This window comes from Lonchura striata, chromosome 22 (assembly GCF_046129695.1).
Source record: "Lonchura striata isolate bLonStr1 chromosome 22, bLonStr1.mat, whole genome shotgun sequence".
In the NCBI taxonomy this organism is placed as follows: Eukaryota; Metazoa; Chordata; class Aves; order Passeriformes; family Estrildidae; genus Lonchura; species Lonchura striata.
In genome coordinates, this window is record NC_134624.1 from 9155620 (window position 1) to 9434435 (window position 278816).

The following is a 278816-nucleotide window of genomic DNA, read 5'->3' on the forward strand; positions in this document are numbered from 1 at the left end:
CAAAAGAGCAACCGCAAAAAAGTAATAATATAAAATAAAAGAAAGACTCAAATGAGATTAAATATTAAGCAAAAATAAAATAAAAATAAAAATAAAAATAAAATTAAAAATAAAAATAAAAATAAAAATTAAAATTAAAATAAAAATAGCCTAAAATAAAAATAAAATAGGGAAAAAATAAGTAAAAATAAAAATAAACCAGAAAATTTTAAAAAATAAAAGAGAATAGAATATAATAAAATGTAAAATAAATAAAATAATATTAAAAGAGAATAGAATGAAATAATACTAGAATAGAATAAAATAAATAATAGAATAAAAATAAAATGAAATTATATTAAAAGAGAAGAGAATATAATAATATTAGAATAGAATAAAATAAATAATAGAATAAAAATAAAATGAAATTATATTTAAAGAGAAGAGAATAGAATAAAATAATATTAGAATAGAATAGAATAGATGAAATAATATTAAAAGATAATAGAATATAATAAAATAATATTAAAATAGACTAGAATAGAATAGAATAAATAGAATAAAATAATATTAGAATAGAATAGAATAGAATAGAATAGAATAGAATAGAATAATATTAAAATAGACTAGAATATAATAGAATAAATAGAATGAAATAATATTAGAATAGAAAAATAAAATAAAATAAAATAAAATAAAATAAAATAAAATAAAATAAAATAAAATAAAATAAAATAAAATAAAATAAAATAAAATAAAATAAAATGAAGTGAAGGGTAGAGCGCGTTCCGAGGCGCAGGCAGCAGCCGAGCCCCGCGGTTCCGCCCCGCTCGGGCCGTGCCCGCCCCTCCGGGCCCCGGGGCCGGGCGCGGCCGGGGGGTCGCGGTCCGGCGGGTCCCGCCCCCGCCGCTCCTCCCGCGGGTCCCCCCGCCGGGGCCGCCCCGCCCGCCCCCGCCCCGCGGGCGGCGCTGGCGGAGCCGCTGCCGGTGCCGGTCCCGCCGGGCCGGTCTGAGCGGCGGCTGCTGGGCGAGGTCAGGGAAAGTCCATGTGAGGAGCGGCTGGAATCACTTCCTGCCGCCGCCCGGCCCCGCCGCGCCAGGCCCAGGGCAGCCTCGGGGGCCGGCGCCCCGCAGGTGAGCGCAGCCCCGGCACGCCGGCCCCGGCCCGGCCCCTCCGCGGCTCCGGCAGCGCCCGGGGCAGCGCCGAGCCCGCGGGGCCCCGGCCGGGCCGGGCCGAGCCGCGCCGGGCCGAGCCGAGCCGAGCCGCGCCGGGCCGGGGGCACACGCGCATCGCGCCCTCCACCGCGGCCCCGGGGGCTCGGGGGTCCCGGGCGGGGCGGGGAGGGCAGGGGGAGCTGCCGGGGCTCAGCCCCCGGTACCCCGGTGGGAAGCGGGGTTTGGGCTCGGGGGCTCCCGGTGGGAAGCGGGGTTTGGGCTCCGGGGCTCCCGGTGGGAAGCGGGGTTTGGGCTCGGGGGCTCCCGGTGGGAAGCGGGGTTTGGGCTCCGGGGTTCCCGGTGGGAAGCGGGGTTTGGGCTCCGGGGTTCCCACCGGGAAGCGGGGTTTGGGCTCCGGGGTGCCCGGTGGGAAGCGGGGTTTGGGCTCCGGGGGGTTCCCGGTGGGAAGCGGGGTTTGGGCTCCGGAGTTCCCGGTGGGAAGCGGGGTTTGGGCTCCGGGGCTCCCGGTGGGAAGCGGGGTTTGGGCTCCGGGGCTCCCGGCGGTGCTGCGGGGGTTGGCGGTGCGGGCGGCGGGTCGCGGATCAATGCGGGCGCGGAGTTGGGCTCCGCGGGGAGGGAAAGGCTGCGAAGCGGGAGAGGTTGGAATCCACACCGCGGCCGAACCCCGAGACTGGGGTTTGGGGAGGGACCCCCGAGGCTGGGGCGGGCGGGGTGTGCCCCATCCCGGTGGGACCTCTCTGCCGTGGGGGGCCGGAGCCGCTCCGCTGGTGCGGAAAGTGGGGCCGGGGCTGGGCTGGGGGAGCGCTGCCCTGCCCGCCGCTGTAGTTCAGCGCTCAAGGACTTCTCCCAACATCTTCCCTGCCCTAGCAAAGCCAGCGGTACATCGCGTGCTGCTCCGCCGGCCCGCCCGATGGCGAAGTGCAGGATCACTTCCAGCCAAGTCTCCATTACCCGCCGACTCATTAATTTGAATATTCCCTTTTATTTTTATTTTTTTTTTTCCCCTCTCTCCCCCCCTCCTCCTTTCCGGAGGCATTTGCGAGCCTTGTGGGCAGCTTGATGTGCTCGCTGCCTGCCAAGTGTTTGCCTCTCGCCCTGCGTAATTGAGGGGCTGGCGTGCCGGCTCACCTTCTCCAGCTGAAATATTAAACAGCAGGAGAAGCTGGGATCGGTAAACAAGCCGGGATGATTGCTGCTGCTGCTGCTGCTGCTCCGTGGGGACACTGCCACTGGGGTCCTCGGGAGAAGCGGGGCTGCTCCAAAGTGCAGCATCCCAGCACGCCTCCCCCCAAATTTCCTGCCAGATTCACAGCCTGCTCTGAAATTCTGAAAGCTTTTGACTGAAAAGAGCAAAGCTGAGCTGTTCCTTAGGAGCTGACTTGCCGTGGCTTGCCCGGCTGAGGACAGTAAGGTTGTGACCCCAAGGTGAGGATGATGGAGGTGATAATGCTTGGACTTGAAGTAAGTGGCAAGTATAAAAAAATTTAGGGGTCTCATCCTCTCCCTCCTGAGAGTAAATGTCCTTCTGTGCCCATAACTGCTGTGTTTTGGGGTTTTTCCTCCTCCAGAGGCCTTTTAATTAAGGCTTCACTGGGTAAAAGCTGTCGTATTGGGACAGAGGAGGGTGGGGATGGATTTCTGAAGCTTAAAATTTGTCAAAAAATAAAACTCCCAAGGCGGCTGGAATTACAGAGAGTGGAGTAAAGCTAGGCATCAGGGCAGGAACAGGGGGTCCCACTGGGGCCAGAGGTGTGGTTTGTGTCTTGGTTGGCCTGTGGCTGTTTTTGTATTCCCAAAACCTTGTCCAGAGCTCCCCAAGCTTTTGTCAGAGCCCTCCTTCGTTGTGAGAGATGGGTGCCATTAGCCGGGATGCCTGCGTTGATGCTGGATCACTTTGGAAGTGGTATTTTTGGAGCCCTCTGGCAATATAAAAGCCTTTTAGCTCCCCCAGCCATGACTGTGCTTTCCTGAGGGAGCCTGCTGGAATTGGAGGCAGATTTTGGCTCCTCCTGGCTGGTGCCAGTGGCAGGGCAGCATCCCCACGCTCGAGAGGGGACACGGAGCATCCTCACTGCTTGCAAGTCCAGAAAAGAAAAATCCCTTCTTGAACTTGAGCCTGGCTGGAGCACCCAGGTGAGTCCCTCTGGACTGGGCTTTGGCTCAGATCCCAGCTGGAGGTGTCAGGAGCAGCCAGGCCACTTTGCAGCGTTGCTGGCCAGGGAAGGAGCACCAGCAGAGCTCCTGCCAGAGCCTGATCCACCCGGGGAGCTCTGGGCTGGCTTGGGAGGAAACTCCAGGCTCTGCTTTCCTGGCTGGGGACACAGCCCAGCTCACCTTGGGGTGGAAATACTTATTTCAGGCTGTGTTTTGCACAGCCCGTGGTGCTGGAGGGCTGTGGGGTGAGCAGGGATGGGGACAAACACCATGGAACAACCCGGGAAAGAGTGCTGGGACTCGGCTCCTGCTTTGCTCTGTGTTTAAAAATACTCAAGCCTGACAAAATGGGGTTAGAAGGAGGGTTCAGCCACGGCTTTGAGTCTTTCCAGGTTTTCTGAGCCAGCAGTTTTCAGGTGGGGAAATAGGGTGGGATGTGCTGGGCCAAAGGGAACTGCTCCGAGACAGCTCCAGGGATGCTGAGGAGCAGGGGGGGGCTGCACTTGAGTGGCTTTTCCCCCCCCATCTTTTCTAACCTTTGAGTTTACTTGAATGTAATGAAAGAAACAAAACCCAGGCAGGCAGCTGGAGGAAATTAAAAGGAATTGTGAGTTCCCTGCCATACCTAATGGCCAGAGCGAGCATCGAGCATCTGATCTTGCTGCAATTAGGCTTTAAATCGAGCTGAGCCTGTGTTTGGCATCCAAAGAGCAGCTTCCCAGCCCATTTGCTCCTCATCCAGGGAAGTGGCAGTGGATCTGATACCCTCAGCACCCACTGGGATGGGCACACCTACAGGAGGGCGTGTGGGGTTTTTTAAATTTTATTAAATCAAGCCTGTAGAGCAGTTGGGAAATAGGTGAAGCGTGCTTAAAAGAGGGTGAGGCTGTTGGTTTTCTCTACCTGACTTTATTTGCGGAGTGACAGGAATTTTGACAGGCTTTGTGTCTTTTTTAGCAAATCAAGTGTCATGCCAGGTTTGCCTGTGGATGAGATCATTTGCAAAATATGTTTCCCAGCTTGCTTCAGGCATAATTCATTGTGTCAACTGCAATTGCTCATTTGCTAGGAACTGTGATTCATTAGTGGTTTATTTTTTGTTGGGGTTTTGGGGTTTTTTAAGTTCAGCTTGTTTTTAAGCAAATATTTGGAGGCAGAACAGGGATCTGAAAAAAACCAAAAACTTAAATCTTACATTCTTTGTAGCCACAAATTCTGCTGTGAAGGGAAAACTTGCTAAAATGCTGTGTTCCCGGGGAGGGAGAGGCAATCCCAGGCGAGCTCCCCGGGCAGGATTGCGCTCGGGTTTGTCATGTGGTTACTCCTAAATGGGGACGGAGGTAATAAAAATCAGACTGCTGGGACAGAGCATGGAGGCAGCGTGTGGAGCTTCCTCCTTCTCCCTGCTGGGAGATTCAGCCCTGTGAAGGATCCCACGGATCCAGGCTGGGCTGGACAGGAGGGATGGGGGATGCTGGTGCTGTTGGGACAGTGGTGATGAGAGGACGGTGACCAAGACCCCCTGAAAGCTTGAAAGCTCCTGGCTCAATGGGATAAAATGAGGATAAATAGCCCTTGGCACAGGTTTTGTGCTGTGTGTGTTCCCGGGGCTGTTTGGCCTCAGGCTTTTCAGAGGTCCTCACGTCAGACTTTGCACAGAATTTTGTGTGTCAAGTACATTTCTTGGTGTTTTGTTTCCTATGAAGACAAGTATTTCAGTGCATTTTTTCCCCCCTAGGTGGGTGGATGGGGGGGTGGGGGGCAGGAATTGCAGCCACCAACTACCCTGCACGAGCAAACCAGCCTATGTGGGCTGAATAAATTGATACACTTTTCACCAAAAGATTGATTTTTTTTTTCATAAAACATCTAAGTGATTATGAAATGTACATTTAAGCATAAATAACTTGACAGCTTGTTTTTTTTTTCACCGTACAACAATTCTCTATAAAGCGCTCTTAAAATGTTTCAGGTTGTTTTTTTTTTTTTTTTTTTCCTTGAGTATTTGCGCATTCTCTCTGGGTTTTCAACTGATAAAAGATTTTTACAAGCCAGAAAAAAATTGGGAAAGGGGGAGAGAGAGCACAGGAACGTGGGGAGTCTGCTGACTTCTGGCGCGCCGGCGCCGTGCCCGGGCCCTGCCAGTTTGCTGCGGAGCCCAGTGCCAGGAGCCAAGGGCAGCAGAGCGTGAGCAGAGGGAGGTGGCTCCATCAGGGTGACCATATATAGTCACTGGGATGAGATTAAACCCTTCACCTCCCCGGTGTCATCCCCACGAAGCCACCGTCAGGATCTGCTCATCATTTGTGAGAGCAGCAGGAGAAAATCCCTCTTTTCCCCCCTGCAGCATCTTGGTGGTGATCAGGGCTCCTCTGGAGGATCAGGGCTCCTCTGGAGGATCTGGATGTGTGGACTGGGGGGACAGCAGCCAGGTGCTGGCTGTTCAGGGGCAGGATTTCAGCAGCACAGCCTGTGCAAGGAGCTGGGGGCTCAGTGGGGCTGAGCTGGAGGTGGAGAAGGGTCCTGGCTGCTCTCCACAGAGCGTTCCTGCCGTGGTATCCACTGGGAAGCATATGGCAGCCTGGGATATATATATACATTTTGTGTGGGGGGACATGTTTTACATGCCAGTTCTCCCTGTCATAGGACAAACATTCACGCTTGGATTTCAGGAAGCATTAGGGAAGCAGGAGAGAGCATCAATGCTTGCAGTGAGGCTGTAGGAGAGGCTGGGCAGTGGTGACAGGGCAGAGGGGTGATAATGTTTTGGCCCTCCTGAGCTTTATGGGGCCGTGCTCCGCAGAGGTTTAACGTGAGACATCAGTGAAGGGTTGGTGTTTCGTGGTGTGCCACGCAGAAGGCAATGGCAAGGTGCCCAAAGGAGATGGGGAGTGGGGATTTATCCATTTGAAGGTGGATAAAAGGATTTGATTTCCAAGGGAAGAGGCAGATGGGGCTTGCTGGGAGACTTCCAGTGGGATGCATGAGCCTGGCTGCCCTGGGGGAGTACAGACCCCTCCTGGCAGAGGCATGGCTGAGTCCTGTGGGGTGAAATTCCCACAAGCAGGAATAACCTCTCTGCATAGGTGCCCCTTCACTGGAAACCTCCCTCAGCACCTCACCAGCTGCAGCAACCTTAAAGGCCTAAACCTGAGTAGGATAATGTGCATTTTGGTTATTCTCTTGTGGCTGGAATCACATCCTCATGGCAAACTTAGGGATTATGATTTCCTAATGGGCATAAGGAGGCTTTGAATCCCTCTGACTGGATCTTCTGCCTTCTAAGAAGTTCTCATGGACAGGGAATGAAAACTTTGTGGTTTTTGCATCACCCTTGCAGCTGCAGCTTGGCCTCAGGGCAGGTGACAGAACCATATCTCTCACTCATTTTACAAACCAAAGTTGTTTAAAACTTCATCTGTCTGCTCCCCAATTATCTGCTCCTTCCGTGCCTCCATTTATCCATGCTAACATCATCAATACATGCCCGTGCTTAATGAAACATTATTGCTTAAGTTTAATTGTCTTCTAATTAAGTAAAATAAATTTTTGCACGGCGGTTGCAACAGCATCTTTCCTGTCTGGGAATTCTGCTGTGTTTAGGTGCCTGAGCCCAGGGAGGGGTGACAGCCACAGTGGTGCCATTCCATGGGGAAGGGGATGGACAACAGCAGCAACCTCCTTCCCTGAACCTGCTGCTCCTTTCTCTCACCCTGGTTAAATTAGATTAATTACCAGCTTTTCTGTTTTGGATAAACCTCTGCATTTGGTAAAGCTGCTGGAGTTGTTGCTTTATGTTTGTTGTTCTTTTTTTCATAAAACTTCTAAGCGATTATGAAACGTACATTTAAGCGTAAGTAACTTGACAGGTTGTTTTTTTTTTCCCCCTGAAAGACACAATGTGGGGTTGTGCTGAGCACCTGGGGAAAGGTGCCACTGTTCAGTCAGGGCATGCAAGTGTAGGGCTGAATTTTTGACTCTTGTCTGAGCACAGTTTCTACTCTTAATGCATCATTAACATGGTTTTCTGCATTTCATTCAGTTCCCATTACAGCACTCAGTTCCTTCTGTTAATTTTGGTATGTTGATATTTTTGTTGTCAGCAGTTTTTTTTTTTCTTTTTTTTTTTTGAAGCATATAAAAACCATTAGTGTGAAAGAAGATTAAAAAGATACATTACAATTAAAATGTTAATGAAATCGGCATCATACAACTTTTGAAACCATTTAGGCATTAATCTTTCTTGGTCTCATGTCCATTAACTCGGGCGATTCTTATTCCACACTGACCCCTGCTGAGAGAGTCGTGCTATAATTGGATTTTAAGAACTGGGGGGAAGAAAAGGAGGGAGAAAGAAAAGCCTTGGAAAAAAGGACAAGTTGGGAAGGTTGCCTTGGCTTTCTGCGTGGTGTTCATGGAAATGAACCCAACAAAACCCAGCCCTGGTTCTCCATCACTCCTCAGGCTGTGTGCTCCCCCAGCCATGCCTGGGAATGTGGGAATGCCGGGGTCAGGGGCTGGGCTGGAGCTCTGGGAAGCTCCAGAAGCTCCAGGCTGGGCTCCTCCTGGGCTCTGGCTGCCACGGTGACCTTGGGCAGGACACGAGCACCAGACTCTGCTTTGGTTGATCCCAGTGTAACGTGAGCAGGGCTGGAGTGGGATGGTGAGAAGCCTTTTTAAGGCCCTGGGAGGAAGGGAATGGGAGAACAGCAAGGAATCGTTTGTCATTATTGCTTCAGCTTTCCCTGGTTCCTCCAAAATAGTATTTCTGCATTTTAACTGTTTGGGTCTGGTGTTTTGTTTTGTTTTTTTTTTTTTTAAGAGGCTCTTTTTCAGCTTACACAATATTTGAATTGGGACCAGCCCCCCTCCCCAGGGGAAAGAGGAGGATTGACTAATTCACAGGCTGTGCAGTGAATCCAACATCAGGGCTTCTTGACTCACCACACAGCTCCCAGGATCCGTGCCATGGCTGCATGGGGGCCACGGGCTGTGCTCAGCCACTCCGGCCCATCCAGAACACTCTGTGCTGCTCAGTCCCAGCCTTCTGGACACCTCCAGGGCTGCCCAAGAACCTTCCACCTCCTGTTGGATGTTGGATAGATAGGGAAGGGCAGGTCCTTCAGGGATGAGCATTGTCCCTGCCAGCACGGGAACGGGGTTTGGTGTTTTTGGGAGGGTGGGTGTGCTGCTGTCCAGGCAGTGATGCACCTCAGCACTGGCTGAGCTGGAAGTCAAGGGGATGAGCACATCCCGCCGAGGGAGGAGTGGAAGTACCAGCCCAGCTTGTGTTTATGCTGCAAGCATGAATTTTTATTGAGATATTTTCTTTCAAAAGCAAAAAAAAAGCTGAACAGAACCGTGCACGCCGCAGAGCTCCCAGCCGCTCACGGCCCTGCGAGGCGGGCAGGAGAGGAGGGGTGGCTGCTGCTGGGCTGGCCAGGGAGCCCAGTGGAGCTGAAACATCTGCAGGGCTGGGAGAGCAGGAGAACACTGGGCTGGCAGTGCCCGGGCTGGGCTCATGCCGTGGGCAGCGAGGCGTGAAGCACAGAGCTGCCGCTGGCACCGCATCACAGGGACGGGGCTCCGGGCTGGGAAGTGCTTCCTCGGAGCTCTGGAGTGCCTCTGCACACGCAGCACAGCCTGGGGTTTCATTGTTTTACTCCCTTTTTATGTGGGTTAAAAAAAAAAAAAATTAGGATAATTTATAGTGGTGTTGTTTTGTTGTCGAGGCATCGCGTGAATTTATAACCTGAGAGAATCGGGGATGGGGATCCAAAATTGGGAAATAGTGGCAGGGGTGGGGGAGGCCTTGCCAGAGAGGGATCCGTCCTTGCCCCAGCTCAGCTGCTCAGGTGAACTGGGGCTGTGTTCTGGCACAAAGGGTGGTTTGTGCCTTTTGGGTGAAACCTGAAGCATCTGTGCCAGTCAAGCTAAACATCCTTAGGGGAAGGGAAAATTCTAGGCCCAGGAAGAGGGAGCAAGGAGGAGCAGCCCTGGACATTGCCAGTGAATTTTCTGGCCCAGCACGCAGGTGGGATTTCCAGCAGGGTGAATTTCTGTGCTGCAGGCTGAGTGAGAGGCACACCAGAATCAATATCTCAGTAGTCCAATAAAACCTGTGGGAATTTCATTTCAGCTCATTTCAAGTGATCTAATAACTGGCCTTTGAGATGACTGCTGGGTGTTTGGTTTCTCTGTGTGACTGTAAACATGTAGATGGAGCCCAGGGTAGTGCTCTGGTTGGGCAGTGGGAGCCTCCATCCCGAGGTTTCCTCTGGGCTCAGGCAGTGAGGGCTGGGACTGTGTCACCAGACTGGGGGTTTGGCTCTGGGTGGATTCTAATTCCAGTTTGCAGCACTGATTTAGTGTCCATCACACCTCTGCACTCCCTTGGTTGCCAGTGGGAGCTTCAGCAGAGCAGCTGGAGGTATCCTGAGCCACAGGGTACCTTCATGAATATTTTTGCAATCAAGTTTAGGAAGTTTCCTCATTTACCTTCCCTTTAAATCCCTAACTGGCTGTTGCTTTGTTCATGAGTGCCTTAGGAGAGGTGTATCCTGCAGTAGTTGCTGACTAATCTGCATTTGGCAGGAGAAATGGTGCAGGAGAGAGGATTTAACTCTTTGCAGGGGGACAGGAGGGCAGCACGACTTGGAGGGGGTAGAGAAACCAAGAGAACCTGCAGGCTGTGTGTGTCTGGTCCAGGCTGTCACCCCAGCACAGCTGGGCAGAGCATTGAGTTTCATTTTTTTGCTTGGCCATCATCAAAACACAGAGAACTCTGGTTGCACCTTGGTGATGTCCACAGTGCAAAGTGTTGCAAATGACTTTAAACAAAAATATTCCAGTGGCTTTTACCACTCTTCTGTCAGGTTCTCTAGAGTGACTTTCATGATTCCTTGGTTCTTTTTGACACCTCCCAAGTGTTTTTTTTCCCCCCAAAATCCTGGAAGCACTGTAGATGCAGTTCAATTGCAATGTATTCATGAAGCATCACAGGTGATGCCAAGTGCCAGCCCCAGGGGAGCCGTGCTCCTGCAGCTTCCCCTGGCTGTGCCTGAGGGATTTGTGCTGTTTGGGTGCTTTGGTGTCCACTCCCCGCCCTGCAGCCTGCTCCTGACCTCTCCTGTGTGCCTCAGGAATGTTGTAGGAGACCCAGGGTGCAGCATTAGCCATGGAAATATTTGGTGCAGGCGGTTCCCACACCCTGGTGCCCGCCCTGGCACACGTGCCAGTGGCTGCCAGTGTGTGCTAGGAGAAGTTTTCCCTCCTGGTGTCCAGGTGATGGCTGTCCAGGTGCCAGGAGGTGGCTTGGGAGCTTAGGAGTTGTGTCTCGGGGGTACCACCCACCAGTGTGGATGGTTGTGTCAGTTTGGGGAGAAAAGGGGGAGATTTGCTGGCAGTCTTTGAAGAAAAAACCAACCTCGCGCTGCTTGCAAACCCATCTGAGGAAGCCTGGGATGAGGTGTAGCAAGGAGCTGCTTGGAACTTGTTTCAGAAGGTATGGAAAAGGGAGATGGGATGGGATGAAGGATTGTTCGTTGCTGCATGTAGCTGGACAAACTCTCCAAGTTACCAAGGAATGATCTCATGAGTCTGGGATGGTTTCATACCCAGGGCAGTGCTTGAGCTGCCTCAGCGAGCTCAGACTGACATCCCAGAGGCTCTTTTCTCCTTGCCTGGGCTGCTCAGATCTGGTATTTGAATTTGAGTCTTCACTTTGTAGGTGGGACAAGAACCACCCACCAGGCAGGCTGAATGATGCCCTGTTGTGTGTGTCCCAGGCGTGGGTGGCACTGCACTGTGCGTGCTGCCCACCGTGCTCCTGAGGCTGCCGTGGGCACAGTGGCTCTCTGGGACACACCCTGGTGTTGGCACTGCCCTTGGGAGCACAGCCCACCCCATGGATCCTGCTCCGTGCTTCACCCCAAATCTGAGCCACGTCATTTGTACGACTGGTCCCAAAGTGTCTCTCTGCTCCTTGTCCCACTCCTGATTCCACCTCCTCCCATCCTGGGAGCCTCCCTCTGTTCCTTGTAGCTCTGGGGAGCTTAGCTCAGGTTTAAACCACTTGCCTGTGGCTGTTAAGCCGTAGTGACATATTAAGTATTTAATATCCAAGTGCATTAACTTCCCACCCACATCCCCCTTTGGAGATGGGCTGAGGGAAATCGCCCACCTCTGACAGGATGCTGCCCAGCAGAGCTGTACAAATGGCTTCCTCCTGGACCTCTGCTTTTCTCTGCTTTTCTCTGTTTTTTTCTGTTTTTCTCTGTTTTTCTCTGCTTTTTTCTTTAGTTCCTGCCCCAATCAGCCATCAGCCATGGTGTGAGCGGAGATCCCCTGGATCACCTCGTCCCGCAGGGATTTTGGGGAGATCCCTGCCTGCTGTGGGGGGACACCTGGCCTGGTGGGGTTGTCACAGTGCTCCCTCCATCTGTGAGGCAGCTGGGCCAGAGCAGGAACCACCCAGCTGAACCAGTGTCCCCTGCACTGGTGGCAGGCAGGTCGTGCCCTGGCACTGCCACCTGCACCCTCTGCCAGTGTGATTTGGGACAATCTGCCTAAATAGCCACGTCTGCTGCTCTTACAGCTTCATTTCTGAGCCTTTGCTTAACCCCTGCAGCACATCAGAGGCTCTTGTGAAATGTAATGTGCTGGAGCAGCAGCACAGGAAAAAGCTCTGCCTTCTGTGAAGCCAGACTGTTGCAGCGTAATTTGTTTTGTAAGATTTTGAAAGGCGGTGTTGCAATCTGTAACAGTAGAATAGTGGGAAGATGGTCAGGTGGTTCTTGGGACTTCAACAGACAGATTTCATGTCTGTGTGTTTTTGCAACACCTTTCTATAAAGGGAAACATAATTTAAAATATGATTACTTAGTGTTGTAACAGTCTTCTCAAACGTTTTTGCATTATGCAGAGATCATTATCAGAGGCTGATATTAACTTGCAAAGAATATTATGCAAATCATTCTCCTGTTCTTCTAAAAAGAAATTTCCTTCATAATGCAAAGCGTGACAAAAAAAATTGTGCAGAGGCTTTTGGCAAAATTACATTCAGAAGATGTAACAGTTTTTCTGCTTACTAGCACAATCCGTTTCTGCCTTTTGACTGGATTTGCTCAACTCGAGCTGATAAAGGCTGAATTTTAAAAGCAGGGCTGGGGCTGGGGGGGGTGTGTGGTACCTCGTGGGTTCAGGGATGGTCAGGGAGGGTTTTTGTGCTTGGGTTGTTGTCTCAAATCCGCCCTGATGGCGATTACAGCCTCTGATAGTCTCAGCTGAAATGACGTGCTGGTGCCTGGTCTTCGTGGGGTGGGGATGCTCAGCACCACCCCCGGCACGAGCAGCAGCTCCAAGGAGCAGGGCTGGGATGGATTTCACAGGGACAGACTCCCCGGGCGTCCAGGGCCACCAGTTTCAGCCTCTGGGTCACTGGGAGCAGTCAGCCCAACCTGGATGGGGGTGCTGGAGGTTGGACACCGAGGGTGGGAGGGGTGGTCCTGCCCCATGCTGCCTTCACAGGATCACTGAGGCTGGAAAAAACCTCTGGCATCATCGACCTGTGACCCACCCCAACCTTGTCCCCAGCCCAGAGCACCGAGTGCCACGTCCAGGACACCTGCAGGGCATGGGCACTCCCTGGGCAGTGCCTGGCCACCCTTTCCATGGAGAAATTCCTGCTGATCTCCAAGTTGCCCCTTCCCTCTCCTGTCCCTGTTCCCTGGGAGCAGAGCCTGCCCTGGCCTGGCTGCTGCCTCCTGTCAGGAGTTGTAGAGAGCAAAAAAATCTTCCCTGAGCCTCCTTTTCTCCAGCCTTGGCATCTCCCTGGTGTTTCTCCAAGCATCAGCACGTTCCTGGAGGTAATCCTGGCCCAGCTGAAGCCATTGAGGATTTTGCCACTGACTTCATCCCTCCTGTGTGTATTTTTTTGTGTGTGTTGCAAACTGGTTGTGTCAGTTCAGAGCTGCCCCTTTCTCACACAGAAAGCAGCCCAGGATGGAATTGAGCAGGTTGTTTTTTAGGTATTGGCTGTTCTGCTCTTCTTATGGATTGATTGGCAAAAATAGAGCCTGATAAATATTGTAAATGACTAAAATACTTGCAGGCTGTGCATCACAGTCAGCTTTGGAGAGGCTCATTTGCTCTAGAACCCCGTTTTCCAGGCACTTAACACCATTTTGAGAAAACGAGGTCCTGATTTCTCAATACAAATGGGATTGAGAAAAGTCAGTAATATTCAGACATGTAGATTGAATTACGGCAGCGGGGAGAGTTTTCACCAACACGGGAAATTCTCAGGCTCTCTTTTTGTGTCTGGCTAGAGAACTCGATATTTAAAAATCAACCCAAATTAGATAAATAAGCTGGAAGTCATAGTTAGCATTCGTCGAGCAACTTAGGCTGGATGTTCTGGCACTGCCTGACTCCACCTCTAGCTGCAGGGTTTCCTTGTTATGAACGGGTGAATTCTAATCCTTGTTTATTCCCTGCAGCAGAGCATGGCTTTATCCGGAGTTTTCTGCCCTGAAAAGGAGCCCTGGGTGCAGCAGGGTTGGGGCGGGTGTGATGGGAGTTCCACCCTTCACGCTTCCACCAACACCAAATCCTTCCTTCGGTGACACAGAACTTTTAACACCCCGAAAGTGGCCCCGGGGTGTGGTTGTGACCTGAAAATGAGAGCAGTGAGGGGTTACCTGAGTTGGTTCTGCTTCCCTGGCATCTCCGGGGTCAGGGTGGGAGTGCTGGGGGTCCCTGCTGGACCCCGCTGGGTCAGCTGCAGGAAAAAGCTGGCTTGTTATTTTTTAAACATTGCAAGGAAGGCTGAATAAAAGTAGGGAGGTGTTTTATTCCGAACAGTGTGGCGGAAAGGAATCTTTTTATCTTCTGGGTTTCTTTGTTTTCGGAATGTTTTGTAGCACGGACTTGTAGCAGAGCGGTGTTAAGCACATTCCTGCAAATCTCTTTCTGGTAGCCTCTGGAAAAGGGTGATGCTGCCAAAATCAAATCAAATATTTAGTTCTAAACTCTTTTTTTTTTTTTTTTTTTTTTTGCTTCAGAGGATGCCTCTTTATGACTTTTTTTTTTTATTATTTTTTAGAAGAGCATTTGCAGTGTTCATTGAGCTCCTTCCAGAGAAACTGTGGGTGCCCCATCCCTGGAAATGTTGAAGGCCAGGCTAGACAGGGTTTAGAGCAGCCTGGGACATGGAAGCTGTCCCTGCCCATGGCAGGGGTGGCACTGGGTGATCTTTAATGTCCCTTCCAAACAAACTACTCTGGGATTCTGTGACTCCCTTTGTTTTCCCCTTTTTCCCAATTAACCTCATTTTAGGCTGTGAGCATCCACAGTGGTTTTTACCCTCTGCTGCCCTTCTGCAGGTTTCCCATCCCCACCTGCCTCACTCCAGCCGTGCTCTGACCACCAGGCATTAATAAACCCCAAGCAGAGGCCAGCATGATCATCCCTTGCCTGAGTCTGCTGCAGGGAAACTCTTCCCAACAGAGTGAAAATTGCACGTGGTCGTGGAAATTATGGGGCAGGGAAGAAATAGCATTCCAGCCTGGTTTAATTTGTGAGTGCATGTCCTGGAAATAAGGTATAGCAATGCATAGCACAGGTTGTTCTAACGTGGATGTTGGGCTCGCCCTTGTGTGAGTGTGATGCTGCCTCATGATGTGGGAGCAGATATTATAACCTTGAAGAATCTTGTAGGACATAAAAGTTTTAATTAAAAATCCGGCTTGGTTGAGGGTATTTTGGTTTAGTATGAATGTCTTCATTTCTTTTGAAAAAAAAATTAAATGAAACCCTTAGTATTCCTTTTTTTTTTTTCTTTTGATTCCTGCATATTTATTCTTGAAGTTGAAGCATTAGAAAATAATTGAGTAAAACAAAATCCACAAGGCTTCAAATTACCTCTAGCTTAATGTTTTATTTAAAAGGTTTGCTAACTGACATTCTTTATAATGAATTAGGTCACGAGGCTCCGAAGAGTGTTGTCGGTTTTCTTTTTTACATTTAAATTTGAGGCTGCTTCCCTTGAAACTTGGGCTCTGCTGCCAGAGCCGTGCACGGCTGTGACTCCCTGGCTCGGGGAATCTCACTCTAATTATTCTCAATCACACCAGTGCAAATGAATCAAATGAATATATCCATGTTTGGAGGATCGGGGCGGTGTTGTCATGGCAATCTCCGTAAGGTCAGGAGAAACTCATGGATATTGTTCACTGCCTCTCCTGGGAGCCTTCTCCTACCTTTGCAAGACTCTGGGTTTGGGGAGAACTTTGAAGCGTGACCTTGTTGGGGTTTGCTTGGAAGGATTTGCTGTTTCCTGCTCAGGGGAGGGGTGGAGGGCTGGTGGCATCCCAAGTCTGGATGGGACCAGGTTTGTTGTGGAATGTGGGATCCTCCTGAATCCCAGGGGCAGCAGAGGGGTCCTGGGCTTGGTGCTGGTTTGTGGGGCTCAGTGTGCTGGGATGAGCTTGGCTTGGGTTTTGTTGGGAGGGCTTTGCAAAAAAAAAACCAAAACAAAAACCTAAATAATAACAACAACAAAAAAACCCCAAATAATAACAAGAGAAACCAAACAAACTCCAAATAATAACGAAAAAACCCCCAAATAATAGCAACAAAAAAATCCCAAACCCCAAATAATAACAACAACCAAAAAAACCCCAAATAATAACAAGAAAAACCCAACAAACCCCAAATAATAACAAAAAAACTCCAAATAATAACAACAAAAAACCCAAATCCCAAATAATAACAAAAAAAAAATCCCAAATCCCAAATAATAACAAAAAAAATCTCAAACCCCAAATAATAACAAAAAATCCCAAACCCCAAATAATAACAACAAAAAAACCCCAAACCCCAAATAATAACAAGCCCCAAAACAACAACAAAATACTCAACTTTGATTTTCTTTAAGGCCGTGTTGAGTGGTTCAACCTGGTCTAGTGGAAGGTTCCCTGTGCACAGCAGCTCTGATGATTTTACAAATATGTGGTGTGGAAGGACAAAGGAATTCACTGAAATTGGAATTCACTAAAATTGGTGTTTTGCAAGCCTTGGTTGAGGCGATCTGTGTAGTTGTGGTTTTATGGTTTTGTATTTCTAAATTCTTTTTGTTTTAAAAAAACCCCAAAACATAACCAAAAATAAGTGGTTTTGATAGACAGACATCAAAGCATTTTAATTTGCAACTAAATCCATGTTAAAACTGTAATTATTTTGCTAACCCAAGACATAGATACATATATATAAATATGTGTATACATACACACCCCAATCTCTTTGAGCCTTCAGACAGCTTTAGCACATCCCTGTGCCAGTTTTTTTTCATGCAGGTTGCTTGGTCTGAAAGATCTGCCATTATTTAATGATTGACACCCAATATTCTACAAAACCACTGAAAACTAAAAGCAAACCTTGCACTTTGGCTACAGGGGAGCCTGGCTGTGCCCGCAGGGCGTCAGGTGAGTCTCTTGCATTAATTGTGTTATCTGCACTTAATTGCTCCTGGTTGCTGAGTCTTTGGAGATGTGGAGCCTCTCTGATCTTGTCCTCTCCCACCCAGCGTGGCAAACAGGTTTCCACAGGGTTTTCCACCTGGCAGCTGTGCCCTGTTGGGCCATCCCTGCCAGGCTTGGCTTGCAGAGCCCTGCCCTGCCCAGGTGTGCCCCTGTCCACGCAGGGCTGGCACCTCTGCCCTGCCACTTGTGTGCCCACCGTGGAGCCGAGTTTTGCTCTAGGACTTGGCACACGGGTTGGATTAGGGGGTTTTAAATTGGAATTTTAGGTTGGCAGGGCTGAAGCCTGGAGATGAGTTGGTGTTGAAACGCTCAACAGAGCACTAAGCAGGTGGAATTTACAATTAAAGACCTATTTGCATTTTAAAATCATTTCGGTTGACCTTCTGGCCCACAGGCATTCTCATTGGATGTGGGATATCCATTAACACTTCCAGAGCTCCAGGACTTGCCAAAACCCCATTGAGCAACTTTACTCTGCTCCATCCTGCCTTGCTGTCCAGAGGGGTGTCAAATTATATTCTAACTTTATCAGTAGTCTTCCTTTTATAGCATTACATATATTTTTGTCTTTTTTCCCCTTTTCCCAGTAAGTTGTATTTCTAACTTAAAGTCTCTCACCAGTTTTGTTTTCAAACCAAAACGCTTGCCCACCCAGCACCTGGAGGAGTGGCCAGTGAGCTGTGAGGGGAAAAACGTGTCTGATAAGGTTAAAAAAGGCACAGGGGAGCCTTTAATGTTGGGAAAACAATTAACTGCAGTTTCTGCAGTATTTAACAGGGTTTCAAACCCCTCTGATTATCCCTGGCGTTGGCTTTTGTCAATCGTTTGGTTGACTAACATGTCCCTTTCAGCTTTGGTGACAATAAAATGTGAGTAAGCAGAAAACTCAAATTTCTGAACGATGGCTCGTGGCAATTTCCTAATTTCCTGAGTGAGCACAGGCTTCTTGGCGTTTCATTCCTGTGCCAGAAAGACTATTTGCTCATACAAAGTTCTTCATTGTAATAGGAAAAAATCAATTTGATTACTTTCATGTCAGCATGCATGTCTAATGGCTTAGAAGTTATTGCAGCCATAAAATATACAGTATCATTTCTCTCTCACTCTGAAATTTGACAGGATTAATATAGTCAGCATGAAATCTTAGTCATAAAGTCGACCATAAGTGATGGTAAAATTAGCTGCTGAAATCGTCTGCTTATGGAAAGCATCTTCTGTTTTTCCTTCAGGGAAAAAATATCAAGGGGCCAGCGTGTGGATGGGAAGGAAGGGTTTGCTCTGATGGGAAGATGTCCATTTTATTTTATTTTATTTCATTTTATTTCATCTTCATGCAGCTGTGATGTCCCTGGCAGCCCCGAGCGTGGCTTCACCACCCGTTCATCTCTGCTGGTGCTGCTGGTGGGGCTGGGCTTCGTGGAGCTCCCTGCAGGGCCTGGGAAGCATCATCCCCTGCAGGGGCAGGATTTTGGGCTGGAAATCGGGGTTTGAGGTGTGTCCATTGACGCTGTGTGTCCCAGGGCAGGTGTGGAGTGTGCTGTTGTCATGCCTGGAATGGAGTGGGTGCTCTTCCTCCTGGTGCTGCCCGCTGCCCCCTTTTTGGGCACCCGCTGTCCTCCTGGCAGGGTGCCCTTGGGGAGTGGCTGAGCACCTTCAGGGGGGCACAGAGGGAAGCTCTGAGCTGGGATTGAGAAAGCTCTGCCTGAAGTTGAGTTTTCTTCTGCGTGGCTGCCCTGGGAGGCTCAGCAGCCTCACCTTCCTGCTCACCAAACCTGCCCTTGGAATTGGAGAGCAAGTGCTGGCTTAGGCACATGTGTGATCCTGCACCAACCCAGCCTCTGAATGCCTTATAAATGGTTTTGTTTCATGATGTCTCATTTCAGCTGCATTGGGTAAGGTGCCCGTGCTGCTTTTTCTGCTTGTGAAGCTGATTACAGAAAGAATTAAGGAGCTTGCTATCTTTAATAGCAATGAGCTGCTATCTTTAATATCAACTTTAAAATTAAGCCAAGGGAAGGCATCATCTTGCTTATGGACATTAATTACCCATTCCAGAAGGTCCCAGAGCTGGGTTTTATTGCCAGCCCTTGGCCTGCCTGGCTTTGCAAGGGGAAATTTCTCCTGTTCCTTGAGCAAAGACACAAAGTTTTACTCCTCGGGGGGAATCAGGGGTCCCTCACGCTGCATCCGGGTGTTTCAGCTTGGCTGGAAGCTGTGTCCTGCTGGTTTCACAAGTCCTGCCTGCTTTGGCAGCCCCTGGTGAAAAGTTAATATCTGGTCATTGGTTTTTGGCTGCATCTCTAAGGCAACTTCATTCATAGGCAGCTGGGGGTTGATAGCACCCGGACATGCCTGGGTGAGTAACTCCAGCTCCTGTTACATCCCAGAGGAGCTGTTAACTCCTTCAGCCCAGGTGGGAGTGCAGCAGGCAGTGGGCACAGAGCAGGTGGATGCCATAAACGCCCAACATCTGACCTGCTCTGTTTGGTTTCTTTCCCAGTGCCTTTTTCAGTGTAGAGAGAGCGAAAAGCTCGTCGCTGTTTAAGGTTCTTCTCTGTGCAGAAAGGTCTCAGACTAAGTTTGTTTCTCCTGGAATTATTATGCTTCATTATCCTCTGGTTTGGGCAGAACGTTGCCTTTGGGATCTGCACTTACTGCAGAATTTCATTGGGGGAAAAGGAGCTTGGCTACTCACTGCAACACACTCTGAAATGCAGGAAAAATGTAATTTTGCATTTCATGCAGAACCAAGGGTGGATTTTCCTCCGAGGGGCAGGTGATGAGGTGAGACCAGCACGTTCCCAGGTGTGTTCAGGATCCACGAGCCTGTGGGATGGAGGTGTGCAGGTTGAACATGGAGATGCCCTGGTCCCTCACTGGTGTGCCTATTTCTGTGTGAGTTCCCCAGATCCAGATTTACAGCCTCCAGACACTGCTTCAGAAGATGTAGGAAGGAGGAAAATGAGCCAAATTCTGGGCTTTTTGCTGTTTGTTTCTCTCACAGCAATGCAGAGAGGTGCTGTTCCAGGAGATGATGACTTGTCCTTAAAATCCACAGCGCTGGCTGGGATGGATCCTGAAGCAGCAGTCCCCAGGAAAGCATCCATCTCCAGGGAGGAATGGGGCTGGGAGAGGGGCAGAACCTGCTCAAACCAGCACCAAGCAAGGCTTGGCTTGAACTTGCTGAGCATTATAAAATCATGGAATGGTTTGGTTTGGAAGAGACCTTAAAGCCTGTCTTGTTCCAACCCTGTTCCAAGGGCAGGGAACCTTGCACTGGACCAGGATTTTGAGTCCATGCTCCCACCCTCGATGTCTGGTGCTCTTTGGAGGCCCTGGTGGGGCATCTCAGCAGGGATGGAGGGTCAGGCTGGCTCTGGGGATAGCTGAGACACACAAAGCTGGCACCCTGTTGATTTTTTAGTGCATTTTGGGAGATGTGTTATGCTCAGGCACAGAGTGAGCACATGGAGGTGGTGCAGTGGGACAGGGTGCTATGCTACCTGTGGAAGAGGTCATTAGACATGGCACAGATTATCTCAAATACCTGAGGTGCAGTTGGGTCCCCTAAAACCTGGCTGGCCACCCTCCCTGCTCCAGGTGCTGCTCTCCCTTCCTAAGGAAGAAAACCTGCTCTTGGACTCGTATGGAATTGCTATAACTCTCAAATTTTAATAATAGATTACCATTAGTATCAGCCTTATATAATGCACAACTCATTATTGCTTACTCAGAATAATTTTGCAGCCTCCTTATAGAACCTTGGAACTTTATTTGCTGAGTATAAAATATGCAGAAATGCATGAATAGTTTTAAGACTTGGTACCCTAAACTAATACAGTGTGCTGCTTTTTTTTTTTCCTGCACCATGATTGAAGTCAAATTAACATATTTACCTTCAGTGCTCCCAGGAGTAGCATTAAAAAATTCAAGAGGTGATTCGGAATAGTCTCTGATTTACTGTGTTTAAAGCTGGATTTCATTTCTTAGTAAAACCATGCAAACACTTGACTCCCTTTCAGCTTTCCAGCCTCTTGGCTCCCCGTGCAGGTCCTCGGACTTATCAACAGATGGGAGCAATATTATTACCACTGTGTTCCCAAAAGGAAGCTTTTTATTTTATTTTATTGGTTTTTCAGGTTGGTGGAGAAAGCAGGGGCAGAGAGTCAGGGAGGAAATGATTTCTAACAAATGCACAGAAATGTAGCTGCTGTTTCAATCTGGAGTAAGAAGGATGCAGTGTGGTTTCTGTCTTTCCTAGGGCAAATCATGGAGCCTGATTTTGGCTCTATGTTCCCATTTTCTCAGGAAAAAAAAAGTTGTCTAAAGGCCAGGGTAGGAAGCTGTTGCTTTATTTCCCAGTAATTTGTTTATTCTTACAAATGACACCTGTGCCATCCTGCTGGGCTTTGATTTATCCCTGCAGCTGTAGGGTGCAGCTCCTACAGCTCCAAGGATTTCAGACCCCACAACAAGTCAGGTTCCGGGATGCAAATCCTGCTCCAGGCTGCTCCATCATCATCTCTGTCTTTAAAACATGGAAGTGCTGCAGGAAAACCTTTGACCTTAACCCTTTTCCTGCCCTAGGGAATAAATATTGCAGGGAGAGGGTCTGTGAGAGGAGACTGGCTCTGGTCAGTACCCTCTGAGCAGGACAAATCTGCCTGCTAATTCTCTTTACCATGCACTAGAGATAGTGCAGTGGGTTTTTTCCATGCCTGCTGCTAGATTAGGAAGTTGTTTCAGCAGATGTTGTTTCCTAAGAAAATGGGTTAATGCTTGGTGGTTAGAACGGTGTGGCAAAAAAGCTTATTTGTGTGAGGTTTTGGCTAATTGCCTGGCAAGAGTTACAGAGTGTTGCAGCAAATTTCCTGGATTTCGCAATTGCCATGGCTCTGGTTTAACTGGCCAGAAAGATTTGCAAAATTATACAAATAAATCGAAATATAGAGGCAAAAATCACTGGCTAGTTTGCTGCAAAAAGCTGGAGGGACTTGTGGAGAGGTCTCCAGGTCTGAGCAAGTGGCTGAGGCTTGGGACTGAGTGGATCTTGGGGATTAATAGAATTCCAGAATGATTTTTATTGGAAGGGACTTTAAAGCTCATCCCATTCCATCCCCTGCCATGGCCAGGGACTCTTTCCACTGTCCCATGCTGCTCCAAGCCCTGTCCAGCCTGGCCTTGAACACTCCCAGGGATGGGGCAGGACTGCTGCCCACTGCTGCCTCAGCTATGGGACTGGTTCCAGCACACTGGTGGAGCTGGGAGCTGCTCTGAGCTGGGATCACAGGCAGGATTTCCATCTGAAGGCAGGGATTTGGTAAATTGGGCCAGGAAGATGCACATCAAGTGTTGCTGTTTCTAAGGGTATCACCACGAAAAGACTTTTACTGCATCAAAGAGCACCACGGTGGTGAACTGGTGGGGCTGGGAGGGACCTGGGGGAATCTCCTGGGAGCTTTGGGATGCTGCAGGGAAGGGTGGCCACTCCTGCCATCCTGTGCCAGGGATAAAACCCCTGTCTGGGCCAGAATTCCCAGAGCCACCCAGGCTGGGGGCTCAGACGTGGGCCAGCGCTGCATCCCCCAGTGCTGCTTAAATCACTGATTCAGTTCTGTCTGAGCAGCAGCCTAAATCAGGAATAAATGGACTTGGCTCCATAAACTTAGCACTTAAATATTTTCCCAGGCAGGAGGAAAAAAAAACCCACCAACATTTGCTTTCCATGCAAAACATATAAATCTTGGAAAAGTTCCCAAAGTTGTGTGTTTAGCTGTTCATATCTATGTGCTTGTAGGAGAGAAGTGGTTATTCCCCAGCATAATTATTTTCCTTTTTTAAAAGGAAGCTGGAATGTTTTATGAGGAAGGCATTTTAAGCCCATGGTGGGGATGAAGGAGAGTGAGGGGAGAGTGAGGTTGGATGAGGAAAGGAAGCACCTTCCCCTCACTCCCTCCCTGCCAGGACTAACCACAAATGCTGCTTGCTGTGTTTGGGGCTGTTTCTGCTTGTCTGATGAGTTTTAGTGAAACACGGATCTGGTTGTTGGTTTCTTTTTAACCCTGCCCCAGTACAAGAGCTGTCAGTGGAGTTTATTTAAAGTTAAAATTGTGGATGCTGTCTAAAACTCAGCTCTTCCCTCCTTCCCAAAGCCCTGCAGCAGGTGGATGCTCCTTTATTTCCTGCTCACCCCATGAGAGACCCCTCTGTAATTATTCAGACAGAGATGCAGAGGTAGATTTATTTTGGTATCAAATGACTGTTTCTCAGAAAATCCCCGAGGAGATGCTGAGGAGGCCCTTCCCTGGGGCTGGGATGCTGCACAGCTCCCATTGGCACCTCCCTGGCACTGCGATGGGCACTGGGGATGGAGGAGAGGCTCTGTGCTGGCTGTCCTGCCTGCAGCAGGCCAGGTTGGAGATTTTCCAGCACACTGACCCTCCATGAGCACTGTGAACACACAGTGGATAGAAGCTGGGAGATAAACCCACCCAAATCTCCTCCGTGGAGGGAAAAATCCCAATAACCACCCTGCAGCTTCTCCCCACTGCACTCTGGGCCTTGCTGTCACTGCAGTCCCCATTCCAGAGCTGGAAATATTGAATTTATTTGTGTTCTAACACCTCTCTGTTTCATAACAGGAATCACTCCTGGGTTTGGCCGGGAGGCAGCGGAGCTGCTGCGCTCCCTGTAATCCAGGAGTGAATCAAAGCAACTTTTTACAAAACAAGATTCTCTCTCTCTGTTGCAAAAGAGCTTTGGGGAAATCTGGTTTTTGTGGTTAAGGATCTTACTCTTGATGCACAAGGAAAATTATGTGTAGCTTTTATTTGGCCCAAAGGATTCTTACAACATTATCCGTATTTCCTTTAATTTGTGGGATTTCTAGTAAATGGGCTTAAAAATAGGTCTGGGCAAGATGCCAGGGTGCATAAGGAGAGCAGAAAAGCTTTGCAGGCTGTGAGCTGCTCGCTTTCACTTCTCCCTGGGTGCAGGCTGGGGCACGGGGCAGTTGCTCACCTTTTGGGGTTAAATTTAATGATGTCTCTGGAATTCTTTGGAAGTCAATATGGCCGGGAAAAAAACCTTTTAACTCTTTCTTAGAGCTGATGCAGTGTAATTTCTGAGAAAGGGGCAGGATGGGCTGCAGCACCAGAGGAGGGCAAGAATTGGGGAACTCTGGACTCATTCCCTGATGGGATTCAGGGACCCTGGAAAACCAGTGTACAAGCAGGAGCAGAATACGGCAGTGATAATATGGGAGATTTTTTTTTCCTTCTTTCCACTTTTCACTTCCTTCAGCCTTTTGTTAAATGGGAGAAATCTCAGGAGGGAGAGGTGCCCAGCTCACTATGGTGGTATTTAACTGATTCCTTCAAAATGAGTCTGTGTTCAATTGGTTTTTAAGTTCAAATGACTTTAAAATGCCTTTTTCCCTGGGGACAGCCTTCCATTCAGGTGTGGTGGGTTCATGCAGCTGGAGCCCCAGTGGGAAAGTGAAGATAAGTGGGAAAAAATCCCAGTGGCATCCAGCCTTCCTCACTCCAGGGTCCTCTGCCAGGCCAGGGCACCTCATGCCTTCCCAAAGAGTGGGATTTTTGTCCTGCTTTTGTAAAATTCAGTTCATTTTATTTTAATTCCGTCTTTGGGCATACATCTGTAAAACTTTTGAGTCTTGTGGTTGCTGTCTCTGTTGTGAGTAGTTTCTTAGGAGGTGAAGAGGAGGAGAGGAGAGATGGATGAAGATCAGGAAGGTTTTGAGCTTCCTGGGAGGAGCAGCAGTTTGTTGGATCAGTGTGGTGGGCAAGGAGCAGGGTTGGGTTGAGGTTGCAGTGCTCTTGAACTAAAAATGTGCATTTTCACATGGTGTTGGTGATGGGCTTTTGTAAAATGAAGAGGATTTCCATTTACACTTTCCATAAAATCAAGAGAATTTTACAGTGCCTGATGCAGAAGCATCAGGGAAATTATTTGAGCCACTGTCAGGAATGTGCTAATAACACTTTTTATCCAAAGATATTGAGGTGATTTGCAGATACAAAGTCTTCTGGTGCCTCTGTGAGCTGGGGGAGCTGGGGTCATTTCATCTGTGCAGGTAAAAACACCTCAAGGTGTTTGTTTGCCCCAAGGATGCAGCCTCAGCTGATGCCATGCTTTTCCCTAAAAGCTGATAAATTGAGTATGGTTGTGGACCAATCCTGGTCCCTAAAACTGATAAATTGAGTGTTGTTGTGGAGCAATCCTGGTCCCTAAAAGCTGATAAATTGAGTGTGGTTGTAGACCAATCCTCCAGGATTGTGGTGGCTGGGGACTGAAGTCTGCCAGCACCAGAGAGTTCCCCAGGATCCTTCCTGGGGGAGGCAGGTGAATTTGCTGCAGCTGCCATAGCAAGGGCTGATATTTGGGATGTGTCTGCAGAGAGCTCAGGGCACACTGATGGCAGAGCATCAGCAGGGGTGGAATGGGGTCTTGAGCCTTTTCCACAGGACTGATGCCCCACCGAGGGGCAGCTCCTGCCTCTGAGGGCACTTCCATGTTCCAGGAGAAAACACAGCAGAGAAGAACACCCTGTGCATGCTTTTGGGACGTTGTGAGCAGGAATTGTGTGTTTCCTTCTGGACACGGAGCTGCTGAGTGCCAGCACCCCAAAACCTCCTCATTAAACCTTGGGATTGAGCAGCTCCCAGCCCCAGGGCCTTTCTCCTTCCCTCTCCCAAATCTAAAGCCCCGACCTCCAGCCAGCCCAATTAGCACAAGTTCAGATTTGAGCTGATGTTTCCAATTTACCTGCTTTGCCTGAGATCAGCTTTCCCAGGCATCCCAGAGCAAAAGGCTCCTGATGTTCCTGCAAAGACCAAGGTTAAATGGGCAGCTGCAGCCCAGCCCCATGGGAAGGGCACATTTTTAGGGATGGTTTTGGGGAGATGGGCTGGCCCTGAGAGGTCACAGAATGCTGCTGGATCCCTCACCAGGGCTGGGGCTGGGATGTGTCAGCTCCTCTTTAAAAACAGACAGCGTGAGCCCCTTTGATTTTTCTTTTTAATTGGGTTTGTGAGCACGATTTGGGGGGGGAGTATGTTTAAAGGTTTTTTAACTGAGAGCCAGCACATTTATTATTTTCTGTGTCTTGGCTGTGTTGTGATTTACATTTGATTTTAGGCGTAATTAGAAATGCAAGTGGAGCGCTTTGTGTTTTACCTCTGCTCCAACTATTTATGGCATGATATGCAAATGAAGCAAGCTATGAATATTAAAGATTAGAGTGTGTTACAAAGTATCACTGTCTTTAATGAGTTGGGTAATGGGCACAGGCTTTGGAATCCGTGGAATATGGAGGTGTTGGCTGTGGCGCTGCGCAGCTCCGGCTCTGCTGGCATCCCAGGAGAGCAGGGCTGGGATTTAAAGCCTCTCCAGCCCCTGCTCAGCTGCAGTAGGTAGGTGAGATTCCCCAGCGTTCCCATGACAAAGGCTGCTGCAGCTGAGGGCTGCTGATGGATTATTTCACGGAGCCTTGGTGCAGTTCTTGTCTAGGTCAATCCCTCTCGTCTGCGGCGGCGGCGGCGGAGATGGATCGGGGAATGTGAAAGCGCTCGCCGACCTTTCAAGGTGCTTTGCAGAGCTGGGAGGGAATCTTAAACACGCTCCTGCCAAAATGGAGCTGCTGCTCCCCCGGCACAGCCACCCCAAGAAATTCCCCCAGCTGCTCCTCCGGGATTAGGCTCGGTGGCAGGGAATTATTTGGGGGGGTTATTGAGTGTCTGAAGGAACATCTTACCCACTGGAGAGCAGAGGGGTGGGAGTGGGGCTCCTTGGATGAACCCCTTCTCGGGGCAGGAGGCAGGACAGCCTTCTTGGAGCTCGGAATCACTGCCTGCCTTTAGCTTCAAATCAGGTTTTAATTCTAAATCAGCAACTGGTTTTAGCTTTAAATTGGTCACTGGTTTTAACTCTAAATCACTAACTGGTTTTAGCCCTAAATCAGTCACTGGTTTTAGCTTTAAATTGGTCACTGGTTTTAGCCCTAAATCAGTCACTGGTTTTAACCCTAAATCAGTCACTGGTTTTTACTCTAAATCACTAACTGGTTTTAGCCCTAAATCAGTAACTAGTTTGGCCCTAAATCAGTCACTGGTTTTAGCTCTAAGTCAGTGGTTTTAGCCCTAAATCAGTAACTAGATTTAGCCCTAAATCCCTAACTGGTTTTGGCCCTAAATCACTAACTGGTTTTAGCTTTCAATCAGTTACTGGTTTTGGCCTAAATCACTAACTGGTTTTAGCTTTCAATCAGTTACTAGTTTTGGCCCTAAATCACTAATTGGACTTCGCTCTAAATCAGTGATTTTATCTCCGAACCAGTGGCTGATCTTATCTTTAAACCAGTGACTGGTTTAATCTCCAAGCCAGCCTCAGGAGCTGTAGAAGAGGAAGGGGGCTGTGTTTTGGGGTGCACACAGGGGCTCCATCCAGGGCTGCCCTGCAGAGCCAGCTCTGCTGGGATCCCTGCGGGATGCAGCGGATGCTGGGGGGCTGCAGCAGGAGGGGAAAACCCCGCCAGATAGGGAAAGCAACGGATTTTATTCCAAATGGGGCTTGGGGAGGGTGGGTGGTGGGGAGGGAGAATGAAGCATGCCCCAGGGAGCGTGCTTTTCAGATTTGAGGTATTTAAATTACAAATTTTGATGAGGAAGATTGTCAGCAGTATTCAAAACAGTGCTTAAATTCTTTTGAAACACTGTCGAGCTGTGCTGTGGCAGTTGAAAAGTTTGGCACACAAGAACTTGGCCCAGAAGTTGCTGCTTGGGTTTTTTCCTTTAAAACTCAATTCATCTGTATTCAAGTATCCCACATGCTTAAGGAAGAATAACCCTACCAGGCTCATACTGGTTTGAGACAGACCCTTGCCTGCAGGAGAGGCTGCAGAAGAGATTGATCTCTAATATTAGAGGGTTCTGTGATGGTTAATCAGCATTAATAAGTATTTATACTTGGAAAGAAGAAAGGGTTTTGCAGTGTTTGTGCCTACTCATGCAAACAACCAGCAAACTAAACTGGGGTTTGGCATTTCTTGTGATCCACTGCATTATGAGTCCATATGAAGTAGATAGACATATTTATATTTTTGGGGGCTTGGTCAGTGTTTGTTGGTGTGGGACCAGCTCAGGTTGGTGGAGACTTTCTCACTCCAAACTCTGACATCTCTCTACTGCAGAGATTTAAAAAAAACCCCAGATTTTAGGGGGCTCTCCCAGCAGCTCAGAACTTGTCAGATGTTGGTGGACGTAGTTTAGCTTATAATTTATATTAAAAAAAAATATATTGATCATACATCATCTATATTATTGTATTTCATATAGATAATCACCAGCAGTGTATATATAATACAGTCTTCTGTGCTGCAGTGTTGTCTGGGGGTGTTTTTGGGTGTGATACAGAAATAGTCACATTCTGAAGCTTTGGGCACAGTTTGTTGCCCCCAGTGAGGGGTTTTGTTGCAGGAGGGGAGGAGGCAGAAGTGAAAAGTCAGTGCTGAGGCTCTGTGCTCGATGCTCCTGGGAGCAGGGATCAGTCTGGAGGGGTTTTCCCCCAGGGAAAGGGGAGACAGGGAATTCTTTGCTGGAGTACAAGCAGTAAATGCAATATATTAAAAACAAGGTTTTCAGCTTTGCCTGGGCGAAGTGGGTGTCAGGCTGGGGTGGCCACCTCATGTCACCAATTTTGGATTTCTCAGGGTTTGTGCTGGATGGCCAAGCCCCTCATTTTTGTAGCAGCTCCTGTGCAGTCTCGTATTTGCCTGTCTGAACCCAGAAGCACAGAGTTAAATTTCTGCAGTCTTTAACTTCCCTTGTCTGCAAGCTTCTATTTCCATTAGGGATCAAGCTCAGATGCAATTGTAGCTTTGCTTTATTGAGTATTAAAAGTTTAATGTATAAATGTCTCCCTTCACCAGAACTTTTTGGCAGCCCTGAAATTCCTACAAAAAACACAAAGATCCCAATTGCTTCACGGGCTCAGCTGCCCTTGAAGGGTTAATTATACTATGTATTTTTTTTTTTTTTTAAGCAGGGAGAATAAGCTGTAGCCAAAAGTAAAAGTCATTAATTTTAAGACAGAGATGTAAGCAAAGTTTCCTTCCCCTCTGCAGGTTGGTCAGGGTAGGCTATGCAGTAATTGAAAAGTAAAGGCAATTGAATTACAGGCTCCTGTCCAAACCGAGTGCGATTTCTTCTTCTTCTTCTTCTTTTTTTTTTTTTTTACAACCTCCATTGCATCAGAACTAGGCAGTATTCCTGATGTTCTCATGTGTGTTAATGCTGACTCACAGACTAACTTGCACAAGAAAAAAAAACACACAGGCAGCTCCACCATACTAGGTAATGAGCTCTAGCGAGAAGCAGCGTCTGATGTTTTGTAAGCTTTTTTTAATTGACCTTTTAAGATATTTACTTTATTTTAAAGCTTTCTGTTCCGTAGTGGCACGGTGCTAGGACTGAGTCATGCATGTTATATATTGCTAGCTCTGCTGTTGTGTACTAGGAGTGAGGAGAATAGGATTCAGCATGGCACTTGTCTTTTTTGATGTGTTACGGATGGGAATTAGTGCTTGTGATGGGATGCTGCAGGCAGGGTGATGGGGTGCTCTGTGCTTTCCTGTGGCCGTAACTTACTCGGGGTCTTGACTTTTTATTAGATGGCAAAATACTCCGTTCTGCAGAATAATTGTATTTTCTAGCCATGTCTCTCCCTTCCCCTTGCAGCAATCTGAGAGGGAAAAAAAAAAATTAAAATGTTGCATTTTCTATTTTTGCTTCTCTTTGCTTTGAGAGCTCTTAAGATCAGTGTTAGGGAAGGGGGAGAGAAAGAAGAAGAAGAAGAAAAAAAAAAAGCCTAATTAAATAATAATGGCAAAACCACGCTTTGCCTTGGCTGAATGACGGCACTTTTTGGAGCTGCCGGGTGGGTGACCTCGAGGAGCTGGTGACAGTGACTCACCTTGCAGCAGGACACAGCCCGGGCTGGGCTGGCACCGGGGGGACACGGGGCTGGGGTCCCTGCAGAGAGACCCCCGGGGCTGTGCCAGGGACAGGGGAGAGATCCTCGGGAATGTGCCAGGGACTGGGGTGAGACCCCTCAGGACTGTGCCAGGGACCTGGGAGAGACCCTCAGGACTGTGCCAGGGACTGGGGAGAGACCCTCAGGACTGTGCCAGGGACCTGGGAGAGACCCTTGGGAATGTGCCAGGGACTGGGGAGAGACCCCCGGGAATGTGTCAGGGACTGGGGAGAGATCCTCGGGAATGTGCCAGGGACTGGGGAGAGACCCTTGGGAATGTGCCAGGGACTGGGGAGAGACCCTCGGGAATGTGTCAGGGACTGGGGAGAGACCCTCGGGAATGTGTCAGGGACTGGGGAGAGACCCTCGGGAATGTGTCAGGGACTGGGGAGAGACCCTCGGGAATGTGTCAGGGACTGGGGTGAGACCCTCGGGAATGTGCCAGGGATGGGGGTGAGATCCTCAGGAATGTGCCAGGGATGGGGGTGAGATCCTCAGGAATGTGCCAGGGACTGGGGAGAGACCCTCGGGAATGCATCAGGGATTGGGGGTGAGACCCTCGGGACTGTGCCAGGGATTGGGGTGAGACCCTCGGGAATGTGCCAGGGACTGGGGAGAGAGCCTCAGGAATGTGCCAGGGACTGGGGAGAGACCCCAGGGCTGTTCCAGGGATTGGAGAGAGATCCTTGGAATTGTGCCAGGGGATTGGGGTGAGACCCCTCAGGACTTTGCCAGGGACTTGGGAGAGACCCTCGGGGCTGTGCCAGGGATTGGGGAGAAACCCTTGGGAATGTGCCAGGGTCCTTGGGACTGTGCTGGGGTCCCCACAGAGAGACCCCTTGGAGCTGTGCAGAACGACCAGGAGAGACCCTGGGGGCTGTGCCAGGCACCAGGGAGGGACCCTGGGGCTGTTCTGGGGTCTCCACAAGAGAGACCCCTCGGGACTGTGCCAGGGGATTGGGGTGGGACCCTCGGGGCTGTGCTGGGGGATTGGGGTGGGACCCTCGGGGCTGTGCTGGGGTCTCTGGGACTGTGCCAGGATCCCCAGGAAGAGCCCCCAGGACTGCCCCAGGGTCCCCAAGGAGAGATCCCTCGGGGCTGTGCCGGGGTCCCCATGGAGAGATGCTTGGGGCTGTGCAAGGGTCCCTGGGCAGAGACCCCGGGGTTGTGCCGGGGTCCCCAAAAAGCGATGCCAGTCCTGTGCCGGGGTCCCTGTGCAGAGACCCCTCAGGGCTGTCTGGCATCCCTGTGGCTGTGCCAGGCTCTTCAGAGAGACCCCTCAGGACTGTGCCAGGTCCCCCAGAAGAGATGTTTGGAGCTTGGTCCCCAGGGAGAGCCCCCAGGGCCCTGCCAGGCTCCCAGACCGAGCACCCAGTACCCATCCCCTGGCAGTGGGGCTGCCCACACCTCCCGAGCTGCACCATCAGCAGGATTTTAATTCTCTTTTCCATCTTTCCCTCCCATTCCCTGCCCAGGCTCCGGGGCTGTGCTTTCCTTAGGAACTTTGAGGGTTCTGGAGCCGTGGTGGCTCCGTGCTGCATGTCTGCTGCGTGTGGGCTGCCCGTGTCTTACTGAGTAATATTTGCAAATTCACTTTCTGCTCTTAATAAGGCAGAAATAATCTTCTTTCACCCATTGCCACTGGCTGCTACACTAAAAATAGGGTCCGTCCGCGCCGCTTGCCACTTGCAGCATTTCAAAAATAAATACTTTGGAGCTGCAGATACCAGTGCTGCAGGAGAGGAGGCTCATTGCCATTTGATTACTGAACTTAACCTTGTTTTCTCCCCCCTGCCACACACTGTGCAGGAATCCAAACCTCTGCCCCGATCCCTCTCCTTTTCCCTCCTGGGTTTTCTCACCTGGAAGAGGGGATGCTCGGTTGTTGGGGTGGGGGTGCAAAGACTTTGCATTTTGGCTCCTCGGCTCCCTGGCACAGCCTGTGATGCAGGGGTGGGGGGAACATACTCAGCCTAGACCTGAAGTGCATTTTATTAGGCTTTATTTAGCTATTTATTTTATTTAACTCTTTGGTTTACTGAAGTCTATTTTATTTAACTCTTTATTTTATTTGAGGCATTACAGCATCTCCGGGCTCAGGGAATGACACTTGGCCACTGAGTTTGCAGTGAGCTGTTGCATATTTTCCCTTGGGTTTTTACATTTCCTTTGTATTAAAAAATGGAGAAATAACCCCCAAACCCTGCAGTGAGAGCAGGGCAGGTGCCACCCCTCTGCCTGGGGGGATTGGGTGGCTTTGGGGACCCCCTGCCCTGATGGGTGACATCCCTCTGCCAGCCTCATATCCAAGGGTGGGATTTTCCCCCCCTCTCTCCTCATTTACAGAAGAAAGGGGAGTTTCCTTTGACCCTTTGGGGCCTTCAAGGGCAGGACTTTTCAGCTCTTTTCTTTCCCGGGGCTGTGGCTGGGGGGGTGAAAGCCTTTGGCTGCTTTGTGTCCCACCCCCCGGAGGGTCCCTGTCCTTTTGTCCCTGTCCCAGCTGCTGCCCAGCTCACCTTCCTGGGGAGCTGCAGGACTTGGGGCATATCTGGGGGGTTTTGGGGGAATCATTCTCCACCGAGCCTCTCTGTTGTTTGGCTAAGAAAAAGGACAATTTAAATACATTATCTAATTATTTCTGATTACTCCTGGGGGAGCTCTGATGGCAGCATCTTATTCTAGGTCGATGCTTTTTTCCTTTGTTGCTGTCGCCTCGCCCTGACCTTTCAGGCCTCAGAGCAGGGAATTAAGTTTGGAAAAGAGCAAACCTGCTTTTTTCTTTTCCCCCAAAGCAGATGAATGCAGAAACTGAGAATTCCCAAACTCTCCTGGAAGTTGTCTCAAATAACAGCTGCATTTTTTATGAACATCTTGTGACAAAGGCTATGACTTTACAAAAATCAGGCAGAGATGTACAAATTATCCTCCTGTATCCACAAGCTGGAGAAAGAGGCTGCCATCAGAAAACAAAATGATGTTTTACTCGAATGGTCACATATGTAAAATGATGAAGGTGGGGGATGTTTGTCTGGTTTTAATCCAGTTTTATCCAAGTTTTCCCATTTGGATATGTCCTATTGATGATCTGTCACCTGTAGGATGCTCCAGCCCAACAGGGACTGGATTTTTTGGGGTGATGGTCGTGCTGGGGGCTCCTCCTGCACCTTGGGACACCTCTCAGCTTGGGAGATGAGATTGGAAAAATACAGTTTACATCTGGAATTGCAAAGGTCATTTCACCTGCAGCACAGCTCTTCCTGTGTCAGATGGGCTGAAGCCATTTCAAACCCTTTAAAAGTCACTTGGTGCTCTATTTAAAAGAAAAATTATCATGTTTAAGAGAGGAATTTTAAAGTTAGAAATTATCAAGCTTTATTGCATTTGCTGTCTAATCACAGTAGCTTTTTGTTGCTGTCGTTTTTAGGGAATGTGAGGTTTGGTGGTGAGCAGGTTCTCCTGGGTTTTCAAGACTGTTTTATTTTCTTTCTTCATGATTTGGGGTTGTTGGTGGTTTTGGATTGGGTTTTTGGAGGCTTTTTTATACATTCTGGTCATAAAAAGGAAGGGGCAGAGGAAGGAGGAAGGAGAAATTCCAGCAGTCCTGGCTGATGGTTGATTGGGGTGGTTTGGATTCTTGCAGCTTCCTTGTGTGGCTTTGCTGGTGTTCCTTGATGCTGTTTCTAAACCAAACACTGTTGCTTCCCCCCCATTTCCCTGAGAGCTGCATTTTGGGAGGGACCAGTTGTGTGCAGCATCTTGGTTCTGACTCTCCTGGGAGGTTTTATCTGAGATTTGCCAAAGATTTGGGATGCTGGGGCACTTTGTGGCTTCTCTCTGCCTTAAACATACCCTAAACCAGCCCAGTGTGGTGTTTTTAGGGAGAGACAGAGGTTACTCCTGACAAGCCTGTTTGTTTATAGAGCAAAATCTAAGTAATATTAATAATTGATATTTATTTTAAGTTTGGCTTGTTCTGTGCTACCAAGCTGTCCTTGGCTGGTCCCACACATCCTCCCCTGCTGGGTCCAAGGAGGTCCATCCAAAACCTCCCTGGTATCTTCTCCAGCTCTGAGGGAGCCCTTCCCGGAAGAGAAGAGGAGGAAATCCTTCTCCACCATGTTCTTCCCACCACCATGGATGAGGCTTCCTTAGGTGCCTGTGCAGTGATGGTTTTTTCTGCAGCTCGGTTTTTTCTCAGTAATTTTCACAGATCCAGAGCGGATCTTTGTTTGCCAGGGCAGATTCCATCCTTTCTCCAGCAGAGGTGGGTGGTGTCATGGCTGGGAGAGGTTTTGGGCTCTCAGGCTTGGTCGCTGTGGTGTCACCTCTGATCTCCTCACAGGATGTCACCTGGGTCCCCTCTCAGCAGCACTGGCAGGACCCCGGTGACCCCCTGAGGGGTTGGGTGAGTGTGTTGAGCACCCCGAGGCAGGGAGCCCTGGTGAGGCTCTGCAGGTCCTGTGGGATTTGGGGTGTCACAGGAGTTTGCTGGGAGCACAGCACTTCCCTGCCCTGGGCTCGAACTCGGTGCACCAAACATCCCTTTGGATGTGGAAGTGGAGCTGTGAGCAGGATCAGGAGGGAAGGGTCAGGCTGGAGCATCACCAGCCCTGTGCTCCTGCACTTATCCTGCTCTGGGCATGGCCTCACCTCTCATCCCTGGAATTTTAACTGTGTGTGACCATCAGAGCGCAGCAATTGAACCAAATCCGAGGCTGTGGCACAAGGGAAAACGCTCTGGGCAAGGGAGAAATAAGCAAAGGGAGGCCCCACCCTCTTTCCCAGAAAAAAGCACCAAACATGCTCAATAAATGCGAAGGTAATTTAAAATCTGAATCCAGGAGACAATGTGACTGGGATTTCATTACTTAAGCAAATGGATTTGCTTTTAGTGGATTCAGCCACAGACTGAAAGAAGCTTTCCCCAAGGGGTAAACATTTTTCCTGCATTTGAAAGGCTTTCTTGTACTGGGGGGGGGATATGGGGGGGCAGGAAGCAGGACTGTGGCTGGCCAAGGAGCACCTTTATTTTGGGCAGATTTGGGTGTTCCCAAAGCTGTGCTTTTGGGGGGGCTCTTGGGGTGGGATGCTGGGCCAGGTAAGAGGATGCTGGATCAGGCAGGAGGATGCAGGGGGTGTTGAGGGGATGCAGGAGGATGCTGGGGGCATGTGGGGGTAGTGCAGGAAAATGTTGAGGCTATGCAGGGGTGATGCAGGAAGATGCTGGGGGGATGCTCAGGATGCAGGGGGATGCTCAGGATGCAGGAGGATGCTCAGGGATGCAGGAGGACGCTGGGGGGATGCTGGGGGTGCAGGGGATGCTCAGCACCCCTGCTCCATGCCTTCCCCTGGCCGCAGGAGTTAACCAGCAGCAGTGCCAGCTCTGCAGACTGTTTGGAATAGTTTAAATGCTTTGACACTCTGGATGTACTAGATGGCAGGGGAGGCAGTTTACAGCGTAATTCATATGCAAAACTGCACTATAAATTTAAAACCTGTCTCAGTTGCCGTGGCACCACTAAGCATTTCATCAGCATACAGTACAGTATTTCTGCCATCTTTGTTTGCATTGCAGTGACTCATCAAAAGTCTGTCTTGTACCAACACTGAGAGCATTCCTCTGGCACTGATATTTCTCTGTTTTTAAAGCTTCGGTTTGAAACTGGCATTTACTTCAGGTCCCTAATCAAAGGGCTCTATTCATTGCAGAGAGCAGCCTGAATGTTAATCTGCATCCGGCCTATTCATTTAGATGCTGTGCGCTGCCGGGGAGATTTGACTTGGTAAAAGCTTGAGCTCCAGCAGATACAAACCTAGCTCTTGATACTATATTTTATTTTCCCCCTCCCCCGAGCAGCCGGTCGGGGACAGGAGCCCCTCGGCAGCGGCCGCGCCGGGGACGCTGCTCAAGGTACGTTCGCTCCCGGCCAGGCGAAGGCACCGCGAACTTCCTCGCTTGGAAGAATTTTTTTTTTTTTTTTTTTTTTAACCATGCAGATACAATTAAATTGGCTCTGAGTGTGTTCCCTTTTCTTCCTGTTACCCCGTGGCCTTGCAGATAGGACTTTTTTTTTTTTTTTTTTTTTTCTCCCCTCGGCAATGGGAACAGAGCAGTTCTTTGTGGGTTATTATTTTCTTCCCAGAGATTTTTTTTTTTTAAATCTTTCTCAGATAAACTTCTAATTTTTTTTTCCTTTTTTTTTAAAAAAACAAAAAATCATTCTTCTGAGCTTTCAGTATTAGTTCGATGTAGTTTTTCTTCAGTGGTATTACAGGCAGGATTTGAAATCTCCTGGACTCTTTGGGGAGGGAGCACGGGGGGGGTCTGGTGCATCCGCAGTGATTTGCTCCGCTGGAGTTTCAGCGCCCAGGCTGCACCAGCGCTACCTGCTCCGGCTTTGCGCACCGGCTCCCTTCCAGCGCCAGCCTCTTGTTTTGGGAGGTGGAAGCAGGAATTCTGCCCGTGGCCACAAGGTACAGCCGGCCCCGAGGAGCGGCCGTGGTTGGGATGCGCAGCCGGAGCCGCCGCCTCCATCCCGGGCTCGCTCCGCGCGTCCCCGCTGCCGGTACCGGGGACACCGGGCTGGGGGCTCTGCCTGCCCCCGGGGCTGGGCTGGGGCTCCCCCTGCCCCGCTCGGGGTTTGGGGGAGGAAAATAAGGAGACAACTTGGTAGGCGGCTCGCTGCGGCAGGCAGGCACGTTGGTTTGTTTTATTGGGGCTCAAATATCTGGCTTAATTTGGAGCTAAGCCTCGTTTTGTTGGAGGATGAATCTGTTGAGAAGGGGTTTAACTGTTGAAATGCTCCCTCTTTCTGGTGCAAATGGGAAGATTGCTTTTCAAAGTGCTTTTTCCTGGGAGCTCTCGCTCCGGCAGAATCCTGTATTTATTTCGGGCAGAATGGCACATTGTTTTATAAATATCTTTTCTGTAGTTTCAACATAGCTGCTGGTTGTTGTGTTTCTTATATAATGCTACCGAGATCTGTCTGAATGCCTTTCGTTTGCTTTACTGTTCTCTCCCATTATCGTTCAGATTTTCCTGCATAAAGTAAAAACCCCCAGGGGAATAAATCAGTGGTGCTTATTTAAGCAGACCACAACTTGAAGGAAATACTTGCCTTTTTGGAATATCCTTTGCCATCCACCAATGGCATTCCCAACGCCGCTCAAAACCATCGATAAGTAAATTTTGTAAGCGACTGCTTGTCCAGATTGGCTCTCGGAGCTCGGCGTGGAGCCTTTGATGTCGGGTGAGGTGGGTTCCTGTGCTCCTGCCTGCTTTGGTGAACTGTCTAAAAGCCTTCTTCCTTTCTTCCCTGCCTTCTCCCTTTTTCAGATGTGCCCTACTTTGGATATTCCTGCATTGAATGTCTGAGGAGCTCCGGCCGATCCTGAGCCATGTCGCAGATGTTGCACATAGAGATTCCCAACTTTGGGAACACCGTTCTGGGCTGCCTGAACGAGCAGCGGCTGCTGGGGCTGTACTGCGATGTCTCCATCGTGGTGAAGGGCCAAGCCTTCAAGGCTCACCGGGCGGTGCTGGCCGCCAGCAGCCTCTACTTCCGAGACTTGTTCAGTGGGAACAGCAAAAACGCCTTTGAGCTGCCGGGCACCGTCCCCCCGGCTTGCTTCCAGCAGATCCTGTCCTTCTGCTACACCGGCAAGCTGACCATGGCGGCCAGCGAGCAGCTGGTGGTGATGTACACGGCGGGCTTCCTGCAGATCCAGCACATCGTGGAGAAAGGGACGGACTTGATGTTCAAGGTCAGCTCTCCCCACTGTGACTCTCAGACCACCATGATCGAAGACCCCAGCTCGGAGCCGCAGAGCCCCTGCAACCAGCTGCAGTCGGCCTCGGCGCCCTACGTCATGTCCCCCTCCATGCCCATCCCGCTCCTCACGCGCGTCAAGCACGAGAACCTGGAGCTGCAGGCCCTGCCCGGCCTGCCCGGCAAGCGGCCGCTCGAGCCCGGCGCCCGGGACGGGCCCGGCGGCGCCGGCGGCGCCAGCGCGGGGCCGCTGAAGCTGTCGCGCGTCTCCTACTACGGCGTGCCCAGCCTGGCCACGCTGATCCCCAACGTGCAGCAGGTGCAGTACTCGCAGGGGGAGCGCACCAGCCCCGGCGCCAGCAGCATCCCCACCACCGACAGCCCCACCTCCTACCACAACGAGGAGGACGAGGAGGACGACGAGGCCTACGACACCATGGTGGAGGAGCAGTACGGGCAGATGTACATCAAGTCCTCGGGAGGTTACTCTGGTAATGGATGTCTCGCTCCTCGGGGTTGTGGGATTTGGGTTGTTCGATAGGATTTTGTCTTTGGGGGTTTCGCTGGTTGGGTTTTTGCCCCACGGAGGTGGGTTTGGTGCTGATGTCCGGGTGTGGCGTCGCTCCCCAGCTGGGAGACTCTTCAGATGAGAGGCTGCATCATCCACCAGGGTCACTTCAGCCTTTGCTTTTTGGCTGAGGCTGCCAGCAAGGAGCCTGGTGGTTGCACGAGCCCTGTGGTGGTGACATCCATCCCGAGGTGGTGGCTGAGCTCACCTGCCCTGGGTCATCCAGCCCTTTTGGCCCAGGGCAAGGTGGTCACTCTGGGAGCTGTCTTCTGTCCTGGCTTTTTAGAAGAAGAGTTTCCAAAAAAGTGATGAACATGGGATGTTTGGAGGAAGGGAGAACATCAACTAGATAATTTTTATTGAAGTTAACTAGGAATATCTGCAAAAGGAAGGAAAGATGGACTTTTCTCCCCACTGCCTGAAGTGCCCCTCTCTCCTTTGCCAACCTTGTCCCACACATCACTGTCAGAAAGGGAAAAGCATTTTTGGGGCTTGATGTTCTTTTATTTCCCCATTACAAACATAATGCCCAGAACTAAATAAAATCCCTCTGCTGCCCTTCCAGAATCTGGGATTAAGGGATGGGTGCGAATCCCTCGATGGGCCTCAGACAGAGGAGGCAGCTTCCCTTTGGTGCTGCTTGTCTGGGAGCTGCTGCTCAGCCCCAAGGTGGGCACAGGGACACGAGAGGTCCTTTCCCTCCCACTTCCTTGGGCACACAGCCCCTTTCTCTGGCACCTTGCAGGGCTCAGACCCTCCTGAGGAGCCAGGACAGGTGGGGTGCAGGTCCAGGGGCTCAGTTCCAGGGGGAGATGCCCACTGGGTGCTGTCCTGTGCGCATCCCACATGGAAGCATCTCTCACAGATGGAGCTGGCAGTGTCCCACATGGAAGCTCAGCCTCGCAGTGGCCTCCTGGTGGGAGCTGCAGGTGTTTGTGGCAGCAGCTTTGATCTTCTGGAGCTCCCCAGGGAGGGACATCTTTCCACAGGCTCCGGCTGCTTACAGCATCTCCTCGCCTGGAGCTGCTTCCCTGGCCTGGCTGCTGAGATTGCTGCACTAATGTTGCAAATATTTGAACTCTGGTTCATTGATGGGCTTTCCTCAAAGCCATTTGATTTTAGTCTTCACCAAGGAACAAGATTTGGCAAGTAGGACAATTTTTGTTACATAAAACAGATAGGCTTCCTTAGTACTGAGAATGGTCTCACCCCCACACACTGTCCCATCCCATCCATCCCATCCCAGCCAGACAGCAAGCAGACAAGCAGTATTTTCCAAGGTGTTTTTTTCACTAAGCCATATGAAAAAGGGGGAAAACATAGCAAATTTGCTATTTGAATATTAGAAATATTTGTTAGGAGAAGTGGACAAGCAGTTGTAGGAAATGAGCCTCAAAAGCCTGAGTGTTCTCCCTGTCCTGCTTCAGGTCCAGTGGTTGGGATGGGGCAGGAGAGGAGTGGGATCAGGGGTGGGACAAGGTCAGGGTCTCCTCCACGGCTGCTGCTGGAGGCAGGCTGAACAGGAATTGTGCTGTTGCCCACTTGTTTTGGGTTTATTTTGCTTTTCCCCCACTGTAGAGCCTGTGGTGAGTAATGTGGGTTTGCCTCCTTGGAGCAGGGGGGTTATGCCCTTGGACTGTGTTTTCCATCCCTGTCACGGGGCCAGTTCCTGCAGGAACAGAACAAAACCAATTCAGAAGGCAAGGACAGGAGCAGCCTGGGGATGGTGCAGGCAGCAGCTCTGAGGCTGTCCCTCATCCATGTCGGGCAGGAATCATCCCAGCTGGAAAAGTGAAAATCCCAGCAGCTTTCTCAGGTGCCACTGGGAGATGCTGCAGCCCTTGTGCCAGAGCTGGGCATCCCACAGCCAAGTTTTCCTGCTTGTTTTCTGTAGGGAGAACCAGGTGGTGATGCCAGGGGCCATGCAGGGAGGAGGCAGGTTGTAAGGCTCTAAATATCCCACATTTCTGCTGAAATTCCTCTTCTGCTCCTGCTCCTTTCGGGGGAGTTTCCTGTTTGAAATAAGGCAGCTATAGGTATCAGGCTTCCTGGAAAAGAGGGCACGCAAAAAAGAGATGACAAAAAGTAAAAACTAAGCTGTTCCTTTATGGTTTGGACTTGTAGGACTAACTGTGTTTTAATTACTCGGGATAAACTGTACCCTCTCAAAAGGTGCAGAATAATGAAAGCATAAGATGGAAGAGAGAAGGCAGCTAATCCTGCTCCTGGCATGGAGATCCCGACAGCCTCACAAAGGCCTGGGGGAGGGGGAGCCCTTTAAAAGAGGGATTGCCAAGGTTTCCAAGAGCCCTGTTTGTGAAAACAAAAACAAAGCCAAAGAGGAGCAGAGCAGACGAAGCTCTGAATTTCAGAGAGGGTTGCTGGATTTTTCTTTTCCTTCTTTTTCTCTGCATTTTATTTCCCCATCTGAAGTGTTGGTGCTGGTGAGGGTTGGTGGGACACTAGTGACAATTTTCATCTGCCTTCAGCTCCACCCACCACCCTTGGAAGGGTCACCAATCCTCTTCTTGCCCCAAGGCTGGGGGTTTTTAATTTATTCTCTTCACCCCTTTTTGTAGTCAGAGCCATTCTGAATTTCCAAAGCTGGATCAGATCCCTCCAAATCACGGGATCATTAAGGTTGGAAAAGGCCTCCAAGATCAAACTTTGACCAAAGAGCACTGAGTGCCATGTCCAGTGGGCACCTCCAGGGATGGGAACTCCCAACACCTCCCTGGGCATGCCTGAACACCTTTTCCATCAAGAAATTCCTCCTGATGTCCAACTTGAACCTTCTCTGGCACAGCTTGAGGCCGTTTTCCTCTTCTGGGAGAAGAGGCTGGTGCCACCTGCAGTGGTGGCACTGGTGTGAGGGACCAGGACAAGTGTTGGACCTGCAAAAGGAACAGCAGGATGAGGCCAGGATTAAACACAGGAGGGTGATGCTTAGGTGGGTGGCAGCTGTAGGAAGAGCTGCCTCAGTTTCCCCCCAGGCTCTGGCCACGTTTGGTGGCCGCGGCGGCGCGCCAGGCTGGGAGCACTGCGGTAAAATGGCTCCTCGCTCCATAACTAGGTCTGGTTGTGGAGAACATGTGGGCCTCGAGGACACGAGCGAGACTTAATGAGGTTTCCAGCATCTGATCTGAGGAACGCGCAACTCCAGAAAATATTAAACAAAAGCAAAAGTATTTTTATCCCTGTTAATTACAGCGTCGTGGGCCTGAGCTGAAGTGGGTTTCAGCAGGACTTGCAGATGCTCGGCGCTTTTCTGCACCGAGCCGCGTTCTTGTCAGTCAGCTCTGCTGAGCAGATGCAGTTAATTTAATTTTGACAGGCACCAGCAAAGTTGTGTGAGGGTCCGTCCTCCTCCCCTGCTCCTGCTGCACCGGTTTGCAGGGAAAAGGGAAAATTTTTATGCAGCAAATGGCTGGAATGTAAAGGCTGGACTTGAAAGTTATGAAATCCTGAACTGACAAGAGCACGCTTCATTAAAAATTCATCTAAAATAGCCATTACAGAATAGTTGTGGTAATTAGCTGAGAGAATAGTTTTCTCTCCTGGCCTCTGATTCCTGACAGCAAGGAAAGAGGGCAAGGAAGAAGCCAGAATCCCAAATGATGCAGCCCGTGCAGCATCCCGAGCGGAGCCGGGCACGGCGCGCCGCAGCGACGTAAATCACGGCAGCGACGCCGGGAATTGCAGCGGGATGGAGCAGCTGGCTGCCACTGCAGGGACAGCCACCTGATCCTGCCAGGCCCCTCCGGTCCCTGGGGTGGCCAGGCTGTCACAGGGAGGATGCTCAGCAGCAGAGAGCTCGTGGATTTGTTTTAGGAAATGAAGCGGCCGAGGGCTGCGCCGGTTATTCACCAGAGCGCTTTGGCTTTTTGCAGAGGGAGTCAAAGTGCTGAAAGCCAGGCTGTGTGTCTTATTGTGACAAAGTGGGGACTGGTCACAGATTGGACTTGGTGGTCTTGGAGGTCTTTTCCAGCTTGAGTGGCTGTGTGGTGGCACTGCCCCACCCCGACCCCGGCACGGTCGGAGCCGAGCAGGGGAAGGCTGAGCCCCACGCCGGGGGCACTCAGCCTCTGGCCTTTTTTGGCATTAAACTTCCAGCCCCATTTTCCTCCCTCTGAAACCACAGATGTTTAATTTTAGGCTGGCAGATGTTTCACTCCTGGCTGAGATCTGAGGCGAAGGCAAGATAGGGGTATTTATAAAGCGGTAATATTTTTCCTATACTAATTCCAGATTACCTCCCTGTATAAATAGGTCACAAATCAAAGGGCTGCATTTCAGCACGTTGGTATAAATGTACTATTTGGGAAATGTAAACTCTCCCCGTTGGGACTCTGTGATGGATCTATCCCGTGGTGCTTGCGTGTGTCCTCTGCTACAGGTTTACATCTGCAGCAGATGCTGGTGATGCTGAGGCTGAGGAGGGAAGATATTTTTGAGGTGGTCCCACTGCCAGTGGAAAATGGGCTGATGGGAGAGAAATGTTAAAATATTGCTGTTTGAAAAGAGACTTCTGGCCGTGTAGGGAACAGGGGAGGATCATCCACGTGTTTGCATCCGTGGTGGAGCAGGTGGAGATGGATTCTCCAGTCTTTTCTTCAGGGCTTGAGTATGTGGTTACATGTTGGGACTCTGTAAACATCAGTTTTTGGGTGAGGCTCCGTCACTGATATTTCTGTATCTCCAAACCCCATTCCTAAACCAGAAACAGTTGTTTCTTACCCACAGGAGCACCTTGATGTTCGTGCGCAGTTTGGAGAACCCAAACTGGTAGGAATTGGTCTTCATGACTCATTTTGAAGCCCTGCTGTTTGGATTGTCAGGAAGTAAGGAGATAAGTGAGTGCTGGGGCCAGGTGTGTGTCCAGCAATTCCCAGGCACTCACCTGAGCAAATCCAGCCCAAAACACCTCAGGTGGGACATGCAGAAGTCCCAGTGTCACCAAACCATCCTGGGCTCAGCACTGAGGTGCTGTGAGGGATCTCTGGAGTGTGTTTTAGGGATAAGGAGTTCACCTGCCCCAGCATCATGCAGAGCCTGGAGCCATGGAGCATGGACCCCTGAGTTAGTTTGAGGCTGTTTCTTCTGCCAAAAAAATCCAGGAAAACTGATATTTCCCATTCTGCACCACCTGTTGCAGCTGCAGCATCCAGCTAAGTTTGGGATAAAAGCATATATCCAAATAAATAAAACATTCCAGTGTTTGGCTGGCAGCTCTCGTGGCTTCCTCTGTAATGATTTCCTGCCCCTCTCTGCTGGCTGGGAGCTCCTTTCTTGTCCAGGAACAAAACTGTATTTAACAATACTTCCCATTGTTTGCCCTTTCATTCAAAGGGAAGGAGCCGCTGCCCTCTGAAGATACAAATTAATTAGAAGCAAATACTCTCCTGTTCTCCGGAGCAGAAAGGCCAAACAGAGTGGCTTTCTGTGCAAACATGGGACCAAAGTGGCTCTTGTGTCCTGCTCCTTTACATAACTGATTGCTATCTGCTCAACTGAGGTGCCACTGAAAGCCCCAAATCTCTTTTTGGTTTGGTATCGTTGATTTTGTGCTAATGCTTGGATGGAAGCAAACTCCCCCAGAATGATTCACGGCCGTGTTTAATAAGAGATTTATAGACAGCGAGCCAGCAGGACAGAGGCAACCAAAATCCAGCAGTGGGTCGAGTTGCACTTGGTCTTTTTAGCTGAATTTTAATTTGGTTTTTGAAGTATGGTGCTGATGGATATTGGGGGTGCTTTTGATCTGAATCATTGGTTAAAGTAAAAATGAAGTATTAAAAATTCAATTTTAATAACCTGGGCAGAGCCCTCTGCTGGGATGGGATTGTGTAGCTCACATATGCAGCTCCTAGGGGTTGTGTATTTAATTTTACCTCTGGGAGATGACTGAGGTGTCCCTTCCTCCCCTCAAGCTGCCCTGGTGGCCCTGCCTTGCCAGGGAAGGACAGCAGAGCAGGATTGGTTCCTCCATACCCTTTGCTTCTGGTTTCTTTAAGCTGGAAAATATCAGTATTTAAGGGGATATGGTTTGCTTATCACTCTTTAAAAGCCTCAAAACAGAGCTGGTCTTTGGGATTCTCCCTTGGTGGGAGCTGACCCCCATCTCCAGTGGGATCTTGGGTCTGGGATGCTGGGAATATTACAGCTGGGAACGGCACAGGTTTCACTCTGATAATGGGGCTGTGATGGCACAAAGGGTTCAAAAACACCCTGTGGGTTGTTCTGCTGCTGCTGGCTGCTGTCCCCCTGAGCAAGGACCATCCTCCTGCTATTCCAGAATCCCTCCTGGCTGCTCCTGGGGGACAGAGGGAGCCCTGAGGGTGGGGATGCTCCCGAGCCTGCGATAGGATGCCACAAGCCAGCACGGCACCGCGGGCATGTCCTACTTAGAACACTGCTCCCTTTGTCCCCCGGCCATCGCCCTGGGTTACTGCAGCAACAAGTCTGCAGAACTTGTTATTTTATCTGCAGAGAGGAAAAGTGGCCCCCAGAACTCGGGGAGAATGGCAGGAAAAGACACCTCTGGAGGAGGGCAGGTTTTGAGTTCAGAAACGCTCATTGCTGGGGTTTCTGCTTCTCTCAGTGCTCACAGATATTCGAGCACAGAGCTGGGTTTGGGTTTGTACGTGGCTCCTGCCACGTTATCAAAGAGTTTTGGGGAGAAAAAGGTGGATCATGGCAGAGCTGGGCTGCAGTTCAGCCCTGAAATTGTTCCCACCGTGTCCTGAAGTTGATGGGTCAGCCCTCGTTGCTGTCAAAATTGTCATTTTAAGCAATCCAGTGGTCTTGGACTGTAAATGTGCTTCAGAAACCAATCCTCTGTGTGCCCACAATACCCAGATTTGGAGGGGCTGGCAGGACAGCCCAGTATTCCCAGCTTTTCCATAGTACTGGTTGCTCCTGGACAGTGGTGGGATCTGGAGATGGTACATCAGAGCGAGTTGGGAAAATCTGGTATTTTGGTTTTGAAGCTACATCTTAATAACATTTTTTGCCTTGTTGATGGGGGCTTCTTTTGTTACTGTGAGGAAAAGTTGGCCTGCAGAAGGCAGAGGAAGAGAAGGTGGGCTGGAGGTGGCCGGTGGGCGCATCTCAGGAGAGGCTCTGCTGACCTTTCTCAGAACAGAGGCACCTACAGGGTCTGGATTTTAACTTCAGCAGGAAAAACCATCCAGAGAAGTAAGGATGAAACTGCTGCGGATGTTCATCGAACTGGGGCAAGTTACTGCCTGTTTAGAACCCCCAGGTGGAATTCCTGCCCCCCTCCTGGGGTGTTTGGGGCAGCAACTCCGTGTGCTGCGCTTGCTGAGCGATGCCAGCTGGGCAGAGCTGTCCATTTTCACAAATGATTAACTCAGGAGAAATTAAAGCATAATTAGATTCTAAGAATCCCTTCTGCAGAACCTGAGGCTGCCGTGGAGGGGGAGACCAGGGGATTTTTCCAAGCTTTCAGGTGACACCTGCCCCGTGGTTGGACATCTGGAGTGGGGAATATTTCCAAGCGCCGCGTGAAGAAGTCAAATCTGACCTTCTGTCAGCCTGGTGACAGGTTATTTTAACGTTTTTCCCTTTTCATTTTGAAGTTGCCCAAGAGAAGCCGGAGCAGATCCCGCTGGAGAACCGCTCCTGCGTCCTGATCCGCCGGGATCTGGTGGCTCTCCCTGCCAGCCTCATCAGCCAGATCGGGTACCGCTGCCACCCAAAGCTCTACTCCGAGGGAGACCCTGGGGAAAAACTCGAGCTGGTTGCAGGTACCTCTTCTGCAGAATGCCTTTGGGTTGCTGCTGTTGTCCTTCTGGAATTGTGCTCTCCATCTTGCTGGAGTTGTGTGCCCTTGCTGTGTCTTTCTGGATTATTCGTCGCCGATCGTCTTTTGAAAAGTTCCGAGTTTCCTTTAATTTGCTGACGGAGAAATGTGTCATTAACAGGATTTATTCAATTGAATTAATTTAGCATTTTAATTGAATTCTGCAGCTTGTGTTCTTCCTGCTCGGTGTGGCTGCAGCGAGTCTGTTTTCATTTAGAATCACAGGTCTAAAAATCCAACAAACTCCCCTCAAAAATGACCACATTATAAGATGTACAATGCAAAGGAGATAAAATTTGTGTCAGTGAACAAGCTTTGGAAAACCTGTAAAATTTTCTTTATCAATTTACTAAGTGGTCAAATGCTGCAGCAGGAGGAGAAGGAATTGTGTTTGGTCTTTTCTTCTGTCTTTATTTTCATTTTGGGGGAAATTTACAATATTGGGAGAATTTATTCCTCTATGAAAGATTTCTGGCCAGTGTGAGGTGAAAGACGGTGCTGTTTAGAGTGCAGAGCTGGAGGAGTGAAACCAGGTGGCTGTGCCAGCCCAGGCACACCCAGCACTGCACAGAAAGTGGAAATAATTCCAGTGGAAATAATCATAATCTGCTTTTAGAACTTCCCCCCAGCTTTGCTTTGCAGTTACCTGGCTGTGGGGTTTTCCCTTGGATGTAGCTGTGTGGGGATGGCTGGGCAGGACATCCCAGACCTGCTCCCAGGTGGGGAGGTTTGATTAATCCCTGCAAAGTCCTTGGTCCAAAAAGGACATGTGGCAGCACAGTCCATCCAAATCAGTTCTTCTTCCCTTCCCTTTCTCCCTTGGTGAGTAGCATGATTTCATTTTCATTCTGGAGAAGCAGTCAGGATTTCAGGGCATGCCCACGAAGGTTTGCAGCTGATGGAGGACTGGACTTCGATGGAAGGCAAAGCACAGAGTACAGCCACAAGTATTTATTTTGTATCTGGAATATTCATTTTGTACCTATTTCCATTTAATGTGAGACTTCTTAAAACCATCAAGTGGTGCAGGTTATTTTCACAGTCAGAGCTGGAAATTGGTTTGAGGCAACTCTGCTTGATTTACATTTTTCAATCTGAGAAAAAAAAGTAGATTAATATCACTAACTGATAGTGGCTGCCTGGTTATTTTTCATTTATTCAAGTGAAGTTCCCCTTGCTGGTGGCTGGTGTTCACTCTGATGCCTTATCTCTCAAAATACAAAATAAACTCCCCTAATTCCTGTCTCAGACCTGGAGGGGGGGCTTGATCCTGCTGTGAAAGTTTTCCTCAACTCCTCCAAGTGGGAGTGTTTTCCTTTTGTTTCTGTTTTTTCATTACTACAATTGATTCAGCAGACTTGAGCAGCCCTCTCTGAAAAAGGGTCTTTAACAAGGCTTGCAGTCTCCACAGCACACTCGAGGGAGGGACTGAGACTGTTACTTAAAAAGAACCAAAAAACTCATTAGATGGAACAGAATACAAGGAAAGTTCCTGGTGAGACGTGGCATGGCTCAGAGATCCAGAGGGATGCTGGATCCTGGGCAGGGTGAGTGTCCTGGGGTGCCTCTGGTGCCAGGGGAGGTGCAGAGGGGCAGCTCCATCCAGGAGGCCAGGGACAATCATCTTCCCTGGAAATCCAGGAGGAGATGTTCCTTCTCCAGCAGATGCTTTTATATCTCAAGAACAGAAGTGTGTTCTGGATCCAGCTATGACCCATTATTTAATCTTAATTAAAAGCAAAGACCAAAACCCTCTCATGTAACAGAATGCTTGAAAAATGGGATAACCTCTCCCTGGAAGCGATGCCGAGGCAGGAGCAGGTTGGTCTGTGAGCAGAGTGAAAAGGTTTGATATAAAACCTGCTGCAAAGTACTGCCAGACCTCTGGACGTGTCCAGCTGCTTTGCACAGGGCTCCTTTTTCTTCCAGAAAACATCCTTAAAGGCAGCAGGTTCAAAGGCAGCAGTTGCTGTGCATTAGAAGGAAAATTCCCTGCTCACCAGAGGTATCAAGAGGTGATGGGCTGGGGTTTTGGAAGCAGTTAGATCTGTAACCAAGTACCTCCTTGTGTGCTAGATGGGCTTTTTCTTTCCTTTCCAGCTCTGTGTTCTACAGTCCTGCACTAAAAAAAAAAAAAAAAAAGAAAAGGCCAAATGGATTGGGGTTTTCTCACTTCAGAAAGAATAAATAATGTGATCTGTACATATCAAATCACAGTGTAAACCTTGCACTGTGTGCATTGGTGAGAAAATAAGAATCCTTTCATTTGATTCCCGTAGACTTCCTGCCTGTACAGATAAAATTAGGAGTTGTTATTGCCTGGGACTTGCCAAGGCCCCAAGGATTTGCCAGGATTTTCCAGAAATCCCCATCTCCTTGTAGCAGCAGGTGAAGAAGAGGTTCCCAGCAGCGAGGAGGAGCTGGGGGTGGCTCGGGGGTGGCTCTGTGGCTGTGCCAGGGGTTCATTTTGGATTGTCCCTCTGCACCCTTGCAGGCTCAGGCGTTTACATCACCCGGGGGCAGCTGATGAATTGCCATTTATGTGCTGGTGTCAAACACAAGGTCCTGCTGCGACGTCTCCTGGCCACCTTCTTCGATCGGTAGGTCCCGTCCTGCTGCTCCTCCTGCTCTCCCAGGGGGTTCTTTGCCTTCACCTCCCAGGGGTTTAACCCCGTGTCACAAGTGCTGCATCCTCTGCACTCAGCCCCGTGCATTTGCTTCGTGATGCTTGAGAGCTTTATTCCCTTTCCATGCACATTTCCAATTCATTCCTCACCTTAAAATCCAGGTGATGCCTGCAGCAGGAGCTGAAGGGAGGAGGGCAGGGCAGTGGCTGTCCCCTGTCCCCTCTCCCAGGATGTCCCTTTGCCTTCCCCACAGGAACACACTTGCCAACAGCTGCGGAACTGGAATCAGATCCTCCACGAGCGATCCCAGCAGGAAGCCCTTGGACAGCAGGGTCCTTAATGCAGTCAAATGTAAGGAGAGGGGTGTTCTGCTGCTGGGGTGGAACAGCATGGCCCAGCCCTGGCCAGGGAAGGTCACTCTGTTGTGTGATAACGGTGGAATTGGGTTGTAGGAAAATCCATTTATTTTTTAGTTTGCATCGTTTTTTGATTGCCCAGAGAAGCTGTGGGTGGGATCTGCTCTCCATCAACCACTTCCCCTTCCGTCACCTGTGGATACCTGGAGTGTTTGGGACAGGAGGTGCTGGAGAGGGAGGAGCTGGAGGAAACCCTGAGGGGTGCAGGAAAATCTGTTCACCATGGGCTTCATATGCAGTGGAAATCACTGTGTTCTCTCACCTTGGCTGAATTCTGGGGAGTAAATCTATGTGTAAATATTACTGTGCTGGAAAACAAAACTCTTAAGCAATTTTTGAAATGCAGTTTTTCAGATCTGGAAGAGAAATCTTTCCCCTCCCTAATTGTGAAGTCCAGGGGCCTTCCAGCTGCCCTGGGAGATCTGTGACATCTGGTGAAAAGGGATAAGGGGGCAGATGTTCAGCAATGGTTGAACATGGTGGAGTCAGCTCCCTGTTAGCAGTTTTATCCTAGAGTGTCCCGACTCTGGACTTTCCAGCCATGGTCCTTCCTGAGGGGAGCTGGAAGGGCATTGCTGTTGTGTGCCAGGACATGAGATGGGTTCCTACTGCCTGGATTTGTCCCTGTGCTGACAGTTATTCACCGTGGCAGTTCCTTGGATGCTGCTCCATAACATCAGGTGCTTGGCTCCCGCAGAGGAGCAGGGCACGAGGGATTGCAGGGCCCCTGCAGCTCCCATCCTGCTGGATGTGCCAGCAGAGGGATGCTGGAGCAGCCAGGCTGCCGGGCCACGCAGGGGTGGCGTGAGGAGAGGGACAGGCAGAGGACAATCCCCTGGGCAGCCCCTCAGCTCTGACATTCCCTGCAGCGCTGTGGGTTTAGGAGCCGTTAATGGAGCTGCTGCTGGGGAGTTTGTGGGATCTTTCTCTTGTCCACCTCTGGTTTGTGGCTGTGGGGCTCCCCACGGAGTGAGGGGCCCTTCTGCATCCCCCTCCCTCTGCCAGCCGTGGTGTTCATAGCTTCAGCTCTTCTCCCTTCGCGGTTGTCTCCGGCTGAGGAGCTCCGTGTCCGTGGAGAGCTCAGGTCCGTGGGTGAAGCTCCGCTGGCACCTGGGAGCCCGGGCTCACCTTTGTGCCGCTCCCCGCCGCAGCCTGAGCCCCGTGTCTCCCTGTCTTTGCAGTGTATTGTCAGAATTTTGCCCCGAGCTTTAAGGAGAGCGAGATGAACGTGATCGCGGCCGACATGTGCACCAACGCGCGGCGCGTGCGCAAGCGCTGGCTGCCCAAGATCAAATCCATGCTGCCCGAGGGGATGGAGATGTACCGCACCGTCATGGGCTCCTCCACAAACACTGTCCCCCTGGAGCCCGACTTCCAGCCCAACGCTGCTCAGGCCTTCGAGCAGCGCATCTATGCAGAGAGGAGGAGCGAGGCGGGGACTATAGTAGCCTTGAGAACTAACACAGTGAATGTAGAGCTCAGCAATGGATCCAACCAGTCCTTCGAGCAGGGCGAGGACGCCGAGGGCGCCGGCTCCGTGATCCAGGAGGCAGCTGCCACGGATGCCATGGCGTCGGAAACCCAAAGCACTCCGCAACCTTTCGAACAAGCTTCGGGCTCCTCCAGCCGGCCCGAAACCCCCGTGAGAAGACAAGATGGTACTTATGGAGGGACTTTATAGAGAGAGCAAACATTTCATGACCTATAAGGGATCTGTAATACTAAAGCTGCTTGCATGCATTACTAATACAAAACAAAAAAATGTGATCAAGCCACTTACCTACTGAACTGCTACTGTTGCCTGAAAAAAATGTGATTTTTATTCTGCTTGTATTTAAAATTTATGAAGGAAATAATCGCATTCGTTATACTGTAAATGACTAGGTCTGTGGCGACCTACTTAAAAAAATATTGGGCTCCTTTTTTGATATTCCTGAGGTTAGTCTATAAGATTGTAGCTTTTTCTTTTTTTTTTCCTTTCCTTTCCTTTTTTTTTTTTTTGGGTTTTTTTTTGTTTGTTTGTTTTTGTTTGTTTAAGAAGGGGAGGAGAAAAGCTAGCCACCCCCCACCCACCACCACCCTGTCATCACCCCATCCATCACTCAGCTCAGAAGTAAAGCCATCGTTAACCTTGTCCTCTAAGGAGAGTTTTGTCACTGAACAGGAAAGCGAGGCGTGTTCGGGTGCAGGTGCTGTGACTGGCCGCGTTTGTCTCGGGAAGGGCTCGAGCCAAGTGGGATGGGCTGGGGGAAATCGTGGCAGTGATGGTGGCCAGACCCCTCTGGAGGCAGGGGGAGCCTGGCCGTGGCTGCTGTTGTCCCGGGGAGGTTCCTGCGGCTCCCTGGAGCGGGGATGGCTCCGTGGGAGTTCAGGCTGGCGCGTGTCGGGAGGACTGCGTGGGATGCAGGTGGAGAGCCTGGCTGCCCTTGTGCTTGTGGTCTGGTTTTTGCCCAATACAGCTGGCTTTGGGTTTGGTTTCTCTCTCCCTTCCTCCCTCCCAGCCACTCCTTTTCCTTCGCTTCTCCGTGGTTGCACCTTCACGTCCCCGCTCCTGGGCTCTGTCACCCCTCTGCACCCCAGGGCGTGCAGGTCCTGGGGCACCCACTGTGAGGGGAGGAGTCCCCCCTCAGCCTGTGAAGGGATTTAGGGAGGAATCTGAGCGTGGAGAGCGTGTTGTTCTTGCTGCAAAGGGCACAGAGTCGGGAGCTCGTGGCGTTGGCTCCTGGCAGCATCCGCACCGGAGGCAGAGCTCAGTGCGTGCAGAGCTCACCCTCTGCCCCCTCCCTCCTCTCCAGGCCAACCAAATTTTAATCATTTGGAGTGTACTGGATGCAAAAATTAAAAAGAAAAAATGAGCTTTGATCCCTTTTGTGAAGAGGTTTTGGGGAGGAGGAAGTGCTTTGCCTCCTGCTCGCCCTCCCGCAGCCCCTTCTGGGAAAAACCCAATGTGGAGTTATTTGTCTTTATTTTTGTTGTTGCAGGCTGATGTCCCCAGGCTGTGGTGACTGTGGTGGCCTCGGGATGGGACTTGTGGGTGTCCCTGGAGCCTGATGGGCAGCAGGTACCTGCTCTGTCCCTCACCTTTACAAAGAAGTGAGCAGAGTCTGTCCCACAGAGCAGGACCCTGCAGCTTCCCCCGAGGGCTGGGGCCAGGCTGGGGGTCCCACGGGGGATGGGGACAGTGACATTAAAGCCAAGTTTGGCTTTTTCCTTTCTTTCCTTTCCTTTTTTAATGATGGTTATTTTTACTGTGACTTAACGACCTGCTTTAATGACACTTGCAGCTTGTTCTCTAACACGTTGGGGACTAGGAACAAGGTGCACAAAGGGTCACTTTTTGGCTGCTGTGGCTGTGCTCCTCTTTTCTTTCCTGCTTTGATTCCCTAATCCAGACAGCGCTTTGCTCAGGGTTTTCTTCCTTATTTGTACTTCCATTGGGAAAGGGGGAGCGGGGAGAGGATAACCCAAATTTTGGCCATTTGTTTTGTTTTCTTTGATACTTGAAGCAGTTTTTTTTGCATCGTAACTAACGAGGCTGCCCAGCCTGTGCCACTGCTCCTGACACAACAAATCAGTAATGAGGGCAGTCCTGCCCCACGTTGGGTTTTGGCACGGCTTTTTTGGGGGGGCTGTGATGCCCCAGACCAGGTTTTGGGGGCTGGTGCAGGTGCAGAGGTGTGGGATGCTTCGGAGAAGTGGGAATGGGCTCGGCTCTATTTGCACTTTACCCACGTCACTAAACAAACCCGGGGACCACGGGCTGAGCTCGGGGGGCTTTGTCCCCAGCCATCCCTGGGGACACGGAGCAATTCCTTGGGTTGTCCCCATGCCCTGGGGACAGCTGCTGGAGGACAGCTCAGCCAGCCTGGCGGGGCTCAGGTTTGGCTGAGGACCCTCCCGATCCCCAAATCTTTGAGTTTGCCAAAAATTTAAGGCAAAGCTGGGAGCGGCTCCGGGTGCCGGAGATCAAAAGTCGTCCCTTGTGTGTGTGTCTGTGTGCATATATATAAATATAAATATAGAGAGAAAAGGTATTGCAGATGATTCTTCCTCCTCCTCCTCCTTTTTGGCACTTGCTGGGGGTGGGGAGCAGGCTGAGCCCCCCGGCTGGGGGCTGCACTTGGCTGGAGGGATTTATTTGGACCAAACCTGTTCCCAGACAGCCGGAGGGGCCACCGGGGGGGCAGCAGCAGAGTACTTGAATGGCTTAGGACAGAGAGTCTGGAGAGAGTCAAGTTGCACAGTGAAAATATATATTTTTATACCTAGCACAACTTCCTGTATATTTTGGGGTTTTTTTTCTTTCTTTTTTTTTTTTTTTTTTCATTTCATTTCATTTTTTTTTTTTCTTTTTCCTGATTTGGGTTTGTTTTATTAATTATTATTATTATTATTATTATTATTAGGAAGGCAAACTTCTAAAATGTGAAGGGCGTTGGGTTTTTCCTTATCTGGTAGATGAGGGCAAGCATTTTGCACTAATGTTTCCTGTGTGTGGAGGATTAATGATATGTTTGAAAATGTTATATGGCAATGATTGTATTCTTCCGAGAAAAAAAAAAAAAAACAACAAAAAGGCAAAAAAAAAAGAATAACCCCTTAAAACTGAATGTAAGGTGAGAACAGAGCAGTCCATCGATTGTATGCGGCTTTCCTGAGTGCCTTAGAATTTTTTGATCATTTTTTTTCCAAGGAAAACAGATTAAGAAGATCAGATCATAACCGACTCCTTCCTCCTCTTTGTTTACGACACTATTTTAAATTCTAGAATTTTGGGGCTGCTTTATAATGTGAATAGGAACCTGCATTCATCTAGGTCTGACAGTGTAAAATCAGAGCATCAGTATTTATGGTATGTCTGCACCTTTATTCTTATGCTTGACTATTAGCAATATTACCTGTATATTCTATATCTAAAGTTATACCAAGCACCTTTAACGAGCGCAGAGTTAAAGCACCCGAGTTCCCCGCATCTGCCCTGGCGTAGGACCAGCTCCTCTCCTCCTCGTTAGCGCTAATTAAACACCGCTTTGCCGAGGGGCTGCGTGACCCTCTGCCAGCCCCGCTGCCGGGGACACGGGGACATTCCCGGCCTCTCCGGAGCTGGGAGCGGCTCCTGCTCGGATCCCCGGAGCCACGATTCCCTCCGCAGCTTCCCCGGGGGCTCCGAGCCCACGCAGCGCCCCGAAACTGGAACTGCCCGCGGGGTTTGGGGAGCAGAGCCCCTCCTTGGTGTCCCCAGGGGCTTTGTCCCCCTTGTCCTGCAGGATTTGGGGTGCAAAGCCCCTCCTTGGTGTCCCCAGCCCTTGTCCCCCTTGTCCTGCAGGATTTGGGGTGCAAAGCCCCTCCTTGGTGTCCCCAGCCCTTGTCCCCCTTGTCCTGCAGGATTTGGGGAGCAGAGCCCCTCCTTGGTGTCCCCAGCCCTTGTCCCCCTTGTCCTGCAGAATTTGGGGTGCAAAGCCCCTCCTTGGTGTCCCCAGCCCTTGTCCCCCTTGTCCTGCAGAATTTGGGGAGCAGAACCCCTCCTTGGTGTCCCCAGGGGCTTTGTCCCCCTTGTCCTGCAGAATTTGGGGAGCAGAGACCCTCCTTGGTGTCCCCAGGAGCTTTGTCCCCCTTGTCCCGCAGTATTTGGGGAGCGGAGCCCCTCCTTGGTGTCCCCAGCCCTTGTCCCCCTTGTCCTGCAGGATTTGGGGAGCAGAGCCCCTCCTTGGTGTCCCCAGGGCTTTGTCCCCTTTCTCCTGCAGTGTTTGGGGTGCAGAGTCCCTCTCTGTGTCCCCAAGGACTGTCCCCAGGGACTTTGTCCCCCTTGTCCCGCGGTTTTTGGGGAGCAGAGCCCCTCTGTGTGTCCCCAGGGCTTTGTCCCCCTTGTCCTACAGGATTTGGGGAGCAGAGCCCCTCCTTGGTGTCCCCAAGGGCTGTCCCCAACCCTGTCCCCGGGGCTGGGCTCACATCCCTGGTTTTTCTGGAAATCGCTGCTGCGAATGGAGAAGGAGCTGTGGGAAGCCGGGCTGAGCCCCGGAGTGTCCCCTGGGTGTCCCGGGGTGTCCCCGGGGTGTCCCGGGAGTGTCCTCGGAGGGTCCCGGGAGTGTCCCCAGCTGTCTCCGGAGTGTCCCCAGCTGTCTCTGGAGGGTCCCCAGATGTCCCCGGGGTATCCCCGGGGTGTCCCCAGCTGTCCCCGGGGTGTCCCCAGCTGTCCCCAGCTGTCCCCGGGGTATCCCCAGAGTGTCCCCAGCTGTCCCCGGGGTGTCCCCAGCTGTCTCCAGCTGTCTCTGGAGGGTCCCCAGCTGTCCCCGGGGTATCCCCGGGGTGTCCCCAGCTGTCCCCGTGGTGTCCCCAGCTGTCCCCAGCTGTCCCCAGCTGTCCCCGCAGCCCCAAGGCCAGTCCGCAGCCATCCCGGGATTCAACTGCTGTTCCAAGTGTTCCTGCTCCAAACCCTGCTGGGAGCGAGCGAGGGGGCGAGTGGGGCACACCCGCCTTGGAAACCCCTCCACTCCTCCTCCAGTTTCTTCCACTGTTTAAAAGCGTTTTGCACACACACAAAAAAATAAATAAATAAAAAAAAAATTTAAAAAAAATAAAAAAATCGTGATTTTTATGTCAAGGTTATTAAAAAAAAAAAAAAAAAGCCAAAACTTGCAATACTATTTTTAGCAGACGAGAATAAAGAAAAAAAAAAAGAAGTAAATAAAATAATTAATAAATAATAAAAAACAACTGAGTATAAATGTATAAATATTTTTGACTTGAACATTTGGATGGCACTTGATTCAAATAGAACATTAATCCTTTGGACAGAATGTTTGGGGAAAAAAAAGGACTTAAAGTACAAGGTTGTTTTTAAAGCGTCTTCATAGGGTATTAAGTAGTACTGTAATTCATGACTGTTAAAAATACTTTCTGTGCTGTAAGGAAATCTCACAGTACCACTGAATTATGTTCCTCAACTGTCTCAGCCACGAACGATGCTAGCTTCTTTTTTTTTTTTTTAAATTTTATTTTATTTTTTATCGTGCATTATTCACTAGTATTTATGTGCTCTTACTCTGTATAGTTCAGACTGTTATTTTGTAGCCATGGCTGACACGATATATCAGTAACTAAAAAAAAAAGAGAGAGAAAACATGAAACCCCCCCTGCCCCGAGCTGGAACTGTGCTCATAGCTGTTTTCATATGATGAAAAAAAATTAAATCCATTAAAAAAAAAAAAACAAAAAGCAAAAAAAACCAACCCAATGTGATCATTAATTGTAAAACGCTTTGTAAAATTCACATTTACAAAATAATAAAGTAAATTACAATTAAAAGGTTTCCTTTGCTCTGTTTTCTGTCTGTCTGGGTGGTGGGCAGTGTTAAGCAGGGGGTTGTTAATAGATGCTGAAGGGGCTCTGGTGGCTCAGGCTCCACTCCAAGGTATGAAACAACCCCCACATTTGGCCAGTTGAAGGATTTTGCCCAAATTTTGGGATTTTGGAGTTCCCTGCACTGCCCTGCGCTCTCCCCCCACTTCACCTGATGTGAATTTTGGGCATTTTTTGGCTTTTTTACCTGGACACATCGCACCCTCCCTCCCTCCCTCCACTTATAAACACTAATATTTGTTGTTATTATTACCATGGTTTAAAATTGAATTTGAAGCACTCCAGACTGTGGGGTTGTTGTTTTTAGGATGAGGACAGGAGAAAGGCTGAGCTGGAGCAGAGTCCCACGCAGGGCTGGCGGTGTTGGTAATTCTCCTCTGTGATGGTGCTAATTCTCCTCTCTCTAATTTTTACCCTTTTTTTTTTTTTCCCAACCCAATTGGCCATAAAATTGCTGAGAAGCTGCATTTCCTCAGCTTAGCAAAATAGAAAGTGCCCAAAACCACTTGCATTTGGGGTTTCATTTAATCTCATCTCACTGAAAAGGGAAAACACAGAAACTTGGATGCTTCGCGTACGGCGCATTCCGCCGCGTTACATAAACCATTTCAAACTGATTTATTCTAAATGAGTTGTTATAATCAGAATTTTCCTTATGAGCAGCTTTCTTGCAAACGTCAGTATTTCAGGGGGGGAAAAAGAAAAAAAATCATAAAAAAACCCAACCCAAGCCCATCGTACGCCCGCTCCAATATTTCAAACTGATTACTTCTAAACACCAGCGCTAAAATTAGGTCTTTGGTGTGCGGTATTGTCAGAGTGGGTGTATTATGATCTGCAGGGAGTATAAAAAGATAAATGAGTTATTTAACCAAGTAAACGACGTTGCTGTAGAAATGTGCTGAGGGAAAATGCGCTGGGGGGGGTTGGCCCACGGCGGCCGGGCCCCGGGATTGCGGCAGCGACGCGAGGGGAGCCGCTGGAGCGGGCGTGGGGGGACGAAAGGGATCTTTCTTTGCATGAATGTTACTGGTTTTATTGTTATTGCTGTTAAATAGGTGTTTTCCCCCCTGCCTGCGGTGGGGCTGGGATTTTGGCAGCACCAAAATGAGAGGGAGGTGGCTGAGAGAGGCGATGGGGCACCCATGGGTGCGGCCCTCCCCAGGGCATTATTGGTGTGTTCTTAGGACTTAACCTGCCTTAATGTCCTTGGGATGTGCTCCAGAGGGAGAGATGTTGGAGCACGGCACCTGCTGAGCTCTTTGGGTCTGGCTCTTTATTCACACCCTCCCAGCTGGGTGCTGCAGGTGCAGATTGTCCCATCGTGGAACTCCAGGGACAACACTGGAGGGATATGGGATCAGGGATCACCAGCCCAGGGACAGGAGAGTCTGGGATTGCAGGGGCTGGTCACTGCAGAAGGTGTTGGCCATTGCAGGTGTTGGTATTTTCATATATTGGCCATTGTAGGTGTTGGTATTTTCAGCTGGCATTGGCCATGGCAGAAATTGTTGGCTGTTGCTGAAGGTGTTGGTCATTGCAGACATTGGCCATTGCAGGGGGCTCTGGTCATTGCAGGAGGTGGTTATTGCAGGTATTGGGCATTTCAGGAGTTGGCTATTGCAGGTGTTGGCCATTTCAAGAGTTGGTTATTTCAGAATTTGGCCTGGCCATTTCAGGTGTTGGGCATTTCAGGAGCTGGTTATTGCAGGTGTTGGGCATTTCAGGAGCTGGCTATTGCAGGTGTTGGGCATTTCAGGGGCTGGTTATTTCAGATGTTGGCCGTTTCAAGAATTGGTTATTTCAGGATCTGGCCATTGCAGGGCTTGTGGTTGCCACTGGCCACTGCAGGAGCTGCCTCTCCCTGCTCCTGCAGCAGGGACACCAGCAAAGGGAACAAGACCCAAACCCCGTGCGGGGCTGGCTCCATCCCCCTCATCCCCTTCCCCAGGGCTGCTGCCCCGCGGGGTGCGAGCCCGGGGGGCTCTGGGGGTGCCCCCTGCCCCTCTGGGTGAGGAGGTGGGACAGGGATGCCAGCCTGGCCCGGGTCCGGGTGAGGAGGTGGGACAGGGATGCCAGCCTGGCCCGGGTCCGGGTGAGGAGGTGGAGGTGGATGCCAGCCTGGCCCGGGAGCTGCCATAAATCGCTGCCCGCTCGGGGCTGCTCCTGTTTCTGTGCATCTCCTGCACCGAGCCTTTTAGAATCGACTGAGGAGCAACACTCGTGCAGGACACAGCTCGGCTGGATCGTGCAGGACACAAAATACAAATCGAGGGTGAGCTCTGCTCCTGCCTGGGGTGGGATGCCGGCAGCATCCATCAACCACAGGCAGGGCTGCGGGGAGAACCTCCCGTGGCATTGGAGGGTGGCTTTGGGGTGATAATGGCAGGAATTATCATTATTATTATAATTATCATTCCTGTTATCATTCCGGGGTGAAGGGAGGCGTTGGAGGTCCTTGCGGTGGGGACAGCGGTGGCACGGTGACAATGCAGAAAGCTGGTGTGGGGGTAATGAGGCTCAGGTGAGGCAGGAATTTGATTTTTGGCCGCCTCTGCTGGGGTTGGGATGAGGCAGGGTTGGTGTTTTGGTACCCAAATCCCTCCTGCTGGGTCTGGTTTGGGCAGGGTCCTGTGGGACCAAAGCTCATCCCTCTGGGAGAGGAATTAGGGCAAAAAGAGAGGGGGGAAAAAAGGCAGAAATGCCAAGCCACAAACCAAGGCAGATAAATCCAGGAGGGCAGTGTAATCTCACTCACCAGGCCTCACCAGAAGTTAGAATACATAAATTATTGCACCTAAAAGCATCTCTAATTTCACTTGTGAGTGATTCACCAGGACGCAGCAGGCTGCCCTCTGCATCTCCCCATTTGATTAGACATTTGTACCAAGACAGAGCTCACGCTTAAAATAACATTACTGGAATGGAGACGGACAAGAGAATTCATTTGAATGGAAATCAATTTGATTAGAAAAGTAAATTACCCGCTGTCTATGAGCAGCACATTGTGGCTCAGAATAATAATAATAAAAATAATAATAAAAAAATAAATTGGTGGCAGCAAAGCATCTTAAATGATTTTTACGGACCTGGCAGTGACTGAGCTGTGATCCAGCTGTTTCCCATGTGGAAACAGGGCTGGATCCCCCACTCCTGGTGCTGGGACACTGCCAGGCTGAGCTGTCCCATGTCCCCGGGGGCCCTGTGCCACCAGGAGCCCCAAAGTGCCAGGGAGGGCAGGAGCTGGGCATGGTGTCACCACTGAGGTGGCAAAGAGCCAGGGAGGCCATGGGTGCTGGCAGCACCCCTGGGTGCTCCCTCCAGGTCCCTCCCTTGTGCCAGCTGCACACTTTGCTGAGCTGTGGTACCTTCTAAATAATCAATTGGTATTTAATTCCCATGTGATAACTGTCTTATTAAATCTAAATTTAATGTGTATTTGGGAAACCCTAATTTAAAGTGTTACTGCATGCACCATCTGGTGCGCTCTCTAAATACAAATGCAATAACATAATTCAGAATTACATCATAAAAGTAAGTTATAAGAGATTAAAATGCACAACTCTGTTCTTCAGTCAAGGCAGCTTTTATGCTTTTGCTCCTGACTTAGACACAAATCACAGCCAAAACATCCCTACCCTGATTAAGTGATTTTTTTCTGCTGGGATTTTGGGTTTAATGGGGAGCAGGAGTGCACAGGAGGGAGGCTGGGTGATCAGGAGCTCTGGAGATGTGGAAATGTTGCCCAGAGCATCTGTGGCTGCCCCAGGAAGGGTCCCAGGCCAGGCTGGACGGGGTTTGGAGCACCTGGGACATGGAAGGTGTCCCTGCCATGGCAGGGTGGCATTGGGTGAACTTTAAGGTCCCTTCCACCCAAACCATTCTGGGTTTCCATTAAATTCTCTTCTCCCTCCTGCCAGGGAGGTTCAGGGCTGGGCACAGGGAACCACTGAGCTGCCTTTTGTTGAAAAATCAGTCAAAAACATCCATGAGTTGGGTGCATCAATGATCTTTTATAGTGGCAGTAAATCTAATATCTTTGCAAAACCCCCTATTTTCTCTCTACGTTGAATGAAACATGAGATCCCTTAATAGAGAGGGAAATTAAAATCTAGCTTTATTGCAGTTCCTGTAACTGGTATCTAAGCTATTAATAATCAATCCATTCTTGCTTAAAAGCCAACATTTATCACCCCAGCTGAGCTGCCGGGCACTGGGGGGAAAGCACAATTGACTGCAATTACACTTTGAAAAATGTTATCTGTGCCACTGACCACTGGGGATGAGTGATGAATTCCTGCTCTTCCTCCCCTCTGCAGGTTCATTCCCCCAACTTTTATTATTGGGTGGTTTTGATTATTCTCCTTCGGCCTGCCTTGAGGGAGGATCTGCGGGGAGGGATCCGTGCTGTCCCAAATTCGGGAGGATCCTCCTCTGCCGAGGCCAGAGGGACCCCAAACCCTTCCAGATGCAGCAGAGCGACTCCAAATCTCTTTTCACCACCCCCCACACACACAGGTTTATTGGCTTTACTCCTGCCCTTTCCAAGGGGGAGGAAGAGGCTGGTGCAGGAATTGATTTCCTGGAGCTCCTGGTATTAATGAAGCTCTGACCGCAGCTCTCCCACAGCAACATCCCGCTCCCACCAGAATTCTCCAGACTCCAAACTTTTCAAATGAGGTTTGGGTTTTATTTTTTTTTTTTTTTGCAATTTAAAATTAATAATTGTTCTGTCTAGAACAAGGATAATTAAATGCCTGTTCATCCTCATTATTGTCAGCCGTGTGATTTGTTGTTTTCTCCCTAATAAAATTAACCGGTTTAACTAATGGGTGCCAAAACTTGATAATTAAAGCTGAGCAAATAATTTGGAGCAAATAATTTGCAACAAATAATTTGCCCAGTGGGTTTGGCAGGGCCCAGGGTGGGTCTGGGGCTGATGGTGAAGGGCTGGGAGCCACTGGAGATGCCCAAACCCCCACAGGGCACCCCAGGGAACCTTCTTTTCCTCACAGTGGTCATTTTTTAATGAAAATTATTTGGGTTTTTTTAAATTTCTAATGAAAAAGGTTCCCTCCACGGACTTTTGCTCACACCTGCAGCACGAGGCAGGTGTAGTGCTCACCTGTGGATGAAATCCCAGAGGAAAGAGCAGCTGCTCTCAGGTAAATCCCAGTGAGGATGTGGAGGTGGCCAAAAAATGGCAATTCCTGGGGAGGAGAGGAATCAAAATAACGAACCAACAAAAGGAGCTTGCTCAGACACCATCTCCCAAGAAGAATGGACTTTGAAATGATGCTTATCAGCCAGGTTTCATTCCGGCAGCAGTTAAAGAAGCTTTCAGAGGTATCGCAATTAATTTGTGAGTTTATATTACACATTACAACGTGAGGGGCCATTAACGAGGCGGTGACATTAAATTTAATGTACTCGGTGAGTTTGTCTCTCCCTCCTGGGTGTATTCCCTGGATGTCTGGGGCCTGGCACTGCCGGATTTCCCCATGGGAGCTGCTGGAGAGGCTGGGGAGGAGCTGCCAGCACCGGGGGTGGCACTGAGGTGGCACTGGGGGACACTGGGGGACACTGGGGGACCCAGAGCTTTGCCCCCCAGCTCCGTGGCACAGCCAGCAGGGCTCACAAGGAGAATATGGAGTGTCTCATACCTATAACTTTAAATTAAAAAAGCAATGTGCTGTTTATTGGCGCTGCCGAGTGTCTCCGGAGCGGGAGGCTCATAAAGATCATATTACAGTACAAGCCATTATGCAAAGAGTTTACTATATATACATTTCTAAATGCTTCAGCAAACAGCAGCCTCCTTATGAGCAGAGCAGGATAACTGGTTCGTTTGGGGTAACAAATGATCCTTGATTTGATTTTAAATGCAATGACAGCAAAATTTATTTCTTATTTAATCACTTGCCAGAGCTGTTGAGGACGGGATGGTATTAAACTGCACAATGCAGCATATGACTACTGAATCAGTTGAAATAGGCATAAGAATATATTATGTTTATAGGATAGAAAAAGATTGTACAGCAATGCATATAACTAGAATGGGTATTTTTGTCATTTATACAGTAGCTTATATCATTATTCCTCCCCGCTTCCAATTTTTCAGTAATAAAAATACAGGGGATGTGATTCTCTTTGCATAAACCAACTTGATTCTTTATTAAATATTTTTATTAATCTGAAGTACTACAAAGCATTTGAGCAGATAAATCAGGCTCCGAATAGTCATTTCCTCTCTGCTATGGCTCTATAAAGTGGATTCATTTATGAGCGTGCACTACCCGAAAAGAAGGTTTCCATATTCATTACCATGCTCCCTCATGGTCCTGGTTTTTCATCCCACTGGACCACGCAGAAGGGTCTCCAAAAGAAGCAGGTTTTGGAAATCTGCCTGGACTTTTAGTGAGGAATCCCACTTGGGCATCTCCGGATGCTCAGGGTCTCTCCAGCTTTGCCTCCCCTCACACCCAGTTTATGGACATCAGCACTTTTGGGGTGATTTGGGGATGGACCCAGCCCCAGAATTGTCCCACATCACCCCAGGACGTGGGGATCCCATTATGCCCAGAGGGGATGGATGGAGCAGCCCCTCCTGCAAGGACCCCCCACACCACGGGATCCCCTGGAGGTTTTTTTACCCTCTGAAGCATCCCTGGCCTCCTGCTGCCCCTCCTCTCCGTGACCCCGCATCCTCTCACCCCGCAGAATGCAGAATTCGGCTGCAGCACCGCCCTTTTCACCCCAAAAAATGTGCCCAGGCAGCTGCTGGCTGGGGAATTAAACCTCTTTAAAACCCAACTTCATCCTCTCGCAGCATCCCGCGGATGGGGGATCGGGAAGGCTCCGGAAAGGTCAGGGAGGCCACGGGGATGTTCGGGGCTCCTTGGGAGAGGTGACAATTCCCTCTTTTGGGATTCTGCGGAGCTGCTGCCTTCAGCCAGCCAAGCCCAGGGCTGCAATTCCAGCAGCATCAGCCTCATCCTGCCCTCCTCCTCCTCCTCCTCCCCTGCTGCAGCCCGGGGCCCGGCTGTGATTGCAGGTTTTGCTGCAGCAGCTCCCTAACATTTGTTTGCTGCTTGGGAACGGGAATTGTGGAACTCCGCGAAAAGCAGGGACCCCCCGGAGCTGCAGCCTGGCATCCCCAAATATTCCTGCCATCTCCGGGGGGATTTAGCCATCCATCTGCTGCTTGTGCCAGCCCTGGAGCTTCGCAGCAGGGCTGGGGATGCAGCACTCGGGAATGAACGCACTAAAAGCACCAGGACACGGATTTGCCTTCCCTGCCTTGCTCCCCCATCCCAAAACCGAGCTGGAACACGCTGGAGCAGGGATCTGTCCGCACAGGAACAGGCTGGAAATTCCTGTTTCCATGGGGTGTTTTCCTTGCTGGGGCTGCCCATAAATCCGCCCTCAGCAGCGACCGTGTCACAGATGTCCCAGGACGGGAATTTTTTCTCCGGTTTTAGTGCTGGTGTAAAGCTAAATTATGGTCGGTGTCAGCATTAGCAAAACCTGCGTCCCCATCCTGCCTGCAAAGCACAGCCTGGGGCTGGCAGGGAGGGAGGAGAGCTGGGGCAGATCCTGTGTGCTGGGAATTGCTGCATTTGTGGAGCTGGGAGTGGGAATTGCTGGGTGTGTGGAACTGGGAATTGCAGGGTTTGTGGAGCTGGGAGTGGGAATTGCTGGGTGTGTGGAACTGGGAATTGCAAGGTTTGTGGAACAGGGAATTGCAGGGTTTGTGGAGCTGGGAGTGGGAATTGCAGGGTTTGTGGAGCTGGAACTGGGAATTGCAGGGGTTTGTAGAACTGGGAATTGCAGGGATTTGTGGAGCTGGGAATTGCAGGGGTTTGTGGAACTGGGACTGGGAATTCCAGGGGTTTTGTGGAGCTGGAACTGGGAATTGCAGGGGTTTTGTGGAGCTAAGGCTGGGAATTGCAGGATTTGTGGAACTGGGAATTTCAGGGCTTTGTGGAGCTGGCACTGCACTGGTGATTTTGCCACCAGCATGATGGCAGCAGTGGCAGTGCCAGCACCTCGGCCACCCGTGGCTCTTTCCCATCCCTCCAGCTCCCTCTGGAACGTGGGCTGCCCACTCAGGACCCTCGGAGAGGAGGGGGAAGGCATGTTTGAGCTCCACACAACCCAAAAACTCCTGGCGCTGCCCACGGACACTTTGGGAAGCACCAGCAGCTGAGTGGGTGCTCCCAGGACGCTCTGGCACCGCTGGGCACCGAGCCCAGAGGCAGGAAAGTCTCACCCCTGGCAAAAGCCCCTCGGAGGGGGACACGAGCAGCCAGCGCTGTAATTGAGATGGATGGAAGGGCAGCTGCCTCCCCCCAGAGCGTCCCAGGCACCAGACTTGAGAGGAATATGAAGTGCTGCTGCTCTCCAAAGATCGCCACGCTGCCGCTGAATTATTAATGAGCGGGAATGAGCTCATATTTAATCTAAAGACTATTAATTACACTGCAGAAGAGCAACACGCCATCCTGAGAGCCCCTCTCGCCAACTGAATAATTTAGTGGTGCCCCATATTTTACCTCAATGTCAGGGTGGGTGGGGAGACTCCTTCTGCCCGAGCACACAGCGGTGGCCCAAGGGGTGGTGTTGAGGGCTCACCCTAAATTCTAAACCCCCCCCGCGGGCATAGAGGGATTGTTTGGGGTCCCTCGGGGCTGGGGCAGTGCTGTCCCTCTGTCCCAGCCTCTCTCGGAGCCCAGCAGCTGTGGGAGCACTGAAGACAGATGTTTATTTGTCCGGGATTATTCGCTGATCGCTGTTGGAGTGATCCAGGATGATCATTAAAAAGGGAAATGGGCTGTTTAATAAGGATGCTGGGAGCACGCAGTGTGCCTCGCATTACGAGGCTGTTTAAGCATGAGCCCAATTAAGTCCCTCGCATCCCTCCAGGATTCCCCCAGTTGTGCAAACTATTAGGCAAACTCCAGGCTCCTCGTACTCCCAGGCAACCCTGGAGCCTGGCACTCTGCTAGAGACCCATTTCTGTCCTGAAGCGAAATTAAAATCCTATTGTGCCGGTGCCGCTAATATTTCCTGCTCTTGTTTCCAACAATTAAGTTGTGACATTCTGCCAAACATACGAGGAAAGGAGAAAATGCTCTCGATCAGCTGGGAGGAAAAGGCAAATCCTCCCAGCTGCCACCCCGTGCCACGGGGACAGCCACAGGTCAAGCAGCCCCTGATGGATGAGGCAGGGGCTGGTGGAGGTGGGGATTCGTCCTTCTCTGGTGGGGATTTTGGGACTCCAGATATGAAGGTGAGAAGTTTTACTTCTTGGTCCAGAGGGTGGGGGGAATTTGGGAACTGGATGCACGCAGTGCCAGAAAGGAGAAGGCTGCTGGACTGGGTTTGTGTGGTAAGGGTTTGCGGGTGGAGGGTTGCGAGGGTGGCGGTGCTGGAGCAGCTTTGGTGGCACCTGGAGCCCAGCTGGGGCCACCCCACCACAGCTGCTGCTGAGGAAGGGCCTGAGGGACAATTGCCAGCCCTGCTGTGTCCCCAGCACCACCGGCAGCCTGATCCTGCCACCCTTCTCACACAGGTTCTGCACATCCTTTCAAACATTCTCCCGAGCTCTAATCCTCTTCTCCCCCAGCTCTGCTCCCCCTCGGGAGGGCACAGCTGCCTCCCTGCCCCACACCCCCTGCAGACCCCCAAAATGAGCCCAAAATGCCCTCAGAGTGATGTCCCCCTGCTTGGGGTGGGCTGTGGCTGCTCTTGGGCAGGAAAGAGCCACTGGGGACCCCGAGGGTGTTGGGGACACTCCAGTGGGACAAGGAAGGACTGGCAATCTGCAGAGCTGTGGTGAGATCACATTAACTGGCGGAGGGGAAAAAAAAAAAAAAAGCTGTTTAAGAAAGGAATGACTGTTTGGTCATGGCTTACAAGTTGGTACTTAGAAATTCCATGAATTTTAAAATAAAGAAATGGTGAGATTTGAACTTTCTTTTGAATACTCTCAAACTGCAGTGCCTAATACCTTCCCTGGCCATTAAGGAGCTGTGCTGGGAAGCAGAGAGAGCTAAGTACTACACTGATAGAGCAGTTAAACACTGTAATGGAATTGTGTTTGGAGAGGCTGCAAAGCCAGGTAGAGAGCCCATACATAAACAAGGCCATTACCAGCCAAGGTAAGTGGTGATAGAATTTCATGAATATCCCCACAAAAAGCTTTGTATATTTATAACAACCTGCAGAGTCGTTTTGAACACAGTCAGGGGCCTTTCAGAGTGACTCTGGAGTTAAATTGTACGACAGATCTGTGTCCCTGCGTGGGGAAAGCAGTTCCAGGCAAAGCTGGATGGGCAGAGGGACCCCTGACCCTGACTGGGCTCCCTCCTGGGGTGTGGGGGTCCTGAAGCAGGGCTGACAATTTGGTGGTTGCTGCCCACAAACTCCTTCAGTTTCCAGCTTAAAAAACCCTTTTAGGAACGGTTTTCGAGATGATTTTCTGTTTGCAGGGCAAGGGAAGCAGAAGGGCTCTGCTTCCCTGCCGGGATGGAAAAGGGAGCAGGAGGAGTGGCTGCTGCTCTGCTGGCCGACTGGAGAAGACAGCAAAGGGCAAGAGATGGAAGTTTCCAGGTCTCAGGAAAAGGAGAAATAAATCTGGGAACCATCAGACCCAGAAGATCAGGATGGGGCTCTGCAAGAGCTGCACAGAGAAGACTTAGAGCCCAGTGGGGAGCAGGGGCAGAGCTCCGACCCCAAACTGGGGCTGTGGGGCACAGACTGGTCCTGCTGCTCCCCAGGGCTGCTTTGCTGGTGATCCTACACCAATCCCACAGCATCCCTGGGACAGCCTGTCCAACACCAGCAGAATACGTGTGTGCTGCCAGAGCCCCAAAACCTCCCCATGAGAAACCCACCCTCTGCACCTCTGCAGCTGGAGAGCAGCAAAGCCAACCCCTGAGCGTGCTTATCACTTTAATTTAAATTAAATAGCTGCTTCAAACTTAGGAAAACTTCACTCTGCAGCTCTTGCAAAACCCGAACCCAATGATAGGCACAGCTCGGGCACGAGCCGTAATAAAATGCTAATTGCAATTCATAAATTACGTCGGGATGCCTGGGAATGTTGAAGCTCCTGGATGAAGTGTAGCATTCAATTTATCCTGTGCATGCTGCCGACAGTGCTGCCAGCCTCCTTCTTGTCCCCCTGTGTTGTTTTGTCATCTCTGTACTATCACCAATTCATCACAAAGGCAACTGAACTCGCCGATGTCCACCCACCGGGTGACTTTGTCTTCGCTACTCTATGACTTCTAAATTAAATTGTCAAAACACATTACTGAGAAAAATATCGCGAAGGGGAAGTTCTTCACCCTTTTCTCCCGGCTGGAGAGAGAAGGGGTTTGATTTGGAGAAAACATGTCTGCTTCATTATCCCGCCCGTTATCATATTTCTTCCCTCGGCAGCGGCGGGAGAAGAGTGGATACACAAGTCCTGGATGACATGATGGAGCATCCCACAGGAGTTGTCTCGATAAATTCTGAGATTGCCCAGGAAAAGCTGGGGGGGGGGGGGGGGGGGGGGGGAAGGTGTGTAATTTTCAGTCTCTTTTATTCCTCCCACTCTCAGACAATTTAAAAGAGATTACGGGGTTTGCTGGTGTGGATTCCCCCGAGCTGGATGTTCCCACTCTGCCAGCACTGCCTGCTTTGGAATCAGCTCCTTGGAGTCCTTGCAAGAGAAGAAACGAGCCCAGGAATGGGACTGGGGAGGGCTCTGAGGTCCTGCTCCCACACCTCTGCTCCTTGGGTAGGGAGGTGTCAGAATCTGTGGGATTAATGATTCTGAGATCGTAGAAAGTCTCTGTCTGTCAGCCCCCTGCCAAAGCAGAAGCCATAATTGGTCTGTGCTGGTTTCCAGGTTGTTTATTCTGTTTATCTCTCACATGTTCTGCTGCCCTGCCCAGCTCTGTCCTGCAGGGCAGCGTGTGGGGCTCTGCCCTCAGTGGGATGTGACAAACATTAAATACCAGAAACTCCCTGGGCTGCATTTACAAGAACGTGCCAATATCTGTCACCTACGTTGGACAGTGTGTCCCCAGCCTGAACCAACAGAAAAATGCCAACACCACAGTGAGACATGGAGGGCATGAAGAAGGAGAAAAAGGACAAGGCACACCAAATTTTCTCCATCTTGTCCCCTTTGGACCCCTCATCTAGAATCCTAAAATTTTACTTTTTCACCCGTGCCACACTTAATTATCACTTCTATAAAACACTCAGAGCTGCTAATTTATGCTGTAAGATTGAAAACTCTTTTCCATGGCCAGAGATCACAGCCAGTGTCTCTGGGGCTCTGTCCAGGGGGTTCCTGACCCCTGCCAGGGTCCCAGGGCAGCCAGAGGGAAGCTCTGCATTCCCACAGGGAGGGACCCTAAAACTCATCCCATTCCACGCCCTGCCATGGCAGGGACACCTCCCACTGTCCCAGAGTGTTTTCCAAACCCTGTCCAACCTGACCTTGGACACTTCCAGGGATTTGGCAACCTGTGCCAGGGCTTCCCCATGCTCACAGAGAAGGATTCCTCCCTCAGATCCCATCTAACCTGCTCCCTGTCAGTCTGAAGCCATTCCCCCTTGTCCTGGCTCTCCACCCCTGTGAAAAGCCTCTTTTTGTGTTCCTGGTCAGCTCCCTGGTATTTTTGTTTCCTGCAGGAATATTGAGCTGCTCTCCCACTATTCCCCTGCACCACAGAGGGTGTTTGAGGTATTTGAGGTGTTTGAGGGCTGTGGGCTCTGTCCCCCCAAAACTGGAGCAGAGCCAGGCCAATGCTGGGGAACAGGGAAGGATCCTGGATGCAGCCACGGGAAATAATTCCCCTGGGGATGTGAAATAATAATAATTCCCTTTCCTCGAAGGGAAAGAGCTGCTGATCCCCCTTTTCTCATCCCCACGTTGGTCTCTGGCCATAATGGATCAGCCATAAAAAGCGAGTAACACACTGTGCTCTCATTCCTTTGGCTTTGGACAGTACCAGCGTAGCAGACACATATTGTTTATTTATTCTGCTGTGGAGCAAGGCAAGGAGGCAGTGCCCAGTGTTTCGATGGGGTGTTTTTAAATGCTTCCATTCCCTGGGCCCTTATGATGCATTAGCCATCAGTAGTCAAATTGCCTCATATTTGCAATTTTATGGGTTCATTTTATCAAGCACACTGGAGCTGCATTCAAAGCACGGAAATAAAGTATTCCACTTTTGTTAGGCAAGAGCTGCTTCAATGCAAGAGATGGCCAGAGAGCAGAAATCTCTTTTTATTTTCCCTGCCTTTGCTCCAGATTCATCCCCAGATATTGCTTCTCCTTTGCAGCAGAGAGCCCCTTTATGGCTGTGGAAGGTTCTGAGCACACCAGGAGCTCCCCACCTCTGGATTTGTCCTGCTGGGAATCTCTCCCTGCTCCCTGGTGCTTTAAAAGAACTCCCAGCAAAGCCTTGCCCTGCTTGTCCCCAATTCCAGCAGCTCTGAGTGGCACCTCCTGAGCCACCCCCAGACCTCAGCTCCCACCATGGGGCAGGGAAAGGTTGGAAGCAGCAAATCCACCAGGAATCAGTGGAAAAGAAACGTTCAGGGTGGATTTGGCGTCGGGCAGCTCGTGCTCAGCCCATCCCAAGGACTTGGGGTCACCCAGTCTCGGGGTCTGGGTGTTGGGGTGACCCCAGCAGTGTCAGAGTCCTCATTTCCCAGCCAGAGAAGGAGTCTGAATGTGTAGGATCAGCTCCTCAAGGTTATTTATTTTTCCTCCTTTCTCTGCCCTGCTGAGCTCTGTCCAGCAGCTCGGCTGTGCCATCCTGTCTGCCCTCAGAGCTGTGTTTATATTTTATAGAAAAAACTACCTGAACTATATTTACAATAATGTGCCAATATCTATAATTTATATTGGACAGTGTGTCTGTACCTTAAACCAACAGAAAAGTGTCACCAGCACAGCAAGACATGGAGGGCAAGGAGAAGGAGAAGAAGGCCAGGACATGCCCAAATCCATCTTGTCCCTTGAACCCCATTCCAAAAACCCCCAAAATTCCAAAGGAATAACTTTAAAAGTAATATTTGTTGTATATCTTTTATGGGTATGTATACGTTTTATTTAAAATAAGAACTTTGTTGTATGCTGTGTCTTTTCATTTTTAAGGTGTTTTTGAGTAAGGTTTGAAGAAATTAGCTTCTTCTGATAAGAAAATTATAAATTTTTTTGGAAGATGTAGGTGCTCTTTGAAGTGAGTATTTTATTCTTTTAAAAAATACTTTCTTTACATATATAGTCTCTATTTTAACATTATTTTGGAACTTAAAACTATATTTAACATGCTACTTAAGAGAATTAACATAGTATAACTTTCTAACATTACACATATACTATTTATTGTAATACTTGTGAAAAGCCAATCATAAAATATGTATTTTGCACAATATTATAAGACAATAAAAAGTAAAGCATTATGGATGTTTGAATGTTTTTGGATACTAAGTTATGGAAAGTATACTTTGTGAACAAAGGAATAACTTTAAAAGTAATATTGTGTTGTATATTTCTATATCTTTTATGGTTATGTATATATTTTATTTAAAATAAAAACTTTGTTTGTTGTTTGTTAACTGTTTCTTTTAATTTTTAAGGTGTTTTTGAGTTTGAGTAAGGTTTGAAGAAATAGCTTCTTCTGATAAGAAAATTATATTTTTTTTTTCCCGGAAGATTAAGGTGTTCTTTGAAGTGAGTATTTTATTTAAAAAAAAAAAAAAAAACCAAACAAAAAAACAACTTTCTTTACATATATAGTCTCTATTTTAACATTATGCTGGAACTTAAACTATATTTAACACGCTACTTAAGAGAATTAACACAGTATAACTATCTAACATTGCGCATATATTTTTATTGTAATATTTTCAAAAATCCAATCATAAGCCATGTATTTTTCACAATATCAAAGTTAACTTTGATATTAAAGCTTTAATAATACGATATCAAAAGGACCGAGGGCAGCGGGGAGCGGCGGCCCGCGGGCTCCCTCTACCGGCCCGCCGGGGAACTGCCGCTGCCCGCGGCCGCTCCGCCCGGCCCCGCTGGGCACGGCAGCACGGCCCGGTGCCTCCCGCCGTCCCGGGGGCTCCGCGACCCCTCCGCCCGGCCCCGCTGGGCACGGCAGCACCGCCCCGGTGCCTCCCGCTGTCCCGGGGGCTCCGCGACCCCTCCGCCCTGCCCGGGCCGCCGCGGGGACCCCCGAGCCTCACGGTGCGGAACTACAACTCCCGGCATGCACCGGGACATGGGGGGAGACGCCGCGATCCCACAATGCATCCGGGCAACTCCGTCATAACTGCGGCGCGGAGGTGCCGTTGATAAAAGGACTTAAACGTCATTAAACGTCAGTGCCGTTAATCGTTTATTGAAGGTTTATTAAAGATTTATTAAAGATTGAAAGCCTCAGGGGCGCGAAGGGGAGGAGGCGGGGGTTTTACTCCTTCACTTCCGGAGAAGCCCACCCCGGTAGAACTACACCTCCCAGCATGCCGCCGCGCTGCGCAGCGTTTCCGTTTCCGGCCGCGGCCGTGTCCCCGGAGGGACGGCGGGGCCCGGGCGGTGACAGCGGCGGTGCCACCGGGCAGGGCCGGGCCGGGCCGGGCACAGCCACCGCCGCTCCCCGGGCCGGGCCGCCGCTCCCCGGGCCGCCCGGGGTCACCTGCATGGGCGGGCGGGAGCGCGCGGCGCTGCCCGGGGCCTGCTGAGGCGGCGGCGGCGAAGCGCCGGGAGCGGGACCGGGAGCGATGTTCGTGCAGGAGGAGAAGATCTTTGCGGGGAAGGTGCTGAGGCTCCATGTGTGCACCATGGAGGGCGCCGAGTGGCTGGAGGAGGTGGCCGAGGACACCACGGTGGAGAAGCTGAAGGAGCGGTGCCTGAAGCACGTAAGGAGCGGGAGCGGGGCCGGGCGGAGGCGCCGGGGTTGCTCTGGGGGCTGGGAACCAGCAGGGAACGACGGGGAAACAGTCCCGGCAAAAGGAAAATTGTCCCCCGAGGAAAGCTGGCTTTTTTTTTTTTTTTTTCAACGCCCTGTAAATGGTTTTTAAAAGAGGATGGGGTAAAAAATCAGCTCAGGTGGGCAGGTGGCTTTGTGCGCCGTGTCTGCTTTTCCCCAAGGATTGCCTGGAACTGCTCCGTGTGGGAATAAAATAAATCCGCCTTCTGGAGAGCTGTGTGTGTTGGCAGAGGGGGGTTTGGGCAGGGATCGCTTGGGGATGTTTTGTTCCAGAGTTTGGGGTGTGTTTTGGGGTGTCGGAGCAGTCTGTGCTGTGTGAGTTGAACTCCATCCTGGTTTTTCTGTGGCTGAGCAAAGGAAGAAGAAACTGAGAACTGAAGAGCACAAATTGCCTGCTCTGTTAAAATCCGAGTGCAGCCTCCCCCTGTGCTGGCACTGAGGCGTTTCTGGGGGAGATCAAATGCCTCCTAACGCTCTCCCCGTGCTTTAAACAGGGAGATTTTGGTGGAGGTGGCCAAAGTGTCACCGTGTGGCAGGAGATTGTGCCCAGGGGCACAGGCAGTGCCAGGCTGCTGTCCCCAGAGCCCCACACACTGTGGGAGTGCTGGCCTGACTGACAGCAGCAGCGTGTGACACGGTGACCCGTGGCCAGGAGCCTGGGCTGGCAGCTGCACTCCTGACCTGCTGCATTTCTTCCTGGGGCTGGCAAGAGCTGGAGCCTCAGCCTGTCCCTGGGAGCACAGTTCACTAAATCACATTTAATGGTGTGGGGGGGTTTGCCTTCAAAGTCCTACAAAGATTTCTTTTTACATAAAACCTGTGCAATAGGAGAAAATCCTGTATTTTCTAACCGCTTAACTCCCGTTTGAAGGGTTAAATTTTTATTTCCTGGGTGAAATAAAGGTGCCCAGGATCCCTTCCAGTACAGGGAGAGAGGGATGGAGTTCTACAGGACGAGGGGGAATGGCTTCACACTGCCAGAGAGCAGGTTTAGGCACAATTTGATAACTCAGGGTGATATTTGATTTCAATCTCTGCTGCTTTGTGCAAAAATCCATCCTGGAGTGGATTCCCATAACCATAATGGATAATAAATGGTTTTATGAGGGGGAAAACAGATCTGGAGAAATCACAGCTCCTGCTCATGGACTGAATCTTGATAACACCTTGAGATCATTTCTGCAGCCACCTCTTCCAAGAGACTGATGAGTCTGTTCCTGAATGTCTCTGAAATTTGAAATCTTTCAGGAAGCAGAGGGAGATGTTTGTAACGGATTGCAGCTGGGGAAGTGGCCACTTTTCCCTCCATAACCTTCAAATGCTGGCTGATCTCTGAAGTGCCACTCTGGATGTCTTTATCTCCCCCAAATTTGATGTTTTGGGCTCTTTAGTTAGGCAAAGAAACAAACCTCTCCCACTGGTTTTCCCCCATTTGTTTAAACAGATGGTTTCAACCACCCAAGTTTAATAGGAGGGAGTGTCAGGGCTACTTTCAAATGTTTCTGTTATTAAAAGCAAGAAAAAAAAGAAGCCTTTTTTTTTGTATTTTAAAACAAACAAAGCTTTGTGGTTTTACCAGGATTCCAAGCTTTGCAAGAGGTGTTTGGCATCACCAGGGCTTAGGATTTCAGCAGTTGCTTGGGCACCTGTGATAAATATTTGTCCCCTGCCAGGCAGAGCAGCCTGCTGGGAACTCCAAAACTAAAAAGCAAAGGTGAGAATGAGTAAAGGCACTTCTGGTCAGGTGTTTTTTTCTATTTCCAGGGCATTTAAAATGTGAATATAAGCCATCTTGAGTGTCACTGATAAGTGTTTCACTCAGCAGCCTCTTTGGTGTCTCTAGTGCCCATATCTGCCCTGTTATTCTCTGCAGTTGTTATCAAAATGGTTGGAAGAACTGGAAATAAGATTTGGTGGCCACAGAACTTTATTTTTTTGCTTAAACTCTTACCTGATTAGTTTTATGATTAATTACTGCCCACATCTATTATGTGATTGTCCTACATACTTTTTTATATGTGGTGGGGGAAATGGAAGTAGGTCTGTGTGCCCACCCCAAAAACACCTCCCAGCTGCCCTTTTCAGCTCCTCCTAGCTCAGGATCTGTCCCAGGAATATTCTGAGCTGCTTTGCAGAGATGTTCCACTGATGTCCCCAGGCATTTTGGGCACCTTATCAGATCCATTCCAGGAGGTGCTCCCAGCTGCTGATGTGTTCTCTGGCCTTGGTTCAGACTTCATGGGCTGGAGGCTCCCTGAGAGGCTCCTGTCAGACAAAGCAGGACTCAGATATTCTCACCTCAGTCTCACTGAGGCATCAGAACCAAAGTTCAGGTGAGAATCTGTATTGGGAGCAAGAGTGTTTTGTTGGACAAACAGCAGGGAGCTGAGTTTTCCATCAGTTGCAGGCAGCAGGGAAGGTGGTGATGGAGTCAAAATGCTCCTTTGCAGGAGGCTGGTGAAGAACAGCACTAAATGCTCCACCGAAATTAGGATTTTCAGTGGGATTTCTGGGTGCACAAAAGGTGCACACTCTCTTCTGCAGACATGGTGGAAGTGGCTTGGTGGAAATATTTAGAAGTGTCATTAAAAGCAGTTTGCTGTGGGCACAGCAGGCAAGGTCAGTATGAAGTGTCCTGTTTTGTGGTGAGAACAGCAGCAGCAATTTCAGGTTGTTATTTCTAATCTTTGCCTTTCTGGAATTGCAAGTACTTTGCTTTCTTTTTTTGCACTCAAACAAATCGGAAGCCTTTAGATCCATTGATGGAATAATGTTCCTGAAGTCTTTCAGCGTGCATCTGGAGCCACTCTGGTGTGAGGAGGAGTCAGCTCAAGGCCTGTGTGAGCACTCTTTTTTTAGGATTTGAACTGATTTCCTGGTGAATTAATTGACATGCAATTTAGAATTGCAGTAAGGGAATGAACACACAAAAAAATCCATTGTATTCTGATTATTTATGGTTGGGAGGAAGAGCTGTGAATGGAAATTTAGTTCAGCCCTTTCAGCAGGAACCCAGGTTAGGGCTATAGCAGCAAAATCTCTTGATTTCAGCTTGAAACAAGGTGCAGAAACTGCCCAGTTTAAGGTCAGAGAAACCAAAACCACTGCTGGCAGTGCCCTGTTTACTCAGAGAGTAAATAATAATTATGAGGTGAAGCAGGGAGTCTGTCCTGTTTGGACACTCCAAATGAGGACATGAATCATTCCAGCCTTCCCTCCTGTAAAACACTGCTGCTCTTGGTAGATCTGCATTTTTATTTTGTGAAACCAGTTTCTGAGGGACCTCAGTGATCAGAATTAATGTAGCAGTGGGTCCTGGAGCATCCTTGCTTTGCTCCAAATCTCCAGCACTTCAGAGTTTAGTGTGAGAGAGATGTCCCGAGAAAGCACAAATCCACCGACACAGGCACAAATCAAACCTCATTTTCTTTAATAAAATGCTTCATGTGCACTGACCTCTGGCTCAGGCTCTTGAGAAGCCAGGAAATGATGCAGAGTTTGTATGTGGAGAATCCTGAGTGCCAGATGGTTCCCGAGGAGCCTCATTTTTGTCCTCTGATGTGCAGTATTTATTTATTGTCTCCTGCAGTGCCTTCCTGGGAGCTTGGAGGATCCCAAAACTGTGACACATCATAAGCTGATCCATGCTACTTCTGAGAAGGTGCTGACAGACACAAAAACAGTGCTGGAGGAGAACATTCAGGACAGAGGTGAGATTGTCTGGGTTTGAATTTTATCAGTCTGGAAGGAGGAACTTGGGTTTCATCTGGCAAATTCCAAACGTTTTTAAGATCTTCTCTCTGCTCTAACATAGGAAGCTAAATAAATGGAACTAATACAAAATTCATCTCCAGGAGCAGTTGAATTTGAGGGATATCTTGCAGAGCTGCTCTCCCAGACCCTCTAACTTGTGGCAGTGTCCTTCCCTCTCACAGATGTGTTACTGCTGGTCAAGAAGCGTGCACCAACGCTGCTGCCCAAGATGTCAGATGTGGTTGCAGAGGAGAAAGTGAGTCTGGAACACTTTAATTGCTTTATTGATGAAGTGTGGAGGGATTACTGTGATGTACTCTCCTTGTGGAGGCAGATGATGCCAGTTAAATTCTACAGGAACTGCTTCTTATTTCTTCCAAACTTAGAGGAAGCTGATGATGCATTTTTAACTGTCATTCTGAGAACATTTGACTTAAAATAAGACACACAGATACACTCTGTTAAAGTGTTACAGATTTGATCTTTGCACAAATGTCTAATAGCTAAAATACAGTTCAGCAAGTGCCTTAGTTTGTTAGAAAACCCAAAGAAATATGTTGGCTTGCTGTCAAGTTGTCTTCTGCCTTTAGCTCTGTGTGGTTTGTCACCCTCTAAGCAGCCTCTGGAGCTGGAATGTTGCCCTTCACTGTTTTATTTTGTTTTATTGGAGTTATTCCTGAGGGTCAGGGTGGTGTTGATGTATCACAGAAACTCAGAAGCCTCCAAGTTCTCTGGGATGCATCAGTCTCCCTCTTTGTGCTGGAATTTCCCTGCATGTTTGGGTGTAAGGACTGAGGGTGGGGCAGCCCAACAGGCCCAGCTGAGCTCTGTAATTGCAGGGAGACACTGGCGCTGTTAATCCGTGGCGTTACAAGTGACAGAGTGCTGCCTGGTGTCTTGGGGAGCAATATGAAACTCTGTGCTGTGGCTAATGGGTTATGAAACCTGCTCCTGTTCCCTTCCCTGCAGAGGAAGCAGGAGCAGAAGGCTCCTGACAAGGATGCCATCCTCAAAGCCACTGCCAACCTTCCTGCCCGCAGCGTGGACCGCAGCGTGAGCCACCACAACATGAGGGATGTAAGTACTGCATCTCTTTGAAAACACACACCCAGAGCCCAACAGGCTGCTTTCTAGTTATGTACTAATCTTTTTTTTTTAATATACTTATCTTTTTCCTAGAAGAGAAATTTAGATGTCTGTAATGTGTATTAAATAGCTTAAGGTTTAGACATATGGTAATAAAATACCGTCCTAAATTGTGATTTAAACGTTTTGCTTGTGCTTGGAAAAAAGCCTCAGAGCATATTCAAAATCTGGAAAATGTGAAGCTATGGGGTTTTATTTCTTCAGTCTTAAATAATTCAGGGGTTTCCTGTGGTTTATTTCCCTTCCTTGACCACTGCCCAAGGGGTGTGGTACAAATAAAAGGACCTTTCTGCCCAGGAGCTTTTACTTCCATGTAACACTTCACAGGAAGGTCGCAGACCTCCTGAGAGACTAAACAATGAAAAGAAAGCCCTAATAAAGCAACTTTGTGTACAGAGGGCCAGGCTGCTGCTGTGTTACTAACAATAGATAGATTAAGATTCACTGCTGGCTGGTAACTTCCTGTCTAAATGCTTTGACAGTTTCCTTTCTTGCAGTTCCAGACAGAGCTCCGGAAGATTTTAGTGTCTCTCATAGAAGTTGCACAGAAATTGCTAGCACTGAACCCCGATGCAGTTGAGCTGTTTAAGAAGGCAAATGGTATGAACATATCTTTAGTGTTGTTGGTTCAACACTGGGAATTTGTTTTTGGAGCATAAGAATGGGCTCAGAGTGAAGTTCAAACACTGATGTGGCAGCAAAGCTGCTGAGAACTTTGTGGTGAGAGTTTCACCTCGTGGATAAAAATCATGGATATAAAAAGTCCCTTTGGAATGGGTGAGAAGTTCCATTTAAAAATTGGTAGTAGGGGTGGTAAAGAACAGTTGAAAATTCACAAGGATGTAGTGAGATGAGGAGAAATGTTGGTGGGGTTGGCAGGAAATGCTCATCCTTGAGATCTGCTACAGCCAGATCTAACTTAATTTCTGGAGAAATGCTTAATAGATCTTCAGTGAATCTCCTATGTTTAATTGTGTGGAAATCCCGTGGTCATGTGGCAGTTAGTGGCCTTTTGTTTGAGATCTTGAACACATCTGGACAAAGCCTTTGTCCTGGAAGAATCAATCTGAGCCGGAGCGAGCTGAGTGCGGCGAATTACATGATGAGGTGGCAAACTGGGGACAGAAACAAAAGAAGGGATGGGAGAGAGAACGGGGCTTGAACTTAACACGTGCCTTTCCATTGACACAGGGGTTTATGTGAGGCTGCAATGCATCTGAGCTCTGTTTTGTTTGTGTGTGTGCAGCCATGCTGGATGAGGACGAGGAGGACAGGGTGGACGAGATCGCGCTGCGCCAGCTCACCGAGATGGGCTTCCCTGAGAGCAGAGCTGTCAAAGCCCTCCGCCTGAACCAGTGAGTGTGCAGCACTGCCTGGCACTTAAAACAGCTCTGCCTCGCCACACATTTGCATCTTTTTTGTCTCCTTATATGGGTCACCTCAGTGGAGGCTGGAGAAAGCCTGAACTCCAAGAAGTGCTGCCTCAGGCACAGCGCAGGTGGCACAGGAAGGGGGATCAGGGCTGGATGTGCTCTGCAAGGTCTGTGGGTCACAGGGCTGCCAGGCTGGCACTCTTTCCAAGTATCATACTCACATTTTCTTCATCTTTCAAAGTCAGATTTTACAGAGGAAAGGGCAAAGTTAGGCCATCCACACTGGCCTTTCAGCTGTAGAAATATGCTTTGTGCTGATCTTTAAAAAATTCAAAGACTATTGTCAAGTCCAGAGAGCAGCTGCAGTAAAATAGGAGGTTATGTAGTTCTCCTGCCCCAAGAACAGCCAGCTGTACTGTCTCACTCCTCAGAGGGGTTTGTTAGGCCATTCTTGAAAAATCTTGGTGATAAGAGTCCACAACATATTCCAATCTCACTTTTCCAGTATCTCAGGAAGACTTTCTCCCCTGCTGTCCTGCAGCTTTCATGTTGTAACAGAAAAGCCAAATAGGCAAAGGCTTTCCCTTCCATGAATATGCAGTAATTCCTGTGTGTCAAATGGAATGACACATTCCTTGCACTGTTGCTGTCTTGGCTTTTTCCTTTCTACCTGTTGGGGAGAGGTGTTTGGGAGCTCTGAGGACCCCCTAGCTGGAGCAGTTACACTGCACAGCAAGTGATGGTATCACACTGTGGTGTTCTGCTCCCTCTCCCTGAGGAACAGAGCTCCTGGCACTTGAGACGTGGCTCCAGTGCACATTTGGAATGTGCTTTGTTGGCAGTTCTGTCCACAGCTGCATACAGCCAGTTCTTCTTTGGGAAACAAAGCAGATGCTGCAGAGAGAGAGGTGACTCCCTCAGAAACACCTTTCAAAATCTGGGTTGCAGGCCCAAGCTGGACTTGGAGCCTCTCTTTTCCTGAATTCAGAGACAATTGTGGATGCCCAGAGAATTGAAGTGCTCTGAGATTTCCTCCAAAACTTCATTTATGAGTTTTCAGGTCCTAATTAAGCTGCAGGTGCATCTGGCATGGGGTAGATGGATGCAGGTGGAGCGTGGCTGTCACATCCTCAGCGGTGTTCCCGTGTGTTTTCCAGCATGTCCGTCACCCAGGCCATGGAGTGGTTGATAGAACACGCTGATGACCCTTCTGTGGATGCTCCTCTGCCAGGTTCTGCTCCTGCAGAAGCCCCAGCTGAAGGTGCTGCCTCCTCTGCTGAGGCAGCTGCGGGTCCCAGCTCAGAGGAGGGCGGGGAGGAGGCCAAGGATGAGCTGACGGAAATCTTCAAGAAGATCCGGAGGAAAAGAGAGTTCCGTCCTGACCCACGGGTGGGTGCTGCTAATCCCCTCTGGGACTTGTGGGACTACGAGGGAATTCATGGGCACCATAAAATCCAAACGTTTTGTTCATAAATGAAATGGGCCCGCTGGGTAGATGGGTGTTGTGCTGGCTTGGCAGTATTTCAGTGGAGGTGTTTAAACTCAGGGATTTTACCTCAGGAATGCTTTACTGTCTGGGATAGCAGGATCTGCCTGAAAGGCACAGTTACTTCTGCACCTGGAAACTCTCTGAGGGGAGTGACATGAGCTCCAGACCCCTGGCATTGCCGTTTTCACTGCAGCCTGGGAAGGAAGGGTGGCAGGACAGGAGTAGATCCTTCGGCTGTAGAAAGGGTTGGATGGGGATCTGGAAACCCTGGGGTAGTGGAAACTGTCCCTGCTCCTGGCAGGGAATTGAGGCTGGATGATCTCTAAGGTCCCTTCCAACCCAAACCATTCCATGATTCTGTGGAAAGGACAGAAGAACATTATTGTTTTAGGGAACAAGGCAAAGTACCACCAGCAGGCTGAAGTCTTGCAGCAAGGACAGAAGTTGCCCTTTTTACAGAACACAGCATTACCTGCAGTGGGAATGTGTTGTTCTCCCACTGGGAACACAGTAGGAGGGGCTCTGGGACATCTGGCACCATGGGTTTACATCTGGCTGCTCTGCCATGTGGGTTAAGAGCTGCAAATGTGTTTGATGGCCTGGGTGCGATTCCCAAACAATGAAACATTTTGGTACCATTATCTGAGTAGGTTTGTGTGAACACATCACACTTCCCAGCAGTATGGTAATCTGGGAAGTGAAATTAAATGGGGTGAATAGAACCACAAAAGCACATCAAGGCTGATCTGTCAGTGAGATGTGAACAAGAGCTTTGTGACAGGAGAGGAGTTCCAAAATGAGGGGTTTTTCCTCATTTTCCTTCTCTTTTCTACCCCAGGTATACATTTGCTTTTTGCCTTGCATTCAGCTTCCAGTGTTGAGGGTAGGAACTACCTTCACTCCTAAGATTTTTTAGTTCTTCCATAATAAAGACACTTTTGATATAGAATGTTTGAAAACTTTGTTAATAAAACTACTGAGGGCTTTGCATGTGGAAATAATAAGGGGGTTTTACCTCACATAAACCTGTGCACAGAAGGTGAAGGGATATGATTGCTCTCATTTCTGATCTAAATGTAAGATTTGTTAAGCTGTGGGGTTCTGCTCTAGGCTGTCATTGCCCTGATGGAGATGGGATTTGATGAAAAGGAAGTGGTGGATGCACTCAGAGTGAACAACAACCAGCAAAATGCAGCTGTGAGTACAACATCCTTGCTGCTCCTTCCTGCTCCAAGGGTCTGTCCCACTGATGCTTCTCATCCTTCAACTGGATCATGTTTTGATCTGTCAGAAAGTCAGCTCCTGCTGGAGATTCAGGAGCACAAATTCTGTGCCTCCTTGAAATTTGGTGCACAACTGGGATGACTGAAGAGGGTTTGGACTCCTCAGAGGAGCTCCTTGGGGTCTGTGAGGCTGAGGCTGGGTTTTCAAAAAGCTTTTGAGAAACTCCCTCGCCTCAGTCTGCCAAAGAGATTGTGCTGTCATGAGAAAGGAGAAGGTTATTCCCAAGAATAACTGGTTTAGGACAGGAATAAATGATTCAAGCCATGCGGTGTGTGAATTACCAATTGGCAGCAATACTTCCACAGTTTCTGGAATCAGAAAACAGGAAGTTTTTCCAAGATTGATTAGTCTTGGAAATTTTCCTTATATTAAGGAAAAAAAATTTCTTTATATAAAAGAAAATTTTGTGGGCCCAGCTGACAGCCAGGAAAGCTTCTTTCTAGTATCCAGTGCTGGCTACTGTTGGAGAGAGGATATTGGGTTGGATGGTACAAATGAACATGTGAAAAGAAATGTACAGCTCAGGCTTTAATTGGGAGAGGGAAAAGTATTTTTAAAATGCCACATTAGCAAAACTTTTGAGTAGAGACACTTTGGTTCTAATGAAATCTGATGTGCCTGCTGATTTCTTTCAGTGTGAGTGGCTGCTGGGAGACAGAAAACCTTCTCCAGAGGACTTAGATAAGGGCATTGACACCAACAGTCCTCTCTTCCAAGCCATCTTAGAAAACCCAGTGGTACAATTAGGGCTCACCAACCCTAAAACTCTACTAGGTAAGTCCTGTGTGGGTTCCAGCTGGATTTGCCAGGAAATCCAAGCAGAGATGATGATGCCAGCCCCCTCTGGGGGATAGGGGCAGCTCTGGAGCCTGTTCCTCACTTGCATGAGCTCTGCTGTTTGTTTGCTTCATCCTGAGCCCAGAGCAGGCCTTGGGGCTGTCCCAGAAATGGTTGTAATTCCCCAGGATTACACTTGCTAAACTCAGAACTTGAATAGCTGCTGGCTGCAAAGCTTTTGTGGATTTAGGAGACCTTTTGTGTGCTCCCTTTGGCCACGAGCGGAAAAATTAGGAATGTCTGTCTAGAACTCTGATTATTTCACAGAAAAAACAGGGCTGTCTCCAGCTGTGCAGCTCCCTGGGTGTGAGGCCTGATCACTGAGACAGAAGGGAACTTGTGGAAAAATATCCAAACAAGAAGGTTGAGCTAAGGTTTTGCCTATCAAATGGGGATAAAATGGGAATACACCCTTCCCCTTGCTTGGGTTTGAGCTCTGTGGTAAAGTCTGTGTGCTCAGGGTCAGAAAGGCTGTGGGCACAGTGCATGCCCAGCTGAGGACAGAGCCTCAAATCCCTGAGGAATTGCTCTTTTTGACAACACAGAGCAATGACTGACTCTGCCATGTAGATATAAAAAGTTTTGCATTTAATCTTTAGCTTCAAAACTTACTTGAAGCAATGCTTTTAAATAAAGGCTGTGTGCACAGCTCATTCAAGAGAGCCTTTAAAAATACAACTTTAAATGTAATCAGGAGAGTTTGCAAGCCTTTAAATAATTCAAGAGCAGAACCTTCCCACTCTTGATTTCTGAACAAATGGTCTCTTCATTTCCAACAGGGGTTCCTCACTGCAGCTCAGAATATAAATAGAAAATGAAATGCCATTATAGGAGCTCGTGGAGCTTGGATGAACACCAGAGAATGTATTCCTAATGATACATCTGCAAATTGCTTATGTCACAGGTTTTAATAATGAGGGTTTGCATTTAATGAGTTCCATACAGAATATCGATAAATCTTTAGTTTTAAGCTTGTGAGTCTGTGTAAAAGAAAATAGTTCAAATGCTGAAAGGGGAGATCTGGATTTTATTTTGGGCTTTCCTGGAGGCAAGTTGCATGACCTTGAGCAAGGTATTAATGAGGAACCTTTCAGAGGTGCTGGGCATTTCCAGCTCCCGCTAATGGCACTTGAGCTTTGTGCACTGCCACTCCTGGGAAAATTAACCCTGACCTTGGGCCAGGCTCTTACAACACTGACATTTTGGTAACTGTGCAGCTGCTTTTTTTGTCCCATTCTGTGATGACTGACTCCAAATGTCCAGGAGCCCAGCTCAGTGGCTGTCAAAGGGCTTAAATGAGTGCCTGGCCCATTCCTCTGCCAGACTGGCAGCTCAGCTCTTGCAGTGCCTGTCTGGTTCCTTCAGCATGAGTAGAAGAATCAAAACTAGGAACAGTACAAGAAAACAACAGAAAGGCAAACAAACAGCAAAGCTTATTGTAATGACAGATTATTAAATATTTGGACCACTTGGAACAGGCAAGGAGTGGCCGTGGTTTCCATGAAATATCTTGCTTAAGTACCAGGGAGGAAAAGGATATTGGTGCAAAAAGTCCAGGCTGGGATGTGCAAAAAGCTTTGGTCAGAGGAGTTGGAGCTCCAGGAGAGCGTTCAGGAAGGGATAAATTTCATGGCATGATGCTGGAGACCGAGACCTGGACACATTTGTTAAGGCTTTACCTTTTCAACCTCATGTCCTTGAGGTTTTGTGGGCTGGCCTGTAATCCAGGCTGATTATTTAATCCCTGTCTGCAGTGAATTTAGTGCTGAGAAGGGAGGAAAGCACAAAGCCTGTAGCATCATGCCAGGCTGTGGACCCTTGGGAATGCACAAGGTGTATCCCCACCATTTCTGAGCACTGCCTTCGAGTTGTGGCTGTTTCTCAGTGCCCTGCTGTTGAAACCTCCCAAACATTGAAGGACTAACTGTTTGCAACCCCTGTTTCTTGGCAGCCTTCGAGGATATGCTTGAAAACCCCTTGAACAGCACTCAGTGGATGAACGATCCCGAAACGGGGCCGGTGATGTTACAGATCTCCCGAATCTTCCAGACACTGAATCGCACGTAGAGGGAGCTGCCAGTGCACTGTGCCACTTCCCCCTGGCCCTCACTCCCCCTCCACCTCCACGGGAGGCTGCCTGGATGGCTGGGAAGGGGTGGATGGAAGGGAGGGAGGGAGGGAAAGGAGGAGATCCTGGCTGGAGGGGTCTCTCGCACGAGAGCTTTCGTAGTTACGGCCAACAGGAGTGAGTTGCCTTGTGGATTTAGTGTTAGTGGAAGAGGTTTGAGGATTTGTTTATGTTTTCAGGTATTAGGTTTAAAATAAAGTATATATATTAAAAAAAAAAAAAATAGGAAAAAGGTTTTGTGAAAACGCTTAAGAATCTGATTGTTGGAAAGAAATACTGCTCGTTCAAAAGGCCTGTGACAGTTTTCTGGCCAGTTTTGCTAGGTTCTGGCTGGTGTTTACAAAAGGTCACTGACCACTAGCATAGGATATCAATCATCTCCATACAGTATTAATTTATAGCTCTTATCAAATTGCAAAACTGCTTTTTACAAAAAAAAAAATGATTCTTAGGAAATGTTTTTTAAAAGCCCAAATCTTGGGAGAGCAAGCACATTTCTATTCAAGCTTGTTTATCTGGCATTCTAATTTAAGCAGAATCATTCAGAGATGGAATTCTAATAAATAGCATTACTTTTTCCTATTTATTTGCTGCATTAGTGTTGTTGCAGTCCCACTGGGGTTGTACTTGCTGGAGGTTCTCTGGCAGGTACAATAAAGGTGCAGGACCTCTTTCAGCACAGAATTCACCACATCAAAACTTGGATTCCCAAGTGGCTGCAATTCCTAAGCTCACACTCTGCCATATCCCATTGCAAGGAGGGATATGTTCACACAGTGGTTTTTTTTTCCCATTTTTACGTGCACAGTTTTGGCAAGGGGCTTGTGGGGGTTTTATTCTGTTTACAAAAAAAAAAAAAAAAAAGCAAAAAAAAAAAAGCAGCTGAATTGCATGGGGGGTTGCTGTTGGTCTGTAAAGCAGCAGAACCACACAGGTTTTTATCTTGTTTAAGGTATTTAAAGCACGCTTGAAATTGCTATCTTTGAGTTAGAAGTGGGTTTTTCTTTATACTTATTTTTACCATGGTCATACCAAGAATGTCAGGTTTGGTCTTTCCTAATTTGCCAGAAGACTGACTTGAGATTTCAGAGAGGAATTCTGAGCTATTAAGAACAGAACTCACTGTGAATCCAGCTGGTGTTTATGACTGGGCCCTGCAGGTGTTTACTTTTTTAGCAGTCTGCTAAAAAAAAGGGATTTATTTTCAACTTAGTGAAACATGATTGACATCTGTCACCATCCCTGCCATGCCTTGTGCTTCACAGCCCTGCAGGAAAGGCAGGAGAGGCAAATCTTGCAGAAAAAGCAGCTGGAGACCCTGTGCTGGAGCAGCACAGAGGTGTCCTGTCAGACAGGGAGATCCCGAGCAGCTCTGCAAGTCCCCTCTGAGGTGTGGGAGGGATTCATGTGCAGCTGGGGCTTTTTTAAACAAAAACTCAGCAAGATGCAACCCGAAACCCTACAACAAGTTTTGGCCTGAACTTGGCATCTGCTCTGTGCTGTTATGCAGCTGAGGCACTGAAGTTGCCAATTTCTCATAATTAAGATGAAGGGTGGGGAAATCAAAACAGCCTGAGATTTTATCTTGTCTTGCTATCCCAGGATTCTTTTTTTTTTTTTTTTAATTTTGTAATTTCATATTAAACTTTACAGCTGATGACTGCTGAAATATTTACTTCTACATGTAGAAATTCCAAGCTTTATAGAGATGTTTCTTCTGTTCAAATTGGACAGTAAAACCATTTTTGTGGGCTCTTGCTAAGAATAGACTGACACCATGACATGAAATTATAACCTTGTCCTGGAGCCTGATCCTGCACCCCAGTGAGCTCAGCACAGCTACTCATGAGAAGCTGTGACTGAATATTGTGGTCTTATGAAAGGTTTTGATTATTTAATCCAATTTTTTTTTGCTTACTTCTGAAGCTTTTTGCCTGTAATAATACCAGAAGACTCTTTTACTTGAAGCTCTTAATGTTAGAGAGAAATGTCCTTCTCTACAGTCAGGATTGTGGTTAATACTCCTTTTAATGAGTGTTTTTAGAAGGCAAAGTTGGAAAAAACTACCCTGTAGTTTGGTGGGAGTTTTTTTGGCTTCTGAATGGATAAGGAGAGGTTCAGACATAGCAAACAGATCCTTTGGTGCAGTTGTGGCCCTTGAAGAATGTAAAATTCCCAGCTTGGGAAGTGCTGGGTTGGATTGCAGGAGTCCATGGTTGGACTGTGGAGCTCAGAGGGATAAAAGTGCTCAGAGCTGCCTCCCTTGGAATGCCAGCAGCCCTCAGTGCCCCTGAGCTGGTTATGAAGGGTGGGGAAAAACATCAGTAAAATGGGTTATCCTATGTGACAAAGGGTGAGAATGCCCAGGTTCAGCAGCAGCAGTTGGGAGACCATAGGGATAAAGGAATTCTGCATTTTAGGGTGCTGGGAGGCTTGAGAAGATGTGGTTATTTCTGGGTTTTGTTACTCCAGAGCTCAACACTTCCACAGCTGAGGTGTTGTTTGGGATGGCTGTGACAGAGCCCTGCTTGGCTTGTGAGAAATGTGGTTTGCAGTGGCCAAAAGCTGAAGGAGACCAGAATTTAGGAGGTGTGGTGTTTGCAGCAAGGCACAGGAGTTGATTTAAACCCAGCAAAAACACCCCTGAGGCTGAAGGAATTGATCAAGACATCAGAGGTGCTGGGGTGTGAATTACACCAGGGGCTGTGTCCCGTCACCCCAGGGCTGGGATTGCTGCTTCATCCCAGAAAATGCAGAGGGGAGTTGAGTCCACTGTGCTTGGAAAGGCACGGATTGGGCCAGTTTTTAGAAAACTTGCAAAAGCTGAGGTGTCACCACTCTGGAGCTGGAACGTGCAGCCATGGGGCACAAGGAATGTGTGTGGCTTTGCCTGGTGAGGAACTGTGCTGTCCTTGTGTGCAGGACTGGGGGATCTGCTCTGAGGGCCCGTGAGAGATCCCTGAACACACAGGAAGGATTTTTGTTAAATAAAACCAGCAGGTTTTGTGAGGAGAAAATGCTCCCAGCAGTGAGGATTTACAGGCTCGAGTCCCGTGCTTGCAGCTCGGGTGTTCAAGTACAAACTAGCACAGACATGTCAGAGTTAATTTTCTCTTAACATGGTCAAGGGAATATTTGGAAGCCTGTGAGATGGAGCAGGAAAGGGATGGGGTGGTGGGTGACTAATAGTGTGATTCTTACACTTCCTGCTCTTTGCCCCATCGGTAGCCAGACAATCTTGTACCTTTTGATGTTGCAGGCCTCTTGCAAGTAGCCAGCTATTTATTGAAATATATCTAACTTATAACTGTGTCATCAAAACACTGATATTTTTAATGGCAATGTACTATGTGGAAGTGTGTTCTCAGGGCTTCATATTTATACTCTCTTTTTAGGGGGATGCATTTAAAGGGATGTATTTGGAAAATAGGCCAGTGGCTACTTTACAGCTTGGACCTTGATTGCTCTGACCTGTGAGCCCGAGCCAGTGTAACTCTCCTGCTGAACCTCTCTCCCTGGTCCATCCCAAAGAATCTGCCATTCCTCCTCTCCTGGTGAGCAGGGCCCCGAGTCTTCCTTTAGGATTGCTGCATCCCTCCGTGGAATGGTCACCTGGGATCGCCCTGCTGGGCTTTAGACCATTTCAAGGACGTTTGTGCTCTCCATGCAGCTGCAGAATTGACTTGCACAGTTCCCAAAGCAGCCATCAGGGCATTCCTCCTCTGGGAAGTGTGAGGTTCTCTCCTGCACGAGTTCCAAGGCCTCCAGCTCCTGGCTGCTTCTTGGCAGCTCCTGTCACAGACCCGACCCTAAGCTTGACCCCTCCTCCCCTTTCTTTCCTTCTCTCCTGGAACCAAACTTGCATTTCAAAGATCGATTTTCATATCCAAGCAACTCTGTAGTGGTTATTGAAATCCTTTTTAGTTAGGACTGTTACAATTACTTTTTTTAGGCGTTCACACCAAAACAAGCATCGCACCAAACGAATGTAAAGCGACACTGTCAGCAAACATTGCCTGTGGAAGGGGCACAGGTTACTGTGAGCTCTGCTCCAGTGGCAATTTTCCCAAAGGTTTGTGCACGGATAGCCAGTGCACAAAGGAAGGAAAGGAACCATCCAAAGGTACCATCCTGGTTTTCTACTTTTAATAATAAATACCATTTTTATTAACCAACAGAACAACAGCGCTTCCAGCTGGTATTTCCATCCGACTGAGAGTCCTGGAGCTGTGGGGCTGGAGATCCTGCCTGGATCCCCCTCTCTGGGACAGCTCCTCCTTGGAAGGATGTGTGCTGGCTGTGGCAGGGCAGGGGGACAATCCCCACCTCCCCGCACGGGGTGTTACATCCACGTGAATGTTCTCATGGTGGTTCTCGCCTCCATCCCCACATCCAGTGTAGCAAAAGGGTTTTTTTAAGGACCTCTTGCCCTAGATTTGAAGATCTTCGATGCAGATCCTGTTTGCAGCATGTGAACTTCAGTAAATGTAAATGCATTAAATTCTTACTGAATTTGGGTATAGTTTTATATCATGCTCTGGGGAGAGGGAGAAATTGGATCACATTTTAAACAAAGCCCCACAAACCCAAGTGTCTCTGTTGCAGCAGGTAACAGAGGCCTGTAGAGATTTTTAATTTTCATATTTTTATCGTGGCTTAATGAACTGTACACGAATGTGATTTGCTACCCAGCACTTCCCACGAGGCAGCACCAGTAAAATTACATTGCAAGGTACTGACTTCACATTTTCTCATTTCACCTGTGTATACAGCAATTAGCTACTGCATAGGATAACTTTGATCTGGCTCTGATGCCGGTGTGTGGCATGCACAGCTCTTCCTAAGGTGTAACATTACTTTTCTGAAGCTTAAACTAGGGCAGACATCCCCGAGCCTGTGGAATTCGGGATTCATTCTGGCCACGCTCGTGTGGGTCGCTGACCTCTCCCTGAGCAGGAAAACCAGCAGGATTTGCTCCCTGCAGAAATCCTCCAGGCCAAAAGCAAGGAATGCTGCTAATTTGTGATCATTTTAAGCAGTTGCTGTTCTGAAATATATTCCTGGAAGTCAGGGAGGTGTTGGCAAAGCCAGACCTGTTCAGCCTGGAATTGTTTTGTGTGGAGATGTGGAACCCACGGCCAGGGCTGGAATGAATGCTGAGGCTCTAAACCTGCTCACACATAACCCCAGACACTGATGTTGTGTGTGCTGTACATTTATAATATATCTTCAAAATAAAAGTTTTTTGATTTATTACAAGGTGTTCGGAGCCATCATTTGCAGGAGCAGCAAAGGTTTGTGGATCCACATTGTTCAGTGTTCCTTGTTACCTGCAGGTTGCTGGAATTGTTTCTCAGAAAGTGGGGTGTGAGAGCTGGTCATACAGAGTTTGTGCAGGAAATCCTGGTTCAGCAGCTGTTCCTACACCTGGAAGGTACTTCTCTATTTTTCAGGAAAAGTTGCACTTGGGGAGATTTGATTGCAAGGGCTTTGTGGAACACGATCTGCTGATCCCCTGGGATGTTCCGATGCCACTGAGGATGGATTGATCTTGACAGTTGTTGACTGACAAATTGAAGCCTTTTCTTTCCCAACAAGGGAAGCCTCATTAAGGAAAACAGCTCCAGCAAGCAGCAGCTGGTGGGATGCAGCAACTTGCACGTGACGTAACCAAAATTCCCATCTGGCTGTCGTGGTGCCAGCACTGCTCTGGGAGATTGGGAAGCACCTCCAAGCCTTGGCCCCTCTGTGGGTACCTTGGAGGCAACTGATGGTGTTGCAAATGTGTGAGCTTGTTTCTGTAAAGGAGAGAGAATTTGTAGAGTTCATTTGGGGTTTTTTGGCGGTTGGGTTGTTTAATTAATTAGCATTTTCTTCCATGTTCAGGGCAAGGAGCCTGCCAGCAGCCTGTTTATTTAGCATTTACAGCAACTGCTGAGGAGTTCAGAGTGATTTTCATTGTGCTCCATGAGAGATGGAGGATTGGAGTGTGAGACATCAAAATGCTGCTTGCTCAGATCACGTTGGTAAATGTGGAGGTGTCAGTGCAGGTGATTGTGGTGTCAGGCCCTAACCCAGGTTCACTGTAATGCACAGCTCAAGTAGCAGGACAATTCAAAGGTTTGGCTGTCCACTAATTTACAATTAAAACAAAAAAATTACCTTAAAGCAGCTTGGGATGTATCATTAGATAATGACACTCGTGAACCTAAACTGGTGCAGCAGGTCTGGGCAGAAATCCACACCTTAAAAATGAAGAAGTGCTGCTGTGTGAGTGACAGGAGGGGCTGTAATTGGCGTGTGTTTGGCAGCTCCCGGTGCGCCCTCGGCGCAGGGACGTGTCCCGGGGTGCTCCAGCAGGGATGAGCAGCAGCTCCAGCCCGGGAGCCGCCTCCAGCAGGGCCCAAATCCATCACGAAGGGCGGGGAAGGGGAGCACAGGTTGCACTTGGCTGTGCAGAAGCAGCTCGGTGTTGGCAAGGTGAGCCAGTGCTGACAGCACAGCGGTGTGGCAAGAGTCGCTCCCAGCACTCCGTGGGCACTTGGCCAGTGCCATCCCAGGGCTGGGCTGGGTTTTCTCCTTCCCTGTGTTCACTCCCATGAATCCATGGGCATGGTCACACTGCCCCATAAAGGAGCAGAATACTGAACATTACCCATCAGATCCTCTGGACCTCCTCCTGGAGATGGTTCCAGTGACTGCCCAGAGCAGCCATGGCTACCCCATCCCTGGAAGTGTTCAAGGCCAGGTTGGACGGGGCTGGGAACAACCTGGTCTGGTGGCAGGGAGTGGAACAGGACGGTCTGTAAGGTCCCTTCCAATCCAAACCATGCTGTGACTGTGAAACAGATGGAAGCAGCAGATGCTTCCCCTGGGAGCTCCTGTGCCCAGACAACCCGGTGAGCTCAGACCAGGCTGCCGTCCCCTTGGTGACAATCCTGTCATGTGCTCTCTGCTTGATCATGCCTTTCTTTAAAATTGATTTTATTATTAACCGGCCAAAGGAAGCAGCAGCTCTGGAAGCTGCTGGGGATGATTTGATATAGGGAAATTTGGTTTGGAACAGAATTAAGGGAGAGCTTTCATTTCAGCTGTAGGAGTTGTGAGCTGGATGTTGGTCCTGGAAAATGGCTGGAAGGAGGGCAGGGCTGCAGTGTACGTGTGTGAGCTCAGTCCAAGTGCCAGGGAGTGTGACCTGAGCTGGGGCACGGCCCGAGCCCTGCGGATCCGGTGTCACCAGGAATCCGGGCACTGCTGGGGCTGGGGGAGGGCCTCCCGTAACTCGAGATGTGCTGGACCAGACCCCACTGAACTGAAATAAACCTGGAGAGGTGACCAGCTCTGTAAGCCAGGGCTGTGATTCAGATGCCTGGCAGAACAGCTGGTGCCCAAATAAAAGGCCTGAGTTCAGAGCTGTGATGCCAGGGCGGCTCCAGCAGCACATCCAGCTGTGGGCTGCAGGTGGGCTGCAAACCCCACGTGGTGAGGTCCTGCACCAACCCTGCACCCTGGGATGCAGCACTGCAGCTTCCCCAGTGTCGCAGGGAGAGTCCCAGCTCTCCGACAGGTTTTGTTACCCATCCATCAGCAGTTGCATAAGGAGCTCTCCCACTCTGGGAAGCAGCGAGTGGAGCAGGAGCTGGTTCCAGCTCAGGGTGCACGATGTGAGCGGTGGCCTCACTCCTAATCCCTGGTGAGGCTGCTGGAGCCTCTTGGGGCTGTGCAGGTGTGTGGCTGCTGCTGCACCCCGAGACTGAATTATTCATGGCAGACTCACTGTGTTTATGCATGATGTGGTTTCTTGGCTTTTATGAGCTGTAGCTTGGGCATAAACCACATTCATGTAGCTGTGAACCTTTTTGTCCTCTGAGGAAGAGCTGCTCCCCAGGGAATCTGTGCCTGGGAGCCCCGTACCTACAGCAGCTCCCACACGCCCCAAGTTTGGGTGAATTATTTATTGAGCTCCTCCTCAATCTGGCTGTGCAGGAAAACCCCTGGAACAGTGAAGCCCCAGGGCCACACACAACCTCAGCCCCTTCCCACTGTGCAAGGCTTGGAGAGAGGAGTTTTGAACAAATCTCTGGATTTCTTGGCACATGGGATTAGAGTTTTCACTCTGTCCCCATGGCCTTAGTTGGGGTGAGGTGCTGGGAGCTGCTGGACACCCAGAAGCCCCACACAGCTCCTCCATGAAGTGTGCAAGGGAAGGGAACAGTTCAGACCTTCAAAATCATCCTTCAGAGGACACCAGCCGGCTGTTGCCATGCTGTTGGATCGGTGTTGCAGCATCCCTGTTCCATCTGTGTTTTCCCCTACACAGGAGCTGGTTGACAGGCTGCCTGTACCCCCCTACTCCTGGCTTCCTCACAGCCAGGCACTTAACTCCCCTGCTCCCACACATTGGGAACATTCACCAAAAAAAGAAAAACTGCACAATCCCCCTTGAAATCTGTGCTTTGGTCTCCAGTGAACCTTCCCCATCCCTCCTCTCTCCTTTCCTGTCAGCCAAAAGCAGCAGCCCACTCCTCCTGCCAGCCCTTCTCCCCACTGCAGCAGCCCCATGCCTGGTGCAGCCCAATCCATAAGTGGTTTGAGGTATTTCCATCCAGCCCAGGTGTCTGGAAGCAGGACAGAGCCCTTCCTGCTGGAGCCCTGGAGGTGCAGCTCTGGCAGCCACGGGCTTCCCTGGTGCCGTCACTTCCCGGGCCGAGCAGTGGCTCAGATTCCCGTGGGTTACCGTGGGCTGTATTTATAGTCTGCTGGGCTAAAAATAAAATCCCCAAGTGTTGGGTTCCCTGATCCCAGCCTCATGGAAGGAGGGATACCCAAGAGCCCTCAGGAGGGGTCTGGTGGGGGTGTTGCCTGGGGCTGTGATGTTTTTGGGGCTGCTCCCATGGAGGGCTGGTCAGAGTTTATTTTTTGGAGATGGTGTAGCTGCTGCATCACTGGCTGCTCTTGCTCAGCACAGAGCCTCGTGCAGGACTCTCATCCCACTAAAAATACTTCCTCTGTCTCATCAGGCTCAGTCTAACGGAGCCTGTGAGTGGAGGGGAAGGAGCCATCGGTGCTCCTGGCTTGGCTACCAGATGGCACGTGAGGAAGCCCCACACGGCCCAGCTCTGAGAAAACGTGCTGCCAAATCCCTCTGAAAAACGTCTGTATGTGTAGCATTGCTTTGTGCTGGTCCTGAACCCCCTGTGTGTGTGCCCAGCAAACATTCCTGCCTGCTCCTGACTGGTTTCCAAGCGAGGTCCCTTTTCAGCTCCCACCATGCTGGGCACGGCAGGGCGGTGTTCCAGAGGGAGGATGTGCAGGAGAAACGTGCCCGAGCATGAGGGGCCCAATGCACCCCTCTAAGGAGAGACCTTCACCCATTCCTGGTGCCGAGGGAAGCCAAAGTAAGTAATTTCTCAAGTGTTTTCTTAATCTGGGGCTTTGTGGACAGAACTGAAGTCTAAGGGCAGTATGGGGGAGCGGGATCTCCTCTGTCCCTCTGGCTCTGTCCCAGTTCTGCCATGCCACCAGCACTGGGCAGCTTTCAGAGCCGATGGGCTCCAACATCTTCCCCCCTCTCCTGACTCCGTGGCTCTCCTGCAAAAAAAACAAGAAGAAAAAAGCGAAGATCCCGGCGTGGCACTGCCTTGCGGGGCTGCACCGCAAAGCTCTCCCTGCACACAACCTTGCAGCTTGAACCAAAAGCAAAGCGGGAATATCTGCTCCCGGCATCGCCCCGCAGCCCCCGGCCCCCTCCTCCGCATCTCTGATGTCACCGGCAAGGAGCGTGAGTCAGCCCGCGGTTGCCGCGGTGATGCCGGCGATGCCGGGGAGCGCGGCGCTGCCCCGCTGCCCCCGGCCCTTCGCGGGGAGCGCAGGGCACCGAGCCCCGCGGCGCTGAGCCCCGCGACGTGCCATGGGCTCCCATGCCACGGGCAGCTGCCCAGAGCCCCCGGCGACCCCCGAGGCTGCGAGGATGGCGGCGGCGGCCGGCGGTAAGTCGGTGCTGTCGGGGATTCGGGCGGTCAGGGGCTCCTGGAGCGATTTGGGGTCTCGGAGCAGCCGTGTCCAGCCGGACAGACAGCGGCACCCGGTGCCCCAGCCCCACGGATAGGGCGTCCTTTAGAGCACCCCCTTCTCCACGGGCTCCTGGCTGCCCTGCGGGTCCCATCACCCCTGTTCCCGGGGCCAGCTGAGGGTTCTCAGCCGGTTCCGAGCCCGGGGAGGGAATGGACCCGAGGCAGGGTGGTGCTGGGCGGGCGGCAGCCTTGGCACACGAGGGGAGCGGGCTGGGATGGCACCAGGGCCATGCACCCCACTCGTGTGGGCAGCACCCACAGCCGATGTGAGCAGCACTGTGAGTGGGGACGGAAGGACCACCACGAGCCATGTTGGTCACCCTCCTCGCCCAGACCCGTCCTGGTGTGGGGCTGTGTCCTGCCCACATCTCTGCCAAGCTCGGCAGGTGCCAAAGCCATCGGAAGGGGTTGTGGGGGGAATCTGGGGATGGGCACCCCAGGGGAACACACCGTGTGCCCCTTTGGCATCCCTGCCAGGAGTGTGGGGGCCAGGCTGGCCACTGCCCACCCCTGACCCTGGGGCTCTGCTCTGAGGTCCATCAGAGCTCCCTGCCGGCGGATCAGAGGCTCTGGTTCTGTTTCCTGCTCGGTGTCTCCGTCTTACAGCCATCGAGTTCTTGCTGTAAATAAGACCTGGATGAGCAGGATGGGGATGTTTCAATTCCTCTGACTAATTCGTACATTCCCATATTTCTCTGGCTGCAGATTTAGGAGTGTTGGAGCATGTGCAAGCTGGCTGGGGCCCAGGCGGGTGAGGAGGGCAGTGTTTGCCTTGGCCTCTCCCTGCAGGCAGGGCAGGAGGGCACAGGGCTGCCAGGTGAAGCCTTTGGCTGTGGCACAGAGCAGGCAGCAAGGGGAACTGGGAGCAGGAGCTAAAAATACTGAATGGGAATGAGGCAAAATGCAGTGAGAAGCCACTGCCCACCCCCGCCAGACCCTGCTGTGGGAGAATTAGAGGAGCTCTCATTTGCTTTTGAGGCAGTTTTTGCTGCACTGAAGCACAATAAAATCACTCAGAGCAAGTTTCTGGGCTGGCCACTCACACAGGGCTGAAGGTTTATGTTTGTGGAGGAAGAAGCCTTAAAATCCAGAAATTACAGCCCTGTCCTCAAAATATCCTGTGCTGCAAGACCATAGCTCAAATCTGCCCCAGGGAATGGGAAGTGCTGGGTCAGGTGCATCCCTCCTGTGGCAGGGATGGATTTTCCAGGACCTGGCAGGCAGTGTTTGCCTTTGTGCATCCCCTGGGGGACCTGGAACAAGGCAGCCACAGATTTGTTCCCTCCCTCTGTGCGAAGGATGTTGAACATTTTGGTGAAATCACCATGTTGTAACAGCTTTTTGGAAAGGGTTGTCTGAGTTGGTGAATTCCCAAAGGTAATGCTTAGCAGGGGATCAGGATGTTGTTTTTGAGGATAACCACGTGCCAGCTCATGGCAAGAGGAGGGCTCTGTGCCATGCTGATGGATGCCAGGTTATTCCTGTGCCAGGGATTTGCACTGCTCCACAATCCCAGCAGCATTTCTTGGGATGATGATGCTGAGTATGTTCCATCTTGCTCTGGGCTCTTGCACCTTGCAAAGCCAGGAGCAGGGGAAGATGTTGCATTTTGGAATACAATTAGATTTTTTTTTTGTTCATTTCTCTTGCCTTTCGCTCACTCATTGATTTCCTGCAATGCTTAAATGGTGAAAAAGTTGGGGATAAGTAATTCTGTCTTGCATAGTTGTAGAGTTGTGGTAAATATAGTTTTACTTGAAGTGTCCTTAGGAAAAAAAAAGCATTTTAGAAAGAAATCATCTGGGAAAAGAAAATAAACAGTCCCCATCAAAACTGATCTGTTTGAGTACTACTCAAATGTGGTTGCTAAAAATGGTTTAATGAATATAAAGATACATAGATAGAGACATCTAATCTGCTCATTAATTAGACCATGACAACACTCAGAACCCTTTCAGCGCTCACCCAGCTCATCCCTGGGGTCTCCCTGCTTGGGGTTGCCTGAGGAATGACAAGGCATGGTGGGATGAGACTCCCAGGAGAACCTGGTGGGCTGTAAGTGCTATTGACCTGTTATCCTCCTAAACATAGTCCAGGGACTTTAAAAAGAAATAATCTTATGGATAAAAATATCTCACAGGCAAAACCCCCTCCTATTATTGATGCAGGCACTTAGAACCCACCAGCAGCACTTCCAGAGCTGTAATTGCTGGAGGTAACTGAGGCCTGGGGATGGAGCATCCCTCTCCTCGCAGCAGGGGAAGGGAGCTCTGGCTCCCAGCAAGGAAGGCAGGCAGGCTGAGCTGTCACCCCTCCCTCAGCCAGCTCTTCCCCCTGGCAATAACAGAGTCATTAATTAATGTTTGCACAGCACTTTGAAGATAAGTGCTGAACACAAGAATTCTTTTAAATGTGATGGGGCTTGTCCCTGGCTGGGGGGAAGCACCTCTCTGTGAGGAGCAGAGCTGCCTGTGCTCCCTGCCCGTCCCATTTCTTGGGTTTGATACGCATCAAACACTCCAAGCAGCGGAAAAAGAAATAAATCTGAATAACTTGTTGCACTCATCAGCATAACAGCTGAGTTGCATATACATTACCTTTGAAATAACACAAAAGCATGAATGAAATGGAGCCCTACTCCATGCACCTCATTTGTTTTCTTTATTTACATGAAAAATGTTGCTCGTTGCCTGTGGTTCCCTGATGCACGAGGCCTCGCCACTGCATATTCCTGCCGAGCCACAGAAGTGGAGATAAGGAGTTGCTGGCAGCGGCGCTGTGCCTCAGAATCTGTTCCCGTGCTGCTGGGAATGGCACTGAAGTGACGCTTCCATTACTAAGAATAATATCCTGCTCTCTGCTCCTCCAGGCTGGCTCCGTGATGGGCTGCCACAGGAAACTATTTTGTACAAGGCAGGAAAAGATATTTGGAGCTGTCAGAGCAGCAGGAGCATGAGGAGGCTGCCAGTCCCCCCACTCCCCCTTCTGTGATGGGGCTCAGGCTCCAGTCAGTCAGGAGATATTTCAAGTGTCTTCTTGACCATATCTCCTTTTCCTTCTGGAATTTCTAGTAAGATGCACCTTTTGTTTTGGTCCCTCTGCCCCCCAGGCAGTGCCAGTGTTGTCCCCACGCTCTCACCTCGGGCTGTGCCCAGGTTCTAAGTCAATCCTGGCTGGGGATATTAAGTGCTCAGCACCAGGGCAAATGAGGCCCTGCAGAACTAAGCACAGGGAAGCAGCTACAGCAGGGTTCAAAATTAGTCCAGGCTGAAAATAGGGCCCTGAGGAGAGAGCTGCAAGCAGCCAGGGCTGTGAGTGTGCCTGAGCTGCTCGCTGCTCTGCTGGGGCCATCTCCAGCACTCGTGGCTCTCTTGGAAAATGTGCAAGGATAAGAGATAAAAATGTTCATTCATTTGAGTGTTTCCTCTCACTGCTCTGCAGAGCACAGGCAGCAGCTCTTGGGCAAGACTGAAGGCAAAAAATCTCTTCCCAGAGAGAGCCACCTGCCTTTATTGGCTGCTGAGGACAAGCCGTGGCTGCCCATCCTTGGAAATGTTCCAGGCCAGGTTGGATGGGGTGTGGAGAAACTTGGGATAGTGGAAGGTGTCCCTCCCACTGCAGGGGTTTGGGACAAAATCATCTTCAAGGTCCTTTCAAACCCAAACCATTCCAGGAATGGAAGCTCTTCCTCTACATACCCAGGACAAACTTCAGCCTGTAAGTCCCAGGCCACAGCACATGTATATTTTTACAGAAGATACTTATTTTTACAACATTAATTTAGATCTGCTGTCCTTGGGGACATCAGATATTCTGGGAACTAATACTCTTATTCTATTCATAGTCTTCCAATATTGATAAGTAAAATAAGATGGAAGAAACTAAAATCCCAGGCTTTTATCCAGTATGGCAGAAAACAAGGACCAGGGTCCAGCTTTGCTACCTGCAATGAGTGTCATGTGTGAATATGGTGATTTCTCAAAGGAATTGCCTGCTAGTAATTAACCTCAGAGCTCTGCTGGAAGACAAGTTGTGTCAGTTCACGTGTACACCCACTCTCAGTGCGTGAGGAATCCAGAAGACTAATAGGAAAATTATTTCATGTAGAAAAGCAATGTATTACCATTTTCCAGAAGAAAAGCCTTGGAGCATGTTTGGTAGTGTAGCACAGAAAGAAACAAGCAGCACGCTAATTACAGATGAATTTGTTGCTGCTGAATATGGGAGAGTCATTTATTTTCTCACGGAAAAGGCAAACATGCTTAGCAATCCACTGATGACCCTCCCACTTTAAATGCAGGCTTTTTATCTCCAGGACAAGTTTGAGGACGCTGGTGTGGGATGATGCCGAGTTCTCGACAAACCACTTCATCATCACCTACAAAGTTCCCCAAAACATCAATTTCAGCTTCCACTTAAGGACATGTAAATGCCCTCAATAGCAGAGTTTCAGGGAGTTACCATAGAGGAAGAAGTGGCAGCACATTCCACACCAGACTGGAAGAGCTGCAGAGAGGAGGAAAAGGGGCAGAGCAAGAGGTAATTCCAAGGCCAGGATGCTACGTGCAGCAGAGGCTGGGAAAGGAGAGCACTCCCCTTGATGCTTTTCCCAGTTTTCTATTCCAAGAGTTTCAGAAGTTGAGGTGATACTGGTTTTGTGGGGGTTTTCTGCCGCCTTCTTAGAGCATATTTTTGTTCCTGATAAGCTTAACAATTGGATCCATTCATTACCTCAAGGATAAATATGTCAGAGGAAGATGTAGGTCAGTTTTCTCACCCTCAACACAGGTCACTTGCTCCAGGAGTCCAAGGGCTGCTCTGTTCCTGCCGTGGGTCTATTGCCCAACCCGCCAGGAAAATGAAAACATTCTTCTCAAATGTAAGGGGATTTGGATTCGGCCTTAATGCTAAATCTACAAACAAGAGCAGCTTGTTCTGATGATAACGCCCCAAATCGAGAGCCTGTAACCACTGTGTTGGAAACCAAACCCTTCGAACAGAGATTATTAAACAACCAGCAAGTTGTTTGCAAAGACAATTTTATTGCACACAATTCTGCAATATGGGAGAGTGATAGAGGCTGGAATAACCTTTGGACACCAGATTGTATTTCCTGGTGACACAAACAAAGAATGCCCTCCTCCTGTACTTTGAGAAGACACAGGGAAACAAAGGTTAAATCTTAAGACATACCCAAATGAATCTTTAATGATTCTGAAACATTCATATTATCTACCAGTTACATGCAGCAGGAAAAGAATTTATGAGGATCATAACAAAATTAGGTAGAATAAGGTCAGTCTGCTATCACTGTTGTGCAGCTAAACTTATAATCATGGTTTCAGCAGATGGATATGAAGATAATTCATCTGGCCAGCACAGGCATTAAAAGCTCGAAGCTCAATCATGCAGCTTCACTTTTCAGACGAGCCCTAAAACTCACTTGTCAAGTGAGCTAATCTGCAGGATCCGGTTTTGATCACGAGCCTGGTACGCAGTGGTGGCCAAAACTGCTCAGAGATTTGGGCACCACAGGATAAGCAGGATCTGAAGCTGTCAGAGAGCATCCAGAGGAGGCCATGAGGTTGGCTGGGTGTCTGTGCAGGGACACGGGTTGGGCTCAGTGATCCCTGTGGGTTCCTTCCAGCTCAGGATATTCCATGATTCTATTCTAGGACTCTGTGACCCCTGCTTGCCGTGTGGACAGCAGGAGACATGGCTGGAGACAAGAATGTGTCTAACAGCAAAAAAAACCCCACATCTTGAACCCGTCACACATTTCTTGCTGTTGTTACAGATCATGACATAAAGCAGGGAAAGAAATTATCTTTTTGCCAAGAAACGTAAGATGTGTAAGTCAGGCTTTGGCCTGAAAACCTATCCAACATCCTTTGATGGTGAGCAGGGAGTAACTCAGCAAATCTTGAAGGACATTATTTGTAATACCATGAAAAAAAGTGTTGCTGATACTTTTTGATACAAACCCAATGTTTTATTGAGCCATGCTGACAGCAGAGAGATATTTCAAACCTTCCAGCACTTAAGAAAACGACTGCTTTGGTACAGAGGAATCTATTATGCACCTAAAGGCTCCCACAGCTGGTGGTTTTTGTGGAGAGGCAGTTTCTTTGGCATTTCTGTGTTTCCCTGCATCCAAAGGGAAGGCTGGGTGAAGATGCTGAGGGGTTGTGACTCTGTGGGGTGAGGATGGGATGGGGGCCCAGCAGCCCCAATTCCACCTCCTGCCCAGGAACTGATTCCCCAAACCCCTGCAGACCCCACATTTCCCCCGGGCTGTGGGTTGGCAGGGCCAGGACCTGCCTGACAGATCACTGGAGTGGGACACAGCTCAAGTCACTCTCACTTTTAACCAAAGAGGTTCTTTCTCCATCATGACTCCCACAGTCATGGAAGCTGTGACCCCGATGCTCCCTCGGCAGCCCTGGTCACCACCTGCCCCTCAAGATGGGGATGGGGTGGCAGAGCTGTGAGGGCAGGAGGACCATGATGGTTGTGGGTCTGTGAGGTGGGATGTGGTTCCATGAGGGGCCGTGGTTCTATGAGGGGCCGTGGGTCCATGAGGGGCTGTGTTTCTGTGCGGGACTCTGTTTCTATGAGCAGCCCGTGGATCTGTGAGGGGCTGTGGGTCCATGAGGGGCCGTGGGTCCATGAGGGGCTGTGTTTCTGTGCGGGACTCTGTTTCTATGAGCAGCCCGTGGATCTGTGAGGGGCCGTGGGTCCATGAGGGGCTGTGGGTCGGTGAGGGGCCGTGGTTCTATGAGTGACCATGGTTCTAGGAATGGCTGTGGTTCCGTGAGGGGCCGTGGGTCTATGAGAAGCCTGTGGTTCCGTGAGGGGCTGTGGTTCTAGGAGTGACCATGGTTCTAGGAATGGCCATGGTTCTGTGAGGGGCCGTGGGTCCATGAAGGGCTGTGTTATTGTGCGGGACTCTGTTTCTATGAGGAGCCCGTGGTTCCATGAGGGGCTGTGGGTCCATGAGGGGCTGTGTTTCTGTGAGGGGCCGTGGGTCCATGAGGGGCTGTGTTTCTGTGAGGGGCTGTGTTTCTGTGAGGGGCCGTGGGTCCATGAGGGGCTGTGTTTCTGTGAGGGGCTGTGGGTCCATGAGGGAGTGTTTCTGTGCGGGACTCTGTTTCTATCAGGAGTCCATGGTTCCATGAGGGGCTGTGGGTCCATGAGGGGCTGTGTTTCTGTGAGGGGCTGTGGGTCCATGAGGGGCTGTGTTTCTATGAGGAGCCGTGGGTCCATGGGGGGCTGTGTTTCTGTGAGGGGCTGTGGGTCCATGAGGGAGTGTTTCTGTGCGGGACTCTGTTTCTATCAGGAGCCCGTGGTTCCGTGAGGGGCCGTGGGTCCATGAGGGGCTGTGTTTCTATGAGGAGCCCGTGGTTCCGTGAGGGGCTGTGTTTCTGTGAGGAGCTGTGGGTCCATGAGGGGCTGTGTTTCTGTGAGGGGCCGTGGGTCCATGAGGGAGTGTTTCTGTGCGGGACTCTGTTTCTATCAGGAGCCCGTGGGTCCATGAGGGGCTGTGTTTCTATGAGCGGCCGTGGGTCCATGGGGGGCTGTGTTTCTGTGAGGGGCCGTGGGTCCATGAGGGAGTGTTTCTGTGCGGGACTCTGTTTCTATCAGGAGCCCGTGGTTCCGTGAGGGCCGTGCGGGCGGCGGGCCCGTGAGGGGCGGGTCCGCGCTCCCCGCGCGCGCGGTCGCCATGGCAACGGTTGCCTGGCGGGCGGGCGGGCGCGCGCGCGCGGGCGGTGGCCCGGCCGTGCGCCCCGCGTGCGCGCGCAGGCGCTCCCGCCTCTCCCTCTTTTCCCGCCGAGCGCGCGCGCGCGCGCGCGCCCCGGCCCGGGCGAGGCGGGAGCGGCGGGAGCGAGCGGCGGGGGGGGGGGGGGGGTCGGGAGAGAGGGAGAGGGCGCGGGCGCGCGCGCGCGCGCGGAGCGGGAGGCGGGCGCATGCGCGCGCGCGCGCGCGGCCCCGAGCGCTGTGGCAGCCGCGGCCCCTCGGCGGCGGCGGCGGCGGCTCCGTCCGTGCCACCCGCACCCGCACCGGGCCCGCCCAGCCTGCCCACCCCCGCCCCGCCGGGGCTCCGGGCACCGCCGTGCCCACTTCTCGCGCCGGGGATGAGGCAGCGGTAGCGCGGCAAAGGTGAGGCGGCGGGGCCTGCAGGCCGCGGCGGGCGGCGGGCGGCGGCGGCGCCGGGGGCTCGGCGGGGCCCCGCGCGGAGCCGGCGCCGGGTGGGCTGCGCCCCCCGCTCCCCCGCCCCTCCTCCGCCCGGGCGGGGCGGGGATGCGGGGAGGGGGCGCCGCCGGCCCGCGGCTCGGCCCGGCCATGGGCGTGCGGGCGCGGAGCCTCTGCTGCTTCTCGGGGGCTCGGCGGGGGCAGCAGCCGCAGGTGCTGCCCCGGCTCTGCCCCGGCGCGGCCCCGCGGGCGGGGAGGGGGCGGCGGTACCTGCCCGCATTGTTCCGGAGAGCCCCATCCTCCCTTTATCCCGTCGGCAGGTGACGGGGCTGCGCCTTTCTCCGCTGCCGAGCCAGGCCCTGCCCTTGACAATAAGGGATGCTCGCCCCGGGCTCCGATGCCTTTTGATTCCCGAATCGTTACATCAGCCCTCCCGATGGAAATCCCGAAGGATGCCGGGCCTGTTGTGTGCAGCCGGGCCAGCCCCTCTCCTGCGTGTGGCTTTAGAACCGTCGGCTGGTGTGAAAGTCTCTGCCTTTTGTTTTTGTTTTAGATGGTGGATGTTGATGTTTGTGCGGGTGGAGATAGTACCAGAAGAAAAATGGATGCTCTGACAGATAGTGCAGTTGAGATTGTCCCTTTGGAGCTCTATGATTCAGCCAGAGCAAAAATAGCTGCTAATCTACAATGGATCTGTGCTAAAGCCTACGGAATAGGTAAGATCACCTCTGTCAAGAAGTCATTCTTGATTTTGTTCTTGCTTTTTCTGTCTCCCCTGCTGTTTCAGGAGTAATTAAATTTGGCTTTGTTTTAAATATCAATAATATGGCAGCCTGTTCTCTTGTAATACTGTATCTTTGCTGGTACCTTAAACAGGAATAACGGGACTGTGTGAGATGCCCTGAATCAGCAAACCTAATGGTGAACGCTCCCAGATGGTGCTTGGCAAGAACTGCCTGCCTCAAAATGTTTAAATCCTTGCTTTAGCTAAGCAGACTTTGTTCCACAGAGCTTTATGTCACTGCTTGCAGGCCCCAAGTCCCTCCAGGCTTTAGGTTCTTCTTGTCTGGTCATCGTGGCCAACAGATGCTGGCACCTTGACACCCTTTGTATGCTCAGTTAGAACTTCTTTTTGTATCAGGTTATGGTTTTATGTTCAAAAAGTTCTAAAAAAACAATCCGTTTATGTTCAGCAACCTTTTTCTTTTATGGAAAGAAATGTTGAATGAGCAAGTGTAGTTTGGGTGCTGTGACATTAAAGAACAGGTTGTAGGGCATAGAGGAGTTCTTCCTTCCCTCACATTGTCACAAACTTTTACTGTCAAACGTGGAAAAATGTTCTTGGAGTATATTTGTACAGTGTTTTCCTGACAGCTGTTGGAATATGCTTTTTTGTTTTGAACTAGATCTGTCTCGATGTACAAGATGCATCTCGAGTTTAAGTAGCTTCATTATGAAGAAACAGGATGCAATACTAGTGGGCCTGTTTTATCCAGAACAAAAGATGTAATAAAAACATATATAGAGTCTTGTTTTGGAAAATGAGGTGGCCCTGTTAATCTAAGTCTAATTCTCCAAACTCATAATATGCTTAATGGATTAGCACTGGCTTACTTGGTGACAAGGCTGAAGAAAAGTGGTCCATTCCTCCATTAAATATTAATCCTTTCTGGAATATTTTTTTATAAATTATTTTTCTTCTTAAACATTTCTAGCCCTGTCAGTGTTTCCCTCATCTTGGTGACTGTGGGCACAAAAAATCATGGGGTTTACAGTGTTTAATGTATTTTGTTACAAGCAGTAAGAGGCCAGAAAACCCCATGGATCAGATGACGTCTGAAAATGTGGGAATTTGGGGAGGGAACATTGATAACTTGAAAGAACAGAACAGGCACTTCCTGATGTAAATATTTCTCAGTTACTGGAATTGTTTGTAACATTTCCTGAAACTTTTTAGCCATCCATGATAAAACAGCTACTCCAGACCTGAGGATGCACTATTTATATTGTGACTTTGTTTCGGAGGAAAGCTGATCCTAAATGGGAAGGGACTGGCACGGATCCTGCACTGCAGAGAGGGCTCCGTGGCCTCGTGCTGCTCCAGCACTCAGAGTTGTGTCTGAACCTCTTGGACCAGTTAATTGCTTAATGGCAAGTCTGTTTATGCTCCTGACAACACAGGTTGTAAAAGTATTTGGCTTTCCTATGACTAAAAGCTAAAAAGAATCATCTATTCCCGTGGCAGAACTGGGATCTCTGGCTGCAGCAGTCTCTGCCAGTTATTTTCCTTGTATTTAGGCTGCTTCAGATTACAAAGAAACAACACTTAAATGCCACAAACAATAGGGAAAAGTCATTTTTTCCCCAGTGAGTGAGGATTGGTGTCCGTGTGTGTCTTAGCAGAACTGTGGCCCATGGAAATGTAGTTTGATTTTTTGAAATGGTTCCTGCAAGTCTCTGTCACATGTTAGCCATTACTGCTGGAATAGCATTGCACAATCCCTAGAAATTTATAAGCCTCTTTAATTCATAGAGAGATGGGTTTAAGAAGGTTTCCTGTGTGATTAAAATTATGAATAATACTTGAATTTAACACATTACTTGTCATCTCTCATGGTTGTGTTTAGTTTTAAGACATTTGATGTTGTTCAATGAGTCTTGGGCAGCTACAATCAATTGTGATTTAATTATTTAAAATCTCTCTATGCAGATTAAAGGGTTTGAGGACTTTTTACTATTTTAGACTTGTTTCTGGTTAATTTGGTAAATAAAAGCTTATCTGTTTGTAACAATAAAACACTTCTGTTCTGAAGTAAATCTTACCATCCTACCAGGTTTCCGTAACTGCCCTCACGTGAATGATTATTTTTCTGAAATGTTAGATTTTGATTTGATTTATGAATTGACATAATTTTATGCCTTAATCCTTCAAATTCTGGTGCATTTCATTTTCATCTGGGTGAGGTTGAGCTGATGGTGAAGAGTGGAAAGGGTCAAGAACAGGAACTTGATGCTGGTGTAGACTGTTCCTGAAAGCCATTCATCACTGCAGGTTCTACCCACAAATGTATTTTCTCTTTGCTGTTAAAGGATATTTAAATTCTCAGCTTCTTAGCTGGCATTTAAATAGGAAAATTCTTCATCCTTTGGGGTTTTTTTCCTCAAGGACAAATCACTGGGAGCATGCATGACAAATACTTTGAAGTCCTAGTTTGGACTTTGTTTTATTTGATAATACAAGATCATGCAGTCCTCCTTTTTTTTTTTTTTTTTGTTTTTGCTTTTTTTCACCTTCTGGCCATGAAAAGAGAATTTTGGTAGCCAAACAACTGAGCAGCTACACAAAGACTGTGAGCCAGCTCCTGTTCTTGCAGAGGAGCTGGGCTGGGTGGTTTGTTCCTGGAAACCTGCAGCTCCTGGCTGTGGTGGAAGCCTGGCTGGCACAGATGGGCTCCAGAGGGAGGTCCTACAACTGTTTGTCTGAATTCCAGAAAGCAGAGGGGAAGGATGTCATGAAGGAAGGTCTTTCCCCATTCACTGTCATCCATCTCCCCAAATAAATCTGGGAGTACTGACGTAGATCACTCTCACTCTGAGCACATCTGGAAACCTTCTGTACCCTGGAAAGGTTCTGAGTCCCTTTAGCTTAGACAGTGGTTTGAGAAAATGGAGTTTAATTAGACCAGGATTAGCTTTTTTCATCCTCAAACTTTGATGAGAACCAAACGGCCGCTTCAGGGAATTCTGATTCCTGATGTTTAAAGGGTTGAGGAGCAAAGCTGCCACTGAGTGTGGGGAGCTTCAGCTGACAGAGGGTGAGCGTGGGAGGGCTGGAGAGCCTTGGCAAGCCCTGCATGGGGAGATCACTTTTCCACAGTGCTTGGAACGATCCAGATTGCCAGGCAGGAATGAGGCCACGCAGAGCAGTGGGAAGTGGAGCTGGCCCTTCAGCCCCACTGGCCCCTGCAGCTCTGAGCAGCAGCAGTTGGAAAGAACAAACTCAGGATGGTTTTATTTGGGACCACTTGGGAAAATAGACAATGACAATGAAAAATCCAGATTTCTCAGCAGATTTAGTGTGGCACTAATTTATGTGTGGAAATTATGTTTTCCATCATCATGGCTATAATATTAAAATTTAGGTACTGAAGGATATGGAAGTGTATCAGTGTTGCAGCTTGCTGTGAGCAGTGGGTTCTTTCCAACCCTTTCCATAGCAAATAATGTTGGTTCTGTAAGACAGTGTGCAAAATTCAGATTTTTCAAAAGGGACCTGATGGGTTTTACTTATTTATCAGGGCTGAGAGCTTTACATAGTTTCCAGACTTAATGCTGACAGTAGCCTGAAACCTTTGGCAAGATGCAGGCAGGAAAGCCAAGGACTGATGGAATGCATTGGAGGGGAAGTGCAAGTTTGGTATTTTTGGTTTTTGAATACTTAGAACTTGCTTGCTAAATAAGGTTTTACAGTGCTGTAATAGCTATTAGTTGGTAGAGGCAGTGTGAGGATGTTTCCTGTGCTAAATTCCCTAAATCCCTGGATTCCCTGCTTATCTTTTGTCAGCTTTTTTCTCAGGCTCATAGTAAAAATCCTTTTAAGAAAGCTGTTGTGTTTAGCAAATATTAACTGTTAAACATTTGTTTCTTGAATAGCACTTGTTTCATAAACACTGAGTATTATTGTGTGAAGTTTACAGGGGTGAAGGATTCCATAATTATTATTTTGTCTCTTCTGCTTTATCCAGGATTGTGGTTTTATCCTTGATCAAAAGATATGGTAATAAGTGCAGAGGCTCTCCCAGCAGTTTGCAAAGCCTTTAGCTTGGGGTTTTCCTGCCTGTTGTATGTAAATTTTCATGTGTCCTATTACAGATCACTTACAGGCTTTAGAATTCAGTGCTGCAATGAGAACCAACACAAAATGTTTATGTTCTGGGGTCTTAGTGCTGAGAAGGTGAAGTTTGTGCTCAGCTTGGATATTCACCAGTGCTGAATAATTCTGGGAGCAGATACTGATACTAATGAAATCCTACTCAGAATCTGAATAAGCTTCGTGCTGTTTACCAGGACAGCTTGGCTCCCTTTCCATGTGAAACCAGTTCTTCATGCTTTTGGAGGTAAAATAACATCTGGGGTGGATCCACCCTGTCAGTTTAAGGGATAAGTCAAATTTGTTCAGATTGTTGTATTTTTCTTTATCAAGTCATAATCAAGTGGTTGTCTTTGAATAGGTTTTTGTAAGTGAGATGATAAAGAAATGCTCCTTCCCTGAAGCAAGAAGAGTCTGGCAATAATTGTCTCTCTGACAGTTGTTGCAAGTTAAGTTATTTTTGTAATCCTCTCAAGGATTTTTTTGTACTTGGAGATTTATACTCAGAACTGACAGTTTTTGAGATATTAGAACTATGGAACAGACCAAAATAATGGCTGAATGAAAAAATTGTATTGGAGAATTCTTTATAAGCAAAAAAATAAAGACATGATTTAAATTGGTTTTCTTTAGTGTGATTTGTTAAACTTCTCGCAGAAATTTTTGTAGCTACAGCTTAGGTGTTAATTTCCCAGAAGTTAATTTTTCATGTTGATTTCTCCAAAATCCAAGGCATAAATGCGTAAAAACTCAAGTTTTAATGAACAGAACTTTTCTAACTTCCAAGTTCAGTTATAGGTCATGGAATTAAGGTGTTGGAAAAGATGCTGATAGAAACTGGGGCTTGGAAAGCCTGGGACATTTTCTTCCAAAAGAGCATTGGCACATTCTGTAGTGAGACAAGCACAAAGCCTGTGACACCTTTGGTTTGTCTGATCCATAAAAACTGGGGAGAAAAGGTGTCCATGATAGCAGTGGCTGCTTGTGTGTCCATGGTGTGTGATTTAAATTAGCCCTGGGTAAATCTGATGGGGTGGAATTGTCTAAAAGTGACAGCAGTATTCCTGGGATTTCTGGCAGTGTGGGAATGTTGCCATTTTTGAGGGGGGTTGGGGAAGGAGCAGCCCTGGCTGCTGCAGGTAAGGATAATTAACAGGTGTGAAAGGTAAGATCAGTGGCTTCAGTTGCACTTTCAGATGCAGATTTCAAATATTGAAGACACCTCTCAATTAAAGCTCCTTTTTGTCTGTTCTGTGTTACCCCATTTGAGACAACTGCATTGAGTACACAACATCAATTGTATTTGGAAGTTTCCCAACTTAGAATTACACACTTACTTAGCATCCTGTTTATATTGCAAGTTTTCCTGCCATTTATTTCTCATTTATTTGTGCCTGCCATTACGTCCAGCATTAAATAAATTTGTATGAAATAGTAAAGTTAGTATTATCACTCTTGAGCTTTGATGTTGTTTTTATATCTTAATTTTTTATAGATCTTCAGGACATAAATGACCTACAAGACTGTTCCTATGAGTGAAAGAAGTGTTCCATGTACTAGTGTAAAAAAATGAACCTGGGCAAGTGTGTACAGTGAAATAAACTGCAATTTTGTGAGGATTAATGTTGATTAATAACTTCCTATGATAGTAGGAAGTCAAATTATTAATCCTGGTACTAAAAGTTATTCCCACACAGCCCTTCCCTTAATTCTGGTCAATCCAAATACATTCAGTCCTTAAACAATTATATGGATATCAAAAACATGAAATGAGAGGATTCTTCAGTAAAAATAAACAGATTTCAGATTGCTTGACTGGACTTTCAGATTGAATGACACAATACAAGTTGTGGGGTTTTTTTTTCTTAATTTTGGTTGTGTGTTTTGGGTTGTTTGTTTGGGTTTGTTTTCTTTTTTTTTTTTTAACATATTGATTTCTGTGACATGGAATCTCCTTACTAAGAGCTAGATCCATTTAGTGCTAGAAAAGGCTTTTAGAACTCATTGCAATGGAGCTGGTTTAATCAGAAATTGATGTGGGAGGTCTGCCTGCCCCTGTCACGGGGGGCTCAGCTCCCGTGGCCTCTCCTGTGTTAGCAGTGTGTGTAAAGACCCCCGTCCTATGGACTGCTTCCCTCCTGGGCGTGTTAGTGTTGCAGAGAAACCTTTTTCCTTGCTGTGGTAACAGTCTATAAAATAATCACAGTCTCTCTACCTTGTGGAGAAGGGAAAATCCCCAGGAAAATCCAGACTGAGGGGCAGGAGGTGTCTTAGAGGGATTTCGGGGCTCTTTGTCCACCATTCCAGCCCAATTCCAGGCAGTCACCTCAGTTCCTGAGCTGGTGGAGAGCAGGTGTTGGAACTAAACCCCTCATCCAAATGCTTCAGATTTCAGACTTCTGGAATTTGCTTTTTTATTTGTGTTGTTTTAAAAAAAGCCTTTAAAATTTGGAGTGGTGCTCATGCTCTGCCAGAGATGTACAACTTCATGGATATTTTATGAGCTTGTATTATTTCCTTTCACAAATAATTCTAGCACAAAGCAACATGCCTTTGGTTGTTAAAGGTGTAGCTGCTTGTAATAAACCAGAATATTGAATTTTACAAGCTGCTTTGCATTTGGATTTTTGCATCTTTCCTCAGTCTTTAAAAATGGAAGCTTGAGTTTTCTATCTGGAAATGGAAATGACCATTAACTGGAATGAGCTTTCAACAGCCTTTGATTTTAGGTCAGGTTGACTAATGTTAAGAAGATTAAAAATATCTGAATTTATTATGTGCTTCAGTGAAAATGGACATCCATGTTAACAAATGCTACTCAGGTAGTGCCAGTGGGTTTATTGTGTGTCTTCCAACCATCTTCAGTGGAAACTCACATTCAGTGTCACAGAAAGGAAAGATAATTACCTTAATTTTAAAAAATCTTCAGAAAGCTTTTTCAACTTCCTATTTTGAAAAGGAGGGCCAGCACTGTCTGACTGACAGGAGCTGTTAGACAGCACTGGTTTGCTGCATATTTTTATCTAAGTGAGATGTACTTGTAGCTCATACAATAACACTCTGTCTCCATTCTTCTTCTTTATCAAGTGCTCTGCAGTATACAAATATTGTGTGGCTTATTTTGCAGCTCCAAGATATGGACAGGAGTTTCTTGGAATGGGAAAATTTAATTATTCTGGGAATGAGCTGAATGAAAAGTAAATATGCTGCCAAATTAATAATTCTTTTAAGTGTAACTATATATTTAAAATGAACTGTGTAAGTGACTTTGGGGAAAGATGTTCAGAGTGACTGGATAGCATCAGATACAATTTTATGTTTGAAATTAGGAAATGTCAGACTTCTATTAAGACAATCCACTTGAGGCTAGAAAATATTTTTCTTAGAATTGCAGATTCATTGTTCCTGCTTGGTTGTTATAAAGATCAATAGCTTCCAGACTGATTACCCAATATGAGGAGAAGGATTTATTTTGGGATATAGAGCAAGGGATGGATTTGAGATGTCTTGGTCATATTTAGAGTGATTGGAATATTAGTTGTTGTTAGTGCCTTTCTCTCCTGCCAGCTCTGAGCTGTGCTGGGGAGTAGTAAAAATGTGTTTATGGCTGGTGGTGTGCAAGGGTGAGGCCTTCTGTGTGGCTATTTTTAGCTTCTTCCAAATTACTACACTCAGGGTCTAGACTCAGTTTGATAAAATCCTAACACAACTTATGGAAATTGGGCCAAAGCAGAAGAAGTTCAATTTTAGACTTGGTTTAAAGTTCCTGCTTAATCCAAATGGAGTGGTTTTGCTTCCTAGGCTTGAATTATTTAAAGGCTGAAAGCTGCAAGACTTTGATTAATGCTCTTGACAAAAATTAGATAATCAGCTCACTGGTTGGTTTGTAAAATGTTCAAGGTTTTAGTCAGATATTTTGGTCTTTTCATTCTGAATTGCCAAAATTCATAAAAACATCAGTGGCTTGTTTTTGAAACTGGCCAGCCCCTCTTGGTGACAGAGCTTTGCAGGTGTCCAGTTGCTGTGCACGGATGCTTTGGGATTTTGCTTTGAGGCTATGGATAAACCTTGCCCATGTGTCACCCATTTTAACGTGTGATCTAACAGCAATAATCCCAAATAAAACGCGAATCCCCCTGACGTTGCCCAAGCTCTCCTGGTGACGCGTGGCGCTGTTCTCTCGTGTTGCAGACAACGTCCCGGAGGAGCTGAAGGACCCGTTCTACATCGACCAGTACGAGCAGGAGCACATCAAACCCCCCGTGATCAAACTGCTGCTCTCCAGCGAGCTCTACTGCCGCGTCTGCAGCCTCATCCTCAAGGGGGACCAGGTGGCTGCTCTGCAGGGACACCAGTCCGTGATCCAGGCGCTGTCTCGCAAGGGGATTTACGTCATGGAGAGCGATGATACACCTGTGTCTGAATCTGATCTGGGCTCTGCACCAATCAAAATGGTTAGCTTAATTAAATCCACCTAATCATCTGCTTTTTATTTAACGCTATTTAAAATAGGAAATGGAGTGAGGAGCTCTTCATTTCTAGGTCGTAAACCTTAGGAATGTTTTGTTCTAAATACAGTTAGGGCATACCATTTTGTAAAAGTGATTTTATTTTCCAGTCCTCTCTATTTTCTTCTTTCAGAGTTCTCATATGGCAATGATTGATGCTCTTATGATGGCCTACACTGTGGAAATGATCAGCATTGAGAAGGTGGTTGCCAGTGTCAAGCGTTTCTCTACATTCAGTGCCTCAAAAGAACTGCCCTATGATTTGGAGGATGCCATGGTTTTCTGGATTAACAAGGTAAAATTTACTTTGGGAAAAGCCTTCCTTTCTTTTCTTGTCACCTTTCAGATTTTTAAAATGGATTCTGATGTGCGTCTTCCTTTCTTACTTGTGTATTTCTACAATCTCTTCTACTTTTGCAGCTTGTGTTTCTTATGGAAAAATAAAGATGGTACATTTAAAAATAAAGAAGATAATCAGGAACTAACTTAGAAAAACTGTAAAAATTTGATTCTTTATTTTCAGACAAGTTGCTATGAGGTGTCTTTTTTTCGTTGATGGGGTTTCTTTTAGGTGAAGCCCTGTTTCATGCTAAATAAGAGTATGGACTTAACTCTGACTAGATGGAACATTTCACAGAAATGCTGGAATTTTTCCAAGGGCAGCAGTTAAGTTACTCAAATTCTTTTTAGTGACAAGAGTCACATTCCAAAGAGAATGTCCTTGCAAACCCAGGATTGTGATTTCAGCTACTGCTAATAGAGACTTGGTGTAGAAAACTGCTGTACCATGCTTTGCTATGAGCTTTTTGTTTGTAGCATGAATTGACTATTAAGTAACAGGAGCAAGAAGGACACTCGTGGAAACATATCCAGTGTGTTTTAATTCATTTTCTATGCTATGTCCTTTTAGGTGAACCTTAAAATGAGAGAGATAACAGAAAAAGAGATTAAATTAAAACAACAACTAATGGAAAGTCCAGGGCATCAAAAGGTAAAACAAATTTGTCTTCAGTTGTGATATTGTGTTGATGATGAATGGATTTAAATATCAATATTTTCTTTGTCAGAGAAGTGTGAGGGTTCTAATTCTCAAAAGTGAGATTTTTTTGCATGCAATTTGTTTTGTCTCTGTCATCAGTGCCCTTCCCTGCCTTTGAAGTCCACTGGTATCTCCTGACTTTCCTTTAAGTTTAAGCAGGATGAAAACAACTTGTTTCAACTAAAATAACCTGTATCAACTGTGTGTGGGTAAATATGACTCAGCTTTCACAGCACAAAATATATGTTATATATTTTGAAAGCTCCTGGGGCATGTTCTTTTTGCATGTTATTTGTATAGTGTGTATTTAGGGATTTATTCAGGTTCTGTCCAGGAAGGATACTCTTGGCATTCAAATGTTATATATGTGTGTTTGTAGTTTTTTCCAGCTTTTTCCCTTGAAATTATATTACAATGCACTAATATTGCAAAATATAGCACACTTTCATTTATGGAGAATGTCAAATAGATCTTTCTCCAACATAATGTCTGTCTGAGCTCCCAATTTGTGATTTCATAAAACTTTAAGGTAAATTATAAATAACACATTCTTTTCTCAAATTGGCATTGCTAGGCAAAGGGCTCAAAGTGTGACCTATGAACAAGGCACAGTTTAATTTTCATGTTAGTGGCAAAGGTTTTTTTATGTGCCTTTTATGGAAAATAATATCCTTCAGCAAAAAAAGATCTGTTTAATTTACAAGTTGATCTGTGGTCTAAAGGATCACTTGAATTATTTGACCCTATTGGCTATTGGGTCTAATTTGGTATCTTTAAATCTAAATTTCTAGGCTAGAAGCCCTCTGAAATATGAAAGTGTTTATTGCTGAAGTGCATTTATGTATTACTGCTTTTAACTTGCATTGCTGATGTTCCTTTCCTATTCCTACGTTCCTTTCCTTGCTTCCTGAGCAGTCTCCTTCCAAATGGTATTGGAAATTAGTACCTGTAAGTGAACTACTTTTACACCAGTTGTCATCCACCAAACCATGGCTTTTTAAACTTCCTCAGAGTGTTTGCTTCCATTGCAATGCTTCTCAGCTGCTCTTTAAAAAACACCTGTGTGAGCTTTTGGGTCATCAGGCTTTGTTTTCCTGACGTGTTTTGTGCATACTGTACAGCATACAGCATACTCACTTTGCAGCATCTCCAAATTGCTTCCACACTGCAGCAGTGAGGGAGGTGGAGTAACAATAAAAAAAAAAACCTAAAGAATTACCAGTTGAAATGGTTGCATTTGCTGGGTTTGCTTGTAAGTAGGAACTGATGACAGCACTGAGGTGAGAGAAAAGCTGGGCGGCTTAAACGGCTGCCTAAGCTTGGAATCCATAGTTAAGATACTCAGATGTTTGTGCTTAAATAATGCTCTTACACTGCTCCTGCACCTGCTCTGCTGCAGATTTGTGAATCTGTCAGAGCCAGAGCACTGCTGTTCTGAGGTGGGGTAGGAGATTGGCCACAACAGTTTGGTGGGACAGTTGCTGGGACTGTGTGCCCAGTTGAGCCTGGAGCTGGCACAGTGGGAGAGAAGACAGTTTGCACATTGGAACAGAATCCTGATTTTTCTTTGTGTTGAAGTATGAAATTGGAATATCAATTCCACTATATATTTAAACAACAACAACAGAATTGTGCTTCTAGAAATCCTGCTTTATTTGTCAGAGTTTTCTGAGTTTATTTCAACTTGCAGAGGTTTTCCTTTGTTCCTTTGCTTGCCTCAGCTTTGATGCCCTTTCTCTTGCCCTTGCAGGAGCTGGTGTTACTCATTTTCTCTCTGGGAAGATGAGCTGTTGTCTCAGTTGTTAATTCCAAAGGGCAGAGCACTTGGAAAAGGCAGGTGTGATCAGGCAGCTCCCCATGATCTCTTTGCCTTCCCACAGAGAGCTCAGTCCCACTGCAGCCTCCTAATCCTTTGTTTGAACCAGATCTTTAGGCTGGAGTAAAAACTTTAAATATCTGAAATTAAAGGAAGGAGTAAACAAAGGTTGTGTCACTTCTGGTCCACGTAGATTTTAATGGTTTACTCTCAGGATTTGCGGTCTCTCAAATTTGTTGTCAGGTTCTGTCAATTCTGTGCTTTTTTAATTTGTGGTTTTTGTTTGGTTGGGGTATTTTTTTATACAGAATTATCTCTATTTCAGTAGCAGTGTTTCTGCAGTTAATGCATACAAATGTCATTCATTGTATGCATGGGCAGGAGGGTTACAAACCACAACACTCAGCTTAGAAAACAAGGAAGAATTCAGAATTTTCAATATAAAAGACTGAAGGGTTAAGAGACTAACAGCTGAGCAAAAAATAAGAAATTAAGTCCATAAAAACTCTCTTTGGTAAATTTGTGGGGTTTTTCACCAAAGCCAAAAGAAACCAGAAATCTTTACAGATTTTAGTTCTTGGTATTGACTGTCATTGATTTAAATTCCATTTAAGCCTATTGGAAAAGAAATATTTTTATCTACTTTAACTACAGGAGGAATTAAAGTTGGAAAAGAATTTCTGAAGGTTTCCTTTTTTAATATGCTTACTTTAAGTGGATAAATGCTGACCCTTTCAAGCTAACCAGTTTACCTTGGTGTGCACACTTATTCTACGAGACTTAACAATCACATTTCTAGTGCATAATGGATGTTGCTGATGCCTTTGCTTTGTTTCTTGTTTGAATAATCACCATCCTATATCTCACTGTTTCTCTCTGTGTAAGCCTGATCTGATGCATGCCCTATCGCACTGCATGCTGGAACCAGTGGAATATGCTCGTGTGGTACAGTATGATTCCCATTCCATTACATCTTCATGGAGTGCTCCAGGCTGGGGAAAAACCCAATTTGCACCTGAGAAAAGGACAGGAAAAATAACATTAGCATGCAGAGATAGATGTGAGTTCCTTGGGAAACTTGGTGTAGCATATGCAAAATAAAGAGAAGAAACTGGTTCTCATTGCTCCAAGTGATCTTCATTGCTCTGAACAGATTTTTTCACAGCCTGTGCCATCCTAAACTGACACCTAGGAGTGTGTCTGTGTGTGTGTGTGTGTCTGGAGCTTTCCCAGGCTGGCTTGGGAAGTGTAGGGTGTTGGTAAAACCCAGCTTTCCTCTGATGATTCAATATGTGATTGGTGTGTCTGCCCAGAGAAGAGATTCTGTTCAATCCCAGTGCTATCAATGCCCTGAAGTGTCCAAGGGATGTTTTCCCAGCACTGCCAGGTGCTTCTGCCAGGCCCTGCAGTGCATTCTGCTTTTGCTTTCCCACCTGCTTTGCTGCTCAGTTTAGACACAGCCTCCCATAGTGTGTGGATGCTCAGGAAACAGCAACCCTGGAACTTGCAAAACTTGCAAGAAGCAATGCCAAGATTTGTTCTTCAGCTGACTGGCTTTGGCAGCTCCAGATTGCCTGAGGGCTGCAGGGTGGTTTGCACCAGAGCTTGATTTTGATCTGTAGTAAATCAAGGGGAGTTTTTCTGGGGATGTCAAGGCCTCCTCCTCTCTATTTTGAAAAAGGCCATGGGTTTTATTTTTGCACAACACCTGCGTTGCACATAGATGTGCCATGTTCTGGTTCTCTCTGAGAGAACTTTGCTGTCTGTGGATGCAACAGCAAATCCATGGATGTGGGTAAGGTATGAGAGATCACCAGCCCATCAGAATGATTTTTGCTGTGTTTTTTTTGTTTTTCCCAAGCTGTAAGTGTTCTCATGTAGTTCCCCATGTCTCTTTCTTTGGATATGCTGCACTCATACATCTATGTGGAAGGGGTTTGAGTTAAATTGATTATAATAAGTTAAAATGTGTGAATGAAGTAAGGAATCCAGCAGCACAGATTGCTCGCAGGCATGAGGAGACTGAATAGCAGATGAGCAGCCTGCTCTAGTGCAAGGAGGTTGGGTTAGATGATCTTTAAGGTCCCTTCCAACCCAAACCAATCTAGGATTAAAAGAGAAACACCATTTCCTTCAGAATTGGGCTTCCACAGGGAGAAAAGCACAACTTTGTCAGCTGGGCTTGACTTGAAGCAGAATGGCAGAAAGGATCCAGTGAAAAGAGTTTTCAATGCTTAACACAGATTCCTTTTCCTTTGCTTTTTTTGGTTTTCTTTGTCTTTTTGCCTCTTCAGCATTATGTGAGCCCTTGTTTCTCTCTGTAGGTGCGTTACAGAAGGGACCACCTCTCCAGCAGGCAGTTACCTTATTTCCCTGTGCTGGAAGATCTGATGAAGGATGGTAGCGATGGTGCTGCTCTTCTAGCTGTGATTCACTATTATTGTCCAGAGCAAATGAAACTGGATGGTATGTAATAAAGGTTTTGAGGGAATAAAAGGAATAAAAGGCTTTCAGGCTTTGAAAGCTGAGCTAGAAATACATGAAAAATTAAAAATACAGCACATTTAATAGGTAGTGGACTATGGCAGGATGGAGACAGGTCACATTTGGAATCTGCATTTTAAAAATAATCTCTCTTTTTTTACTTTTAATGTATTTAGAAGAGTATGTTCTTTATGTTATGAACTACAAAAGAATCCTTTCTTTTCCACATCAGTTTTAGATGATGTGGCTTCCTTTGCTCAAATAACTGAGCTTGGTTTCAATGCCATAAAAATGAAGTACATGTCTACCAGTGTGAGCTAATAATTCTTATTTTCTTCTTGGCATAACTTGGCATTTTAAAATCTAGATTTTGAAATAGTTTCTCTCAATCTGCAGAAATTGTTGCTCTTGAGCATTGCAAAACTTGAGTTCTCTTCCCCAGAAAATGTTTTTCTTAATAAATCAATGTCCTTGTTGCATTAACTTCTGCAAATCAACATTTTGTATTGGTTTTTAAATTCTCAGATATGTTGTACCTTGCAGAGCTCCTGAGTGTTTTCAGAAGGAACCAACACTGTGAATCCTAGGAGTAACCCTTTATTATATGCAAATCAAGATGTCTGGTTTTAATGGCTTTTGTATTTTGTCATTATGTGTGTTCTCTGTAGCCTGTTTACCTTTTTTGTGGCTGTGATAGGCAGAATCCCCTGTGGATTCAGAAATGAATGCGGAACTGATACTGTTCTCTGTGGTTTTCTTCCTCCTTTTCCTGTCCCTCTGGTTCTGAGCAGGTAGAGAAATGTCACTGGTAGCCAGTAAATATCCAGTGCTGGTGTAGAGTCTGTGGAGTTCCTGTATTTAGTATTTCTGTGAGCTGGGGGTGGAAGGGTGATCCCTTGGGACAGTGCCAGAACTTACTCAGCCCTCTCTCCTTCCCAGATATCTGTTTGAAGGAGGTGACATCAATTGCAGACAGCCTCTATAACATTCAGCTCTTGAGAGAATTCTCAAATGAATACCTAAACAAATGCTTTTACCTCACCTTGGAAGACATGTTGTATGCTCCTTTGGTTTTAAAGGTAGGAAACATAATAAAAGATGTATTTTTCAATAAGATGTGGGTAATTCAGGAGTGTTTTGTTAACGTGAGGTGTAATTTTCCTTTTTTTCTCTTTCAGCCTAATGTCATGGTGTTCATTGCAGAGCTCTTCTGGTGGTTTGAGAATGTCAAACCAGACTTTGTACAACCAAGAGATATCCAGGAAATAAAAGATGGTAAGTTTGCAACCACAGATAACTGATAGCATGTTATTTAGAAATTACTTACATTGCAGTGAAATTGCTGCCTAGTGGTGTTTCTGTGGAAGGTTTATTTCTACCCAAGGTTTATTTGTGCTGAGGATCTTTGAAAAGCAGTAAAGTAGAAGGAAAATTAGTCCTAGATCCACTTGCGTTCCAATTTTTTGGATGGATAATTTTTGAACAGGTAATTTTCCCCCCTAAACCGACTAATTAATTATTAACATGTAACTTTCATTAAACTCACCAGAAGACAGATATTTGAAATAAAGACCAGTACTTCAGTTTACACTGTAGACAAAGTTTTCATTCTGCCCTCTGCAATCTGAGAGCTTCCTGTCCTGTTCTGCTGCTCCCTGGCCCCTGTGAGTCGTGCTGATGCTGTCCCTTTGTGCCCAGTCAAGGCAGTGATGCAGCAGAAGAGCAGCCGGCCCCCTGTCCCCATTTCCAACGCCACCAAGCGCAGTTTCCTGGCCACTCCTGCCAGCCCAAGCCCAGCAGAGCTGCAGCCCCCAGCCCAGGCAGCCCCCGAGGCCTGCAGCAGGTACTACCTGCACCCCGAGGAGCCTGACTACCTGTGAGTCTGTCTTCATCTTCTTCCACCTTCTGTTTGTGCCTCTCTTTGGATACCCTGGGGATTTGTGCTGCTGGATGTTGTCATTTTGCCACAAACTGAGTGACCCAAAGGGGCTCCAGGAGAGCTGGTCAGGTGCTTGGAGCAAGCTGCTCCTGTGGAAGGTGTCCATGCCATGGCAGGGCCTGGAACTGGGTGGTCTTTCAGATCGCTTCCAACCCAAACCATTCTGGGGATCTGTGAAAACAAACTTCAGCATGGTCTGATGTGGTTAATGAAGGGTTTTCAGCTGACATAAATCTCATTGTGACCTCTACGTTATTTCAGCCTTTACTTCATTTTGAATTTACTATTTACATAAGCATCGTCTTAAATCTACTGTATTTAGAAACTTTGTTTGATTTCAGGTAATAGATTTACTTTTGTGTTGTTACATGTGAAAAAATTATTGTTAATGAACTTCTTAAAAATAAATGATACTGTGTTTTAAAGAGGATGAGGGTAACTTACCAGTGTGACTTTGCAATTTGATTTTTTTTCTGATTATAGAAAAAAAACATTCTTTGTAGTAATGAATTTTTGCCTTTCTGAATTAGTGGCAAAGGAGGAAGCCCTGCCTTCAGCCCTTCCCATCCACTGCTCCCTTTGAGGCAAAAGCAACAAAAATCTTTACAGGGAGAAGACAGCCCTGGTAAGTCTGCCTTGAATTTGCCTTTCAACAGACAATGACTGTCAATGTCAATAAAATAATTAAAATATAGGTTAACTTCTATAAGTTATTTAGAATTTAATTAATCTGCAGTAACACAAGTGGGTGAGCATGTTGAGTTTCAGTAAATCATAAAGATAATTTAAGAAATGTAGTGGATTTAAATTTTTTCAGGCTTTGACTGTCTGTCTGGTAGCAGCTGCAGCAAATCTGTTTTCTGCTGCCATCTGTTGGGGAAGGAGCTATTCTGTTTCTATGTTTGCTCTTAAATGAGGCAAAGGTGCTGGTTTAAAGACCATTTGTGAACTATTATCAATTAAAAACCATTTCAGGCCATCGGCACCGTTCGAATTCTCTGACCCGCGTTGATGGGCAGCCACGAGGGGCAGTTCTGGCATGGCCAGAGAAGAAACCCAGGTAATTATTTATTACAGCATTGCTTGAGGAAGTGTTACTGTGGCAATTTGATTATGGTAATGTGGTATCACTGCCCTAGAACTGCACTGACAGTCACTTAATTTTTTTTTCTCCTTACGTGCACTTTCAGAGCTGACTGATTTTAGATTTGCAGTTGAAAATAAGTTAGCCATTATTTTCAGGAAGTGCTGTTGAAAATGGAAGTATCTGAAGTTGCTGCTTGGTATTGCTGGTCACTTGTGGTACAGGATGCATTTTTAAAATAAAACAACTATTTTAGCTGTCTGTATCATGGTCTTTATTTCAACAAATTGTACCTTGTTGTGCTTGAGTGTCAGTAGATTCTGCTTATGTTTTCTAGGCCTCTGTCTCAGCCAACACCATTTGCCCTTCATCATTCTGCCAGTACTGATGTGGATCCTGGCTCTGGTGACAGCATTAGCCTGGCCAGGTCCATCAGCAAGGACAGTCTTGCTTCCAACATTGTCAATGTAACCCCCAAAAATCAGCCCCACCCTCCATCGGTGAAAGCTAACGGGAAGAGCTTGCTGAACAACGTAGAAATGGAAGATGAAGATGAAGAGCTCATTGCAATCATCAGATCTGAAGAAAGGCCAAACCGTGGTGACCCTGAGGTGCAGAATGCAGCCGCCAGGGTGCCCAGCATAGTGGCCACAACGTGGTCTCCAAAAACAAACAGTGACCCTTCAGACAGCAAACCTGAGAGTTTTTACCTGGAGCCTTTAATGCCTGCAGTCCTGAAACCAGCCAAGGAAAAACAGGTCATCAATAAGGAGGATGAGTGTGGGGAGGGGAAACAGAGGAGTTTTGTAACCAAGAGGTTAAATGAAGGACACTTGTCTTTGATCCGCAAGAAAGCGACGAGCAGTCATGGTGAGCATGACCTCAATAGGACTTTTACTCCAATTTCTAGCTCTGATTTCACTCCAGTTGCAGATCCCAGTTCTGCAGATGCAATGGCCCTGGGGGAGGCAGGTGTAGAAGCTTCCAGACCATTGGCCAGTAGCAGTTTAGATCCTTCCTCTCAGGAGCTATCCACTGGAGGATTCTTTCTTCATGCTGCTAAACCTGATGACGAGGTAACAAGTAAAGTCAGTGTGAATTATGGGAAAGGTCTCAGCTTGCACGTTCAGGATGCCACCTGGACCATGGTGAGACACGACTCAGAGCCAGATCTCTTGGACATGGAAGATGCTGACCAGGATTTGGTGGCCATAGACAACCATCCTATAGTCACTAAGTACATTGGTGAGGAGGAATCTGCCAAGCTGCAGGAGGACATGAAGGTGAAGGAACACGAGGACAAGGATGACGCCAGCGGCCGCTCCAGCCCGTGCCTGAGCACCATTTCCCAGGTGAGCAGCGTGTCCGTGGCCAGCGGCAGTGTCCGCATGACCAGCTTTGCAGAGAGGAAGCTGCAGAGGCTCAACAGCTACGAGACCAAGTCCAGCACAAGTAGTTCCCAAAAAACCACCCCAGATGGGTCAGAAAGCTGCCCAGCACCCCTGACCACGTGGAAACAAAAGCGAGAACAGAGCCCCAACAGGCAGAACAAAGACAATGTTAATCTTTTGGCTTCAGAGCTGGTGCAGCTCCACATGCAGCTGGAAGAGAAACGCAGGGCCATTGAGGCTCAGAAGAAGAAGATGGAAGCCTTATCAGCAAGGCAGAGACTAAAATTGGGCAAGGCAGCTTTCCTGCATGTTGTTAAAAAAGGGAAGTCTCCCGATGGTCCACAACCTCTTAAACCAGAACATTTTGCAAAAGAATATTCCCGGCACAATGGGGAAGATTTAGATGAGGTTTCTTTGGGTTCCAAATCTGAGGAGTTTCTTGTGAAGGAGGAGGAGAGAGAAGAAATGCTCAACGATGCTCAAGAAGTAGCAAAAGTAAAAATGCAGGAAGGCTTGGCTTTTGCTGAGCAACATAAACCAAAAGACCCTGCTGCTATACACGATTTGGAAAAAAGTAAAATTATTTCTGTTGCCCTCCTAGAAGACAACGTGACTGAAGCAGATATAAATGAATGTGATCTTTCTATCGAGAAGCTGAATGAAACCATCAGCACCCTGCAGCAGGCCATCTTAAAGATATCCCAGCAGCAGGAGCTGCTCATGAAATCTCCAACAGTGCCATCCCCAGGAACCAGAAGTAACTCTCAGGACCAAAAGGTGAAACCTTCCATTCATTTTGTTGAGCCCCTGTCTCCAACTGGAATGAACAGCCTGCGGAAACCGCCGCGGCTTGGCCAAGGAAGGACTCCCCGGCCAGGAAGGCCTTCAGAGCTGAAAGTCCCAAAGGACAGGCAGCAGAATTCAGCACGTGTTAAAACCCCTACTCCCAGCCTAGAAAACCTTCCACATTTGAGACCTTTCCCACCCAATAGCTTGGCAAAGACACCCACGGAAGTGGGACTGGAAAGCAGCCCTGATCATGGAAGTGGTTCCCAAGAGAAGTGTTTCTTTGATACCTATAGACTTCATGATGAGAGCAATCAAAGGGCACTTGTTCTCTCCACCTCCAAAGATGCAAATATTCTGTCTGAAATGAGTAAAGAGATGAATAACAGCCTCAAGGAGACAGGGTTGAATTCTTCTGATGGCTCAGGAAAAGAAAATGTCCCAGTGGATGAGCCCCTGAGAAGCAAGGCTAATCTCATTGAAGTAGATTTGTCTGACTTAAAAGCTCCAGATGAAGGAGAACTTGAAAACCAGGATAGCTCCACGGATATGATTAGTGAAGGTGATCAGAAGTCTGGTGTGGGTTTTTTCTTCAAGGTAAATGTGTTACCTTTCTCTCTTTTGTTACTGTTACACACTCACCCAGCATTAGAGCTGGTGTTTCCCAGTCTCCTGATGGAGCACAGCCTTCACTGGTTGCAATATTTGGATATAAAAAAGCTGCATTGGAAAACAGTTACTTTTGGAAAAAAGAGAGAGATCTGCTCTCAAAACATTTAGTGTCTTAATTTGTTTTTAGCAATGATTATTGTCAATACCACAAATGTGCTGATATTATACATTCTTTCAGCAAAGTCAAACTACTCTCAGTCTCAGGGAATTTAACTTTTGGGGTCTTTGTAGTGTAATTAATTTGGACTGATTGTCATTCACTGGAATTATTTGTGGTGTCTATCTTGGCCCACATCATAGTTGCATTGTACTTTGCAGGTCTAGAAGGTTTTGTGATGATTAAAGATATTTAAAAACAAATCAGAGTAAGATGAGCCCCTTTTTTTCTCCTCACAGACTTAAGGGAACACTAAAACTATCTCTTAATATTTTCTTGAGCAATAAGAGGTTTTGATTTATGCTCATCAATTCGAAAAACATAAAGATTTCCAAACGGAATAGTTTTTCTTCAAATTTTCCTGGAATCATCAGCAATCTTGTGATGTCCAGCTCAATATATTGTCCACTATTCCTTAAAACTTCCATCCCTTTGGGTTTTGCAGGATGAACAGAAGGCAGAGGATGAGCTGGCCAAAAAGCGTGCGGCCTTCCTCCTGAAGCAGCAGCGCAAGGCCGAGGAGGCTCGGCTGCGGAAGCAGCAGCTGGAGGCCGAGGTGGAACAAAAAAGGGATGAAGCTCGGTAATGATGCACAGAAAAGAATTAAAAGAATTTCTCTTAATTTTAACCTGAGGAGGCTGTTCCATGCTGAGTGCACTGTCCTTGTGTTCTGTGGCAGCCGCAAAGCTGAGGAGGACCGGATACGGAAAGAAGAGGAGAAGGCTCGGCGAGAACTCATCAAGCAGGAGTATCTAAGGAAAAAGCAGCAGCAGATTTTGGAGGAGCAAGGGCTTGGGAAGCCCAAATCCAAGCCCAAAAAACCCAGGCCAAAGTCGGTCCATCGTGAGGAATCTTACAGTGACTCAGGCACGAAGTGTTCTTCCACACGTAAGGATCTGCATTGGTTTGCTCTCCCTGAGTTTCAAATCTGCTGTGACTGAATGTGTTTGACATTTTCTCTCCTGTTTTGTAGCTGACAATTTGAGCAGTGCTCAGTCTGGTTCCAGTCTGTCTTTGGCCTCAGCAGCAACAACTGAGCCTGAAAGTGTTCACTCTGGTGGCACTCCCTCACAGAGGTACAGCCAGGTTCTCTTGGGTTTCTCTGGTCCTGGGGGATGGAACAGTTTTGGCCTTCAGTGCTGTTTGCTTCACCTCACTGGCAGAGGGGCACAATCAGCATTGCTGAATTCATCTGGTTTTTGTGGCTGCCAACTGCAGTGTTCTGTACAAACTTGCAATTTTGTTTTGTTTTCTCCCAGAGGAGTCAAGAGTTTTGCTTTGATTTCTAGCAAGGAGAATCTGACTGTTCTGGGATGGATAAGAGAGAATATTTTGTTCCATTCAGGGACAGCAGCATTTATGTGAGATTACAGGGCCAACCCCCAAAATCTTGGAATATAATTTTTAATTTATTTCCCTCCCAGAGTTGAATCCATGGAGTCCTTACCCATTCTGAGCAGAAATCCCAGCAGAAACACAGAGAGAGACTGGGAGAATGCTTCCACAGCATCTTCTATTGCTTCAGTGGCAGAATACACAGGTACCTTCTTTGTTTTAGTTTAGTTTCCTTCTGTTTCGTTTGTTTTATTCATTGATTATAAATCCCAAGAAGACCTCTGATGTGTTTCATGTTATTTTTGAGAAGTTGTCAGGTATATTTTGTTCTACTTAATATCTCTAAAACAAGTAATTCTAGAAAAATAATGAGTTTTTTTTTCTTTTTTTCACTTTGAATGAAAATCTTTGTGTTCATAAGTGTAAGGCTGATAATTTTGACTTATTTTTCTTCCTTAGGTCCAAAATTATTTAAGGAACCCAGCAGCAAATCCAACAAACCCATTATTCACAACGCTATATCTCACTGCTGTCTTGCTGGAAAAGTGAATGAACCACATAAGAACTCAATATTAGAGGTAAACATTGAAATTATTAATGCACCCTCAATCCCATGGGTCTGTAATGCTGATTCCATAATCCCAGTACTGTGCAGTGTGAATTCCATTCCCTGTCATGTGGCTGTGGAGAGCATTTTTGCTTTCCACGTGGAAAACACAATCCTGTATTTAGAGTTCTGCTTTTAGGTTTATAAAGGGACTGGAAAATTATGTTAAGAGGAACAACTATTCATCTTAATGAATTAATGGCATGATTCTCCCAGTGAGCAGCCCCTGAACGTGGTTGTTTTTGTTGCAGGAGCTGGAGAAGTGCGATGCCAACCACTACATCATCCTGTTCCGCGACGCCGGCTGCCAGTTCCGAGCACTTTACTGCTACTACCCCGACACGGAGGAGATCTACAAGCTCACTGGGACAGGGCCAAAGAGCATCACCAAGAAAATGATTGATAAACTCTATAAGTACAGCTCGGACAGAAAACAGTTTAACGTGATCCCAGCCAAAACCATGTCCGTGAGCGTGGATGCTCTCACCATCCACAACCACTTGTGGCAGGCCAAGCGACCCGCGGTGCCAAAGAAGAGCCAGACTCGGAAATGACACCCAGCCCCTGGGGAGAAGGTTGGCTCACTGGGATTGCATCGAGAGAAGACATGTTTACCATTTTCCTCCAGTTTGGTATGAAATGTGCAGAACCATAGACATTTTTTAAGAAGCTTCGGGACAGAGAGCCGTGGATGCAAGTTCTTGAGGATGAAGGAACGTTGCCAGTGTTTTTTATGAATGATGAATCTGCTGTTACACCCAATGCTAACTACTGTGGCTTTCAGCTGACGAGGGACTGTGCATGTAGCAAGATCTTGAACAAGTGGATTTCCTTTTACTTGAAGCTTTTCATCGGTACAAATTGGGAATAATTTAATTCTCTTTCCTCTCCACCTCATTCCCTCCTTTTTCCTGGCATTCTTAAAAGTTGGCAAGCTCTGAACTTGGGTAGAAGGATTGAACAGATCTTGGGTGAAGTGCTTTGGGTTTGGTTTGGTTTTTTAAACAGTCTTTAGGGAAATCTTCCTTTCAGACCTTTTTGAGGAACTGTTGAATACATCCAGTTGTTGTACTGTACCTACTGCCAACGTGCTCTCAGATTTCTGAAAAAAGCCCCGACTTGTGCTGCTCAGAACAGAGTTTACTTGCAGGATCTGTGTAGAATAAGCATTGCAAGGATTGCAAAAGCCAGTCTTTTTCTAAAAAAACAAATATAAAAATTGTTCACAAATGTAAAAGATCTCTGGAATACAATCATGAAGAGGCATAACAGGTGCTACTAGCTGGAATGTGCCTGGCTGAAACTTAAGGCAAGCTGAATGGAGCCCAGTTTCTGATTTCAGTTTCAGGTAGTGTCCTAAAGATTTGTTTGCTTTAATAAAGGTGGATGCTGGTAGGTATAGAACATTTCCACTCTGAGCACGCTACTCCTGTACGATGGTGCACTTAATGATCACAGATTTTAATGTTTTTATTACATCATGAAATGTAATTCTACTTTCTTTGTCCTGTCTTTATTCTGAATGAGCAGCATGCTCTACAATGAAGAGTGTGTTATGTTTTTTATTTTGGGTGATATATTAATATATATTGATTTGTTTTTCTCATTTGAAAGCGATTTTTAAACAGAGACATTTGCATTTGTTTCAAAAGCCCAAATAAGTCGAATGGCTTGGATTTCTTTTCATGTTGAAATATTAAATCTTGAGTTATGACCTTAAAAGTCTTTGTGTTTTGGCAGATTAAATTTTTGTCTGTGGTAACAGGGTACATTTGCAGTTCCTTTTTTTTTTTTTTTTTTTTCTTTGTTTTGTTTTGTTTTTATTTTTAACCACTCCCATGTCTCATTCTTGGCCCCAGCTGGTTCCCAAGTAGGTTTCTGTAGCTATTCCCAAATTAATTTAATTTGCTAACAAGCTCCTGCTCCGTGGGTTCAACACTTATTACCTGCAGCTCCTGTAGGTTCTGACGTGGGTTTGCACATGTTTACTTTTCTTTGAAGTGTTACTTGAATTTGTGTCTCTCGAGTGCAGGAGGTCCTGCCCGTCCTCGAGAGGAACTGAGTTCTAAATCCGGTGTAATTCCTGACCTTGGAGATGATGGAAGGTGCAGAGTTGTTGTACATAGGGGATGGGGTAAAGTGCTGGCTAGCTAGAGCAGAGTGAAGGTCTTCCAGTGCAGTCTCTCCGTGTTTTTTCCCCTTCCAGGACTCCCTGGCTAGGCTGCTGCAACTTTGTAAATTATGTTAGATAGTTTGCTGCTTGTAAATAATTAAAGGCTTTATGGTTTCTAAAGTGCTTAAGTATTAAACACCGTCATGAGTGTAACTTTTGTTACCATGCTTTTCATGCTTGTGCTTTATTTCTCACTGTTTGATATTATAAACCATATTTATTTTATGAAACACTGAAATTTAATAAAAATCATTAACTGATTTCCTTTTTATTTCATGTGTACTTTTGTTGGTGTGACACTTCATCCCCTCCAAGAACTAATACACTTTAAAGATGTGCTGTTCTGTTTGGTAAAGCTTCACCTGCACGGAGCTGCAATGACTTTGTGACAAGAGCTTGCAGTGGGCAAGAATGGGACCAAAAACCTCTCAGAAAATTGGGAAATAGTTGAAAGATTTATTTCATCAGACTCTTGAATCTGTCTGCTGGGGCTCCTTTGATCTGTGCAGTCACTCAGTGGCAGAATTTTGGTAATTTTCTAGTCAGTGTTGAGGTTTGGGTTAAATTTATGGAATTCTGAACACAGAGGATTTCTGACTGTGGTTTTAGTGACCTCATGTTTAACCTTCCCTCCCAAGGACAGAAAATCCTCATGTCCTAATAAAATCCTAATAAAGTGATCTGGACCCTAATAACTTCTAAAATTCCCTGTTTAGAAAATGGGGTTTTGTCCTTCCAGACAGGGCTGAGTGTGAATCCCTGAAATCAGGGAGATGTGTGGGAGTTCCCTCAGCCCCAGGGGCTGTGACCCTGCAGGTAAATGGAATTAATTTGGCAGCCTGCAGCTTAAGCTGCTTGTTTGGGTTGGTTTTCCCCGGGATTAGTTGGAGCCAGGGCTGTTCCCTCTCAGCTCTGTCCAAAGAAGCAGAACTGGATAAAAACTTCCAGCTGCTCCCAGAGGTTCTGGCTGTGCTTCCTGGGAAGGAGGAGGAAAAATGGGAGCTCTGTCTGTGACCTCTCTCTGATTCTTACAAATCCAAGCGTGTGCATCTTTAAAGTGCTTTCAGGTGCAATTTCTGCCCCTCCAGCTCTGTCCATCAGTCTGTGTGTTCCACGTGCTGTTTGCATCTGTACTTGGTGTGGTTTTGTCCCATTTTCATCCTGCTCTCAGGTGGGGGAAGAGTTCATGCCAAAATAATCTGAATTTGGAAAATGCTAACTTACTTTGCAAGCCTTCACCTGCACTGGGAGGGTTGAGGGTGCCAAGAAAATAAAGCTGATTTTTGTCCCCACTGCACTGGGGAGTTGAATGTAGAAATCTCTGGAGTTTCTCCTACAAGCCAGGGGTTTGGGGCTGTAGTTTGAAGCAAGAATGACACGAATGAGTTGTCAGGACTTGAATTTTCCATTCCTTTTGCTTTCCCCCCCCACAAATCCCTAGAACTGATGACTAGAGCAGTGTCAGACCACCCCAAACCCCCTCACTTTCTATTTTATTTGATTTATTATTAAAATACAGCAACAAATGGGATGTCCCCTGTTCCCTCTGAGCTGGCTGCCCTGGGAATTTGGTCCTGGTCCCACCCCTGGAATGGAGCAGTCCTTGTGGATGTGGACTAAGCTGCTATCCGTGCTGTGCTTATCCAATTAAGTGGCTTGCAGTTAATTAGGGGGTTAAATGTAATTAATTTTCAGCAGTTGAGGGAGAGGCAGGTGGCTCAGGGGGGTGGGTTTGGGGGTCAGGACGTGCCAAGCGTTCTTGGGATGAGGCTGTGCTGGGAATCTCCAAGGACATTGCTCCAAAAAAGAAGATTTTGGAGAAATTTGGTACCATTTTACTACAGAACTGAAGAACTGTGGGGAGGATTTTGGGGTTGTATGCCTCAGATAAGTGAAATTTTACTCAATAAAGTTCTCCAGGCCAGGTCAAAATTGGAATATTCATATGGTCCACTATAATTAAGTGTATTTTCCACAATGCATTGAAAATTTTACAATTGATTCCAGGCTACCACTCAGACATTGGACTTCTTTTACCATGTAGTACGTAAAAAAATAATCATAGGTTTTTAAATTTTGTTATTCTAAAAAGAAAATATTTCCCTGAGGTTTCTGTTGCAGGTTTGTTAAGGCTTGGTTTGATTTTAGAGGGTTTGAAGATTCCCGTGGGTCTATGAAAAAATGCATTTTTACTCTTTGGCCGAGAGTGGTACGTTCAGCTCTTCTTTGAAACAATTAACCCAAATTTTGAAGGAAAATCCCATTCCAGAACTGGAATTTTATGTCCCTTCCTTCTCCAGCCTGTGCTGACCATGGGTACGTTCCTGTTGTAGAAATTACAGGGTGGATTTAATTTGCTTGTCTGTGCTAAATATAAATTCACTTTTATCTTGGTGCTCAAATCCTGTCATAGTTTTCTGATCCATCCCTCTGAACTTGTTAGGAAATAACACATTTATTGTAGTGAGGGAAAAAAAAAACAAACCTCTGGGGAAGTGTGTGCAGCAGGAATCATGAAATATTCAATCCCCAGCATTTGTTAAAATTCAAATGAGGCACTTGAAAGAATGGTTTGAAGCCCATAAACCTTCCCAAATTATTGTGGCCTTACCTGGAAATCTTAGCAAAAGAAAACCTCTTTATTTTGACTCTGTTTTCCAGGCAATAACCATAAAAACTGAATTTACAGCAAAAATAAAAAATCCTTCCTGGGTTTGGTTTCCTTTTTGTTTCCCAGCTACACCAACCCCATTATTTTTAATGAATATTTTAGTGCTCTAGATTTTTTTTCTCTGCTACAAGGAATTTGTGGTGTTAGTATTTGATTTTCCTCAACTGGGGCAAATATTTGAATGAATTTTGGTTCATTTTGTAGAGTTTTCCCTCTTCTTTTCTGTGTCTACTGCTGTGGAAGGAGGAACAAGAGGAAGAAGTGAAGAATCCACTGCTGGGAAATGCTGAAATCTCCTTGTGCAGAGCATTAAATCCTGTTCTGCAGCTTGGATGGGTTTTTATCCAGTGAGAGCTGCTTTGGTGCTGTTAAAATCACCTTATTTTGGGTGTAATCATTGCAATTTGGATATCCTGGAAAATCAAGAGGATTTTGTTCTCCATGTACAGCTTTGTCTGGTTTAAAGCCAATAATTAAAAAGTCATTTAGCAGGGCCTTGGCTTCCTGCTCTCCTTTTACTTCCAGCTCCCTCATGTGTATGTTCAGCCCAGAATTATTTTCCCTATCTAAGGGATATTTTTTTCCTTCTGTGCGATTTTAAATAAATAGATTTTTACATTATTTACCTAAAATGCTGAATAAAAACCATCTCTGCTTACCTGTATTTGATGTCCAAGCTAAAATCTTTGTGTATGAGTGTAGCACACCCTAGAAATGTTTGGATCTTCCCTGAAAAATCTTGGAAAATTTGAAGCCAGTGGCAAATTTTGAAGTGTTGGGAGGTAGAAGAACATGTACTGAATTTTGGCTAAACATCAGTTTAAAAAAACCAAACCTTAAATACCTACAAAATTTAATGCATTTATTAAATCCTAGAAATTAGGATTAAATAAATGAATTAAATAATCTTTAAAAGTTTCTCTACCAGAAGCCTGAAGGCACAAAGAGTTTGAAAATGAAGTTAAAAAACAAAGTTGGGAAGAGCTGCCTTGAGCCTCAGCTTAAACCACATCTTCCCACGGATTTTAAACCAGACAGAAAAACAGAAAAACCAGCCAGCAGTGTCTCCTGTTGCTGCATGCAGCTCTTTTATTTTCATTTATCTTTACAGAAATGTGAAGCATCTTCACAAGAATTGTACAAAACCCTCTCCCCTTGGCTGGCTGCATCCCAGCAGAGCAGCTCCCGGAATTCGGCCTCCGAGAGGAAAGACGGGAGTTGCTGTTGCTGATAAAAATCCATGCAGGAGCTGAGCTTGGAATAAAACCGTCCTGTTCTATAGAGGTTAAATAAAAAGGGGGATAACAGGAAATAAATGTACTCATAACGTTGGTTGGAGTAGTTGAGTTTAATGCAGGATATGTGGATTTAGTCCGTACTGAGCGCGTCAAACCGGTAGTGGACACGGAACGTGCGCCGGAGCCGCTGCTGGAAAAGCCCAAAACATCCCAGCTCTCCTCCTTTCTGCATCCCCCAGGGCCTGCCAGGTCTCTGCATTGGAACACAACTATTTCCTCCAAAAAATGGGATTTTTCCATGGTTGGAAGCAGTAGCCATTCTCCTGTTCCCATGGAAGCTCCTTGTGGGCCCTTTCAGCAGCAGGAGCTTTGTCGCTGCATCAACGTTTCCAGGACCATTAGAAAAATAAACTGCTCTTGTTTTTACATTAGTATTGTAACTGAGGCTAAGGAATTAGAAAAATGAACCCTTGGTTCTCAGGCTTGCATTGCCCACGGGTGAGTATTTACAGGGCTTTCCCCATCCCGTGGGAAGGTGGGCTGGAAGTTTACACCAGAGAAGGAACCCGAGGGTTCGGACACGGAGCTTCCGTTTCAAATACAGGGATTTTGTACACTGGGCAAACAGAAGCATTGTCAAAATACAGGAATATCAAGGGCATTTTGATGATATCACAAAGCACACAGAGGCTTCAGTCCTTTTGGCGTGTGCTTTCCTCTTGGGATCGTTTTCTGCTTGGATTAAGGGCAGGGAGGAGCTGCTGAGGAAGGAGGGACCCAACACCACGGCCAGTGGAGCCTCTGGAACACAGAGCCTGGATTTGGCAACAAGGCTGACCTGGCTGCTCAGGGCTGGGGTGAAACTTTGACTAAATCAAGGGTTTCAAAAAGAAATTTAACTTTCTTGCCATGGGAGGGTTGAGCTGAGGATCTGCACTTGCTTCCCTGCGCTCTCACACAGCTCATAGCCAAACAAACAAAAAATAATAAAAATGTTCTCAGTAAATATATTCCCATAGTCACACCTTTTTGTTTTATTTGGGGTCTGGGTTTTTGTTTGTTTGCTGGTTTGGTTTTTTTTTAACCTGGAATACTACTTTGTTCCACTCTCCCTCGAAAGAAAAGTGAGGTTTGGAAAATGATCCATATTAAAGGCACACTCTTAAATCCAGTCACACTCCACACTGAGCATCCTGAGATTTCAAGTTAGCACAGAGCCCATGTGTCCTTTTGTACTTCAACCACACCCACTTTTTAGCCTACAATTCCTTTTTGCCATTTTTAAATGACAGATTTGGCATGTGAAACTGCAAACAGAAATAAATAAAACATTGTGCCTGCCTTAACCAAACAGAGCCAAAACCAATCTTTAAAAATCCATCAAAACAACCCAAAAAAGCTTTAAAGACGGTTCTGTTTGTGCCCACAGCTCAGCAGGGTGGGAGGGGTGCACTCGTTGCTTTTACCTGTGGTACCTCATGAGCCTGGGGTTGCCACCACTCAGGGGCTGGCACTTCAGGAAAAAACAACAATAAAAAAAATAAAAGCCCCCAATAAAAAAGAAATTAAAAAAAATAAGGACCCCAAACCTTATCCAGGCACAGCAGGTCTCTCTCAACCCCCTCTCAAGGTGATGCCAGCCTTGGCACTGGGCATCTCTGTTCTTCCTCAAGGCCACGGGCAGGGTGGGCAGCACATCCCCATAGGCTGGGGCATCTCCCCATCTATTTAAAACTCATTTAAATCAGGTTTTGGCTTGTTTTCTATTTTGTTTTCTTTGTAAACATCGATTGGGGTGCACTGGGGAGCAAACAGTGAATGTTAATGGCAATAAACCGTTCAGCTGGCAGCGAGTGCAGGAAGCTGATGGGATTTCATGTTGTACTTTACAAGCTCCTTGCTAAAAAAAAACAAACCCACATTAGAATTGTAAGATACAAACCTAAAAGTATAGAAAGTAAACGACTCAGTTTTTCACCTGGCCATCAAATCAACCCTTTCCACATGGATGTAGAATGTGCAAAAGCAGATGGAGAACACATCTGGTGCTCGTGGTGGTGCCAGCTCCCTGCAGGCCGGGGGGGAGCCGGGGCACAGGGGGCACAGGCAGAACCCGCTGCCTTGGTGGTGTCACCGAGCTGTGACCACGGGGAGGAGAAGGACAGCAGGCCACGGCCAGGACACTGCTGGGACCCCGGAGTGCCCTGGCCGGCGGGGAAAGGGCGAGTGGAGCCACCAAAGCACCACCGGCCAGCCCAGCCCGTCCTGCCCGGACAAGCAGCCCCAAATCCCCTGGGCAGCTCAGCTCCAGCAGCAGCACAGGGGGACACGAACCCAGCGGCTCCGAGGCACCGCCACCGAGCTGGCCAGCGTTCCGTCCCCCGGCCTGGGCGTGTTCTGCTCCGTGAGATGCCCCAAGGCTGGGGGCAGAGCAGCCCCTGCCATGCCCTGTCCCCTCCATCCCGTGTGTCCTTGCTCAGCACCTGGCACGGCCACCCAGAACAGAAACCCAGCAGAGGATGAAGAACATAGGTTGGGTGAAAGAGCAGAAGTTTGGGAACCCTGGGGGACACCTGGCGAAGGAGGAGGAGGAAGAGGAGCAGCGTCTTGGTGCAGTTTTACTCCTTTTGGTCTTCACCAACCTGCACCATCCGGGCCGATAGCAAGCACAGCCCTGCTCCCCCGGGGCCACCGACAGCTGGGCTCAGCCACGTCCCACCAGCACCAGCGAAGACTTTCTCACTAGTTGCGGTATTGGTATAAAAAGTTAAAATCCCCGGGGCGCACGGCCACCGGCTGTGGCGTGTCTGGCTGTGACGCCCTGCCCAGGGCTCTGGGCATCCTCCCACGGGGCAGAGCCAGGCTGGGCATCGCCTTCCCCGGGGCTGGATGTGCTCTCCATCCCCGGGGCTGGATGTGCTCTCCATCCCCGGGGCAGAGCCGTGCTCTCCATCCCCGGGGCTGGCCGTGCTCTCCATCCCCGAGGCTGGCCGTGCTCTCCATCCCCGGGGCTGGATGTGCTCTCCATCCCCGGGGCTGGCCGTGCTCCTCATCCCCGGGGCTGGCCGTGCTCTCCATCCCCGGGGCTGGATGTGCTCTCCATCCCCGGGGCTGGCCGTGCTCTCCATCCCCGGGGCTGGATGTGCTCTCCATCCCCGGGGCTGGATGTGCTCTCCATCCCCGGGGCTGGCCGTGCTCTCCATCCCCGGGGCTGGCCGTGCTCTCCATCCCCGGGGCTGGCCGTGCTCCCCATCCCCGGGGCCCGGAGCCCGGGGCCGGCGCTCGGGGGCCGCTCACAGCTGGGTCTCGTCGCGCGTTTCGGGGTTGCCGGGGCCCAGCTTGTTGCTGCAGCTGCTCTTGCGGCTGTGGCCATCGTTGGCCACGTGGGCCAGCGGGTCGGAGCGGATCAGGTACCTGCGGGACACAGCCCGGTCACGCTGCTGGAATGTCCCCAGTTCCCCCTGGAATGGAGGCCAGGACACGCAAGAGTGGCCCATGGAGAGCACGGCCGTTGTTTGAATGAAGGGTGTTAAATTATAACTGATCGTGTAAATGCCATAAAATAATATAATAAATAATCAGCAGTTATTCCTCAGTGCTCAGTGGCCAAAGCCAAAGGAAAATCCCACGCTGCCCGTGGGAGCTAAGATGGGGCTGAGGTGGTTTGAGTTCTGCTCAGGAGCACAGGGAGGTGGAATGGACTGGGAAAGAGGCAAAAGCCGTGGGTATTTATGAGAAATCCTGGGAAAAAGTGGGATGGGGGCAGCTCATGGCACTGGGGCACTCTGGGGACGGGGTGAGGCGACACTTACACGATGTCGTTGAGCTCCAGCCGTGTGTCAGGGGGCGGGTTGATCAGGACGTAGGACAGGGTGTTCTGGTGGTCGTTCATCTCATCTGCAAGAGGAGGGGCAGGGCTGGTGAGGGAGGGACACCCCCACAGACACCCCAACAGGCAAGCTGGCAGATCCCATCCAGGCAAATGGGTCCCTTCAGCAGGAGAAGCCGTGGGCAATGCCGCTGCCACCAGGAGGGCACGAGAACGTCGCTGCCACCTCCCTCCTCACCTCCCCAGGCTGTCCCCACCGCAGCACGGCCCGGGGGACTGGCAGGGGTGACTCTCCAAAGTCCCCACTCCCTCCCCAGAAATAAAGTGAGATGTCTTACCTTGGTGCAGTGCAAAAGAGGGAACAGGTTAGTCCTGCTGTGTCAGGTACAGCACAAGTCCAACCACGGGCTCAGGGCAGCTGAACCCCCCCGGGACCGCCCCAACGCTCTGCCCACCTCTCCCCTTCAATTCCTCCATTTTGCACCATCCAGGCCCAGCATTAGTCCAGGGATTGCTCCTTTCCCCTGCCCAGGGGAAATGGCCTCCGTGGACTTTCAGAGCCGTCGATGCCATTTTGGGGACGGCTCTAAAGCACAGTGACCTCCCACAGGGGGCTCAGGGCCACCACCAGCAGCACCCACGGGGGCAAACGGGGGGGTCTCGATGACGGGGGGGCCCCTGTGCTCCCCGGAATAGCCAAGAACAAGATCATGGTGAGATGGATGGGGGTGCGAGGCTGCGGGTGCCAGGGAGGGGTGGAAGCTGCGACAGGTGACACCATTTCCAGACAGGGTGATGGGGTGTGGATGGACAGGGCGGGCAGGGGACGGACAGACGGACACCGGGGCAGCATGAGGAGCACGGGGGGACACCAGCTCGCCGCAAGGCTTGGCACTGGGACACCTCTCCAGGCTTTGGGAAAGGCCCCTCTGAGGTGCAAATGGAGCAAACGGGGCTGCTTTGGGGGCAGCAGGACCAGGACCCGGCACTGGGATGGGCGTCCAGGCTGGGAGCTGCTCCTGCTGCTCCCACCACCCCTTCCCTGCTGTCCCCCTGCCTGGTGTGGGGGATCCCCCAGTCAGAGGCTGCCCTGCCCCACGGTGGGCACAGCCTCAGCAATGACAAGGGGTGCCAGCTCACCCTGGCACGGGGCTGAACCTGCTTTTCTCCAGCCCTCAGATGCAGCTCCAGCCACCCAGCACAGGAATGCTTCCTCCCGAGGTGTCCTTGCCAGGGCACACCCAGACGAGCCCAGGGGCATCCCCAGGGCTGTGCCACGTCCAGCAGTGTGTGCAGGGGACAGCAGACCTGCGAGCTGCTGCTCAGACACGTCCCTGTCACCTCTGGGACCACAGAAGGTGCTGCAGCCGGGGGACCTGGGGCCACCCGTGGGGAGATGCTGCCTGGGACCCCCAGGCTGTGCCAGGCTGTCCTGGGGCCTCCGGGGCGTTTTGGCCATCCCAGTGCTCAGCCTTACAGGGAGACAGGGGTGGGGTGGCAATGCCGGGGCAAGGGTGGCACACAGACCCTGGGGCCCGACGGGGCACACGGGGTTGGACATGACAGGGAGGTGGGGACGGGCTCTGGCTCTGGGCAGGTTTCCCTGCCCCATGGAAGTTTCCTGACCCCATGCAGCCAAGCCAGGCCCTGCTGAGCACACCGAGTATATTGCTGCTCCTCCACTGCCCCCAGCAATATACTCTGCTGGCCTGGGGCTTCCATGAGCCCCAGCTGGGGCTGCCTGGCTGATGAAGGACACACTTTGTAAGGAAAATGCCAACGTTTCACCTTCAGACTGGACTTGTGAAGCCAAAAATGAAGCTGGGATGGGCCTTTGCTAATCTTGGGGTTGCTGAGGTAAAAAAGATCCTTTCCAGGGCGTGTTCCATGTGGTGTAAAGGTGAAAAAAAAGATGGGAAAACCTGGTGGTCCCACAAAGCCCCACAAGGTGCCCGGGGTGGCTGCAGCACCAATGGCCCCTGTGGCTACTGCTGCTGCCTTGGGCTGAGCCCAGCACCCCTGGTCAGAAAATGGGGTCTTCTAATGCTAGAGAGGGGTCCAGGAAGGCAAACCAAGGGGTGCAAAGGGATTTTTAAAGCGCTGCCTTGCCCTGGACTGACCCAGCAGGAGCTCCAGCATCTCATCACAACATGCACAGGCAGCTCTGGTGCAGCTGAACCCTTCCTTGTCCCCTCCTCAAGCTGCCAGTGGCTGTACAGCCCAAAACCCCCTCACAGAGCCGTGGAGGGAGGGTTTTGTTAAAGCAAGCCAAGGGCTGTGATTTCCCTGTAGGAATTCTGCTAAAAAAGGGTCCCTGCGGTTTCTATCTCCCTGGTCAGGCAGAGCCCTGAGCTTGCATCACCACCACAGGACACTGATTGGTTTTCCAACGCCACCCAACAAATTAGTGCTGAAAGCTCGGGGATCTAAGGTGAAAACTGGCAAGGGTGAGGTTTGGGCTTAGCTGGCATGATCTTGTTGTACGCTGCACGCCATGAGTCACGGGGGACTCCCAGGGAAAGGGAATTACCTTGCAAATATCCCAGGTTTACCCGATTCATCACATCACTGGCTGTTAAATTTGCTACATCCTCTACAGAACATACAGGGAAAGGCACAGACATAAACAGAGAGAGAGAGAGAGGTCAGCAAGCCATGGTTTGGCAAATATCAGAGACGAGCTCCTGCGCTGCAGCGATAACGTGAGCAAAAGAAAAAGGAAAGGGGCAGAAGGCAGAGCAACGTTTGTCCACGGGTGTCCAGACACTGACGGTGACACAAGGTGACAGCACACAGCCCCAGCACCGCTGGATGCCCAAGGAGCTGCTGGTCCCCACGCTGTTCCCTGTGTCCCTGCCCTCTGCCCCCCCACACACTGTTCGCTTCAACCAAAATTTGCCAGATGGGCCAGGACAAGGATGCCAGCCCTGAGCTGACCCCAGGCTGTGCCCCAAGCCTCACCGAGGCCAGACAGCCCCCCTGGAGCTATGACAGGAACTGCTGGCACTGGGAATGTAGGGAAAAAAGGAAAGGGGGGTACACCACTGCAAGCCCTTGCCTGGCAGACCCTGTCCTCGTTCCAGCCCACCACAAGCCACCTCTCCTGCCTCTCTCCCTGGGGACGCTGGCAGTGCCCACAGCCACCCCCTGAGCCCCCACTCCAACCCCTCCTGCACTGCACTTCTGGACATCTCCTCCTGTTTCCCATGCCTAAAGATGGGAAAGGAGGAATCCCACCCCCAAAATCAGCGCCCATCCCAGCTGGGGCTCACTGCCAGCCTGAGTGTGGGCAGGGGCCAGTACGGGGTGGACGGACACTCCCGGAGGATGGAGCAAGCAAGCAGCAGCACAGGATGGCTTCAAAGAAAGAAAGAAAGAAAAAAAAAACCAAAAACAAAACCAAACAAAGGGAGCTGTGGGCTACGGAGTTTGTCATAACCAAGGGGTGGGAGCTGTCCAGGGGACACAGATGCCAGCACCGACGGGCAGGTCAGAAGCTCGACGAGAGATGCGGCTGCACAGAGGGACCCTGAGCGCTGTGGCTGCCACAGCCACACACCGGTGCCACACGCAATGAAGCAACTCAGCCCTGCAGCTACCGAAAGGTTTGCCACGGAGAGCTCACGACAGATTAAAGTCCATAACAAAAGGGGGCTGCGCCAGCTGACGGGGTTTGGCCTCTCCCTGCCGACCTACGAGGGCTCTTGGGCACAAGGGTTGTGCTGACCTGGGGTCGGGTCGCCCTGAACCACCATCTCTGCATGGCTGGAAAGTGGGGGACAAACGGGGCCCCGTGCCCCGAGGCTGCGTGGGGACACCGGGTCCTGCTGCAGGCACAAGGGCCGCTCTGCCACTGCCAACTCCTGCCTGGAGCCATCCCAGAGCCCAGGGACGGGGGGTGGGCTGCCTGCAGCTGGCCGGGGGTGGCAGGGGAGGGGGTTCTGCGTGGCGGGACCCCAGCCTGGAGCCGCTGGTCTGCACAAGCACAAGCAAGCCGGGGGGATGAGGCGCCGCTCGGAGCGCGGCCGGCAGCTAAGCTCGGCACGGGGTCAGGCTGGCACGGGGGTCGGGGTCAGGCTGGCACGGGGGTCGGGGTCAGGCTGGCACAAGGTCAGGCTGGCACAGGGGTCGGGGTCAGGCTGGCACGGGGGTCGGGGTTACCTGAGGAGCCCGCGGGCGGGAGGCAGCGCCGCAGAGCGGCTCGGCCGAGCGGCACTTACCGTACCCGGTGGTGGGCAAGCCCAGGTGCTTCATACGGTTTTTGACGAGCTCGGACAGCTCCTGCCGCTCGGAGCGCCGGTAGAGGCTGAGGCGCTGCTGGCTGATCCACTCGGCCGTCTTGCTGGAGTGCTTGTTGCCCTTCCTGCTCAGCCGCCGTGCCCACTGCATGCTCTTGCGCCGCAGCAGCGGGTGCTCCGACTGGTCGCTGGAGCACGAGTTGCGGTGGTGGCTCGTCTTGATGCCCCAGTGCTCCTTGACGTCCTTGGTGTCCTCGCAGTCCTCAACATTGATTGAGATCTGTGACTAGAAGCCCAGCAGGTCACGCGGGATGGGGGGTGGCCGAGAGGGGTTTGGCCTGTGCCTGGCAGGGTGGGATCTCTCCCACGGGGTGGGTCCTTCCTCTGACCCAAATGGGCTCTCCCAGCACTTTGTCTCCGCACTGCAAGAGCCGCCGGGCTGGCAGATTTCACAGAATCCCAGAATGGTTTGGATTGGAGGGAGCATGAAGCTCATCTCGTTCCACTCCTGGCATGGCCCACCAGAGCAGGTTGCTCCAAGTCCTGTCCAGCCTGGCCTTGAACATCCAGGGATGGGGCAGCCCTTGGATAAGCTGAGGGGAGTCTTGTGGGCACCTGACACCTCACACAGGATCGCCTCTGGGGCATCTGCCCAAGGAACAGCCATGCCCTCATCTCCCTCTCTTCCTTCTTACAGCATCTGTGCTGCCACACGTCTGACCCAGCAATCCCCAGGGGTGAGCAGGAGTTCATTAATGAAGCCTTTTAAAGCATCTCAAGGAGCTGGACTGCATTTAATTAAACGTCAACTTTCAGCTCCCTGTTACCGCTTCAAGTTGAAAACTGAAAGTATTTTAAAGGGACGCCGGCTCCCTCCCTCGCTCCTGATCCCAGTTAATTACATCAGGGCACTGAGGCTCAGCCAATGTCTCCCTACCGTGGGGACAGGCAGCGCTGTGCTGGCAGCAGGGCTGAGAGCTGGCACAAAGCACGGGGTGGCTCTGGGTGGCCAGAGCCAGCCCAGGGACCAGGCGGGGGCGTGGGACGGGGAGGCAGCGCCCGAGCGCGCGGCCGGACGCGAGCGGCACTCACCTGCGCTCGGATGTCGTGGGGCTGCAGCAGGGGAGGAGGAAGGGAAAACCACGAGTCAGTCCAGCAAAGGGGCAGCCCTGCTGTGCCCACCCTGCTCCCCAAGGTGCCCAGTGGCGTGGCAGAGCCGTGCCAAGAACATCTGCCCGGAGAGAGGGGCACTGACCCTGACCCAGCTGGGGACCCAGGACGCCACCACCCAGCGCAGCCACTCTAACGAGATGAGCACAAAAATTCTCCATCCCCTGTTCTCCCCTCCCCACTGCTGCTGCAATCTGAGGTGCACCAGGGACCGACACCCTCCTGGATGCCAGCCTGGCTGGCACCACCAGCAGCCCCTTCCCAGCCCTACCTCGGAGGTGGCGAACATGTGCGACTCCGTCCTGTAAATCCCGATGGGGATCTCGGCACTGGAGGAGCAGAGCTTCTGGAAGAGGCGGCCGTAGGTCCGGATCCACAGGTCATCCTCAGTGATCTTCATCTGAGGAACACAGCACCCACATGGACCCCCGTGTGCACCTCGGGCTGCTCCGCCACCATCCCAAAAGAAAATCAGGGGCAATTTCTGACCTCAGCCTTCAAAACAGGGAGTTTGATCCTTGGTGGCTTTTGGTAGCACTGAGGCTCCCCAAAATGGAAGGGAACAATGACCTGGCAATGCTGTTCCCACCCCAGTTCTTCAGAAGAGGGGAACCCCAACCCCACGCACAGGGTGACAGATGCCACCAGAGCCAGAGCAGTTTCATGCCAAGGGGATCTGGCACGTACCGCACACAGGTACCCGGAGCCCGGCGTGGTGTCGAGGCCCAGCAGCAGCCGAGTGATGCTGATCATGTAATCCTTCACGAAGGACTGGGGAGACATTTGGGCAGGAAACCAGGGCAAGGTTTGCTCAGCTGCTCCCTGGGGGATGCCAAGGGCAGGCCAGAGCTGCACGGCTGCATCTCACCTGGTAGAGCAGCGTGTCCAACATGCTGATGCTGAAGACCCTCCCGGCTGCAAAGGGCAGCCGGAACATGAAGGCCAAGTTGGAGCCATTCTCTCGCTCTCTCTGCAAGAAGAAGGGGAAGTTTGAGCTCAAATTGCACAGGAACTTGGAGGACTCATGGCAATGGAAGGGCACAGGTGTAATGATTCTGGTGGGTGTGCCAGGAGGAAACCAGGGCAGCATCTTTGCACTGTAGAAAAGGAGGATATTTTTTTCTCCATGGAAATGTGTGAGACATGATCGGGTTTCCTGGACATGGGAACGACCTCCTCTTACCTTTTCTAGCTTGGAAAGGGCCAGAGAGTAACTGTCCTTGGCTCGGAACTGCATGAACCTCATGTTGGAGGGGTGGGTCAGCTCCGTGATAATGCTGAGGCTGGGGAAGAGCCTGCAATGGAAAGAGATCTGCTGTCCTGCAGCTGTCTCAGAGGATTTAAAGCCTGAGGCAGCCCACAGTCATCCCTGTCCTGTCTGAGGTCAGAAATAGCTGGTTACATGCTGCTTCCTTCAGCAAACCCAGTGCCAGATGTGTCCCACTGCGCGTAGCCACCACGCCAGGCTCTGGCAGCCTTCCTGGCCTTGTCCCCAGCAGTGGTCAGCCCTCACCTGAACATGGTCTGGACGTTGACAATCGTCTTGGCATCTGCCATGTAGTCCTCCTCGGCACTCATGGTGCTCTCCTTGTCCACCACCACCAAGTTGTCGGCGTAGATGATGCCACACTGCAGCAAACTGTCCAGGCTGGGCAGTCCCCAAAGAGAAGAGCGCAGGGTCAGCCCTTGGAAACGACACAGGGAAGCAGCACAGGGGTTCCACGGCGAGCCCAGGCTGCTCCCGACCTGCTCTTCACCTGCTCCCATCTCCCAGGGAGGGGTTGACAACTCGAGAAGCCCAAGGTGGGCTCAGCTCTACGCTACCAACCCTGGGGCTTCTCACGGGGCGACTGAACAGGCTGGGCCGGGGCAAACGCAACAATGCGGGCACGACAGCCACACGTGGAAACACCTACTTGTCAATGGTGCCCTCCATGTAGTAAACCATGGGGAAACAGCAGATGGCCTCCAGAAAGTGGTGCTCAGGCCTGGGGGGAGAGCCACAGAGAGCGAGGTGGTTCAGCACGTCCACGCAGCAAAGACAGACACCAAACCCCAGGGCTGACCAGCCCAGGCACCCAGCGGTGGCACCGCTGCCCCCTCACACTCCCACCACCAGCACAAAATGCCCGGGGCAGCGCAGGGAGGTTCTGTGGGAGGGAGAACACCCGTGGAGAAGTACTTGCTTGTTGTCCAGCAGCAGCACGATGGGGTTGAGCTCCTTGCGGGAGCGGTAGTACGCCCGCAGCGGGACGATGAAGTTGTAGAGGCCGTTGCCGGCTGTTTCCGCAGAAACGATGATCAGTTTGTTCTTGAACCCGTAGGCTTTGGCGTCCTCGAAGCTGTTGTGCTTGCAGCCCTGCGCGGGACAGCGCGGGGACTCAGCGGACACGTCCTGGGGGCTCAGCCCCAGGCAGCCCCCGCAGCCCCTGCACACCTTGTCCAGCCTCAGGCAGCAGAACGGGGCTTTCTCGGGCAGGAGGTGGCACAGGGTGGGCGAGCTCCCGATGTAGGGCGAGTTTGGGGGGTAGCCCTTCACGTACCTGCAGCAGAGAGAAACCTGTGTGAGGACACGGGGAGAGCTTTCCATTTATCCAACGCTCGGATGCTGGGGAAAACACTCAACAGCAACACTGGCAAACGCCCTGCAAAACTGTCCCGCGGCAGCTGGGAATTCCCTGAATATGCACATTGAGGAGTGCTTTTTGCCATGAGGTTGTAAAGATGCAGGGACAGAGCGCTCATGGAAAACCAGGAGGGGCTGAGCCTGAGCTTCCCGGGGCCCCAGTGCCTCTGAAACTGGAACAAACTGGGAGCAGCCACCATGAAGCAGAGAAATCTCCACCGACAGAGAGCCACTCACTCCACCACCGCCGAGCCCTCCTCGTCCGACTGCGTCATCTCGTCCTCGGACTGGTCGCTGAGGAGGTCGCAGGGCAGCAGGGAGGAGGTGTCAGCCAGCTCCAGCACCGGGGCGATGCTGGGCCGCCGCGTGCCCGAGCCGTTCTCGGCCGGCAGCGCCAGCTTGCTGCTGTTGGCAGGGCGGCACTCGGTGTTCTGCAGGTCCATGGCCACTGTTCCTGGACACAGAACACGCTCTAAGCGGGGGAAATGTCTCAAAAGCCTCCTGTCCCCGAGCCCTGCTCGGGGGTGAGGCAGCCCAGCTGATGCTCAGCTGTTCGTGGGCACAGGTAGAGCCCCCACTGGTGAGCTCCACCCGTGTGCAGCATCTCCCCAGGGCTCAGCGGTCCCTGGGGTCTGTCCTTCTCTCCATTCCCCTCGCAGCTCCACCTGCTGCTCCCTGAACTGCCAAACCTGCAGGGGTTTTTGTCATGCTGATGTATCTCCGAGAGGACAACCCTGCAGCCCAACCCCTGCCCGCAGCTCCTCGGGGGCTCTGGGAGACACCAGCCAGGTTAGGAACCACATCTGCCCTTCCCATGGACGTCCTTCTGCCCCAGGGAGAGGCAGGCAGGCAGCAATGTCCTCACCCACCTCCCACACCCCTCCTGAGCAGCTCCAGCTCTTAGAATCTCAGAATCCTCTGAGGATTCTGAGAAAGGAACAGGAAAGTCCCCTAAGATTGAACGCAACCATTCCCCCGGCACTCTCAACCTGCCACTAAATCAACCAAATGCCACACCTACACGTCATTTAAATCCCTCCAGGGATGATGACTCCCCCACTGCCCTGGGCAGGCTGTGCCAATGCATCACAGCCTTTTCTGTGAAGGAATTTTTCCTGATATCCAACAGGGAACAAGAGAAACTTCCTCATCCTGTCCTCCAGCAGCTTCCAAAACCCAAACACATCGATGGAGTGTCCCAAGAAGCAGAGCCCTTGCCAAACACCGCTGCCCTGCTGGCACTCACGTCATTTCTGTCCCTCTCATCACCTCTGCCCAAGGTCCCTCTGTGTAGGAGCTGTGTGACGAGAACTGTGACAAACACGGCTCAGCAAAGCACTCTGAGGCTTGCTGGGGGATAATCTATGCAAATTGCTGCTCAGGAGTACAAACACATAAATTATTTGCTTCAAATATAATGTGCTCGTGTGGCTCAGCTCCTCCAAAACTTGTTCTCCCCAGATACAAGAGGGAAGTAATGACTCATGGTATTTTTCACTTGCACAAATGCACTGCTGGCTGCAGAGAGAGCTGCGCTCTTCCTCGCTTTGGGAATCATAAACGTGATTTAGGATGTGCCCCACGGCATTTCTTCTTCCAGCCTTGGAAATAATTGGGGGCTAAATCCAGGCTTGGGGCATTTATGCAAATACCCTTAATGATAATAGGCATCACGAGGTTTAATAATGATATTTGAGCTTGCTGAGAGCACCCAGGGTGCAAGGAAAGATGTATTTTACTGGTGAGATGGCTGGGAGAGAGCATGGAAAGGGCTTTTCAGGGAGAGGGGGAGTGTGGCAAGGAGCGTGTAAAACACAAAATAAACCCAAAACCACAAAATAAACCCAAACGTGGGGGAGGAAGGGAACCCAAACGTGGGGGAGGTGATGGAGTGGGGTGTGCCAGCTCCTGCTGCCCCCCGAGCCCCCCGACTCACCCATGCTGGCGATGATGCTGTGCACGGGCAGCCGGGAGGGGCCGTCGTAGCTGCCCCTGCCCGCAAAGCCCTTCTTCTTCTGCTTCTCCTCCTGCTTGAAGATGAAGGCAGAGTTCTCCTCCTTGGTGATGTTGATGTAGAAGCAGGTGTCCGACGCTGCCATGATGTGCCGCGGCCCGGGGTTCAGCAGGATGCTTTTGTTCTCCTCCCTGCGGATGCCGATCAGGCAGACACCGTACCTGTGCCGGGAGCAGGGGCTGAGCATTCCCAGAGGAGAAAAACCTCCCTGGGGCATTGTCCCGGAGAAAAACCCCCCCGGGGCATTGTCCTGGAGAAAAATCCCTCGGGGCAATGTTCCAGAGAAAAACCCCTCGTGGACATTGTCCTGGAGAAAAACCCCTCGGGGCATTATCCCGGAGAAAAATCCATTGGGGCATCATCCCGGAGAAAAACCCCTCCATAAACCCCTCCGGGGCATTGTCCCAGAGAAAAACCCCTCGGGGCATTGTCCCTGAGAAAAATCCCTCCAAAAACCCCTCCGGGGCATTGTCCCGGAGAAAAACCCCTCGGGGCATTGTCCTGGAGAAAAATCCCTCCAAAAACCCCTCGGGGCATCGTCCCAGAGAAAAACCCCTCAGGGGCATCATCCCAGAGTAAAACCCCTCTGGGGCATCATCCCGGAGAAAAACCCCTCCAAAAACCCCTCTGGGGCACTGTCCCAGAGAAAAACCCCTCCGGGGCATTGTCCTGGAGAAAAACCCCTCCAAAAACCCCTCTGGGGCATTGTCCTGGAGAAAAACCCCTCTGGGGCATTGTCCTGGAGAAAAACCCCTCCATAAACCCCTCCGGGGCATTGTCCTGGAGAAAAACCCCTCCAAAAACCCCTCCGGGGCATTGTCCCCACACAAAGCACCGGCAGCCCCCCAGGCCTGAGCCCAGGCATGCAGAGCAGGACCCCCAGCCCCCCGCCCTCACTTCTTGTGGGCGTGGAAGGCGGCGTAGGTGAAGCTCTTGCCCTCGTACTCCATGAAGAATTTGCTGTCGCCCATGCGGATGTGATAGACCTCGTTGCCCGAGCAGCGCCCGTACATCCGCTGCCACTGCTCCGGAGACTCCTGACCCTCCCTGCAGGCACGGCAGAGTCAGGAGGGATCTGCTGGGGCTGGGGTGGGACCCCCAGGGGTGGGATGGGATGGTGGGACCCGTGGAACTGGGTTAGACCCCTGGAGCTGTGACAGACCCCCAGAGTTGGGATGGGAACCCTGGAGCTGGGATGGGAACCCCGGAGCTAGGATGGGACGGTGGGATCCCTGGAGCTGGGTTAAACCCCTGGAGCTGTGACAGACCCCTGGAGCTGGGATGGGACCCCCGGAGCTGGCACAGATCCCAGGACTCCAGCCAGATCCCAGGACAGAGCACCAACAATCTCTGGAGCTGCCCCGGAGCCCGGCAGCAGGGGGGTGACAGTGACACATGGCCACGAGCTGTCGGTGCTCGCCGAGGATGAGCTCGTTTTCATTTTGGGTTTTAAGTGCCTTTTTATTTAACGAGGGCTCCTGCAGGGTGCAGGGGGAGGGTGCAGAGCCTGTGTTGGCAAACAGCCCCGAGCATGGGGCGGGAGACATCTGGCAAGGATGTTTCATGGCTGTTCTGATGGCACTTTACCCAAAATTCAGACATTTCTGACTGGCCAAGGAGTGCAGGGCACACACCACTGCTCCCCTGTGCTGGCAGTGCTCCTTCCAGCCATGCTGGACATAAACCCACCAAAAAACCCTGCAGGGTCTGGTGCTGCTTGCGCTGTGAATTCACCTTCCTGCCAGCAGCACCGTGCCAATACAAAGATATTTTTACCTCCAGTCTCTGGAAAGCTGGCATTGCCCAGCCCACCTGCACTGGTGTGGTCCCTTTACAAACTGAGCTTTTGCTCGAGACCTGGATGGGGGCCCCAGACCCCACTGTGCCCCCCAGCCCCATCCCAGACCCCATCCTCTCTGCCCTGAGCTCAGAGACCTCAGTTCTGCCATCCCTGCAGGCCCAGGGGTGGGCAGGGGTGGGCAGGGATGGGCAGGGATGGGCAGGGATGGGCAGGGACAGCACTCACTGGCCACGGGAGGTGTGCACCAGCAGCGTGATGAGGGTGGAGGTGGCAGGGCAGACACAGTTCAGTGCCAGCATGGCGTATTTGCACTCTTCCTCACACACAACGTGATCTGAAAGGCAGAGGGGACCATCACAGAGGGGAGGGGGACAGATGGGTTCCCTGGCTGGCAGGGCCCAGGAATGGGGTCGTTTTGGGGTGGTGTTGGGCACAGGGTGTTTCCGCCTCCTGCCAGTCCAGGAGGGCTCTCAGCTGACCAAGAGCTGCTGTGCAGCTGCTCCAACTCACCAGCAAACTTGACATGAAATTTGTTTTCTGGCTTTAGGATCTGAACGTAGAGAGGACAGTTTGGAGCAAAGTCTTTGACAGCCCAGGCCCTCAGGATGGTTTGGTGGTCCTGGACGGGGACAAGAGCAACGAGAGCTGCTTGGTTGATGGTTTCTTTTCCCCAAGACTTCTACACCTGGGATGAACTGCAAAGCACCCAGCCACCCTGGAGCTGTACAGCAAGGGCTCCTCCTGCCTCTGGTGCTCCCCGAGGCCCAGCACTGATGGGAAACCAGCAGAAAAAGGTGAGCCCACAGGGGCTCAGCCAGCAGCGTGCTGCTGCATGTCTCTGTGCCATCGCCAAGGTTCTCCATGGCACTCAGCCCCTTTGCTGGGCACAGGTGACATCAACACCACCCAAGCCCCTTCTGCCTGAAAAATGCCCCCTCCCTGTGGATATTCTCAGTTCAGTCAGAGAGAAAATGAAGGTTTCTAACCAGGCAGAAGCCTGGGAAGCAGTTAAGAATGTAAATCATTCTTTATCTCTCTTGTTGTTCACATTGTTTATAGATAAGTTTTGCCACTGCATGTCATTCACTGCACACCAATGGGGTGAGATGTTTTCACTCTAGGACCAATAGAATGGGTCTAGATGTACTCTCTGTAAAAGAGAGGTGTATTTGAAATAAATCAGAGTTCCACTCTCTCGCCTTCTGAGGTGGAGTCATTTCTCACCATCCTGCCTCAAGGGTGTCACCTCCCCACCCCTGACTGGACTCACCGCCGCTGTTCTGTCCACCTCGTTTCGGCTGCTGAGGATGAAGCAAGCTTCTCCATTGTCCATCCTGCAAGAGAGAGCAGCGACCCCATGGACTGCAGAGCCCAATGGGCACTGCCCACCCCAGCCAGGCCACTGCCAGCCCCCCCAGACCCACGGGGACGCAGCTGGGGTGACCCTCCGTGCCAGGGACGTGCAGCGCGTCCCTCCGCTCACTTGGCTCTCATGAGGTCCTGGTCCTTGAGCGCAGAGCCCTGGAGGTAGATCACCCTCTGGGACCACAGGGGGATCTGCAGCACGCGCCGCACCTGGATGTCCATCTCCGTCGGGCACAGGATCACCACGTAGTAATCCTGGGAAAGAGAAAAAGAGAGAGAGGCCGCCGTGCCTGGGTCCCGTGGGGCTGTGACCCGGCAGCGGCGTGTGAGCTCGGCCCCGTGCTCACCTGCAGGCGCGGGTGGGCGTAGAACTCGTTGAGGAAGTCCATGAGGAGGTCGATCTTGAGGGAGCTGACGCACAGCACCACGTGCTTCTCGGTCTGCGCGCGGTGCCGGCTGTAGTTCCCGCCCGACTTCTGCCGCTCCATCCACAGGTAGACGAGCTCCTCGAACTGCGGAGGGCACGGAGCTGATGTCCCCTCCGGCAGGGCCGGGGGTCCCTCCCCACCCTCAGCTGTGCAGGTCTCACCTGGAGCGGCAGCACCACCAGGGCCACGCAGATCATGATCACCACCAGGAGCTGGGAAGGCCAAATCTTTGGTGTCACATCTCCGTAGCCCACGGTGGAAAAGGTGACGATGCAGAAATAGAAGGACTTGAAGAGGGAGAGCTTCTCACCTGCTCTTTCTAAATGCTGGATGCCACAGGTCCTGGAAGGGAAAAGCCCCATCACAGCAGAACCCCACGCACCTGCGGCTCGAAGCCATCCTGCTGGACACAAGCGTCACCCAAGCCTTCCTGGGCCTAAGCTGTACCCCCTCCGTCCCCAAACTCATCCAGCAGCAGGGCTGGGAGCACCACTGAGCTCTGAAATAGCATTAATCATCCACACCAGAGCATCATCTTTATTGCCAAAAACTCATGAGCCTAAAAACCTCATTTCCTCTCCATTCGGCAACTTAATAGTTCAATATGCCTCAAACCCAGACCGAGGGAGCCAGAGGAGAATTCAAAGCCTAATTCAGAGCTAAATAGCCAGTGATGAGCTCTGCTCCCCTGCACAAAGGAACACCCTTGAAGCTGGCAATGGCAGGGAAAGGGCCCAGTTAATTACCAGGAGCCCCAGTGGCCAATTACACAAATGAGCTTGGGAGCTGTGATGGGTGGGGGAGGAAGAGCTCGGCTGGTGAAGGAACCATCCCTGGGGAATGAGCCACCCCTCACCTGCCCCTGGGGGAAGCTGCTGTCCCTGCCCTCGTGTCCACATCCCCCAGCTGCCTCTGACAACACCCTCATCCTCACAAAAAACTTCCTGTTAAAACCCTGGAATAAGGCAGGATCATTAATTTGACCCAGAAACCCTCTCACAGAGCTCAGTGTGCTGGGGATGGAGCAAAGCAGGGGGAGGTGGGAGCCCTGCAAAGCCCAGCTCTGCCAGCTGCCCCAGATGGGCACAGCTGGATTCCCAGGGTGGGCACAGCTGGATTCCCTGGATCAGGAAGGGGGGTTTAGAGAAATGGAGAACACCACTGACCCCGTGAAAACGAGACACAGGAGGGTGCAGATGAGGATGAGCACCTGGTTGAACATCGCTGACTGCGTCCTTTGGATGGCTCGGTGCAGGTCGTTCTGGGGAGACAGAGACGGATTTTCCCCCACAGAGCCTGGGGGAAAATCCCCTCCAGGCACCAGCTGCTGCCTCCAGCAGTGCCCTCCCCAGGGAAGGGCGAGCCTGGATTTTGGGAAGGGATGTGCGTTCCCATCAGCAAGTCTGGGGTCTGCTGCCTGGAGAGACAGCTCTGGTGGGAACAGGGGAATGGCTGGAACACCTCACCCCTGACCACCCTGGCTCAGACACCGAGGGGCTCCTGGTCACAGCCTGGCATTCCCAGCCTGGCATTCCCAGCCTGGCATTCCCAGCCTGGCATTCCCAGCCTGGCATTCCGTGGCACAGCTGCACACACCAAGCTCCAAATCTTGCCTCAGAGCTGAGGGCAGCCAAGGGTCCCTTCCCAGTCCTGCTGCCCCTCCACATCCCCGAGGAGCTGGACAAAAGGCATCACTCACAATCATGTTCTCCAGGGCGTACTTGGCCAGCCAGCAGTTCAGAAACACAGGAATGAATAAATTCCGCAAAGGAGGCCAGAATATCTACGGAAGCAAGGGTTATTCACAGAGAAATCCATGCTCTTTTGAAAAATAGAGCTATAAGCAGCCAATCCTCCCTGTCTGGAAGGATTCAAATCCAAGCTGAGCAGAAGCTGCCACCAAGCACTGCCCTGCTTCCCTAGCTGCAGCTGGAAAGGGAGGATGGGTTTTGGGATAACACTCTAGAAAAAGTCATTATATTGTCAAATATTGAAGGGGAAATTTCCTGCCAGTCTTAAAAACCACTTGGCCAGAAACACATTTGTCTTTATTTCAGCACCAAAATACAGCACTTACTCAGAGCTGCCTTCAAAAGTCACCGGGACACACTCACCGTGATGATGAACGGCACCGTGTTGATCATCTCCAGGATGAAGGAAATGCGAAAAATCTGTTCCCAGATGTTCCCCTGAGGAATCAAAAGCAAAGAAGAATTAAATAACCTTAAAAATCTTGCCAGAGGACAATTAAAATTATCCCAGTCTGCCACAGACCCTGCTGGATGAGGGAAATACGGTGCAGGAGAGGTGCAGTGGTGGTGACAAACACTCTGGGAGCAGGAAATATTCCCGAACTGCTCGGTTCTCTCCAGAGCCACTACATCCATCTGTCACTGCTGCCACCCAGAGCTGGGGGACAACACTTGATGCAAGGATGCAGGGTGACAGTGACAGCTACAGATCGCTGGCACTCAGAGCAGGGGGTGACGCAGGCTCTGGGTCTCTGCTGCCAACCCTCCCCTGGCCCCTGAGAAGATGCCATTTGTCAAGGTCACTTTTTCTGGCCATTTTAGGTGGCTTTGGTCCAAAGGAGTCAGCTTGTGCCTCTCCTTGTCTGGCTCCCTCCGGAGGAGCGGGACACGAGCAGGAGTCGCCCTGCCGAGCTCAGGAAATCTGGGATGTGTCAGCCTGACACCAAACGCAGTGAGGCTGCATTAAATGAGTCTGGATTTCTGAGAAAGCACAAAAAGAAGAGATTCTGCTCTGCTCAACGCTTATCCAGCAGCCCGGGGGGGAATGAGAATGGAAAACACCCGGAGACATCGGGCAGACCAACACCCTCCCGGGATGCTGCGGGCTCCGAGGTGGAGAAATCAATTCCTGCCGGGGGCAGAGGCAGGCTGAGCCCTCCCAGGCCAGCCCCTCACCTTGTAGCTGAGATAGGTGAGCAGCATGGTCTCCAGGAAGCTGATGAGGGCGATGCTGACCTGCAGGGACACACAGGGGAGGCTCCAGGGCTCTCTCCAGGCGCTGGCAGTGGATGGGAGCTCGCCGAGCCCCCCTGGCCCGGGGAGCCCCAGCTGGGGCAGAGCTCCCAGCCCAGCAAGGGCTGCTCACCTGCACGGCCCACAGAGGGGTTTTTCTGTCCACCCAAAAGATGTGTGACCTGCAAGGAAACCCAGAGGGGATCTGAGCTGTGGCCTGGCTGTTTTCACCCCCCAAAATGCAAACCCGAGGCCATCCCCGGTTCAGGAGTCTCCCTCCTGCACCGTTTGCTGGAACAGCCCCTGCACTGGAAATCAGCCATGGCCAAGGGTGCAGCCACTGGCACTTGGCACTGGATTTGGTTCTGGGATGCTGCTCCACATCCCTCGAGCAGCCCCACGACCAAGAAACAGCCTCAGGCAGCTGCCAGCAGCAGCCACCTCCATCCCTCTGCCCCCACATCGTGGCAGAGCTGACCCAGGGCGCTGGAGCAGCTCCCACTCACCAGTTGATGTTCGTGGACTGGTTGAACGCCGTGTAATTCTGCTTTTCGCATTCCCAGCTGGGAGAGAAAGAGCAGGAAAAGCAGTCAGGGGACAGGGATGCTGGGATTGACTCCCTGGGATCACTGGAGAGCATTTCCACGGATCCAGACTCCCTGATTCCTGCAGCCAGGGCTTTGCACAGGAAAAGTCTCACCCAGGCAGCCTTGAACATCTCATTACTGGAGGACAAAAGCCCTCAGGTGCTTCAGCCCCTAGCAGGGATGCTGTGGAATGCTGATTCTCCCTGGCACAGTGCAGAACACAGGCTGCAGGGAGCTGGGAACTGGGAATTACCAGGTTACAATTAGCAAAAATTGCTGAGCTGCAGCTTCTGGGACAAGGCTGGCTGGGCCCCAGCACCCTGCCAGGCAGGCAGCAGCGGGCTGAGCCCTCCCTGCCCTGCTGAGAGGGATGTGCTCCTGCTGGCCAGCCTTGCTGCTGCCACACTCCCCCAGGAAAATGTGGAATTCCCCGAGCTGCAGCTGTGCTGCACCTCTCAAGGATGAGCATCCGTGTCCTGCTTCATTCTCACAGGTCTGAAAGCACTTTCAGAACACACAGATGTGCTTGCTAGTCTGCAGCCTTTACAAGGAGAAAATCAAATTGCCAATTATCCAAGCTCTTGGGGAAGAAAAAAAACCACCACATTGTACATGAGCTAAACGAAGCAAGGACACATTAAAAATAGGCTTATACTGACACCCAGCACAAAGCTGATGTGTGGAATCATCCATCACCTCGAGGATCCACGCAGCACACCGTATTTCCCTCTCAAATGGGATTTAGTGTTAATGTCTTCAAGGGCATCAGCCTTCAGAAAATATTTGCATGGTGATGTCCTGGAGTGTCTGAAAGCCACACTGAGCCCCTGACAGAGTCAGACAGAACTTGGAAATGAGCATGACCTGAATTTTTCCACCATGCTCTGCTCAGCAGATACCCCCACACCATCCCCGGGCTTTGAGCAGGGGACACCAGCCTGGCAAGTTTTGTTAAAGCACCAATTCAAACAGCTGGGGGGAGGAAAAATCCCATCCTCAGAGCTGCCAGTCCCCAGTGAGCCCTGCCCGGGCAGCCGGGGGCACTCACCAGCCGATGCCCTCCTCGGGGTTGTCGAGCAGGACGCGGACGATGTACAGGAGGCACGTCAGCAGCTTCAGGGAGAAGTTGAAGAGCCGGATCCTCAGGCCTGTGGTGGAGGGCAGCAGGGATGGGGCAGCACTCCCGAGCACCCCACAGACCCCAGACAGCCTGGGTGCCCTGTGCATGCCCCACAGCACAGGAGCCCTCTGAGCCCCGGGGGGCTGCAGGAGCCCCAGGTCAGCAGCACTGCCCTGCTCCCCACATCCTGCCCAGTGTCACAGACACAGGAATCAATAACCATAATCAGCCCCTTGCTGACCCCAATAGATGTGAGAGACTAACGAGGAGCTGCTGGAGTGTATCCCCCTCATTAGCAGGGATCCATTTAAAAGCACCAGAGCAGCACTGACCACGTCACAAGCACCTTGCAGGAGCAGGGATGGAGAGGAAAAGCTGCTGCTTTATCCACTCCGCCTCCCCAGCCAGTTCATGGGGTTATTACTCAGATTACAAGTGAGAAATTCATCACATTTTCATTAAAAACTTCCCCGTGGGCACCCTGCTGTGCTGCACTCCAGCTTTTTAGCAAGACCAACAGGATGCAGACAGGAAAAGAAAAGGAGAATTTATAAATTAACGAGCAGGCCCCCTCCAGACAGCTAATGACATCTCGGAGGAAGAAAATAAAAACACCATCAGTCAAGTGGAGACTAACCCCGATGGCTGGAGCAGGAGAGGGCCACTCACAGCCTGCCCTGGCTGTCCCCACAGCCTCAGGGAGGCACAGCCAGCTTGGTGACGGGGACACTGGCTCCCTGACACCCACCCAGCTGTTTGTCACGCCGTGGCTGTCCCCAGGGAGCAGAGGTGGCGGGAGCCATCCTCTCCTCCCCATGCAAACATCCCCCAAAGCGAGCTGGCCAAAAAAGGGGCCAGGAGGCAGGAGCAGCCCCGGGCTGGGGACACGCGGGGACAGGGCCACCAGCAGATGGCAATGGCTTCGCATCCCTCGGGGCTCGCTCGGCAGGTGCCCGGAGCACTCACTGGATCGCTGGTTCTTGATGAAGAAGAGCTTCAGGCGCTCCTTGAAGGTGTTTTCATTCACGTAGAACTCGACCTGCACCCTGCGGGGGAAGCGCTGTCAGCGGGGTGGCAGGGCAGGAGCGCCCCGTGCCCCGTCCCAGCCGGGTGACCCCGCTGGCACCCCGGGTGACCCGGGCTCGGCCGGGGCTCCCGGCTGTCCCCGCAGGGCCACACCAGCAGCACCAGCAGCCGGGAGCCACCAGAGCAGCCGATGTGACCCCGGGCCAGCTCTGCTGGGGCTTGGCTTTCCTTCGCACACAGCCAGCCGACAGCACAGCCGCAAACTTCTCCCTTCACACGCTTCACCACGTCCAAAACCCCCAAAATATCGGCCCTGGAGCAGCCTCTCCTCGTTTGTCAGAGCAGGAGCTGGCCAGGACAATGTCCCCGGTGTCCCCAGTATGTTCTGGCTCTGTCGCGCCCTGCCTCTGCCTGGGGAGGAGAAACACTCTGCATGGAAGCTGTTAAAAACAGTTCTGCTCTAAAAGGAGAAAATTTGCCTTTGTTGCTAAGATACCACTCTTGGTCATTCCAGAAAAACCCAGGAGCTGACAACCAACCCCAAACATCTCCTGGCATCCAAGGCCACAGGTGGTGGCTCGTGGCACAGGGACGGTGCCAGGGCAGAGCGTCACCTGCCAGGACCCTTCACAGAATCCGGCAGGGAGGAGCAGCAGGAGGATCTGGAATGCCCCATCCCTGAATTCCAGGTGGATCTGGGAATGCCCCATCCCCGCCCTCCAGGTGGATCTGGGAATGCCCCATCCCTGCATTCCAGGTGGATCTGGGAATGCCCCATCCCTGCATTCCAGGTGGATCTGGGAATGCCCCATCCCTCCATTCCAGGTGGATCTGGGAATGCCCCATCCCTGCATTCCAAGTGGATCTGGGAATGCCCCATCCCCGCCTTCCAGATGGATCTGGGAATGCCCCATCCCTGCATTCCAAGTGGATCTGGGAATGCCCCATCCCTCCATTCCAGATGGATCTGGGAATGTCCCATCCCCGCCCTCCAGATGGATCTGGGAATGCCCCATCCCTGCATTCCAAGTGGATCTGGGAATGCCCCATCCCTCCATTCCAGATGGATCTGGGAATGCCCCATCCCTCCATTCCAGGTGGATCTGGGAATGCCCCATCCCTGCATTCCAGGTGGATCTGGGAACATCCCATCCCCACCTTCCTTGGCTGCTCCTGCCTCCCCAGTGGCCGCACCCGCAGCCCCTGCCAGCCCCACACTGCACCCATGGGGATGGAGAAAACCTCCTGCAGGGTGTCAGCAGGGTCAGGGATCCTGGACGGATCCTGGTGTGGGTAAATCGGTCCCAGCTCAGCTCATCCGCCCCTCGGGGCACTTTAAAATCGCCCGCAGCCCTTTGCAGTCATTATTCACCACTCTGACCCGCCCTGCTCCTGCCTCGCCTTTAGACCGAGCACGACAAACTCTGCTCCTCGCTGCGGGGCCACAGAGCAGCTCAGTGCCGTGAGTTAGCCATCGTTCCTGCTTCCAGCAAGCCCTAAGGAATCTCTCCTGCCATTGCTCCTTCTCTGCTCTCTAACCTGATCAATCAGGCGTGCTCCCCAGCCCAGGCACCCAGCAAGGGCAGCGAATTCCCGGGGACAGGCGCTGCCATCCCGCTCCATCCCGCAGCTGCCAGGCCCTGATTTATTGGGGAGCAGCCTCTCCTCGCTCTGAATATCTACCGACCATTCATGCCCAACTGATCAGGCAGCAAATTGGGAAAGGGTTTAACAAGATCTTCATCCCCAGCTGTCTTAAGGGGTGGGGAGGTGGCCAGAGGGGCTCTGCACCACGCCTGGTGGTGGACAACCCCAGAGCCCACTGCAGGGAGAGAGCAGGAGAATTCACAAGCCCTGGCTCATCAGCACGATGCTTGAGGAGCAAAGAGCGTGGACGCAGAGCCTCAGAGCCCAGCCTTCACACCTGCTAAAATTAATGGTTTCCAGAGCCAGACTCGGCAAATCATTTCTCCGTGCCAGGGCATAGATCAGCTGTCACAACTGCTCACAACGCTGCACACAAGATAATTGCTCCTGCTCCTTATTAAAAATGCCCAGGAAGTGCTGGGAACTGGCTTTCAGCTCCGACAGCAGCGCTGAGCACCCCATTCATCAGCACCCCCGAGGACTGAGCGCCTTGAGGAGCTGCAGACTTCAGGGAGCACGATTCCTCTGCCAGACATTTGTCTCCTATCAAAGCAACAAACAGCTAAATAAATCTCTGCCTTCAGACAGATGGTTCACTGATCTGTGGAGCTGTGGCCCACCTCGAGACAATGACTGTAATTGCTGATGGATAAAAGGACTAAATGATGAGATCTAACTCTTTATGATAAAGTGGCCCACGTGTTCATCCATCCTGATGGCTGCTGGAAGAAGGAACACTGGGAAAACAATCAAGCAACAAAAAGCCATGTCTGGACTGTGGGGAACAGGGTGTTTAACACTACAAAGAGATGGAGAAATAAAAGAACGTGGAGGAACCTGCCGAGGCTGAGCCCCAGATCTTTGTGGGGGTCCCACTATGCAGGTGAATCCAACCCCCCAAAGCTGAATGAGGGGTGGCTCTTCCCAGGCAGCAGCACCATCCCAAAGTATCAAAGCTCCTACTCCATTTCCAGCTGAGGGAAGGAGATGATATCATGTCAAACGTACCCTTTAATTTCATTGTCAGGAAGTTAACTGGGAATAAGAATCAAGCAAAACTCTGACTGCATTGTTACCACCCCAAAACACGCCGTGACAGCTCTGCCTTTGCAGCAGCTCAGCCAGGATGGGGTGCTCAAAGTGCTGCCATGGCTGGGCATCCTTCCCACCTGGAGCATCCTTCCCACCTGGAGCATCCTTCCCACCTGGAGCATTGTCCCCACTGCCCAAGCATCCTGGTGCCAGCCCATTCCAAGGGTCCCCAGCTCCACAGCTTCCCCACCTCACCCCTGCTGAGCCCCCCCAGGCTACGAAAACAAAGATCCTGGTATGAGTTTAGTTACAAGCCCTCTGCTTGGAAGTGTAATTACTGCTATTATGCACTTCATAATGCCTGAGTGACTTCGTTTTCTTCGCTCGGTTATTTATTGTTCTTTATTAATCTAAGATTAGAGGCAATTTGTTGTAAGATGATGAGTTCCCAAAAAAAGACACAATAGTTTGTTCAGAAAAGTGCAGGATGAAAGGCCAGGACGAGCACATCACAGCCCACCAGCATTCAAACAGACACTGAGGGGCACAGCCCCTGCTCCATCCTTTCAATTGAAGCTGGGACAATTCTCTTAAAAAAGGAGGAAAACACAAAAAATATGAACCCATGCAGGGATTTCTTGTCCCAGGAAGTGTCTCAAGGAATTTCCCCCATCATGCAGCAGGATGCAAACAAGACTATTCTGAGGGTTTTTTTTGGGGGGGAGACAGTGTCCAACAAACCAGCAAAACCTCAGAAATCTCTGCAATCTGGTGGGTGCCAGCACCCACCTCTGCCAAGGCAGCCAAAGTGAGACCCCACTTCACCCCTCCACTCCAGCTCAGCTCAGCTCACAGCTCTGCACCCACACGGATCAAACACACAAAAAATGTGGCTGCAGCCAGGCTGGAATTACAGAAATGTGCTGCTGGCCCAGCTGGGCTCCCTGGGGATGGGCTGTGGGTACCAGACACAGCTCAGAGGAAGGTGAGGAGCGGGCTGGCAGTGCAGGTCTGCAGCATTTCCTCTCCCAGCAGCCCGAGCAGGCTGTGCAGGATGCTCTGAGGGCACCGTGCCATGGCCAGGCTGCCTCCAGCCCTCGCTCAGCACCCGGAGCAGCCGGTGCCAGCTGGAACCCGAGCAGAGCCAAAATCCTTCCCAAATAAACCACAAAACCTGCCAGGCTGGGGCTCAGGTATCTGCTGATGAAATACCCGGGCAGCTCCAGCCTTCCTGATTCCCTTTGGGAAGTTTTTCCTTGTCCCCCCACCATTTTTGTGATTATGTGTTTGGAGACCAAAACTTCAGCGAGACGGGTGCCAGGGGGGTGAGCTGTGCCCTGTGTCTGCCATCCTCCATCCACGGGGGATGAGCTGTGCCCTGTGTCTGCCATCCTCCATCCACGGGGGATGAGCTGTGCCCTGTGTCTGCCATCCTCCATCCACGGGGGATGAGCTGTGCCCTGTGTCTGCCATCCTTCATCCACGGGGGCAAGCAGAGGACGGTGACAGCTCCAGCCCTGCCCAGCCGAGCTCTCGGAGCAGGTTTTGGGGACGGGAATGGGAATGGGAACGGGAATGGGAACGGGAATGGGAATGGCTGTGTGCAGCCAGCCTGGGCAGACGCGGGCAGCGAGCTGCCCCTGCGCTCGGCACGCGTTAATTGAACAATTACTCAAAGGAGGAGGAGGGCTGCGCTTTCAGCAGGGCTGAACGGCTCCAAAGAGGGGCAGGGATCGGCTCCAGGGATGCCCGGGCTCACCCTCCTGGCACGGGTGATGCCCTGCCCAGGGCTCTGCAGCCCCGGGAGTGCCTCGGATTCTCCGGGCATCACCGAGCGCCCGCGGAGCTCTCCCACTGCGGCAGCTCCTCCGGAGAATCTGGGGCACGTTTTTAAACAAGAAAGCACAAAACTGCCAGGGAGGGCCGGGGAGCTGGGGTGGCTGTGCCTACTCTGGGGGCAGAGCCCCCTGCCAACGCTGCGGATCCACGGAGGGAAGGGGAGAGGGGAGATCTCTCTGGGGGGGTTCAGGTGCTGAGGGAGCTGCAGAGAGTACTGGGGACACCACTGGGGACACCACTGGGGACACCACACGGTCCAAAAGGCCAAGGATTGCAAACAGGGCAGATCTGCCCACTTTTAGCGAATTTTCTCATCCCCCATCCCTTAGTAGGTGCAACACTGAAGCTGCTGTCCCCCTCATCCCAGAATCCCAGAAGATCCTCAGGGATCACAGCAACACCCAGCCCCGAGGTGCTCAGCACGTCCCGCACCAGCCTGGGACAGGCACTGTCACATCCACCTTGGCACAGCCGCCGTGCCACCATCACAGCCACCGTGGCACTGTCACAGCCACTGTGCCACCATCACAGCTGTCATGGCACATTCAGAGTCATCATGGTATTACCACAGTCATCGTGGCACTGTCGCAGCCACCCCAGCAGTGTCACATCCACCGTGCCACCATCACAGCCACCATGTCTCCATCACAGCCATCATGGCACTGTCAGAGTCACCATGGTATTACCACAGTCGTTGTGGCACTGTCACAACCACCATGTCTCCATCACAGCCATCATGGCACTGTCACAGCCATCATGGCACTGTCACAGCCACCGTGGCACTGTCACAGCCACCGTGGCACTGCCACAACCCTGACAGGAAAGGCAGCTGCCCCTCCTGGCACAGCACATGCCAAGGCTAATCGCAGACCACGACCAGCAGAGTCCAGTCCCACATCAATAAACACTGCCCAGGGAGCCAGGATGCTGTGGCACATCTTGCCCCTCAAGCCCAAGGACTCATTCCTTCAAGATTTCATGCACTTACCATGGGAATCAACCAGAAAAAACCCTCCTGTTTTATTATGGAGTGTGATTTTTTTTTGCCCAAAGAAAGAATTGATATTGCCAACCACTCTGCAGCAAATTAAACCCAGCTGGGTGCAGGTAATGTCATCCTGGCTCCAGCAGTAATGCTGCAGTTGTATTTTTGGGGATGAAAATTCCAAGCAGCCACTACAGGAAAAACCCTGCCCAAGGGTTGGTTTGGCCTCCAGAGCCGTTTATCTCTCACCATGCCCTGAGCTCATCCTGGTGTGCCAGTGGGACAAGGGCTGGCACAAACTGCAGGAAGGGCTTCGTGGGCCTGAAGAGATGCAGCAGAAATCTCCTGCCTGACTTTTAGTTCTTTTCTATATATGTATAATTTTTTATTAGGGAGGACATTGCAATGGAAATGGGATTTTTATCGATTCCTCATTCCCTGAAGGCAGCTGTAATCCCTCTCCAACTGTGTTCAGCAGCTGCAGAGCTCATTTCCAGGCACCAAACCAAACACTGGAGGAAACAGGGACATGCTCAGGGCTTCAAGCTGTAGATAATAAAATACTTTGGGCTGGAGGGACCTTAAAGTTCATCCTGTTCCAAGCCCTGCTGTGGGCAAGGACACCTTCCACTACCCCAGGGTGCTCCAAGCCCTGTCCAGCCTGGGCTTGGACACTTCCAGGATGGGGCAGCAGCTCCCACCCAAGGTTTGGATGGTGCTCATGGCTGGGCAGTGGCACCACTTGCTCCTCAATAATTTAATTCTACTTCTAGTGAAGGTTAAAACCCCAAGAGGGAAGCAGCAGTGGGATGCCAGGCTGTGTTCCCTTTGGCCTATTTGTTTTGCAACATTGGAGAGCGACACTCATGAGCCTGCTCCTGTAATTGCTTGTGCTGATGAATCTGCATTGTTTAATTAGGGCTGTGCATGGAGCTCATCGTTAATGGATAATTGCTGATTTGCTGCTATCAATTCTTCCTCAATAAACTTATTCTTATTATTCCTTCTTTTAGTTACTGTTAATAAATCTTTTTTTTTAAGTTTTGAGCCTGCTTTGCCTTCCTCCTAATCCTACCTCACAGCAGGAGATGAGTAAATAAATTCTAGTGGCTGCACTGGTGTTTGGCCACAATTGTCTGTCCATGGAAGCAGGGAATCCTCCCCATGGTGGGAATTGTTGAAGAAGCTCCCATACACAATTCCTTGGTGCCCAGGGCAGCAAAGGACAAATCTTGTGCTTATTGGCTCCCTTAAAAGCAGGATCATCGTGGAGCACAGACTGGTTGGGGTTGGAAGGGACCTTTAAGGGTCACCTGGCTCCAGCTGTGGGCAGGGACAATTCCACCAGACCAAAACCCAATTCTACTAGACCAGGATGTTCCAAACCCCATCCATGCTGGCCTGGAACACTTCCACGGATGGAGCATCCACTTTAACCCCCAGTGACTCAGAGCCAAGGTCAACCACTGCTCTCAGCAGCAGGTACTGCCCAAAAAACTCAGGGTCCCTTGTCCCTCCCCACGGCACCAGAAATGCAGGAGCAGAACTTACTGTGAGAAGGAGGAATCCACGCTGAAATCCTCGGCGTGAGGCCTAAGAGCGAGAGCAGCACAGAGGGTGAGGGAATGCAGAGCCCCCAGCCCCAAAACAGCCCTGCTGGGGGTGTCCCACCGGGGATGTCCCCCTGGGGATGTCCCATCAGAGATGTCCTAATGTTTTGTCTATTTGAACCAGGTCTCATAAGCTCTCATAGACAAACATCCCACCCTTGATAGCTCAGCTACCTCAGGTGGCATAAAAGCAGCCAGGATGGCTCCTGTGACAGTGTTGGAAGCAAAAAAAGTTTTCATGAAAGGCAAAATAAAAAAGCTCTTCACAGAGAAAAACCCAGTCAGTACAAGAGGTTCTTGCTCCTGCTAAAACACTTCACAAAAGCGATTTACTTCTTTTGTTCTCTTATTTTTCTAGGGAATTGCTTAGGCGGGACTTTTTGGCTCCTGTCCAATTGGCTCTCCTTAAGTTGGAGGTGAAGTCCCCAAGGTCCTATGAGGTGCCTTTTAACCAAATTGAGGAGAGAAACTTCTGGCCTTTTGCCCTTTTTAAGGAGACAAAGGGTAACTTGTGCACTCAACAGGGGCACATTCCTTCAGTGTCCCTCCAGGGCTGTCCCAGCACCACGGGGAGCAGAGGCCACCCAAGTGCTCGGCCGAGGTCACACCACACCTGGGACATGTCCCTGCTCAGCTCCCAGTGATGCTCTGCCGATTGCAGCCCCTTCAAGGACTCGGCTCCGTGGGTAAAACCAGGTTTTATGGCTGGTTTATGCCTTTTGTTTTCTAAATGGTTCTCACAAACTGCTTGGCTGCTCTGCCTCTAATCAGTGCCACGCTTGGTGCAGAGAAATTGGGCTTTGAAGGGTGGGTGCTTTCAGGAATCAGCACTGTGCCTCTCCCGGGCTGGTTTTACAGACACGAGTGATGAGCAGAGAAGGGGAACGAAAATAGAGTAAAAAAATAAACCAAAAAATCAAATAACAAAGGAGCAATGAGGGGGATGAGGGGTTCAAGGCAAGGTGAGGAAGAACACAGAGAAAAAGAAGAGTGGGTGGGAGGTAAAGGGCCTGTGCTGGTGTACTGTACATCCCACAGACAGACAGACAGACAGACAGCACAGGGCTGTCACAATTCCACACACAGCAATTCCAGCTGCAAAGCAAAAAATCCCCTTGTGAAAATGGTGCTGCCACCAAGACACCCAGGGATGGCCGAGTCCCCATCCTTTTCTGAGCCTTTTCCTGTTCCAGCAGTTCCCTCTCTCCTTTCCTGATTTACTGCGAGCCAGGGACTCTGAGAAATATCATCACAGCCAAGGGGCCACTGCAGACCATAAAGATTTCTCTTGCATTTTGCTTTTGCTTTACAAGGCTGCAGCACTCCGGCACAGTTCAAACGAAATAAAAGCAATAAATCCACATTTCAGCAGGAATACAAGCCAAAAGGAAGTTGATCCATCCCTCAGCTACGAGGAGCAGCCTCCCTGGGACGGGATTTATTTTGCTCCTACCCCTGGGCTCTGTTCTGTGCAGAGCCTGGGAGGAGCTCATTGCTCCATCCTGAATCCCAGGCTGCTCCAAGCCCTGTCCAGCCTGGCCTTGGACACTCCCAGAGATGGGGCACCCTGTGCCAGGGCCTCCCCACCCTCACAGGGAAGGATTTCTCCCCAGTATTTAATCTAGCCCTGCTTTATGTCAGTGTGAAGCCATTCCCCACATCCTGTCACTCCAGGCCCTTATCCAAAGTCCTTCTCCAGCTCTCTTGGAGCCCCTTTTGCTGGAGGCTGCTGTAGGATCCCCCCAGAGCCTTTTCTTCTCTGGGCTCAGCTCCTGCCCTGCTCCCTCCTGCCATTTCCCCCTCTTCCCTCTCATTCCCAGCTTTCTCCTGGAGCATTAAGTTAATTCACACCAAAGTGGTCTCTTGTGCCACCTCCCACAGCAAGAACAAGCCCTGGGGTGGCTCTACAGCTGTGCCATGCCTCGGAGCAGCCCTGGCATTTATTCCTGCCCAGCAGCCCGGGTTTTCTGCAGCTGCAGAGCCTGGGGAAGGAGCCTGGCAGCAAAATTGGATTATCCCACGTTAGCAGCAGGGGCTGCTCGGGCCCCTGGCCTGCCTTGGCTTTTGAGCAGTGGCCTTTTCTGCCTCACAGAGATGTTTCTGGGGAAAGAATCAGCGAATAATTTGGTTTTCTCCTAATCTGGTGCCAGCTGGCAGGCGGGAAGGGTGGGGGAACAGGAGCTAATTCCAGCTGCAGAGCAACGCTCCTGAAAGCCAACCAGCGAAGGCACAAAACCACACAGATCAGAAGGTTCTGAGAGAACTGGGGTGTGCCAGGGAGATCCCCAGGATTCCTTCCCCCAAATCCATGGGCTCAGGAGGACAATGGACACCTCACTCACATGGAGGCAGCACGGACAAAGGGGATTCCAAAATCATGGACACACATAAACCTCCCCAAGGGTGGCTTTGGCCACTCTGTGACATAGTTAAAGCACATGCAATAAAATAATCTATTTTTGGTTACAAAAAGGTGAAAAGGTGCTTTTGGCTCCCAAATCAGTGAATTTCGCTGTGCTGGTCACAGAGGGAAGAAGTGATTTAAGGTATCCCACTGAAACTCTCCTTCTTCCCACCAGGCACCCAAATTCTCATCATATGAGAGGTTTCTCCAAGAAAACTAAAAATCATTCCAAATCTCATCTGGACATCCCAAAAACGCTTTAACAGTGATTTATAATATACAGAACCTAAGCCACTTAATGGAGTCAGAAAGGTTACACTGGCTTTTAACGTGTTTTAGATAATCTACTTCAAATTGACCTTTTTACTCCATCCAGACCTGGCTCCGTGAGAGCAGACAAACCCCGGCTCGCCTCATTGCCATGGAAAACAACGACAGCACAGGCAGGAAAGCACCTTGGCTGCCCTGCAGCACCCAGGGGCTGGGAGAGCAGAGCTGAGCCCCTGGTGATGCCAAGCATCAGCCAGCGTGCCAGGCTGGTGGCTGGCACAAGCAGCACCTCCCAGCCAGAGGAGCAGGGCAGGGAAGGGTGGAGAAAGGAGAGGAGCAGAGGGGGAAGGAACTTCTTGGCTGCTTCACAGACAGCTCTGCCCCCACCTTGCAAGCTACAGCCCCTGACAAAAGGGGAAGGTTTTATTAGAAGGTGAGGAGACAAAGGCACATTTATTATTAGAACAAAGCCATAATAAAGCTTGCTTATGTAAAAGGGAGAGCAATCACCTGCCCACCCATGCTGGAGGCATGAGCAGCACCTTCCACCTCATCCTGCCTCCTCAGCTCTGCAAAGGCAGGTCCCCCCTGAGCTGGGCAGGGTGTGCACAGCACCCCTGGGCCAGCAGGACCAGCTCCCTCCTCGCCAGCCCCAAGCCCAACTCTCCTGCAGCTCTGCCAGGCTGCTGTGGGACACGGCTGGCATTCAGCTGTGTGCCTCATGCAGATAATTGGAGGCCAAACACGGTGTTCCAAGTGCTCCAGGATGCTCAGAGGGAGAGAGCAGCACAGCACAGCCCAGCCCAGCCCAGCCCAGCCCAGCTCACACAGGGACCTGTTCCCCACAGCAAACTCTGCGCCTTCACCGCTGGCTCCCGAATTTTTGGTAAATGAAGAGCATTAAAAATTCACTTCTGCTGGTGCATTTCCTATTCAGCTTACAGCCATCCTTTGCAAACAAACACAAACATTCATGCCCTGATTTGAAGCCTCTGGAAGTTGCAGACACAAGTAATGACCTGCCAACAGCACTCTTGGCTTCAGGCTGCTTTAATAACCACTTGCAAGGCTCAGAGGCATTTCAAGACCGAGGTGGAAAGGTATTAAATCTGATGACTTTCTTCCCTGCCTCTAGGAAGGATTTAATGCCTTTTTACCCTGATCTGGAAATGCCTTCATGACAGGGTCAAGGCAGGGGGGTGAAGATGAGCCAAGCCGGGTGAGTGCCTGGGGAGGCTTCCCGAAGCAGTGCTCATCCTCCAGAGACAGGAGCTGCACCACGGTTCCTACCATGCTGACAGTGAGAAACTCAGCCCAAAATAGCCCGATGTGAGAAGGACAGATGGGAGGAGATGAAAAAAGAAAGTAAAGAGGGGGAGAAAGAATGAGCAAGGGGAAGGGGAAAGCGAGAGGAAGAGGCACATGTCTGCGAGAGGGGAGGGAAGGGCAGCTCCCCTTCCCGCTGTGGGATGGAGCAGGGATGACCCCAGGGAAGGGGCTGGAGTCTCCAGCACCCCTGGTGTGGAGGAACTCAGCCAGCTGTGCTGGTGGACAGCTGGAAAAGCCAGCAGCACCTGCAGAGAGCTGCAGAGGTGCCCCAGGGCCGGGCAGTACCTGAGCAGCTCACCGAGAGTGGCTCAGCTGCCTGCCCGGCTGCTCTTGAATCACAGGAGTGCCTTTCCTTGGCATTCCTCTGCAACAGCCACAGCACAGCTCAAACACAAAGTTTGGGAAGCAGCAGCAGCGCTGATCCCAGCCCAGGGTCCAGCCTGGCTGTGCCTCTCCCAGAATCAGCCACAGATTCACTGGGGTCACCAAATCCACCATCAAACCTTTCCCCCAGCACTGCCGAGCCCACCACGAAGCCATGTGCCCACAGTCCAGGTGTGAACTCCACCTATGCCAGGGCTGGACAACCTTTTTGGTAAAGAAATGTTGCCCCAAATCCAACCTAAATCTCCCCTGGCACAACATGAGGCCATTTCCTCTTCTCCTAGTGATTGCTTCTTGGAAGAAGAGTCCGATCCACCTGGCTACGAGGTAGATGGAGAGGGCAGGCACAGCTCAGCCTGGGCAAAAAGGCCCTGCAGATGCTCAGGCTGCTCTGACACAGCTCCCTGCCTTTGCTAATGAGCTAAATGAGTCCCTCAGTCCTGCCAAGTGGCTGATCCTCGCGGGGGAAGGACAGTGGGCAGGTTTGGAGGTGGGATACGAGACCCTGGTGTGCCACAGACCCTCACGGCCCCCTCAGAGGGTGCCACTCTTACAGGAAAGCCTGCCCTGAGGGGGGAACGTGCTAATCCCTGTGCCCTGATGGGACCCGATGGGGATGAGGATCCCAAAATAGACAGAGCAGGAGCCCAAGTGCTGAGTGTGGCATCCTTAGGTGTGGATCGTGTCTGCTGTCAGGGCTATGTAGGGCACCGAGCTCCTCAGCACTGCTGGCGGCTCCCCAGGGCCGTGGGAGGAGAGCTCAGCTCTTCCAAACCTCAGCCTGCTCCCCGTGGCACCCAGCTGGGGGCTGGCATCGCCCCGTGCCCACAGGGCGAGCCCTGTGTGCCCAAGAGAGCCTGGGCTTTGAGAAATGGGCACGGGAGCACCACCAGCACGGCCAAAAGCCGAGGAGCTCCGGCTGAGCCCCGGATGGGACACGGCCATGTCAGCGCCCTCCCTGCAGAGGAGAGGCCACAAAGCTGGCAGAGGAGCAGGGATGGGGCACTTCCAGCCCTTTGGGGCACTTCCAGCCCTTTGGGGCACTTCCAGCCCTTTGGGGCACTTCCAGCAACTCCAGGGCAAGGAAAAGAAGGAGGCTCAGGCCCCGACTCTGCAGCCCAGGGAGGAATCGCTGCCGTGCTGATGAACAGCTCTGCTGGGAGTGAGGGATGGAGCTGCCAGCAGGGTTTGGGATCATGTCCTGATCATCAGCATCCCGGTGTTTGTGTTTGGGATCAGTCCTGATCATCAGAACCCCTGTGTTTGTGTATCCCTGTGTTTGGGGTCAGTCCTGATCATCAGCATCCCGGTGTTTGTGTTTGGGATCAGTCCTGATCATCAGGATCCCTGTGTTTGTGTATCCCTGTGTTTGGGATCATGTCCTGATCATCAGAACCCCTGTGTTTGTGTATCCCTGTGTTTGGGATCAGTCCTGATCATCAGGATCCCTGTGTTTGGGATCATGTCCTGATCATCAGCATCCCGGTGTTTGAGTATTTCCCTGATAGCCAAGCCCAGCACCGGAGCTCCCTGCCCTGCAAACACCCTCAGCATCCCCAGAGAAATCCCAGAAATGCCAGCAGGGCCACCTCCCTGGCCTGGCAGAAGAGCCCAGGGGAAGCACAGCCAAGGCTGACAGCAGAGGGGCTGCTCAGCCCTCCCCGGGCACAGCGGGCACACAGCCAGGGGAGGGCTGGGTGCTTGGAGCCCAAGGCTGGGAGATGCTCCAGGGTGGGCAGAGATCAACAGCACAGCCCACAGCACAATGCCCTCCACCCAGACATACCCCAAAAAACACATCCCAGCCTGGCCTGCCCAGCCCAGCAGAGCAAAGCACATCAAAGCCAAAGAGCTTCATGAGGAAAACGTGTCAGATCCCCCAAATTCTCTTTTTCTCCATAAAGGCTCCCCCAGCCATGCCCCAGCCCTCCCTCCCAGAGTGACACTGATGGCCCCAGCTCAGGGAGAGCAGTGCAGGGCCAGGTGTGGCACAGACCATCCTGACACCTCCAGCCTGCTCAGATTTCGGGTACAAACCCTCATCCCCAGCCAGCAGAGAAGCAGCAGAAGACCCAAGGCAAACCCCACCCAGGAGATGTCCCTGGCACAGCATTTCTCCTGCACAAAACCACCTCACCCAGAGCTGAGGCAGCAAACCAGCACAGTGGCATTTGCTGAGGACAGAGAGAGGGCTCTGAAAGGTCTTGGCTTTTGTTAAAGAAACGTTAAAAATAAATAAATTGCCTTTTTGTCCCTGCAGGAGGGAATTCCGCAGCACGGCAGCGGTTCAGCAGGGAATTGTGTCCCATGGAGAGCCTCACCTGGAGAGCTCCTGCAAGCACTGAGTGGCTGCAGTGGCTGCACTGGCCAGACTGGACCTCTCCGTGGTTCCTTTGTGTGCAAATGTCAAACAAAAAGCCCCACATTTATCTGTTTGTTAATTCCAGGCTGCCCCTGAGGGGGAACAAATATCCATCAGTCAGAAATTCTATTTTCAGACACATTTGGGTGAATTCCTCACTCTCTGGAGCGCTTTACCTCCAAGAACCTCACGTTAAGCTCAGCCTAGCAGAGAGATGCTCGTTCCCACTGAGGAGACTCCAGCCACCTTGTTGACTGTAACAGGGCTGAAGCAGAGTCCCATTTTTTCCTGCCAAAAATATCTCAAACTGAGAGACGAGGCAAGGCTGTGGGGGGTGTGCAGCCTGAAGGAGAAGGAAAGGGAGGGAAGGATCCAGCTGCTGCCTTGGGCTGCCCGATGGGAAAGCAGCAGCCAGGCTCCTCTGGGACACACAGCAAAAGGACAGGAGGGAGCAGGTACAATTATTCACCTGAGAATGAACAAACCCAGCACCCAGAGAAGCTGAGAAATGTCCAGTGAGATGTTCAAAACTCAGCAGGACTGGTTCTGAGCCAGCTGGGACAACTTTAAAGCCGGTCCAGAGCAGAGCCCTGCAGGTCCTGTCCAAGCCCAGCTCTTCTGCAATGCTAATCCTCCTCCCAAACCTCACTGTTCTCTTCCCAGCAGCTCAGCAAACACAGCTGAGGAGCCGAGGGCAGGCCCACGGGACAGGGAGGGGACACAGAGCCCTGCCAAGGGCTGAGGAAGAGTGTCCAAACCAGACAGCAAACAGGAATATTTGCAATCCCTCTGGAGTCCCAGTGTGCCCTGGGACTGGCAGTGGTCAGAGCTTCCCCTGCTTCCAGCAGAGCTGCACAGGCAGGACATGGTTCTCTTGTAAGAACCTTTGTTTGTGTTTTCAAACCCACACCTGGGGTGCTACAGGGAGATTGTTGGTCCATGAGCTGGGATCCAAAGAGATGTTTGCATGTCCTGCCCCCTGCCAGCAGCTCCTTCCCAAACACGGAGTGTGCAGCTCTGCTTCCCCTTCAGTCCCCCAGCACAAGGGACAAACCTGCCTCAGGAAAAGCCTGCCTTGCAGGAAGGGACTCAGCCTCTCCTGGCTGCTTCCAGTCACTGTCCCCCGGTGCCAGGGGAGTGCCAGTGCCCAGGCAGCTGTTGTGCATGGCCAGGAGGCTCCCAGTCCCATCCCCATCTCACAGCAATCCCTGGCACACAGAAATATCTCCAAGCCTCTTTGCCGGAGGATACTTCCACAAGGGCTTGTCCCATCTCACCTGCAGGTCACCAGACACAGGAAAATGTCCCTGTCCTGGATGCCCGGGGGCAGTCCTGAATTCCCCTTTTTGCTCCCCAGCTGTGCGGTGGTTTTTCCTCAGATGAATTCAAATCCTTTCCTCCTGTTTTGACTGGGAACCCCTAAAAGCTCTGAGATGCCGCAGTGACTCAGAGTAAGGAGGTAAATAAAGTAGGTGAGAATAGATTTCCCTGGCTTCAATCATCAGGAGGAATCATTTGCATCCTGAGAACACCCTGTAACACACATCTCCTTCCACCATCACCTGGAACCCACTCCCAGCTCCCAGGGACAATTGCTGCTGACTTGGTAACGCTGCTGGAGTCTGGCTTTGGGAGACAAGAGCATCTCAAACTCGCTGCTCATCCCTTCCAAACCAATCCTCCTGCCTTCGTTGCAGCAGGGGAAGAGAAGTGCAGAAATCTCGACCTTAATTGCCAACTCACTGTTGGGAAGCAGTGCCCAGGGCAGGAGGAGATCCTGGCAGAGAGAATCCAGACACGGCAGGGCTCTGCACAGGGGCGTCAAAGAGCTCCACCAACTTCTGCACCTCACAGCAGCAGTCTCTCACGACAAGATTGCAGCAAATCTCTTAAAATCTAGGTGAAACCCAGGGAATTTGGTCTTTATACAGCCCTAGGGCACCTTCTCTCGAGGGTCCACCGAAACACCGCAGGGGTGTGATTTTTGAAATTGTTGCCCTCCAGACCCAATAGCGCCTTGCAGCATCCCTGCTTTATGCTGTGCTCCCACAAAAGACGAGGAGGATCAGCCCTGGGATGAAGGTTTGGCCCCTGGACTTGGGCAGGAATCCACCAACCCCTGGGTGCCAGAGAGGAGCAACCCCTCTGGCTGTTTCATCACTGCTGAGCAGTGGAATGAGTTTGCAGCAGTCTCCCAGATGTGCTTTTCTGGCCCCTACACATCTGGTTTGACCACTGGCCCTGTCCTGAGGGGACAGCACCAGAACCTGGGAGAGCACAGAGAGGAAGCTCCAAAGGCTTTGCCCACAGCGGTGCTCAGGAGGCGTCCTCAGAGATTCGGGTACCCCCAGCACAGGTCCAGCCTCGGTGCCTTTTTACAGCAGTGAAACCAAGCACAAAACCAGACCCCAGACAGCCTGACCAGCCCCGGGAGAACACCCAGACTGCCAAAACATCCTGAGACCACACCAGCTCCAGGGATTTAGTCCCACTGCACCCACGATGCCCACTCAGCCTTCACACCTGTGAGCCCTCGCCTGGCAGAGGCAGAGGCATTGCCCCACCAGCTCCCAGTGTTTCCTCCCCAGAGCCCTGGCACCGGAGCCATCTGGAGCGCTGGCACACCATGCCAGGGACACGCTCCCAGCTCCTCAGTGTGCCAGGGCTCTGCCTCCCAGACCTGGAGACTGAACATGTGCCCGGCACCGGCAGCAGCCGCGCCGGCGCTCCCCAGCACGCACCTCCCTCCTCGGCTTCCCCGGCAGCACCTCGCTGCTGGCCCTGGCTCGGTGCCACCCTCCCCCCAGATATGCCAAGAGGCAGAAGCTGAGGCATTAATTCATCCCAGCCTAAATCAAACAAGTAAAATTCCCCTCCGCTCCCCGAGCAGGAGCTTTCCTGCCGTGCTCATTTGCACCAAATTACATCCTAGAAGGCATACAGTACACAGTCACAGGTGAGGCAGCATGGACGGGCTGAAGGGCTGGCTAGATGGTGGGAAAAGAATGAAACAGAAAATGGAACGGACAGAAGGAGAACTGAATTCGTGACATTTGCATCCTCATCGTAACCAGGGGAGCTGGCTCCTTCCGAATCGCTGAAATCCCAGCGCAGCGCGTTCTCCTCCTCCTGGAAAACAGCTCCTTCCTCGCTCTACGCTCAGCTCTGTGCTTGCAGGAAGGCTGCAGCATTTCCTATGGCAGCTCTTTGGGGTTTTTTATTGCAGTTACAAATGAATTATTGCTCAGATGGGGACCGAGCATCTCTCCTGCCACACCAACATGGTGCTAATGCACAGTGTGTACCGTGGCGTTGGCAGTGTAAATAAGCTCGGGGTTTCTACTGCACAGGGAAGGTGCAGTGCAAGTTAACAGTGCTGTGTGGCAGCCCCACGGTCTTAGGCTGTCATTCAGACATGCTTCAGGCATATAAAATTTAAAAAAAAAAATCAAGAAGCACCTATAAAAAATTTAAAGGATCTGGTTTCCTTCTGCTCCAGCTCCCTATTTCATAACACAACTTTAGCGCCGGCGTGGCTCTTTAACATAGCTCTCCAAAGGATTTGATCCACCACCCCTCCAGCCCGTGGAGGCACTAATCCTTTCCCTCTCATTTAAAAGATAAAAGGTGCAGCCTCCCCCGCCCGGCCTCCCCAGCAGCACTGCAGTCCTGCAATACCTTTGTCCGACATCACTCCCCATGGATCCCATCCTCCGAGACGGTAACAAGGGGCTCACCCCGTGGACATCTTCTGTCGTCGCTGGTGGGACGGTTTTGACGTGGGAATTGCTCTCTGAAGGGGAATTCTTCAGCTTGGCTCTTGCCATCCTGCGAGCCTCGGCTGCCTCTGTGACTTGCTCCTGTTTCCCCCCTGAACTCTCTCGTACATAGCAATCCTCACCGCAATCAGTTCAGGGCTGTCGGCACGTACCATCTCCTTCCTTCTTCTCTCTCCCCAGTCACGGCTGCTCAGTGGAACAATCCTGCCCTGTACATTTATTTTGGTAGTGAGGGGAGTCAAGGCAAACTCTCCGGCCTTGCTGCTGCAACAAATCTGGTGCAAAGCCGCCGAGAAAACATCCACGATGCAGAAATCTCTGAAAGGGCTTTGTTTGCTAAATAATGAAATTGCCTTGCCCGACTCTGTCAAAAGAAGGATTGCGCTGCTCTTCTCACCACAGGCAGGGCAGGGGCTGAAGGATTATTTTTTTTCCCCATCACTGTTTTTCGGTAGCAACACGAGGAGGAGGAAGCTATTTTATCTCATTCCGCTGTGTACAGAGCAGCGTGCACACTGCGTGCCAGGGAACAGACTCAGCAGGTTTGGCTCTCTCGGCCACAAAGCAGCAGAGCTCTGTCCCCTCCTAAATGCACCCTCTGGGAAGGAAGCCAGAGAGGAACTGGCTGCTGCTCCCTGCGAGCGGCCAGCGGGGCTCAGTTCCTGCTCACCTGGCCAGGCAGGTGTGTGTCACCTGGCCCGGCGTGACTCACCTTTCCCTCTTCAGGTGACAGCAAAATCTGCTGCTCCTTCAGCACTCTTGGCATCCATTTCTCAAGATATCCTACAGAAAAGGGAATTCAGCGTGGCCGGGGGAGAGATGAGCTGGAGAGAACCCCCGAGTGCACAGGTGGGATTGCAAAGGACTGGGGAAAAGGATCGTGGATCCTTCCCTGTTTTGGGAATGCCACCAGTGCAGAGCTGCCCCTGCTTGCCTTTGATGGCAGCCAGGAGCAAAAAGCATCCTGGAGGTGCCACAGCCTGGGTGGGGCACAGGGCTCAGCACCACGGACAGCAGTGTCACCACAGCTCAGTGTCACCCAGCTCCTGCCATGGCACCCCCAGCGTGCCAACCCCACCCCAAGGGGTGCCAATGCCACCCCAAGGGGTGCCAACCCCACCCCAAGGGGTGCCAACCCCACCCCAAGTGGTGCCAACACCATCCCAATGGGTGACAACCCCACCCCAAGGGGTGCCAATGCCACCCCAAGGGGTGACAACCCCACCCCAAGGGGTGACAACCCCACCCCAAGTGGTGCCAACACCATCCCAATGGGTGACAACCCCACCCCAAGTGATGCCAACCCCACCCCAAGGGGTGCCAATGCCACCCCAAGGGGTGCCAGCCCCACCCCAAGGGGTGCCAACACATCACACCAGGGCTGCCCCGCGGCCCAGCCCCACTGCAGGGCAGTGCTGCCCCTCTGCAGGCTGGAAATAAAGAATAAATTCACTGGTGGCCACCACGTCGTGACCTAAACCAATGCCAATAGTCAGGCTCCACACGGGATTTCTTTAAACGTGGCTGTACAAAAAGTGAGTGCAAGGGTCGGGGCAGAGCTGGAACCTGCAGCTGGGAGCAGGAGGCTGGGAGAGCAGGGCAGGAGCTGCCCTGGATGGGAATTTTGGGATTCAAGTGCTTTCCTTTCAGAATGAAGGGCTGACAATTCCCTTTGGCACAGCTCCATGCCCCAGCCTCACCTTCCATCGCTCTGCCAGGCTGTCAGAACACCCCGAATCACCATCCCGTGCCAAATTCTGGGAAGAAAAGGCCAGTCCTCTGCTTCTCCCTGCTGCCAGGAGCTGTCAGGCACTCTGCCCTCTGCTCTTCCCCCTGGCATCAGTACCCAGCCATCATTTGCCCCGTGGCACAAAGGCAGTGCCTGAAAATTTCCTGTTAACCAAATCCTGGTTTCCCTGTTCACAGCGTTATTTCTTAATGGGATTTCACCATCCGACATGCTTTGTTTCTGCATTTTGTAATGCAAAATGGATAAAAACCCACAGCCCTTTTCTTAATGTGCCAGCTTTCAGTGTACATTTAATTTCTTGTTTTGCCTCAAAATGATTCATTAGCTCAATACATTAATTTTTCACCCAAGTCATTCCTTTCTCCTTCATGGTTTGATTCAGACTCTTCAATTTATTGCTCCACCTCTCTTCACTTCAGGGTGTTGTCCTCAAACACCAAATTTAATCTGTCAGCCCTCTGGGTTGGAACGTGCCCTGATAAATCCTCCTGGACCAGAGAGCCACTGGGATGGGGCAATCAGGTGTCTCTGACCAAACAGCCACAGCCCGAGAAGAAAATCTTTTAGATAACTCACTATAAACTGCCTTGAGACCCAACAACAAGAGGCTGCAGAGTTTTTCTTTGGAAGCTTGGGTTGGAGGAGAGACATTTCCACCACACGAGACCCCAGAGCAAGCCCAGGGTTCTCACACTGGGGGAGAAGGGATGTGAGCAGAACCCCTGAGAGCCCAGCTGATCCCCCAGAGCAGCTCCTCTGCTGTGCTCCATCCAAAACCACTCCTCTCAGCAGTGCAGCGTGTTCCCAATTCTCCTCAAGACCTCTCCTCTCCCTCCTGCTGCGCCCAGGGGTGAAGCAGAAGCTCCCAGCAAAGGCAGCCCAGCACAGCCAGCACAGGCAGAACGCTCCCCTGGCAGGGAAGCAGCTTTTCCTAGAAAGAGCCGTGGCTGCCACCCGAGCCAGCCCTGCAGGGACACGTCCTCTGTGCCCCTGCCCAGGGGACACGGCAGCACGTCCTCCGAGGGAATCCAGGGGAAAATCCAACACAACACAACCTCGGCAACACCAAAGCCCAGATAAGAATTCCTCTGGTCCAGAAACGCTTCCCGAGCCAGCTGAATGCCAACCATCTGACTGCAAGCCAGGAAAGTGATGTGTAATTTTAGTTTGAGAGCCCATTACAAAGTGCTGATTTCTCATTTCAGCATCCACATTATGCAGAGACCACTGCTGTGGAGAGATGGCTGGGAACTGCTGAGCAGCAGTTGCAGGGGTAATAATATTTCAGAAAATAAGATTAAGGGAGAAGCAGATTCTCCATTGCTCTTAATTGAATCCACGGCAACTGCATTGTTAAATATTCTCCCTTTTATCAAGACCACTTTTAGTCCTGGCTGCCAAAACTCCCTTTCCTCACGTATCCAACTTATTAATAATAAAGCATCGCCCTGTCCATTAGAAGGAGTTGATGATACAGGAAGGGGTTGAGTTTTTCCCATTTTCTAGCAAACAAACCTGCTCTGTTGAGATACAACCCTGGGTGTTGTTTGCAACACCCCTTCAGGGAAAGCCAGGTTAATGTGTTGTAAAATCTTGAAAGGAATCAGCCCTGCAAAAACCATTCCAAACCCACAAGAGGTAACCTGGGTGGGAAATCACACTTTGGAAGTCAGAGCCTCAGAGGAGGTGTTATCAGAGCTGCTGCTCTAAGGAGGGGCTGTGTTCATACAAATAAAGTGTTAACTCCAGGCACCCCCAGCTGCAAAGCCATTAATGCTCATTATTATCCCCCAGGAACCCCTGGCCACACCTGGCAAGCAGCTCCAGGAAAATCACCTTTCCCTGCATGGCCCCTGTGCCTTCCTGTGCCTTTGCAGAGCAACCCTGACCTCCCTTTATTTATTTAATAACACCGAGGAAAAACAAGATCCCGAGTAATTTATGACTGCCACAAACACCTCCTGTATTTCAAGACCCCAACAAATGTCACAGCGTGACATTATCAGCTCAATAAACCTCAGGGGTAAGTAATGCTCAGTTAAATGCACAAAGCTGCCTGGCACAGCCTCTTGCTGGAGTGTTTTTCACAAAGTGCACAAGGAGCAGCTCTGCCCTGAGCTGCCAGGGAATGCCCCACATTGTCACCAGGCACTCTGCAAAATTGCTTTTCAAAAGCTGCCAAGGTTTGGAAGTTGCCAAGGCTGAGGCAGAACCCTGCAAAAAAAAACCCCATCCCACTGAGGACCCTGCAGCCAAGCTAGAAAAAACAGCAGCTGAAAAATCCCTCTGCAGCAGAACTGCCTGGAAATGCCCATGTTTCTGAGAAAATCTAAAGATTTGATTTTTTTTTTCTCTGTTCACTAATCGTTCTCTATCCCAATGGGAAGTTAAAATCACAGAAAAAGGAGCTTCTGCTTCCTCACCAGAATGTTTTTTCCTCTGACATTTGTCTCAGTGAAAATAGTAAATTTGCCAAAAAGAAAAAAATAATTAAAAAAATAAAGAAAACAAAAAATGTTGGTGCTTCATCCTCTTTCTCTGTGTAGAACTTGGCCTTTCCCTGCCTGTGCAGTGCCAGAGCTGCTCCCACACACACATGGACACCCTCGGAGCCCGCAGGGACTGCCAGGGTCCCCTCAGCTGCTCCCCTGCCAGCACACCCTGCTCAGGAGTGCCCAAGGAACTCTTTTCCTAACAAAGCAGCTCCTTCTGCCAGGATCTGTGAGTATCCATCAGCTCCTGGAACTGCAGTTAGTGCGAGCTGAGCCCAAAGAGCTCCAGTTCCTTTCACTGTCAAACATACAGTACCAATACATTGATTAGCTCACATCGTGGATATTACAACCTACAGCAGATGCCTGGGAAGGGATTTATGTAGGTATTTATTAATAAAAGTGCTTTTAGGAAACACTTTTATCTATTGATCCCGAGTCAATTAAAAAATCTTCTCTCCATTTTCTCTCCATTAGCCTGGAGAGGAGAATCCTCCCTGGCATGGGCGCAGGAGCTCAGCAGTGCTGGGAGAGCAGCAGGCTCTGTCAAAGAGGAAATCTGAAATGCTCAGAGGATCAAAGCCCTCCTGAGGGGCTGCAAAAGATGGGGTGGAGGAGGAATCCTACCTGCCACTCCCAGAGAGGGCGTCCAGGTGAGCTGGGGTTGTCCTTTTTGGAGAAACACGGATCTGTGGGACATCCAGGTGAGCTGGGGTTGTCCTTTTGGGACAGACACACATCCATGGGACATCCAGGTGATCTGGGGCTGATCCTTTTTGGAGAAACATGGATCTGTGGAGCATCCAGGTAAGCTGGGGTTGTCCTTGTGGGAGAAACATGGATCTGTGGGGCATCCAGGTGAGCTGGGGCTGATCCTTTTTGGAGAAACATGGATCTGTGGAGCATCCAGGTGAGCTGAGGCTGTCCTGGGGCTGATCCCCCTGGGAGAAAAATGGATCCATGGGGCATCCAGGTGAGCTGGGGCTGATCCCCACAGGAGACACACGGATCCATGGGGCTGGTGCTGCTGGAGCAGGGCCAGGGGACGCCCCAGCCACACTTTGCAATTCAAAGCACTCACACACAAAGCTCCTGTGCCCTCTGTGCCCCGGGGTGCTGGGTCCTGCCTTCCCCACTCCCTGCAGCTGAGTGCCAAAGGTAATGGGAGGATTTCCCAGGATTTTGGTGTCCTTGGAGGCGAATCCCTCCAGTAATGGGGTGTGAGCAGCAGGGCAGCACTGAGAGCACCTCAGGGACTCTCCCACCTGCACTCACAGGCCTTGGTCACTCACTGCCCATTACTGTCACACCAAGAGGCCCCAGCCAAAAGAAGCCTCCACCTGCCTGGGCTCCCTGCAGGCTGGAGAGGGCCAGGATGCACCAGGGGGATGTAGAACAGGACAGAGAAGAGGGGGGAAACACCCAAACCTCAGTGACTTCACAGGAAGAGGTTATGGCCTCTTCGAGTCCTCCCACTAAGCAACTAATCAATGACTAAAGGAATTATTTCAATGGAATTTCTCCATGCGCTACACGGGGAGCACTAAGGATCAGAGGGCACTCGGGAGCTGGGAGAATATTGCCAAATAATGGGCTTTGAGCAGCTGGAGAGGGGAAGGACAGGGGGAATAACCCCCAACAGCTTTCAGCAGGACAGCAGGGCACCAGCAAAGCCACGCTGTGCCCTGCCTCGCCTTTCTGTTCCCTCCTCCCTCTGCCTTGGCAGGGTTAATGCCTCGGCACCACAGGCTCTGACGAGTTCCCTGAGAAGCCATCAGATGGATCTACACCACTTCGAGCTCCCTGGGACTCCTCTCTGACATTTGTCTTTAAAAAGCAACGCCATTCATATGAAAAGTTGATTAATTCCACTCGTTATAATTAGGCTCACAAATAAAAGCAGCTATTCCCCCCTGCTCACAGGGGGGATAATGGTCCCAACCCTTCTCACGAAAGCCTTGCGCTTCCAGGGGTGAGAAGCTCTGCACCGAGCACTAAGTGTTATTATTAAACTGTCATTAAAAGCATTTCAGGAAAAGTTCACAAACTGCAGGGATTTCTGTCATCGCAGCATCTGGCTGGGACAGCAGCTGAGGGCTGCTGCCAAAATCACAGAACCAAATTCCCTCTCTCCATTCCGGAGTCTCAGCCGCAGCCACGTCCACCTTTGCAGGGGATTCACCTCCAGGGATCTCTGCGGGATCCACGGTGGGGCTGGGGGGCTGCTCCATCCCCCCTGCACTTCTGGGGGGTCCTTGGCATCCAAACCGACCCACCAGGAGAGTGGGGGAGCACCGGATATTCACTGACACCACCACACATCTGCGGAGACCAAGAGGGGCCACAGCAAGCACCAGGAAGATTCGTGTGACACAGGCAGAATTTCACTGCCTCTGTTTTATTCCCTCATTTCCCCCATTTGGCCTTGGCAGCTGAACCGGGCAGCACAACCCAACAGCTCCAGGCAGCAGCTCCTCAGCAGAGTTTGGGAGACTCCTCCAATAAACCGGAGCAAGGGAGTTTTGGGGAAGGAGGAACGCTTTGGAAAGCACAGAGGAGAGTGTATTTAGCAGCTGCAAGAGAGCTGGAAACAGAAGGAAGCCTTTGAAGAGCTGGGCTGATGGAGAGAGATGGAAAAATTATGTAAAGTAAGAAAACACATCCAGAGCTTGCAGGCAGGCTGTGAGCCCAGAGGGGGACGGGCTGATACCAGAAGAGCCTTTGATTTCTCTCCTCTTGCCAATGTACCCTGAATTAACATTTCAAATGCTGACAACTTCCACATGTTGGGGCTTAAAGGAGAGGACCGAGAACTCCAGAAACTGCCCAGTAATAGGAGCAGTGCCCTGAAATCTCCCTCCCACCCAGAGGCAGGAGGCTGCTCCCAGTGCTGGGGCTCGGTGGGTGCCCAGCAGCCATGTCCTGATGGATGGGGGCGATTCCCAAAGCAAACCCCTGGATTTGGCTGGCGGGGAGCAGCCCTTACGTAAGTGCTGAATGAATCCCAGAACTGTCACCGCAGCCCTTGCAAAGGCATTTTTACCTCTCTGAGTGTGGCTCATCAGCGACGAACACGAAAGCTGCAAACCCAGCGCGGCAACTCGCGGCTGCTGAGCAGGGAGAAGGAGAAATGGAGCACGGCCGGGCAGCTGCTGAGCAAATCTCCCTTCCCACTCCTGCGTGCCCCTGACAGGCTCACGAGCAGAGCAATGCGAGCCTGAAGCGTTTCAGTGACTCCCCATCCCCTCCTGCTCTGCTGGCAGCTTAAAGTGGCCGGGGGCAAAGGGGAGGGAAGCGTGTACCTGTCGCAGCTGCTCAAGGCAGCGAGGAAATCAAAAGCCCTCGGGTCAAATCTAAATATAGATGTGCAAGGGAAGCATGAGAAGTGTCCCGGCAGAGCACAGCAATGTGGCACGGCCAAGGCACTTTTCCAGGTGAGTACATAACGGGGTCACCGTGCGCCTCCCGGGATGGAATGAGAGCGGGGCCGGGCACGGCTGGGCTGGGCAGGGCTGGGCAGGGCTGGGCACGGCAGGGCTGGGCAGGGCAGGGCTGGGCAGGGCTGGGCACGGCTGGGCAGGGCTGGGCAGGGCCGGGTAGGGCTGGGCTGGGCTGCCCGAGCCTGATTCAGCCCCGGCTGCGCTGGAGCGGAGCAGTGCGGGCACCACGGGAGGGAGGCGGTGATGCGCAGGGCAGTGCCAGGGCAGCGCCCAAACCGGGCTGGGAGGAGCTGGGGAGTGCCAGGGCAGAGCCCAAACCCGGCTGGGAGGAGCTGGGAAACTGGCAGGGCAGCACCTAAACCTGTCCCGGAGGAGCTGTGGAAATGGCAGGGCAGCACCTAAACCTGTCCCGGAGGAGCTGTGGAAATGGCAGGGCAGCACCTAAACCCCACTGGGAGGAGATGCCAGGGCAGCACCCAAACCCGGCCCGGAGGAGCTGAGCAGGGCAGCATCCAAATCTGGCCAGGAGGAGGTGGGGAAATGGCAGAGCAGCACCCAAATCCAGCCGGGAGGAGCTAAGGAGATGCCAGGGCAGCACCCAAACCCGGCTGGGAGGATCCGAGGAGGTGCCAGGGCAGCACCCAAACCCGGCTGGGAGGATCCGAGGAGGTGCCAGGGCAGCACCCAAACCCGCCTGGGAGGAGCTGAGCAGGGCAGCACCCAAATCTGGCTGGGAAGAGGTGCCAGGGCAGCACCCAAACCCGTCCCGGAGGAGCTGGGGGGCTCCGGGCTCCCCCAGCCCCAAAGCACCGCTGCTCCCCCGCCAGCAGCTGCTGCTCGCTGCTCCCAGCAGGGATGATCATCTTGGCACCAGAAATGTTTAGGGCTTTAAGCGTTTGTGCAGCGCCTCCCCGCCTGTCCGAAAACACCTTGGAAATGCCCCTGGGTGCCCGCAGGAGGAGCGGGGTAGGAGAGGCGCCGTGCCCGAGTTGTGGGACAGGAGGAGCAGAAAAACCACCTGGGGCGGCAAAATTACAGCGTCAATTCCTTAATATCCCCCCCAGAGCCTTAATTACCGGCCATTCCTTCACGTCCCTGCAGCCTCCCCCAGGCCTGAGCCCCGCGGGTGCCTCCGGGGCCGGGATTCCCCCTCGGTGTCCTCGTCCCGCTGGGGGGACAGGGATGCTCTGGGTACCCTCGGTGACCGAGGGCAGGACAGGCAGCAGCCACAGCCCCCGTGGCACCTTTCCATCAGAGGAATTCCTCGCCCGGATTCAGCCCAGCTTCTCCCGGGGATGTGGCAGGCATCCAGCAAAGCGGCCGGAGGAGCCGGCGATGCCGGGATGGAGACAGCGCCCTCGCTGCTGCAAACTCCCCGGAGCCGCCTGGCAGAGCTCACCAGCAAGCGATTTCACAGGGACTTTCGAAATGCCACAGTGATTCCCACTCTGCAGTTTTAAAAGACTCCAAGTTTTGGTTTTTTTGTTCCCTTTTTAATATGTTCTTGCAGCAGCTTTGCTTTGAAAGTATTGAAATCGTAATGTGGTGCAGAGCAGCGTCTGCCTATTAAATGGTGCTAAGGGTTTCTGCTGAAAAATGTGGAGAATTCTAGCGTCTAAAAACTTCCACAAAACTTCTAAAAAAATCCAAGGAAAATGATTGACATTCAAAGAAGAAATTTTGGCTTTGGGGCTCTCCATCAGCACTGCCAATTATGTGTCATGGTAATAACATTTTCTTCCCTCCCCAGGGTCGCTGGATGATGCCAGGTACCATTTCCCATACGTTTTTTCATTTCTCTCAGCATTCTTTTTGTAATACATTATATAAGACAGAGAAAATGGCAAGTCCCCATACAGAGGAATTCACAGTGTGCTGCAGAAATGAGGCATGAACTCCACGGAGTCTGTGACAGCCTCATCAGGCTGTGTGGGCAGGACTAGAACAGGGGGTTGTGCCAGACCATTGATCTCCAAGAACGTTTCTTATTTTAACTTCAATGAGGAAAACTTTGCTTACCCATCAACATCCTGCTGTAGCTGTGGGCTCTGCTGTGAGGCACGAGGCCCTGCAGCCAGGGGATTGCAATACCCAAGTCACACTGGTGCTGCCCTGGATGTGACAAAAACCATCTCTCTTTCCACATCCAGCCAAACAAAGGGGTCAGCCCTGAGGCATTAAAAGGAAAAAACAAGGATGTGTGAAACTGTGTCCCTGAGGAAGAGGCCCCAGGAAGTTTTGCACCAAAACTCCTGGAATTCCCCCCAGAGGTGCCTCACACATGTCAGAGCTGCCTGCCAAGCCAGGGCAGGAGCCAAAGGTGAGCTAAAGCCACAAAAGGATTTTAAATTATTATCAACCATTGCCTTATCTACCCATCAGCTTTTGGTTCAACTGCCATGACCAAATCATCTGGTGGAAAGGGAATATCCACTCCAGGAGCTGGTGTGACAGCAAATGCTGTTTCACAGATCTTGGCTGCCTTGAACATTTACAGTAAAAAGCACAGCAAAAAAAAAAATGCCTTGGCCTGTTCTCATCTCTCACATAAAGACAAAAAATGAAAAAGAGAAGGCTGCAATTTTTTACACAGTGTCTCCTTAAAGACTGATCTGCAAACATCATCCTCTCCATTTATATCCATGCTGGCCAGGCAAAGGCTTTTAGGACAAAGGATGGTTTAATAAACAGACATTTGTAACAAGTGCCAGAGCTTGCAGCTTCATCATCTGGAAAAGAGTCGATTAAACCAAGTGAGAAACTCCCTGATCACTAAAGGTGTCTAACGGAATTAAAATTGAATTATATCATGATTAATATCTTCACCAGCATGTTCAGCTGTACTCCTTTCTCTCCCTAAAATCTGCCTGTGGGAAACAGAGCATAAAAAGCTTAAAGTGGGGAGGGGAAAGGCTTTAAAAGTTTGGGTAATTGTTCCAGCTCACCAAAGCTTCTCAGTAAAAGCAGCCACCAGGTCCCAGGGAGGATCTTGGTGCTCTCCTGTGCTCACTAACCTGTGCTGGAACACAGCACTGGCTGTGCCTCTTGTGAATCCTCCTCCTTTGCGAGGGAACGGGGGATCCCAGCAGCACATCCCTGGGAAAGGGCACAGGACTCCGGCAGCCTCTGCTCCCCGACTCACAATTCCCTGTTATGGAGAGGAACATCCCCTCTCTGCCTCCTCCCTCTGGATGGAATCCCAGTCCTCCCTCACTTCACTCACCCCCTGGGCTCTGAGATCCAAGCTGTGCTCTTTGCCAGAGTTTTTGGTGGGGTTTTTTTGAGCTCTCGCCGTTGGGAAGGAATGCAGCCGTCGTGCAGGTGCAGTGGGGCTGGCACATGGCTGCAGGCAGAAGCATTTGTGCTGCTGAACCCTGGAAGGCTGAGCATTCCTGAGGCACAGAGCACAGCATCCGACACTAAAAACCATTTACAAGTTCTTAGCACGAAAGAAATATTTCCCATTAGAGGCCTAACAAGAGCTGCCTGGAAAATTGTGTTTCCTCTCAATTTTCACACAATAGCTGCTGGCAATAAATCTCCCCATCAACACTGGGCAGTTCTAAGTGCAGTCACTGTGTGAGAAGAATCCAAACAAAGTGACAATACTGAGCTTTAAAAGCATTTTGGGGGAAGATGAAAAGGAAGAAATTGTTGAACTACAGCTGTGGAAGAGGCTGAGGAACTGTAATGGCTTTTGTGTGACCATCTCACACTCGCAGTGACCCCACAGAGCAGCAGCTCCTGCAGCAGAGCCTCCAGCTCATGGCAGTCCCTGAACAGCTCTGAGATGACAGCTTGAGGTATCTCCACTCTGGAAAGAGACTGTAAAATCTTTTTCCACGCAGAAAAACCTCATGGTGCTGATTTACTGACCTGGAACTGATGGGTCTTGAGAGACTTGAGAGAAGCAGGGATGAAAGGCTGGGTAGGGAACACCAACTTCCCCTTCCTTGTGAGCTGGCTCATGAGTGAGCACATTCCTGCACTCGTGTGTGTGTGAGCACCTCAGGACAGGGATGTTCCTGTGCCAAGGAGCTGGAGCTGCTCCAGACGAGCAGAAAGACCCATCCCAAACCATCTGAAGTGGGAGCTGAAATGTCAGAGAAGGCCTCGACTCTCAGCAGCGTGGGTGTGATTGCATCAAGCTGTAATGAAGCAAATCCATCTCCAAAATCCAACTTCAGGAGCACTAACTGAACAGCTTCCTCCAAGAAATGCCTTCCCAGAGCCCAGCTGCAACTTCGTGCTGAGAAATGCGGGCACCACCTAATCCCCACTTCTGTTCTTGAGCAAACACCGTGACTGTGCATTAGAAACACCAAACTAAATTAACACCAGTGTCCATGCCAATTATTCCAATTAAACTCTCTTCTAAGAGCCAATTACCACCCATTTTATTAAATGAGAAAATTTTCAAACAATACTCCCATACAAAGCTCTCAGCCCAGATGCAATTATGCACTTCACACGTCGGCGCTGGACTCTGGGCAAACGAGTTTCTCTCCGTCTCTGCAGTGCCACCACAAGCAGAGTTTGTCTGAAAGGAGATTTAGGTGGTGTTTTAGCTCTGAAAAGCTGTATGTGGGACCCATCTGCAGGTCCCTTTTCTGTTTAAATTGTTTTTTGCTCACCTACGAACCAGCACGGTGCATCAGTGAAAAGGCCACTCAAGTTCTCTTGCTGTGGGGAGCCACTGAGGCGTTGAGCACAAGGCAGAGTGGCTCAGCAGACAGGAGGAGAGCTGGAGCAGGATTCCCACAGCTCCGAGGAGCTCACGCTCCGTGGTGGAAAAACGCCCACTTTTGGCAAAGCCCTGCCTCGCTCGTAAACATTCCCCTGGGGGAGTTTTTTCCTGCTTTCTGACAGGATAACACATTTCTCAGCAGTGTCACTCCTGCCCACAGGATGGCAAGGTCTCAAGCTGACATTTGCTAAACATCTTCACCACCTGCTCCCCAGAAATATTCGTCTCTCCTAGACAGAGGAGACCTTTTCTCTGACAGCTCCTGCCACCAGGGAGGTGGCACGTACCTGCACGGAGCCACCGAGCTGCAGCTGCTGCCTGGCACGCCAGCAGCGGGTGCTGGAGCCACAGGGGCACTGCCCTGTGGCTGAGGCTCACACAGGGCTGGGAGCAGCACACGGGGCTTTGGCAAAGTCCACTTCTGAAGGCAGAAACTGGTTGCAGCTAAGCTCAAGGAAAGCCATGTGTTGGGGAGGATGAATGTTGGGGCCAGTCTGTGGGGAACGCTGTGCTCCAGGATGGCTTGGATGGATGGAGAGATGTCTGAAGGCTGCTCTTAGGATATCAGGTTTATTAGGGATGGAGAAAGGTCCTGCATGGAGCTGCCAGACGCAGCACGTGGCAAGGCCTGAGGGGATGGGGGAGTGGAGAGACAAGGGGTAGAGGGAGACAAGGGGATGCTCCAGGAGAGGGTGGAAGTTCCAAGAGGGTGGGGGTTCCAAGAGAGGGGAAGTTCCAAGAGAGAGGAAGTTCCAAGAGAGTGTTTGGCTCCTCAGGGACCCCTTATCAGGGGGCTTCAAGGTGGGCTGGAACAAGACTTGGGCCAATGGGGTCAGGGTGGGGTTACAGGTGTGGGATGACCCATATATTTTGGGGGGTGAGATCGAACAGTCCATTTGACTTTGGGACCTATCTGTAGGTAAGGGCATTGTCCAACCAGCGGGGGGGATTATTTTCATCCTGGCTGTACTATTGTAAATCTTTTGCCAGGCAATCATATTTATTCATCCTCCCCAGCATCTCCCCCGTTACAGCTTCCCCACAGCCACGCTCTGCCGGCAGTCAGCGGCTCCGGGGCTCTCCCAGCGAGGAGAACTCCCTGCCTGGAGGCAGCTGCTGAACCTGCAGAGCCACACTCGCTGCTCCGGAGGCTGCGTGGGCTGCAGGAAATGCTGCAGAGGCGTCTAATCCAAACACAGCCACGCTCCCCAGCGCTCCAGGATGGGGAAACACCAGCCCTGCAGCCCGGGAATGGGAATGGGAATGGGAATGGGAATGGGAATGGGAACAAGCTGGGGAACTGCCCCTGGGAGCCACAGGGGGATCACCACCCAAAGAAATCCACACCCAAATCCACGAACCCCGGCAGATCCCAGTCACGGTCACTCACAGAGGACGTGCTTGGGGTTGGCCTCACCTTAAAGTGAAGCTTTTTTAAGAATGCTGCTGTTGAAGCAGTGCCTGAGAGCACACAGCACCCGTGCCCATCCCCAGAGGTGCAGGAGGGGGACAAAGCCCATCCTGGAGAGAGGAACTCATCACAGCCCTCTGCAAACAGGAGCGGCTTTGAGGGAACCTGGGGGTTCTCTCAAATGGGAAGAGGAGAAAACGGCACACGAGGAAGGGAGGATTCAACCTGCAGAGCCATGTTTAACTCCAGGAGTTTGGGACGTGCAGAGAGGAGGATGGCAGCAGCTTCCTCAGGTGCCTCGCTGGGTGGAGGATCCCAGTTTCCAGCCTCGGTGACTGCCTGGACAGGAGATGAGGCCAGAGCCACCCCTGGCTCCCCTGGAGCCCACAGGCAGCGTACCCAGCACCTCAGGGACAAACACCCCACAGCAGCCAGCTTGGCATAAAGCTACCACCAAAAGCTCAAAGGCAGGTGACAACAGAGGGTCCAGGAGAGAATAAGAAAATGCCAATTTGCCTGGATTTGTGGAGGAGCTGGACAGGAGTGAGGAGTGCGCTGGCCTCCAGAGGGCCCCTCTGCAGTGAGATGGCAGAGCAGCAAGAAAACCATCGTGATAAAGGAGAATAAAATCCTGCCCAGCAAAGCAGGGCAGCGGGGCACAGAGAGAAGGACAGACCCTGGGCAGAGGTGTGACACAGGGGACAGCCTGTGTCTGAGATGGACACCCCCAGTGACAGCAGGAGGTGTGCAGAGCACGGGGGACACCTGCATCTCCTCCACCCCTTCATGTGACACCCAGACCCCCGGCCAGGGACACAAACCCCCCTCTGGGTGGCAGAGGGAAGAGTCCCAGCCCTGCTCCTCACCCTACAGCAGCCCCAGTGCCAGGGAGCTCCAGCTCCATCCCACCAGAGCGTGCCACACACACAAGGGCAAGGTGACAGGGTGACACAGTGACATGGTGGCACAGTGACACGGGGCAGGCAGGCAGCACCTCACCAGAGCCCAGCTCCAGGGAGAAAACCAGGATATTTCTGCAGGATAACACCGGTACACACCCAACCCTCACTATTTCTTACCCCACGTCAGGTGAGATTTTAGAGCAGCGCCGCGAAGGAAAGACGTGATGGAAGCCCCCAGCTTCACTCAGGGACACCTGGCTGTGTCCCCACACTGCAGCCAGTCACCTCCCCCAGTTCATCCACGGCTCTTTCACTGCGGTCACCCCGCTGGCCCCAGAGCCCAGCGTGTGCTGCTGTCCTTCCCCACCATCCCTTCCCTCCTCCTCCCTCCCTCCGGCTGCGCCCACGGCCTGGCCCGGCTCTGAACCCTGCATGGCTGCTTCGTGTGCCCCATCCCTGCCCTCCCACACAGCTGCTGCACGCAGGGCAAACCAGCAGCCCACGGGGATGGGGAGAGCACCAGCAGGATGTGCCCTCGCCGTGGCCAGGGAGATCCTGTTCCGTGGAGGAAAACATCACAGGAAGGACACGAGGCGAGCACCACTGCTGGGTACCCCAACACAGAAAATGCATCTGGCTGCAGAAACTTCCATCCCTACACTGAGGGCTGGCACCCAGCAGGCTGGGACCGACCACAGAGGGATGGTCCTGGGGATGTCCCAGCCCCCGGGTGCTCTGCCCATGCACAAACTTTGCTCCTCTCACAAAATGTCATTTCCATGTCCTGCTTGATGGTCAGCAAGCAGCTCCAGGCTGTTTTCTCCTGAAGGGAGAGGAGCAGATGGTCTCTCTGGAGCAAGACAGAAGTAAGACCAGGCAATTGTGGCCCCAGTGCAAGTCCAAGGAGGCAAAGCCAACTCAAAGCTCCTGGAGTTCTTCCAGAAAGCCACGGATGGCCCTTGCAGAGCCCGTCTGCCCCTGCACCACATGGCTGATGGAAAGAGAGCAGAAAATAACTCTGAAAAATGCTTGCAAGAGTTGCTTCACCCACGAGTCCAGACCTCAGGCTTTAAAGGACAAGTTTTCTGAGTTTGAGAAGTCTGGAAAACACTGAACATTGGAAAACATTCCTCTAATCTGCTGCTAATGTGCTAACACTTAACACCTGTGGCATTTCTGCCTCACCAAGGCCTTGCATTTCAACTCCATCACCACAAAGTTCTTCATTATCAATTATTTATCACCTAGAATAATTAAAGGGGAAATGCTGAACCTGCCAGGGGATTTGCAACCCTGAAACCCTTCCTTCCAGCCCTCTGGCTATGCAGGGGAGATCTTAAGACATTGCCACTGAGGTTGTGGGGACAGAAGAGAGAGCAGAGTCTGCCACCTCCCCACAGAGTGGCACCACAGGGACCTGCCTGCTCCAGCAGGCTGGACTTTGATCATCTCCCTGCAGTAAAACAGCCAGCCATAAATTTGCTAAAATGGCAACAAAAAGCTTCACAAACAGAAGAAATGAGGTCACGGAGCCGATGAAATTCAACGTTATTATACAAAGTCTGATGTAGCAACGGCATCTAAACTCTGAACTCTCTGAAAGATAATTTTTTTTTTTTAATTGCAACAGTGCAGCAAATTAATGGACTGATAACGGAGGAAATCTCTGGATTTGGGGACTGGGAGGCTGCACTGCCAACCCTTGGTGGGCAGCCTGGGAGCAGCTGGCAAGAGCCTTGCCCAGAGCCTGTGTGAGCCACCCTGAGCTGTCAGGCAGGAGCAGGACGAGGTCTTTTATTTGCACATGAACACCTCCACCTCTGCTCTGGAGCCAGACAAGTGCCAGTGGAGCAGAGGCAAATGCAGCATGGCAGGGAAATCTGTGCTGGCTGCAGGGCTTCCCTGGCAACGTGTTCCCATCTCTCCTTGTAGGCAGTGCTGAAATAGTGCAATAAATAAAGGACTGCTCCTGTCTGTTGGTGGGATTTCTCGGAAGCAGAGGTGTTTGGATTCAAATTCCAGCCTTTCATTCCTGTCTAAGCCCCTCTGCTGCAGAGACTACAATAAAATGAGTGAGATGCCTCACAGGAGCAGGTACAGCAGCACTTATTGGAAATGCAGGTGAACCTGGTGGGAAGAAATGCTGATGTCTGACTCCAGGTCAGAAGGCTGAATGATTCCTGTTTTATAACTATGCTGTAATACATTAATATACTATTTAAAGGAGATACTAAAGTTACAAACTTACTTTTTCTAGCTACCATATCTAACTCACAAATCATGACCCTGAGAGTCCAGCCCCAGGTGGGTTGGATTGACCACCAGGCTCAAACAATCCTCACCAGAATCCAACCCAGCAATCACCCCAGGTAAACAATTCTCCAAACACATTCCACATGGGAAAAACAAGGAGCAGAAATAGAAATTGCTTTCTCTTTCATTTCTCTCTATGCACCTCTATGAAAAATCCTGAAAGAGAGAAGAAGGTGCCTGCCACACCAAGTTATTCAGACTCTGCTGCTGATCTCTGTCCCCATGGCCACACAGGGGTCTGAGGGAGCGCAGCTCACACCTGAGCAGGGCTGGCAGGGGCACAGGGCTGGCAGGGGCACAGGGCTGGGCACAGGGCTGGGCACAGGAGGACTGGAACCTCCGTGTCCCCCAGGGCTGCACACAGGGGATGCCCGAGCTGCCTGCACACAGCCAGGCACAGAACAGGTTGTGCAGAGGAAAATGAGCAACACCTTCAGAACAGCAATAAATGATTCCCCTTGGGCACAAAATGCAACTGCGATGGGAGGAAGTGGTGGGCAAACACAGCAGTAAAATTTAATGCATTCTCTGCAATTACAGCTCCAGCTGCCAAGTTGTTTCCTGTGCTGTCACTACAGCAGCGCTGACAGCTTCGGCCCCAGCCTGACCTTGCAGCCTCACCCAAAGCAGCAGAGCCCTGCTGGGATCCCTGCGGGCACAGGACCCGGCTGTGCACCCCAAATCACACTCCTGGTACATCCCTGAGCTGAAGAGACCCTGGGAGATCCCTGCCAAGCTTGGACATCCAGCCAGGCTTCTCCCCTGGCTCCCATCTGGGAGCTGCTCCTGCCCTTTCCCTGCAGCCCCAGGCAGAGAGATGCACCAGAGATGCCCCACCAGGCTCCAGAGCCATGCCAAGAACACCTGGAAGGAGTTTTATCCCACGGCACGAGCCAAAACTCCAGCATTTCTCACGCCCCTCCGCGCTCTCCTTGCCAGGAAATTTCTCAGTTAGGATTTTCAGTTCTGTACGACTGGTTGAGGGGAGTAAAACAATTCCTTTTGCCCATGTGTTCAATTTGCCATGAGTTAGGTCAACGCCAGCCCCCAGGGGCTGCCCTGGGAACGTGCCCACCCCACCAAGCACCTGCAGACCTCCTGCCCCTGCTCCCCCCTTCACTCAGACAGGCACCTTCAACACCTTGAAATGTTGTTTTCTCTTTTCTAGCCCATTCCCCCGACAAATAGAAAAGAAACCAAAGGGAAAGTAAATAAATGGGAAAAGAAAACCACCCCAGGGAGGGACGGAAATTTGAGCCCACAGTGTTAAATTGCACTAAATAACTGAAAATCAATGTTGTTCTTCCTTTTCCTCAGGGCACAGCCATACACAGCAGCACTCCAGGGACACCTCTGCTCATTCCACCAGCCTGCTACGTGCACTTTCTTTTATTGCAAGCAAGGGCCCACTGCTGACAGTGAAAACAATATCCCTGGAAAAAAGCAATGGCCATTTTTTAAAATAAAATAATAGTTACAATTACAAGAGAACTGTGTTTCTTCTTTGCTCTATTACTCTCATAATTTTCCTAATACTCCTGCTAATGTCCAGAGGTACCTGCCTTGAGATGAAGACACAAGAGCACACCAATAGCTACGAGGAAACATCAATTAAAAAACTCCAAGCAGCACTGCAATTAAGACACAGCATTGGGAATCATGCCTGCAGCCTTTCGGAACAACTGGAAAAACAAACCTCAATTAAGACTGCTATCATTAAAAAATCTGCAAACACGAGAAAACCCAAATCAGTTTTCTAGAGCTGCCTCAGGCTTCCAGCGCTCTCCCTCCTGGTGTATCCCAGCTGCAGCTGGGCTGGGGAATGCAGTGGCAACATCTGGATTTGCCTCAGTTAAGGGTGAGGAGCTGCTGGAGAGGAGGTGCCCGCTGCAGGCAGGGCTGTGCACTGTGGGTTGCATGGTCACTGCTCCCTGCCAGGGGACAGCAGATTTAGGAACACCAGCACCCTGCCCAAGGAGATTCCCCCACCCTGCCCAGGCTCTGCTGCTCCAGACCCACCACACCACGTCCCGTGAGAGCCACGGGCGTGCCTGGAGGCCTGGGATGCTCCTTCCCACTGGATCCAGGAGCAGGGATGGCTCCAGAGGGAGCAGGGATGGCTCAGATGGAGCAGGGATGGCTCAGGGGGAGCAGGGATGGCTCAGATGGAGCAGGGATGGCTCAGATGGAGCAGGGATGGCTCAGGGGGAGCAGGGATGGCTCCAGAGGGAGCAGGGATGGCTCAGGGGGAGCAGGGATGGCTCAGGGGGAACAGGGATGGCTCAGATGGAGCAGGGATGGCTCAGGGGGAGCAGGGATGGCTCAGATGGAGCAGGGATGGCTCAGATGGAGCAGGGATGGCTCAGATGGAGCAGGGATGGCTCAGGGGGAGCAGGGATGGCTCAGGGGGAGCAGGGATGGCTCAGGGAGAGCAGGGATGGCTCAGGGAGAGCAGGGATGGCTCAGATGGAGCAGGGATGGCTCAGGGAGAGCAGGGATGGCTCCAGAGGGAGCAGGGATGGCTCAGGGGGAGCAGGGATGGCTCAGAGGGAGCAGGGATGGCCCCAGAGGGAACAGGGATGGCTCAGGGGGAGCAGGGATGGCTCAGGGGGAGCAGGGATGGCTCAGGGGGAGCAGGGATGGCTCAGGGGGAGCAGGGATGGCTCAGGGGGAGCAGGGATGGCTCAGGGGGAGCAGGGATGGCTCAGGGGGAGCAGGGATGGCTCAGGGGGAGCAGGGATGGCTCAGAGGGAGCAGGGATGGCTCAGGGGGAGCAGGGATGGCTCAGGGGGAACAGGGATGGCTCAGGGGGAGCAGAGCTCCTGCCAAGGGCTGGCTGGGCTGGCAGGGGCAAACTCCTGCTTGTGCTGTCACACAGAGACTTCCTGACAAAACCTTGGCTCAGGGAAGCAGCCTAATCTAATTGATAACTGTCTTGCTTTTGCTTTGCCAGAGGGAAAAAGCAGAGGAGAAGCAATTTAATTCTGCTGGGCACACAGGCACTCCCAAGCTCCTGTTTGGGATCCCGCCACCTTCACCAGTGAAATTTGTTACTTGGTTTGCCCAGGTGTCATCACTGAGCCGTCCCTTGAGAGATTCTGCACACAGGGATGGTGAAAAGAGGTCTAAACACCATTATTGAGGGAAGGGATATCAGCCATAACATCCATCCTTTTTACAAGCAAGGGGTCGGACTGCTGGGGGATGAAGAGCCTTTCCCGGGGGAATTTTGTGGCACACAGGCACCAGAGCTGAATCTCCTCATTCCAGGTACAAACCTTCACTGGCACAGATGCTACAGCCTGAGCAGACTTTGCACTGACTTAAAATATTGGCCATTACCTCACCAGCAGAGAAATAAATGTCTCTAATTTTCTGGATACAAATTGGAATTTTCAAATTGGCATCTGCATCTCCCAAATAAAACAAGGAAAATTGCCCATTAAATCAAACAGCAATGAAGTGAGGACTCAGCCACAGAACCTGCCTCGGGAACACAAAACTACCCAGCTCCATTAATGTAATGATGCATTTTGATGAGGAAGTCACTTGGGGCATGTTAGCATGAAAACTGCAGGGATGAGATCCTCCAAGGCTGGTGGTGCAGCACTTCACTTGGCTCATGCCAAGCATAACCTGACCTAAGATTTAGAGCCACCACTTAGTGACAAATTAAAGAGACAAAGACCAGATGTCAGGTCACAGGCAAAGAAGTTGCAAAACTCCAAAAAAAACTGAAAGCAGAAACTTAAAAGAATTTGCCCCTGTTGTCAAAATCCTCTTTTCTTGGTTATGCAACATCCAAAATATCTTTGATTAGAAATAGGAGATGCTAAAATTTTATAGAGAAGTTGCTGGATTCTTCTGCACAAGGAGCTTTTCTAAACATTCTCATCCATCAAAATGATTTTTTGCCGATAATTAGCCTCAGAAAAATGCACTTAATCAAAGTGACATCCATTGCTTCTCCCTGCTGTAAATAGGACTGTGGCTTCTGACGATGCTTTTCTGGAAAGTGTTCAGACTATTCAAATTAGGCAACAAATAAGCTCCTAATGACACTTTTCTGAGATACAGTTTAATTTTATTTATGGGCTTTTTTTTAATACATGCCCCAACCCATCTGTCAGCACTGTCCAAGAAAAGAGAATGCAGATGAAAAACTGCCACAGTCAGGACAGCAAACATCAAAGGGATGCCACAGCTTGGGGTATGGAACAATATTTATCCATCCAGCAGATGTGCTTTCTCAGCTGCCTTTAATCAGCACTTGCAGCATCACTTTGGAACGGGAGCCTCGCTGGCAGCCCCGGCCCCAGGGATGCTGTGCTGGGCTCCTGCTCCCTTCCAGCACCCCTGGGTGCTCTGCTCCCACAGCTGCCTGGCACTGGGGATTCCCACGCCCAGAGGAGCCCCGTGCCAGGAAGGTGAAAACCCAGCAGGGTTTGTGCCCCAGCTCTTTGTTACAGGCTCAGCAGCTCAACTCTGCCTTTGCTGGTGCATCCCAGAGGTGCTTCCATGTCCACAAAGCATCAGTGAGGTAAGGAAGGCAGCACTGCCAGGAGCAAGCAGAACAAATCCATTTTTCTCCCAGTTTTGACACTGACAGCACCTTCCAAATGGGAAAGAAACTTCTGAACTAGGCAGGACTAACGCCAGACAGTGGAGGCAGCTGCAAGGCTCCAAAGAGAACCTTCCCTCCCAGACAGGAATCACCTCCCAGGCCCCAGCAGCCGGGTCCTTGCCCGGAGAGCTTTTGTAGCCTCTGGGAATTCAGAGCTGAACGACACCAAATCCTGCTTGTCCACCCAGAGACCTGCCTGGCAGAAATGTCAAGGCCAGAATTCGAACACAGCTGAGCCCAAAACCTTCCACCATCACGTGGCAGGGAGCTCCGAAATCAGAAAGATGATCCTGGAAGGAGCACTTGGACTTGACAAGTCTAGATTTGCTTGTCATTAGGCTTTTCTCTCTCTGTCTCACAAATCCATTTTCCTCCCACATTCCCTTCCCAGCCAGCCGTTTCCTATTTGCTTGCTGGCCAATTTATTGCATCCACCACAGGATGTTCAAAGTGTTTTTTAATTCTCCTGTCAATCAGTCCACCTGCCAAAGAGCAAGCCCTGCTCGGATCGACTGCGGTCATCTTTCACACTACAAAAACACAAGTAAATTAGGAGCAGTCTGATTTACCCATTCCACCTCACTTTCACTGATTAGTTCCTTCTGTTGCAGAGGTTATCCAGACCCACTCTCTCCTCCTGCTGTACCACAGCTCTCTAATTATCTACTTGTTCCAACGAGCTCTTATCTCCTCAAGCTCCAGCATTACCTCATTCCAGGGCTGGTGTCTCTTCAGCACCCTCTGTGATGAGGATGCACTAATTCATCTCTAGCAGGAACAGTTTTTAACTCTCCAGAAGCAGCAAAACCCAGGCTCCCCTTTGGCCTCCCATCCTTTTAATCTTTGCTGGCCCCAGAAACCTCCTCCCTTCCAGCAGCACGCTCATTCCGGGGCAATGTTCAAAAGCAGACATTTGGAACACTAATTTTAAGCCTTCCTTTGACAAATGAAGGAGATATTCAGCGTTGTGGGTGTTTTCCTCCAGTGTTCCAGCTCCAAGTCCAGCGAGCTCTACTTCACCCCTCACGGTTCCCCGCAGAGTTTCCGTGGGGGGATTTTCCTCAGCACATCCCCGTCGGGGCTGTAGCAAAGCTCATCAAAGCACAGCTCTGAGCTGCTTATCACCCACAAGCACAGCAAAGCCAAAAAGTCTTTCTGCTTCTCGTGGTTTTCTTTGCCAGCCTAAATCAGCTCCTGATTCAGTGGGTTTGGAGCAGGCTAATGAACTAGTCATAATTACTCCAGCGAGCTTGATTCAGCCACAAGGTCCCACTATTATTAATGACTTGGACTGGAATTTAGGCCTGACAGCAACATTTCCCAAAGCCCACAGCTCATCTCAGCTCCCAGGGAAGTCAAGTGGACTCCAGTGAACAGCAAATGTGGGCTCAGAGATCTCTGTGCCCCCACACAATGAAATTATCAGTGTTTTCCCAATGAAGGGGAAATCAGGCAACTCAAGGAAACAGCACGGAGCCAGTGAAACTGAGATATCTTGAGAAACAATGCTAATGAATTCTTGAGAAACAGGGCTAATGAATTAACAAAACAACCCAGAGTATCTCCACATAAAAATTAAAGAGAGATGCTGAATCAGAAAGACACAAATCTGGAGGAAAATGAAGGTTAAGAGGTGTAGCCAGAGAAATACAGAAAGAACACAATCTGCAATTGCCATCTTCCATATTCCAGATGCTTCCAAATACTTAAATATGGAAACGATGAAATCTTCAAACCTGACCAAATGAGCCATATCACAACCATTCTGAAACCCAGACATTTTCTGCAGCAGGAATTTCCCGTTAACTTCCCACTTGGTGTCATAAAACTATATTAATGTTTAAGTGTCTGTTAAGGAAATCTGGGCTTTAAAACCTCCAGGATCACAGATTCCTTTTTGAGCCAGACCAATTTTATGCAGCGATAAAAGTTAGGAACACTTATAGAGAACATTTGTAAAACCCACATTTGCAGTCTCAAAGCCAAATTCATTCTCTTTTTTTATGATACTTGTACATATTTAAAAAAAATAAAATAACAGAAACGCACAAAAGCCTTGATGCAGGTGTACCAGGCACACAGCAGCTAGTCAAGGACTAACCAGTAATTGAAAGGGTTTTTTTTCCCAACAGGAGTTACATCTTTCTTTGTTTGCATCACGCAATTAATTGGTGGGGAAAGATAAAAATCTGACTCCCCATTATCACTGTAGCTCCTGGCTATTTATGCTATGAGCAGAGTCCAAGGGAAGGTGCTTGTTCCTCTTGATTTAACTGCTCTGCCCATGGAATTCTCTTGCCACTCGTGGCATTCCCTCAGTTGCCCACTCAACCAGCCAGGCAGGAACAGCAGGCTGGTGCTCAGCACAAAAAAGCCATTCCTTTGTTCATCCCAAGGAAGGGAGAGTGGCACCGCCACCCCAGCAGCTCTTCAGGGTCACCCTGCAGCCACGACAGCACCCGAGGACAGCCTGGAGGAGCCATCCCTGCTCAACAAATGCTTGTCAGCCCAAATTCCGCCCGTGGTGCCACACAGAGTTCCACCGGCCCCTCACTATCTCGCACACGGGTTCCTTGTCCTGCCTGCCAGCCCCTGCTGGGCTCCAGGACGCGGCAGCTGCTCCCACGGCCCCGCTGGCCCAGCGCACGCAGCGCTCCCGGCGCTGCACATCCCAGCGGAGATGGAGCCCGCACATCCCTCCGAGCAGCCGCGGACCCTGCCCGGCCGCCGGCACCGCGGAGAGCTCCGCGCCCGCGGGGCAGCACCGCGGAGAGCTCCGCTGCCTCCCCGCGGGTCCCGCCGTGTCCCCGCTCCGGGCGGCTGTCCCCATCCTCGGCCGCCCCGGCTGCTGTGTCCCTGCCCGCGGGTCGCTGTCCCCCCGCCCTCCGCGCTGTCGCCGCGCCCCGAACCTGTCGTCGCTCTGGAAGGACTGGTCCCCCAGCAGCAGATCGCGGAAGCGGTACCGGGGCGGCAGGGGCAGCACCTCGGACTCCAGCTCCGTCATCTTCAGGGAGGCGATGTCCAGGATGACCCCGCTCCTGCGGCTCCCGCCGCCGTCCCCGCCGCCGCAGCCGCCGGGCGACGAGAGCCTGCGGGAGAGAAGGGACAGCGGCAATGGGGGGACGGGGGGACCCTGCCCTGCCCTGCCCTGCCCGCCCCCGGGGCCGGCCCCGCCACCCCCGCACCCCCGGCCGCGGTTACATTGCGGGGCAGGCGGCCGTGCCCGCCCTGCAGAGCGCTGCCCCCGGGGGCATGGGTGCCTCGGGGCTCGCCGGCTCAGGGGAGCGGCCGGCGGGGCGGGCAGCGGCCCCCGGAGCGCCCCGCTCCGCCGCGCCGGGCACAGGACATTTGCTGCTCAGCTGGCGACCGACGGAGAGCAAGAGGAGCCAATGGCAAAGCCCAGTTGCCGGCAGGAAATAAAACTGCTAGCAGGAGAATCGAGAGACGACAGCCAAAGCCAGATCCACCCCCAGCCTCCCCCCACCCTCCCGCGATGGAAAGTAGGGATGGGAGGCGATGGCTCCACAACCTCCTCTCCGGACTGCTGGCACTTAAATCATCTGAACAACGCCGGGATTAAATGAGAAACCGCGAAGGCTGATGACTCAGTCGCCTGTCCGGCTGCCAAGTGTCGTGGCCAGCAGGATACATCACCCATCCCCTGGCATGTCCGCGGCTCCGATCAGAGCTGGGCAGCACCTGGGAGAGACCCAAGGTGATGGCTCACAGACAGCTGCGTGTGGCCACTGCGCACAGAGAGGAGATTAGACCCAGCCAGCCCTCAGGAGGTTATTTCAGAGGGTTAAGGGCTTTCTTTGGTCTCCTTTCTCAAAGCACATTTTGCACCAGAACGTGGGTCCGCCCCTGCTGCCCGAGCTACCGATCACAGCAGGTCGGGGTTACACTGAAACTTCACAAAGCAGCGAAGCCATTCATTGCAGACACCCCAGAGGCAGCAGCCCAGGTCCTGATCCTCTCTGGCCGGGCTTCATCACTGAAATTCATCCATGCCATGACAGGAGCTCCAATTTCTCAGACTCTTCGTGGGAAGAGGGGAGGACAGGGCTTGGAAGAGCAGACGTGGTGCCTCTGAGCCGATTCTTTGTCCCTCACACGCAACTCTGGAGTGTGAGGCAGCAAAGAGCTGAAAGGCTCCAACTCCTGTCTGATGCGCTTCCAAGAGCCTCTCCACGTTCATCCAAAGCCTCTCCAGCTCATTCCCAGCATCTTCCCACGGCTTTGCCTCCAGCACACCCTGCACAGGCTAAAGGCAAGCGAAAGAGCCTCCAGCAGCTGGATGCTGAGCTGGCACTGAGCACAGACCCAGGGATTGCTGCAGGACGGGAGCTCAGGCTCCTCCCGTCATCTTCTATCTTTAACAGACCAGACTCCAGAGTCCTGCTCAGCTGCTGTGCCCGAGTTTCCAGAAGAGCAACGGGCGTGCAGAATTTCTGCTGAACACGGCCCAGCCCGCCCTCAGCGCTTCAGATGGTTCTCACTGCTGTGATTTGCCACTTCATTCTGTCCCCCCGGAGCTTTGCAGCTCCTTTTAGCTGCCCCACAGGGCACAGGGCAGCCCAGGCTCTGCACTGACTAATGCATCTGTGCAGGGCCTCGGCCATCGGGGAGGTTATTCTGTGCTACTCATTGATCCAAAACTTGGTCTTTAAGATCAATCAAGCCAAGCTCCTGTCAACTCAAGCACTCCCTCCGGATCCACGGATATAAACAGCGAAGTTTGCTGACCACCTCTAGCTCGTGTTGCAAAGGAGGAGCTAACATTAAGCACAAAAAAAAAAAAAACAAAAAAAAAGCCACAATTGAGTCTTTCCTCTTAGAGCTTAACTGTGATAAATTAGGCCAAAAGCACGCCGTTTCTAGGCCATCAGGACAGCGTTCTGAAACTCAGATTTCAGCGTGAGAAAATGCAGTTTTTAAAAATCACCCACCCTGTTATCATAGCCACAGTGTAAAGAGGGGAGCCAGGTGCCTGCCTCCAAACGGGGGTGGTTATAATTGTGTTTGAAGGAGACTGTCACACCCAGAGCTCTCCAGTGATTATGAAGTGCCTGTTTAAAGGAGCACCTTGTTTCCTTTCCCAGAGGAGAGGAGTGCTGCAGCTGCAGAGCCCTGGACACGCTGCCTGCCATGTGGAAAGGGCATTTTTACCCCCAGCTGCCAGCCTGGCTGGCACTCCACAGCTCCTGGGGGTCTGGACGGGCAGGGCCACCCTCACCTGCACCCTCTGGGAGCTGTGGGTGCTCAGGGTGCTCACAGCTCTTCCCAGCCATTCTCCTCACTATCAAACACGCATCTCTGGGGGTCTGGGTGCTCTTTGGTTTTCTTATTTCCACATGATTCTTTCCCAGTTCAATTAATCCATCTCTCCTGGCCTCCGATCATGAACCAAAGCAAATATTCACCACTGTCCTTTATCAGCATTTAGAAACTGTAGTAAAATCCAATAATATCAGTAGCTCTGGAAATACAATATCTGCTATTTGCGTCTCAGCTCCTTCTCCCATTGGCAGTAGCAGCTACACTTTGAATGTATTTTCTCTTATTCTTGCATACAAAATCATTCAGAATTTTTAAATTTTGGCACGTTTGTTTATTCCGCATGAAGCCTCACTACAAGCAATACTGCATTTTCTTGTTTGCCACAATGTCTTTATCAATTGCACAGTGACTTTGAGATGTTGCACATCGATGTCTTAGACAAAAGTGCTCCTGCAAGGCACACAAATCTCCTGACACTGGCACAGAGGATTTACAACCTCTCCTCCCAAACACAGGGATCCTGAGCTATGGAAATGCCACAGCAACCTGGCTACTTCTTCAAAGCTGTAGTGGTATAAAATAAAAAATTCATGAACAAGCTCATTTATTGCATAGTCTTCAAATACTACCGAAAAAAAAAAAAAAATAATAATCCTGGAGTGGTTTATAGCTAAATACAGATCTGCAGCTTTATTTTTATCATCCCTTTCCTTCCTTCCTCCAGAAGCATGTACCACTAAAGCAGCGTGCTGCCATCAGCATATGGAAACCTCCACACTCTTCCACTCTGCTACGGCAGCGTCTCCCTCCCAGCCTGGCCAGCTCCCCGCTGCCCTGGGGAGGGGACACGGCCCTGCTCAGCCTCCTGGCAGAGCAGGAGCTGGGCCAAGCCCTGTGTGACCCCCCTGCTGCTCCCTGCTCCCCTCCAACCCCTCCAGAGCCGTCAGTGCCCGGGTCAGTGAGCGCCAGACGCCCAGAGCCTGCCTCGCCTCCTTCCATCCTTCCCTGTGCCAGGGCCGGGCACCTCCTGCCCTTGTTGGTCCAGCTGGCACGGCCAGGGTGGCCTCACTGCCCTGGGCACAGCACCAGGGACAGACCAGGTCTGTGGCTCTGCAGTGCCCCTGCTCCCTGCAGCTCCTCAGAGCTCCTCAGAGCTCCTAGAGCCAGGAGGCAGCTTTGCCTCAGAGGAAAATCCACAGGCAGGGAGCTCCTTGTGGTGACTATTAGGATTTCCATCCTTATTTGTAACTACGCCTGTCAAAGAAGAGGAAGGACACAACCCCAGCTCCTCCTCTGCTTCCCTGCACGCTGCAAACCACAAAAACCACAGGACACCTTCCTGCTTCCCACCACAAAGCAGTGCCAAACCACAGACCCCACACTTGTGCTGTGGGGTGGAGCTGCCCAGACCCGCCAGGCGCCTTCAGGAGCCCCAGAGCTCTCAGGGACACCTCTGCTCTGCCAGCACCAAAAGTCACCGGAGGACACGCTCTTCCTCTGCCCCTGAGGGCCGGGCTGTGCAAAGGGAACAGGTGAACCCACATTTGGGGCAAGTTCTTGCATAAGCTCCCATCCAAACCTCTCCTCTCCCACTCCAAGCTGTAAAAGGAGCCAGAGGCACCCGGCCCTGCTGGCAGCCATCTGTTCTACCTCCATCCTTCCCCCAGGAGCGTGGCAGGGAGCCTGGGTGTGCCCCCAGGAACACGAGCCCCTCGTGTCCAGCACCACCATCCCCTCCTCAGGCCAAGCCACTTCAGGTTTTGGGACCCAGCACTGCCTGCAGCACCCCAGGCAGCTGCTGCTTGCCTCTGTTGCCTCTAAGGGCATGGGAAGGACAATCCCTGGCTGACACGGTGGAGCAGAACCACACACGGGGTCCGACCCTTCTCTCGCTCTTGGCACCGACACAGGGCACAATCCCCTGGCAGAACCCAAGCTCTGGGCAGCAAACAGGCTGGGCAGGAGCCTCCAGCTGCTCTTTGCTGGCCCAGGCCACCACAGGGTGAGAGTATCTGGGTTGCACTCAGGGGCTGGGACACTTCTCCACAGGTCCTTGGGTGCTCCAGGGCAGCAAGGAGCACCTGGACATGCTGCCATGCCCTGTCCCCCCTGACCCAGCCACGGCTGCAGGGTCTGGGCCTGCATCCTGCCCATGCTCAGCAAGCCCAGGCACCACCAGGCTCCCTGAGCCTCTCCAGGGAGCCAAGCCATGCAGGAAACGCTGCCCTTTCTTCTCCTATAGCTATTTCAATATATACAATCATCTCGTGTTTGTTTCTCCTCCCACAGCTCTTCTGGTTACCAGGTTACAGTTGTTCTCCCCTCTCTTTTTGGTTTGGGGTTTTCTCCCCCTCCCTGAGCGACATCCCTGTGGGGTCTCCTAATGGCCAGAGTGCTTGGGGACACAGATTTGGTCCCCAGAGCCGGGCTGGAAGGCAGCACATCCCTCCCCACAGCCACTGCGGCGGGGCTGGCACCGCCGTTGGCACGGAGGGGTGGCAGAGCTGGCCCAGCACAGCGAGGAGAGGGCACGGCCCGGGCAGGGAGGGGAGGCAGCAGCTCTGCACACGTGTGGGTGAGCACCCTGCAGGACAGGGCACCCACACCTGCACAGCATCCCCTGCCCGGGCACTGCCCGTCCATGCCAGCCCCGGGAACACCCCCATGGAAGGGTCAGGGTGCTGATTTCAGAGCTGATTGCTCTGCCAGCTCCTCCTCTCCCGGAGAGCAGCAGCCAAGTCGCTGCTGGTGCTGTCTTGCCTTGGTGAGGAACACCCCCAGGTCTCATCCCCCCGTCCCCTGCCCCTCCCCAGAGGTGCCACAGTGGTCACAGTCACTGCTCATGGGGACACCGCCACTCCTACGATGGCAGTGGGTTTGGCATCTTTTGATTCAAAGAGTTTGGAGAGCTCTGAGGGATGTGAACAGGCCCAGCCCAACCCAAGTCATTATTGCCATGAGCAGCTTTGGCTCAAGTGCTGGTTTTGGGTACAAATCTGCAGAGCACACCCTCACACATCTTTATACACACATACACTCACAGCATAGGAAGTGCTTCATCTCCCAGATTAAATCCAAATTCCATCTCCACAGACAGCTGGACTGTCCACGTCAGGAGCTGCTGTTGCTCAGAACTTCCCCAGAACTGCTGAGCCCTGTGACAAATCCATCCATCGCTTCGCTTCCAACAAGCACAGGCAATTTAGCACCACAGGCCTCACACAGAAATTAGCATTTTGTGTGTTTCACGTGGAAAATGAACAGGAAGAGTGAGTCAGTGCAAAGCTCCACAAGCCTTTCCCCCGCTGGCAAATGCTATTTTCTAGAAGATAAAAGTAGAAATTGTACCTTCCAGGTCCACAGCCACTTTTCTCATTAGGCAGCCCTGCATTAGCAATGGAGCCTGACGTCTCCCCATCCCCTCTGGCCTGGTGACAGAAGGTTTTGTGTGACAGGGGAGAGCTCACGGGAGGCACAGCCCCACCGAGAAGCCTTTTCCCTCCTCTTTGATCCCACGGCAGCACATGGAGCACAGGAGGGGCAGAGGCAGCCCCAGCCCCAGTGAGATTTTGCAGTGCTGGCCCTCCCAGGGGCAGCGAGGCACAGCCCTGGCCAGAGCTGGCAGTGCCCAGCAGGCACAAAGGCAAACCAGCCACGCTGACGTCCCTGCAGGCTGCAAAGCCCAAAAACCACCGGGAAAAGGAGGGAGGGACAGCACATCCTGGGCTCCTGGCAGGTGAGGGGACCAGCTCCCACTCCTCAGGCCCGGGCTGGGGCCTCCTCATCTCTAGAAGAAGAAAAACCAACCTGGAGGAGTGCAAGGTCTGGTGGAACCAGCCTGAGCAGCCTGGGCTCTGGAAGGTTCCCTGCCCAGGGCAGGGGGCTGGAGCTGCAGGATCTTTAAGGTTCCTTCAGCCCAAAGCCTTCTGTGATTCTGTGACTTGCAGCCAGTCTATTCTATTGTGGAAAAATGCAAATCAGCTCAGCTGATCACCTGCAGCAGAGCATCCCAAACCTGCCTGAGGACACAGCTCTGCTCCCCATGCCGGTGTCCCGGGGACCACGAGGGTCATTCCCAGCCCAGGACAAACCCAAACTGCTCAGCCTGGGGAGCCGAGGTCAGCAGCCCTGCCAGGAAACTCCTGACTCAGCCACCTCCAGGGCTATTTGCGGATCACACCAGGCCCCACTGTGCCCTGGGAGCTGCTGGCTGAGGAGCAGCTTTCCCAGAGTGTCCAGTATGGACATCACCCCTTTTTCTGCCTGGGTTTGTAGGGTGGCCCGGGAGCACACACAAATCCTTCTAAAAGCTGAATCAGCCCCAGTGCTCGAGAAACGAAGCAAGCAGGACTCACTGCTGGAGAAACAATCCCTCGGGGGAGGCCCTGCCAGTCCCACTGGGAATTTTGGAGGCTGTGCACACCAGATTCCTCAGGAAAACCACCCAGCCTTTAACGACAGGGGGCTGGGATAACTCCAGGCTCACGATTTGCGCCAACCAGCCACGACGAATCTCAAACCTAAAAAGATTATTAAACTAAAAAGAGAACAATTCCCTTGCCACAGCCTCCAGAGCTGCTCCTGGAGAGCCAATGGCCAGCCCTCCACTCTTGTCTGTGTCTGTGATATCCCACAGGACACAATCCTGGCAGTATCCAACTCCCCCTCAGCCCAAGCCATCACATCCTCAGCCACGTTTGTCAGTGCCCAGAAGCTTTCAGGCTCGTGTGAAAATAAAAAGACAGCAAGATGGGGAAAGTGCTAATTCTTGCTAATAAACTGCTGGGAAAATTCTCCCTTCTGCTGCTACAAGCAGCAAGGGTTGGAGCACGGAGGAAAAAAACTTCTTTATGCTCCAGACTCCTGCAGAACAGTCCCTGCTATGGAAGCAGAAAATAATAGAGGGATGTGGGAGGAGGAAGAGTCTCTTTACACTTTTCAAAACCACAAAGTCTTGCAGAAATAAACCCCCAGAGGCAGGTTTGTCACCACACCTGCCAGGCCAGGATGGGATGGGATGAAGGGAGATGTCTCCTGGATTGGAAGGCAGGAGGCAAACAGAAGGGGAGCACTGAAGCAAACAGCAGTGGGGTCCCACAAGGCTCTCCACGATTGCATGGCTTCAGAAGGGATGGGGATGAGTGCAAATTATCCAGTGCAGTCAAACAAAAACCAGACTGTAAACAAGAAGATCTTGAGGCACTGACCGAGCTCGTGATAAAATGTCAGACAAAAATTAGCATCGATAAATTCCAAGTGATCCAAAGGGAGAGGGGGGCAATCATCTTCCTGCACAGGCACAAAAAGGTCTGCAAATCAGCACTCAGAAAGGAGCCAGAGTCACAGCAGGGATGCCACAAAGCCAACAGCTCCAGTGGTGGTCCAAACCCCAAATTTTAGGGAAGGATTTTTATTCCAGAATAAGCCCACCGTGGAGTCACACACACCTCTGGCTCCCCTTCTCAGAAACAGCACAGAGAAGGGAACCAGAGGTAACTGTGGGGTATAAAAGTGTTTTGTGCAAGGTGAGGCCAAATAGACCAGGAGGAGTCTCCAGCCTGGAGAGAGACATGATGAAAGCAGACAAAACCAGAGAGGACAACCAGGGAGCAAGAACATCACAGGAGCTGCAGGAGCACAGGGAAACCACAGGCAGCAGCTCAAAGGAACAGCAGCGTGCTCTGTCACAGAGCAGCTGCACCACAGAGCTCCCGTCCCCTTGTGGGAGCAGAAAGTGCCAGTGGCTTCAGGAGGGAGCAGGTGAGTGCCCAGGGAAGCATCCCCCAGGCTGGTACAGCCACTGGCACCACCTCCAGCCCTCTGTCCCTGCCAGGGAACCCCACAGTGGTTTGGGTTGGAAGGGGCCTGAAATCCCATCTCATTCCCACGGGCAGGGACACCTCCCACTACCCCGGGCTGCTCCAAGCTGGCCTGGGACACTTCCAGGGATGGGGCAGCTACTCTGGGCATCCTGTGCCTCCTGAACTCAGGAATTCAGGGAAGAATTCCCTCCTAAGCTCCCACCTGAGCCCTCCCTCCTGCAGTTCCTGCCACCGCACTGGCAGGGGACCCCAGGCCAGAGGCACCTGAGCTCAGAGCTGGCCTGGCTCCTGGGCTGCCTTTATCCACGAGAAGGATGAATGAGATGTTCCAAGTGCAGCCCAGCCTGGCAGGGGAGCAAGAGAAACCTTCACAGGCTCCAAAACAAATTGTGTGCAGCCCTCAGAACCAGGCGAGGGGGTCAGGGAGAGGTCGCTGCAGGAGGACTGGGAGGATTCAAATAGATGCTGTAAATATTTTTGCAGAGCAGAAAGAGCCCTGAGCACAGGCAGTGACCTACTTTGCTGTTCTCCAGTGAAGGGTGACACGGCCGTGCCAGAGCCCAAGGGCAGCTCCTAAGAAGGACATTCAGCACTCTGAGGGTCCTTTTGTGAACAGAGTAGTCCCAAAACCTCTTCCCACTGAGCCAGGTGCGCTGGTGGCTGCAGCACTGCAGCAGCCCAGAGCCTCACAGTTCCCTTTCTTACCCATCTGAGGAAAACAAGAGCAGAATTCTATCTCATCTCTGCTGTAAACACCCTGAAAATACAGGATGTTTGGCCCTGTCGTTTTGTGGCTCCCCATTGCAATTCCTCCTGGAACAGCAAGGCCCGGATGCCCATGGGCAGCCAAAGCAACAGTTGCTGCAATCCACAGGGCTGACTTTCTGGAAGAAGACAAATGTCCAAGCTAATAAACATGCCTGGAGGAGCTGATTACTAATTAGCTACAGAGTCTGGGTCAGTGCAAGCTCTGCCAAAGAAGCATCTTCTCATTCATTTCCAGAAAATTGAAAACTTAAGAAACAACAACAGGCTGTCAGCTGCAGGGACCATGCTTGTGCTAAACTGAGACAGTTCCTTGGATTCATGGAAAGATTAGCAGGAGAAACCGTGGGAGAGCCATCCTGGACCTGGGTGAGTGCTCACACTTAGCAAGAATCCCATTAAATCAGCGCTTTTCTTCTTTTCTCCTGCCCTTGGGCTCAGGCAGAGGCTTTAACCAGCGTGGCAGAAGCTGCCTATGGGCATTTTTAACCTGGCCACCACTGCTCCAAACCTTGCTGTGATTTCCAGGGCCAAAAGCCCCGTGCCAGCCGGGTGGGACTGAGCACAACCCCTGCCAAACCCATCCCCCCGGAGCCAAAATTCCACGGGAGCATCCCGAGTCTGGCAGGCTGCGCTGTCAGCCCGGGCCAGCTGGCACCCACCTCCCTGCACAGCACCCAAAGCCCTGCTCCCACGGGCTGCAAACAGCAGCAGATCCCCCCCAAAAAAAGCCATTTAGAGCATGAGAAAAGCACGTACGTCTAAGGCACGGCCATGACCGCCCTAAGCGGCGGCTCCGGTGTGCGCCGCCTTCCTCCAGCCTCTCCTCCTGGGCGAGCCATGGGGGCAGGAGGCAGGGGATGGGAAATGCGAGTCTCCTCCCGCCCAGCCCTGCCTCTCCCGCCGGCCCCCGGCTCGGGCAGGATGCTGGAGTGCGAGTCCTTCCATCTGGCCGCTCATCGTGCCCGCCGTGCCCTTACATGGGCGGCCGGGGGACGCGGAGCCGCTGGCCGGAGGAAATCCTGAGCTCCCCGGAGCGGCAGGCTGCATCCTTGTGCAAACATTTACCCAGATTTCCCACGAGGTAGGAAAGTGAAATTTAGGCTCTTTGTACCCTCTGGGTGCCAGAAATGTGTATTTTCTCTCCAAACAAACTCTCAAGTGTTTTTACGATTAACCCTTTGCTTTCCACCTAGGACGGACTTTCGAGACCATTGTCCCTTATAAAGGGGGGCAGGAGGAAGCTCACAGACATTTCCACACACATCTCCACTCTCAGGAAACCGAGCAGACAGAATTTAACAGCTTTTAAGCCAGCTCAAGATTTGCTAAGTGAAGGGATAATTGAGTTTCCCACTTATTTCAGCGGGGTCAGCGCAGCTGAGGCCCCTTGAGCACTCAGCAGAAGGTTCAGTGAACGTGTTCTGATCTCTGCTGCTCTGCCCTGGCTCACATCCCTCACACACATCTCTGCTGGCAGCTCTGCTTGCCTGCCATCACACCTGCAGCTCCTCACCTGGAAGCACAGGGAGGAGATGGCGTGGGACTGCTGAGCCCTGGTCTGCCCAGGGCTGTGCACAGACCCCTGGAGAGGAGAGAAAACCCAGGGGAGGTGAGGGAGGAACTCCCGTGCCAGGCAGAGGCACCCGTGGGTGATCATTTGGGACAGGATTTGTGCCCCCAGCCCAAGCTGCAGAGGAGGAAAGCAAAGAGCAGATCAGCCAGGGGCCCCCTGGGATGGTCTAATGGTGCTCATCGCCTGCCCCTGCCCTTCCTCTTCAGCCTGTCTGCAACAATCCTCCCCTGCTTCTTCAGCTTGATGGAAAAAGGGGTTTAAAATCATGGGGATTCGGGGAGTTAGAAGGAAAACTAAGCTTAGTAGGCCCTGGGAAAATACCCTGGGAAAGTATTGGCCTTGTACTTGCTAGAACTGCACCTGTATAGCTGGTTTATGATAAATGATATGATTGTTAGATGTGATGATTGTTTAGTAATTAAATATAATTACTGTTCAATCGTAAGAATAATCATGAGAAACTGTAGTCAGGAGCTTGAAAAGGATCATGAGAAAGTCATGGTTGAATAAGATCGATGTATACAATAGAACAATATAAGTTTAATAATTAATATGTAAGTTATATAATGATAGAATATAAAATACGTTCTACTCAAAAGCCATGTTGGAGTCAGAGTTGGGGCTGTACCCCTGATTCCCAGAGCTCGACAATAAAAGCACCTGTATAGAATCATATCCCATGATTAGGTGTGTTCCTGAACGCTAACAAGCTGATCAGCTCTGGAAAAGTGCATTAGACACCAGTCTGCTCCGAGCTGGAGCTGGGGAATCTGCCGAGCCCCGAGGGCTCCTGGCAGCTCGTTTAACATCTCCAGAAGGGCAGCAAAGGGCTGAGCACAAGGGCAGGCAAGACAAGCCATGGAAAGCAATGGCATTTCAACCTCCCGGGAGCCTGAGGGGGTTAGAAACACATCGAGCTGCAGAGCAATAATTAGGAAACAAAGTTCCTCTATCCAGATTGAAGGAGACAGGCGGGAGGATCTCTGGGCAAGGATTTTGTGGTGCGTTAGGTGAGGAGAAATCATCCCGGGCAGGGCTGTGGTGTCAGGAATGAGGAGAAATTCCTCATCTTCCTGTAATGTTGAGGCTGGAAATCTCCAGGAGCTGCTGTCTCCAACCCCATCCCTGATCTTCACAGACACAAAACCCCCCTCGAAGGTGTCATTTCTGCAGACACATCAAGCACAGCTGCAAAACCAGGCAGTTTGGGGGTGGGGAAGGCACTGTGCTCTGCACCCTGCTGTGCCCAAAGTAACCAAATGGAGTCACCCAGGGTTGGGGGTCCTGAGGCACCACGGACATTGTGTCACTGCCAGAGAGAAGGAAATAATGAGGGTCTTAACCCTAGAAAACAATATTCAAGTATTTTATTAATTACCCACCTCAGTGGCAATGTAATGAGAGTTAAAGAACAGATGGTTTCTTCTTTTTTTCATTTAGGATTTTAGGAATAAAAGATCGTTTCCCTAAATCATGACGAGCAGATGAAGACAGAAAATCCCAGCTGGGCAGCCCAGGGCACAAACCCAGCTAAGATCCTTCTCTGCCAAGCGTGAATTGATACACACGACTCATCTGCACACTTCAGCTGGCATTGGATGAGCGTGACAGAAGAGCCACACTAGTAAATGTAATCAGAACTATGACAATACACAGCATTATTCAGGAAAAACTGGGATACTTCAGCAAGGACCACTTGTGAGAAACAGGTGCTGCTGCCAGGCACAAGAGGATGATGGCACCGAGTCCCTCTGAGCTCAAGCAGCTCTTCCCCTCCCTCACACTGGACATTGCAACTTTGGCATAAAACCAGCCCAGAAATGGAGCCGGGGCTGGGCAGCACCTACAGGAACGCAGCCTTTTCCTGGGGGTATTTTAGCCCCTTGGATTTGGGGTGGCTCCAGGGCTCAGCCGAGCACTGCCTCACCCTCACTCCCCGGAGCGCAGCCTCGGTCAGAGGGATCAGCACGGACCCTCTTCCCATGAAGGATGGCACTGCTCGAGGGTCTCCAAGCGCCCCCGCCCCGTACCCCGGCAGCTCCCGACTGCCATCCCCGAGCTGCTGTGCCCACAGGGCACCCGCAGGGACCCCGGCCAGGCTTGCGAGTGCGCAGAAACTTTCCTCCGGGCTCGGGGCGAGCGGTGGGGATGGGAACGGGGGTCCTGCCGGCCGCCCCCGAGAGGGGAAGGGGCTCCCGCGGCTGCAGCGGGAGCTCGGCGCGACAACCGCCCGGAGCCCCGGGGACCCTCCCCAGCCCCGCAGCCCCGGTACCTGTGGGCGCTGCCATCGTCGTAGACGAAGGAGCGGTTGGTGTAGCACTCGGAGCAGACCGGCCGCCCCTCCGCCGGCCCCGCCGGTTTGTAGATCCCCTGCAGGCTCCGCTCCTCGCCCGAGAACGGCATCGGCGCGGCGGCGCGGGGCTCCGGGGCGGCGAGGCGGGGCAGAGCATGGGCGGGGGGCGCGGGCCGGGGGCTGCCGGCCGCGGGCAGAGCCAGCGCCGCCGTCCCGCTGCCGGGGCCGCTGCCGGGGCCGCTGCCGGCCGCCCATCACGGCGCGCCCCGCAGCCGCCGCCGCGGCAGCCCGCGGGCCGCTCGGGCGCTCCGCATGCCGGGGCCGGGCGGCAACAGGTGCGGGATGCTCGGGGATGGGCGGCGACGGGCGGGGCCGCGCCGGGCCGGGCCGGGCTCCGCCCAACGCGCACCGGCGGCCGCGCTCGCCGCCTCCCCGGCAGCTGCCCCCGCGACCCCCGGGCTGCGGCAGCAGCCGCTGATCCCCCCGCGCTCCGCGTCCCTTCGCCTCTGGCCTCTGTCAGCACCACCTTTGGGTGGCTTGCTTTATTTTCCTTTTTCCTCTCCTTTTTCCCTATCTTTTCCCTGTCATTCCCCCTTTCCCTTCTCCTCTCTTTCCCTTTTTCCTTTCCTTTTCTTTTTTATTTCTTTTTTTATTTGATTGGGATTTTTTTTTTTTCCACTACCCACACAAATATTTGCGTTGAGCGCTGCTGTGCCGAAAGCAAACAGCGCGGCCAAGCCGCGGCAGTTCCTGTGGCGTGCTGCGCGGCCGGGCCGGGAGCGTTGATCTTCCCGGGGACCCTGCTGCAAAAACACGGCCCCGCCGGGGAATGGCCCCGAGCCAGGGACAGCGTGGGCAGCCTGGAAGCGAGCCGGCCGCCTCCAGGAAAGGGTTAACGGGATGGGCTCCAAGGTGCCTCCCCTCCGAGTTCAGCCCCATGTGCCAGGAGGTGCCACCAGGAATGATGCGGCCAAATGGGAAGCGCCCCAAATCTGCGTCCCCTCGCAGAGGGAGCGGCTCCGGGCAGGGTCCCCTGAGCGGCCGTGGGGCAGCAGCACCCGGGGCTCGCTCTGCCCCAGCTCGGCTACACTCCTCTCCTCTTTGCTTCTTTCTCCGTTTGTCTCTCCGAGCCCAGGCCGTTGTGTGGGCGCTGGGAGTTCGCTGTGGTGACGTTTTGCGGGACCCCGGGGCTGTGCTGGTGAGCAGATACCCCAATAAAGGAACTGCTCCACAGAAACGCAGTGGCCACTCAGCCCCTTGCTCAGCCACCCAACAGAGCACTTGAGCCGCACCCAGGGAAGGTGGCACCATCCACGCTGGGATCCCGCTGCTCCCGGAGCTTTGGTTTCCCTCCGGCGCTGCCGGTCCCGGGTACCCCACCCTGGCACCCCGCCCCGCCGCTGCCGGGCCCGTGGGATGCACCGGCACACGGTGGATGGCGCGGCCCCCGCTGTGCCACAGCCGCCGGATCCCGAGGGAAGTGCCCCCACTCGGATGCGCTGGGCTTTGCGCGTCTCTCCGGCGCTGGAGACTTCGTTTCTCCCGCAGCATCTCTTCCTCCTCCTCCTCTCTCTCCATATGGACTCTCCTACACCAGGAGTCATTGGAGAGAAAAGCAATTAATACTCCCCGTGCAATGCACCCGTGTGATGCTTCCCAAGCCGTCCTGCTTTTAAGTGGGATGGTTATTCTCCATTCACTAATTGCCTCACATTATCTGGTGCAAAGTGTCAACGTGCAGCTCGGCGAGGAGAGGGGTGGGTGGCACAGCAGCGTATTGACATGCTGGGTGATAACACAGGCGTGGGGGAGGAATTATTTAAAACAGTCAGATGCCGAGAGAAATTAAAAATGAAAGAGAAAGAGCCAGAAGAAGAGGACATCCCCATCCAAATGCTGGGGTTTGAATGGCAGAGTCGGGCTGGTTCTGCCTGCCCCTGACACTGGTGCCACCACAGTCCCACCACGAGCAGGGCGGCTGCTCAGGCCACCACAGGGACGAGCAATCTGGTGGCATTCTGCCTGAGGAAAGAGCTCTGGTCCTGGGGACTGCTCCCAGCTCCAGCACAGAGCAATTCCCTACACCCCTGAAACCATGAGGGAAAGGTCCTCAGTGCCCTCAGCAGAAGTGTTGTTCAGAATTTTGGGGACATGGGGCTAAAAGCTGGTCCTTCCTGCCTCCAACTGCAGCACTCCCCAAAACGCTGTCGATGCTACAAGTCCTTGTTTCCCAGCAGACATTGTCACAAAATACAATTAATATGGATTTCATGTACCTCCTACCACAGGGCCGTTCTCCCGATTCCCTCGGTCCTGACAGCTCAGCTGGGAGCCCCTCAGCACCCCGACATTCCTGCCACAGCCAGGAGAGCAGGAGAGCACACACTGAAGGGGCTGCTCCCTGCCTGGGCAGGGAATGAGCAGCACAGCCGGGGATGGCACAGCCAGGATGAACACAGAGCCCTCCAGGCTCGGGGATGGGCACAGCCAGGATGAACACAGAGCCCTCCAGGCTCGGGGGCAGCACAGGGAAGGCAAACCCCCGCTCTGAGAACCCCCAGGGATGGGTGCGGGGGAAGGCCCGGCTGCTCTGACAGATCCCAGCCCAGCTGCCCGAGGAGGGGCCTGGCACAGGGCAGGGACACTCAACTCTGCTGTTCCTGCGTCTGGGAGAACAATAAATAAATCTGTGGGAGGCAACAGTGGGATGACTCAGAGGCGAGAGCGAGAGAAAGTCGTCATCTGCAGAGCACATCATCCGTGTCCAGCGATCCACGGGGCTCCAGGACTCGTGTCAGGGGGGTCCCTGTCCTGTTCCAGCCCCCCAGTAACTCTCTGCCAGGAGGGCGATGGGGACAGCCCCACCAGCAGCAGCCTTGGCCATGCCTGGGGGGCTGCAGCCCCTCCCCAGCCCTGGGGCACCAGTGGGAGCACAGCTGGATCCGTCCAGCACCTGGAGAGGATGGGCTGGGGCACCACTTAAACCCCAAGAAACAGCTCCTGTTTCCCCCCACGACCTTGGGCAAGCTTTGCCTTTTTGGGTGCATCACGCAAGGACCCCATCACCCCAGGGCAAGGAGGTGCACAGGAGAAATGCTCCAGCTGAAATTTCTCCCAGGAGAAATGCCCAGTGCAGAGCAGAGCAGCCACGGCGTCGGGAACAGCGACACCAGATCTGCTCCCAGCTGGAAATGTTGTCGGAGCGTGGACTGAATCTAATCACAGCAGAGCCTGAGCCGAGACGCTGAGGATGTTGTGTGTGTCAAATGAATTTCATGTGAATCTCCGTTTGCCAGGCACAAATACAGCCTGCAGGGAATGAAAGAACAAGGAAAAAAGCACCAAAAAAGCATCAAAAAGCAACTCACACGGCACAGTCTGAGAATTAATAGCAACAAGGAAACTTCTGGTCCACTGCAAAATAAGCAATTTTTCTGTCAAGTTGACATCTTGGCAGGGAGACCACTTGGGGAACCTGCTTGGCCCTGTGGCCTCACAGCTCAGCATCTCACACAAATTTATGCTCTTTCCACTCAGCTCTCGTTAAACTCAGGGTTCCCAAGGCTGAATGCAGCACTTGCAGAACACACAGGGGGTTGAGGATGTCGTTATCCAGGAATGCAGAGGTAGGGAATTGTCAAAGCTGTAACTCCTAGACTGATGTATGCAAAACAAAAAGAAGAATGCAGGAACTTGGCTATAAAGACATGGATTTAGTCTCATCAACCGAGCCATTAAATCAGAAGCAAAGACACCTTCATCTGCACATTGAGAACCACAGAGATATTTGTCTGCTCTGTCAGTGCTCAGGTTTGCTGGCTTGGTTTTCAGTTTTCTACTTTTATTTAATACCAAAGGGACATTATATATCTAATAACAAGTGAAACACACTGTAGAATTCTTACAAAGCCTCTTCTTCCATCATTTCCCAAACCCCATGAAGAATGTGAGGTGAAGAGCTGCCTGCAAGAGGTGAATCATGTCTTCAAGCACAAACATTGCTATTAGGTGACTAAGACCTAAACAACCATCTCTATTTATTGCAACTGATGCTGTTATTAAATACCAGACAGGTCCCTTTGCAGCCCCTCGTGCTCTCAGGTCTGTGTGTGCTGTGAAACTGCAAAAGGCACGTTGGAATAAAGAGGATCCTTTGTGTAGCATCCAAAACACTTTGGAAACCTGGGAGTGCTTGGTGCTCCCAGAGCATCCTGGCTGGGGACTGCTGGGGTGACAAGGGGCATCTCTGAGCCTTAGAACCAGGCAAGTGAATCCATGAGAGCACAGGGAATGCCTGGTGGAAAGGGATGTTGTGCCAGGTGGGCTCCACAGAGGGGTTCTGAGCTGCCTCTGGAGCAGGAGGCAGCAAGTGAAAATTTGCAAACCCGCCCGTGGGAATCAACCTGGCTTTGGGAAGAGCCTGAGAGCAGGGGCACCATGGTGAGCACAGAGAGGGGTGTCCACCCTGCCCAGAAGGACATCTAGGGCAGGCTGAGCTCAAGCTTTCCCATTTGAACAAGTTCTCATTGGGAAACCAAATTTTCACTGGATTTTCCCCATCAATCCCATCCATCCACCCTCTCCTGCTCCATCTCCTGAGAACGGTGCGTCATCCGAAGCCTTCGCATTTTCACAAAGCGAAGTCGAGCAGAACTGAGGGAAGCCAGGCTCTGCTCCCCCTTCCAAATGTTCCCAGCACTGGGAGGGAAGCCAGGAGACTTTAGATGTTTTAAGGAGCTGCAGGTTTGGCTGCTCCCCTGCAGCACCCACTGCCTGCTCCGGGCTCCTCCTGCTCAACAGCATCTCCCACCACCCTCCTGGCAGCTCTGCTTTGATCTTTGGATATCACAAAATACGTGCTCTCCAAAAAATCAAGCCCAGACATCCTTCAGTCTGAGCACTCACAGCTTTAGGACAGCTCAAATTGCTCAGTGTTACATCCCCGCTCTTGTAATGAGGTTTTCGTGGACATAAAATTTAATGAAAATGTGAAAACATCTCACAGAAAGCAAATTCCAGCCCCGTAGCTCAGGAAAATCTGCTCTCCTGGTTGACTGCCTAATTTACACCCCCAGGACTTGCAGGTCTCAGTGCAGCTGTAGGACCAGTGTTGCCATCCCCACTGACCTGACTGCAGCCATGCCAGGGTCCTGAACTCTCCAGGAAACTCTTGGATCTCCCTGGGAGCGAGGATTTCCCCAAAGGAGCTTCATTTCACCCTTCTGAAAAGTGAGAAAAGGTCACAAGTGAGCTGCTGGGTGTTGTGTTTGCCTGAAACCTGGGGTTAAAGGTGATGGAGGGATCACCCCCAGGCAAACCTCCTGGAGCTGACTCAGTTATTTTCCCCTTCAGCAGTCTTTGCCTTGCTGTTCCTCAGCTTTCTCTCAGTGGAACTCCACTAGGCCCTGTGGATAAATAAAAACCCACATCCAAGAGCTGCCTGTGCCCTGGCTGGGGTTGGGAGTGTTAATTTTATATATTTGGTATCAAAGTTGCTGCTGCCACCACAGAGCAGTGCTAAGGGAATGGCTTCAGCAGTGCTGCCAGCACCACGCTGGGCCTAATTGCACCAGGGATGATACACATGTGGGGCTTATTATTATTATTTTTTTTTTATTCTAAAGATACTCAATTTGTAATGTAAGAGGTTTCAAACACTGGTATTTCTTTGCTAATTAAATTATTCAGCTGGAGACAGAATATCTTCAAAGAAGGATTTTTTTTTTCCCCAGAATGGGTATCTGGAGTTGCAAGGCTGTATTATTGTACATGAAAAATATTTCCCTATTAGCCTTTTATTTCAGGGCACACATTTAACTGACACTTCCCGTGCTGACAGCTCACCCAGCTTCAAAGCACAACTTCTGTGAGGATTGCAGAGTGTGAGGCTGGGCAGGATGAAGCTGTGGCCCAGCTGACACGAGCCCCGGGGAAGTTTTCCCTCTTTTTGGAGAGCCTGAAGCAGAAATCCACACTGGGACTTGCACACTGTGTTTTGGGGTTTTTCAGTAGGGTAAGATGCACTTCCAAGCTGTGAGCAGATTCTGGGAACCTGGTTTCTTCTCTAATTCCTCTGTTCCCTCTATCAACACAGCTGGGAGAGCTGAGCAGCTCAGCCAGAGCTGGGGATTAACCCTGGGCCCCTCAAGGCAGAAATCAAAGCTCTTCTCCATGTCCCTGGGACATTGGGCTAATCCAGGCTGCCCTAAGGATGCTGCAGGGAGCCTTGCAGTGGTCCAGCCAAGACAAACCAGAGCAGTGCTGTGTTCTCCTTTCACCCAAGGCTGCAGAACAGAAACGCATCCCGACCTCTGAGAAATCTCAGAACTAAAAAGAAACCATCATCTCCCTGCTGTCCCACGGAGGCTGGAGCTCCCACAAGGCTGACCACCTCAATCCACCCCTCAAACAGCAGCGTTGCCATCACCCAACCCTTCCCTGCCCCGCCAGGGCTCTGCTGGGCACACCAAGCCCCTCTCCCCTCAGTGCTCCCCACTGCCAAAGCCAACTCTCCCCTGCTGACAGCTCCATCCTGTTTGTGGTGTCTTTGGCACTTGCCCCTGCAGCACTTCCAGCCCCCCGTGGCTGTCCAGCCCCCACGGCTCCGGCACAGCCGAGCCAACAGCAACACGGGAGAGAGGCAGAGCCTGCCCTGGAGCCAGCCTGGCCCAGCAGCACCACGGCCTCGGGGTGTGCTCACACCCCACACCAGGCAAACCCACAAGTTCACCCCACAAAGCTCCAGCTCAGGAGATGCCGAGCGTTCAGCAGCTGCCCCAGACTGGGGGACCAACGCCACAATGGCTCAGCTGTGAAAAACACAACTCTGGGGTCAGCAGCAAACTGACAGACTCAACAGCACCAGGGATTCCTCTGACCAAGCAAGCCCCAGCATTTGTGTCACTTACTCCTCAGAGTGCCAGAAATTAAAGAAGGGAAAGGCCAGGGGTTTGTTAGCTTTGTGTTTTATGTGGCTGCAACACGATCAGTCCCGGGGATCATCTTTCCTCTGCCCAGGCAGGTGAGGTGGAAGCCACAGGCTGCAGGTACTGGGCAGTAACTGGATCCTGCAGACCCGGATACAGCCACTGCCAGGAGAAAGTGCCCAGAGAGCCCCTGCTGCAGGGACAGCTCCTAGCACCATGCAGGTAAGTGCTGCAGCCTCTTACAGCTTTCACAGGATTGGGGTTGGAAGGGACCTTAAAGATCATCTCATTCCACCTCCTGCCCATGGGCAGGGACACCTTCCACTTTCCCATGTTGCTCCAAGTCCCATCCAACTTGGCCTTTCCCTCTGGATTCTTACCCTGACAGCTTCCATAGGGCGCTGTCAGGGAAGTAGCAAAAGTTCTCCTTCAAGGACATATTAAAGGGGCATCTCAGGCCTTCATTAACAGGTTAAAAGTAGTCAAAAATTATTCATAGCAAGTCATTCTTCAGTGTTTCCACACACGGATGCACAGAGAGAAGCTTTCAACATGATAACGTCCTTCTCAGTTTGGGATCTCACAGTGCCTCAAGTAGATTTATTAAGTTTCCAGGAGAAAAAATGCCTCACACTGATAATACAAAGACCACGGTCTAAAAGCTGTAATTGCTTTGCATGGATATAGTGTAAAATGAGGGAAAGCCTTTTGGGTTGAGAGGCAAGAAAATTCAGTGTCCATGTTCCTGTTCCCCAGCTGACACTCTGCAGGCTCCGCACGCACCAGTGGTGCTTCATCCTCTTCAATGTCCTGCTTTTCCACGGGCTGCTTTTTGGGGCAGATTTACTGGAGCAATACTTCCTGCAGTCCCTGCCTCTCTCTTACACCGATGCAAAGGCTCTGGAGATCAGGGACAGGGCCAGGAAGCTGGATCTGGATCCTCTGAAGGCCAACCTCTCTTACACCAGCAGCAGTGCAGTGACTTGCTCCAACCAAGAGATATTTCTGCTCATTGTTGTCTGCAGCAGCCCAGAAAACAGGACAAGGCGCAACGCGATCAGGCAGACCTGGGGCAATGCCACAGGCTCCAGGGGTTACAGTGTCCTGACTCTGTTTGCTGTAGGAAAGGCAGCTTCAGCAAGCACCCAGCTGGAGATCAACGAGGAGGCCCAAAAGCACCGAGACATCATCGAAGGCAGTTTCATCGATTCCCCCCAGACGCAGACACAGAAGATGCTGATGAGCGTGGAGTGGACGGTGGCTTTCTGTCCCCGTGCCAGGTACATCCTTCACGCAGCCCAGGACATGTTTGTGGGTGTTCCCAGCCTGGCTGGGTACCTGCTGGGCTTAACCCAGCAGGAGGACATCTACCTTGGCAGGGTGGTGCATCAGGCAGTGCCTGACAGGGACCCCCAGAGCCCTGGCTTTGTCCCCACCCAGCAATACCCCGAGGAGTTCTACCCAGATTTCTGCCACGGCAGCGCTTTCCTCATGTCCCAGGACGTGGCTCGCAAGGTTTACGTGGCTGCCAGGGAGGTGCCACTGGCACTGCCCCCCGCTGCCTTTGTAGGAATCTGTGCTAAAAGAGCTGGCATCACTGCCAGGCACAGCTCCCGCTTCGCCGGGGAGAAGCACATCAGCTACAACCCGTGCTGCTATAAATTCATTTTCACCTCTTCTGACATGAGAGAGGATGAGCTATTTAAAGACTGGAAGGAAACGAGTGATGGGGAGGATTGCTCCTTACTGGAAACCTACTACAGCCTGGTGTCCTGCAAGGTTCTGACCTACATTGATAGATTCAAACAGTTCAACTTGGATAGGATAAAAAATGAGCTCCTTCATTTTGTCAATTAATGGTTAACTTCTGCAAGAAGAGGCTGGATTTTCTTTCATCAGCTGTGTTATCCTGTTAACATTCTGTACAAAGGATGCCCTCCCCAAGTTTGCTCTTTTCCCTTCAGCAGCAAATGAATTCTCACTGTTACAGTGTGACAGAGCAGAACTGGATGTCCTCTGCCTCTCTAAGTACCTACAAGTGCATCCATGGAGGTAAAAAAGAGTATTCCAACAGACTAGTCTATATCCAAGGTTTTTCAGACTTCTGAGTCTTCGAAACTCCTTCTTCATGTGAGTGAGGCATCACCTACTTCCAAAGAATTCTGTAACAAAGGGGAAGCTTTCCATGCACAAAAGGAGCTGCTTCTGAGCAGGCTGGTTCACAGAGAAACAGAGCAGCTCCAGCAGGAACAGACACTGAGCCATCATGGAAACTCCTCAGTTAATGCTGTTTGTTAACATCCATCAAATGACAAGGTTTGGTTTGGGCTTTTTTTTTGTTTCTAAACCAAATGTTCAGCATGTTACCTCAATCCTCCAGCATTTCGTGGTTTTCCTCAATTATCTCCACCTGTTACTTTAAGGGGGGGATGACAAAAACAACACACTTCAAAATTGTCATTTATATCAGATACAGCAGCAGCATGTAATCCATATGGCAATGTACAGAATGGGCAGGGAACTGCATCTGAGTAATAAGGGGAAAGTGATCAATTAATCAATCAACACTGAGCTCAAAGCTCAACAAAATAAAGCATATGTGTATACATAAAAAAATCCCCTTGTTTGGCATCTCTGCACATTCTAAAATATTGTCTTTGGCAAATGTACCATGCAAAGCAGATGCTAAATACTCAGCACACAGAGTAGCCTTCAAAAGCACCAGCTGAAAACACACATGGAAGAGGCTCATGAATTGCAGAACAGGTTTATATATTGATTTCTTTTACTGACATTTCAGCATATGGCTCATACAGAGCCACCAGCACACAAAGCCACCTAAAATAACAGAGCTGAACTGCCCAGAACTAGTGCAAGCTAAGGACTTCTACACTCATTTATTTCCTTTTTAGTGCTTTCGTGTGTTTGCTGAATGCAGGACTCATGAAGCTCCTGTGCTCTCTCAGTCACAAGACACTGCAGTGCATTTCTCACTGGCAGATCTTTATTGGGCACATTCAGGATAAAAGCAGCAGCATTGGGATGCAGGATGACAACTCAGGGACATCTTGGGTTGTGAGCAACAAGGCACCTCACCTGCATTTAGACAGCTTAGCAAACATTGAGGGATCTCCCCCAGCTCCTCTGAGCCCTCATGGGCAGCACTTTTTGGCAGGCAATGCCAGCTGCACCTCCACCTACCACAGGCAAAAGCAGAGTTACTGCAGGACAGGATCCTCCTGCCTCCCCTGGCAGCACAGGGACACGGGGCCAGTACTCCCCAAGCTGCACCTGGCTGACACATCACTGAAAGAAGCCCCAGAGTAGTAATTTCATGTTTTATTCTGCTCCCCCTCAATAAAAAGAATACAAGGCTTTGACAGAAAGTACCCTGTGGTCTCTGTTTATGAGCAAAGACACATCACACGTCATGGAGTGCCCAGCCACTCCTGATTCTCTCCCACAGCTTTGACATCTTCAAAAGAAAATTCCAACTTCCTAAGATGCCACATTTCCATACTCCCAGTTCATTCACTCCCTTCAACACAAGAGCTCCATGTTCTTACCCCTTTCAGTCTAACTCAGGTAACTGAAATACATTTCTTTAAATAACATTTTAAAAAATTGTATCTCTGTTTAAAAAAAAGTGTAAACAATTCAAGATTTGGTTCTGAAGCATCCTTGTAGTGCTGCAGCCACTAAACTGAGCTGCCACCCCACAGCCAACAAGGAACACAAAGCTCCCAGGTGGGTTTGATCCCTACAGAGTGCATTGATTTGTTTTCAAAAGGGCTAAAAACTTTTGTTTTTTAAATCCTCGGCAGAAAATGTAAACAATATTTAGGATTATTTATTCCAGCAAGACTCACATCCAGCAGGTTGAAAACAAAAGAATCTAGTCCATACTCCCTCATGTGGACAGTGTCACTTATTCAGCAACAGGATTCTGACAGAACAGAGTGTTCCATGCAAGTGCCAAATGTGGCAGGTAAAAAAGCTAATTAAAAAAGAATAGAAATTATGGCAGCATCTGAGGTTACAAACCTTGAGGTGTTTTGGTGTTTTTTTTTTTAACTGAACTGTAACCTACTGGGAAAACACAACATAAACTCCAAACACAGGAACAATTTAAACAAACACTGATAAATTCTGCCAAATAAAACACAGTCAGCAGCTGCTAAGTGCTCACCTGGGTTACCTGCCTCATGAAGCACACAGGGAACTTCTGCCATGACAATTTAGGGGGAAATATCAAATAACCTTGCATTTGCTCTCCTGACTCATTTCAAATAGAGTCAAAATATCTTCACATTCCTTTAAAGAGACAACCTCCAGTGCGGAGAGTTTTTCCACCTTGCACCTCAACACCTGTGCCAGGACTGTGCTCTGCAAGAGGGGGACCCCAGACCCAAGGACATTATTCTGCTCCTTCCACAGCTGTAGTAGAAACTGCCTTAACATAATAGGGGCCCTCGTGCAGGTAAGCCCTGAGCCTCAGGTAGTACTGATTGCCAAAGATCTCTGCAATGGTTTTGGAGTTCACCAGGGCCTTCACCAGTTCATATTTTGCATCCTTTGAAGCTTTGTCAGGCTCCACAGATCTGTCCACGATGTACTCCACAAACCCCGGGCTGTTCAGCATCAGCTTCTGGGCCCATGGCTGATTTGCAATGGCCTGAACAGGAAGACAAAAGATGTGAGAGGGAGGAAACATTTTAAAACCCTAAAAAAGCAGTTACACAGTAGGGTTTTTGGTACAGGGACAAGGAACAGGAAAAAATCAAATGAGATAAGAAACCACCACTCAAATCAAGCAGCAGGCTTTAACACTGGAGAACAAGTAGTGCTCAGTGCTTATCTTCAAAGTTTTGAGGGAATTATCACAGCAGTGCCTCTGGTATAGAAGCAGCACCTTAGGTAACTAAAATACATTTCTTTAAGTAACACTTTAACAATTGTATCACTGTTAAAAAAAAAGTGTAAACAATTCAATAATTGGTTCTGAAGTATCCTTGTGCCATTTCAAAGTGCAAACAATTTAAGATTTGGTTCTGAAGTATCCTTGTAGTGCTGCAGTCACTAAACTGAGCTGCCACCCCACAGCCAACAAGGAACATAAAGCTCCCAGGTGGGTTTGATCCTTGCCTTTCTTTCCCCTCTCCAATTTATTAGAAAATTAGCATTACAGACATGATGTGTCCGCTGCATTATTTAAATGGGGAAGCCAAGTAGGGCCTGAGGAAAAAGGCCTTTTTCTGACCACTTCTGGGCTTTAACAAGAAGCTGGTGGTATTCACTTCAAAGAAATAAATAATTCTGAGGCCGAATGGCAACACAAACCACTCCCTGATGCTTAAAACCAAAAGCACTCACAGTAAACACCCGTAAAGCTCCACAGTGGAGATCAGGGAATGGCTGAGTGCTGATGCTTCTGAACAGCTCCAGGGGCTGGCTGGACAAGGATGTGAACCAGGATTCAGTCATTCTTAAAAGGTCTTCTGTCTGCTGCTCTGGCTGTGTAAATCACAAAAATGAGAGTTTGATTAGGATTACAAAAAGCTTTCAGGTTTTTGGGATGTGTTCAAATGGTTTAATCACCCCTTTAGAGCTACACTCTTAACCCAGACCCCTGGATCCAAAGACCACAGGGACTGGAGCAGTTTGTCCCTATCCCTCTGAGCACAAGGATATGGACCTGCTTACCCTCATTCCCTCATCAATAAAGTCTTGATGTCATCTTTTATTAACATTTCAGAACACCTGGCACCTTACAAACAAACCCAGACATTTGAGCAAACCAATCAGGGAATTTGAAAACAGTAAATCAATGAGTCAGAACACTGAAAGCACCACTGCTGCCCAACCTAGAGGCTGCAAAATGTCCCCTCACAGCTCCTCAGGTGTGTGATGATTTCATTCTTGGAGATGCAAAGAGAAAACAAAGAGAAAAAGCCCAACTTACAGGCAAGTAAAGCAGGGATGAAATCGCATCCAAGCACCGAAGCCGTAACTCAGTGGGGGCATTCTTGGCCTGGTGGCCTATTTTGCTTAAGAGATTTTGAAATCTACTTCCTTTCAAAACAAAAACAAAGTTAATTCAGCCAGATCTCCACAGGAATGTAGTTACCCATCGGCTACTCTATGAATTTATTCATTAGATAAGTGAATACATTTTTAATTCCTTTCTGTATCACCCCAAACCAATTCACTCTTATATTATGAAGTATTAAAGAAAAGAAAGATACTAACTAGTTTTCTGTAAAACCTGTTTTCCTTCCACATTTGATCCCAGGATTCCCAGTGTGTCCACAGCCACTCCAATCATGGTTGGATCCTGACTTTCTGCCATTTCAAAGACTTTTTCCATAAAGACAGGGTAGCGCTCACAGATCTGCTGGGGACTGTCCACAACAGCCAGATTGCCAAAAAATTTAACAAATCCTGAGAAAACAAGACCAAAAAAAGCATTGAGTGGAAGAACAGCAACTTCAACACTGGCAAAATTAAAAGTACATTAATGTGAGATTGATTTGTTCCCTAAACATGTGTTATTAAGTCTGAATAGTGTTGGTAAAAAGCTCAAAATAAAGACAGAACTAAGCAACAGGCCAAATATTTTGACTGTTTCTTAATTCATGATGTTTGCACTCCTAAAAAAGGCTACAATAACACAAATTTTAAAGCTACAGCACAGCCTGCCCAGATCTTGCCAAGGAGCATCCTTGACGCGTCAGCATTTTTAAATATCCAGTATTTTACATATCTGACCTGACATTGAGAATTCCCCCTGAGCTTTCGACAGAGAGGCTTGGCAGTGCTGTCAGGTTAACCCACTAGCAAAGCAAGGAGGAATGCAGGGTGGCACCTGGCAGATAGAAGCTGGAGAAGGGATCTGACTCTGCCCCCAGGATGATGTTGGAGATTCTGTCGATGACTCCCTGCTGAGCCAGGTACTGCCGCCCCTGGGGGCTGTGGGCCAGCGAGGTCAGCATCTCTATGCACGTGGCTCTGCAACACACCAGGGCATTCTCCTTGATTTCAGCTGGGGCTAAAGCACTCAGTGATTAAGAAAAAGCAACCACGTCCATAAGACAAAATCCTAGCAAAAAAAACCCCAAATGATCCCAGCTGTTCAAGCTTCTCCGAGCTGGGAAAGAATTCAGTGTTTCTACTGCAGCCAAACATGATAATTATCACCCAGCTTGGTACTCAGATTAAGGAATGAATCTTGGACACTCAAGACAGTTTAAGGAGAGGCACATACAGTGTTTTCCTGAAGAGGGTTTTACAAGAAACACACACAAATACATTTATTAGAGTTTTCACAATGGTGGAAATGTCCTTGGCAAACTCACCAACATACCTGACCAGCACATCCTCTCCAGTCAGCTCCCCAATTAACTCAGGGATTAACCCACTGTTTGCACAGTAATTCAGGGACTCTGCTGACACTGATGAAATCTCCACAATTAACTAAATAAAAGCAAACAGGACAGTTTATAAAAACATTATAATGATTCACTGCATCAGCCAAATACATCTTCCAGTGGTAATTAACCTTACATGTAATAAATATGGAATTAATCAAATTTTTATCATTAACCCAAATGTCTGCCTGAAGCAACTTCATAAGGAGTTCCAAGTTTACAGCACATGCATTTGATCTCTATTCACAACCAGTTCTTCCTGTGCTATCCCCATTAAGCTCTAGAATGTTTAAACTGTGTTATTTCTCCTTTGCCAAACATCTCTAGACTGACGCTGGCATCTCTCCAAAACTCTCAGCAGCACTTCACATCCAAAAGTCAAGAGGCTACAGTTAACTATTTTACTTTTATTTTCAGAGAAACAAACACTTTCTGGTGTCTTAAGTGATTCTGTGTAGCCCTTCCAAAGCCTTTGGGCACTACAAGTTAGAAAATGAACAACAATTCACACTTTTACACCAACAAATGGGAAAGGGAAGTTATGACAGCATGAGAGCCCCCACTGCTGTAATCTTCCTACTCCTTTCTAGTTTTGCTAAAACACAGACACCAAGAAAAGTGGGTAAATCAGAGAGAAACAATAATTTAAAAGCCATGAAGGGCAGGCTGAGAGGCAGGAGCAGCAGAGCAGTACCCACCTCGTAGACCCGGTACCGAACAACGTCACTGGTGGCCATGACACGCCTCAGGTCACCCAGCAGGCTGCTCCCAAACAGAGCCTCCAAACCCTCCTGGCTCTGGGCTATCCTCGACAAAGATTTAATGGCCTGCAAGCAAAAACAGGAGCAAAACCACGCAGAGAAGAAAATCTGAGATTATCAGGTTCAGTTGCAGTGTTCTTTATTAGCTTAACTATAGCTATACGCTTAATTTTAATTATAATTCACTTTGCACTGATGAGAGCTCATTGTTATTGTCATGCAACCACCTCAGCTTGCAGAGGAATGGGACAATAAAGGCACCTTTACCTCTTTGGCCACTGCTATTTTCTCCCCACCAATGCACTTTATGATTTGCTGTAACAGCTCAGGGCTGTGCAGAATCTCTGGGACAGCAGCTGAGTCTTCAACAATCCTCCCAACCTGATCAAAGAGCCACAGAAAATAACATTTGAACAAATTATTTTCCACTGTAAGGATACTCAAGCACTGGAACAGCTGAACAGAAAGCCAGAGTCACAATATTTTGAGGTTTTTGGATCAAAACTCAACTGGACAACACCCAAGCAGCTGCTCTCAGATGAGCTTCAAGAAATCCACCCCAAACCACAACATCTCACAATCCTCTTCTTTTAAATTAATACAGCAAGTGTTGGACTCCCACAGCCTGTTTGGTGTCTCCACAATACTTTAAAATATCTGAATATCAAAATGTTGCTGCTTTTAATTCTTCCTTCACCTGCTGGCATGGAAAGCTTTAACCAGGGCACATGGCAGAATCTTTATTCACAACCTGCTTTTGTCAGGACACAGTTTTGGACATTGTTATTGACATATATACACACTGCAGGGTAATTATCCCAAATGGCACGAGTGCAGGAGACCATTCCTGCTTTTATCACAAACCAAGGCAGGAAAGTGCAGATGGGGACTAAGCCAGAGCTCACCACAGAGCTCTGTCCCCTCCTCCTGGAGCAAACCCTGTACCTGGGACATGGTGAGGATCTTCACAGAGTCGTCGGGGTGGAAAAGGCCCTTCTGCAGCTCTTCCCTGAGGTTCTGGATCACGTAAAGGGGGTCCAGGGCCTGCAGGAGCCTCTCCAGGATGGAAACACACGCGGACACCTGTTCCCTGGGCGGCACGGAGAGAAAACCGAGCCCTTGAGCAGAGGGACACCGCTGTGCCACCTCCCGCCCCGGGAAAGCGGCAGGACACCCCGCCCCGGGAGAACAGCAGCGGGGCCGCTCAGGCTCCGGAGCTCACCGGTCATTGACGGCGAGGAGGCCGAAGAGCGCCCTCAGGTGGTGCTCGCCGAGGCGGGAGCGGAGGGCGGCGAGCGGCACGGCCTGCAGGGCGACCCGCAGGGCCCGCAGCTCCTCCAGCGCCGGGTCCCGCCGCGCCGCCCGCTCCAGCAGCTCCGCCGCCGCCTCCGCCATCTTGGCCGCCGCCTCCGCCATCTCCCGCGGGTCTCGCGAGAACTCGCGTCGCCCGTAGCGACCGCCGGGCGGAGATATCGCGAGAACTCAGGTGGCCCATAGCAACCGCCGCGCCGTTGCTAAGGACGCCCTTTGCGTCCGCCAGGATGTAAACAAAATGTCCGCCCCGGCGGCTGCGCGCGGAGGGGGCGTGCCCCAGTAATGAGGGGCGTGCCCCCAGTAAAGAGGGGCGTGCCCCAGTAATGAGGGGCGTGGTCCCAGTACAGAGGGGGCGTGGTCCCAGTACAGAGGGGGCGTGGTCCCATCGCCATGGAGGCTCTCCATTCCCTGAGGGGGGGTGGAGGTCGGTGCACGGCGTCGCCGTTTTTTGGGGAAACTGCGATAAACGGCGTTTATTTGGGCTCGGGAAGGGAAAGCGCTGATCCCGGGGGAGCAGGAACAGCCGGTCCCACCCCGGTGTGTGCCCGGGGCAGCTCCCTGTGCCAGCTCCTCGTGTGTTCAGCTGGATTTTCTCACCTTTTGCAAACAAACTGATGTTGTCAGACATAACTCCTGTAACTTCGCGCTTCCAGCTCTGCCACAGATTACATCCCCCAAATAAATCTGCAATAGCCAGGCGGGTCCCGCAGGCTGGCAGGGAGGGAATTCTCCTGGCACGCTGTGGGAACAGACAGGGGGACAATAAAAGTTCCACGGGAGACAATAAAAAGTTCCACGGGGGACAATAAAGGTACAGCGTGAGACAAACAGCGCTCGGCTCCTCTGCCCCGGGAGGTTTTGGGCACAAACACCTCGCCAGGACTCAGCCCCTGCTCTGGTTTCTATCCAGAGAGCCGCAGCCAGACGAAATCTGAGGAAATCAGTTTTATAGAGAGGGAAATCTAAGAAAGGTGATAAATGGGGTCAGCGCGGCTCAGAGCTGGGAGGGCTCCAGCGCTGGTTCGGGGGGACAGCCTGCAAACCCCAGCAGTCCCGTCCCACTTTTGGGGTGCCAAGCCGCGGTGTTTGTCCCCCCAGCTCTGCGGGGCAGGCAGGGGCAGGGTGGGGTGCGGAGGAGGAGGAGGAGGAGGAGGAGGAGGAGGAGGAGGAGGAGGAGGAGGAGCCGCAGCGCTCCCGGCTCGGGCACAGCAGGTGGAGCGGCCGGCGGACATGGAGGGGCTGAGCCAGCGCTGCCCGCTGCCCCCCGCCTGCCAGGGCTGCCCCCGGCCCGGCCGCGGCGCCGTGCTGCTGGTGAGTGCGGCTGGGCAGCGACCGACACGGGGTGGGCACGGGCAGGGACACCGGGATGGACACCGGGATGGACACGGGGATGGATGGACACAGGGATGGACATGGGGATGGACACCGGGATGGATGGACACAGGGATGGACATGGGGATGGACACCGGGATGGACACCGGGATGGATGGACATGGGGATGGACATGGGGATGGACACCGGGATGGATGGACATGGGGATGGATGGACACAGGGATGGATGGACATGGAGATGGACACTGGGATGGATGGACACAGGGATGGACATGGGGATGGACACCGGGATGGATGGACACAGGGATGGACATGGGGATGGACACCGGGATGGATGGACACAGGGATGGATACTGGGATGGACATGGGGGTGGATAGACACAGCGGTGGACACAGGGATGGATGGACACCAGGATAGACATGGGGATGAGGATGGACACAGGGATGGGATGGACACAGGGCTGGGATGAGGATGGACACAGGGATGGGATGGACACAAGGATGGTATGGACACAGGGCTGGGATGGGGATGGACACAGGGCTGGGATGGACACTGGGATGGACACAGGGATGAGGATGGACACAGGGATGGGGATGGACACTGGGATGGACACAGGGATGGCAATGGACACAGGGATGGGGATGGATACAAGGATGGGATGGACACAGGGATGGGATGGGGATGCAGGACTTGGGACACTCCCTGGGGAGCACAACAGACACCAACCCATGCCAAGCAACCATGGAAATATCCGTCTGTACCTTTGGCAGCAAACCTCTCCCCAGAAGCGTTGTGCAAGAGGGGTGGACTCCCTGTGTCTGCTGGGAGAGAAGCAAATTTTCAAGTTTTTTTACACTCAGCATCGCCACAAGTTGTGTTCAGGTGGTGTTCAGTTGGGGTTTTTAACAGAATCTCATCAAAACTAGGCAAAAAGTCCTAGCATGGTGATTCTAAACCTAAAGCTGGTTTCAGTTCACAAAAGCCAGAAGAAGTGTTGCAGAAATCTGAGTCTCTCTGCACTAAACTGGCATTTTGCTGCTCAGTGCTTTTCAGCAAAGGTCTTAAATCCTCATAGGGGTGTTTTCAGTTTTGTTCACTTCAGTATTTTGGCAATCAGGAGTTTAATTGGTTTATCAGGCAGGAATCCTGACGTTTCACTCCTCTCTTGCATCATCCCTTTGGCAAATACAATTAGTCTGGGATAAAAGAGGAAAAAGTCTTCTTTTTCATAAAAAAAAAGCAGAGTGGGGAGAAACACTGGAAAAACAACAATATTGTTCATGTTTGTACTAATATTCAATCACACGTGATCCTGGGGATTTCCTCATCACATGCACATACATCTTACAAGAAGATTAATGATCTCAGGCTGAACAGGTTGGATGCTTTTTTTTTCCCTGAGCAAGGACATGATTACATTTTAATCTGGAAAAATAGGTGCACCAGCACATCTCTATTTGGCTTGTAACTCACTGAGTAGCTTCTGGGATTTGTTGTATAATATTTGTTAAATGGCTTAGTGGGAAAAAAGGAGCACAGAAGGAGCTCTAAAAATTATGATGAGAAGTCTTGTGGTAAGAAAGAATATTTCCTCAAATGGACTGGGAAAGAGGAGACAAGCAATAGAGCACATCAGTCATTTTCCAAATGGGAAAGAGCTCCTGGCTTTGTGGTGACAAGAGAGATTTTTAATTCAATGAAAAAGAGAAAGAGAGAGAAAGAAAGAAAGAGAGAAAGAGAGAAAGAAGAGAGATTTCTATATTAGTACTGTAATGTCAGGTTTTTCAGAGTACAAAGGAGGGTGGAAACAAGTGGGGAAAAGGAATATATTCTTAAATCACTGTAGCTGAATCAGGGCCAGATGCTGTTTATGTCAAAAACAAAACAAAAGACAAAGGGAAGGCGCTGCAGCCCAGAATGGCACCGTCCTTCAGCTGCTCCTCAGCACTCCAAGTTAACCTCACCGTTCCCACAGTATCCCTGCTGGGATGATGGGATCTTTTTGGGAGGCTGTTGGTGGCATGTGAGCACAAGCAGCAGTGGAGGGGCCTGCCAGGAGCAGCATCTCCTGCACAGCAAACTCCACTTGTTGCTGCTGCTCAGTTTGCCACGGGCAGAGCCTTGGTGTCCGTGCAGCCCTGCAGAGCTGGGCAGTGTACGCTGAGATTTCTGTGCCCCACAGCATCCTGCTTCTGGCAGCAGGTAATTCAGATGAGATGGATTTACAGCCCAATTCAAAGTCGGGCTGTGAGGCTGGAGCGTGGTCGGGGTGGGCTGCAGAGGGCTGTGGCAGAGGGGAATAACCCGACAGGGCAGGATGGAGATTCCCCTGGTCCTGGCACCGAATCTGTTTCCCATGAAGAAATCACTGACATCCTGCTCTCCCCCTGCCCACATCCCCAGGGAGCAGAGGGTCCTGTCCCCCTCGTTTCTCAGAGGGATGGACACACCTCACCCCTGGCACACAGCTGAAGGGTGGCTACAGATGTGTCCTGAGCAGGAGAGCTGTGCTGGTGTGGGAACCATTCCCTTCTTGCTCTTTTTTGCACTAGAAACCCAGACATTCCATGTTATACCCCTTAATCTTCCGCAGAAAACCAGTCCTGGCTGCTGTGGTTGGGTGGTGGGGTCTGGAACCCCCATTAGGCTGAAGGTGACCTCCCACAGTCGAAACCTGGGCAGCCCTGGGCTGATACAGCCTCAGTGCTGCCCCTCTCCTGCCCTGAGCACGAGATTGGCCCTCTTGGAGGGGAATGAACCCCTTAGGAGCAGGTTCTCACCTTATTTAACTGGTTCTTGCAATGCTGAGGGAACCCTGGCAACATCCTTCAAACCACGCACAACGTAAAAGCCGTTTTCCAAAGTGCACTGCCTCACCTCCTGGTGTTCTCCCCGAGGTGCTGGGGCTGCTGGTGCTCACGTACCCCCTGCTCTGGGGCCTGGCTCTGCAGCTGCACTCGGCTGTCACCGGCAGCTATGTCCCAGGGACAGACTCCATCGCCTTCGTCAGCTGCCTCAACGAGCAGATCGCCAGGGACATCGCCAGGTACGGCCACGCTCCCCTGCCCGCCTGCTCCAGGCTCCAAGGCTGGGATAAAGCTGAAAATCTCCTTGTCCTTCTGTCCTTGCAATTCTAGGCCCTCAGGGTGCCCAGAGAAGCTGTGGCTGCCCCAGCCCTGGCAGCGTTTGAGGCCAGGTTGGACAGGGCTTGGGGCAGGAGACAGCGGATAGTGGAAGTGTCCCTGCCGTGGCAGGGGCTGGAGTGACATCAGATTTAACCCAAACCATCCTGGGATTCTGTGATACCCAAGCAATGCTCCTTTCCACCAAGCCCTTGCCAAGAGCTGTCCCAAGGAAAGCTGACATTTGCCTCTGAAGTCAATGCCATGGTAACAGCAAGCAATTCTCAATGGATTTCACTGCCTTGCATTTTCAAGACCCGTTTTCTTGACCCTGAATTTCGGGGTTCTCAGAGGGATTAAGCTCCAACCTGATGCTCTCTGATCTGTCACTGTCTTTATTCCTCTCTAGAACAACACAGACAACAAAATGCCAGGAGGGATATTTATAAAGAGAGACAAAGCACAGTGCTCTGACATGAAAATAAAGGAAGTATGAAAGGGGTCCACAACAAACACTTGTGAGGTACCACTGCTCACCAGGCAAACTTCAGGGAATGAGGGTTTTCCTCGGTTTTTTCCTCCCTTCTATTTTAATATATGAGATACTTTGCGTGATATTTTGCATGCAGAGTTCTTTTCACACATCTGTCAGTCCCTGACTCAATGGATGGTCTGTTCAAAGAACTGAACCCGTGTTGACTGGGGAAGTGTTTATGATGGACGGTGAAGTTTCCTGCAACACCTCCTGCTCTGTTTTCCTGCTGCCCTGCTGCTGCCAAAACCCCTCCACCTCCAGCAAAGTGCTCCCAGACATGTTCAGGAACTGACAGGCTACTGAAAGGGAGTTTGTGTCACCTTAAATACTGCAACTGTATTAAGGAGTTCAAATAGAATTATGTCTGCACTGCTCGATGTCTCCTGAAAAAAAAAAAAAGGAGCAACTGTACCTGGTGAAAAGAGCCTCAGTTCCTGAAAATGCCTCATCTCAACAGCTTTGCAAATGCTTTCCACTCTTTGTTCCTCATCTTGCAGGGAAGGGAGAGGAGATAAATCACTCCCCCTTGCTGAGATATGTGTACTTTGGTTGTGGTTTTACTGGTGGAGTAATTATTGCTTTGTTCTGGAACTGGGAGCAGTGAGCCCTGGCTGCAGGGGATGACACAGGGCTTCTACACTCATCTTCCCCCACTCCTTTTCCTGTGTTTATTCTTCCTTTGCACTGCTCAGTGGAGCCCTCACTCAGATGGATCAGTCTGCAAGGAAATTTTCCACTGGTTTCAGGAAAAGGGGTTCAAGCTTTGGGAAAGCAGAAGAGCTGCAGGTAGAATTCAGCATCTCAAGACCTTCTTGCCTGTGTTCATCATTTCCTTTGCTTTTATGCTTATTAATATTTAATCTGTCTCACTTCAGGGCAAAGAAACACACAATTAAGTACTCAACCCAAAGCTATCATGTATTATGCAGACATTTTCCACAGATCACATTCAGCTTCTTACAATGTCCTCTGTTCCCCTGGTGGCCTCTTGTTGCTGCTCGGCTTGCTGGGACAAAGTCCAGGATCTCAGGATCTCAATTTATTGGGACAGAGCACTGAAACCAAAGGGTTCCTGTGCTAAAGGAACTTGCAAGTAGCAGGCAGCAAATGCAAACTGACTTGTGCCATGTGTGACATGACAGGCACAGCAGGGGTGGCTCTGCTCGTGCTGCTGCACTTTGTTGGTCTAAAGATTAACTCAAGATGCTCCACGAGCATTAAATGCCTGGAACTGCCTACACATGGTGAGAGCAAACAACCCTGAGCCTCCTGGGGTGCTTTTCCTCTCTAACCATGTTGGTTTGCCAGTGTTAAAGCAAACCAAAGGTGGGGTCATCGGTGCCCTGCCTGGAGGGATGGCTGAAGGGCCAGACGCTGCTCGGGTCACCAAACACAACATTTGCCTCCTTTCTTCTAAAAATCCTCCCTGAGATGGGTTCAGTGCTCTGTAATCTCTGAAGTGTCACTGCTGCTGGCAGCCCTGAGCAGTTCTGCAATAACAAACCAAACCACAACTAACAGAGGCAGCCCGAGGGAAGGAATCTAGCTGGGCTTCAGATTTCTAGGATATTTTGGGTTGAAAAACCTTTTTTTTTTTTTTATTTCACAAGATGCAGATTTAGGCTGCTCTGGGAGGAAGGGGCACAGTTGGATAGTGGCAAACCCCTTCCTGTCCATCCCAGGCCAGCTTTTTGCAGTCCCACGCTTGAGTCCCTGCCCTGGTGACCCCACAGCCAGAGGGGCAGAGGGCTGGCACTGGGCACTGCTCCAGGCCAGGAGCAGCACCCAAACTCCCTCCTCAGCACAGGGAGGGTCCCAGAGCCCTTCCAGAAGGGCCTGATCTGAAGCATCTCCAGCCAAAGTTCACCTTTGGCTCTGTTTTCTCAGGGTAATAAGTAACCCAAAATTCCGTGTCTCCAATGTCAAAGCTGCTGCTGCCAGTCCTGGGCAGCACAAGGGGATGTCCCCAAGGCTGGGGGTGAGCACTGAGCTGGGCTGGCACTGATTTCCCTCCTGTGTCCCCCAGGGCCATCATGGATAAGAGACTGGCTGCCTACGTGAACATCCTGCCCCAGAGCTCGGCCTTGTAAGTTGTGCTGGATACTCCCCAAGGGAGGAGCAAACCTGGCCTCTGCAGGGAGGGAAGGAGGGCATGGACACAAGCCTTGGTTCCAGAAGGCTGCTGGGTGTGTTTGTTGTTGCAGATGGTGGGGACGAGCCTCACTGTGCTCGGAGCTTATTGAGAAGCTCATGCCCGTGGGGCTCATTCATATTTTGGTCACTTGGCTGCACAGACATCCAGCAATTTAGGGTTTGTGGTCCTGAGGACGTGGTGCCTGTTATTAAAGACTCTAAAAAGCAGCCAAAATAGGGACCAGGAAGCGCCTTTGCAAAATGAAGCAGCTTTTTCAGGCAGGAAGAAGAGCAGGTTTGACCTTGGAACAGGCCCAGCCCTGCTCTGCAGGTGTCCTCAGCTGTCCATGCAAAGGGACTGCACTTGTTGGAGGGGCTCAAGAACAAAGCCCCAAAACAGCTTTTCCTCACAGAAACACCCTGGCTGAAGCGAGGAGCAGATCCCACCACAGCTTCCCTCGGGAGGGGATCCCACAGTGCACCCCCACATCCACCTGAGGGCAAACCCTTCTTCCCCTTACCCATCATTTCCTAAAAACCCAAAGAGCCGGTGCAGGGCTGCCCCTGCCCAGCCCCGGCAGCTCCAGCCGGATTCTGCTCCAGCACACCTCCACCCTCCAGCCCTCCCCGAGCAGGAGCCCTGCGGGCAGATGAGATCAGGACAGCTCCTGGCAGCGGAAATGTTTTGAAAGGTCACATCTGAGTCATGAGAAGTGCAGCTCCTCTCCTACAGGGAAAGGGAGGAAGAAAGCTCAGCCTCCCGGCCACGATCCCTGCAGGAACTGTCCCCCAGCCACTGCTCAGAGCCACCAGCACAGGACACCCCAGCCCCAGCAAATCTGCCCTGCCAGATAAATTCTGCCATGGCAAATTCTCTGGAGGAGCCTCTTGTCCATAAAGCTGGGGTGCTCATTGATGTGCCCAGCAGTTTTGGGGCCAGCAATGCTTCTTTGTAAAGAAATGGCCACGTGCAAAAAAACACCAAAGCAGGGAAAATAACCCGAGGGTTGGGACGGCTGCAGCAGAGCTGGATTTGCTGATGCAGCTTTTCTTTTAAATCCAGGTATTTCTGGAAAGGGGAACTGGAAGAATCCACTGAAATACTGCTGGTGAGTGATCGTTCCCTACATCACAAATATCCCTGCTGCAAACGGCCCCAGCTGCAAGGGGCTGCAGGGAGGTTTGGGGAGGGTGGCACCAACCTGCTGGGTTTGGGAGGAGCCCTGGGAGAGCTCCTGTCACAGCCCTGGCCGTGCTGGGTGGGGACACGATCCCTCCATCCCTCCACATCTCCCTTGGGCTTCCTTTTGGTTTTTTACTCTCAGCAGCTGGTGAAAACAAGGACGTCCAAAATAGGGGAATTGTCCAACTACGTCAGGTGAGGCTCTGGCTCCACAGGAGCACTGGGTGTCCCATCCAAGGTAGGCCGTCACCTCCTGCTCCAGCTTTGGGGGTTCCTTGAGTCCCGTCCCACCCAGGGGGGTTAAGTGCTCCTGCTGTATCTTACAAGCCGGAAAAACCCAGAGATGGCATCAGCAAAAAGGAAAAGGCGGCAGAAATATCAACTGCTGGGCTTCACGCAGCCCTGCGTGCTGGATTCCATGGGGGATTCTCCTCCTCACGCAGGTTATTATTCCCTGACAGGATTTCCTGCGGCTCCCAGGGGGGAGCACTCTCAGCTTGGGGCAGGCCCCCGGCAGTCTGCGGTAAACCCCAAACTCAAAGCAAAATTCCCAGAAAGAAGCTGCGGGTGCTTTGAAGCCGGGAGGGCGCGGGCAGGGCTGGAGCGCGGCTTCCTGCGGGGCTGCCGCTGACTCTGCTCCTCCTGTTTCCACTTTAGATCCATCCATCCCTTTGAAATGCCCGAAATCATCAGCCTGCCTATTGACCAAGGAAACCCTGTCTACCTCAAATGGATAGAGGAGAACGTCCCACGGCACTGAGTGCTGCTCATTTTTGGGGACACCGAGACCCCGCTGAGCCGCGCGGAGGAGCTTTTATCCTCTCGGCTTCGCTGTGACCCCGCAATTTGGGGGTCGGGGACCCTCCTCCCCTCGGGAGCAGCCCGGAGCCGGCGCGGGCTGGGCTGGGGAAGGGCCGCCAGCACCGAAACTGCGGCTGAGGACGGGCGGAGATGTCCCTGCCAGGACACTGCGGCTGCCCCGGGCTGTCAGCAGCGAATTCCAGCTGGGAGCCGTGTGGCAGCCCCGCGGTGCCCCGTGTCCCCACGGGCAGCCTGACCCCGCCTGTCCCCGGGTGCTGGCAGCATCCTGCCCGCAGGATGTGCCCGGGCACCCGGCCGTGCCAACCCGCCCCGCAGAGCCCCGCAAACACCGCAAGGATTGAGATCCCCCTGCCACGGAGAGCTGGGATGAGCTGGGCAAGAGCCACGGGTCCAGCAGGACCACGGCCCTGCCCTGTGAGCTGCCCCCACCTGAGCTGTGCCTTTGTGCCTAAGCCGAGCTGAACTTTGTGAAAAGATTCTCGTGTTAATGGTTTCTGGGACATAACTTAGGCAACGTTTTTGGGTTATTTATGTGACTGGGAAGGGAATAAACAGGAGTTTCTTACCTGGCTCTTGTGGTCGCAGCTGGGCAGGAGGAAAGGCCTGTCCTGGGCTTGCACACCTCAGGGCACACCTCACCTGGCACAGAACACAACCCAGCAGCACCAGCTGCCCCGTGGTGGGCACTGGGGCACCCCAACCCAATGATCCTCACGCTACAAAAAAACAGACTTTGAAAAAAACCTGCTTTTTAATTGTACATCAGACATATTAATTACAACTTGGGTATAACGAGAGGTGCTTACAAGCAGCAACCTGAACTCAGAAATCAGAAGGTGCACAGAGTTGTTATAATCTCTATCACAGCGAATGCAAAATATACTCTGCAGCAAAAATACTTTTAAAGGCTCCACATTCAATTCTCTGCAAGAAGCCAGGAGAGGAGGAGAGGGAACAGAGAGGGAGCAGAGAGGAGCCAGAGCCAGATCCTGTGGGTGCTCCCACAGGTACACCCCACAGGCATAACCCTGCTCAGCCCTGGCACAGCTCTTGGCAGCCCCTTGGAAGGGCTCCATAGGCACTGAGAAAGAGAAATATTTGAAGTGATCCTTCAAGGACAAAGCTAAAGCAGGACAGGCAGTTCTCCAGCTGCTGGACCCCTCCCTGCCAGGGAAGGGGGGCCTGGCAGCACCTCTCCCAAAAGGACAGGGACACTCTGCTCTGCATGAGCTGAGATCCCACAAGCACAGGACAGGCTCTGCTGATGGACAGGACCCCACAGCCCAGCATGGCCCACCCATGGGAGGATGGGGGATAGATGAAGAGGACTTTAAAAATATCTCTGTCTCTCTAAAGGATAAAAATCTAACGTATTTATCTGCTATTAGAATCTTTTTTAAAAAGCCAACTGCTGTGCTCCTGCCCAAGCTGGCAGTATTGCTTTGTTAAAGGAGGGGGCTGCTCCTTCTCTCCTGCAGACAAATCAAGCCCAGTGCTCACAAACGTCACCACTGCAAGAGGCACAGCCAGGAGGCCACAGGGATGGCCACAGGGACAGCCCAGGGGTGGCCACAGGGACAGCCCAGGGGTGGCCACAGGGATGGCCACAGGCACCCCAGCACAGCCCCTGCCCCTGCTGTCCTCTTCAGCCTTTTTTTGGTTTGTCTGCTGGTTTGGCACATTTGGGATGAAGATTCCTGTAGAAACAAAGGCCTTGGGCTCCCGTCTGTGAAGTGCCCACGGTGGTTTTAAGGCAAAGGAGGATTTTTTGGAAGATCTCTTCCAAGATCATGATTGTCAGAACGGTGAAATGGAGCTGGTGCAGCACCACACACAGTCCAGGTTGTGGGGTGAGAGCACATCTGCCCCATGGCTGCAACAGCCACCTGTGGGCTGATTTTGGGGCATTTTCCTCTCATATAAAACAAACCACATTCCTTTAATGAATGGATTCTGGATGAGGTGAAAAACCCCAAGAGCTGTCCCAGTTTCCCGTGGGCACAGGGACGAGCTGCGAGAGCCCAGGGATCAGGAGGGGTTTGTGTTTTGGCAGCAGGACCCCCTCGAGGCTGCTCAGGCAGGCTGGGGCAGCGGGATGAGCCGGGCTGTGCCAGGCACAGGCTGGGGTCCCTCAGTGTGAGCTGGGTGTGGGGTGCCCCCCAAGCAGCTGCTCCAGCTGTGCCAGGGGAACCCTTCTAGAAAGGCCAGGCCCCCACCCTGCTCTGAGCACCACTGGGCTCCATCAGGAGGGCACGGCTGGGCCACGCTCTGCATAAAGGCAGCCAAGGAACTAAAAATCGTTAACATTAAAAAAAAAAACCAGAGTGCCAGGGCTTCAGGTTTCGTTCCTGGGCAGCCCTGCCCGGGCGCTGCCTCCACCGGGGGGAGGGACCAGCACCTCTCCTGCGCCCCACGGGCTTCCCCAGCAGCCCGATCTCCTCCGCTCTGGCTCCGGGAGAGGGTTCGGGGCTGGCGGGGTTCAGTAGGGGGTCGTGCCTTCCCACTCCACCAGGTACTGCACCTTCCCCTCCAGCGTCACCCGCCGCGCCAGCACCTGGTACTTCTCCCCGCACACCAGCCGGCCCGCGGCCCCGAAGTAGCTGCTGATGGACGACTTGAGGTGGGAGAGCGAGGAGTCGTCCTCGCTGATGCTCTCGAAGGTGTGGCTGTCGATGCCGTCGTCGGGGCGCTCGGGGCCGGCCGCCGCCTCGCTGCCCTCGGGGGTGGCCGCGGCCGGGCGCCCGCCCAGCTCGCCCCCTCTCCGCTTGGCCCCCGAGGCGTAGGCTGGCACCGCCAGCTTGCGCTTGCGGCTGCCCACGGTCCTGCGGCTGCCGGGGAGGGCACAGGGCACGAGTGAGGGCAGCACCCAAAAGGTTCCTCCCCGTGCTGGCTTCTGGAGGGAGGCAGGAATTTGGGGGAGCCCAGCAAGGACTGATGGCTTTGACCCTATGCCCCCAGCAAGTGTCACTCTGGGACCCCCAGCCCATTCTGGAGCACAGGCAGGAAAAGCTCCCCAGGGTGGGACATGAAGAGGGGAGACACAAGCCCTCAGCCCCCTGGCCATGCCACCAGGACCCCTCCAGAAGGGGGCAAGGGGCACAGTCCTCACCTGGACTCGTAGGAGAGGCTCGTGGTGGCCGAGCCCGAGGTGCTGGTGGCATCTGTGGAGTCCACATCCGACAGGAAAGTCTGTCCTGAGCTGGCACTGTGGATAGGGATGGGACAGCTGGGATGCAGCATGGCCCCCAGCCTGGCACAAGCAGCACCCCTGGCCCCCAGAGCGCTGGTCTGGCTGCACGGACCTTTTCAGGCTCTGGATCTCATCCAGCGTGAAGTCGAAGATGCTGGCCAGGTGGTGGTTGGTGCTCCAGGCCGAGGTGAAGTCACTCTGTCACAAAAACGAGCTCACTCCTCACTGCCTGGCGCGGGGGTGCTGCCCACACCCCAACCCTGGCACCCTCTGCCCGGGGCCACCGCGCTCCTTCCCAGGCCCCGCTGCCCCGGGGAGTGGCCTGGGCAAGGGACACTTCCCAAAGCGGGGGACAGGAGCTGTCCCCACCCTGCGGCAGCCCCAGGGCTGGGCAGTGCCAGAGAGAAGGGGGGCGAGGGACTCACGCTGGGAATGGCATCCTCCAGCAGGAACTTGGCCCTCTTGCGCCGCGCTCGCCGCTTCTGCTGCTGCAGCTGCCGCGGCAGGAGGCTGCAAACAGGGCGTGCGGTGGGCGCGGGCAGGGCGCTGCTGCTGCTGCGGGGCTGTGCGGGGCAGCGGGGCACTCACCCGTCCTTATGGGCGTATTTGCTCTTCCCCTTCTTCTTCAGCTCACAGGAGCCGCTGTCGCCCTCGCCGGGGGCTTTCTCCGGCAGCACCTTGCTGGGGGGGTTCGGGGGGACGCGGATGCGCAGGCGGAAGATGCATTTCTTCTTTTTGATCTCCTTGCCGCACAGAAACCTGGGCGGCGAGGGGAGGGGGCAGCCCTCAGGCAGGCGGGCACGGAGCATCCCGCAGGGCCGGCTGCGGCCGTGCCCACCCCGCCTCACCTGCTCTTGTAGCTGTTGAGGGCGTTGAGGAGGTGGGGGCCGCGCTCGGAGATCGGGGTGCCCGTGAGCTGCGGGACAGGACGGGGGGCAGGCAGGGCTCAGCGCCCGCTGCGCTTATGCCAACTCCAAACAGACGGGGGAAGCCGAACTCCGGCTTTCGCCTCCTGCCCGCGGCCGGGGAGGGAGGGAGGCAGGCAAGGAGGGAGCCAAAGCTCGGCCAGAGCCACCCGGGTGTGGTGGGGCTGCCCCCGGGGCCGCCCCGTCCTCCCCGGGGATGGGTTTCCAGCACGCCTCGGTGCGAGTGCTTCTCCCAGCTGGGAGAGGTGTCAGGTCTGACACTCCAACGAGGGAAATCCCAGCGCAGAGGAAGGGGATTAAGCTCCTCTGGAGCAGGAGGTGCCGTGCTGAGTGCTGCACGAGCTGGGGTGACATTTCTCACTCCCATGGCTGCTCTCCAGCACAAGCCCAGGGGGTGTTTGTACCTTCCCGAGCTGCAGCAGGTCCCAGTGGTGGTTCACGAAGGCCAAGATCTCCTCAAAGTCAAAGTATTTCTTCTTGCTCTGCACACCCAGGTTGTAGAGGGCAAGATGGACGATGTCCACCCTGCAGCAAAGGGGGGCACAGGGTCAGCAGCCCTGGCAGGATGGTGTAACCACCATGCCCTGTTCTGCCAGCGCCACTACAGCTCCCAGGGCCTCCCAAACCCACCACTGGAACCTTCCCACTCTTCACAGGGAAGGCAACCCAGCCCAGAGATGTTTCTGAGCAGATGCCACAGCCAGGACAGCATCCCTTCAGCTTTGGGGAGAGGTGGCACACTGCCTGCAGCTGGGGGAAAACCCAAACACACAATCCTAGAATGCTTTGTGTTGGAAGGGGGCTTCAAAATCGTCCAGTCCTGTCCCCTGCCATGGGCAGGGACACCTCCCACTAAACTAGGTTGCTCCAAGCCCTGTCCAGCCTGGTCCTGAGCACTTGCAGGGAGCAGCCAGCCTGGTGTCACATCCCAGAGCCACCCGGGCACATCCCAAAGGAGGCAGGGCCCGTTTCTCACCATCGCAGGGGCAGGCGCTTGATGTATTCCGGCCCCTGGTTGCACACAGAGCAGAAAAACACGTAGAACCTGGAAAACATCAGGGAAAATGCTGGGAGCGAGGATCACACACAGCTGTGCAGGGCCCAGGTGGGACAGTGCCAACGGTGACAGCAAGGCCAGGAGGAGTGGGCTCTGTGGGGCAGGGCCTGACCCGTGCTGGTGTCAGATGGATCAGGGACACACAGCCAGGGCCAGAAGGGCCGTACCGGTCTCCGAACATCATGGGGTCACTGAGGCACTGGGTGCAGGCTTCGTGGAACCACTGCCGGCAGCGGTAGCACTGCAGCATCTTCAGGTACCACCTGGGCAGGGACAGAACGGTGACAGTGAGGGCAGCATGTGGCAGCCACTGCCCCCGTCCCCTCCCAGACACAGAGCCCCAGGCAGGGAGAGAACTGCGTCCCTCACTGGTGTTTCTGTGCAAACAGAGACCCAGATAGCAGAGGCAGCGTGGGGAGCAGAACCACTGGCCTCAGGGCAGTGCCCTGCACATCAGGGATCAAACATGCCCACCCTGATCCCACCTTCCTTTCCCCACGAAGCCAATGGTGACACAGGCCAGCCTTACTCTCCGGGGCCGCCGCAGTAGCAGTAGCACTGCTGCTGGTTGGTGCGGTGCGGGGAGTCCCACTCCAGCAGCTCGGGGTTGTAGGACAGCACCATCTTCACGGCTTGCAGCGTCCTGGCAATGGCTCCTTTCTTCAGGGCACCCCCTTTCTGTGGGAGAGCCAGGGCCGGGCTCAGCACAGCCCCCGGGGAGCCCGTCCTGCCCCGCCGTGCCGGGGACGGGCGGCGCACGGAGCCGGGAGCACGGGGCAGCCCCACTCACCCGCACGGCCAGGGCAAAAATGCAGCGGCGGCAGAACCACGGCGTCCCCAGCGGGCCCTCGCCGCCGCTCGCCACCGGGATGTGGCACTGCTGGTGGTAACCTGCGGCAGGGCTCGGCATCAGCCCAGCCTCGCCTGGGGCGGGCACGGCAGGGCCCGGGGTGGCACACCCACACTCACCCAGCCCGCACTTCCCGCAGATGAGGATTTCGTTCCTGGGGCCCGACTTCTTCCCCAGGCAGATGCTGCACTTGGGCTCCTCCCCCGGGACGCCGGCTGTGGGACCAGGGTGACAGAGGTGGCACGGCCACATCCCCGTGCTGCTGGGAAGGGTCCCGCAGCATGGCAGCGGGAAAGGGAGGCTGGGGCGACACTCACCATGCTGGATGTCCTTCCAGAGGACCCAGTACTTGGAGTTATCCTCAAACGTGACGAGGCAGCTCTGCTTGGAGCCGCTCACCTGCCAGAAGAGAGCAGGAAGAACCGCTGTGGGTCAGCTCCCATTCCCAGCACTTCCCTCTTTTCCTTGGTGCCTGATGCTGTCTCTCGGGGCTGCGGGCAGCCAGGTTTGGGGCGTGACACCCGGGGCAGGATGCCAACCCAAAACGCCCTGCTGACCGAGGACGCACCGCAGCCCAGGCCACGAACTGGGCCGGGAAACGGCACCGGCTCCGCTGGCGCTGGCACCTCTTCGGGTTCTCCCGTTCCCCCGGGGGTGCCCGCGTTACCCTCTTGATCTTGCCGAGGTAGTAGAGCCCGTCTGTCCAGCGGCACAGCACGTACTGCCCCTCGGTGAGCCGGACCATCAGCTCCCGGCAGCCGCTGCCGCGCCGCGCCGAGCCCGCTGCCGGCGGGACACGGCCGTACACGTCCCGGCCCAGCGGCTTCAGCTCCGTGGTCTCCATCAGCAGAGCCTGCAGGGGACACACACGCTGTCACCGCTCGGCACGGCACCACATCAGCCCGCCGCAGCATCCCTGAGCGTTTTGCCTGGGAGGAATGAGGCTGCCCCACCAGCAGGGGCCCAGGACACTGCAAAACAGAGCCGATGAGACGGTTCCTTTCCACGAAATCCAGGGAGCAGCCAAATCTTTGCTACTGGCGAACAAGAGGGAATTAACCCCTGGCAGGCTCCCACAGCGCTGGGACACGCCACAGGTCCGCATGGTTCAGTTTTGGGAAGGGGCACATAAGGAATAAAAGCTTTAAATGTACTGTGATTTTAAAACCACCATTTCCCGCAGTTTTGCGGGCTCCCAAACCACCGGGACTGCTGCAGGAGCAGGGATGTGCCAGCACCACCCACCGCGAGCGAACCCAGGCGGCCAAATGTCACCGCCACGAGGTTTGGGGGGCAGCAGGCAAAGAAATCACCCACAGCAGAGCTGCGATCCCGAAGGACACCACGGAAACGACTTGAAAGGGATTTTTCTCCCCTTGGCGCTCCCGTCACGGCCACACACGTGGCCTCGTGGCACCACGCGTGTCCGGCGACACGAGCCCCCTCTGCCCGGCTCTGCCATCCACGAGGACTCTCCCGCTCCCCGAGAGCCCCGGGACGGGCAGAGCCATCCCGCTCCCGGCACAGCCCGGCGCTCCCGATCCGCAACACGTCCCGGCAGCGGCACTCGCCGGCTCCCGCGTGGGAGCGCGCCCGAGCGCGGCGGCGGCTCCGCTCCCCGGAGCCCCCCGCGCTTCCCCCCGCTCCCCCGCCGCTCCCTTCCCGGGTGTCCCGCGGCTCCGCGCCCCCGGGGCTCCCGCCGCTCTCCCCCCCCGGCCCCGCGGACACGAGCGGGAGCGCCCGGCCGCTGCCCGAGCCCCGGTGGCACCTGCCGGGGGTGGCGGCGGGCAGCCCCGAGCGGCGCCGCGGCCCCGCCGCCATTGGCTCATTCAAAGGCGGCCGCGGCGCCGTCCGCCCGCCCGTCCCGCCCGTCCCGCCCGGTGCCCGCCGGGGCGGCGCCGCCCTTACCGCGGAGCCCCGGCGCGCTCAGCGGGCGCGCGGGGCGCGGGGCCCGGGAGCCGCGGGGCGCGGCGGGGGCCGGGCGCGGGGCGCCATCTTCCCGCGCTTCCCCCGCGCTCCCGCCGGCATTGACGTCCCGGTTATGCAATTAGCGGGGCCGCCCCCGCCGCCTCCCACGGCTCCGGTCCCACCGCGGCGCAGCGCATCCCCGCGGCACCCACCGGCACCGCACGGCACCCAGCGGCACCGAGCGACCGAGCGGCACGGCACGGATCGAACCGGAGCGGGCTGGCACCGACCCACTGGCGTGACACGGACCGGCACCGACCGACCGGCATGGATTGGCATCGATAGGAACCGAGCGGGGCACATCCCGGCTCGGCGCATCCCTGCTCGGGCCGGCCCGGTGCTCCGGAGAGCGCAGGCGGCATCCCTGGGTCCAGGAGGGGCACCCAGGGTCGGCCACGCACCCACTGCCCGTGGAGAGGCACCGTCACCCTCTGCCACACGCGGGACCTCCCCGCCTGTCCCCTCCGAGCCGCGGCTGCAGCCGGGACAGAGCTTCCCCCGGTGCCCCGGGGCGGGGGGCGGGCAGGGGAAGGGATGCGGGCAGTGCCCGCGGAGCATTGTCCCCAGAGGGAACGACCTGTGCTCGCCGGGATTCCTGGAAGCGGGAGCAGCCTTGCAGCCTTTCTCTGAATCTCAGAGAGAAAATCAATCGCTGCAAAAATGCTTCGGTCGGTGCCAAGAAGAAATCTGTAGGATTTGCTGTTTGTTGGAAAGCGATCCTGGAAAAGCAATGTTTTCCAGGCTGCTCGGGCCATAGGAGAGCTGATTCCCAGTGCCGGGTCTGGGCCAAGCGCGAGCAGAGTCCCTGCGGCTTTTGCTGTCCGTGATGGATGCGGCACCGGGAGCTGGGGCTCAGACGTGTCACAAACCGGAGCTGCGAGCGAGCAGCTCCCGGGAGCCAGCGGCGAGCGGCACGGCACGGGCTGAGCCTCCCTTCCAGCACCCGGCACCCGGGAACCATTTATTTCACCAAATTCCCACAAAACGCGGGTGTCAGAGCGCTCCCTGTGATGCTGCACCTGCGGAGGGACGGGAAAAGCGATTTCCTGAGCCGCGGGTCCGGCACGGCCGCTCTGCTGCTGCTCCCTGTGCGGGGCTGCGTGAGGAAAGCCGTGTGTGCCAAGCGTGCCGTGCCGTGCCGTGCCGTGCCCCTAACCAGCCCCGGGCCCCAGCTCCCCGTGAGTCACACCGGGATAAGTGTGAGTCACCTCAGGACTAAAATAACTCTGCCCACAACCCTCGGAGGAGCCCCGCTCCTCGCTCCGTGCCTCGGGGCTGCTGCGTTTGCCCCGAATCCCAGAGATTGCTGCACTCCCGGGACAGCGTTCCTGTCGCAGCCTGTCCCGGGGGCACCGGGGGAGCAGCACCCTCCTCCCGGCCCCCGCGGCTGCTGCTTGCAGCGTGCCGCAGGAATGCGGATGGTGTGACGCGGAAATCAAAGGCTGGATCGAGTTCACCGGGGGTGTACGCAGGGAGAGCCTGACTGAAAGCCTTCCACGCGGAGAGAGAGCACGGGAACATCGCGTCGGGACAAGAGTGTGCAACAAAAATGAAAAAAAAACCACGCAAACAAACAAACAAACCAGCATTTGAGATGTATCCCGTATTTTCTAACCGGAATGAAGCAACATAATTATAGCAACATAAACCAGATTTAACTCTGGTTTCTTTGCAGGTGCTTCTGTCCCAGCACCCAGCAAGCGTGGCCTCAGATCTCACTGCAGTGAGCTACTGGGTGCTGCCTCTCTCTTCCTCCTCCTCATCTTTCTTTCTCCTCTTTTTCCTTCTCTTCGTCCTCCTCTTCCTCCTCTGCACACCCGCCTAGCTATCCCTTGGCTATCCCATTTCTTTGGCACTGTGGGATCGCGGTCCCTGGCAGGTGCTGGGGCTGTGACAGCACCTGGAGGAGCTGGGCACTGGTTTGGCACCCAAGGCTGCCCCGATGTCTGTGCTGGAGCAGGGCAGGAGTACCCGGCCGGTAAAAGCAGATTATTCTGTAAGCAAGGGAACAGAAATGAACGAGAGCCCCAAAAGTGGTGCAAAGCTGAGGGCAGCAATCCACACCCTCCTCGGCCAAGGAGCGGGGCCAGCACAGGCTCCAGGGCAGGACTCCCAGCTCCCTCCCCGCTATGGAATTCCCAAAAAACCCCCAGTTTTTGCAGAAGGATTTGAATAAAACCCCGTGTAGGTAACTATTCCAAACTCCCATTTTTTCCTTAAAAACTTTTACTTGCTCCCCACACCCTGCACTTGCCGAGGGGGAGGTGCTTTCCCTCTTGGAAAAGGATGGAGCAGCCGGGAATCACGGCCCGGGCTGGAGCAGAGCCTGCGGAGTGTGCGGGGAGAGCAGCTCCCAGCGCTGCCTCTGCTTTGAAAACTGCCCAGCGATCGTCGCAGCCTCTTTTCACAGTGTTTTTCTTTCTTTGAAAACAGGCGTGGGAGGAGGGGTTGGATGTTGGCGTGTAGCCTTGGAGACCGAAGCCGAGGAATATTGAATGGAAACCCAAACACGGCGCTCCCGGGAGCTCCAGGCCTGGCGTGGAGACGGGAGCGGCTCCCGCTGGCCCCGGGGCTGACCCAGCGCGGCTCCCCGGGGCAAACCGGAGCGGCCGGTGCCGTGGGACACATCCCTGACTAAAGAAGTGGCTGCCACCGGTTGCTCATTCCCCCTCTTTTCCCTCTGCTCCGAGGGTCTCAACCCGACCACCTCTCCACTGGAGCCACCTGGCCAACACAACCACCTCAAGCCATCCTGTGCGAGGTTCGAGTTCTTCCTCTGTCCCAAACAAGGGTTTATAAGCCAAAAATTTGCCTCTTGTTATTTTTCCAGCTTTATTAGTCTATTAAGAAAAAAATTAATTCCCTCCAAAGCTTGTCCTTGACTGTTTCAGACCTCCTTAGCTGTAGGAGCCTTGACTCTTTGCCAACCTGGCCATTAAACACGGAGCAAATGCTGCTGATGCAACTCCCTCAAATTCTCCCTGATTTTTCTACATCCAAAACCGCACCGAAACGAATTGCTGGATCGGGGAACTCTCGACATCGCCCCGATTCCAGCTCCTTCCAGCGGCAGCCGCTTCCTTACCGAAGGTGTGGGCGCTGAAAACCGAGCGGGTTCCGGGAGGAGCGGCTCCGGGCATTGCCCCGGCTCCGGGCGGGCCCCGCCGGGCAGCCCCGTTCCCCGGAGCCCTTCCCGGCATGGAAACGCCTCGGAAGGGAGCCCGGGCCCGGGGGTGCCTGCACGCTGCCGGAGCAGGTCAGGCCGAGATTTGGCCGCTTTGTGCCAGCTGTGCCCTCGGAAGGAGGAGCGCCGGGCATCGGGTTTCGCGTCTGTTTGTTTATTCAGCGTGGATTTGATCCGGATCTGGTTTTTCTTTTTTTGTTTTTTTTAACCGAGCTCTCTCTGTGGGCTCTGTTGAAGAGCCTGGAAGTGCTCTCCCAGCTAAGCAGGTTTGAGGGAAGTGGACAGAGATGTTCTGGGCATTTCTGCCCCAAAAGGACCTTAATTTTCCCAGAAATCCTGAAAGGAAAAAGCAAGGAAGGAAAGTGTAGCACAGCTCAGCTGTTCCTATAACCAAGCTGCTCAATGCCCTATTTGATAGCAAAAATAACAGCAATCCTTTCTTAAGTTAGTGAGCTTTATTTAGGAAATAAATTAAATAATAAGAAAATATGAATGATTGTAATAAATACAACATGTGTCAAAGTGATACAGACAGGGAAAGCATAATATATTTAGATAAATTACTCCAGTATTCTGTCCCTGAAAGAACATTTGAAAGATGGAATAGAGGAAAATATACAGTTCAGTCCCAGACAAACTTTGATCAATATTTGTTTATAGGATGGGTGTTTTTGAATTGTGATACTTTATCACAACTAATTCTTTTAAAGGCTGTCGCCAAGACAGAAGTGAGAGATTTTGCACACATCCAGACAGTCCCAACCTTGTCTTGCTTACAAAAAAGATTATTCATTCCTTCCCTCTATTAGAAAACCTCCAAAAATTAAAATAATTTCTAGCACTTACTTGCATTTTAGCATGCAAAAATGCTCAAACATCAGAGCACATTAAGCAAAAAAAAAAAAAAAAAAAAAAAAAAAAAATCAATAATTTCTAATAAGTCACCTGCCTTGAAGGTCCAGGACGTGACTGGACACTAAACCAGACCATGGAGGGGCCTCACCCTGCCTGGGGCAGAGCTCTGTATCCACAACGGGAAAGCCAAGGGCTCCTTTGGAAATCCCAGAGGTAATTCCCCCAGCACAGTGGAACCTGCTCCCTGCCTGCTGATGCAGCACAAGATCCCCTTACAGAAACAGAGGTTTGGAATAAATAGCAAGAAATAAATCCCTGGGGGTGAGGCTGCAGCGGGGCCGCAGCTCCTGGCTTCCAAGGTCCTGGGAAGCACAGAGACACTGATCTAGGCTTTGGGGGAAGGAATGTGCCCTGTTCCTGCTGGGGGGCAGCCAAACCCCCCCTGGGGCTGAGCCCAGAGCTCGGGGACAGGAGCTGCACCCGCTGGGCACTGCCCAGGACAGCCCAGCCCCAGCCCCAGCACAGAGCTGCTCCTCCCGGGCAGGGACCCAGCCCCAGCCCTGCCCAGGGCCACAGCACCACGGGCAGCTGCGGGGAGGAGCAGCCCTTCTCCAGGAGAAAGAATCCCCTGCCAGGAGAAAGAATCCCCTGCCAGCAGCTGCTGCCCTGGGCGTCCCCAGGGGATGGCAGAAGCTCAGGGGTGCAGCTCTGGGGATTTGGTGTGCACACAGACTAACACAAGCTCGCAAACCGAGGGGTTTTTCCTCCTCATCTGTGGGTGTTCGGAGGTGAGCCCCCCAGCCAAGCACACCTGAGGATTTGCTAATTCGTTTCTATGATGCATTTCAGGAACAGCGTGTCCTCTCTCACGTAGGCGTGCCTGGGGGACTGCAGCTTGGCCAGGGGCAGGAACATGGGGCAGCCACTGGCCACGTTCATCTCGTTCACTGGCCTCTGGAAGGAAGCAGAAGTCAGGTCTGGGCGAAAGGCATCAATGATGTGCTCCCTGTTGTTTTGGTCAAGCAACATAAAGGTCACCTGAAAACCAGAATGTGGCAGTGAGGAGTTACTGGCGTGGAAATCAAACCAAGCAGGGACAGGAGTGCTGCAAAAGCAGCTGGATGCCCCGTTGGTAATTAAATACAAACTGTAACAAACGTTCCCAACCTGCAAGGTCAGTTCATGTGAACTCCCAGATGAAGTTTTTAAAACTTTGCTAGCCATAAAACGAAATTAAATTAAATCAAGTAAGGAATTATTCCTCGGTAGAGAACTGCACAGTCCAAAGTCTCTCTCCCCTGACAACCTAAACAGCCCCTGGGTTTGGTTAAATTTAAATTTATTCTGTGATTGTGCTTTGGAATTAGAAAAAACAGCTTGGTTGCCCATGCACAAATATGTAAAAGACAAAACCTAAATATCAGTAGAATCTTCCCACCTCCTTGCCCCTTTTATTAACTCACTGTTCCATAGCTTGAAATGGGAAATATCTGTAATAATCTTTTAATTGGGAACTTTGATTTCTATTTTTTTGGCTACTAACTGTCAGTAAAACTATTTATAGGAAAGCTTTACAGAATTATTACCCCACAAAGGCAAGTGCCAGAGCAGAGATCAGGTCCTGCCATGGTTTCACTGCTTTCCTAACCATTGTTGCAATTATCAGATCACACTTAGGGAAAAAAATCAGACCAGGATCACATCAGACATCTGTGGCACCTCTGTAAGTGGAACTCTCACCTCACCCCTCTGATGCCTCCAGGCAGCAAATCATAATTCCCTCCTAAACTGATATTACCTGTGTTTAGCAAGAGCCAGGAGATGTGTCTGGCTTTAGCCCATGTGGACACGGGTTGGAATATTCCAACCACCACGTTCTGGTGGTGAAAATCCTGCCTGGCAAAGTCTGGAATATCAGCAAGAGCAGCTTTCCCTGCAAGGGACTCCAGGCAGACACAAATCATTACCCAGGGCTGCAGGGCAGCTGCTCACCTTTGGAAAGGGATGTGGAAAAGCACTCAGCTTCCACAAAACTCCACAGAAGGAGTCACCTCGTGTTGACTTTTGGCTGGGATCAGACGTGGGAAGGTTTCCCTCCTTACCTTGTGCCTGAAGGGCCACGGGAGCAAAGCGTCGTAATCTCCCTTCATGACAACGAAGAACAGGGACATGTGGGTTCCCTTCCCTGTCCCGTCCCCGTTCAGGTACACCCTCAGACACACCTTGTAGCCATACTTTGCAGTGTAGAAAGCTGAAAATCAGAACTCTTCGTTAGTAAAGCAGGGTTTTTTTTTTTGGGGGGGGAAAAAAAAGGCATAATGTGTGTTCTGGCATATGGGAAAAGGTAATGTGTGACTTGGTTTGCTCTCACAGAAAGGAGAGCAGACAAATCAGCACCCCCTGGAGATTACAAGCAATAAAAACCCAGTGGTTGGGATCCTTTTAGTGCCTCAAACCTTGGTGAAAATTACCTGTTATTAGCCACACAAGTGTAATTTCCCTAATCCAGTTACTTCCCAGATGGGAAAGAGCTGGAGCCACATGGTGCCAGCAGGCAGCGAGCTGAGGGCTGGGAGGGATGGATCCACTGCAGGCAGCTGTGCTGGAGGGCAAAGGGCAGGATGAGAGCCCAAACTAGAGCACAGCCCTCTGGAAAAGCACATCCCAGTGCCCTGGATTACAGATCTCTGCACAAACAGCATCTTGGCTTGAGGAGCTGTTTTAAAGATGCTCCTGCTGGCACGAGCAGAAAGAAGCAGAGTTCTGGAGAAATGGGGGGGGATTCGGAAGGGTTGGGGTTTGTGAACACACATCTCCAACTTGTGCTTTACCTGGGGAGTACAAACTGACTGTCCTGCCAGTCACAGAGTCCTGGAGCTTCCTGGCAACCTCTGTGATTTTCCAGAGGAAGATCCCATCGTAGGAGGCTTGCTCAGAGAACAGCAGGCTCTTGTGCAGGCTGCTCAGGCCCGCGTCCTTCTGCGTCAGGCACCGGTGCAGCTCTGCAATCTGGGAGAGAAAACCAGCCCTCAGTCACCCCCTGCTCCAGGCTGGGCTGCAGGGGTGGCTGCATCCTTCTGGAGCCCTCATGTTCTGGAAGCTCTGCTTTGATTCTTTTCTAAGTGACAGCAATATGTCAAAACACACACAGAGGTGTTGTTTGGGCCTCCAGGCAAAATGCTGCTGTGAGAGGATCAGGCAATTAAACAGTTCTTCTGCCTGCTCACACTCTGATCATGGCAGACTAACACTCAAAACTCTCAGGAGCATCTCACTACCTAAACGTGGATTTAGAGAACAAATATTAGAGATGCATATTTGAAAATGTATCTAACAACAAGAGGATCCTGAATATGTGTCCAGAGCTGAGCCCTCCACTGCTCAGATTCCTGTTCTGATCCTTACCCCAGCTCCCCTGATGTGTGTCAGTATTTTTGGCTATAGAACGAGCACCCAGACAATCCTTGCTGTCATTTTTACCTTCAGTTCAAGGCCCCGTATTACATTCTGGTCCAGTTCACTCTGTCTCCTGAAGGCCAGGATTTCCAAATTAGAGCTCTCCACCTCCTTATTGAGCACTGCCACAATGTTCTCAAACACGTGCAGCTTATTTTCCAGCTCAGAAATCACCTTCTCCCTCACGAGCTGCTGCAGGCCAGACTCATCCTCAGGGGCAGAGGAAGATGCAGGGAACCAGTCCATTTCTGGATCCCTGCTGAACTGCAGCCCTGCTGGGATCTGCAGGTCACAGATGCTTTTTCCTGCACTCTTCAAGTTCAGCTCTGGCCGTGGGGAGAGGCCCTTGGAGCACAGGGTTCCCTGCAGCTGCCTCATGTGCTGCAGCAGGAGCAGCATGTGGGCTGCCACGGCGGAGTTTTGGTGCTCCTGGATCTTCTCTTTGCTTCCCTGGAAGAGACAACGCTGTCACTGCCCCTCCCTGGCCACCACAGCTGCCCTGGGGACAAACCCAGCCACCCTTCAGCTCCTGGGACAGGGAAAAGCTGCGAGGTGCAGGTGCAGCTCCATCACCCGGCATCAGAAGTGCTGATTCTGTTTTGAGAGACACTTCCCTGAAGGGAATGTCCAAACCAGGTGGAACCTGCCTGAAGAGACCCGTTTCACTCACCCTAAATGCACAGCCAACTTCAGAAAAACAACAGCCATCCTTGTCGGATGAGGATGTAGAGTGGCTCTGTTGAAAAAAAAATGCAGAAGAAATAATCAAAACTAATTGCAGGGAATTCTTTTATTTCCCTACAAACACCTAAGGTTTGTACCCAGCAGCTATAAATCAGATTAATTCAAGTCAAGGTAATTCCACAGCTTCCAGTGCCTAGCCAGCTTTGAAAATTGATGGCAAATCAATTAAGAGTGTGGTTGAGAGCAAGGTTCCTGCACACAGCCTGGCAGTGAGGTGTCCATCTCCCAGACCCCATAATGACAGAACACAATTTAATGAGCACAGGGATCACCTGGCAACAATTTCTCACAAAGAAAATGCTGTGCAGCACACTCCTGGTCAGGTGGCTCTCACTCAAGGTATGAGAGGAGACAAATATTTGCCCATTTTGGAAGGTTAATTGAGAAGATAATTTAGTGAAGGTAATTGTGGGAGCAGGGGAGGGAAGGCAGTCAGCAGGGCTTTGCTGGGATGTGAAGAGCAGCCAGAAACAACTGCTGGATCTGAAGATGTTCTCAGGGATTTGTTTAATCTAAACGAACAAGTGATAATTTTATTAATTGAAATAAAGCTGCATTGATCCCTCATCTTTCACCCACCTTTTCCTTTGATGCTGTTTCTGTTTGCACAGGTTTTTGTTCCTTGCATAAACTGCCTTCACATGAGTGCTCCTGTGATTAAAACAAGAAGGAAAAAGTCAGTGCCTTATTTAATTATTGAATTAAAGGTCACCCTGGGATATTGGATACAAGATTGGCAATGTGCAAGTGTTGCCAGGTTCAGAGTTATGTGCACACACACCAAAATGTGCACTCACATACATGCAGGGACAAGCAGGGGGTTAGAGAACAGGAAAACAGCAATGACCAGCAGAACAGGAAATTCAAATATATAGAGATATATATATATCTATATGAACATAAACAGGTTACAGCACAGGAAATTCCAATATAAATTCTAATTCAAATATAAACTCTTCTTGTGCTGACTCCATACACTTTTCTCAAGCTGCAGACCCTTCTTGCATCCTGCTTCTGAACACTTTGCAGGCTGGAATCCGAATTCTCCATCGTGATGTGCCACAGAAAATGCATCACCACTCACAGGCCTCCTGCCATTTCTGCCTCCAGGGAGGGTGAAGTGATCCCCGTGCCACTGGTTCTGTAATATTTGTATTTAACACAGCAGCTGCCAGCTTTGCCCCCACACTCTGCAGAGGGGGTGGCTTTAATCTGCACAAGCTCCTCTGCACACCAGTTCTGAGGTTTCCCTTTCGATTCTCAGAAATGCAGCCACGGGTTTTTCTCACTCTCTAACCCATATTTTAACATTCATTATCTTGCCAGTGATCTTAGAAATTTCTGCTCTTTTACTCCTTTATAGCACAAGTTTCTTGAGCGGGAGAGGAGATCTCCTTCAGAGGAGAGAAGTTTATTTAAAAATAGAGAAATACAAAAAAGTCATAAAGCATTAAACTGAATGAATAAAATGAAGAGAGCAAGAGCAGCACCCAAAATTTATTACTTTCTCCAGGAGGGTTGTGGACACATGGAATACCCACAAATAATCACAATTCTGAACTAGGTGCAAATTCATTAAAGCAGATCATGTACCCGGAATTCTACACACACTAAAGGAGCCACACCTGAAGGCCAGCCCCCTGCTCGGTTACCAAGGTCTCCCAACCCAAATATCAATTAGGTGGTGGTGGCTGAGTGGGAGGAGAAGAGCTCTGGAGGCGCTGGAGCTGCAGGGAGCCCCGAGCAGAGGAGGAGCAGAGCGGGCTCAGGCTCCCCTGCAGCGGGCAGGAATTCCTGTTGCCACCTTCTGGTGGGCACAGTTTTGGGTTTAGCACCAGGGCATGAGCCTGGCTCCGGGTTCTCCTCTCTCTGCAGCTCAGGGGAGGATGAGCAGTGCAGGGCTTTGCCTTCTTTTTCCTGCCTCTGTGGAGGTCAGGGTTGAAGGCTCTTGTTTTGCACCTTGTGATATTGCACACTTCTAATCCAACTCCGCACCATCATCCCAGTGCTGCCAATCCATTTTGGAAGCCTTCTCCACGCCCTCAGGTCAAATATAGCATTTTCTTGGGGGTCTGTGCCCTTCAGCACAGAGAGTTTAAAATTCTCAGCATCCAGGACTCCAAGAGAGGAGCACAAGCAGAAGCAGCAGATTTTAGCAGAGCACCCCATTCTTACCCCTGGAGGACTCATAATCTCTTATAAATCCCTCAGTTCAGTATTTGAGAGGCACCAATTTGTGACACTTTGGACACACAAAGCTATTTACACCTCTGAAATATTCACAGCCCTCCTCTCATGTGGATCTTTAATCACCCTGCCCAACTGCAAGGCTGGCAATTATTCTCTTGAAATCACTTGGAGAGAACAATATTAATTATTTGAGCAAATAACATAACAAATATAAAGCAAATATGTTTGAATGGGCACTGTTTGAATTTGTGGCAGATTCAGAGTGAGATCTTCCTGGTTTGTGGACACTGCTGATAATTTGGAGATTTACACCCGGTCAAATCTAATAGAAACAATATCTGACAGAATCCTGCCCTACACATTTGTGGGTAATTTTAGTTTGAATAAACTTCAGCCACTTTTCAAGATCCCCTCCCTGCTGCTGTCTGTGCTTTTCTGGTTTTCTCTTGCCTCACACCAGGACTCATTTTGAGGCAGGATCTGAAACCTGCCCAAACCCAGGGGAGCACACAGGCACTTTGTCACATCACCAGCAGATTATCACATCCAATTTCCCCTCCAACACTTGTGTGGAAAAATGATCAAACTCAGGAAAATTAAATATTCCCTGAGTGCAACGAAATCAGGATGGGAAAATGGCAGCACAGATCATTGAAACCATCAATAAAAAGTCTTTATTCGAGACAGAAATGTTCTTACCTGGCCTTCAGAGCTGGCCAGGCTGCACTGGCACTGCTGACACACTGTCACATTATTGGCACATCCATTTTCCAAGTGATCTGCCAGCTTCCTCCTCATCACCACGTGCCCACAGCCAGTGTGACAAGGGATCAAAGCATATTCACATAAACTCTGATGCTCCTGGAAGTAAAAAGTTATAAAGCAACATGTGAAGTGCTTATTCATGTTCATCTATAAATAGATATTCACATTTATCTATAAATAGTCTCTGTTCTGGCAGCCCAGGGCTCTCTGATCTGCATTTCTTCTAAGCGTGGGTAAAGTCCCACTGCACAAAGTTCCTGAGATTACTGGTGAAAAATTCACCAGCTTTACTGGGGCTTTTCTTTTTTTAACTCTCAAAACCAAAACCAAATGACATTTGGTAAATTCAAACACAAGGTCTCCCTTAAACAGTTTCCCTTAGGGCTTTTATTTAAAAATACCATGATCCTGGTCCCATCTTTCTCCCTTATATTCATTACTCAAATTTACATGTGAGATTCACAAATTTTGCCCATTTAAATATTTTAACTGAGGCATTTCAGATTAGTCTGAAAAGAATGATGAATACAAACAATACATTGACACAGGAGAGATTTTTTTCTCCTCTGCAATATGCCAAGAACATTGCCTGAACAGTGTCCTGGAGACTGAAGTGCTCTGCCCTGCCACCACCTGCTTGTAGCAGCCTTGCATTTGAATAATAAGGAAACCACTGGATAAAATATCAAGTTGATGCAAGTTTGTGCAACGTGAGTTTCATTCAGAATGTTCTGGATTTGGCCAAAGCCCTGCTAAAGTTAATCAGAGAAGCACAGAATGATTTGGGTTAGAAGGGACTTTAAAGACCATCCAGTCCCAGCTCCCTGCCACGGGCAGGGAACCTTCCACAAATTAATGGCACATTTTTGGGCAAAAACATTGGTATAAATCACAATATTGACACGGATTCTAATTAATTGCATTCATTTGTGTCTGCTGGTGTCCTGGTTTCATTGCCCCTCTGTCCCCACTCCCTATTCATCTGAATAAACTCTCTTTGAACATACTTCAAAATCTTTCATGGTACCAGACCAGCTGCACCCAAGGGTCACACAGTGGACTCTGAGTTCAGAAATCTCTTTATTAATGGCAGCATCACCAAAAGCCTAGAAAGAAAACAAAGTAAGGAAAAAAACATTGATTAGAAAGTACTTTTGAATGCATCCTTGGAATAGGAATAGGATGGTAGAAATCCACACCTTGATAAATATTTAATTTTTTTTTTTAATTACTGTATTACATAAGACTCTGTGACCTGGCAAGTGAATCTTAGTGTAGTAGAAGCCCAAATAATTATGAAATAGTTTATTTCTTAGCACTCAAAATGAATCTATTTGACACTATGTTAATTTACTGAAAATAAGCCCGGCCAATTACAGGTTTTATTTTGCATTTCTTTTCACGGGAGCCTGAAATATTTCACACGCAGCGACGTGCTGACAGGACGCTGACTGCGGGGTCCCTTAATGAATGCATTTCATTATCGGGGTCATTAACACCTCCTAAACGTGCTGCAGAGAGGAGCTGAGAGTCTCTGCACTGAGAGCACTGCTCAGATCTGCTCATTTAGACACCGTGTGCTAAACAAAAATAGAAATCAAATGGGAAAGAGGTTTGTTCTTTGCACTACATAGATTTTTGTGTTATTTAAACACGGGGAATTGTACAATTGCTATGTAATGATGAAATACTGCACACTTTAACATTACATCTTGCACCAAAACAGGGATCCTGGCACAAGAAGAAGCCCTGCCACAGTTAAAGTGTTTTTGGATAGTCTGCAGGTAAGCACAGTGCAGAGAAATGCAGATTTCACACGGAGTAACACAGAGCAAGGATTGAGAGGGGGAAAGCTTTACAAAGAGAAGCAGGAAAGTATTTACAAATAATGCCCACATCTCAAAGTTCCTGAAAATCTAGGCAGCATCTGCTGGGAAGGACGGGCACAGGAGATCCTCTCCCTCCTTGGAGCAGAGAACTGCCAGGCAGCCCCGGGGGGGTCACTTCACTGCCCCCACTGCAGAAAGTCCCAGCACACCCAAAAGAACCCCAGAGCAGAGAAATCCCAAACTCACAGGAAAGCACAGCCAGCTCAGAAGGGCTCAGCTGCACCTATTTGTGCAGGAGATCTGTCACTGGGAAATTCATTACAGAATTGAGGATTTTTACTTTTTTCTGGGAGATCACCAAGTTCAGCATCAGCAGCAGATCCATTATTTTGCTGCTGTCTAAATTTTGGCTTTTATGCCACTGTCAGCTGCCTATTTGTTTTCATTTCCCCCTAAAAAATGTAGACAGATTATGTGTCTGTTGATATCCTTGCATGTAATAAGAGAGGAGGGAAAAGGACAGGCTGGGACTGGGCCTTAGGGCCCAGTTTGCACTTGGGATACAGAACAGCACAGCAACGTGCCAGGAAAATCACACAAGAAGAGATCTGCACCATTAAATTACAGATGAAACACTGGCCAGAGCATAGTTTGTAGCAATTACTATGTTCAGCTTCATGTTTGAAGGGTACAAGAAACCAGGAGGTTGGAAAATCCATTAAAGCACTTCCTGAGGATGATAAGTAACAGTTAGGACATATTATTACAAGTAGGAAAGCACCAGTTATTTTGAGACAATAAAAAGTTAATCACATGGAAGAGTTTGGGATTTTACATTGCAGAACCTGGATTTGGGAAGTCCTGAGGCTGCCATTACACTTTTTAAAATCAAAAAACTCTGGGAAATCCAAGTTATTAAAGCTTAAGTTAAAATGTGTAACTATCAGCTGCTATTGCATTTTATAGCATTCCCTTCTCAACTCCAGTCCAGAAGTGATGACTACAGAGAATGGTTATTGATAAATTAATGATCTGTGAACTACAACTTACCCTTTCTTCTGCCAATAGACTTTCCTCACCTAAAGTGTTGGGATCTTCCTCTTTACATTTCTGGCAAATTGCATTTTTATTGTTTCTGGTAAAAAGAAAGAAAAATTAAATACTAATCCATTTGTGCACTGCAGTTTAGGATGTCTCTGTACAGGCACTGACACAAAACCATGAAAATTGTGATTTCCACTCAGAATCCATAATTCTTGTTCATTAAAGGCTTGAACACACTGATGTTAAAAAAGTTTTGCTCTTCTATTCTTCAAGATCAGGACTATGCCCATCAATCTTATTTATATTTCAGTAAAATAAGGGCAGCCTGAACCATAAAAAGGAATAAAGATGGAAAGCTATTTATCCCATGAATGATTCAAAAACTCCAAGTAGGAAAGAGAATGTGAAAACTGAAATATCTTAAAACACAGAAAATGCCCATTTTGCCCAGACAGATATATATGACATTGTATTCACTAAAACCCCATGACATCCCTTATCAAAGGGCTGGGAAGTGCCACGGAAGGATTAAGCCAGCTTTGGACCAGCTGTTCAAGGTTAAATCAGAATTATTATATCACAGACAGAAAAACTCCATCAGGCCCCCCTGAGACTTCCACGGTGGAAACGAGGAGGAGGCAGGGAATATCCTGCAGTCCCCCGTGGAAAATCCTTGCAGCCAGGAAAATGCCAGGGCGTCCCAAAGCCCAGCTCCGGGAGCCCTGGCAGTGCCCCCGGGCACAGCCCAGCACCTACCTGACGATCCAGGTGAGGCAGGCAGAGCAGTACCTGTGCCCACAGAGCGTCTGCAGGGCTTTCTTCAGGATGTTGTTGCAGTTGCTGCACAGGAACTTCTGGCCAGGCACGTCCTCGCAGATGTTGGGGGGATACCCGGAGGGGAACTCGTTCTCGTCAGGGGCAGAGCCAGGGGGGTCCTGCAGGCTCCTGCTGCTGTTCTCAGCCATCTGAAGCGAGCACTGAGCGGGAGGAGATCAAATCCAGGTGCTCAAACACTCACCTGGGTGTGAGAGGATGCACCAGAGGCAGCCCCAAAGCCGAGCAGTAACCTCGCAGCGCTCGGCTGGGTCTGCAGTGACAGGCGTGACCAAATGTCACAGTGGGGTTTGACCTGGCACCAGCAGGAAATTACTGCACACCTTTAAAAATTCCCTCAGACACAAGACAAAAATAGACAGGGTCCCAAAAAGGGAGGGTTGGGGTTTTCTTTCAAGAGTTTTTAGCTTGTAGAATGATGAGCTACAGTCCCATCGGTCCTCAGCACAGAGGATTGTTTCTGCAGAGTAAATCCCCAACCACATCAATTCTCAAAATTCGTGATTTCACTTCATGCACACAGAAATTCATCAGCTGGTGTGTTGGCAGTGACCTTTCTGAAGTCATAAGACTTGTGGTGAAGTGACAAAGGAAATCCCAAGTCCACAAGCCCTTGATGCTGTGCTCTGAACAGGCACATCTGGAGCCACATGTGCCAAGGTGTCATGCACATTCCGTTTGGTTTGGCTTACTGTGCAGTGGGACCTTTTTGGAAATGCAGCTGAAACTGATTCTGGTGTCTCTTGGAAAGTCCAAGGACGGTTTTCACCCCGGGAACTGGTGCAGTTTGATTATAATAACACCTTTATAAAGCTTTTTTTTTTTTTTTTTTTTTTTTCCCATAACAGTACTGACACACCATAACCTGTCTCAGTATTACCAATAGTCACGCTGACTGAGAAATCTGAAAAGAAATGACTCAGGCTGCCGTGGGCAGGCCGGGCTGGCGGTGTGACTGCCGTGAGGTGGGCAGGGCACAGCCCGGGCTGGAACACGCCGCGTTTTCCATGGCCTGGCTCGGCCAGTTCCCTCTGCAGCCCCGGAGCGGGAGCTCCGCAGGGGCTGCCCGGCCCTGGGCTGGAGCCGGCAACACGAACGTCTCGGAACCCAAGGTGTTTCACTGGGTGCCGGGGCTCACGGCTCCCCGTGCCCGGCCCGGGGGTCCCTCCGAGCCGCCCATCGCGGCTCAGGGCGGCGGAGAGCGGCCAGGACCCCCGGCCAGCCCCCGCTGCCCTCCGGGCGCTCCCGGGGCGCGGTTCGGGCACCGGGCCCGTGTGGCCGGGGGCCGCGGGCGGTTCTCCGCACCGGGGGCTGCTCCCCTCCGTCCCTGCTGCTCCCCTGCATCCCTCCCGCTCCCCTGCATCCCTCCCGCTCCTCTCCATCCCTCCGCTCCCCTGCATCCCTCCCGCTCCTCTCCATCCCTCCCGCTCCTCTCCATCCCTCCCTCCCTCCTTCCCTCCCGCTCTCCTACATCCCTCCGCTCCCCTGCATCCCTCCCGCTCCTCTCCATCCCTCCGCTCCCCTGCATCCCTCCCTCCCTCCGTCCCTCCCGCTCTCCTACATCCCTCCGCTCCCCTGCATCCCTCCCGCTCCTCTCCATCCCTCCCTCCCTCCGTCCCTGCCGCTCCCCTGCATCCCTCCCGCTCCTCTCCATCCCTCCCTCCCTCCGTCCCTGCCGCTCCCCTGCATCCCTCCCGCTCCTCTCCATCCCTCCCTCCCTCCGTCCCTGCCGCTCCCCTGCATCCCTCCCGCTCCTCTCCATCCCTCCCTCCCTCCGTCCCTGCCGCTGCCGCCCATCCCTCCCGCTCCTCTCCATCCCTCCCTCCCTCCGTCCCTGCCGCTCCCCTGCATCCCTCCCTGCATCCCCGCCTCTCCGGTACCTGAGCCCGCCGGCCCCGGGCGGGCGCTCCGCGGGTACCGGAGCCGCGGCCGGGCGGCGGGGCCGGACTGGGCGATGCTGCCTCGCTCCGGCCGGGAGGAGCGGGGAGCCCGAGCCGCGCCCCGGCGCCGGCGGGAGCGGGGCTTCCCCTGCTCGGGGAGCGGCGCGGGGAATTGGCTGAGGAAAGGCCCCCCGAGGCAAATTCCCCCGGGCCGGCTGACATGGAGAATCTGGCGGCTGGTTCCTGAAAGCGCAGGGCTGCCGGGTGAGCCATGGGGACTCGGAGAGAAAGTCCTGGCTGCCCAGAGCGCGGTCACAGCGCGACCTGCCCCGCACGGCCTCGGGATGGAGGAACTCGGGACAGCCCGTGCCAGGTCCGGGATGGAGCCTGGAGCCTCTGGAGCCTCCGGGAAAGCTCGCCGGGGAAACCCCGCTCTGCCTCACCCTCCAACGCAGCCTGGCTAGCACAGCAGGGCAACACAGGAGTTGTCTGCAAAGCCTTCTTAGAGTGCAGTAAAGATTCTACAAAGCAAAGTTTCATTATCAGCAGAATAATGGACCTTTTCACCCCTGACACGGCTCCCTTCGCTGCCGCCCTCTCTAGTTCTGACAGAGGATTCAGTCAGAAAAAGAGTTGTACATGCAAATCTGTTCACTGTTCCCTGTGGGGAGCATCCCTGGGGGTGAGGCCCTGCCCAGAATTCACAGTGAAAGGCAGAGGTGATTTCTGTGGGTGTTTCAGTGGCTGTGCATTGCTGCCCTGCCCGTGCTGCCTGCCGAGGGATTCATGCTCAGGGCGTTTGCCCAAGTCTGGCACAGCCACAACAGACACTTCCCTCCCCTCTGTGCTGACCTGGAGCTGCTGATCTGATGTAGATGTGCAGTTCAGAGTCACCAGGGCTGGCTGTTAACTCAAAGCTATGGGCAAAGTGTGACACAGCCCCAGTGAGGCCTTGGCTTGACCCATTTGGCCTCATTTGGGTTGTTAAAATTCATCACAAATTAATCTGGCCTGGGCAGTTTCTGCCAGGGTGGGAGTTAAAATCTCTTTCGGAAAAGGAAAGAATTCTAGATGTGGTTTTTCAAACTTTGGGGCTATAAAGAGGTGTAAGATGCTAATTTTAGAATGATCAGTGTTACACCACAGGGTCAGGTTCAGGGATGAAGTGGCAGCTCCACCTCTCCCTGTGCCCTTAACTCACTCTTTTCCTCTTGCTTTGAGACTTCTTGAAAGTTTCTGTGATTCTGTTACACCTCTGTCTCCAAAGGTGCTGAATTACACAAAGAAACTAAAGATAAGGTTTTGGTACTTTCCAAACTAGAGAGATTTCCTGTGGTAAATTTCCCCCATATGAGATCAGTTAACTGAAAACAGGATGTGGCTCTGAGAAAGATTAAAATTTGAAGCTTAATTTTACTGTAGAGCCATTCCAGCAGTGCTCAGCATTGCAGAGCACTGTGTTACTATTTAAGGGGAATGATCATTTTATATGCTAGGAAGAAGTGCATAAGGGAATATATTCCCATATTTAATATCACCTTTTAAAAAAAAGCCAAGATGTTGAGAGTTTTAATGCTACAAATTTCATAGGACATTGAAAATGGAATGTAGGCTCAGATGCTCTGAGTTTTAAAGGCTGTAGTCAAAAGGATAATTGCATTTCAGAGAGATGTTTAAGATAGGGATGTCACATTCTATGAAAACATGATTTTCAATTAGTATAAATTAGCTGGAAATGTGCACTTTTTCTAGAAAAACCTAAAAAATGGGTAAAACACAGGAAGGAAAATTTGCTAGCAAAAGCAAATCCAGTGCCTATGAGATTCAGTACTTCTAGGAACTGGAGCTCAGTGCTTCAAGTCAAGACTCCTGCCTGTTCAGAGCTCTGATATGAAGGAACTCTGTAACTTCCACACTATTGCTTGTTTTCTGAATGGAACAGTGTCTGTGGGGTTCCACCAGTTCAAGATTAGAAAAAGAAGAATAATTAAATCTGATTATTGTTATCCTCAGCGAACTCGACATCTTTGCCACAATTCAACCTCTTGTCTCTAATAAAATTTTTTACGTGTTTCGGTTTTATCTGTCTGTGCCTACTACCAGTTGTAGCTCTGCTTTGTTTTGGTGATGCCCCAAAGACCACCCCAGCTCTCATTACAAGAGCAGGAAAGTTTCCCACTAAGTTTCATAAGAGCTGGACTGTAACCCTCAAAGAGACATCAGGAATTGATTTTATTTTCCTCATCCCTGCTCTGCTCAGGATTTTTCGCAGATCATATTTTCTGTAAGACAGTATTATCCTAGGAATTCTTTCCTCCAAAGGAATAGATGCTCTGGAGCACCTCTCTATCATTTGGCAGGAGAAAAGCACCCAAAAAATAGACACTTCATATACAGAATATGTGTGTGTGTGGCTTATTTCAGTCACTCATTGAAACAGCTTCCACAAACCAAGCCAAGGAATCAGCCTGAGGAGCAGAGAGAAAATGAAAGTATTTCTCTCTATCACAGTGGCTTTGATGGTTTCCTACAAGCAAGAGTATTTCAGAGTAAATCACTGAGAGATTCCTGAAGCTGCCTCTGATTTTAGGCCATCAGGCAGATCTTCTTCATGTGGAGAAGCTCCCTGGTGGTCTCATGCCTCAGACACTGTCCCCCCCCAGCAGGACAAACGTGGGCTGCAGCGTGTGAGCCCAGCATGGACCAGTTTGTGGCAGTTTCCCCAGCTGAAGCTCAGCTCCCTGGCCACATGAAGGGTTTTGCTGTACTTGTGGTTGGGCTTCTGTTTCTCTTAACGTACACAGGGCCTGAGCTAAACTGGAAAATTCTGAGCTGCTTATTTCCATTCTTAATGCTTTGGAGAGAACTCTGGGAATGGGAGCTGTGCCCGTGGGGAAGCCAGCCAAAACACTCTTCCAAAGCTCTGGATGTGACATGAAAAAACAAGTCCAGATTCAGATATCTTTTGACTCTAAACCAGCTGGGAAAATGTGGATATTCTGTTGATTGACTGGGCCTAATTAGTGGAAACAGAAAAAGGAAACATCAGATTTATTTAATATCTTCATTAATTCTCATAAATGACAAGAACAGAGGGGAAAGTGAAGGTTATGGCAAATCTTTAACCCTTTCAGAAGCTGCTCACTTTGCTAAGAACAGTGAAAAAGAAAGATGTTTGAAGATGTTTTCCACATGTCAGAAGCAGAAAGAGACTGACTCTGCACTAACTTGCATTTCTCCTCCACCGAGCCCATAATTCCCTTTGCTATTGCAGAATGACTAACAGCATCAGGCTCAGCTTTGCAATAGTATTTTTCAGTGTGATTCATAATCCTGAATAATTGCCACACCACCACTGACATGTATTTGTACCTGTATTTTATGGGCAACACACCCAGGGAACACAGAAGCTCCAAGTGTTATCTGAGGTTTCACAAGGGGAAAACAAAATTCTCTTTATCCGTGTTGTAAAGGGAAAACAAAGCCCTCACCAGAACACTGCTACAGCAAGAAGGAAAAATCATGAGTGTTCACAAACCAAGATGTTTTTAAAGAGGATTCTCAAGGAGAAAGGAAAGTAAATTTTAAGCATAGGAGGAACCTGAATGAAGAATTACAGTAGGAATTGGGGAAAGCAGGTAAAAGAGTAACAGGTCTATATTCTGAAAAGGAGAAACAGGTATGTGCTTAAACTCCTGAATAAAAAGAGCTCTCTCCTGAGGCCAGACCTCTTGGCAGCTGTGCCTGTGGTGGGACCCAAGAGCCCAAAATCCCAGACACGTTCCCAGCAGCGTCCTTGGAATCCGGCCAGGGAAACAAAACTTGCAGCTCCACGTCCAACATGCGAATCACAAAGTGGGTGTTGGAACCCCACAGCCAGCGAAGGAGGCACACGGGGAATGCTCCCATCTGCCCAGGGTCAGGGCAAGCCTGGAAGAAACCAAAACAACCAAAGCCTGGCTTTGGAGGGCAGCAGGAATTGTGGTGAGGTTGCACAAGGAAAGCCTGGGGTTACTTGAGGCAAGACATGGACTGGAAGGAAATCCAGCATTTCCTAAATCTGGTTCTCTAAACTCACATCCAACAGTTTTCCTTATCACGAATATCTTGTTTCAAAGCCCAGGGACTCCCCTGGGAAGTGTTTCTGGGCTGGAATTAATTCCAGTTCAGAATTGGGCATGGGGATTGGCAGGATCAGGGCAGGGATACCCAGGAGCTCATAGATACATCCCCCCAGTTTCTGGTATAAACCCACGGAATCCTGCTAAATTATGTCATGGATTAATCTGATCCCTCATGGCTCCATAGGAAGCTTTTGATCCTACCTTGTTTTTGAGATTTCTGACCAAAACAGAAGCTTAGGAAAAAAGCCCACACTTTAATATTACATAGATTGGTGACTTCAAACTGTTGGAATTCACTGCTGCTGGAAATTAATGCCCATTTCCACCTCCCTGTCAGAGCCTGGGGATGAATATCCTCTAGGACCTTATGGCAGAAGGTTTTAATGGAAAATTTTATGATTTAAGCAGTGAAGATGACATTTTTATGGCATATTGCTTTTTAGAAGTAATGAAGGAAACCTGGCTAATCAGACCCTGGCAGAGCCAGACTCAGCCATGCAGCAAAGGAATGACTTTGGTCACAGCTGCCACTCAGGCCCAGCCTGTCCCCAACACCTCAGTTTATGTCTGTATACTGCAAATCACCTTTCAGCAGGTACAAACTGGCACAGTGCATCTCCTTCAGTGGGGATGGGTGAGGTGCTCCTGACATATTTCCTCTTTGGAAAGCAATTTTCCCACTGGTTTTTTGTGCTGCAATTGAAGAAATCCTGTATCTGCAGGTGTAGATATCAAGTGTAGCTCCTCCGAAATAATTTCAATGGCACTGATTTGTTCTAGCTGAGGATGTGCTCCTCATGGTACCAACTGCAGGGAGCAAGGAACTGCCAGTGGAAAGAATGTGCTGCTGGGGTTCCTCTTGTAAAGCCAATTTAGACAGTTCAAGCTCCTATCAGGTCTCCTTGGAACCAGCCTCAGTGCACTAAACCCAGCTCTGAGCCTCTGTGTGCTCTGGAGTCCTTTAAACTGGCACCAGTGGGGCTGCTGCCCTTAAGAGAAAATAGATTTTCCACTGTAAATCCCATTTTTGGGGGTTTAATACCTCAGCTGATTTAAAGTGTGTCTAATATAACTTTTTGTTTACTTTTTCCTGTAAAAGAAATTGCCCCTTTTGCCCTCAAGTAGCAAATAAACAAAGGAACTACAAGTATGAACCACAGCACCTTAGGAATAATCTGCATTTCGTGACTTCTAGCTCTAAATGTGGGTAAATATAACCATTTTATAAATAACCCCCTGTGTGTAACAAATATTTCCTGGGATAGAAAAGAAAGGGTTGAATAGAGCAAGTTTTACTCAGGATCCCTCTGCTATTGTTTTCTACACTTGAATGTTATTTTTATGAGGGTTGTGGTGTTTAACCCAGTTTAGTATTTTCCAGGAAATCAGTTGCTGCTTAAACATGTATCCAAATTCCAAGTTCATTCAGAACTTGAAAAGCAAAATTTAACATAAGAACTGGAATTCTGTAATGATCCAGTAACTGGCAAAAGCAAACTCTTGGTTCCTAGGAGAATGAAAGAGCCAAACCCAGATATTTCTCCTAATTAGAGATGAAAACATTATTAAATATCCTAAAAATTGAAAGCATATGTAACTGCTATAAGGTGGGTGTTTTACTGGAAAATAACTGACAGCCATGCTACATTTCTGTGTGTTCTGATGTAAGAATTCAGCAGCAGATTAAGAACACATTTTGCTGGGAGACATGTCTAAACATTAACATTTACACAGACTGAAAATAGGCCTCTGTAGGCAGGGTCAAGTGAGACAACCCACCATGGATGGACACCAAATTGGCAGCTCCTAGACAGTGATTTTTTAAAATTACCAAATAATCTACACTTAAAAGAAAAAAATGTATTTCCTTACTCTGTGTCCACTCATCTCCTGACACCCCTTCTGTAAAAGGACCCACAGACCCCTTCCAGCTGATTCCACAATGCTTCCTTTGTGGAAATGGGTGTTTGATATTGTTTATTAGAAGAGTTTTGAACTTGAAAGGAATCTTACTAAGGATTTTATTCAAGGATTTTGTATTGCTCCACTTGTTCACTCAGAAGAGAGACTGTCCCTACACTGAACACTTACAGTGCTGTGCAAATAATAGAAAAGAATTTCAGTATGATATTCTGGCTTTGCATTGCCCACATGCACTGAACAAACTCACTCTGATGAAGTGAGTATTCTTCCCATCCCAAATGATTTCAGATGAGAGTGGAGCATCATAACAAAATAAAAATTATGTGGTAACTTGGACTTGCACCCTCCTAGCTCATGGGAGCATTCTTCTCTTCCATCTAATATTTAATATATGTGTTTGGGTCAGCCAGGAGGGAATTATAGCAGTCACTATGGAGGTATTTAGCAGTATATTAGAAGTAATAATACTAACCTGAAATAGGGATTTACCATTCCCCTTCTAAAACTGTCAGGTATTCCCAATTCCACATCATTTTTGTCAGAGCACTTGGCTGAGTAAGACTACCTAGGGCTTGTGGCATGTCCTGAAAGATTCTACCCACAAAATCACTCCTTCCCTGCTTGGGGAACAATGGCCAGAGCAAGGCACCCATTGGCTCTCTCCCTAAATTAGTCACAGCTCCTTGGCACAGCCCAGCAGCTTTCAGCCCAGACCAAAGTGTGAGTTTCACATGTCACTGTGCATAACAGGCTGGAATTTGGGCTATTCAAGTCACTCACCAGCTTGGGCCATTGAGATTAATTTTTGGTTGCAATGAAAAGAGAAATGAGTTCAATTTGTGATGCTTAGCTGTCTAAAAACCAGTCAAATACAAATGGAAATGCACAGAAATAGGTATTTTTAAAAGAGCTAAAGGATAACACAGTATTAACCCTTAGATTGGAATTCGACCAACTCTGGCCTGCCAAGAGTACCCAGGGAGAATCACATTTGAATGGCATCTGCTGAGTTTCCTTATTCAAAGGGAAATACATGAAAAAGAAATAAGAGTATAATGCCCAAACTTATTTAATTACCCTTAGAGAGTCCTGCTTTCAGAGATTATCTGTGCAGGCAAGGCCAGCCATCCATATTTTTTTTGGAAATGCGAGGATAAACGTGGGCAGGAGCACTCAGCTCTGAGGCCACTTCATCAGCAGGGAGGCAGAGCAGTCACCTGGCACTGCCTGGCCTTTGGGCAGCAGTGGGGCAGGGAAATGCAAGTTTTTCTGGAAGCATTACAGCTGTTGGCTGGGGATTCAAAGGCTGGAACATTTGGAGACTTGCACATCATAGACATAAACAAGCAAGGAACAAAAAACACTGTGTACAATTCAGAGAGAAAAGCTCTGGTGTCCAGAATCCACAGCAAGCTTGGAAGGACAGAATGTGCTTTGAAATAATTTCCATTTCATAATACAGATGAGTCACCTAAGCAGTGATTATTCCAAGAATTTCTGTGTTTGCTGGGCCTAATCCTGGGGGCTGTTTGGTGCCTCAGAACTCTCTGACCATGAGGCACTAAGGTTGGCACTGAGCTCTAAAATCACTCCCATGTCACTTCCATTTTATCTTGTCCCGCTAACGAGGCCCTGCAGAAATCTGCCAACATCATTTGCATGTGGAAGCAGATGAAGACACAGATATACCTTTCCCCCACCTGGTTTTGCTGGGAAATCAAGCCATGCCACGTGGGGAAGGTAAATCTTCCTGACACTGGGATCTGTACACACCTCCATCCTACACCTGGCTAATTATCCGTACAAAAGTTCCCTTTTAAATACATGTATTTGAAGTATTTTACTGATCTCAGCGATATACTGGATCGTTAATTCTGAATAGAAACAGAGATAACAAATAAGATAAAAGTTTTTTTTTAAACTAGTGACTGCAATTTGAGATTTAAGAGCAGGATTTTAATGTGTTCTTTTTAAATAACTAGTCCTCAGGCGCCTTTTTTGCAGTCTGGCTCGCTAAAAATCAATAGAACTTAAATGTCAAAATCACCTGTGAAAACGAGACATGCTCCTTGTCATTTAAAGAGATAATTAGGTCTCACAATATACAGCCACCAGTCCAGAAGTAGAAATGTTTACTAGTGCCTGTCTAGACAGCCCAACTGAGCATTTCCATGTACTGCTCCCTGCAGTTTGAATTTACATCCAGTTATTGCTGGACACAGTGTGAGTTTCTAGTGCTTCTTAGAAAGTTTGGAGGATAAAAAAATAAAGTCAAATACTCACAGAGCCAAAATTAAAAATTGCATCATCTCTGACTATCTTCTTTCCACATCTTAAATGTTCTGGATTGAGATATTCCTAAGAGAGAGGGAAAACAGTAATTTTAAAGTTCTTGGACGTGCTGCTTTTGGGCAACTCCTCAATACAAATAAAACCGTGTGCAACTGTATTTTGTATCAAATTCTCTTCTCAGTTTTACTGGGAACCAAGGTGATTGGTGCCAGGAGCTGTGAGCAGGAAAATTGGCCTTTCATCTGCCACTTTCCTGGAGACAAGGCAAGATTTTTAACTGTCAAATTCAGTCATCAAATGCAAAGTAACATTTGTTTTAATCCACCTAATTTACAGGAGATATTGATTCAGTTGGCTTGTCTTGAAACACAAATAATGAAAAGCACACATATAATTGAAGAGTTTTGGGTTTTTTTGTTTGTTTTTTGTTTTTTTTTTTTTTTTTTTAACAAGAAAGTAGAGCATAAAACCAGCATCAGTTACTGTTAGGAATAGAAATGCAGGAATTCACAAAAAGAGTACAAAAGGAAAAGCTAAGGAATGAAGTTTTTTTCACAGACAGCTTACAAAGTGGCTGCATATATTTATGTTCTGATAAGACTTAGGTTTAAGGACAAGACAGTGCTTTTCATGTTTGTTTTTGCAGGCAATCTACTTCTTTTGATTTCAAATATCTTTGCACTGTTCTGTGTTAGTCTCTCATCCAAGCTTAAAAATCATATTTGAGCATTACTCTGCTGTAATAACATTGCGATAAAATACATGCCAAGATAATTTTTCATGGTAACTCTTAATGAGTGTTCAGTCAAAAAGAATTAATAAATAGGTGAGGATTTTTCTTCTTTTCAATGGGATTTGATGTGGATTTTTAATTTTAAAACTGTCCAAGTGAATTAACAGCCACTGATGAGGAGATCTTCAGCAAAATCATCCATTGTGTTCAGAAACTCCTGACAGGATGCACAGGCTGTATTTGAAGGCCACCACTCAATCCAAGTGCTGGAGTCCAAAGGGTACTGGAATCTAAAAAGACAACAGAAAATGTTCATTTGGTGCTAAGATTTGGGAAGGAAAAGGAAACAGAAAAAAAATTACAATATGGAAGTGCTTGTTCTGTGTTTATAATCCTGCTTTAAGTGTGCACATCTGATACCACATCGTGTGACTGCTGGTTGAATACTTTCAAAATGAAATCAATTCTGTACCTCACAAGAATTATTGCATACACACACTTTAAGATTAAATCTCAGCATATCCTTGTGGTAAATGACTTACTTGAAACTGTAACCAATGCTTATCTTTAAGGCTTCTTTTCCCATGATCAAATACTGCTCTCCTGGGCTCAATTCAACTTCTGTGCAAGTCTTCTTTTTAACAAAGGTTATTTCATTATTTTTTTGAGCAAAAGCCTGCCCTGAAGTAAAACAAACAAACAAACAAAAAATAGTCCCGAATTGGACAATTACACAGAAAGAATTTCCAGTAATTCATATATTAGAGAGAAAACATTAAATGTTCTACAGTACTGCACAGCCAGGGGATCTCTTTGCCACTGTTCTATAACAGGAAAATGAAATTATATAAAACATGTCTCTTGTAAAGGATTTTTCAATTAAATCTGAATGGTAAATAAGCCTTGTGCACATTAAATAATTTTATATTATAGTAATTTTAAAGAAATATGGGATGCTTAAACTCAGAGGACAAAGGAGTGAACATCAGCTTCAGTTCCACAGACCCTATGAGCAACAGGTAAGACAGTGAATGCCTAAGAGCATTCCAACTCCTTTCTCCCAGGAGCAGAAACGTGGAACTCACCCCTTTTATAGAGGTCCAGAAGATTTGCAGAATACTTCACAAAAAACCCCTCCTCACTGCGAGATAAGATGTTCACTTTATAAACTGCAGGACGACACAAAGCAGAACCTGGTTACTCCTTGTTCCTGCCATGCATCCTGAATGTCTTAGAGATGCTCAGAAGGAGAATTTTGTGTCCCTTTACAACACTGACTTCTGGGAATGCAATGGTTAAATGGTTATAGGGGCAGAAAGCACTGGGAAGTCCTACCCACACCTAATCTGAGGGAAGCTGTGGGTAGAACTCACTTTTCTCTGCATTACTCTATGCCACACTGAATTTCTAAGCACTGCAGCTGTAATTTGAACAAGATGTTTTGCAGCAGCAGCAGACAGAGCAGACAGCCCTTTGAGAGCAGGGAAGGAGGCAGTGAGAGCCCCATTACCATAAGCAGTGTCCTCCTGGCAGGCAGCCTCTCTCCTGCTCTCAGCAGTCACCGACCGGCCGAGCCTCTCCTGGACTTTACCACACTCAGCTACGAGGAGAAAGGGAAAGGCAGAGGTGAGAGAGTGCCAGCACATGTCCCCAAAGGAAACATGGGTTTCCATCATCCTGCATGGGCAAAGTAACTGAGCAACACCATAAGTATGGGATTGCATGCTGGAACAGTGAATATTTAAAATACAAAATAACGCCCTCGAACACCAGGCTTAATCCAGTCAGAATTCCATGATCACACTGCACACAGCTTTAAATTTCTTCTAATGTAAAATATGGAGGAGAAACAGCTGTGTTCTTATGAGGGTTCTTTCCTTATGTTCACTGTGGCTTTGTTCAAAGCACTACACTGCATTTTCCCACCAAGTAAAATGAAAAAGCCTCTTCAGATAAAGCTTACCTTCCATGCATTTGCATTCATCTCCTTCACACAATCTCACGAGTTTTTCATTTCCATAGGGGTTATAAAGTATGGTGCATCTTTTGTCTAGAAATAAAAAATACATGTAGAAAATCAAAGACGTCAATGCTGAAACCCGGCGAGGCAAAAGTTAACTGAGCTTCACATAAAATGGAGTAAAAAATCTGTTAATTTGTTAATTCTTTGGGTGGAAAACAGAGCTAAAAGGCAAACAAGGATGTGAAGAGCTGGAACACATACCTGGTGCATGATATTCATACACAGTGAAGGTGGCAGGGTTCAGCATTCCAACCCGGAAAAGCTCGCTGATCCTGAAGCCAACACACAGGAACTTGTGAGCTGGCACCTGTTTGAGAGAAACATGAATTAAGGAGCTCTAAAGGAGGCAAAATGATTCCAAAGAGTAAAAGCAGTGCTTACAGTCAGGGAAGGGGTAACATACAGAGTCTATCTGCAGAAGAACATGCCCATCTTTTATCTCATAATCTGCAATCAGCTGATCAACTCCACTCGCAAGCTGCAGGGCACAGAAAAAGATAAGCAATAAATATTACAGGTCTGTCATATAAAGCCAGGAAGGGAAAAACCATTCTTGAATACTTGCAGTAGATAAATCCTCTGGATTGGCTTCCACTCCACTGACCAGCCCTATGTCCATCACAGCATGAGCAGACCCTGACCGGGGCTCCCTCGCACTGGGCCTGTACCTGAGTTAGATTAAAGCCAGTATTAGGTAAAGATAACTAAAATGAAACAGACCTACTTGAATGTGATCCCAGAAAAAACTGAGGAAAATTCTGTCAACATTTAGGCCACAGTAAACTCGTAGTGAAGCAAAACAGTCCAGATGAATCCATTCAGATTTATGCCAATGCCATGCATGAAGAAGCTTTTAATGCTTATGTTCCAGGAGAGCCCAAATATTACTTGAAGACTCCTCCCCACAGAGATCATGACCTTTGGCTCAAATTCTATTTACACATGTACATAACAGAGAAGAAACAGAAAGAAAAGATCAGGAGAGATGGTGGAATTATTAATAACCAGCCCCTCTCTGCACTTACTTTGCACAAGCCTCCAGGCGCCCCAGGGGTTCCCCATCTCCTCTTATGCGACCTATTCGTGGCAAGTGGAGCCAAAGGATTTCAGAACTTTCCAGAAGCAGCAGCCCAAAACTCTCACAAAGCATTTTCAGAGTTGGAAGGTAATTCTTTACATTGTTTTGGCGGCTGTTTTTGTAGGAATTCATTGTCTAGCCACAAACAAATTACATTTACCTCTTTGGTAATTCAGGTGAAATGACAGCTTTAAGGTTTAATGCAGTGTATTGTGTGTTTATATTATTTAAATTCAGAATTTGGTTCTGTTCCCTGTTGTAATTGGACTAGAACTCCCATGCTTTGTAGAACTCACTGTAACCTCTCCCACTCCCCATCATATTTCTTTCTTCTCACTCCTCCACCTGTAAAAACTCTTCCATAAATGACTAAAAATGAACCTAACAGAAATAAAGTAAATATTAATTCTATTCACAAAAAGGCAGTCATTTCAAACAGGGCTAAAAAAACTTCCAGCAATTTCTTTTCCAGTTTTGCATTTAGAAAGTGGCAGAATTTATTTCTTTCTTAGTAAAAGCCTAAAAGACTCAGGATTTTTTACCCCCCCCTCCCTTGTACTGAACTGAGTAGCAAGATTTTAAATTATATTAACCCTTTACCATCATCTCTCTTGGGAACAATCTTCAGTTCAAAGTTACAGGACTCTTCAGAAGTACCAATGGTGTTATACACTGTCCTCACCTGCACACACAAAAATAAATCAGACCAAACAGAAGCAGCATTAAACAATCCTCAGAACTGGCATAAAACTGTAAAAACTCACACTGGGAAGGATAGAAATAAATCTGGTTTATTGGTTGAATTGGTAATATAAAAATACCGGCAAAGCAGAGGCAACAAATTATTAGCATAGAAAGAAATGGGGAGTTCTTGAGCAAAATTCCAGCATATTAAGAAATTAGAAATTCCATTTAAAAAACCTGGTTGCATACTTACATTTACTGTAGCTATGCCAGTGCTGCTGCCAGTGCTTACATACAGATCATCTTGCAAAGGTGCCTAAAGAATTGGTGAGGAACAAGAAGTTGCACATTAATAATAAAGATTAGCAACAATTAGCAACAATTCAGGCCAGCTGATCTGCTTGTCTTGCTTACATTTTACATATGTACCAGAATCTGCAGAAATATTAAATTTAAATGAATATTCAAATATATTAAATAACATAGATAAACAAACCCTTTAAACATTTTCTATAACAAATTATTACCAGCTTGTTATAAGGAAAAAAAAGCTATTTTGGTAGCTATTTCAAAGCTCAAATAATAATTGACCAGGATGCTAAGAATTCTGGTTTCCCTTTTTAAAGCAATATTATTCACTCACTGCCATAGTTCTTCCCACGAAATTGTCTTCTGTCAGTTTAAATAAGTTTAGGGGTCCACCATTTTTGTAGGATACTTTTACATCCATGTCCAAATGCAGCCGTTTGACAAAAAGGGAATATTCAGTCAGGGCCTCAAGGGCATTGATAGTGTCCTGTCAGAAATCAATCATAAAGAATTAACTCCAGGGGTTCTATTTATCAAATTTCAGTTTATTTTAATTAAGAGAAATCAGATTTCCCAGAGTCCAAAAATACCATGTCCATGGAGCCATTTTATACTAATCCCATACACAGGACTCTAATGTTGGCAGTGTGGTCATTTAATTGAATTATCCTCTTCAAATGTTGCTATCACAGAACCATGGAATGGTTTGGGTTGGAAGGGACCCTAAAGCCCCTCTCATTCCAGGGACACCTCCCACCAGACCAGGTTGCTCCAAGCTCCATCCAGTCCGGGCTTGAATGTCCAGGGATGGAAGAAAATGCTCGGTACTTGAAGAATGAGGACAAAATATGTAAAAGCACACCTGAGTTGAATAAAATCCTCCCCCATATCTCTGTTCTTCAGAGAGCCACTTGATGATGGGCTTGGCATAGCTTCCATCCCCTCTTAGCAAAGTAGTGAGCAAGGCATAGGCTGTGGTTTCAACCATTTGTGCAGTGACAGCGTTGGGCGTTGGCTGGTCTTGTGTTTTAAAAGCATCTTTCCAAAACCTGTAGATGGGGGGGTCACCTGCAGGAGGAGAAGAGGGTTCAGGTGCAAGCCCAGCAGCAGCTCTGCTACACCAGGAGAGGCACTGGGCCAGGAGACGGGCAGGAGCTCACTCTGTACCTAACAAGGATGGAAACCCACCCCTCCTACACTGAAAACCTGACGTTTGCAAAGTGCTGAGAGCAGATGTGCTGCTGATGGGGACAGGGCACTGGAAGGGAGCAGTACCTGTGACAAAGGCCTCTCTCTTCAGGGCAGAGAAGGTGGCCCGTGCCGCGTGGTGGTTGGGGTCCAGCAGGGCCAGCGCGTAGGCGGTGATGGCCACCGTGAAGGGGCTCTGGGCCAGCTGCACGTTCTGCACCAAATAATCCCCTGCTCTGCTCCTGGCATCGTGGATTTTCTGAAAACATGGACAGCTTACAGCTCACACCCATCTCACTGACCCTAAAGAAACACAGCTTCTCTGTCAGGACTATACAGACACAGAATGTCTTCTACAATAGCTTATCATGAATCTGGAAGTTCCTTGCTGTTCTTTTGCTGGCTTTGAAAGACAAAGACTAACAAAGCAAATAAATGTGTGAAACTGAAAAAAAATCTTGATTTTTTTAAAACAAAGAAAAGGGAAGAAATTAGAAGCCCAGAAGGCAGAAATAAAAATAATATTTACCTGAGTAGGACATATTTTCATTGACTTGTCAATTCCAATAATAGAAAATGCTGTGAGATACAAAGATTTTTCTTTTGCTTCTCGAGGTAATGTACCCTACAAAAATAAAATAATAAAAATAATGAAATAGAAATAAAAGTTTATTTAAATAAATAGAGCTTCTCAGTGCTAAGTTGTGGAAATAAATAGAAATTCCTGTAAAAACTACTAGTTTAGTTAAACCTGACAATACATTGACTCTTTGGAAGGTAATAGCTTATCTGTAAAAAAACCAAAACACATTAAGCAATTCATGAGCCAGGGCTATTAGATTATGAAGTGAACCTAAACATTCTTTTTCTGAATATTAAGAAGTGGCAAGCAGCTACGTTTTGTGAAAAAACAGAAAGGTCTGCAAGACTGTGCTGGGCTTTAAATTAATTTAGAATAAAGAAAAAACTTGTCTTGAACATATGTTTTGATGAAATATAGCCTAAAATATGAAACATTTTATTTCCTGGTGCCTTCAGCTTTTACTGCCTAAGCACAGAAAAGGTTTGGGTTTCATACCTGTAGTTTCACTGGTTGGTAGTTAGAAAATTCATTGAATGACCCATCTGACATCTGGCAGTTGTCAATCAGCCACAGAAGGGAATCACAAACAGACTTTTGATCAAGATCAATGTATTGATTCACTTGTCCAAGGATCCTTAAAGCAAAAGCTGTCAACCTGCCAAGGGAAGCAAAGAGATCCTGCTTGTTTAGATTGGCAGGTATTGCAGAGAGCACACACAAATTTACACTGCTTAGGATTCTGTATCCTACACACTGCTGTGGTTCAAAGGCATAATGAAGGTTAATTTTAAATTTAACTTAACAAATAGAAAACAACTACTGAAATAATTTTAAACAGGATCAATTCCCGTGTTTCAGGGTATGAACTCATTACATTCCAAAGCCATCTTGGTTGTTGTGCTGTGAATTATGGAGACAAAGAAAAGGTTTGGCAAGTGAAAGCAAGGAATCAAAAGATATTATTCAGAGTTGCAAACACTGCTTAACTCTACCATCACACTCTTGTCTGTGCTTACTGAAAATATGAAAGCAAAGGAGTGAAATAAGGCTTTTTCCAGCCCAAACCCCCTTCAGCTCACCATGTGCTAGCTTGCCCATTCTTCCACATGCTGTAGGAGCAGTCAGCATTCCTGAAGGACGAGATGTTCACAACTCCTGAGGGATACATCAGGCACAAGGAAAGTCATAAGAATCATATTTGCTCCCTGAGACGCATCACCCTTCTCACTCAGCAAAGGACCTCTACAACGCTGAAGCAAGAGAAGCAGCAGAGTTTTCTACCTTCTTTCATCTTCCTCCTCATCTGAGTCCTGGAGCTCAGGGTCCTCGGGCCCAGTAAATCCCAATTGTCTGACTCCTCCAGGTAGCGGAAGACGTAGAACACCGGGGCAATGCTCATCAGCTCGGCCTCTGCACTGCCCCTGGGCAGGCTGCTCAGCACCTGCAGGCCCATGGGGCTCAGCACTGTGGCCATCACTTCACCCATAAGGTGTCCTGTGCAAGGAAAAACCCCAAAAAACTGATTGAAACAGCAGGTCGTGAAAGCCAACCCAAGGGCAGAATCCATGAGCAGCCGTTCTTTGGGAAGTGTTTAAATTTCTACACTAAAGGGAACTTGCAAAGCCTTCTCTCAAAAGAAAAAGAATAAATCAGACGAACTTAAGACAAAATAGGAGGAATGCAGGGTATGAAAAGTTTCTATTTACCTTTTACACTGACACTTCTGTCAATTTGTGTTTTAGGGACCAGATTTAGTGGGACTTTGTATCGAAATTCTTGTCGTCTCTTGATTGAACCTGAAATTGAAGATGTGTATACATATATATAAAATGCTGCACAATCTAAATCAACGGATGATTCAGCTGTAATTGACAGGTTAAAAGTTACAACTGAGAATTCAGCGACCAAAATGTGAAAACCAGACATATTCCCAAATGCACAGGCAAACAACATCAAGCTTTGAAAAGAACAGGTGAAAACTCTTTATCTTTCTTTTGTTACAAAAAAAAAAAAAAAAAAAAAAAAAATCTGATCTGGACCTAAACTTTGTGGTTTATTTGGTTAAATGAGAACATATTTTATTCCCTTTAATAAAGCTGAGGAAAGTTTACAATCACATCACACTAGAAGATACATTTGAATTTCCCTTAAGAAATTAATCCAAGTTCCCTTAAGCCAAAGCAGGAAATCCTTGGGAAAGGACATATTTACAGTATTTCAGGAAGTATTTTACATTATGAAAAACTTGATTATCAAGAATCAAGACCAGGAAAAAAATAACACAAAGACATATCATCAATTTTCTTACCATAAACACCCTGTGGATCCAAAGTAAAACCTGCATGGAGTTCTTTCCTAATGCCTTCTGGCTGGGATCATGATGAGGAAAGAGGTAGAAAATTGAAACATTTTTTTAAAATCAAATATATCAGCTGAAACAAAAGGTTAAACCCACAGCATTTTTGTCATTTTTGTCTTCTTTTTCTGTAGTTGAGTTTGACTTAACTCTTGTACACATGAATTTTAGTGTTCTAGCTCACACAATTCTTGAGAAAATTTAACAAAATATTTAAGTTAAACCTTAGGAAAGGAAAAAAATTGTGTTTCAGTGAAAATCAAAACCAAACTACTTAGAATAAAGTATTCACCCTTGCTTACAAAGTTCTAATCTATTTTTTTTAATTCATGTAATCTTTCAGTTCTTATAATCAAGGTTTAAAAATGGGTGTGCTCAAATACTCAGCCATTCATTTTTTCCCTGCACCCACCTAATTGAATTAAAGAACATTGTGTGATATTAAAATAAAGCAAAATTTCTATATTGACTCAATTGAACCCAATTTGAAATTCAAAAATGCTTAAAAAAAATATTTTTTCCTTACCACAACACGTAAAGTTTTAACTACAATTTCACTATTCCTGAGGGTCAGCAATGTAAAATTGACAGTGTGAAGACCCAATTCCAGAGGGAGGATCCGGAATGTAACTGCTGAGGAAGAACCAGCATCCAGATTCTTCAATTTGCAGCTCTGCATCCTCGATCCTGCACTTGCAGAATCTCCAAAGGTACAGACTCCATTTCCAGCTGCTATTTGAACACAGTACTGAAAGGTGGAGAGATTTCAATGTTTCATTTCCATGGTAGGTACAACCATATTAAATCCTGCACTGAGCATTCTGTTACTGAAATGCTACTTCTGTTTGCAGTACATAACACTGGCTTAAGGACTGAAGAAATCCCATCCAAGGATCTGTTTCTCCTGGACAGTCCCAGGAAAAATGCTTTTTTAGTTTACTATGTCAATCCTTCCACAGGGCTCAGTAACACAAATTACCTTAATTGCAGAGGTTTTATGGTTATAAACAGATCCTTTTAACTCGATTTGCTCCCCTCGTACCACGGAATAAGGAACATAAATGCTCAGGAAGATATCCTTCACAACTTGGATTTCCACAGGTGCAGCCACACAAATACCTGAGAGAATTAAAACCATGAAAGCAGAGTGTCTTATCCACCCTACTGATAAACAAGATTGAAAAGGTCTTGACATACTTTAGCAATGACTTATGATTTTTCAGTGTGTACTTTGAACAGTCCAAGTTTTTTAAAAGTTCCCAGGTTTTTGCTTCCTGATCCAAGCAGCTCTCACCACTCCTCACACCTCAGCCGACATACTGGGTTCTTTGGGTTTCTTCTTCCCAAAGAAATTCTCTGCTTGGATTACCAAATCTCCTGGAAAATCTCAAGTACCTGAGCTCCAGGTAGCAAGATAATGTAAAGTTGT

The 278816-nt window shown here is 50.5% G+C and overlaps 10 protein-coding genes and 2 long non-coding RNA genes across 28 annotated transcripts in view; 6 read left to right on the forward strand and 6 right to left on the reverse strand.

Annotated features, from left to right (window-relative positions):
• Positions 1 to 968: 968 nt before the first annotated feature.
• Positions 969 to 53950, forward strand: NACC2 (NACC family member 2). 5 transcript variants are annotated; one of them, XM_021543611.3, is made up of 6 exons: positions 969 to 1112; positions 37236 to 38159; positions 45838 to 46005; positions 48556 to 48661; positions 48942 to 49039; positions 50286 to 53950. In XM_021543611.3, exons 2-6 carry the CDS (start codon positions 37298 to 37300, stop codon positions 50783 to 50785), a joined length of 1734 nt encoding a protein of 577 aa, XP_021399286.1. In that variant the 5' UTR covers positions 969 to 1112; positions 37236 to 37297; the 3' UTR covers positions 50786 to 53950. The 5 variants fall into 5 exon arrangements, with proteins under 5 accessions (XP_021399286.1, XP_021399289.1, XP_021399291.1 ...); XM_021543614.3 differs by lacking the exon at positions 969 to 1112 and adding an exon at positions 28730 to 29220; XM_021543616.3 differs by lacking the exon at positions 969 to 1112 and adding an exon at positions 29236 to 29257.
• Positions 53951 to 72135: 18185 nt separating this feature from the next.
• Positions 72136 to 89745, forward strand: UBAC1 (UBA domain containing 1). Of its 2 annotated transcripts, none has more exons than XM_021543617.2 (10): positions 72136 to 72405; positions 76066 to 76186; positions 76412 to 76485; positions 77199 to 77306; positions 77858 to 77975; positions 78622 to 78730; positions 79906 to 80137; positions 81348 to 81434; positions 82157 to 82295; positions 84310 to 89745. In XM_021543617.2, the coding sequence occupies exons 1-10, from the start codon at positions 72268 to 72270 to the stop codon at positions 84423 to 84425; spliced, it is 1242 nt and encodes a 413-aa protein (XP_021399292.1). In that variant the 5' UTR covers positions 72136 to 72267; the 3' UTR covers positions 84426 to 89745. The 2 variants fall into 2 exon arrangements, with proteins under 2 accessions (XP_021399292.1, XP_021399293.1); XM_021543618.3 differs by having other exon boundaries at positions 77873 to 77975.
• A 3886-nt stretch (positions 89746 to 93631) lies between these two features.
• On the forward strand, positions 93632 to 127209 carry CAMSAP1 (calmodulin regulated spectrin associated protein 1). Of its 4 annotated transcripts, none has more exons than XM_021543621.3 (19): positions 93632 to 93884; positions 103306 to 103468; positions 111814 to 112076; positions 112264 to 112425; positions 113041 to 113121; positions 114085 to 114117; positions 117310 to 117451; positions 118409 to 118548; positions 118648 to 118744; positions 119168 to 119345; positions 119939 to 120033; positions 120384 to 120468; positions 120830 to 123266; positions 123944 to 124080; positions 124178 to 124386; positions 124472 to 124574; positions 124923 to 125038; positions 125293 to 125411; positions 125692 to 127209. In XM_021543621.3, exons 2-19 carry the CDS (start codon positions 103306 to 103308, stop codon positions 125992 to 125994), a joined length of 4863 nt encoding a protein of 1620 aa, XP_021399296.1. In that variant the 5' UTR covers positions 93632 to 93884; the 3' UTR covers positions 125995 to 127209. The 4 variants fall into 4 exon arrangements, with proteins under 4 accessions (XP_021399296.1, XP_021399294.1, XP_021399295.1 ...); XM_021543619.3 differs by lacking the exon at positions 93632 to 93884 and adding an exon at positions 94294 to 94475; XM_077787919.1 differs by lacking the exon at positions 93632 to 93884 and adding an exon at positions 102596 to 102719.
• A 7606-nt stretch (positions 127210 to 134815) lies between these two features.
• KCNT1 (potassium sodium-activated channel subfamily T member 1) lies at positions 134816 to 209903 on the reverse strand. Of its 7 annotated transcripts, none has more exons than XM_021543623.2 (32): positions 209746 to 209903; positions 196940 to 197119; positions 154651 to 154730; positions 153613 to 153712; positions 152484 to 152540; positions 152111 to 152159; positions 151921 to 151980; positions 151108 to 151182; positions 150693 to 150776; positions 150160 to 150254; positions 149155 to 149335; positions 148913 to 149077; positions 148684 to 148820; positions 148471 to 148534; positions 147711 to 147819; positions 147426 to 147534; positions 146297 to 146446; positions 145322 to 145560; positions 143623 to 143839; positions 143197 to 143302; positions 142946 to 143118; positions 142676 to 142747; positions 142273 to 142407; positions 141943 to 142054; positions 141628 to 141729; positions 141447 to 141530; positions 141031 to 141159; positions 140682 to 140702; positions 139572 to 139875; positions 137882 to 137944; positions 135335 to 135419; positions 134816 to 134936 (listed from the first exon to the last, which is right to left on the reverse strand). In XM_021543623.2, the coding sequence occupies exons 1-32, from the start codon at positions 209874 to 209876 to the stop codon at positions 134816 to 134818; spliced, it is 3789 nt and encodes a 1262-aa protein (XP_021399298.1). In that variant the 5' UTR covers positions 209877 to 209903. The 7 variants fall into 7 exon arrangements, with proteins under 7 accessions (XP_021399298.1, XP_021399304.1, XP_021399301.1 ...); XM_021543629.2 differs by lacking the exons at positions 196940 to 197119; positions 209746 to 209903 and adding exons at positions 161765 to 161806; positions 172310 to 173206; XM_021543626.2 differs by lacking the exons at positions 196940 to 197119; positions 209746 to 209903 and adding exons at positions 161765 to 161806; positions 172251 to 173206.
• LOC110477649 (uncharacterized) lies at positions 179822 to 190891 on the forward strand. Its single transcript, XR_002466619.3, has 3 exons — positions 179822 to 180027; positions 189947 to 190099; positions 190724 to 190891. It is a non-coding gene; the product is annotated as an uncharacterized LOC110477649 (long non-coding RNA).
• A 7005-nt stretch (positions 209904 to 216908) lies between the features above and the next one.
• On the forward strand, positions 216909 to 218615 carry B3GALT9 (beta-1,3-galactosyltransferase 9). The gene is made up of 2 exons (XM_031506348.2): positions 216909 to 216914; positions 217449 to 218615. Exons 1-2 carry the CDS (start codon positions 216909 to 216911, stop codon positions 218547 to 218549), a joined length of 1107 nt encoding a protein of 368 aa, XP_031362208.1. The 3' UTR covers positions 218550 to 218615.
• A 524-nt stretch (positions 218616 to 219139) lies between these two features.
• On the reverse strand, positions 219140 to 226311 carry PSMD5 (proteasome 26S subunit, non-ATPase 5). Its single transcript, XM_021543631.3, has 10 exons — positions 226103 to 226311; positions 225826 to 225970; positions 225148 to 225261; positions 224818 to 224946; positions 224056 to 224165; positions 223558 to 223700; positions 222942 to 223133; positions 222655 to 222764; positions 222066 to 222206; positions 219140 to 221367 (listed from the first exon to the last, which is right to left on the reverse strand). Exons 1-10 carry the CDS (start codon positions 226294 to 226296, stop codon positions 221110 to 221112), a joined length of 1536 nt encoding a protein of 511 aa, XP_021399306.2. The 5' UTR covers positions 226297 to 226311; the 3' UTR covers positions 219140 to 221109.
• A 1104-nt stretch (positions 226312 to 227415) lies between these two features.
• LOC110477710 (protein CutA homolog) lies at positions 227416 to 235893 on the forward strand. 2 transcript variants are annotated; one of them, XM_021543774.2, is made up of 6 exons: positions 227416 to 227505; positions 230425 to 230573; positions 233211 to 233270; positions 234381 to 234426; positions 234646 to 234695; positions 235158 to 235893. In XM_021543774.2, the coding sequence occupies exons 1-6, from the start codon at positions 227425 to 227427 to the stop codon at positions 235258 to 235260; spliced, it is 489 nt and encodes a 162-aa protein (XP_021399449.2). In that variant the 5' UTR covers positions 227416 to 227424; the 3' UTR covers positions 235261 to 235893. The 2 variants fall into 2 exon arrangements, with proteins under 2 accessions (XP_021399449.2, XP_077644046.1); XM_077787920.1 differs by having other exon boundaries at positions 227417 to 230573.
• A 158-nt stretch (positions 235894 to 236051) lies between these two features.
• On the reverse strand, positions 236052 to 242189 carry PHF19 (PHD finger protein 19). Its single transcript, XM_021543799.3, has 14 exons — positions 242013 to 242189; positions 241663 to 241744; positions 241465 to 241560; positions 241286 to 241386; positions 241025 to 241173; positions 240663 to 240758; positions 240415 to 240483; positions 239843 to 239963; positions 239361 to 239428; positions 239101 to 239271; positions 238938 to 239022; positions 238625 to 238710; positions 238432 to 238527; positions 236052 to 238150 (listed from the first exon to the last, which is right to left on the reverse strand). The coding sequence occupies exons 1-14, from the start codon at positions 242187 to 242189 to the stop codon at positions 237802 to 237804; spliced, it is 1746 nt and encodes a 581-aa protein (XP_021399474.2). The 3' UTR covers positions 236052 to 237801.
• A 5985-nt stretch (positions 242190 to 248174) lies between these two features.
• On the reverse strand, positions 248175 to 260147 carry TRAF1 (TNF receptor associated factor 1). Its single transcript, XM_077787921.1, has 11 exons — positions 260095 to 260147; positions 258137 to 258357; positions 257387 to 257471; positions 255515 to 255613; positions 254442 to 254603; positions 252132 to 252203; positions 251479 to 251544; positions 250833 to 251258; positions 250184 to 250361; positions 249455 to 249603; positions 248175 to 248390 (listed from the first exon to the last, which is right to left on the reverse strand). Exons 2-11 carry the CDS (start codon positions 258343 to 258345, stop codon positions 248175 to 248177), a joined length of 1662 nt encoding a protein of 553 aa, XP_077644047.1. The 5' UTR covers positions 258346 to 258357; positions 260095 to 260147.
• A 3308-nt stretch (positions 260148 to 263455) lies between these two features.
• On the reverse strand, positions 263456 to 268854 carry LOC144247410 (uncharacterized). Its single transcript, XR_013341117.1, has 2 exons — positions 268425 to 268854; positions 263456 to 264024 (listed from the first exon to the last, which is right to left on the reverse strand). It is a non-coding gene; the product is annotated as an uncharacterized LOC144247410 (long non-coding RNA).
• Positions 268855 to 268996: 142 nt separating this feature from the next.
• Positions 268997 to 278816, reverse strand: part of C5 (complement C5) — an 18937-nt gene continuing 9117 nt past the window's right edge. For both annotated transcript variants that reach the window (XM_021543633.2, XM_021543634.2), the window contains 22 exons: positions 278367 to 278506; positions 277914 to 278135; positions 277340 to 277400; positions 276738 to 276827; positions 276313 to 276525; positions 276111 to 276186; positions 275527 to 275686; positions 274978 to 275073; positions 274536 to 274707; positions 274123 to 274328; positions 273595 to 273747; positions 273205 to 273267; positions 272868 to 272949; positions 272215 to 272266; positions 271755 to 271857; positions 271593 to 271667; positions 271391 to 271496; positions 271130 to 271216; positions 270677 to 270766; positions 270252 to 270335; positions 269709 to 269847; positions 268997 to 269456 (listed from right to left, as the gene is read on the reverse strand). In XM_021543633.2, coding sequence (XP_021399308.2) covers positions 269327 to 269456; positions 269709 to 269847; positions 270252 to 270335; positions 270677 to 270766; positions 271130 to 271216; positions 271391 to 271496; positions 271593 to 271667; positions 271755 to 271857; positions 272215 to 272266; positions 272868 to 272949; positions 273205 to 273267; positions 273595 to 273747; positions 274123 to 274328; positions 274536 to 274707; positions 274978 to 275073; positions 275527 to 275686; positions 276111 to 276186; positions 276313 to 276525; positions 276738 to 276827; positions 277340 to 277400; positions 277914 to 278135; positions 278367 to 278506 — 2600 coding nt within the window. In that variant the 3' untranslated portion in view covers positions 268997 to 269326. The remainder of the gene's footprint in view (positions 269457 to 269708; positions 269848 to 270251; positions 270336 to 270676; positions 270767 to 271129; positions 271217 to 271390; positions 271497 to 271592; positions 271668 to 271754; positions 271858 to 272214; positions 272267 to 272867; positions 272950 to 273204; positions 273268 to 273594; positions 273748 to 274122; positions 274329 to 274535; positions 274708 to 274977; positions 275074 to 275526; positions 275687 to 276110; positions 276187 to 276312; positions 276526 to 276737; positions 276828 to 277339; positions 277401 to 277913; positions 278136 to 278366; positions 278507 to 278816) is intronic.

Bases quoted from the DNA above. Each gene is read 5' to 3' on its own strand.
- LOC110477710 (XM_077787920.1), top strand. From the start codon at position 230,329: ATGCTGAGGGAACCCTGGCAACATCCTTCAAACCACGCACAACGTAAA. The intron at 230,574-233,210 runs GTACGGCCACGC...TGTGTCCCCCAG, and splicing joins ATCGCCAGGGACATCGCCAG to GGCCATCATGGATAAGAGAC. The intron at 234,696-235,157 runs GTGAGGCTCTGG...TTTCCACTTTAG, and splicing joins GAATTGTCCAACTACGTCAG to ATCCATCCATCCCTTTGAAA.
- NACC2 (XM_021543611.3), top strand. From the start codon at position 37,298: ATGTCGCAGATGTTGCACATAGAGATTCCCAACTTTGGGAACACCGTT. The intron at 46,006-48,555 runs GTACCTCTTCTG...GCACCCTTGCAG, and splicing joins AAAACTCGAGCTGGTTGCAG to GCTCAGGCGTTTACATCACC. The intron at 48,662-48,941 runs GTAGGTCCCGTC...CCTTCCCCACAG, and splicing joins CTGGCCACCTTCTTCGATCG to GAACACACTTGCCAACAGCT.
- CAMSAP1 (XM_021543619.3), top strand. From the start codon at position 94,407: ATGCCACGGGCAGCTGCCCAGAGCCCCCGGCGACCCCCGAGGCTGCGA. The intron at 94,476-103,305 runs GTAAGTCGGTGC...TTTTTGTTTTAG, and splicing joins GATGGCGGCGGCGGCCGGCG to ATGGTGGATGTTGATGTTTG. The intron at 117,452-118,408 runs GTATGTAATAAA...TCTCCTTCCCAG, and splicing joins AGAGCAAATGAAACTGGATG to ATATCTGTTTGAAGGAGGTG.
- PHF19 (XM_021543799.3), bottom strand. From the start codon at position 242,189: ATGGAGACCACGGAGCTGAAGCCGCTGGGCCGGGACGTGTACGGCCGT. The intron at 240,759-241,024 runs GTAAGGCTGGCC...GTCCCTGCCCAG, and splicing joins TACTGCGGCGGCCCCGGAGA to GTGGTACCTGAAGATGCTGC. The intron at 240,484-240,662 runs GTACGGCCCTTC...GATGTTTTCCAG, and splicing joins CCCATGATGTTCGGAGACCG to GTTCTACGTGTTTTTCTGCT.
- PSMD5 (XM_021543631.3), bottom strand. From the start codon at position 226,296: ATGGCGGAGGCGGCGGCCAAGATGGCGGAGGCGGCGGCGGAGCTGCTG. The intron at 225,262-225,825 runs GTACAGGGTTTG...CTCTTTGATCAG, and splicing joins AGATCCTCACCATGTCCCAG to GTTGGGAGGATTGTTGAAGA. The intron at 224,947-225,147 runs GTAAAGGTGCCT...TTTTGCTTGCAG, and splicing joins AAATAGCAGTGGCCAAAGAG to GCCATTAAATCTTTGTCGAG.
- UBAC1 (XM_021543617.2), top strand. From the start codon at position 72,268: ATGTTCGTGCAGGAGGAGAAGATCTTTGCGGGGAAGGTGCTGAGGCTC. The intron at 76,187-76,411 runs GTGAGATTGTCT...TCCCTCTCACAG, and splicing joins GGAGAACATTCAGGACAGAG to ATGTGTTACTGCTGGTCAAG. The intron at 77,307-77,857 runs GTAAGTACTGCA...ATGCTTTGACAG, and splicing joins GCCACCACAACATGAGGGAT to TTTCCTTTCTTGCAGTTCCA.
- TRAF1 (XM_077787921.1), bottom strand. From the start codon at position 258,345: ATGGCTGAGAACAGCAGCAGGAGCCTGCAGGACCCCCCTGGCTCTGCC. The intron at 251,259-251,478 runs GTGAGTGAAACG...TGTCTCTTCCAG, and splicing joins AAGTTGGCTGTGCATTTAGG to GGAAGCAAAGAGAAGATCCA. The intron at 248,391-249,454 runs GTAAGGAGGGAA...TCTGGTTTTCAG, and splicing joins CGTGGCCCTTCAGGCACAAG to GTGACCTTTATGTTGCTTGA.
- KCNT1 (XM_021543623.2), bottom strand. From the start codon at position 209,876: ATGCCGTTCTCGGGCGAGGAGCGGAGCCTGCAGGGGATCTACAAACCG. The intron at 148,535-148,683 runs GTGAGCGGAGGG...TCTCTCTTGCAG, and splicing joins CAGGACCTCATGAGAGCCAA to GATGGACAATGGAGAAGCTT. The intron at 135,420-137,881 runs GTAATTCCCTTT...CTCCTCTTGCAG, and splicing joins AAACCTGGGATATTTGCAAG to ATGAGATGAACGACCACCAG.